This window comes from Lonchura striata, chromosome 23 (assembly GCF_046129695.1).
Source record: "Lonchura striata isolate bLonStr1 chromosome 23, bLonStr1.mat, whole genome shotgun sequence".
Taxonomy (NCBI): domain Eukaryota; kingdom Metazoa; phylum Chordata; class Aves; order Passeriformes; family Estrildidae; genus Lonchura; species Lonchura striata.
In genome coordinates this window covers 10535632-10745802 of record NC_134625.1, presented here as the reverse complement: position 1 = coordinate 10745802, position 210171 = coordinate 10535632, and the positions used below count along the sequence as shown (strand labels likewise).

The window sequence follows — 210171 nt, the reverse complement described above, 5'->3', positions numbered from 1 at the left end:
GAAATCTTCCCGTTGCTGCCCTGGGCTTTCAGCCAGACGGGCAATGGCGTATGGAGTTCCTGGGACACGAGACAGAAAGACAGACGGAAAGCCCCAGCAGAGCTGCTGTGTGGCTCCCGTGTGAATGCACAAGTAGGTTTTGCTGCAAAGAGGAGGTAAAGTCCTCAATAGGACTGCCACTGCCCAGTGGGGAGCACTGGAAAACTTTCCCTTGGGATCCTGGCATTGCTCAGCACAGCAAGTTCCTCTGGGCACCGTTGCAGTGTGCCCCTAACCCACACCCCCTCTGTCCAGGGGTGTCACCCAGCTCAGCTCTGAGGGACAGGACAAGCCACAGTCCCACAGTGCCCACAGCCAGCAGCAGTGCCAGGACAGATCTGCTCTCACTTATTTCTTTGTTTTGCGGGGCGGTGCAGAAGATGACAGCTCATAAACTGCCTGCCAGCGCCCTCCCTTCCCCGTGTCCTTTGAAGCGCTGCTAACCGCTGGCTTTGAACCCGCTCTGTTTATTGTGCGCCGCGAAGCTCACGCCTGCCACTGACATAAATTATAGAGCAGGAGTCGACAGAAAAGGAGGAAGATAATGCAAAATGCCCTCCCAAGTAACTTTGCTAATTAAACCAGCTCTGAAGCCTTCCCAAACACCCCCATGTTATGACAAGATGAACAGCACATTCCAGTGAAACTATTAAATTTATATTGTGTAGATAAAGTTCAAATGAGACCATTGTTGGTTGATAGCTGAAAATGAGCCAGCATATACCCAGGGGGGCAAGAAGCCCATTGGCATCTTGGCTTGTACCAGCAATATTGTGGCCATCGGGACCAGGACAGTGACTGTAACCGTGTGCTCAGCCCTAGTGAGGCCGTGCCTTGAATGCTGGGGACAGTTTTGGACCTCTCACAACAAGAAGGACACTGCAGTGCTGGGAAGACACTGTCCCAGAGAAGAGCAGTGGAGCTGGGAGCACAGTGGGGACATTGCAGTGCTGGGTTAAAGGTTAGACTCAATCTTAAAGGTTATTTACAACCCAAAAAACTCTCTTAGTCTATGATTTACTTCCCGTTACCCTTATGCCAAAGGCAGCAATCCCTTGGGACATCCTCAAGGAAGAAGGATCCCTCTGAGCCCAGGTCATTTCTCCTCCTGCCACGCTCTCTCCAGGACACCCACAGCACAGAGCAAACACAGCCCTGCTGGGTTTCCTCCTGGGTTAGAGCAGCAACACCAAGGCTGCCAGCACAGAATGTGAAATGGGATCTCACCATCCTAACAAGAATAATATTCCTTGCAGAGGTTCATGTGCTGCTGCAATTGAGTTATGAAACACCAGGAGGATCAGGTGGACTTTGCAGGAGCTGCTCTTCTCTTGGGGCACTTTTTCATTGTCTTTAGCCAAAATAACCTTTCAGAAAGCAGGAGCAGCATCCTCCTCCCCCTCAGCCCTCCAGCCACTGTCCTTTGCTGAACATTGATTTTTGCAATGCTCCTCATTTTTCCTGCTCTGGAAATGAATATGACTATGTATTTCTGCAGAGATGGTAGAAAAGAGACAGCAAAGGCAGAGATGTCTGCATGACCATGAGGTCAAACTGGTCCAGCTTTTGGGAGTCCTTAGAAGAGGCTTCAAGCTGCCCTGTGTCAGGCACTTTAAATTCAAGACATTGATAGCTGAGAAACCAAGCTTCTCAACGCTGAAGGAGAAAAGTCTGACCCTGTGCCAAGGAGCACTGGCTGAGGAGCCCCGTGGTGGGGTGACAGTGACTTGCCCCCGTTAACTCATCATTTGTGGGTGACTGTACTGCATTGATGGGTGGCCATCATTTGCCACTGTATGACTAATTAGCCAGCAGGCCCCTGGAGCCTTCTGGCCGCTATTTTAAATCACTATTCCCTCTAAGCAAACAGGAGATAGAAGCAACTTCCATTCCCTAAATAAGGCATGGCAAGAGCTTTCGCTCCACGGAGGGATCTAAGCCCGAGCTGGGGCTGCTGTAGGAGGCTCAGAGATTTTTGGACACGGGTGGGCACACTCACACCACACCGACCCCAACACGGCCCCACTCAGCCTGAGAAGCAACAGTGGAAAGAAGAGACTCTGAAGAAAAAAAGGCAACTTCTGCCTCCAGGTCTGCATCCCGCAGTCCCTGGGCACACGGTAAGTTCTGCTGGGGGAAGCATTTCCACCCAGCTGCTGCACTGACAGCTGCAGGAGGGCTGGAAAGGCTTTGGGTGGAGCTCTGCATGTTTACCACTATTTATCCTTTCTATTTTCCTGGTTCCAAAGGCTCTGGGTACTGAACAGTCCTCGTGCAAGGCGGAGCGCACACACGATAAAGCAGATTTCTCCCAAAAACATAAAAGTGAAAAAGAATAATAGAGATAACAGATACATTATCGCTGGATGAGGGCTCACCCTAAACAGTTATCTATAACTACACAGTGATTTAATTCCAGACCCAAATGATGAACTGACAAATTTCACAGCCCAGTTTCTATTCTGGAGCCGCCCCCTGCTCGCTGAAGCTCATTTTCTGGGGGAGGTTTTGGAGGAAAATGAGTTCTTCCCCCTCAGATCTCCCCGGGGAGCGCTCACACGATGCAGTTGCTCACTCTCAGCATCCCCAACACAGAAGCACAAACAGCGACATTTCCAATATCAAACGGGGAGCAGAGGGGACTTGCTAAGATCAAGCTCTGCTCTGATCTAACTTGCATCTTGCCAGTTTAAAATCTTAATTGAAATGCTACTTGAAAGCCTCCTGAGCACAAGGAGGGAAGATAAACCCAGGCAGCCGGCCTGAATGCCAAAGCACGGGGAAGGAAAGCCAAAGTGCTGCTTTTTTCTGAAAATACCATTTTGAGCTGCCTGTCGCTGACAGAGGTATGACATGTTCCTTCTCCAAAGAGGGACAGGAGAGAGGAAAATCATCTTCCAATCTCAGTGTAAGTAGCAAGTATCAGCTGGGCTGCAGCGCCTGGTTTGCCTGCTGCCTCCCTGGGAAGTTTGGGAAGAGGGAGGGGAAGGAGAGAAGGCAGAGACCACCACGCCTGGCAAAGCTGGGCCTGAAGGTCTCTGCCCACACCAGCTCCTGGAAGCCCAGCTTTCAGCCAGGCAGCTCCAGGTGGGACAGAGGGTGGGGGAAACCCCCCAAACTGGCCAGAAACCGGCTAGCTTGTAATTACACTTTGCAACTGCTTCTACATGTCACTATTTGTTTTAGTATTTCTATTTTATACTTTGCAACACTCTGATTTTGTTGTCCGGAGCTACAGAACCGCCTTGAAAAAGAACTATTGCTCAATAGTGGAGCAAGTGTGACCGGAGCACTGAGCACGGCAAGGACCACTCCAAGGCTACGGCAGCCCGGCTGCTGCTTTTTCAGTATTTGGTTATTTTGGGCGCAGCAGACAAACCGTTTGTTCATTTGGGAACAACAGAGCTTAAAAACAAACGAGGTGTTAAAAGCAGCGAGCTCAAAGCTGGGCTTTCATCTGCAGGCTGCGGTGCGGCTTTGATGGGGCTGGGAGAAGAGCTCTGTTCTCGGGGGGATAATAATTATGGTTTTGGCTTTGAGAAGTCCGGTGGGTTGGATCTTCACAGGCTCTCAGTGCTCCCCTCCCCGCCTCCTCGCATTTCGACTTCAAAGCAGAAGGGAAGAAGCCCCGAATAGCATCATTTTGTTGATCAAAACCCGGCACTAAACATCGGCCCGATGAAGAAACCAGAGAGGAGCTTTTCATTAGCGGCAGATGAAAACGACACCTCAGCCGCTCCGTCCCGGACAGGATGCTGCAGCGGTGGTTCGGGGATGGTTCGGGGATGGTTCAGGAATATTTCAGCGCTGTTTCAGGGATGGTTCAGGGATGGTTCAGGAATATTTCAGCTGTGTTTCAGGGATGGTTCAGGGATGTTTCAGCGGCCGAGGAGCCGCGCACTTACCCGGCCGCGTGGCGGGCAGAGTACCTTGCTCAGGGCACCAGCATTTAGAAGAAAATGGTTTTCTTTCATCTGTCCGAGAAAATCTCTTTCGAACACTTGTGAGCCTGATTGCTGCCAATTTCCGCCGCTGAATGCAGCCATTCGGAGGGAAGGCATTAGGACTAAGAGATACTCATAACATTTCAAATGAAGCAGTTTTTTCCTTTTTTTCCCCATCCCACCTCGGGCTGTGTCTCTTTCACCGTTTGGGTATTCATTCTTTGAGAACAAGAGATATTTCTCCGCTTGGGCCCTCTCCTATGCAGTCCCTGCCCAGACACGAAGGCACTTCTGCTTGGAGGGATGAGTCCCCTTTGCAGCTGGGTGCCATATAAATATACAAATATATATATATACATACAAATGTAAAATATATTTAGATATAAATAGATAAATATAGAATTACAGGGTGGTTTGGGTGAGAGGGACCTTAAAGCTCATCTCATTCCACCCCCTGCCATGGGAGGGACACCTTCCAATATCCCAGGTTGCTCCAAGCCCTGTCCAGCCTGTCCTTGGACTCTCCAGAGCTGGGGTAGCCACAGCTGCTCTGGGCAACCACCTGGTGCCCACACTGTGGGATGAGCCCAGGACATGGGGGTTTCTGGCTGTGCACATGTCCAGCTCCTGCCCAGCCTCTCCTCCAGCAGCTCACCCAAGTTTCCTTGGCAGGACTGCTCTCTTGGCAGTACAGATACCAGTGGGTTGCCCTGGCCCCGGTGCAGCATCAGCCTTGTTAAAGCTCATGAGATTCCCATGGGCCACTGCTTGGCTGTGCACTGAACTTTAGATACTGCAATGTATGGATTGAGAGAGAGCAGAGGACTTGGAGCATCTCCCCGTGGAGCTGTGCGGAGCCGCAGCCGCTCGGGGTGTGTACCAGCGCCAGGCTACAACCATTTTCCACTCATCATTCTGTGCCTGAATATTGCCACACATATGTTATGAAAAATTACCCGCTGCTCAGAGAGCTCCGAGATACAATAAGATTCACATCAACATTAATGAACCCCTGTCTCTCTTGCGAGAGAAAGCTAATGTAATAACAGCGTTATATTCGGCAAACAAATGCTTGAGACAATTTTTTTTAAGCGCCAGACAGTAAACAGGACTGAAAATATCCTCATGAATTACAAGAGTCTAAAATCCTCTACTGAGAAATTAATTTAATAGCAGTAAATACTAGAACAATTTCCCCCATGTGAAAAGCCACCGCCACATTCAGTTAAAAAGCTTCATTTAAGCAGCACGTGGGCACCCATGGGGGCAGGGAAATGTATTTCATCACCTAATGGTCCTTTGGAAAAGGCTTTGTCCCTCCTGCACTGGAACTTGGTGATGGATGCGTCTTCCCCCGTGAAAAGATCAGGGAAAGGAAGGAGAGAATGAGTTGGAGAGACTCAGAAGGAGAAAAACACCCCAACAACCTAACAATTCAGGAACAAACTCGGGTTCAGGGAAATTCTTAACGTTTAGCCTCCCTGACCAAAACCCAGACATTTCCAGGCAGCTCCCACATTCATCTGCTGCAGAAGAAAGGGAGCGTGGCACCAGGGTTGATAATTCCCATTGATTTTTGGATGAGGCTTCATACCCTGGAGGGGCCTCGTCTCTGGGAAGCAGCATCTGCCCGGATCGCCGATCAGCGCCGGCCTCCTCTGGCCATAACGAGATCTGGGAGCGGCCGAGGAGCCGGCGCCGGCCTTTGGGGAGCAAACGGGCTTTGAAAGGAATTATGGTAATCAGAGTAGCCTTCTCCCCCCATCTGTTCAGCTGTTATTCCGGGCAAAATTAATAGGTCCAAGGATAGATCCGATCATAATGACAATCTGGTCTGCGCAGCAGGAGGTTTTATAAAGGAGCCGAACTGCGGCTCATTGAAAACACTTAAAGTAATTAGTTACAGGGCTACTCGCTTTCTTTCCTTTTAATAGTAATAATGGTTATTAATGTTTACAAATTACAGCGCCTTGCTGCAAATGAAAGAATGGCTGGAGCTGTTGCCCGGGGAAAAGGAGCGCTCCCAAATTCAGCCTGCGTGCTCCCTTGGAGACGGAGCCTCTCTCCCCCAGCCCCTGGTGCCTCTGGAGACCTGCTCCCTCTGCCAGCTGTGGGCATGCCATGACCAAGCACCCACAGATACGAGCTGGTTCCAAGCCCAAACGGGGGTTTGGCACCGAGGGGTGACCGTGTGGCCACCCCTTGCCAGCGGGCAGCCTGGTCTCACGTGCCAAGCACCAGGAAAGGCAGGGAGAGAATTGCTCTGATGATAAATATGTAGGAGAAGCTCAAATCAACCTGAACTTTAGGAAAGAAGAAAGATAATTAAAATATAAATAGACATGTTTGTTTCAAAGATTGATGGCAAGCACTCGATTCAGCCTGAAGATTAATCAGGGAAGTATAATTATGCCTTTGCACAAAAACCCCTGTTAAGCCCCCTCCCTGCCCCAAACATCAGAGGGAGGAGGTGGGCAATGCTGCCAAACTACAATGAGGTTGAAGGACAGTCCCCCAGCACAGGAACACTGACACGCAAGGGCTGACACCTCTGCTCCACTCCATGGCTTTGACAGCAGCTTCTCTCATTTCCCCAGAAATGCTTCACCTGCACACTGGGAAACTCCAGTCTGGGATTTCCTTCCATCCCCGTCCTCTGTCACACCACCAAAGCTGTTTGTGGGGATGCAAGGTGTTATCCCAGCAAGAAGACCTTTTCTCTTTTCTTCCCCTTTCCTTGCAGTCCCTGCAGATTCTCCAAGGACGTTTCAAGTTGTAATTATGATGCTAAATGCGACTGGTATGACCGGCTCATCATGGGGGGGTGCTGCACAGTGAAGCTTCTCCGTAACCCCAGTACACCCCGGGGCTCTGGGGGCAGAGGGGAGGTGGGTGTAGCACCAGAGCCTCTCACTCCTCCCACAAGGGCGCACTGGGCCCAGCCAGGGCGGGAGATTGATTTGCGGGGAGCCGTGCTCGCGTGTCTCAAGCCATGTGTGACGAGCACAAAGATTTGTTTGACATCGCTTCCACGCAAGGTCAAGTTGTACTCTGCTGCTGCTGACTCAGGCAGGGGGGATGCTGCCGAGCTCCTGCGAGGGTGGGCTGCTGGCTCAGCACGCCCAGCCACCAAAGACACTCTTTCCCTCCGTGCCACCTCCAGCTGTGCAACATCAGCCCAGCTGATCTCGCCAGGTTGGCAGCAGTGCATGGAGCATTCCATGCATTCCTGCTCCCACCAGCACCCTCTCCTCCAGACTCTTCAGTGCTTCCCCTGGTATTTGGTCACCCAGCTGCGTTTGCTCAGAACTGGGGTCTGTCTGGAGTCCTTTGGAACAAGCCATCAGAGCACTGTGCCAAGTGGAAACACAAGAAGAGGAAATTCTATGCAAGAGGCAAATGTCTGAACAGCCTTCAAGTTGCTGTCTGTTCGTGGCTCTCGCTCTGAGGCTGTTTTGCTGCCCCAGGCTGTGCATCAGACTCGCCCCACGGGTCTCTCATTTACTGGCAGGTCCAAGGTCCCAAGGGAGCTCCCATCACAAGGCAAAGCACGTTCTCAGCTCCTTGCATGTGCCAGCTGGGAGATGGGTCTCTGCTCTTCACATTATTTACTTTTTATAGACAAAGCTGTGACCCTGGACTCCTTTTTAAAGCTTATCTATCATGTACTCCTCTCGCTCTCAGCATCACGCTGAGAGGAGGATGGTGTGTGTGGAGGGATGCAGGATTTATCCTGCGGCATCAGCCTGAGGATGGAGCTGGCACCCCCCGCCCTTCCCCGTGCAGGCAGCAGTGGGACCAAGGTCCCCACACCCCTCTCTGCACAATGCAGGGGATGAGCAAACAGAAAGCAAGGGATAGTGGGAATTTTTACATGGGAATCAAAAAGAACAAGCTGTCATTGACTGCCGAGAGAAGTCAGGGTGCCTTGAGTGCAGCACATCGAGTGCTTTATTTAGAGTATCTGGAGAGAGAACAGGTAAAATAACTGAGTTCAGGGATGAGGCCACGATTCCCCTGGCTTCGGAGAGCTGAGGCTCTCCATATGAGAGGTCAGAGTGATTTTCATGAATCAGAGTAGTGGTGACAGATGCTCTCCTCTCAGCTGGAAAAAGAGGACTGAAAAAGCTTTATCTCCCCTTTTTAAGTGACTCTCCACCTCCAGGCAAGCCCACGTCATTCCTGGGCCTTCAGCACTCACACCACACCCTGATGGGACCCCGTGGTCCTCGAGGGGTGGCTGTTGGAAAGAGGGGGCTGCAGTGCTCCCCTCCTCTCCTGGTGCCAGGGTCTGGATGTGATGGGGCATCATTATTCACATACACACACACACAATATATCTAAATATCTAAATATACAAATATATAAATATACACACACAGTGGCAATATGACAGGCAGCTCCTACACCAAACAGAGGGCGAGCAGCTCCCCCTCCACCCACACTGAGACACCAGCTCTAATCTGTCACTGTCTGCTCTTCTTTCATCTCTGACCAGACCTCGGAGCCGCTCTGTCTCTGCAAAGAACGGGACGGAAATGCTGCAGGGTCCCGAGGCAGATGCTTTGTTTGGTCTCTTCCTCTCCACACACAAGGATGTTAGAAAACAAAGTTGGACATAAAATCCCCTAAATTATTTGATGAAGAAAAAGGCCTGAGTGTGTGCCAGGCGGCTTTTTGGGGAGAGGAGAGAGAGGCAGCCCAAAAGCTACCACTGAGCATATTAAAGAATGGCATTATCAAGTGGAACAGACAAGACATGTATATAATGCATAAGTAGTGTTTGCTGCTTCTCCAAACAACTCATAGATCACCAGGACACCAGCTCCTAGGAAGAGCAGAAAGGAAAAGAGAGAGGAATGCGCGATAGCATCGGAAGGGACGAGTCTGCTGCTGAGGAAAGGAAATAGCCCCAACCAAAGCCCAGGATCTGGACAGGGATTGGCAGTGCCTGCAGGTCTGGGGAGACCTGGAAGGAACTGGCACTCAGAAACCCACGATCCCCATGTCAGGCTGAGCTGTCCTTTGCCTGCCAGCACGGGTGTCCCCAGTGCCACCGGGGGTGCCAGCCCTGAGTGATGAATGGGGCCTGACAGGGCAGCATCAATCTGCTGATGGAGTGACCTTCAGCCATGCAGGGATGTTTTCAACAGCTCATAAGCGTAAGGAAGGTTCATTTGTGATCTCATTTAGCATATTAAAAGGGTGTTATTGCTACAAACCAGAAGCCTAAATGAGCCCCTGGTTGCAGCTTTGGATGAGGCTTTAGACTAAAGGTGCAGGGCAGTGGTTAACAGTGGCACAAAACATTTATGCTTCACAAACAAGGGCAGACATGCTGTCCCTCATGGTGAGCGGTGGAAGGGCTGCAATGAAGCTGGGCAGAGCAGAGGCAGGAGGCATTTGGGAGCACACATGGCTGTGGTGGCTCTGGACTGGGTGCCCCCATTTCCATGATCCAGCTGTTTGGACAAGCTGCTGTTTACAAAAGGAAAGGCTCAGCGTGTGACCAGATCCTGAGGGGCCATCCTGCTCCTTGTGCCTTTGCCAGGGCCTTCGTACTCCTGGCAGATTTGTAAGACCCCCTTTGTCAATAAAAGGGTTATGCAGTTTCATCTCTTGCCTCCTGCTCTGAGCTGTGAACCTTTCCCTCGTGCTACTTCCATGACAGAAGGGGAGAAAGGAGATGGAAAGGTCCTGCTGGTGCAGCCTAGCAGGGAAATGAGATTGTTATTATCTGTGGGCCGAGATGCTGCTCGCAGGCCTCCGGGCTGTCTGAGTGCCCCTGACGGGAGGTGACTGGGGGTGCCTGTCCCAGCTCGTGCCACTTCAGAACGTGCTGGCACCTCTGGCTCCCCTCCCTGCTCCAACACAAGGGCACCACAGCAGCGAAGCCTTGGGAAGCTCCTGCTGTGGAGAAATCAGTCACTTTAATTACCCCTTGCACTGCATTTATCTCCATGAAAGGTCCCTGGCTCCTTCAGCGCTGACTGGCAGGGGGAGCAGGAAGGAGCAGCAATGATCTATCTGTTTGTTTATTTATTTCAGTGCCATCAGCACAGAACAGGGGCCTCCTGCACCCCAGGCTTTTCCTACGGCTCATGAGTTTCCAGACCCTGGGGGAAGGATGCCCCGGGAGCCCGGCAGAGGTGGGGTGGGGTGGGCACATCTGGAGCAGGGCGAGCACTGCCCTGCTCCGGGGAGAGCAGCGAGAGGGACAGGCTGGGGAGGCCAGCGGGGCTGTGTCCCCGTCCCCGGGCTCTGCTGTCTGTGTCAGCCCAGCAGCTGAGAAGCAATTCTGCTGTGACAGGGCTTTTTCTGTGATTGACCCCAATTACGGAGCCGGCCCGCGCGGACCCAGCACGTCACCGCTGTCAGCCCAGCAGCTGCTCGGCCCAAAGCCACACAGAAAGAAGGGCAGCAGCTGGGGTTAAGGGCAGCTGGCATGCTGCTGGATGCTGACTCTGGTGCAGCATCCCTGGGAGAGCCTGGCACATCCAGAGATCTGTGTGCACCCCGTGTCACCTCCCAGGGTCCCCCCATACTGCCCTGTCCGCTCACACCAGCCACGAGCTGCCCACGGTTGGTTTACAGCTTCTCCACCCTTTCCATGCAGTTTATTACTCGCACAGCAACATCACAGAAGCAGAAAACCAGCACATGAGTCTTGGGGAGCACTACAGACCCCACAGCCCAGCACGCCGGGTCCTGCTCCGATGCCCACCTGCCGTGCTCTGTGCACGGGGAGGGTGCTGGGAATTACATGGTGCTGGGGAAGAAGCCTGGCCGTGCTTCCCACGGCCTGACCACTGCCAGCAGTGCCCAGACCAGGCTGGGGCAGGAGTGTGCTGCCAGCTCCAGCACGGAGCACAGCCGGGGCACACCCGCCTGCTCCTCACCTGGTGTACGGAACAGGAGGAGGAAGGGCTTTTGGACTCATTTCAATTTTCCCTGGAGCATTTGGGGGCACAGGTTGCAGGAGATCAGCAAGCGGCTCCCTGGACAAGAGCTCAGGCACAGGTGTTTGCGTTTAGACTCGCTATTTTATGTGCAAGAAGTTTCAAGTTCAAACCACCATCTCCAATAGGCTCTGCCTGGGCAGGGATTATGAGTAACAAGAATCAGCTGTTCTGACTCAAAACATCTCACTGTGGAGCACCAAACCCAGCACCTTTGTCTGTTTTCCCCAACAGCAGAGGACAAAAACAAAGGGGTCTATAAATGTTTGAGTGTAAATACAGCTCTCCAGCTTGTGTTTCATGTCAATGACCTTGCAGAGAGACAAATAACTTGTTATAGAGCACAGAGACACAAATCCTGGAATAACACCCATGCGACCAACTTTCTCAATGCCTGCGCACCTACCCACACTTCTGGCTGGAGCAAGAGCTCCTTGACATGGGCAAAACCATCTCACTCTGCAGCTGACAACTTCCCTGCCTTGTTTTTGCTACAGCCACTCCTCAAGCTTCTGAGCAGTTCAAGGGCACATGATGTGCGCTCATGGACTAAAGTCCTGCACCAGATAACCAAACCACTGACCAAACAACCAAACCAACGACATTTCCACTGCATTAAGAGAGAAATAAACACCCAGAGACTCACCCAAGGTCCCAGCTGAAGGCCTTGGAGGAGCATCACATCGCATGCAGCTCTGGAGAGTCTCTCCAGGACACAAATAATTGCTCTTCCCCAGGAAGGCAGGCTCAGCCCTCACCTCGTTAACCCACGGGCCACACCTGGGCCAGCCTCTCTTTCCCCATGCTGGGGCTCACACAATTTCTGCCTCTTTGGGAATGCCCATACGGCTCCACCTGTGCTTGCTGGGACTCAGGAGCTGTGCTCTGCTCAAAGACCCACTTCTGTTATTATTTCATTCCACTGTTATTAATACCCGATTTGATTCCATTTGTTCCATTTTACAGCTTGTCTCCTGCAATTGCCTGGCTTTAGAAACAGTTTTATCTGAGCAGGTGAGGCAGATTATAAATAAATGTTGTACCACACTTTGTATTTTAAGCAAATTTGAGACTTTCCTGATTAGGTGCTTTCGCTGGAGAACCTCGTTCTGTCGGATAATTGCAACCTCGGTTCTTTATCCTCCCCTTTTGTTCTCTTCCCCCCTTGGCAAAGCTGCAATCTTGCATGAGAACATCAGCAGACAAAACCCTTGAAAATAACTCTCCAGAAGAAATCTCATTTACTTTTTAATCTGGTTCGGAAATTTGCCAGCAAAATTTCCCCTGACAAGCAGAGCCATTTATTCCTAGTTATCATACTGGCCAGATCCTCACTCCCAGTCCAGGCAAGGCCGTGGGGACAGTGGAGCGTGCAGAGAGATGGAAGCAGAAATATTTTGATATATTATTTATTTGATATAATCTTCCTCCCAATAAGCGAGCAGAGGACAAAGTGACAAGCTTATCCATTCCAGATGCCAATGCTGAAAGGCCACATGGACACAGAGTCTCATTCCACTCCCTTTGGTAGGTTCTCCTTTATTTATTTATCTACAGGCACATGTGTCCATACATTTGTATTTAACATTTTTAATGGGGGGAAAGACTGATTCGTCTTATTTCCTCCTGGGCAAAGAAAGTTTCACTGCATTAGTGACTTGAGGGTCCTTTTGCCACTGACAGCCACGGGACAGTGCTGCTCCCTGAAGCCATTCTGGTTTTGTTAATGATGTGGCTAATGAGTGTCTTCCAGAAGGGCCATGAATTTGTTCTGTGTGGCATCTTCAGGGGCAAAGCAGTGGGAGGGCCCACACGTTCCAGGGGGAATATGGAATGCCCTGGTTCCAGTGAAACCATTAGACTGAAGCTGGTGAGGTCTGGAGTGATGTAGGCTCTGCTGTCACTCTGTACCCCAAAATAATCCTCGTTCCCCTGTTTTTCCTTACAGCCTGGTGTAACCTAAGCCTGATCCCTCAGGGGCTCCTGCTTGGTGTCTGTGCTCTCCTGGCCCCCTCTGTGCTCTGCCACCGCTGCCCCTCGCAGCCACAGCTCCTCTCAGGCAGATTCCCCGGCCCAGCCCCGTGCAGGCGCTGAAGTTTCTGCATAAAAGTTTCCGTCTCTCACTTTTCCTTCTTGGAACGATGCCTCCTGTGGGAAGTGTAAATACAGAAAGATGACAACGTGTGCATTAGCGCTCGTTAGAATGTCATCATTATATCCTGCAAAGTGTCTGCTGGAGGGATCCCTGAAGGACACTTAGAGATGGAGCAGCTGCTCCGGATTTGTTCCAGCTCACATCTCAAAGAAAATGACATTGAGATGGATACGGCACCGCGCGGGCGTGGGAGCGGCGCAGGGCAGGAGAGGGGCGAGCGCGGGGCAGGGCGGGCAGCGCTGCCCAGCTCTGCCTTCCCAGGGCGAGGGCAGGGATGGAGAGCAGCCCCAGCACCTCCCAGATCCACAGCGGAGCCACGGCAGCAGGGGAAGCTTGGATTCTTTGGGGGGAGCCCAAAACACCATCCAGATGTCTAGAAGATAACGCACACCTGAACAAACTCTCAAGTGTATTTTATACCGAATTGTCATCTGCTGGAATCAAAACAACCTCACTTATTCTTTCTGTGGAGAGGGGAGGTTTGTGCCACAACAGCGTCGCTGGCACCAGACCCACCTGCCTTGGATGGCCTGATGCCAGGGGAGAGGGGGGCACGGGATGCCCGTGTCTGTGTGACAGCCTCCCCCCTCCTGGCTGCTGTCAGAGAGGCTCTCTTGGAGTGGAAATGTAAACAGTCCCAAGGGGGCTCGCAGCAGGAATGAGAAAGGTTAAGAACTGTGATTGACCACAAGAATACCCAGACTCTAACACTGCTGGGAGCACTCACACGCTTTCTCTGTATCTCTGCCCAGCAAATAAAGAAAAAAAGCATTGTCTTCAATTCCCCTGTCTCCCAGGAGCTCCCATCACATCAAGAAACAAAGCCACAGACAGAGTTTCTTCACTTGACAGCAGTAAGCAGCTCCTTCCCTGGGAGCAGCGTCAGGGTTGGGGGCACCCCTCCTGTGTGGGGGGCACAGAGGCCTCTCCATGCCAGACAGCACTCAGGGAGCTGCAGACACCAGGTTCCCTGCTTGCATTCAGGTGTGTAGGTCCCAGCCCAATAATTATCTTTTTAAATTTAATCTGCCAAAAAATCCGCCTTGAACATGTCCTTCTGCTTCCTCGTGTCATCAGCTGCTCAGGAGCTGGGCCTCAGCCAGCTGGGTGTGCTTTGGGACAGAGGCACATCTCCTGCTGTGGGGCAGGGGACAGTGGGGCTGGGACAGGTAAGACACCATGGAACAGGAGGTGGAAGGATTTGTTTCACCTTCTGCTGGAAGAGTTTCCCTGAAATGGGAAGGAATGGGCTGAGAGTGGAGTACCAGTGCCACAGGTGGCATTTGCAGAGGCAGAGGGAGGGACAGCAAGGGCTGCCAGGAGCTGGAACAGAGATGGTGCCAAGAGCTGCTGTGGTGATGAATTTACGGTGAAATTGTGTCGCTCTGGGAGGAGGAAACTAGCCAGAGACAGCTGAAAATTTTTTGGAAAACCAGAAAATTTTAGTTTTATCAGTTCAGAACCTTTGGAGAAGTGAAGGAGTGTGGAGTGACTCATGTGAGTGCTGGCACAGGTGCTCCAGGGCCAGGACCCTCAGGTGCCACCACGATGCACATACCTGTGACAGCTGTGGTGACCTGCTCTGACTGTGGCACACCAGAGTATTGTTGGCTCTCCTGGAAGGAGGGCTCAGCATCCACCCCTCCCTGAGACCTGCTGGAAGCTCCACAGAGCTCCATTTCTCTGGGTGACAGACTTCTCCCTTCAAACCCAGGCTGTGGGTAACCCTTTCCATCGCTAAATCAGCCACGTTCACCGGGCAAATATTTCACCCATACAGGAGCAGAGGCACTGTATATTACATATGTTATTATACATGGTAGAACCTATATGTGTGTGCTCTGAGCTGGGAGTCAGGTGCTTCCCAATCACTGTGAAAGAAGTTCCCCTTCCAACAGGCACTTCCAGCCATCAAAACACTGAGTTTCCCAGCTGACATCCACCATTTAACAAATTTCCAGTGAAAAATCTGTTTCAGAATGAAAGATTGCCACGCCGCAGCCCAGCAGGGCTGAAACGTTTCAATCCTGCTGCTGCATCCCTTCCTCCTCTCCCGTTTTCTGCCCGAAGGGGAGACGATGGAGGGATGCAGGTGGTGCCAGCCCAGCTCTGACCTGAGGCCTGCTGGAGCTCCGTGCTGTGCCCAGGCTGGGGTGTCCCCAGTGCTGCCAACAGAGCTGGGAGGGTGCAGAGGAAGGGCTGGGGCACGGGCGAGCGCCAGGGCAATGCAACTCCCAGTACAGCTCTGTGAAGATGCAAGAAAACTGCCCAGATGGCTGGTTTGTTGGAAACAAGCCCCATTTGGGGTTTTTGTAATGATTAGGAACTAGTTTAAGCTAAAAGAACCGGAATAAGAACAGATGAAAGGCACAATCTGCCGAGCTTTATGGCATCCCCGAGCTGGGTGCCGAGCACGCCCACGGTGACTTACAGCACAGCTGACAAACAGCAACTTGTTAAGCTGCGGTGGCTGGATGATACATCTGAGACTTAAAAGCACAAACAGAGATTCATACCAGCCTGCCTGAACCCAACACAATTCCCCATCTAGGCAAGGCCTCCTCTTCCATCCTCCCTGCCTGTATATAATGCTGACAGAGCAGCTCCCTCTCCACCAAAAATCTCTCCAGCATCAAACCCAGTGATTTTTATCCTGATTTTTTAAAGCATATGCCTGACTTGGCACCTGCAGCCTCCTCTCTATGCAGCAGAGTTGCCACCAAATAGCTGTAATTTCTTTTTAGTTCAATTATTTCTGCCCCATATTGTTTGCAACAGCTGAAGCCAATGGTGCTGTTCCCATGCAAGGCACTCTGTCTCTGCTCCATGAAATACGAACACTACAGTGGTCTGAAGTCACAGAATCATAACCCATTAATAGCTTTCTTCATTTTGGCTGTGGAAGATGGCAGAATAATTCTTTTTTAAAACAAATGTGTGGATTCCAATGAAGCTGGGGCTCTGGCAACTTTTGCATGAAATCTGTATTTACCTGTGCCAATACACTTGGCTTCATTGCTTTGTTTCTGGTTTGTTTGCAGAAAAATATTTTCTTCTGCATCAATCCAAAGGACTGCAATGGCCAGGTTGAGGACTAAGAACAATGAGACATATCTCTGACTCCAGGTCTAACTTCCCATTCCCAAAGTGTTTGAGAGGAGCTAGAATGGGGCAGTTCCTGGGGGAGTCCTGCTCCCCACATCCCTATTACACTATTTTTTGGGACATCTATTCTGTGGCTCAATAGATTCACACTTGCACCTTCTTTCCTTAGTAAAGAGGAGACCTTTTTTTCATGCTTTCTGGCAAATTTGCATATTCCTCCTCCTCTTCTTCCATGCTTAAACTCCCGAAATACAATAAATATTTCACTTTCAAATCTAGATTCATTAAAGGATGCCCAGGAGGGAGAAATAATAAGATATCACTTTACAGCCCAAATAAAGCACAGAAAGACACAGCCTATAATGTATATTTCAGGCTTTAGGTTGAAATAACTCAGACATTGCTCCTGGTTAAGAAACATGGATGGTGCTGTGTCAGCACCTTGGCTGAGAAAGCATCTTCTTGTAATACTTTATGCCTTTTGGGAACATCTCCCCATGATCCTCTGCTGCTGCAAGAGGGAAATGAGGCAGCCCACAGCCCAGAGCAGCACTCTGGGGGAGAGCTGGGATGTCCCCATCGTGCACCATGCCAAGGAAACCAGAGCCAGAATTAGAGCCTTTGGGGGCAAGCAGCAGAGACTGACCCCAAACAACCTTCCCCAGAATCCAACCCAGCCATCACTGCAGGTAAACAATCTCCACGCCACATTCCACATGGGGAGAACCAAGGAGCAGAGACAGATTGTTTTCTCTTCTTCTCTCTGTGCTTCTCCTGAGAGACAGAATTCTGTCTGTCTGTCCAGAGGCTGTGAATGTCACATCCCCACCCTCCATCCTCGCAGCGCTGCCATGCTCTCATCAGCCCCACAGCTCTGCCAAAGAGCAGAAAAGCAGCGTGGGCTGGGAAGGGCCCGGGAGATCCACAGGGCTGTGCGGCAAGGGGAGCACTGGTAGCGCGGCTTGCTTGCTGTCATTGTTACTCTCCCACGTATGCTCCTGGCTAATCCAGTAATCTCTTATTTATGTGCAGCCTAATTAAGGCTGTGAGTAGCTTGATCTTTGTTTACTTAAGTGCATAGCAGAAGACTGCCAAGGCGAAATGAAATCAGCTGCAGGCAGGCAGGGCCGTGTGCGCTCGGGATGGCCTGGAACGGCGCCGCCTCTCCGGCTGGGATCGCCGGGCTGCTCACCGCGAGCCCTGGTGCTAATTCAAGCTTGTCTAATAAAGAGTCAGATAAACCAGACCAAGCCCAACCCAGCCAAGGCTGAAAGCAGCTAGTGGGATGTAATTAGTGCTCGTCAGCCTCTGCTGCTGATGCTACCGGCAGGACCTCACAGCCCCAGCCTTGCTTGGCAGTGTGGCTGTGCCCGGAGCCCCCTGTGCAGGGAGTGCGGGAAGGCAAACGTGATTTTAAACCTCCTCCCAGTAAAATGAACCCATAACTGGGCCAGTACCCTGCTGGAATCACGGCACAGACACCCACACCTGCTCTTTGCCCAGCTTCTGCCGCAGGGGCTCGCTGGGTGCGCGCCCGTGTTCCAGGAGCGCTGGGTCCGGCGCCTCCTCGCTCTCCCCGTGGGGCTGGTGGTCCTGGCCAGGGTGTGAAACCTGAATTCCATGAATTACTGCAGGGACTGGATGGGACATCAATGAGCAGCTGTGCACCAACAGGAACGAGGGGGCTGCAAGTTGCCTCTCGTGATTTACGCCGACACCAGGGAGATCGATGGAGTGTCCACTCATGTCGGTTCCCATTCACTCAGCTACTCTGTCTTAAAGGGGAGCATGGATAAAGTCGCCTCTTCGGAGCATCACAGATGAAATATGCTCACAGCATTGCATACATTATGATTTTTACACTTACCACAGCGGGAGCTGCTTCTCCCATCAGCTCCCCGAGCAGATCCCACAAGCTGAGCCAGCTAACGAGACTATTACATTCGCAATGTGCACTGCCACCCTACATCTTCCAAACGCTCTCCAAATGGATCTGTTTGGACCCATTTTAAATATAAATATTGCTGGGTTCTGTGCTAAATGTGTACGCAATGCGTTTTATGAAACCTTTAACAAATTCTGCGCAGAAGAATATGTTTTCCCATATGGGCTGCTTAAAGAAAGGCAGATGTGAGGCAATCCAAATCCCTCATATGCTTCTCCTCCTTCTCCCTTTCCTTTTGGCAAACTAAGTCAGGCAAAGACAAATATTGTATCAAAGAGTTATGGAAATAAACATGAATGTAGCTCAAGGGCACAAGTAAGTTTCTGGAATATTTTCTCTGTGCAATTAATAGGTAACATTGCGGGGGGAGCTCCAGTACCCAAAATATGCCCGAGGAAGATAATTTTATTGTGCAGACGGTACTCTGGGATCCACAGAGTGAGCTGCGTTCAGCAACATTAGTCAGGATACTCGGAATAGGCTGCAGAGAAAGATGAGGAAACGTGTCACAAGTTGAGGGAGAGCAGGTAACACTGGGCTGCAGGGAGGTGCCTGAGCTGGGACGTGGGGACAGGGCCTGCTGCAGCTCAGAGGGCAAGAGGTGGGAGCCACATCGGGGAGCAGGAGTGAGGGGCTGCTCAGCCCTCTGGAGCAGTCTTCAGGAGCCTCTGGAGGTGGCACTGCCTGTCCTGGAACCTGCTCTGGGGAAGGATGCTCTGGGACAGCTGCCAGCCTTGCCATGGATTCTGCAGACGCAGGGACTCCGTGGCTGGTGAGGCGTGTGCTGTGCTGGAGCTGCTCATGCTGTGCCCAGGGCCATGTAAAAGCAGATGGCAGAAATGCACCCCCAGATAAATCCGTAGTGTTCTGCCCTCTGCCTGTGGTCATGCCCTGGCACCCTGTTCCCATGGATGGCACACGGGGTCCCGCAGCTGAACCTGCTGCTGGAAAATACAGGAGGCCAGCATCAAGCTGTGTCTCACTACAAACCCCATTTCTTACAACAAGAAGAAGAAATAAATATCTAGTTCTTCTGCCAGGTTCCCCAGTTCATTAAATAACCTGCAAACATTAAACCAGATGTTGTGTTTTATCACTTGACTCAGATCATTATGACTTTATTTCTGATGGGCCTGGAATAAATGAAATGCAGTTATAAAGGTTATTTAACTATTAAAACAACTATTAATTAAAGTTTGCCAAGTCCTGGGGGCCCTGAGGACAAGAGGCAGCTAGGTAAATGTCAGTTATTATTTAATAAGTCCTTGTTGTTGGAATACGTGGCACGTGAGCTGCATCCCCAGCAGGAGCTGGGAGCTTGCAGATCCCTGCTATAAATATTTTGCCCAGTGTTTCAAAGCAGAGAGAAGGTGGGAGGTGATTTAGTGCCAGGGTCGATACTGCCAGGACTGAGGGCTCAGCCAGCAGGGGAAAAGGAGCTGCGGGGTGGGTGCCCAGCAGAACTCAGCTCCCCGAGGGGCTTGGGTGGGTGGGAGGCACGGAGAGGCTGGCAGGGACCTCGCTCCCTGTCCCGGGATGGCCGGTGACACAGTGGCACAGATGGCTTGCACGTTGGTGACACGGGTGGCACAGATGACTTTCACGTTGGTGACACAGATGATTTGCACATTGGTAACACGGGTGGCACAGATGGCTTGCACACAGGTGGCACAGATGATTTGCACACTGGTGACACGGGTGGCACAGATGACTTGCACGTTGGTGACACGGGTGGCACAGATGACTTTGCAGGTCGGTGCCCGTGCTGTGGGCTGCCCACCCCTCACCTCTCGCTCCTGCCCTCTCCAGCCTTTCGTGCCTCGGGGCTCTCTTGTGTTTTCTGCCTGCAGAGCACGGGCCTGGCCTGGAGCCCTGGGAGGAAGAAAGGTGGCAATAAATTGTACAGCAGCAACAGCTCTGAGCCCATTCAGGATTTCCTGCAACTGCTCTAATGCCACTAATTAACAGAAATAATGCTGAATAAGCTTCCAACGCATCAGAGCTCGAGGAGTAAAGGACTCCACTGAGCTGGAACCTAGGGGAAATAAATATGGTGCTGCTTTTGCACGTTGTCCTGTAATTAGGGCTTGCTGCAGCTTTGTCCCTGCTCCCTCTGTGGAGAAGCACAGCCGGTGATCCATGGGTGACATGTACCCAGAGGAGCAGCCACCTCACAAGTCCCTGCTTTGTGCACGTGAACTAAACTAAAACAATAATTTGATTCTTTTAAGCGTGAGGGAGGGGAAGAAGGGAGAGAGACATGAATATGGAACAGAGAGCTTGAGCATTAAATTGGGATGAAATGCTGCCAATGTTCTTTTAAAGACAAACCAAGAAAATGAAGGGGCTACACTCAGCTGCCACTGTGACAACGATCACTCATCAAGTCAAAGTCTCACTCTAATCACTTCAGCTGTTAAGGGGGAAGAAGTAGAGCAGTGCTGGGCTTGGAGAATTGCCACTCCTTGCCATCCCCTGCCCCAGGATGCCATCAGCAGTGCTGAGCCCTTGGCTTGTGAGGAGCCTGCTTGGGGGACAGACCACCCCAGATTTTTCATGTGATCTCTGCTAAGTACTTTGGAATCCCAAATAACTTACTGCAGGGAGCTTCATCTTATTCAGGAAAGCATTGCTACAATTTTTATTTCTCCAGTATCTTCTCAGAGGTGTCTCAGAACTAAACACTAATGCTCAGGTGAGCATTAGAACCTCCTGTTTCCAGGGCTGGATTTTCCCTGCTGTACACTTTAGAGGGAACTGTATTTCCTGGCTTTTGGGATAAGGGTGCAGGGTTTCCTCTGTGTATCATCTTTCTGAGCTGACAGGGCTAATTAGGGCACAGACATTCTTGACAACACCTCAGGTAATTGCAGTCTCTGTTCATCATTTTGTGTTGGGCAAAGCAAACACCCCCTCCAAGCCAGGCACTCGCTCACCAGCTACTGGTAGATGTCCTTAAAATTTCTCCAGCTTCTTTAAACTTGCCTACTTGACACAGCTGTGTGTCATCGCAAATTCTGTTCCTTCACAGCTTATTGCTTCTCTAGATCATTAATGACTGCATGGCACAGTCCTGGAGCAGAGCAAATCCCAGAGGCTCACTCCCCTTCATCCTCTCCAGCCACAATTTATCTGCTATTCTCTTTGATGCCACGGCCAGTGAAGCAGTGATGAGAGCTGCGTCCCACAGAGCCCTTCCTCCAGGAACAATGTGTAGAGCCCTGGTCCCACACAGCCCTGCAGTGAGCAGCAGCTCTTGGAGCTTGGCAGAGAGGCAGCGTTTGGAACACAAGAAATGACATAAGCTGGAGCCCTGCTTGCCAGGGCAGCAGGAGCAGGACTCCCTGGGAAGCCACAGGCTGGAACCTGGTGGAGAAGGAGCCCTCTTGTCCCTTCAGCAAAGGGACTTTCAAGGTTTTCCTCATAAATCCTTTCTTAGAAATTCCCTATAAATGCAACTTTGCCAATTTAGTTAGCCCAAGGGAGATTCTTTTTGGTGAAAACAGAATTGGCAGGTGAACAGGAGAAAGAAATAAAAGTCCTTTCACACCTCTGTTTTTATCTTTGGCCAAAACAGCAGCCAGAACTTGGCACGGTGACTTATTTTGTTTAAACCTTATTTTCTGTCAGGAGTAAGCTCCTGAGCCCCTTGCTGTAGTTCAGATTGCTGACCTGCCGTGAGTGTGGTGGTGTGACAGTGCTGGAGGATTTGCTGGATGTCCCCTGTCCCAGCAGCTGCTGTGACAGGCCATGCCAGGACAGGGTCAGCACTGTGCGTGCTGCGGGTGCCCTCGCCACAGCTTCCACCCGAGCTGAAAGTCACCGCGGGGAGAGGTAATTCATGCAAATCCCCAGGGCTGGATCAATGCAGATATGGAGGCTTTAGAGGCTCCCCGGAAGGTAAAAGCCCTTACTGGTTGCTTGTTTCAGGAGTTCATGCCACCCAAAGGCTCTGGGAACATGTGAATAGCTCCCGAGGTGCTGCAGCGACGCGCGATGCTGCCGGCGCCGTGCGGAGCCGTCCCCGGCAGGAGCTCGGACCCGCGGGGCCCTGCGTGGGCCTGGGACGGGCTCACTGCCCTCATTCTGCTCTAGATAAACCATGGCAGCCGTGTTTGTTCAGGGCCTCCTGCTCTGCCTCTGCCTCTTGGAGCCTGGCTGTAGGCGCTGGGCAAGCAGGGCTGCTGAGATGGCTGGGGTAAGGTGACCTGTCAAGTACAAGATGGTTTTTGTTTCCCAAGAGTCCGTCTGCTTTTCCCCATCATTTCATCCAGTGGATAATTTTAGCTTTCCCTACATGTTCCTAAATTTGCTTATACTCCTTTCCAAGCCCATAACAGTTACAGCAACACAGCTGCTCCTGCCCCAGAAGGAATGGGGACACTTTGGGCTTGGCCATCCTGTGGGTCAGGGTCCCTCCTTGCTCTCCAGCAGGGATGCAAGGAGATCAAGGCAGAGCAGGGATGTGCACGACAGCTGCTGGGGCATGGGGCTGCCAGAGGCAGCAGCTCCCCGTGGCTCACCTCAAGGATCCCCTGTGGGATGGGGTGGGAGGCTGTGGTGCTCTCTGTGGGATCAGCGCTCCTGCTCCAGAGCAGGCTGTGCACCCCGAAACCCTGCCAGGTGCCCCGTGTCAGAGTCAAGAGCAGTCAGGGAAGGCAATCCAATCCAGCTGGTCAAGCTCTCCCCAGAGGGGCACAACGGCGTTACCAATGTTTTCACAGGATTTAAACTTCCAGTACAATAGCCAGAAATAAAGCGAGCTCCGTACGTGCGTTACTGCTACCTTTTTTGCATACAATTGAATAAATTACCCTTTGTTATGAAACATTAATCCTCTTTGCTAAATGGAATAATTCCCACCTCGGAGGCAGCGGAAGGTTGGAGTGCCCTCAGAGCAGACCTGGGGCATCCTCTCAAGCAGTGTAATGACAAATGGGGCAGGGCAGCTCCTGTGCCCGTGGGGAAAGCCAGGAGCTCACGGGAGGGTGAGAAGTTCCCTGGGGCGTGCCCAGCTAGGGCAAGCTACATGGATTTTGTTTTTATATAGATATATATTAAAAAATATATATAATATATTTATTACATATATATATATACACATATATATATATATATATATATATATATATATATACGCACACATATAAAGTGAATATATGAATATATATTCCAGTCTAGAGGGAAGGTTGCCCACACCTCCCTTTCTGGCATTGGCAGGTTTCCTCTGCCCTCACCCACACACAAACACCAGCGTCTGATGCTGGCACCAGGAGGGATCCATTAGGAGGAAACTCCACAAATCTCAGTGTGATGCTACAGCTCCTGACAAAATGAAGGCAAGTATCTGGTTCAGATCTGCACTTAAAACAATCCAGAGGGCCATTAGTATTCATCCCGTGTGATCCAGATGGAGTAATAGCAGCTGTATGAATAAAATTAAAATCGGAAAGCTGAGCCTGCCTCATGCTTAGGAAGAGGCTGAGATTAAGGCTGGCAAGGCAGCTCCAGCAGGAGCTGGGCTCTGTCCAGCTGGTGTGACCAGCCCTTCTCTGGGGGTGCCCCTGCCCACCACTGCAGCGTGGGCAGCGCCCCGAGCCTGCCGTGCCAGGCGGTCAGAGGGGCTCCAGGACGTGGGCAAGGAGCAGCTTCGGAGGAGACGCTTTCCTTGGGCTGCAGCTCCTGGCAGAGCTGGGGCAGTGCTGGGCCCCTGCCCGGAGCAGCAGCGTGCAGGGACCCTGGCTGTGCAGGGCACAGGGGAACCCCAGGGCACAGGAATCCTCTTCGAGCAGCAAGAGGGTGAAATCCATGCGGCTTTTAACCAGGCTGCAGGTTTCAGACTGTAGTTCATTAATTCAAAGAGACAGAATTGATGTCCCTCCCCTTCCCATCGATGCAGTCAAAGGGTCTCTCCACGTCTCCCAGTGCTGCCATCGTATTCCGATGGCCCCGGCTGCCCCTGCAGAACTGGATCATTGATTCCTCCAGGGACCCTTTGGAGATGCCCATAACAACCCCCCAGACCCCACTGGCCCCAGGAGGAAGCTGCTGTGTGAGAACCTCCACTTGCATTTCAGAGAGGGTGGCTGGCTGAGTCAAAACACCGATTTTTGCCAGGAGTCCCTAAGCACTATTATTCATGGTTGCTTATGAAACCCCTCATTAGCTGAAGAAGCTAATTGTTGTTGCTGAAAAAACGAGCAGTGAATCTCCAGGTCTGGCGTTCTGCCACCCCAGGAACCTGGGCTTGTTTACTGCGAGGCTCAGCGTTCTTTGCTGCTCCAGTCAGGAAAATATTCCCCAACAAACCCCACCTTTCCCCATACTACCGCCTGTCTTTCCCTTTCCCCTGCCCAAGCCTGATACGCAGAAACATTCAGGGGTACGAGGGGATGCCAACCTGTGCTTTGTGACTGATTTCAGATAAATTCTGGACAGCAGAGAAGTGACATCCAAAGTGCCCACAGTGGGGAAAGCATCCTGCCCGAGAGGAGCTCTGCAAGGGATGGAGCTCCTGCACCTCCCTCTGCCCACCTGCAGGAAGAGGCACCGGTCCGGGGTCAGGAGCAGCACCAGTTCACAAATCACCCCTCCCATCCAGCTGCTGGCAGCAGCGAGGCTTCAGCCGGGAGGAAATTGTTTTGCAGGTATTGTTTTGCTAACAATAGCGGTTTCTGCTTCTGAGAACGCTGTTTTGCTTAATACCTGCTTTCTGCAGAGTGGCAACGTGATGGAGTAATAGCCCTGGCACAGCTATGAGGGGTCTGGCTGGTGACAAGAGAACAGACAGCTGTATCCATCAGGAAAGAAAGAAAACAAGTGTAAAGGAAATAAGTGCTCCACGTAGGAATCCCCCGACAACATAAGGTTTTAATCTTCAGGATTAAATGGTGTTTTGATCCCTTACTGCACAATAAATGTATTTGCAGGGGGAAATGTGCCAATTTTCTTCTCTGCTAAGAGAAAAGAGAGCTGGACTTGAGCATTGCTCTGTTTACAGGAAATAAAATGGAGGTTTGTTTTGAAAAGTTGTCTGATAGAAGTGAAATGAGACCCAAATCCCGTGGTGTGGCACAGAGAATAACTGGCTGGAGCGCCTGTCCCAGTTACCTGTCCTGTACCTTTCTGGGGACACTGGAGATCACGCAGTGGCTGCACAAACACCAAAGGATTAACTGCTGATAAGAAAGTGGGAAACTGAGTCCCAGACAGTGGAGGGGCTGATCCTGCCGTGGGGCAAAGGGATCTCTGCAGCCCTCAGCCATTGCTGCCAGCCCTGTCATGTCAGCAGCCCTCGGCCTTTGAACTGCTCCCTAAAACCACCCATGACCCAAGATATGTGATTATTGTTAATATTTTCCTGGGACTGTTTCCACTGCACAGAGAAGGCCGTCACACGCCGGGCAGCAAGTGTTTATGAATGCTGATGAATTATTCAGCTTGTGTGGAACCAGGCATCATTATCCCCATGTGAGATAAAGGAGCGGGTGCACATCTACGTGGATGCAGATATAACACCGGCTTTAAAAAGAATTACAATTCTTCGTATTCTCCTCCCAGACAAAACCCCCAAGATGCAATGCTCTGTTTTTCCTTCCTTTGAAAGAAAAGCAGTGAACACCGAGTCCTGCCAAGCTCCTAATGAGAGGCTGCTGTGCCCCACATCCCAGCCCAGCAGCCACTAACCCTGCTGCACCCTGGCTGCCACTCGAAACACGCCTGGAGTACCCACTGCACAGGAGCGCAGGCCTGCAGGAGCTGTGGAGGAGCTGCCCAGGCTTCCCAGCTGCCTCTGGCTCTTTCTCTGGGCTCTGCATTGGCGTGTCACCTCTGTCCACGTTCAGGAGCAGCCCACGAGCAGCAGCTCCCGTGTGGGTGAGCAGCCCCCACAACCCCACCATGGGCTGGGGGCATCTGCTGTTCCACGAGCACCCCAGGGCTGACAGAGCTCCGAGCATCCTGCAGCCCCCTGCAAGCCTGCACAAACCAGCAAAACACCCTGATCTGGTGCCACTGGCAATGTGGGTCCAGCAGAGCACAGCCCCCCGGAGCCCCCCAGAGCCCCCCAGAGCCCCCAGAGCAGAGCTGCACGGCAGGGGCACCACAGCACCCAGAGCCACCCCACTGCAGCCCTGTCCAGCATCTCCGTGAGCCAGGCTGCGTGCCAGGGGAGCAAAGCTTCCCTGCAAAAGGAAAAAAAAAACAAAAACCCCCTCTGAAGCGTGTGATAAACATGAGTGTAAGGGAAAGCACTTGTTTTAAAAACCGGTAAGAAATCCTTCAGAGCTGTCCTTCTGCGCTCCCCGCGGGGGTGATGGAGGGGGCCAGAGCTCCTATTGATCTGACCCACAGCACCCCGAGCGCCGCTCGTTACCCAAACACAAAAACAATGTTCAGCAACACAACATCTTGTTAACTCGGGAAGTCAGGGGAGCCCTCCCGCTTCCCAGCAATCACTCCAGCATCGCCTGCCTGAACAGAGCCGAGCGGCACGGCTCTTAATGGGGTTATTAATAACTGTCACGTTCCACGAAGGTGAAATAATGTGCTTGCTTTCATCCATAGATTAGACCGAAGCCGTGGGGAATTGTCCGAGCCCCCTGCCCTGTGGGGTGCCCTGCTGCCGTGCAGAGGAGCAGCACTGCTGGCACCGTGGGCATGGGCATGGCCGAGGGCAGCTCCCCGGCACCAAACCCTGGGCAAAAACATCTCTGCGTTTGCTCTAAAACAAATGCGCTCGGAGCTTTCCTGTCGTTACACTTTTAGACCTAAATATAACTAAAAGCCAGAGAGAGGAGAGTGTGCTAAGAGACTGTTCAACTGCAGGCAAGAAAAATCCCAGTCCCCACGTATTAATTTAAAGTTTGAGGTTTTTATGGGGATGCTGCTGAGACAGACACAGCTATGAGTAAATATGTCAAAATAATCTATCAAGTGGAAAGCTGGTCCCTGAGCTGTTCAATGCAAGAGGTAAATTACACAAAGACTATCACTAGATTTCCAAAATGCCTTCCAAAAGAAGAGAAAGAAAGGGAAAGGACAAGATTTGGGTATCTTTCTTAAGGACTGTTCCCAGCCCTTTCCTGCTTTCAGAGACAGTCGTTACATTTTGAGGCTCTCCAGCTGTGCTGGAGCTCCTGACCAGACCAGGGGCTGCTCCCTTCCCCTCCCTGAATGCCCCCAGCATCTCAGCTGGGCTCTGGTGGGAAGGATGCTTCCAACCCCAGTGTCACACAGAGCTGGAAAGACTGGACAAAATCTGCCCACCCTGCCAGAGGGCTCCGAGTCGCTTCCTGGTAAAAGGGGCTAAATTAATCCATTTAATAGAGAAAAACCCTGCCTTCAGAATAAAACAAGATCCAAAATCTCTCTGAGCAGTGTTTCCCTTGAGGCTTACCAGCGCTGCGTTTTCCATCACAAAAATAATGTCCTGTAAAAGACTGATTAGTCAGCTGATAATTGAGTTCTTAAATGTCAAAAACAATATGGTATGAATATTCAGCAGATCATGCCATGAAACTTACCTGTTCCATCAACAATGACTAACAGTTTCTATCCCCATTGTTCTTTTCCAGATATTATGTTAATTCGACTTTTCTGAGGTGATGAACAAGGCTCCCTTAAAACACAGCTTTGCAGGTTAATGTGTAATGGGCTGCTTAAGAGAAAACAGTTTGGAAGTCGTGCCTGACTTCCATCCCTGTGCATTAGCTCCAGCTTGCAGTTCAGGGAGAGGGGCCAATTGAATCACAACAGCTCAAAGCAGAGAGAGTTAATATTTTGTCTTCTGAGAAGAAGGAAGACTGATATGTAGATTGGAAAAAAAAAGCCAAATTTTTGTGCTGCTTGAGGTTAAGCAGCCCAAGGGTCGAGGTCAGAACACATTTCAGATATCATTTAATTTAACGGGGGAAAACACAGGCTGTGTGTCACCCAGGGCTGTATCTCTGGTTTTTAAAGGGAGGTGGGATGATACTGGATAGAACTCCATTCCCCACCACCCTTGGGGCCCAGCCACCCAGCCTGGTTTCTACTCAGCCAACAGAACACCCAGCCAAGCCCTGAGCAGCCAATTTCTCCAGGACAATCCTGTGGGAATGGTAGCAAAGGGTTTGCTACGCCCTGGGCAGTCACGGATGGAGCCCAGCACCCAGAACAGGCTCGGCAGCACGCCTAGGGGCTGAAGGATTGCATCTCTGCATCTCCCTAAGCGTGTGTTTAATTAAGGCCCTGGCCTAAGTGGGAGCTCGGGAGCCTGGCTCTCAGTTACCCCAACCCAGATTTATGGGCTGCATGTGGAGTGGTGAGCAAAGACATTGAAAACCAATGACCACCTCGGAGAGGCAGAGCCAATGCTGCACTCCTTATACTGGAGAATACAAAAATGAAGCCATCAGGCTCACCAGACAAGGAGGTTATTTGTACTGCTTTTTTCAGTGATTAGTTTCTGTAATAATGCCTTTTGCCTGCACTGGGAGAAGCTCTCCATCGCGCTCTCGCACACCGCGCTGCTGATGGATGGTGCTCCCATGGGACCAACCAAACTCAATTTTAATGTTTCCTGATGCCACTGAGAAGGATGAAAAGGCAATTATCATCTTCTCCCAGGCTCAGATGTTGCCAAGCACAAAGGGATATGGGGATCCTTGGTTGAGGAACGTTCTGCTTGACTTCGCTGGAGGTTTTCAAACACGTTTTCAAAACATTCAGAATTGTCAGCCTTTTAGGGGGAAAAGCAAAATGGAACTTTTGGGGTTTTTCCCCTCAGTCTCGCTATCCCTTACGTCAGTCACTGGCTGAACCTCCCACGCTCAGGACCTTTAGGAGAGGAGAATGTCCCTCACCTGAAGCACCTGGTTTGGGTGCTCTCCATCCCCCGCAGATTTCAGGTGCACCTCGGCCTTGGTCTGCAAGGCATCTTCCAGGGCTTAAGAGGAGAGATGTGTCCACTGACTTCTCCATGGCACAGACTGATTGCAGGAGCCATTACTGCAAATGATATATCAAGGGCCTTTTTAGAAGCTTGCTCTGGTGGGACCCAGAACCAGGGAGGGCACAAGGGAGGAATATGCCTTTTAAATACCACTATTTTGTAAAAAATCCATCTGTAGAAATGGCATAAAAAGCACCCTGTTAAAACAGCATCGATATTCCACCTGATAGAAGCCAGAGATTTGGGGGAATTTCTTTCACTCTTTGAAGGTTTCCATCTCATACAAAACTCTGAGTATTGTTATGGACAATACCCTGTCACTCAGATAGTTCCAGCATGTCTGCTGGGGGGCTGGAAAAGAGGGATTTTCTTCTTCCCTGGCAGGGTGAGAGAAGGTGACCTCTCCCTCACGCGCCGAGTTAATCACCATCATGCCTCTCCTTTGCTGCCCGGGCCGGTATCCCTAATTACACTAACCTATTTTTCTTGAGTACAATGGGAGAGAGTTCCGAAGGATCAGAGCTCCTGTGGGGAGAAATTAACCTCCTTCCCTGCGCCGGGCTGTAACGGTTGTTTATTCCTCAGCAGAAGAGCCACTGGAACAGGAGCAGTGCATGGGGCAGGGATCCAGCCTGCCTGGAGCCCGAGCAGCATCCCAGCCCAGCATCCCAGTTCAGTATCCCAGTTCAGCATCCCAGTTCAGCATCCCAGTTCAGCATCCCAGTTCAGTATCCCAGCCCAGCATCCCAGTTCAGTATCCCAGTTCAGCATCCCAGCCCAGCATCCCAGTTCAGCATCCCAGTTCAGCATCCTGACCCAGCATCCCAGTTCAGCATCCCAGTTCAGCATCCCAGCCCAGCATCCCAGTTCAGCATCCCAGTTCAGTATCCCAGTTCAGCATCCCAGTTCAGTATCCCAGCCCAGCATCCCAGTTCAGCATCCCAGCCCAGCATCCTGACCCAGCATCCCAGTTCAGTATCCCAGCCCAGCATCCTGACCCAGCATCCCAGCCCAGCATCCCAGCCCAGCGATGCTCCTGCCCACCTGCATTTCACCTGATCCATCCCTCTGCCTGGCCGTGTCCCTGCCCAGATCCCCTGACCAGCTGGGGTCAGGTGCTTGTTTTTGCCTTCCTTGGGTCTGCAAGCTGCCCTGCTCCTACCGCAGGAAGCAGAAAACTAGTTTAACATCTCATTTATTTCATAGAGGAGAAAGTAATTCCCTGCTGAATGATTGTCCTGAACCAACAATTCAGAAAGCAGGAATTTACAGTGCCTGCCGGAGCCAGGAGTGCATTACTGTAGTGCTGCTCCATGATGAAGCTGAAATATGTTTTTTTCCTCCTGTTAGCCTGAAGAGAAAAGCCATTAAATATGATTAAGGTTAAGAGATTGCTAAAATTACAAACAGCCGCCATTCAATTATTTTGGTCTATAAAATGCAACACAGATTGGAGTTATTTCTCCGAAATGTGTTTTTAGAAAATAACATAACACAACTAATGTGGTTTGATGTAGCAAATCAGGTTTCAGATACTCCTCGTAATGCAAAACTAAAAGGTTCATAATTTAGCTCAAAGTTCGTAACTTGAAGTCGTCAGGTGGCTGCTCTGTTAAAAAAGTGGGGGGCCAAAAAAAAAATCAATCCTGCCCCCATGAATACGCCATGGAGTTGTCTAAAGCCAGAGAGTCAATCAGTTTTAGCACCCATTAAAGCAAAGACAGAAAAATGCAACAACTTGGCATAACAGTCACACATTTTTTATGGAGAATAAATCTCCCCAGCAGTTTCTGCAATTTCTAACGCGGCCTGAGGTGGGTGTGAGGGACGTGCAGGGACTGGGAGACACGGCTGGAGTGTGACAGGATCATGGGGCGGGCTGCTGGGGAGTCACTGAGGCTGTGGGCAGTGGGCAGCACCCGTTCCCCTCCATGCCTCTGGTTCAGGCAGTGCCAGGCTCACTGTGCCCCAGAGAAACTGCGCTAGAGTGTATTTTAGTCAGCAAGGTGCAAGGAGCTGAAATAATTGGAAAGTTGGAAAATAATGTGGATGGGGATACAGCAACGGCTGGAGACTGGTGTTACTACGGTTAATAAAATACAAGGAATTGCATTATTCTGCTGAAAGCAACACAAACCTCATGGGGTCTCTGGAACCTGGCTCCAGAGCTGTTTCCAGTAGCAAACTTGGAGGAGATCAGCATGGAGCTGTGTGTGTGGCTGTGGAGGGCAGGGCAGGAGGGCAGGGCTGGGCTGGAGGGGCTTCAGGTGTTGGGGGCTGCCCCATCCCGCAGCCAAAGGAGCCATCCCGCTGACCCAGCAGCATTCAGGCCTGGCAAATTCCTGTCTTATGAGGCTTTCTCACCCCCCAGATGCTGATTACTCACCTGCCAGCACCTGTGTGCCTGCAGCATTCACAAATTCCCGCTGTGGTTATCCCAATGGCCCAAGGCAATGCCCAGGAAAAACATTTACTTCTACTTGTCAGAGTTTATACACAAGATCCTTTTGTAGTGGGTTGAAAAGGGGTTAATGTGTGAGAAATAGATCATTTGATGAGTAACTGCATTATTAGAACCCAACGGATCGATAATTTCTTATAAATGTATAAATAATTCATTCTGCTAATGTGCTTATAATAACGTCTCACATACCCACTTGTGTCTCACCACAGCTACTCACTCCTTTGTCAGCCCCACATAAAGCAGCACACACAGGGCAGAGAACACACAGCAGACCCTCCTGATGTAGCCAGGATTCAGCTGAGCAGGTGGGTTCTCCAGCAGACACCTTGCTAGAAATCCTGGACCTCAACGTCTCACCCTTGTGAAGATGCTGGCAAAGAGCAGCTGATGGATTCCTCAGCTGGTCAGCAGCTTCTGACCAAACCTTCTCCACCTTCCTGGCAAGCACTAGGGTGGCCAGGACATTCTTTCCTCGCCTTTCCCACCTCTAGTCCCTCAAAAGAAGCCTTGTGGAAACGCAGATGGGGAATTTCCAGTATTCCAGCCCAGCCTTCCCCTTCCTGCCCAGCTCACCCGGGTGCACACGCTGCACCTCCCCTCCCTGTGGCTCACTCACGAGCAGCCCCTCGGCACATGGACCAGCAGAGAACCCTCTCTGACAGGTAATTAGCTGCAGAAAAAAAGCAACTGAAAAACAGAGCCTGAATTAATAACAAGGCGCACACACATATTTGTCTGGAGATGCACAATGAATTACTTTAATTTACCAAAAGTGCCTGGTTTATCTGCGGATGGGAGCAGATACATCTTCATTTCTGCTCGTCTTTGGGAATTGCAGCAGCAGCTGGGGAGCAAGGCAAGGCTCCAGCCATTCCCATTCCCTCGTGCAGACCCTGGCACTGCCTGGCTGTACCCACAGTGACACTGGAGGTGACAGTCACAAAGGACAGGGGCAGGTGGATCCTGATAATTATTGCTATTTTGGGGAAAGAAAGGAGGAGAAAGTGCCACTACTTCAAACTAACCTTATGAACTTCCAGGGGAACACTGTGTGATGAGAAAGGGCAAAAAGAGATTAAAATAAAAGCACCAACCAGTCCTGGCACAGGAGCACTGGAGGCAAAGCCATGGGCTGTTCCTGGGGCTCGTGGCTGCTCCTCACTCGGGGAGGCAGGAACAAGGTGGGAGCGAAGGTGAGCTTTGCATTTCCCTTCAAGGCTCATTGCTTTGGAGTTTCAGCCTTAAAGCTGAATTTCAATTACATGACCAGTAATAGTCACTTAATGAAAAGTACCATCCTCGCCCGGTGGGCTGCAGCGGGAAGGAAGGAGAGGAAAAGGAAGGATTAAACATCACTCCAGTGAGACAGGCTCCTCACCTGCCTGTGTGCCAGTGCCCCTCACTCCCAGGATGGTGATGTGGTGCAGGGAACGCTTGTGCCAGGCAGAGCTTCCTCAGTCTCAGTGGGCTGATACAACTTGAGGAGCTGGGCATTGAGTGTTGGCAAAGTGCACCACCAGCATTGCTCTGCTGGTGGCAGGGATGGGTGTCTGGGTGCCCCTCCACTGGCAGGAGAGATGGGAGTGGAGCAGCACGTGGCCCAGCAGGGACTGCAGAGGACTGCCAGACACCCATGCCAAGCAGGGCAGGCAGCAGCACAGCACTGCTCCCAGCTCTCCTCCTCCCACACACCCCAGGCCTCCCTGCCTTGCAGGGAAAAACATTACTTTAGGATTAGGCTTCCATCTGATTCCCATCACAGGCTCTGGTCAGCACCTATTTGCTTAACACCAGACCTTCCAGGCACCATCAAATCTAACAGGGCTTGACAGATTTGGGATTAAACACAAAAGCCAGACAAATCCGTACTTTCACAGGAGTCCCCAGTGGATGCACCAGGACAGGCAGGATTAGGGGAAGAAAAAAGGGAGAAGGAAAGAGGAGAGAGACACTCACATGGAGTCTGGCTCACATGGAGCCAGGATGCTGCTAGTTGGTGTTGCCCACTTTTCCCAGCTTGCTCCCTCTCTGGCTGGTGCAGCAAACACCTGGAAACCAAAGCCATGAGCAGGGCTGGAGCTGATGAGCCTTGCAGCAGAGCTCAGGCATTGCAGGGCACATGGCCTCGTTTATAAACCTCTCTTCTCCCTTAGCCAAACAGAAGTTCAAAAGCAGCAGGTCTGATTGAATTACATGTTTAATATTTAACAAGGGGTCAGGTTAGATAATCAAATAGTCTTTTTTTACCTGAAAATTAGTCCTGAGGTCGGTACAGAACCTGCATAACTTCTCCTCTGCAGCAAGGGGGGCTGTTTCTCCCTGTTGCAGTGATGATCACAGAAGGCTTGGGCAGGGAGTTCAGGAGAATCCCAGGAAAGTCCAAGGGGTTTTTAAAATACCATTGGAGAAGAAACATAAAATACACTTTATCACCAAATGAAACTTTCTTGGTGTCATGGAAACAAAATTTTGGAATTAACAGCTTTCAGCTTGTTGTCTCACCCTGCTCATGGGAACGAGAAAATGAAGGATGGAGTTTGGTTTAGAAATGGCTGTAAATGGTCACCCAGGCCTGAGCCTCTTTTAAATTTTAAATTAAGAGACATAAAGGAACAGATGATTCATTCTGACAGAAAGAGAGGAACTCCCCCTGGCCGCTTGGGCAGTGCATGGTACCTCCAGCCTGCCCTGGCTGCCCACCCTAAACCCCTGGGCTGGCAGATGAGAGCACTGCTGGTTTTTCTGGGAACGGGAGCCCTCCTGACACTCCCATGCCAGCAGGGACAGCTCTGCAGAGGCACAGCCCTGGCCCCCCGACATCATTTATCTGCAGATGTAGACAACCACGTCCATTCTGTGAGCAAATTGGAGCGATGGCCAATCACCAGTAGCAATTCCTGGTAATTAAATGAGAATTAATTGATTAACCAAGCAATGCACTTGCTTTATATATGGTGTTTTTATTAGCAAACCCTAGTTACTTAAGTAATTTCCAAGGCATATTTATTAGCGCTGCATAAATCTGAGTAAACAAGTCATTTTTAATTGTGGGAATAATTAAAAATGGCCACGTGTGTTTATCGAAGAGCACACCCTGCCAGAGCTGTGTTTGAGGAGGCTTTGTCCCTCCAGCCTGGCACAATGGGCTGTGCCACCTCCTGGTGTAGCCATCCCAGGCACCAGTAGCCCACTGCCCTGAGAGATCATCCCCTTCTCATAAGGAAATGCCCCTTGTCAGATTTATTTCCCACCAGGACACGCCCCAGTTGGTGCAAGGACTGGGGGGTATGGGGAACCTTCTCCTCCATTGCCCCGGTGTCCCCCACACTTCTCCTCACCTCCCCACCTCGCACAGAAACACTCCAAAGGCGTTTTTTTTGGGGGGGGTCTCATGATTAAAAAATTGGCTCCGCAATGCTTTATGCATGCATCTGTTATGCTAAAATAACCCTCCTTCCTAACCATGCCCACCTGCTGTCTTTTTCAATTTTAAGTATTTCTAAGTAGCAATCAAATCAGTATAATTTGTTCTTTATCTCAGAAAAACCATTGTGAAAGAAAAATGTGACCATTATGTTACATCAGGGAAAAATACCAGCCCTTTCTTTCCAGCCTCTCTCTGTTCTATCAGATCTCAGTCGTCATTATGCCCGTCAGATTTAATATTGCTCGAATGCTCCCAGCTTTCTTTAATCACTGCAACCTTTCTGCCATCCCCGAGCTCCCCCCTCCCCAAGGTTAAGGCTTTTTTCCTTTCTTTTTTAATTCAGATACATAAATACCCATATTAGGGATGCGTTAAGGGTTTCCAGGAGACGGCTGGCGGCTTTTGGAGCCGCTGCTGCAGAGCGCTGCCATCAGCTGCATTGTGCAGGAGCCAGGGGCCGGGCAAGGCGGGATGCTCCAGGCAGGGCCACCACCCACAGCAACAGCCCGAGCAAATATTGATGCTGTGATCAATGCTGAGATTAGGGCTGACTGTCGGAACACACCCAGGTCGCTGTACAAACATCCAGCGCTGCAGATCTCAATAAAGCCTGCGGATCAGAGGGCAATGGTAAATGATTATTTATAGACTCGCTGCAGAGGCAGGGCAGGGAGGGAGCCCATTTCAGTTTGGATCAATCCCTTCACGTGCCAAGGGCTGCCTGCTATGCACTGGGGCAGGCTTTGGGAAGATCTCTCTTTGATTTAAAGGATGGGGCAGCAGAACCTTTCATCCGTTTTCAATCACTTGATCCCTTGCAGGCTCAGTCCCCTTTCAGTTCACCAATTATTCAAACATCTTCCCAGATCCCCCACGCGCTCTCTGGCCACCCTGGCCCCCAAACACCTCTCTGGAGCCCAAGGCTGGCAGCACCGTGGTGGAACTGAGCCCTGATCATCCTTTTTGTCCTTCAGATGAGACTTGAGAGGAGCCTCTCCATGCCCTGCAGCAGCTGGGGAGCTGCAAACACAGCAGTGGCCTCTGCTAACACCTCAGCCTGTGCTGTCTCCACGGGCTCTTCCTGAGACACGGCCACAGGGACCGTGTTTGCTGCCAGCACTGATGTGATGCTCACTGCGTTCTGGCACGGGGGGACGCTGAGGAACTGGGCCTTGGAGAAACGTGTCCTTCAGCCTGCAGAGCTCAGATCAGCTTTGGCAAGAATAGATGCTAAAAATACATCCTGTCCTTTCCTTCCCTTTTGACTTCCCAAAAGCCAGGCTAAAAATAAGAGCTATTTGCAGGAAAATCCCCCACCACTGAGACTCCTTCTCCCCGTCTCTCTTCCAGGACACAACACTTGCTGTTAAGTGACCTGTGAGCACATCTTCAAGAGATGAGAAAAATGGCACACAGGGTTCAGAGCATTAAACAGGCAGCCAGGGCTGGGGTCAAGCATTTCTGGTGATGGGTGAGCTCCCCCTGCCAGCTCCTCAGTCCACTGAGAGATCAGCACTGACCTGCTGACCGCATGGTCCGGACCGAGGGGCTGCAGGGCCACCCCTCCTGGCCAGCACCCCCCAGCCTCCACCTCCCTGCTGCTTTCCCACCCCAGCACACCCTGCACACGTGCTCTCCAGCCAGCTCAGCTACACTTCACAGAGTCTAGTTTCCATAAATAAAAATTAAGCAAACACTTAACAAGCGTCATGCATATTAATACCCTCCAGGTGAAGGTTAGCATGAGCTGTGATTGTGGCAAAGCCGCATTTGATTAGATTGACTCGAAAACAGGGGAGATAAACAACCCACAAAACCCTAAAAATTACTATCATTTATTCTTTTGACCTCTGCGAGTTTCTCAGTTTTGTACAGCTTCAGCCTCTTTCCCTGCTCAGGGCACTTCAAAGGAGCAGGTGGTGGCACATGAAAAGTGACCCCGCTCCCTCTGGAATGGCTCCCCACATGTGGACACAGTCTGTGCAGCGACTCAGAGTGTTTGGCTCAGCCAGGCTGTGGAAAGGCTCCTTGTGGAAAGGAGAGCCCTGTTACAGGTCCCTCTGCTGAGCCTGGAGTGGGACCCTGGGGCTGTTGGAAAAGCAGGAGTGTCAGGGATGGCAGAGCTGCCTCCTCTCACAAACTGCAGCGCATTCGTTCTGGGCTGTGCTGCTGCTGGGAAGCCAGAGGGATGAGGCTGGCTTGGGAAGCAGCATTTCCCCCTGCCAGCGCCCAGATACAAACTCCCCAACAGATCTTTGCCTTTGCAATGACCCTCCTGCAGCCCAGGCAGCTCCTCCTGGGCCCAGGCTCACATCTGGGGGAGTGCAGATGTTGTGTGAGACCACTCACAGCTCCCCGTTCCTGAGCTGCTCCCAGCACAGCAGTCCCTGCTTCCCCCACCCTCTGACCAAAGCCAGAAAGGATATTCCAGCGCAGACTGAGCCCCAGCAGCTGCTTAACAAACCCCACCAAAGAAAGCGTGGCAGGATCCGGAGGGTGGCTGGAAGTTCTCGGGGGTCCCCGAGAGCACAGGGCGCTGTGGCAGAGGGACCGTCGTTTTTCATTCCTGTCCCGCCCGTGGTGACAGTGTTAATCACAGCAGTCTCCGGGAGAAGGATGCTAATGAAGATGTGATGTGGGCAGGCCGTCCGCAGCCATTTCTCAATTCATTAGCATCCTGTCACTCCGAGGGCCGACCGCAGAGACCTGTGTTCCCACCTTTCACCAAAACATGACAGGATAATAAAGCAACGCTATTTTTACTGGGGAAAAGCCAAGTACACTCCTTAAGCTCAGTGTTTGTTGTGGTGAGTCCTTAAAACTGGGAGCAAAACTCCATCACCCAACTGAACAACGAAGCGCCTTGTACCCCTGGCAGGCACCCACAGGCAGGTCCAGCAGCCCCACTCCTCACTTCAAGGTGCTGCTGTAGCCACGGCAAGGAGCAGGAATTGCAGGGGGTGAGCCTGAAAACCTGTGTGGGTGTCCCAGGGCAGGACAGGCCCTGGCTCTCCTGCAGAACCGATGCCCTCACCCCTGCACAAACTCTCTACTGGGTGCCGAGGACATGGAGAAGGGAACAGGCAGCAATGCACAACAGGAGAAACTCAAATATCTACATCTGAGATCCAGATTGTGCTCCACCAACCAGACAATTGTCAGTGTCCCCTAATATTTGTGCTCCACATCACAGCAGGTGAATGGTACCTCTCAGGCAGGGCTGATTCATTCCAGCAGCTCCACATAAAGAACAAGCCCATTTCTCTACTGAAATCACACCGTATCCTCAGGAAAGCTGCAGTGTGCTCTGAGCAGCTTTAGGTCAGGAAACCCAGTCCCTCGTGCCCTCTGAGGGGTGCCTGAGGTAACGTGGTAGTAGATAAGGCAGGTTTCCATCCTGGCTGTGAGCATCCTGCTCTGCTCTGGGCAGGCTTCCATGCTGCTTCCCCACTGTGACACCCAAACTCAATGCCTCTGCTCTGGCCCTGTGTCATTTGTTACCAGCAAATGTTCAGATGAGCTGTGAAGCTCATGCAAACACTAAATCTGGGGAGAGAGTTTTTGCTGGTATCTGTTCTCTTGAGAGTGGCTTCATCATCCTGTTGGGAATAACAGCAGCACAGTGCAAGGACAGCAAACAGCTGGCACAAAGCCTTGGGAAATAGACCTTGTACCCACCCCAAAACCACTGGCCTGGGTGGTTTGGGTGAGAGCCATAGCCCAAGGCAGAGGATGCATTTGCAGACACTGGGGAGGAGTCAGGCAGTTCCAGTCTGGGGCTCGTTCTCAGCCTGGGCAGACAGGGAGGGGAACGAGCCACATCTCCCTCAGTGCAGCAGAGACAAGGCACTCACCTCCTCTGGCAGGATCTCCTGGGGGCTCCGGGTGCTGCTGCAGCTGGGGTGTGATGGGTCCTGTGGAGGGCAGCCCGAGCCTGCTGGAGTCCTAACGTGGGCGGGTGAGGAGCTCTGTGATGCAGGCTGGAGCACTCCAGCTAGGAAAATTAAATTACACTTTGGAAGGTGGGACGATGTGCCTGTGCTTGAATGGCAGCATCTGCTTTTAGTGGGAACGCTCACGAGCAGCAAGTTTGGCAGAAGCTGGTGTGACAAAGCAGCCAGGAGGTGCCTGGCCATGTCAGCTCCCTGAATCCAAGAGAAATCCCATTGCCTCCCTTCCCACAACAGCAGCCAGTGCTTGAGGCAGAGCGAGGTGCACGCGTGTTGGCAGCACCCGGACCTCGCAGTTCTCTGACTGAATTTCCCTGCTCTGCCCTGGGTCCTGGCTGCCCCGGCAGCCTGGGCTGCAGCACAGCACAGGCAGCCCCGCTGCCCCAGGGCTGCCCGCTGCCCACAGCTCCTGAGGGCAGAGGGCAAGAGACCAGGCTGGTGATCACCTGGGGAGGGGAGACAGAGTGAGGTGCGGAGAAGGGGAACAGGAGCACATCCAGAGCCAGACCTGTTGAAGACACGGCCCTGCCGAAGCCCACATGCGGGTCCCATCCTTGTGTGGAGCCACCCAGCAAGGGTGAGTCTGCTGGAAGTCACCTTCTGAAGCAGCTGACAAGGAAAATGCGTTTGCTGCCCTCCCAGATGAAAGAAAATGTTCAGTGCACACTCTGACAATACAGACCTCTCCTGATCTGATGCTCACTCCTCTTGAAAACACTCAAAAAAAGGAATAATCTCGCTCCCCATCCTCCTCTCGCAGGCCTGCACAAAGGCACCAGCTCTTCTCCATATGTCTTTTTTTTTTTTTTTAAATAAAGACCATGCACTTCCATTTAATTAAAAGTATCTACATAGGAATGAGATTAATTAATTCTCCTTCTACCCAAGAGCCCTCTCATTGTGTTCACTTAAATGAGGTTTTAAATGTTGTCTCTGTGCCGTATCTGGGCCAGTTGTCTCCAGACAACACTTGGAATGTTCTTCCAGCTCGTGCTAGGCCACCCTGCACCTCTTACAAGGAAATGAAGAGCACAGGGCCAACCACCCCCTGCTTTGGAGGATGCTCAGAGTAGAGCTCAGGACACAGGGCCCTCTCCAGGGGTCTGCCCATCCTCCCTGCCTGCACAGCCCAGCCACAGGCAGCCCCCACACAACTCTGGCAACGCCAGGAGAGAGCTGCCAGGGCTGGAGCACAGTCAGGGGAGGCAGCAGCTGGGACAGGACCTTGTGCCCCACACCACTGGTGCTAAAGGTGAGACAGAAGCGCCAAGGAAGCCCCTGCACCCCTCCAGCACCACCAGCCCCAGCTCCAGCTCCTTTGATGCACACAAATAAATCAGCAGCCTGGGGGATGCTGCTTCCCAGCCTGACACTTTCCGTGGGCACCTGCCCCTTTCCCTGCACAGGTCAAGCACAACGACACTGCAGGATGACAGCTGACAGCAGAGCTCAGCTTTAACCACCCCAAGTCAAAGGAAAGGGAACAAAGAAAATGAACAAGCTCCTCAGCTTCGGAGAGGTGACCTCAATGCTGCAAGAATGGCCTTGCCTGTTCTGCCTGAGGAGTGGCACAAATACTCTCTGCACCCAAATTCCACCCTGCTGCTACTTGGAGCTGCCTGTGGGCATGGCAGGGAGCCCTGCTCTCCCCTTCCCACATGGCTCCCCCAGGTAAACCCCTGCAAAGCACCACGTTTGCACCCCACTTCCCAGAGGCAATTTGTGTTTCACACAACTTCCTATGATAAATCTTTATCTGAGTGCCCATGGCAAGCCTGTGGTGACTTTGTTCACTCAGATCAGCTCCACACAGATTAGCTCCTTGTGGTACTCAGCCGGTTCATATGGATTTCTCTTAAATGTTTTGACAGATTTTTCTGACTTTGGGGGAAAAACCCCAAAAACCTGAGAGGAATGGAAGGGAAGAAGAGAGTCTTTGCCTGCCCACAATGCAGATAGTACTGGAGATGTGAAATATTCATTGTCTTTCAACCAGGCAGGGTCAACAAGCTGGCAAACACTTCTCTACCCCAGGTAGCAGATCATCTCTTTTCCCTGGCCCCACCCTGGCAGCAGCTCCTGGGTCTTGTTTCTCTCCTGCACCATCGGAGGGATGCTGCTCCTTGCTCTGCACCCCGAGGAGGACTGGAGGCTGCAGGTGGATCTTTAAAGCTGATTTGGGATGCCCAGGCAGCATTTACCTCCTCCCAATTCATATCCCTGCAGCAAATACAGTAAATTCAGTGGATCGCCTGAACCTCTGGTGTTGTCTCTCCCCTGTAACTCTAATCTTTTATTCATCTCAAATAAGAGCAGACTTTCTGGGCAGTAAAGTGACAATGAGACTGGCAGGTATGTCACCTTTTGGTCACACACGGGGACTGTGGATGCTCTTGGTGCCACCTGCAGCCCCCACCTGTGCAGGACCTGGTGCTGGACGTGGGCTGGCCTCAGCCAGGATGCAGGAGCTCCCTGGGACAGCCAGGGCCAGCAGAGAGGAGCACACAGCCTGCCTGAGACAGGGCTGCAGCTGCCTGGGGGTGGAAATTTCCACCATGCCTTGCAGCTCCCGTTTGCTCCCTGCTGGGTCTCCCTGCCTGCCATTAGCCTTCAGAGCTCTGATTTGTCCTCCTGTCATTTGGACAAATGTTGACGGGCAGAAACAAGCAGGGCTTTCTTCCCCCCCCCCCCCCCCTTTTCTCTCTTTTCCACCTTCCACACTCTCCACTGCCAGTGAGAACATCAAGGGAAAAGGATGAACAACTGACCCATAAAATAAATACAGGGCTTACAGTTTCTGATAGAGATTAAATATTGTAGGAGTCATGACTAGATAAAAGCCAGTGGAAGGAAAAGCCTCAGACCTCAATAGAGCATTAAATAAAAAGAAAGCAGCACATATACACACACCTAGACACAAGAAGATGTGCTGCAAGATTTATGGGAAGTTTGATAATCTGAACTGGTTTTGCTCCAGGCAGGCTCACCTCAGGAGTGCAGCTCACACACACACAGCCCTGCGGAGAGGAGCAGAGGCAGAACGTGGCTCTGCCTACCCTGCCCATGGGCTGGCAGCCTCTGTCCCCAGTCCCAGAGAGCCCCAGCAGCTCCCCAGTGCTGGACACGGTGACAGTCCACATGGACCAGGCAGGCAGGGCAGACTGTGGGAGCACATTCGTGCTGCTAGGTGATGGCAGCTCCCCCAGAGCTCGAGGGCATTGATGGGGACATTTGGTAGGATCTGCCTGTGACCCTGCCAGTCTCTACAGGAGAAGCTGATGCTCCAAGGATTTCCACTGAGCACACAAAGGCTCCAAGAACCTCAGCAAACCCTGCTCCCTGCTCCTCATTTCCCTTTGCCCCACTGAAAACTGACTGCTAAACTCTCCCATGACCCAGCTCCCAAACCTGGAGCTTGCCAGGCCACCTCAGGCTTAATTTCCCCTCCCTCAGCCTGCAGACCTGTGAAGTTTGGGGTTTTCTCTAAAGCAGACTGCTAACTGTGGCATGAGCACTGCCCCTGTGCCCTCCCCAGGGCCAGGAGCACCCTGGTGCTCCAGCCCAGCAATCAGGCAAACACCAGCAGTAAAAGCAGCAGCACAGTGAGAACTGGAGCAAATTAGACATTTAAAAACTGAGGAGAGTGAGTGGCAAAGATTAAATGCGTTATAGATTTGCTGGAGGAGAGGCGAGCGAAGCAAAGGTGGATCATTGACACCCCTCAGGCAACTGGGTGAAGATTTGTTTATGTACTGGTGTGTAATCAAGTAGGAATGAATGCGAGACACGGGGCCTTAATTTTTCATTTGCAATCAAGGCCACGTACACACCTTTTCTTAGTCACAGAAAAACACTGCCACCCTCCCTGTCCCTGCTCGGCAGCATTAGCCAGAGAAGGGACAATTACCAGGGATAATCGGGCTGATTGCGGCCAGGAGCAGTGGGGGAAGGAACCCCGGGCTGCGGGGAAGGGCTGCCTGGCTGGTGGATGTGGAGAGGAGCCTGGCTCCCTGCAGGTCCCAGTCACCACTGGAGGATGCTCTGGGCTCTCTCCCCTGGCTCGGAGCAGGCTGTGTGGAAGAAACATGAATGCCCGGAGCAGAGCATGGGCAAGGGGCATGTGTGAGGAAGGACAGTGTGTGAGGAAGACAATGTGTGAGGAAGGACGATGTCTGAGCAAGCTGTGCCCCAGTGCAGGACACGGGGCAGCACCTCCTGTCCTGGGAACAGACACAGGGACCAGGCAGAGAGAACAGAAAGCTGACCTTGGGCATGGAAAACAGAGAAGGAACAGAGAAGGGAACAAAGGTGCAGGGTGCAGAAAAGAACACGGAGACACAGGCTCCACATTACCTTCTCCATCTCATTGAGATTCCCAGGCAGGCCCCTTTCTGAGGAGCTGCTGCCAACCTGTCGCAGCTGTGGTGCCATCCCCGAGGGAGGCTGGGAGCCGAGAACAGAGGCGAGAGGAGGGCGTCTGATCAAATATTCCCTTTCCTCCTGGCAGCTCCACATCTCCCGCTCGCTCCGTGCCTGCTCCGGGTGTGCCCGCGGCGCTCGCCCCGCTTGCTGCAGCGGGAGGGAGCCTCAGGAACCCCGGGAGGAATGGTGCTGCCGTGGGGCCCGGGGCACTGGAGCCGAGGGCTCAGCACCCCCCCTGCACAGGTGCCACTGCAGCGAGGGATTCCCGCTTTTGAGTGAGGGATTCCCACTTTTGGGCAGTTTGTTGAGGAAGAGGAGGGGATCCCACTCCCCACAAAGGATGCTAAGCCAGCACCTGAGGACTTGGGTCAGCACTGGTACTGTTGGGACACAAAGCAGGAAAATAGGATTTGCAGGATTTCTCTGGGGCAGGGCACAGAGCAGCTTAGAGCAGCTCTGCCAGCCACCACAGGGAGTAAGTCCAGAGGCAGACATGGCTCTGGCTCACAGCTGTGCCCTAAGACAGAAATGAGACGTCCCAGGGCTGCTGAATCCCTTTGCTCTTCCAAAGGGCTCAGTTCCCCCACCTTCTGGGGTGCAGGGTGTCCCCAAACCACCTCGGGCTGCCCAGTGCCCGAACCCTGCCCACCTTGGGCTGCAGAGCCGAGGGCTGTGTTGTTGAACCACGTCTTCCTACCCTTTCCTATCCACATTCTGCATCCCTGTTCCCTCTGTAGGCATTATTCCTATGCTGCCCACATCACTCCAGGTCTGTGACTTCCAGGGCTGCTGCAGTCCTGCAGAACAGGATAAGGAGCTGTGTGGGAGAACACGGCTGGGGCAGACAGGCAGAGCACACGGGTTAGAGCTGATACTGATGCAGCTCGGCCGGGCTGACAGGGAAAACACATGGAGAGAGGCTCTGCAGAGCGGGGCATCATTCCAGCACCCCGGGGCAGCGGGAGAGGGGACAGGACGAGCCTGGAGGGGTGAGCGAGGATCCGACCTGACACGGGACAGGGAGACATCCTGCGGGGCACTGATGATGTCCCCAGTCACAGCAGCACGCAGGGCTGTTTCCAGGAGAGCCTGTGCTGGCCAGGATTGCTGAGCTCTCATCCTTCTCCTTGCTGCACAGCTGGACCTGAACAGAGTTTGCTTATTTAACTCAAGCTCTTTACTGCACTGAAGTTTGCTTATTCAACTAAAGTTTATGTTTTCACATAGTGTTTGTTAGTTTAGCTAAAGCTTATTTTTCTTCCTAAAACCTGTTTGTTTACACAAAGCCTGTTTATTTAACTGAAACTGAAGGAGTTCCTCAGTTTGCAGCCCAGCTGCAGAATGTGCAGAACTCTGCAAATCCCCTTCCCTGCCTTTCCCCACAGGACCCTGCCAAGCCCCTGCCCTGCTCACCGTGTGCACAGTTTCCAGCAGAGACCTCGAAGTGCTGCAGCCTCCACAGCTGACTCTGGAAGCAGGACAAGCCCAGTTTAAACCCTTAGTGGTCAGTAGATTGAAATTCTTTTCCTGGTTACACAAATTCAGATGTAAATTTTTAAGCCAGGTGTCGGGGTCTAGATGGAATTCAGGTTTTCCCTTCACTGAAATGACACAACCAGATAAAGCTGCTGGGACACAGCGCTGGGGTGTCACACGTGTCCCTGCCCGATCGATGCCACCTGGAGCAGGTGTTATCCCAGGTGGCACAGCACAGGCTGCTGCCTAGAAAATGGGATTGGATCTTCAGAAAAAGCTATTAGCCCCTTGTCAGGACCCTCTGATGAGAACTGACTGGCCAGCACGGATCGATGCTGCCAGCTCATGCCTCGTCCCTGCTCCCGTGTATTTCAATCACCCAGCCCAGGATCCAGGTACACCTTACCTGATGTGAATTTAAGTGTCATTTATTGCTAATTACTTTATGTGGCATAAGGTTTTGGCAACTTCAGCCTGGCAGAACAGACTGTAATTACACAAGGCAGACTCAGATACCCATTTAAAATAATTCCTCCCTGTATTTGGTTAAAAAGGGAAGAAAATTAAGAACTGTATTACTGACCTAATAGAATAATTTTGCAATTAGGACCAAATGACTTCTGCAACATGTGGAAATGTGAAATTCAGGGCAAAGACTACATTCTTATTTGAAGAAATGATGATTTTCTTAATTTTCATAAAATCCTGGGAGTGTCCTCAGCTCAGCAGCTGTGGGGTCATATATGGGGAGCGTGTTCCTGCAGCAGACACAAGGTATAGGGGTCACTAAATCTTGTTACTCAATTGTTACTCTCTCCAGCTTTCCCCTCCAAGTTCTTTGCATCTCAGTATCTGAGAAGTTAATGCAAAGGATTTCATCATCCTGCATGCCACAGGTACAGTTTCCTGCCACCTACTTGTAATGCCTGTGTACGGCCAGAAAAGCAAAGGACCAGAGTGTTTAGGTTCAATGGGAAGAAAAGCACCACTAAACAACCTTAAAACCCTGAAAGACGTGGACCCCTGAGAGGATAAATTACAGACACCACAAGTGTGAGACACAATTAGTGCTGGCTTGAGGAGAAAACCATCGTGAGCTGGCATCAGCCACAAACCTCTTCTGCACTGAAATAATTGCAATAGCCATGGAAACCATCAAAGCTGCTCTTCTCATTTCAGGTAAGAAAAGAGCGAGCTGCATTTTTGTCTCTGCCCTATGGTTTTTCCTTCAGTGTCATGGTTTCGCTCAGAAAAATGTTATTTGTGACATAACCACGAGATGCCCTGAGCACTCAGGAGCTGGACAGTGGCCTTGGTCTGGCTCATAGCCCTGGGTCCACGCAGCCCCTCCAGGGCCAAGAACGCTGCTTCTGCACGGTGTTCTCTGGGTGATCTCCTCCAGAAGCAATTGTCTTTCTCCTCATCCTTTGTGCAAAACATAAAAGATTAATGATTCTAATTTCAGTGCTGCAGCTGCCTGGCAGCCTGGTTTGGGGGGCTGTGGTGGAGGGGGGCAGGAGGAGGAGCGCGCTGCCGCTGCCGATGCTCCCGAGGCTGAGCGGAGCCGAACGGATCCTTCCAGGATCCTTCCAGGATCCTTCCAGCAGCTGCTGCAGCCGCGTCTGGAGGCAAACAGACAGCGGTGCCACACCTTGGAAATGTCAAATGTTCTACAGACAGATGCCTGGAAATCTGGCAGCACCAGGACTGAACGGGAGACAAGAATGGGGGAAGGAGGTCACGTATTTCAACACTTACCTTCCAAGGGAGGATTTAAATATTTTTCTGCTATTAACAACTTGTGTACTGACTTACCCCAGCTTGGGAAGGTTGGAATATGAGTGTCAGATCAATTTTCTCCAAGGCATTACTCCTCAAAGAAAATAATTTAGCAATTATAAACAAGAAACTTATGAAATCTGCTCTGTATTATATGCAGGTTTAATACATCAGGTTTAACTCCTTTTGCCCTGGTGCTGAGTGTGACCTGCTCGGTCCCAGCTCCTCCTGCCCATGTTGCTAGTGGAGCTCCAATAGTGGACTCCGTAACAGCTGGGATAAAGAGTGCAAAACAAGATCTAGTTTTGTAACATTAACTTTTTTTTATTAAGAAGACAGATATTTTATAGTACTTCTTTTCCTTTGTAAAAATGGGATACATGAACCAATACAAAATGTGAATGGGAACAGATGGATATGTATTTTCTTACACTGTAACATCTTCCATGGACACCTTAAAACAGAACTGGCCTAAGGGGAAAAAATAAAAAGGCCGGGTAAATAAAGAACAAGGTTGTTTATCATCAGTTCTGCGTTCTTCATTTGTGATCCTCCTTTAAACAAGGTTGTTCTTTCTTCACGCTTCGAAGTCCTAATGATCTAAAGCTGTACAAAGTAATACTCAACAATACATTTCAACAGTGCACTGTATACTGAAGAAAAAATACATAAACCGATATACAACTAAAATTAATAATTTCCTGTTTTTTCTCCTGTTTTTATGTGTGGTTTTTCTTTTTTTTTTTTCCAATGGGTGGGGCCGAAATTTTGCAATCTACCTGAGACGGAAAACACCAATCAAACACATGAACCTGAGACATGTCAACATTGTAAGTCAAAGTTACATTGGTAACACTGCACTACGGTACACTTCCAAACAAATATGGGCTGCTCAAGGCCAGGATGCCCGTCCCGTGCCGCCGCCGGGCCACGGAGCCCCCGGCTCCTACCTGGCTGCTTCTCACCGCGATGGGTTTGGCAATGGTGCTGAGGGCTCAGAAAAGAGCTGCGCTCGACAAAAGCTGCTCGGAAAAAAGGCTGTTCTGCAAGGTTCTGCTCGTGAAGAGGGGAAAGACGGAATACTGCTGGGGAACGGGCCCGCTGTGCGCCCCGTTCCCAAAGAAACCCCACATTGTAATGGTTCTGCCAAAACACAGCAATTAAAAAACAAACGCACGAGAATGGCCCCCCACCCTGAAACCCATAAAAAAATCCCCAAACCTGACACTAAGATTAATGCTTTCCTTAAATAAATCAGATACATTTGCCACATAAAGACAATAAAAAAGTATCGCTTGAAATCCATGATTACTCACCAAAAAAAAGTCAGCATATATAAGTTTATACCGTCTTCCCGCTGCAGTTTGCTACCTGTCGCTTACAATTCCAATTGAGCCAGAGTCTCCTGTGCACCTATGGCTTTAGTGGTCATTAGCACGCTCGTTTCAACACGAATTCCCGCGTTTTACCCAGCAGGTAGAAAAAAAAGGCAGTTTTGTTCCTCCAGCTGCTCTCCAGGTCTGGGCTCACCCATCAGAGGGGCTTTACCTGCTGCCCCCGTGCAGAGGATGAGGAGAAGCCCCCGCATCCGGGAGGGCTCTGCCTGCCCGGCGAGGACCCTGCTCCTGCATCCCCACGGCTGAGCAGCGCCTCTGCCGAGCTCCAGCCCATCTCCCAGCCGCCACCATCGAAAGCACCTGAAACAGCCACAAAAGGGGGCTTGGGGGGTGTTATCCGAGCCCTGACGGCAACAGGGGAACGGGACATGGGCACACTGAACTGCAAACTACGCATCTAAAATGTGCTGGTTCTCCTCCGATGAGCTCGAGTTCTGAACGGAAACCGGTGAAGAGAAAAAAGGGGAAACACCTTCAGAGAAACGCACCTACTCCACGGGGTCCCAGCTGGCAACTCCAGAAACAGGAAAGGGGAAACGAAGAGCCACAGAAACCCGAAGGGAACTAACGCACAGAAGCCCCTCTTCTTCCCAGCCTCCCCCCGACCCGAACGAACAGAAATTAAACAAGGCACAGAATCTTCTGCAAATGACTTCACTAAACTAAATCCAAGCTGGACTTGGCCAAAAAAAGAAAACCCAAACGAACTGAGGTGTCGAACAGCAGAGTGTACTTTACGAGGAATATTTTTACACAGCAAATCCCAGACCTTCCCGGCCTCACCGCTCTCCACCCATTTGCTTTTTTTTCCTTAAAAAAAAAAGACACAAGCTGGTTGCAACTTCCAAGATCACTTTGTCTTTGTAGCGTTTAAATAGGGCCAGTAGTAACCGTCCACAGTTGGACACCTCATGGGAACCAAGGCTGCTCTAGATGAAGTACTCTTTCTTTTCCTCGGAGTTGTTTTGTCCCCCCTCTGCGTTGATGATGGCTGTGTCTGCGTCGGCCGCATCATCTGCTCCTTTGGCTTCGTGAGTGAAGTATGTACCTGCAAGGCAAGTGGAGGCTGCGTGACTCCTGGGGCGTCTTGGTGTGGTGCTGAGGGAGCGACCAACAAAGGAAACAAAAGTGCCGCTGGAGAGAAACTGGGGGTGTGTCCCGTCAGACATGACAACACCGCGACCAAGGGGACACACGAGCCTGGCCTTTCATCCTCCAGCTTTGGTCTCCGTCTTACCTTTATGTCTGGCAAAATATCGCCCTAAAATGATGAGCAGGCAAAGCATCGCAAAGACGACGACGGCCACGACGCCACCAACCACGGCATGGTCCACGCTCCGTATGGCCCCTTCCTCACCTGCGCGGGAATCTGTTGAGATCAGAAGAGGAATAAGAATTGGGGACTTACTATGAAGCTCTTGGCAGGCTCTGGCTGCAGCTGCTCTCAGGATGGGAAGAGCTGCCCTCAGGCTCTCCAGAGGAGCAGGGGTGAAGCACGGAGCTAACTAGACAGATGAGTTCAGGCAGAGGAGCTTTGTCCGGAGCCGAACTGATCTGGCGGCTCGACTCGCGAGGTGTTTTCCGCTAAAAGCAGCAGCACTATGACTACGCACGTGGGAGACAGCTGGGAGAGGGAAGGAAGGGCACATGGAGTTGTCGGTTGGAATCTATTTTGGGAAATTTCCCTATAGTGCTTCCCAAATCTGTCTTCCTGGTGGATGGGGCACGGAGAAGAGCAGCACAATACAGGAATATTAATTGTTAGCTCTGAGAAATATCATTAACGAGTGCCCTGTTGAAAACATTTCAACTTCCCAAAACACTCCTTGCCCAAACCCAACCCACCCAGCATGGAAAAAGTGTTTATAAACATCCTCTGCCCCGACTGAACTGGGTTCCACCACGAACCCCCATCTTTACTGTTCAGTGCAACCCATTGACAGCACTGCTGACCCAAAAGCTAACACCCAGTGCGAGGCCGACAGTAAGCAGTGACTGTACAGTGCCTCCGACTGCTTTACTGCGTTTGTTTAACTCCTCACCACACAATTAGTTTCCTTTCAGAAGCGCCTCTCCCTCGGGACGCCGTCACCTGGGAGAGGGATGACTGATGTGGTGGAGGAACAGCTCTGGAATGAACCCCGGATGAGCTATGGCCATGTAAAATGAATGTATAGCAGTGTAAACAATTTTAATTTAAGAACGCAACTACATCAACCCTCGCTGCAATCCTAATGGCAACTGAGATTTATAACGCAGTAAAAAACAATTATTCTCCCGCTGATTAATACATTAACATTTTGGAATAGAAGCTAAAGCATTGTCTCTTTTTTTTAGCGAGTCAAGCGCGACACCTCTATTAAAATGATTTACTGGCCATACCTTACAATTTAAGCACAGCAGCAACAGAAACGGTAAAAATCTTTTAACTTTACATGATTTGTGAAGTCATATGTGAAGGATTTACCATTTAAATCTTTCACTACAAGAAGCACATGGCCCATAAATCTGCCCTGCCTGCGCCTGCCTGGACACCTCAGAGAAATGCGTTTTGCCAGGACGACTGAGAGAGCAAATGCAAGTCAATTTTTAAGAAAGATTTATCTCCGTCTCCCTCCAAAGAACAGAGCAAATCTCTGAAGCCTCCACCTCTAATAATATTTGAAGTTTATCGATCAAGCGTACAGATCCGTGACAGCTAAAGGTAATGGGGCTCTTTTGAGCTGAGACCTGATACAAAGCTTTTGAGCAGCAGCTGGGATTTACGCTTTCTATCGATATTTCCAATTCTGCTCCAAGATTAAGGACTGAGGGACCCAAGTAAATAACTGGGGACCAAGAGCACCATAAAGCGCCTTTTAATTAAAACAATTTAAGAAAAAAAGGCCCTTTTGAGGAACCTCTGAGAGCAGGAGCCCCAGTGCGGGCAGGGAGATGCTGGGATGAGCTGAAGTGTGGTGAGGGACACTGTGGAGACCTTTCCAGCAGCTTGGCTGACAAGGTAAAAACGGCAGCCAAAAAAGATTATTCCCCTGCAAACCAAAAGCACAGCAAAGGCTGATCTTCTGTCTCATCTCCAGTGGGAACAAATCATGCTGTGATCGCTTCCCAGCATCTGCTCTGTGGCGAGCGGCTGAACATCCCTGCATACCGAGGGAGAGGTGCCCATGGACACTCATGGGGTGCTGAGCTGATTCCGTGCCCAGGCACAGGATCTGCTGCTTGCCCAGGGTGGCAGCTGGGGTAAACCAGGCACAGTGGGCATCCAGGGAGCTGCCACTCCGACACAGCCTTCCCACTGCCACTCCAGCTTGGACGATCTGTCCTCCATGAACCTGCTCTCTGCAAAGCAACTAAACTGGCTCATCTGCTGAAGCAGCTGCTTTAAGCACGCTTCACTCCATATTTTTCTTTTTTTTTTTAGAAACTTTGCGCCCAGTTCCGCTCGGTTGCATTCGGAGCAGCCAGCAGCAGCCCAGCCTGGGTGGATGAGTGCCTTGTTGACATCTGGAACAGCTGAGGGGCACAAACATGCTGAGTTATGGCTCTGTAATGTGCTTCCAGCAGGATTTTACATCAAGAGGTATTTTTTCTTCATCATCATAAATTAAGGTTCTGGAAAGACGAAGCCGTGTGTTTGTGCTGGTGGTGGCAGCCTCCGCACCGTCCCACCGCTGCGGAGACAGGGCTGAGCCAGAGCCTCGTGCCCGATACATCCCGCTTGTCTTCCCTCTGCCTGGCGCCCTGCCGAGCGCAGGGAGTGAGGGTTCCCCTCAGAAGGAACTCTGGCCTACAGCCTTGCCAGGTTTGCTCAGCAGTTTGTTAAGTGTGAGTTCGTCTGATGAGATGTGCAGGGCCATTTTTCTCAATTGTTCCTCTTAAGGATGACCCCTGCAAGGTGCCAGCCCCAAGTTCATGCTGTTGTACACGTGGCTAAATACATCTCCAATCTCACACATGGCCTGAAACATTCCTCCTGCAGCATCTTCTCTCCTTGCCTCCAGCACCTCATCAAACCCCTATGCTCCAGCAGCACGACCCAGCACCAAGAGCTCTGCCTGAGGCATGGCAAAGCCCAAATTCACCGCCAGCGGTTTCGACACTGCTCCCAGCAAACTTGTCTGCGTGCCACCAGCACAGAACAGCCCCTCCACATCCTGTCCCTCGCTATTTCTTGGGTAATTAACAAAGTGTCAGGTCTATGGAACAAGGAATAATTCCCCAAAGCAAAGGAGAAACTTGACCTTAACAACCGGAATCTGCTTTAAATGCTGTCTCCAATTCACCAAAGCTATTCCTGCCTCCTATCTCTGATTAAACCAGAAATCACAACTTTATTGCTGAAGAGGGAACAGTTGAGATGGCAGGAACTGACAAAATGCCACATTATTTGCTAATCCTAATATGTTATTCTTCCTCAAGATTTGCTTTTCTCAGCACCAATTCAATTACAGACGCTACAAATCCTTCTGACATTTAATTCCCTCTTGTCAGGGCGCAGTAAATGTATACATGCAGAGCTTTCCCATTAGGATGTTAATATATATTGGAGCAAGCTGGATCCTGGCCTCTCCAGCGAATCATCAGGAATTTTCCTATTAGGTTTTGTTTTGGATTTAGTTGTGAATTTTTGTGGGTGGGGCAGAAGGAAGGAGGGAAAGGCAGGGAAGGAACAGACATCACAACACGTTGTCACCAACATGCCCCCTCAGGGCTATTCTGCAGCTACGGTGCACCTTGGCTGAACCATTTTTGGGCCGATGCTTTGCTTGGCACCAAAGCACCTTAAAGGAAAACTGCAGTGGTAATGGTACAATTCACTTGCCAGAGCTGAACTCATGCAGGAAAAAAAAAAAATCAATTTGTCTTTCCAAGTGCTGTGCTGCTCCCCCAAGGGACTGGCACAGCTGTGCCCCACAACAGGGCACTCCAGGCTTTCATGGGATGCAGTACTGGGCCTGTCTGCCCGCAGTGCAGATCACTGTACAGCAGCAGGAGTGCTCCAGAGCCTCTTCTAGGGTGGCCAGGAAGAGACTTGGGTAGCTTGAAATTAATTTTTGCTGATTATTTTTACCAACTGCTCATGTAATCAACAAAACAGTGATTACACTGCTGGAATGGCAGCCTTGAAGTTTTCCTTTAAACAAAATGTGTGGCTCAGCAAACAGCACATAGACAGAAGAGAAAGGGGTTTGGGACTGGTTCCTACTCATCACAGAACTAAGGAACTAATTCCAGAGGTTAGGAGCAGTACGGAGCAGATGCTGAGCTGGGGATTGTCCATCTAAGTATTGATAATCATCATCTGCAATTCACACCTGCAGGTTCTCAGCTATGGGGCCTTTGGGGACTCTCTTAAAAAGTGAACGTACTAATGATCTCCGGGTTTCTAACATTTCTGCCAATGTAAGTGCTAAAACCAACTTTCCATGGGCTCTCAAGAAAAATGTTGGTGATGGTAAGAGCAGCACTCTGATAGTATGGGTCAGTGCTTACACTGAGGTTTAGCAGACTTTTCTGCTCCCAACTTCTCAATGAAAAGGTTCCACTCAATTCCAATTTAATGAGGCTTTAAACATAGATGTATCTATGAATATTCCACTCTTTTTGTCAGCAGCAGCATCTCAAGAGTAAAAGCAAGACTGGGTTGGACCGGGCTGCCTGTATTTTAAATCTCCTTTCTACCCACACTAACAGCTTCAGACCTAGTAGGGTTTACCTTCAGTGCTCCCCATGCTCTCAGCAGCGGGTCCCGCGAGGCTCAAGCGGCGGCTTTGGGCTCACCTTGGTGACAGGAGCCCTCTGCACACATGAGCATCCTCGAGCACCCGGAGGCAGCGCCTGCGTCCGGGGACCTCCTGCAGCCGGGCCGAGCCGGCGCCGCTCTGCAGCGCTGCTGCACTGCTGCTGCTGCTGCCAGCAGCTCCTTCCCTGCGCCCCAGCGCCCGCCCCGGCCCCTTACGGCTCTCTCTTGGCTCAGGAGCAGCAAAGGTAGCACTGGGAGATGCAGCCTGTCCTGCTGGGAAAGCCCAGGTTTTGTGGAACGCCCGCTGTGCGGTGCTCCTGACGCCTGTCCTTCCTCCTCACCTCCCTCCAGCTTCACATTAGAGCAACTGCAACATTTTGGGGTGTTTCTGGACAGCCCTGACCTTCCTCTACGTGCATTTCTGCTATAAAAGCAGAGAACAGAGGGAGATTTTAATGAAAATGTAGTTAAGACATTATTTTTGGCACACGGGGATTTATTGCTGCACTTGCACAAAAATTTACCTTCTATTTCTGGGTGAAAATTAATGTCAAGCTCCTGACACTGGACAGCGTGAGCTGAACTTGTGGGCAGGAACGAGCTTATACACACTGAAGCTCCTAAGCTTCTCAGATGTGCAGATAACATCTGCACCGCGGCAGGGGAAAAGAAAACTACGCCAATGGCTTTGAAGAATTCCTAAACAAGTGATCTCTTCTATATCTGGTTACAGTTTAGTTCATTAAATGATTATCATATCATTATGTCTGAAGATCCCACAGGTCATGATTTGGATGCTTAATGGCCTTAAATCACTTGAGCACTCCTGAAAACCTGGTGAGCCAATTATTCCTTTTCCCTGGAGGTAGGAAACCTCAGGATTGCACTGACACCTCCCAAATGAATCTGGGGTCAATCCTTTTGTGGAATAGTTTTTGAAATGACAGAGCAGCACTGGAGGTTGGACTTGGCAGGGGGTGCTGGTGGAAGAACAGGCTGCCGTTACTCTGAGCACTATAAAGCACTTAGCCATGACATGGGAGGACAGAAATCACTGCCTGCCCATGACAGGATGAGCAATAATGTTATTCATTCCCACAGCGTGGCATGGAGCAGGCTACCCCTCCTCGAATTTATTGAGGGGCCGTTAAAGAGCAGTGTTAACCTGCCTGTCGTATCGTAATTGAATTTGGTCTAAATTAAACCAGAGAAATTTGAGGAGTTCATCCTTCTTCAATCAATAAGCTCCCCTTCAGTGACCCATTTCAAGATCCCTTTGTAAAAAATAATGTGGTTTGTTTGAATAAATGTGCTCACCCTGGCAGAGCTCAGACTGCACGGCTGCTCCCACAGACTCCTCTGGGGAAGGGAGCCATCGGCCCACCAGCACCCCTCTGCAAAGGCGGCGATCGTTTTTGGCCAGGGAACCGTTCCCTGTTTCACAGGAGGTGCCAGTGCTCCGCAGCAGAGCCAGGAGAGCTCGGGGAGTGTCGGGGCAGGTCCCTGGAGCGCCGTGCCCGGAGCCCACGGCAGTGTCTGTGTGTGTGTGTGTGTGCACCTGCACGCTCAGGTGTGCGCGACACACACGCGCTCAGGTCTGCCCTCGCCACGCCCGGTGCTGCAGGAACCTGCCTGCCAGCCTGTGCCAGGCTGGAACGAGGAACTGAGGTGCCAGGCCAGCCCTCTCCATACCCCAAGGGCTCAGGACGTGAGGAACAGGAGGACTGCGAGAGGCACGGACACACAGAGCGAGGACGGCTCTGGACTCAGGCTACCTGGGCGGGAGGCAAGGGATGCATTACTTAATTGCACAGTCGGCAGAGCCTCGGCTGAAGCTGTGGGCAGGACAGATGTACCTGGAAGGAACAGCACACTGAGCAAACACGGCAGCAGCCCCCGCCCCGCCACGCCGCGGTCCCTCGTGGGGGTGGGCCCGTGCCCGGCATCCCTCGGGGTGGTGCCGAGGGCTCCCAGTGCCCGCTCCTGCTGGAGTGGAGGGCAGTGCTCCTGATGGAGAGCCCAGCTCCAGCACTCACCTGGCCCACCCATCTGAGAGCCCCATGTGCTTTCCTGGGCCAAAAACGTGACCTGGGTTCCGTCTCCCGGCATTCCGAACAGCAGCTATGGGCAGAGGCCACTGTGTCTGTGGCAGAGAAGGGCCTGGGGCTCTCTGCAGTGCCTCCCCCATACCTGACCGGGAATGATCACCCTTTGGGCAGGCAGGAGGATCCTAAAGAGCAACAAGCAACATTTTGGAACTCTTAGGGAAAAAAATCAGTAGCCAAACCAGAAGCTCCAAAACGGCTGCTTGGCAGCACATGACAGGTGCTTGCTGTGGGCAGTGGCTCTGCCTGAGCTGCGTTCTGTAAAGCTGGGGGAAATTTTGGCTTCCACTCCAGACTCAGAAAAAGGACTACACTGAGCTGTGTGCTCCAAGCTGTGTGCTACACTGAGCTCCTGTGCTCTGGGCAGCACAGGCTGGGGAGCAATCACCCATTCTCGGCAACTCCTTTCAGGAATCTTTTCAGGTTCTTCTCTTCATTCACCAAAAAATGTATTTTTCCTTAAAAAATAGAATTTTAAAAAGCAAAAGAACTTACTAGAGCAAAACAATTTTTCCCATCCACTCAGGGATGTTCACCAGAGCCCTGGTGTATCTTACCTATGGGATCTGTCCCGGGCCTGCAATAGCAATTGTTAGCATTGCTCAATGTTAGAAAACATCCAGAATGAATCCATCATTTCTGACCTCTTGGCCACAGCACACCTGTAGTGGCTTATGGGATGAGATGGTCCCGATTTCGTTGCGTGAGGGAACCATTTGATGGAACAAGATGAGGACTCAGGGGTTTTTTGGGGTATTGTTTTGCTCCATGGTGAACCCCTGAGACGAACAGCACTGGGCTCCAACCCCCTGAGCTGGGCTCTTCCCAGGGGGACAAATGGCTGCTCCTGCCCTATGGCCAGGACTGCACCCTGTGTTGGAGCAGCTGTGCACAGCCACAGAGCCTGGCAGGTACCAGGAGTCTGCAAGGGGGGGCAAAAAAATATAGGTGCATTTCTATAAGAAAATGTGAAGAACAAAGATTTAGGTTTGTACCACTGGTACAGCTCTGCTCTGAATGCACCCAACTGCATCCACTGAAGATGCTGTTATGCTTTAATCTCAATCAGCGCTAATTGGCAAGGACCAGCCATGAGGATGTATTTCTGTCCCTTCCAGTCCAGTGTGGATAAAAAGAGGCTTGAACCATTTACTTGGTTTGGCCTCACTGATGAAACAACCACCTCCTTTTTACTGCCAATCTGATGTTGGTGTGATGAGGAATCCCTGAGCAGCCACGGGTTAGTGCCAGCCACCTGTTTAAAGGGGGGTTTCACATGGCAGAGTCAATTGTTTTACAAACAAAGGTTCAACTCAACCAGTCTCCAATTCGGTGTTCAAAAAACCCCAGCTAGGAGGGAACCACAATGGTTGGCTCGGTGCCCTGCACCTCCTGCCCCAAGGATGCCACACAGAAATGGGTGCCAAAACCAAAAGAAAAAAAAAAAACAAAACCCACCAGGGAGGAGAATCCCAACAGAAAGGAGTGCACTTCCAAGCTGCAAGAGCATGGGGGGAATGGCTGTGCCATAGCGACTGCACAATGCAACATGACCAAGATGCAGAAATCAGAGTGGAACCAGTGTCTAGCGAAGGAGAGCAGCAGGTTACCTACGGACTAGCCCTTACCTGAGAGATCCCCATAGTCCAGCTCCTCGGCCGAATTGGGCAACTGAGTAAAGCCTTACAAGTAAAAACAGACTCGTTTTTCTCTGCGTTTCTCAAGCGACAAAAAACAACACACTTAAGAACTGAGCATGAATTTCTTGAGGGGGAAGAAGAGAATGCGTCAGTCACTTGCCACCGTCTGCCGGTGCGGGCAGAGCCATCGTGTGACACCAGTGCAATCGTGGCCTTTGGTACAGACAGAAATGCTCCTCGCTCCACACTGTTGGCACACGAAACACGGTACTGAGACCACCCATAACAGCATGCAGAGCCCCCAGACTCTGCCTTTTGGCCATCATGGGGACAATTTCCCAATTTAGTCCAGGCTGATTTCAGTCCTGCACACGGAGAGCAATGGAAAACTTGCCTCCAGTTTTGCACCCAATCCAATTAGCTTTGGTCATGGTGACAAGTCAGGACATTTACCAATGACGGAATATGAATATTGTGCAGTGCATGTCATGGCCTGTTTGCAGACTGTGGGCTGTGTCCTCTGCCAAACTTGGATAAACCGGCTTTTGTTCATTTGCCCAGATGTGATGGATTTATGGGAAAAGCAAGTGTCCTCAAAGCTGTAAAGCAATCAGGGAGGCATGTGGTCATGGCCCCCACAGGCAGGCAGCGCTGTCTGTGAGGGCATTAGTGCTGCTTGGTTTGGGAGTCTGAGAAGTGCTGGGTCTGCAGGCAGAGCATCCCCGGGTGGACATCTCAGCACCAGTGACAGGGCAAACCAGTGCCAGGAGGCCACCCAGACTTACTGAAATGTGGGGTGGGGCAATGTTACCCCGTGGGCTGTGACTTCCAGGACTCACTCTTGCTGCTGGCCACTAAAAGCAAATGCATAAGCAAAGAAAAAAAATTCCCATGAAAGAGATCCCACATGCCTGGGCACTGGGGAACCTGGGATCATCAGCTCACAGACTGCTACCAGAGCTGATCATTAAAAGCCAAGCTGTGAGTGCAGTATGGTCAATGTGCAGACTTAACCCCACTGCAGAGCAGCAATAGGTATATTTTTATATATACACTGCTCTTTAAAAATGAAACTCATTTTCAGTGGCTGGTTTTTAAATACATCAAACCAGGAAGCTATGTTGGTATTACCTCCTGAAGTGGGAAGCCATTTAGATTAATAGCAGGAAATATGCTTGTGTGCCACTCCTGGGTTTCAGGGAATCCTTTTCAGGAGCCTTTTTCCTATAAATGATCTATAAATACAACAGTTGACTCACAGAACCATCGGCCATGCAAAGATGCACTTGGCAGAGGAGCCCTTCAACTTTTCTCTCTCCAAAATTGCTTCTGTAGAGAGTTCCCTTTCAAGGAACTACATTTTCTCACTGATGAAAAAGGGCAATGTTGCATTTTTTATGAAGCAAAAAAAAAATTAATCCTTTTCAGAATAAAATTTGCAACAATTCCACTTCTCCCTGCACCTGGGACACTCACAAATGCCACCGGCCAGTGTTAAAACCTGTTGTGAGGCATTTAAATAGGTGGTAAATTATTTCTTGATTTTTCTCATTAAACTTTCATACTGGCTACTAAAGCCCCTTCTTTTCACTTCTGAGGGGATGAACTCGAAGTCTGCCACTTCTCCTGTCAGAGAAATGAAAGGGAACTTTTCACTCTGCTCCATTTCCCTGGAAATGATAAATCCTTGGCAGGCAGAGCCGGCACGTTAGTGCGTCCTGCAGCTCCACAAGGTGCTCACACGAGCACCAGGCATCCCGGGCATTTCCAGGTTTCTGTGGGTTCCCACGCTACATCCAGTTTTTAAGGAAAAGCCAATTTCTCTCCCGTCTTGGGCTCTAAATAAGCAATTAGGGATTCCGTTTCATGCCGCGCGGACCCGCAGCGCGCGCAGGCAGCGCTGTGATGTTTTATTCAACCGCCCCAAGGATGGGAGCTGTAAAATAAATTGAGGAACGGATTCACTATTAGCTGCACTTTAAAGTAGGGCATTTCCAAGAGGGAAGGAGGCAGCTGGACTGGCAGAGCTGCTTGGTGATGGCAGTGCAGAAAGCACTTTTCTGTGGCAGCAGGCAGGATGTATGACTGGCCGGGCTCTGGTGCAGCCGGGCTTTGGCTTCAGCCAAGCAAACTCATTTTCAGGGACTGACAACTGTCAGTAAAAGGAACAAGCGCATAAAACAATAGTGTTACCTATTCTTGTACCAAACCTGCTAAGGCCACAATTAAAAACCCACACAGGCCTTCAGGGAAGGATTTCCAGCCTGTAAAATAATTTACCTGCTGCATTATGGGCCAAGTGTTTTCTTATCACTCTTCATTTGTGACTGGGGTGTTTTCCTTATTTTAACCTTCACTCCAGGCTTCCTGCTTTGCCAGCTTCAGAGGAGGCTTTTCCAAATGGCTAAAAACCCTACTTTTTCCATGAGAATGAGCAGAAATTCTGCCTGTGCTGAGGCAGCATTGCCTGGTTCTTGCCTTGCCAGGGGAGTGGGGAGCAGCCCTGAGCCCCCCATTGCTGAGCAGATGGATGGAGAGGGCCTCAAGCACAATGCCCTGTGCAGGCAGCACCCACACCCTGGGGAATCACTCTAAGCATTTAAAGCCCTCTGCTTACAACAGGGTAAGGGCAGAAAAAAAAATTTGAAAAAAAATGGACATGAAGTCAGTGTGCCCAGGGTCATGGCTGCTTAGAGATATCCTGCTTGTGTAGGGGGCAAACATGAGCTGGGTGTCTCACCTGAGGGGCTCCACAAAGGCCAGCACCTTGTGAGGGGTGAGCTCTCTGGCCACTGAGGGGCAACGGGGGCCAGAACATTAAAAACTGAATATGGTGGGGAGAGGGGCAGGGAGGAAAATGGGAAGGGCATGGCAGAAAAAGCGCTTTCTCCCCAGACTGAGTGGTGCAGATACTCCAGGCTGTTACGCTCCCGGTTCCACCGAGTTCTGCCCGTATTCCAGCTCAAACAGTGGGACCTGTGATTTCAGCCCCACGGGCACCCTGACCCCATGGGGGCACACCGAGAGGGAGGAGGCTGAAGCTGGGAAACCCCAGCTTCACCAGTGGGGTGCAGCGGAAGCACAAGCCTTCCTGCCGGCCATGACCATGCTGTTATTGGAGCTCTGGCAATGAACAGTGCAGAGAAAGGAGAAAGTGCATCAGAAAATTCACAGTTAAGCTCTCATTTTTCAACAAAAGAGTTAACAACGTTCGTGCGTTAGGTCACTCATGCATCGCTGCCGTCAACTCCATTCCGTGAGGAAACGGGAATGGCAGGGCCTTGGCTGCTGCTGGGACATGCACACACACACAGGACTCCTTCCCCCCAGTCCTCTAGGATACACTCCAAAACTTTAAATGGCTCAAAACCCTCTTTCCCCGATTGAAGCATTGTGCTGGTTCCACACAGGCCTTACATTCCATTTTCTTTGCTAGCAAGCTCTTTTTTTGGGTTGTTTTTTGGTTTGGTTTTTTTTTTTTTTTTTCAGTTGTTTTGGTTTTTTATTTTTCTTCCCCCAATTCATTTTATATCGTTTTTGGAGAAAATCCATTTGGCTGTATTCATGCCCATGCATTTCTAGTCATTCACAGACATGCTCACTCCCATCGGACATCGGAAAGAACAAATGGCCAACATACAGAAACACCTGGTATACTCCATACACACTCCAGCAACACAAGCTTGGAAAGAAACGCAGAGTCTTCACGGGAAAAGCACCCCACAAGGGCAAGCATGGGGTAATCAGAACAAACGGGCTGGTTTTAAGGCAGGAAAGTTTGTGGCAGCTTGTTTGACTGGGATAGGTTGTCATTTCAGCTGGCCACCTCCCTGGCAGCAATCCCCCCCCTGGAGGGGGGAAGTCCTCGAGTTATAAACAGGCTTTTTATGGCTTCCTCAGAACAAAGAAGGAAAGACATCAGGAATTGCTTTAAAAAATGGGGCACGGGTTTGCCATGAGCATCTGCCCAGCTTGTCCTCATTGCAGAGTCCAATGCATGTCTACACTGAGCCTTTCCTGATGCAGAAACACCTAGAAAGGATGTTGGGAGTTGTGCCACCATCAGGGCTACCTGATCTTCTCCAAATTTAAGAATCAACATCTAGCCACAAACATGTAGCTACAAAATTCAGCAATGCTGGCTCTTGACATTTAACACACACAGGGAGATCGACACACAGACAAAACACAAGTGTGCCCAAAAATTTCTGATCTTTACACCAAGTAGGAAAATGCATCCAGGTAGGTAAATAATTTGGGATCAGAAGTGCAAGCCCCTCCACTTAATATGGCACACTGCTAATGAATGATTGATTCACTCAGTCCTGCCTCTGACCTCACCCAAGCAATGCCTCAAGGGGAGCAGGCAGGAGAATGGGGTGCTCTGTGCTAGGGATTTCTGTCAGTAAAAAAACAATTTATCAGAGTTAAAAGAAACTAGAACAGCAAAGTCCAACATGGATTAGCTGTAATTAAAAATTGTCAGAGATTTTGGTTCTTCAGCTGAAAAGTAAGCATGTGCCAAAAAAATGGGATGCTCAACTTCCAGCCCGCAGCGTGTACGTAGGCTCGCCGGGGAACGGAGGAAGCTCAGGAAGCTGTCAAGCTGTTAGCTAGACTGCCTCGAGCAGACGAGAAGGGTTACTTTGCTAGACTGCTATGCTGAGAGGAAAGTGTTGCTATTTGTTTTCCCAATCTCCTTCTGCAGTGTAATAACGCAAATTTCCCTGCCGACCTTGGAGGCGAGCGCTCCTCTGCGGAGCATCCCAGAATCCCCAGTGCTGCCCTGTGCCAGCAGACCTGCTGGATGCCCTGTCTTAAAAACTAACTCAAAATGCAAGAGAAATGCTCAAAAATCTAAAAGGAAAAAAAAAATCTAAAAAAAGAAAAAAAATTAATTTCTTTTTCATGTGTGAAGTGACTCTCTCAGTTAATGGGTGGAGAACCAATTGGCATCGCTTGGACCTGGATGCCACTTCCACGGGGCTTGTGCTTGCCTGGCACCAGGATGATCAGCTGGGGAGCTCACAGCAGAAATGACAAGAGCAGACAGACTTTCCAGCCTTAGAACCTGTGTCGTATTTATGAGATGAGTCCACCTGAAACACAGTTTTCCCTTGAAGACTCCAGTTCCCTTTTTGGCTTCCCCTTCCCAGGCTTGTCTTGCCACTCAGCAATGCTGAGAAATAAGATAAACAGGAATGTGATACCAACCGTGAACTGCTGGTTCTGTCGTCGCCGTTGTGTCTACACACGGGAACAGAGGATTGGAGGAAGGGAAGAAACAGGAGGAACAGCATGCAAAAAAAGGGAAAATGGAAAAAATGGAACAGATAATATATGAGCAAGCTTTCAAAGAACATTGCGTGACAAGCAATAATAAAATGAAAGGCAAAAAGCATTTGAAGTGAGTTGCACTGTTTAGAAGACATGCCTCCAGTTCAAAAGCTATGAGCCTGAGGAAAACAGTAAATTTTTCTCTTTTTCCAGGTCCTTGCCAGAACAATTACTGGTGGTTGCAAAATCAGGGGAACAGGAGACAGGAGAGAACACTGACACCAACAGTTTGGTTGGTGAGGACAAAACAGAAGCTCCAGAGCAGAATGAAGAGCTGAGCCTTGGCACGTCGCTGTTACACACTCAAACACTGCCTCATCAGAGCACCCCTGGCCAGGGAACAGTCTGCTCCTGCCTCTCCTCCAGCTTCCCAGCCACCACCTGCACGATGAACCATTATTTTCAGCATAAAAGATGTTCTAGAACTGGCAACTGTGGACAAACATTACCAGTCCCTCTGCTGGTTGAACAGTTATGGGTAATTAAAATATCCTGGATGTCTTTTCGCTGTTAGTCTGAAGCTGACTGTACTCCACATGGACTACATCCCACTGGAAATTTCTTGGGGGGCACTGCCTTGCCAATGGAGAGATGCTCTGTCTCTTCCAGGAGTTTGCAACAGGCAGTTGCAAAGTTGAAGGCTTTTACTGACAGTTATTTCCTGCACACCAACAGGTCTAAACCAAATGTGACCACATTACCCGATTTACTGCCTTATTCAGTAGCTGGAGGTTGTTTGCTTTCCACCTGGAGGTAGGTATTGTGTGGCAGGGCTCAGTGGCCGGGGCGGGCAGGCTCCCCAGAACGTGTCACAGAAATGTCCCAGCCCGGCTGGAGGCAGGCAGTGTTTGAGTGAGAACAGCGCGGGGTGAGCAGCGCTGCACCGCGTGGCCCTGCGCGCAGCCCGGAGCTTGGGTTTTGCAGCAAGGACAGACAATTCACAGCGGCCTTTCCCCTCGGTGACATGCTGGCAGGCAACCTGGGACGGGTCCCCTGCGTGGGCAGAGGCAGCAGTGGAAACAAGGACCTGTTTCTTGGCAATTTAGATGAGGACAGCCCAGGGCTGAACTCCTGAGGCAGCAGCAAAGACAAGAATTGTACATGGAATACACAATACTTACAGATACAAAGGTCTACATGCTTTAATTATAGAAGCAAAACAAATAAACCCTGCACAGTTTAACAAACTGTACCAAGATTTGCATAATAGATTATCAAGCCATCATTAGCCTGTTTCCACTGCCAATGTAGGCTGTTCTCATCTTGGCAACCAAATCTCAGGCACCCTCAAGGAGGCCAGCTCCTGTTCTCCTGCAGGAGCTCTGGGGGCTGCAGGGAAAACCTTCCAAAGCCAGGAGGAGACCAAGAGTAGGGCTTTGCTTTGGTTTCGGTTAGCAATCCCCATTTGTTTTAACCAAGCAAATGGTGGAAGGGGAAATGGTGCGGGAGGTGGGGGGAAAGCCATTGTTTAGAAGGGGTTGTAAAACTGAGTATTAATTCCTGAGATAGCATCTTGGCATCTATAAATAGTCTCAATTTACTGTCTTCCTGAAATAAAAAAAGTTATGTCAGCTTTTACAATAAATAGAGAATCTGCTGGAAGCAAACTTGTATTGATGTGCTGGAAGAGATTATTAGTCAAGGAACAGTGCAAACTGGACAGTGCATCTCGCTTCCCCGTCTGGGGACAGAGATCGACAGGTTACACAAAATAAAGTTCTCAAGCGGTTGTAAGTGCGAACAAATATCCACGTCAAACAACATGTTGGCTGCAGCTGGAATGACAAAGTTATGATTAGCAAATGGTTTGGATGGTTGCAATAGGAAACACAGACCGGTTAAAGTTTAGAGTGAGCTTTCGGGGAGTCCTGTCCAGCCCCAGTCTTCTTTGGGAAGGAGGACTGCACACACCAGTGCTCCGTAGGGAATGACCCTGTGCTCAAGACACGAACGTGCTGACACCGGGGTGTTTCTACATCATCACGTGGCAGAGGAGAGAAAACTGTCACTGTCACTGGTGCTTTGGTACCAAATCAGTGCATTCCTGCAGATCCAGGTGTGTGACCCAGCCCCACCACTGCTGCTCCTCACCTGGGAAGGGACATCCTGGCCCTGCAATGCTGCTGCTCACACAACCTGTGTGTACAGCCACACTTCTGTGTCAGAGCAGGCAAAGAGCACCCCAGGGATCAGCCTTCTGCCCCAAGTCCTACAACAAAAACCATCTCTTTTCCTCAAATGCTGACCAACAGGAAGTCTATGATACACTCCTGACTTAACTAATGTTGACCAAAACCAGGGAAAGGCTCTGCCATCACAAAAAAGCACCGTTCTGGTCCCAGGCCATCAACATCAACACAATCACCCAAGGCTGACATTTAAAATGGAAAGCTGGTGATGAAGAAGGGGCTGGTCTACCAGGTGCAGCAAAGGCAAGAGGATGTTGAAATCACATAACCAAACAGACTCAACTCAACATGGTATTTTCTATCTTAGTATCAAGACTTCTCTTCCCAATGCCATTTAGGAAGAGAACTAAACACACTCTTCAGGAAAAGCAGAACAATGTCAAGGCATTCCAAAAGAGTAAGCATTGGCTTCTACAAAGCTCCAAATTTCACTTTATTGGGACTTCTGTGTAGCACTGGCCATAAAAAATAAATATCTGCCAGCTAGGACATCTCAGATGACACCCAAGCTCTGGGCACTCACCACCCCATTGGGCAGCTACACAAGGGCACACACACGTATGCACACACGTATTTATAAAATTGCTGCATGGAGGCAGCTGGGCAACATTTCTCAGAGTTATGAGCTCCACCACTGAGCCTCCTCATTTTCTCAAATGGATTCTCTCCAACTTCAAACTGTTTGCAGAGTGTGACAGACCAGGCCCTTTAAACTTGGCCGTAATTAGTCCACAGCCTCAAACAGAAGAAGCACGATGGAGGAATATTAAAACCCCAGCAGCAAAATTACACTCCCCTGGTTGAATGCTGCAGCCGCAGTGCTGCAGCCTCGCAGAGGTACTCGGTGCTGGGGCCGAGGAGCACACACAGAATTACAGCAGCACATCCACAAAATAACAGCAAAACACGCTGCTGCCTTTTAAATTTAAAGAGGCTTTAGCAAGTATAGATATCCATTCAATATATTGCTTTTTAAATTGCTTTCTGAACTGAAACCAAAAGCCAATCTGATCCCTGATGCATGGAGCTCTTATTCTTCCCGATTTTCCAGACTACTTCTCGTGTACTGACCGGGGCGAGTGTGAATTCCTGCACGTTGCTGCCTTCGCAGCAGCCTGGGGGAACAGCACGCAGCACTACAAACGGATCCCTGCTTTGGTTCAGGTCTTGGGGCTCATGAAAAGGCCTACAAACCCCGTCCCAGCGCTCCCCTGCATGAAACTTCTGCAGAACACCAGCACAGATGTCACATCCCACAGCAGTGCGTGAGCTGAGGGGTGATGGGGCTCAAACCCATCCATCCTCTCCCTCACCACACGCTCCTCCAAGGACGGATGGAGATGTCCCTTGCATTCCTGAACCTCTGATCTGCCCTAAACAGTGCACCAGGCTGGTGTTGAGTGCCCCTGGAGTGGTCCAGAGTGCTGCAATGGGCCCTGGGGACAGCTTGATTAGCAGACCAGATGTTTCACAAAAATCATCACAATTTGTATGGATGTTGTGTGTGACCAGAACAAAAATAGGCTGAAATTAGCACAGTGGCTCCAGCCATGCTTTTGCATGTTTCTCCATACAGATTTGGGAGGATTTGGGTTTGATTTCAAGCCCAAGCTTGCACACAACCCATGCTTCTGCTGAGCAAGATGATGGTTTGTGCACTGCTTATGCTGTGTCACCAAAAGTAAGGCCACGTATGACAGGTCCTGCCTGCTACTGGCTGGACATGGGACTGAAAGACTGGAATTTTATTTCATTTTATTTCCTGTCCCAGGCCTGTCAGGTCTGCCTTTAGCCCCTTTAATGCAGACACATCCCGGATAAAAATGTCAGAAAGGTGCAGAATCATCTTTAAATTAACTTGACATTTTACCAGGGACAGGCAGAACCTTTAACAGAAAGCAGAAGTTAAATAATAAATAATTTGGGGGAACAAATCCCTGGGCTGCATCCCTGCACAGCGTCATCAAGCACCTGAAGGTGTCCCAGCTCGACAGTGGACTGGGAATGCCGAGAGCAAACCGGAGCCCGGCTGCGCCTGCGCCGTGCCAGCCTGGGCATCTCCACAGCCCAGAAAAGCCAGAGACTGTAGGAGAGCCCAGACAGCCTGAAGCTGACCCCTCGGAGCTGACTGGGGAGCAAACGTGTTTTTACAATGAAACCCCACGAGCAGGTCAGCACTGCAGCAGTCCCAGGCAGGAGCGGCCGCAGCTGAGCCGACGTCGCCATCCTGCCAGGACGCAGCGCTTTGGTCGTCCCCACGCTGCCTCTTCACCCCTCACCAACCCCTGCAAGGAAACCTGAGGAGAGGAGGGCTGGGACTGCATTCTTCTGCCCACCAGCCACTGGGATTACTGCTGGAATAAACCCTCTGCAACTGCAGCTTTCACACCACTGGCTGGAATTAGGAAAGGACAAACTTCTAATGAGAATAAAATATTTTTTCTTGTTTTAGGGAAGTTTTTAGACATGTGAAATGCTCTGAAAACCTGCAACTTATTTTTTCTCACAGAGTTCACATTTCCATGTGCTGTTATTTTTCAAGCACCTGGGATGACACAAAGGTGCGCTCCTCAGGAGACAGTGCCTGCCGTTGTGGGTGACAGGAGAGTTCCACCACCATGTGCCCTTGCTCAGGAGCTGGTACTCCCAACTCAGCATCAATTCTCAGCTCCTGCTTTGGAGCTCAGTGGCTCCTGCACACCTCCAAGCCAAAAACAGCTTGCTCCTGCTTGTACAAATCCTGAGCCTCAAGGAAGGAACTCGGAGCTGTTTCCACAGGATAGGCTCAGTGCTTTCCACACACATTCACTGAAGGGCCTGAAGCACCTCTGGGAATTCTCAAGTGAAAACCACTGTCCCCTGAAATACACAGTCACACAACACCCCCACACCTGCTGCTCCAAGGGATCAGTGGGATTTAAAATATGCTCTAAATGGGCATTCCAGGGGGGACACTGGGAGCCCCCAGCCTGCTGCTGCAAAGGATGGAGAGCAATGCCTTTGCAGAGCCAGCAGCATCTGCTGCAGTGCTGGCAACACTGGCAACCTGCGTGTGTCCCTCCCAGGTCTTCACCAAAACTGCTGCCAAGACACCTGTGCAATTCCACCTGTGGAGAAAGCGTGGGAAATGCAAATGTGCAGCTATGAACGACGGTGGGTCCTGGGAGGCGGGTGTGCCAGGGCCTGGGACAGGCAGGTGAACCTGAGATGAGGGCTGGGCTGTGATTAAGGACCTTTATTTCCCAGGAAACAACAGCTGCCCAAGCCCAGCATTTCTAGGAGCGACTCCAGGGTAATTCAAATGATGCTGTTTGCTCTGCTGTATCGTATTGTACATCTTAATGAAGAAAGCCACAAGGACAATTTAACTGATAAAAAAGGGCTTGGCAGTGATAACGGCTGAAACACCAAAGGATGGCCAGAATATCAATGCTGCTGGAGGATACGTGGAAAAGATCAAGCTGTCACGCAGGAAATCTTTTCAAGCACCTACACTGAAGTGACAGAGGGAAAGCTCTAAAGGTCGTGGTATCTGGAAACTTCACTGCTCAGCTTGTCCTTCGCTGGAGAAAGCATCAGGTCAGCTTTCCAAGAGCTCCCCCAGAAACTCCCTGGACCAATAAATCAAAAGGACAACTCCAAGGGCAGAATTTTCTAGGGTCACCTGCTAGAAACTGCTTCAGTGCAGCCTCTCTGCCCATGTTTTATTCAATTAAAGAAAGACAATTGTTTTTCAGAACTACTCCATGGTTCCAGGGGACATGAACTGCATCAGGGTTATACTAAAAGTAGGGGGAAAAAAGCAAAACAAAGCAGATTTCAAACCCACCTCATCTTAAGGATTGGATTCCATGGGCTGGCTCCAGATGCCTGGATTGCCAGCAGCTCAGAGAATATCCTGTTGTCTCCCACCTCTCCTCTGTCAGACAGGAAGAACGCTGGAGCATTTGGGTGAGGATAGGAATTAAGGTATCAGGTGTCTCTCAAGGCTTTGAAAAGTGTTCCAACACTACTCTGCTATGTAATTCTAGAGATTATGTTAATTTGACCTAATTTTTTCCAGCCACAAAGTCTCTTAACTACTGAAGGGCAGAAGCTGGTGTGGCTCCACCCTCCTGAGCACTGACTGGAGAGGACACACACGCACATCTCTGCATGACAGAGGGAGGAGAAGCCTCGGCTGCTCTGGGTGGGAAAAGCACACTGAACTCATAGGCAGAGGATGGTAAGACACATGTCAAGAAGACCCAGTGCCAGGGAACAAAATAATAATTTCTCTTATCAGCATTAGTGAATCTTCTTCTGACAAATCGCGAGCAGGAAATGCTAGAATCAGGGAGCAGTATCACATCATTACTTTTCCAGTCTCCTCAGCAGGTCAAAGCCAACACAGAAAAGCATCAAGAAGGTAATGGAGACCCACTGGGTTCTGCCACCAGATTCTGAGATCCTCCAGCACTGCAAACCAAGGTGAGAGAACAACACTGGACAGCCGCGTGCTCCTTCCCCCAAGGGACCTCTGCCAGGCTGATGACATGGCCATCTCCAACTGCAAGAACCACCTCTCTCCCCTTGTTTTTAATATAAAAAAGCTGAAAAGCTACATGAAGGAAAGCCCAGAGGCTACTGAGCATCCACAGACAAGCTTCAGCACTGGCAGCAGGACAGCAAACAACCAAACTGCTGTTCATTGGGAAGAACCGAGCGCTGCTGTGGAACCTCACCCAGCACGTGAGGACAAGCGAGGACAGCACAGGCTTCGGAAGGCAGTGCTGGGGCAATCCCTAAAGCAACAGGCTGATAACAACCCAGCTCCCAGAAAAAGGACAGTCATTAAGGTTTGCAGGCACCAAGACTAACTGAAGGGGTCATCCAAGCATCAAGACACATTGTTCCTTTCAGCCTTCCAAAATTCACTGAAAGCACGAGCAATTACCGTCAGAGAAAGAAACTGCGAGCACGTCCAGGTACAGCCTGTGGGACACACGGCCGAGCTTCTCTGCCAACAGCTCTCAGGGAGGCTTTGAGAAAGCTTCAAACCTCCTCTGAAACAGAAGTGGGTTAAGTGTAGGAGTGAAAAGCACGGAGAGGGTCCCGTGAGCACCTGCAGGGAGGAAGCAGAGCGCGGCGAGCCGGTTTAAGGCACGTCGAGAGAGGCTTGGCCGGTGCGTCCGGGCCAGCGGGGCCGCCTCAGGTGCAAACACCTCGGAAGGAAAAGAAGCCACGAAACGCCCTGGGCAGGGTGGTGAGAGTCAGCTGAGCAGCGCCGTAAAAGCAAATAAAACGTGAAGGCATTTACACGAGGGGTGGTTTACAGCAACATTAAAGTTTGTGCCATTAGCTATTCAATGGTCCATCCTCACCTGCTGTTTGTCACCTCCGCCTCAAAAAAAAAAAAAACAAACCCAAAACCAAAACCCACAAAGAGCAGCAAGCAAAAGCAAAAGCAGCGGTTGGAACAGGAAAGGTCAGAGAAATGACAATGCAAATGGTTACAAATAAATCAGAAGGGTTTTCCTGATGAGTAAGGTCTGTGAGGAGGTATGAGGATGTGTCAGAGGAGGTGTCATGATCTTGCTGGTTGTTTTTATTCATCTTTTTCTTGCAAGACATGGAAAATCTCAAGCTGAAAGGCAGCTCCTCAAGAAGGGGCCTATGGATGGCATTCACACAACAAAAACGACTGGTGGAATTCCCTTTCCTGGGAGAGTGACGGAGGAGCTTATCATAGAGAAATAACAACATCTCAGCACGAGAAAAAGCATTCTGAGTCACACCAGGCAAATTGAACTGCCCAAGACCAAACTTTCTATAACTTGCTCAGAAACTGATACTGACGGGATGGAGGCTGCAATGACTGCCCCTGCTAAGGGAGCTCTAAGGCTTTTGGCATCCTGCATTTGAAGTACCCAATGCTGGCCACCAGTAACCAAATTAATCACTTTTCCTGCCATGACAATTCCCACATTTCAGGAACACCCACACCCACAGCAAGGATTGTCTGACACGCCGAGCTGCCGGACCAGGGCTCGTGCTGTGGGTGGGTGTATTTGAGGGAAAAAAAGTACTGCAAGTGATTGGTTTGTTGTTTTTCCCCAGGCTTCATGCTCTGCTTATATACATAAAAGACAATAAACATTCAGGACATTTCCAATGGTTATGAAGGTACCATACCTGTGATGGTGGTAGGGATGGTGGTGGTAGTGGTGGTGGTTGTTGTGGGAGGAGGGATAGTTGTGGGGGGATCTGGATAAAATATAAAAAGGAAAATAATAAAAAAGCAAATTAAGAAAAAAAACAAGCAGAACACAACAGCGGTCAACTGTGATCAGAGGAAAACAAGAATGCTAAGAAGCAGTGCGGGGGCTGGGGGCCCTTCCTTGGCTAAACCCCAGGGGAGCCCAGCAGGGACAGCGGGGCCAGATCCTCCACCCACGCTTACCCAGGCTGGAGAACCTGGCCCCAGCTTCTCCCCACTTCTGCCTTCTAAAATGCTAAAAAAAAATAAATAAAACCCAGCATAAATTAGTCAATGAGAGAGAGAAATGGAATGGGAGAGGCGTAAGGAAAATAAACTGCACGCTTTCCACGACAAAAAGACCAGTTTGCACATACAAGGAGAGACACAGTGGTGCTTTGGTGGTTGTCTACAGATACATTTGCAAACCCAGGTGGGAGGGCTGTGTGAGGGGCCCTGCTGTGCTTCACAGCCTGAACATTAACAGCACACCGACAGATCTCACTGTCTTCCAGGGCCGTGAACCTCACTGCTCTTCCTCTACAAACACACGGCAGCAGGATGTTAAAATCTACTTCAAAGATGGGAAGGGATACAGAGAAACGAACAACACCATTGCTGAATATCAATTTCCAGGTATGAGGAATTCCAGCAAGATCTTTTAATTAAAAAAAGAGTCAATATTTTCCTGACAATTTCAGTTGCACACTCTTGTTTTTGTTACTAGGGCATCGTTAATGAGATGTTTCTCTCTGTGACCATTTCTCAGATGGACTGGACCTGTTGAGATTCAAACCCTGCTGCTCGTCACGGGATTGATGTTACACGCAGGAACACATCCTTATCAAAACTATCGGGCAGGAGAAGGTAGATATGAGAAGATGTAAAAGAAAAAAATATGTATCAATGCCCAGATGATCAAACTGAATGCACTAAGTAGTCAGAAAGACTTTGAACTACGGATTCATTCGGCAATAATAGAGCATGAAACCTTTCATGGGCTTTTGATTTTAGGTTTCCGCCGTAGCATGTCAGCTGTTCCTCACTAACACATCTGCTACTCTTTTATCTCTGAGCAAGCTCCCTTGGATCCCCTAATTAAGATATCTGAACTTTAATTATATACTGCACCATTATTATATTCCATCCAACTTCCCAAGAGTTAAGGAACATCACCTCATCATTTGCTGTGCTACGAGCAGTCACTGTCTTTCCTCTATATCCCAAGGATTTCTGCCCCTATGCTTCTCTCTCACTCCTGACCCACACATCTCCTGGGAGCAGTGGGGACCCTCCCAGCTGAGGCACAGCACTGCTGGGTCACACTGACCAGCCTGGGACTGGCTGTGCCGTGGGCTCTTCCTCCATACCAGCAAAAAAAAAAACAAACCCAAAGAAACCTGTAGTGCTAATGGAGCTGGAAGTTTCTAGCAATGTATCTGCCCACGCCCATGGGGATAAAAAGCATGAAATAAATTTTAGAACTGAGCATGTGTCCAGAGTGTGTCCATGTGATTGTACATCCCCATCCCACGTGGGCAGCTGGGGAGGTGCTGGGCACAGCTCAGCTGCTGAAGCCACCTTGAGCCCTTGACCTGCAGAGCTGTCCCTTGGAATGGGACTGCCCGAACGCTGCCCCTCCCAGGGCTGTGCAGCCCCTGCTCCGTGTCTGCAGCCCCCAGCTCCCACCCTAACGTGGCCTGGGGGCTCTGCACCGTGAGCAGCCCCAGCTGGCCTGTGGGGACACCGAGGCTCCCACCGTGCCCACAGAGACGTGGCTGCACCAACACAGACCCTGTGATGCTGGGGGCTGGCTGCTGCTGCTGCTGAAAGAAGCCAGGGCCAGAGCTGTAAAAGCTGCACCACAGAGCAGGGTGAGCCCCCCATGCTGAACCCCCCCTCCAGCTGGGCTCTCTATCAGGAGAATTCAGCTGATGGCCACAGCCCAACCACCCCCTCCCCACTCTGGACTCCTCCCTTTTAAATCAAGGCTTAAAAGGATTCCTTGTGCTACCCCTACCCAGAGTGGCAGAGCCTAGCAGGATGGTCCCAGACGTGCAGGAACTGGAGGTGATGGGGTGTGTAAAAACCCTTCTCTGCACATGAGCAGCCCTCCTCTACATGGGCAACACATCTGCCAGATGCCTAAGCTGGAACCCACAGGTCTCCATCCCCTGGGAACCTGCCTCTCCTGCTTCCAAGTAATGCTGTCTTGGGTCTCCCCCTGCGGATTTAATCCCAAGAGGAAGCAACCCCAAGGAAGTCCTGTGCTGTCTATTCCTGCTCACATCCAAAATGCAGAGTAATTATGTGAGATTTCCCACGAGCTCTAAACCTCAGGTCAGTAATGCTGGGGGGGGGTTCCCCAGCCCTGCCTTGGCCCAGGATGGGTACACAGAACTACCCCTGCCCCACAGCTGCTTTATGGCAGCAGCTTTCGTGGTTTCCATCAGTGGGGAACTGCCTGTGTGCTCTTCCAAGTGCTCTACTCTCTGCAACACTGGTTGTTTCTTTCAACACTGATGTAAACAAGTGGGTTTTTTATATTGTGAGCATGCAAATCACCAATCATAATTGCCTATCTGACTTCATTTTGTAAACTGGGGTCTTGTGGAGTGAGAGGCACTAAAAAAACTACCTGTATGGGACATGAGTTTTGTATAAGGTCAAAGCTGTCACTACCTTGAGTCTTTAGTCGAGTTTCTAAGACTGGGCTTAAAATCAGTCCTGCAGAGCTGGCATTTGGAGAGATATGGGAGGTTCTCCACTCTTTGACTGAATCAGAGCAGCTACCAGAGCGCTCAGACTGCAGAGCTTCAGGCAGCTGCTGCATGGAACAAACCTCAGACCAAGTTTCTGTCCCATCTGAGTGGAACCATAGCATCGTTCAGGTCAGAAAAGACCAAGACCCACCAGGAACTCAGCCCAGCCACACACAAACGCCCTTAACAGAGAAAGTTTAAATATGCAGCCCAAGGAACAGCTCATCATTAAACTGGGGGATTGCTCTGCAAGTGCCTCCTGAATCTCCATTCCATGCAACACCTCATGTCAGGAGCATGAGGTTCACAGCAATGCCAAAGTAATGCAGAGGAAAGGAAGAATTAAAGCAGGTACTTAACAGCGCTTTAAAAGATGCTGAGGCATGTTTTAGTGTCTGCCCAGCTGTGCAGACAGGCTGAAGGCACCTCATTCCTCCAGTTTATTTACTGGTTTGTAATTATCTGGGGATGCTGGCTGATTAACTCTCTAGTGAAAGGCTCGGAACCCCTGGGACCATTGTTCCGGCCACTGGAGGAGGCGTTACCAGAAGGACAAGGAATCACTGAGAAGCCCAAGGAGAACTGCTCAGTTCTCCCCACGCCCCTGCTCTGGCTTCTCCTTCGGCTTCAGCTGGAGCAGGGGTGGGAGCCCCCGAGCCGGGACGGGCTCTGTGCCCGCTGCAACGCCGAGAGCCCAGCAGCACCCGTGCCCTCCCAGCCCCTGCCCAGCCCGCACGGCGTCGGGGCCTCAGGAGCTGCCTGCAAATCGGGCACCGAGCAAACGGTAAGTTCTGTCACAGCTTTCCGAGCAGGGCATGTTGCAATTACGTGTAAACGAGTCTAGAAGAACGGTGGTTTTCTCACGTACCGTATACAAACAGCATGTAATCCGCATGTGATTTCCCCACCGCGTTGGAAGCCTCACAGCGGTATGTACCATTATCTGTTTTGTTTAGGTTACTAATGAGAAGGTTTGAACCAGACACTACAACGTGTTGAGGCATCTCATCATCTACTCTTAACCACCTCATGTCCGTAGGCCTACAGAGGAGGGAGAAAAAGAAACAGTCACATTACTATTTTCCTATGGTCAAGATGGCATCTTCAAAAGTTCATCCACAGACAGAAAGCCCAAACCAAGAAAAACTGTAAAGAAACAACACATACTTTTTTGCACTATTCAAGCCCAGATGCTGTCGGGCTTCCTCAATTTAAATTTATTTAAACCCAACAGGAAACTGTATCCAGAGCTTAAATTTTCTGAAAACACTAATGCAAGCAGGAAGAAAGTTCATTAGTGGTTAATCATTCGCTTACTCAGCAGACCTGAAAGCTCTGAGGCTACAGACTCAGTGTTCATCCACGGGGTGGTCTGAGGGCAGGGCTGGACAGCAGAACAAGCAAGGTTTTGTCAAGTTTGAACCCTTCCACAAGCTGCCAGGGACCTGGTGACCTCAGCAGGGGCTGTGCTGTGCACTGAGGGAGTTACAGCCCTCCTCGTGTCCCCCAGCCCACCTGGCAGCCCCTTCCTGCACCCCTCACTGAGGGAACCCACGTGGGCAGGGGGTCTGCATCACTCAGGGAATGGAATGGTTGTTAGAGCTGGTAAAGACTGGAAGGGCTGTGTGGGGGGGAGGGTCTTTTGACTTTGTGAGGTTGTTTAGCATCTATTATTATTACGTCTTTAAGCAGCAGCAAGGGGACAGATCAGCTCTTTCTCAGCAAGAAAATTCCAGCATTCTACAGGCCACTCAACTCCACTTCAAGGGGAGTTTCCTGCAGCACAGCACTTCTCAGCCTCCCTGGCTCCAAGGGTGGCAAGTGGGACTTCATGTTGCCAGAGGTATTCCATGGCTCAGGCTTTTCCCTGGGTCCAAACAGGACGTGACAGCCATGATGCAGAAGTTCCTGATGCTTCAACATCCCAGACCAAGCAAACTCAGCTGGACAGTGGCTGACTGGTTTTGGACACGGGCTCGGTGTTCTGTCCCTCACTGCCATGGCACTGGCACACGAGCCACAGTGTGGGCAGCAGAAGCTCCTGAGACAGCCCAAATGCAGTTTAACTTTGATATGGGTGGGGTGTGCGTGCTCCTGGCTACAGCTTTTAAAGGGCTCTTTGTGCTGTGGAGTCCCCAGGTGGTACACAACACAGCAGCTGCTGCTCAGAAGTGTGTCCCTGGCTGCCTCACAAATGACCATTTCAGCATCTTCCCACTTCTGTCATAGTTTCAGGGGGTTGTGTCTTATCTAACAAGATATCTGTATTAATACCAAAGAGAAATTTCTCCTCTCTAGTCTTTTTTCCCCTCTGAGCTTCCTTCCCCCAATATTTATGTTGCCAAATTTTCCAGAGAAATTACTTTGCTTAACTGGAGAAACCTTCCCCTTCATCTAAAACCTCTGTACAAGATTTCATGAAACTTTTTTGTCTTAAAAAGATGGAGCCAAACCCAGCTCATTACTTTACTGTGTATTTTCTGAGCTTTGGGACACCCAGGTGAAGTGACCTAGAGAAGCCAATTCCCAGCACATCACCAGCACCACGAAACATGCAGCAGCAAGCTGCCAGGGAGATGTGTCTGTCCTATTTAACAGGGGAATGTCTTACTCATAGCCTGCAAGGAAAAAATGCAGAGAAGCCTGTTCATGAGATTCCCAGTTGATAGCAAAAGGGAGGCACTGCAGGCACCCAGGGGAGCAGGAATGCAAAGGGGCTTGGCAGGCTCTGAGCAGGGAATAGCTACTAAACGGAATTCAGCAGGGACGTGCCAGCCTCTGATGCACAGGGAAGGGATTGGCCTCGTGCCCAACAGAACAAACTGGGAAGTGGGAATCCAGCAACTACTATGGGAATCAAGAAAATCCTGTGGATGGGGATGTAGGCTGCCAGGGAGGATGAGGGCAGCCTGAGCCTCCTCGGCGCTGGGTGCCTGTCCTGCCCACAGTGCCGAGCTGGACGGGGTCCAGCTCCCCACGCCCCAGCTCTGGGCACACTGCCAAGGAGGCACTGACAGATCTCAGAAATGTTTGCAGAAATCTTATGGACATGATGAAAATAAAGAAGGATAGTAAATACTTGACAGCCATAAATCCAAGTGGAAGAGAAAGTATTTTGAAAAAAAAATAAAGCCGACAAAACTTAAATTAGAACAGCAATGAAAGTGTGAGAAAATCTACCCTCCCTTGCCAGGATTTTTCTGATGCATAAATTTCTTCAACTGCCTAAGAAAGCCTCGAGGGCTTGGCAAGAAGAGGAGAGAGAATAAAAGTGGTATTCTATAAAAACCACACGGGTCACCAAGGGGGAGGAAAACCATCAGAGAGTCAGTACGAGCAGAAGGATGGACTGCCTTACCTGGGGATCCATCCCACCTCCCCAGGGGCTCAGTGCTGGGGTGCCGGGCTGGTGTCCACACACCAGCACCTCCAGGGGCCACAGCTGCAGCCCCCGACCTTGCTTTTGCCATTAACCAAACCCAAGATTAATGCAGATTAATGCCACCCAAGCCATTCCCTGGGGGAAGAGGTGTCCAGTTGGGAGCCTTGCCCTTCTGCACCCAAAGGCTGCTGCATGGTGGCCAGGAAGAGCTCTCTGAGGAGCTCTTCCAGTGGAAATTCCTTGGCCATTAGGTGCGCAGGAATAAAAGCAAGTCCAGCAGACGTTTGGGTGCAGGAAGCATCTCTCTCCTTCACTCTGGGACATCATCTTCACAGCAGAGAATGGCAACAGGAACCGTGGCCACGCAACGTCCCGTCACCGCCGGCCAACCCTGGGCCATCCCTGAGAAGGGTCCAACTTACTGTGGCTTTCCAAAGGCCGTGCACGTCAGCTCCAGCGGCTCCCCTTCTCTCGTCAGGCCTTGCAAGGGGTAATTCTGAGAAACCCGCACTTGAGGCTTATCTGCAGGACACAAAACATGGCTCCGTGAGCCCCGGGTGCGCCGCGCCGCTCCCCTCGCCCGCTCGGTGCCGGCGGCACCGCGAGTCCCGCCCGGCTCCGTGCTGCCCGGGATGGCTCCTGCTGCTCAGCTCATCCCTGAGCTCGCTCCAGCTGAAAGGAACTCCTTCACGCTGGGGGGAAGCTGGAGAGACACGAGGGGCCCGGGAGGGAAGGGCTCTGTGGGGCATCAGCGACTCCCCGAGTCCACGGGTGCCAACACGCTGGGCTGGACAAGAGATGCTCGTTAGAGACACAAACAGAGGCACAGCCACCGCTGCCTCTGTAAACAACAGGAGGCTGTATTTCGTCCAGACAAAGCTCCTCTAAATCCTACAATAAACAGAGAATTAAAGCATGGATAGTTAGGGAGCCAACTCAACAACACTTTAGTAAGACCCTGCAGGAAAAAAAAGAGCCAAACCACAAACCTAGAGTCCACAATTAAAAAATTCATTACCTCCCATGACTGAAACAGAGATTAAAAACGCAATCTGAGCTGTAGCTAAAACATTATCAGTGCAGGAAATCAATTCAAGGCTACAAGTGCCATTAAGCCATAGATATTTTTCAGGAATTTACTCAACTGTAAGGAACAAAGGAAAGAAAAAAAATCAGTATGCATAAAGGTTGAAACCATTTAAATGTTTCTATTTCCTTTGAGAGTAACTGCTACCCAAAATATTGGCTGGCTGCATTTTATTAACTGTGTTTAACTCATTAACATGCCTCCTATGGAATAATAGAGATTAGGAAAAAAACCGGCGTGTCAGGATTTAACCAATTTAAACTCTCATAATTTTCAGTAATGGAATAAGCTACACAAGTAAATCCTCTCCCGAGATGACTCTACCACAACATTTCATCAACTAATCCCTGTTAGAGATGCTTCCTCCAGCTCTGGAACTGGGGTGTCCTTGTGGGCTGGGGGTGGTGGCAGCCCTTGGAGATGTCACGGGCTGAGGGGACAGTCCCAGTCCCACAGGGGCAGCTTCTGTGTGCCTGGAAATGCCCTCCAGCCCTGGAGTGGCACAGCTCTGCACAAGGAGCACGGGAGGACAAGCTCACCCCAGTGTTACACAGCACATAAATCCCCCGCCACATCCTCGGTGCTGTGCTCACCACTGCCATCCACAATCCCACCCCACAGCCATCTGCTCCCACTGCTGATGGGCTCTGCAGCAGCACCACCAGCCCGGGCCAGGAACGTGGATGGTGTTATATCCGTGCCGTGGAAGGAGCAGGAACCCCCCCAGCCCAGTCTACAGGGACCAAAACATCTCCTTTTGCAGTGCCTCTCCCCCTGCATCCCCTTTCCATTAGCTGAGTTTAGTATTTCTAATGAGCTGTTTACTAATGACAATTACTTATGGAAATCAGGAGGAATACACCCAGGCTCACTGTAGTGAGCACAAATGCCAGCTCCATGAGCTCCCCCAGGCTGGGTGAGCCCTTCCACCCCACGAGCTGCGTTAAGCCGACAGTGGCAGTGAAGTGGACCCGTCCCATTTGGATCCAGGCACTGCCCAGGTGTCACCTGCAACAGGAATCTGGGTTTATCAGCATCTTTGAAGCCAAGAACTTCCCAAGGGAGTTACCACAGTGAAGGACTCGTCAGCACGCTGGGAGTTACAGGGGGCACTCAGGAAAATGTACCCGAGGTTGAAGGATGCAGAGGGATGGCTGGACACTCCAGAGAACTGGCTGGCAATAGGCTCACGGAAAAAAACTCCACTCGGGAATCTGGAGGGGCAGTGGTGTCTTTTTCCCTTTGTTTAAAGACGTGCCTTTAGACGAGCTGAAGTTCTGCTTCCAGTGCTCACACCCTGCCTCACACCAAGTCAGTGTATTTCCTGGAGATTATGGACTCTGAGTGCAGCTTTGTGAAATGCCGAGCGCTGTGGGACCCCGAGCCTGGCTCCTGTGACATTTAGCAGCACACGGACAGAGCACTGATGGCTCCAGGGCCTGCTCCAGCCTTGTGCCACCGCCCTGTTACACAGGACACGTTCCAGCAGTGATGTCTGCAGCTCTGTAGCATGGGGTGATGACCACCTTGGATGGTAACACAGGACACCAGGCAAGAAGTGGCAGTTTTCACCTCCAAGTGCATTCCAGTACCCCAAAATCCTCAACTTGGAACTTCATAACATCACACCACTGGATTGTTACATAAAAATAAACACTTGCATCTGTGCACCCGAGGCCCTGCGTGCTCCATGGCAGCCAATTAGACCAAACAACCCACAGTTATTTCCTACTACGCCTCTTTCTAGCAGCTTAAAAAAAACAGCCTCGTAATTTAATAAGGCACCTTTATTAAGCTAAATTCATTCAAAAGCTCAGAGTGATATACAAGGTTAAATACCAGTCATCTAAAGGTTACACTGTAGCAGCAGCCAATTTGAAAAACTTATTACAAAGCCATTCTGCATTTGATGAGATTTCTCTCACAACAGGTATGGTGCGTGCCCGTGTGCTGGGGGCTGCAGCCCCCAGAGGGACCATGCACCCCAAAACCCTCACCTCACTCAGGATGCCACAGGCTACTGAGACCTGCACCCACTGACTTCCACAGCTCTCAAGCGCCGTGCTTGGGAACTTACCAAACCACTCCAGTTATTCTGTATTTGTCCCAGTTCTTCCTTTTTTAGCTGCTCGCCCCATTTTTGTGCCATCAGCAAAGATTATTAACAGTGACTTTTTAAGAACTTCAAATGCTTCAACTGAACGGCATCAGGCCAAGCACCCAGGCCCCTGCGTTCCCTCTAAAAATACCAGCACTGCTGATTACTCCCTAATGACTATCCTTTGAGATCTGCCAGTTAGTGATTTCTTAATCCATTTAAACATGCACTTCATCGATAATGCTCAGATGTCATTAATCAGCCGAGATAAAGCATTACACCGAGTTCGGGGCCTTACAGAAGCCTGAGCCTATTATTTCCACCCTTTCCTTCCCCAGGCCAGCCCACGCTCCGGAGGTGGCGAGCTGCCCGCACCGGCGGATTTGGGATTTGGGATTTGGCAGGCGCGGCTCCGTGCTCGGGGGCTCAGCCGCGGGACCCTCGCTGCCCGCCCAGCCCACCCTGCCCAGAGCACACGCTCCCGTGGGGCTGAGACAGCCAGAGGCTCCCTCCGAGTGCTGGGAAACCAGCAGGGCTGCTTTTGGGTGGCACGGGAGCCGGCACTGAGCACCCTGCCAGAGCTTCAGCCGAGCAGCCCTGGCCTCTGCCAGGCGAGGAGGTGCCAGCTCCACGTTTAAAACGCATTTTCCGATCCCTGCGTGAATTGCTGACGTACCTCTTGGCAAACCCGATGCCAGATGGCATCTCTGGGAGCAGGGTCCTGCCCACGGTAGGTAAATCCAGCCTCAGCATTTCCGGGATAATGCTTAACATCTCCCTTCAGGTGGGCAGTGCTTTGTCCAGCTCCTCAGCCCTGCTCTCTTCTGTGCCCAAGACAGCTGCTCAAAAAACTGACTTGTGGGAGTCTCTGATCTCACTCGGGGAACAGCAGGAAAAATGTGCTTTTCAATATTAAAAGGAGTCAGCAAAGTTAACACTGATCCTCAGGTGTAAACAACAGTCAACTTTATTCCGAAATCCAGTGGGGCTGCTCATCAGGAATGCGCTCTGCGTCAAAGCCAGCCCAGCCTGGCAATCCCCTGCCTGCTCCTCACCTCTGACAAGGACGAGAGGCTGCACTGCTGATTTTCAGCCAAAATACAGAAATCTATTCAATAAATAGATCCCGTGTCTAAAATAAGGAATGAGCAGGACTGGCAGATCACAGCTTGTCTGGAAAGAGCCTGTCAACCCCGAATACAACTCTGCAAAATTCACCCTTAACGAAAGCAATTTAATCATTTTGCTTGTTGCAGGAAAAGGAATGCCAGAGCCCGACAGACATTTTGGGGATAAACACTTCTCTTTTAATATTTAAGCACACTCTGCTGCTTAATGCCTGCAAATGGCAGAGCCCCGACCGCCCCACACGCTCAGTGCTCCCAACAACATTCCTCCGAGAAAACCTTATTAATGAGCTCACAAACGAGCACCCAACTGGGAAATGTCACAAACAAGAGTGGCTAATGCCCCAGAAAATCAAATAACTGAACACTTGGCTGATTGTGGTGCTTTTCATATTCACTAAAAGAAAAAAAACAGCTTTAAATCAAAGTTTCTGAAGAGGTCAACACCTCTCAGAACAAAACAACTCATTTATTCGCTTTTAGCAATCTCCAGATGATAAATTACATTGATGTTAATAACTTCACTGCAAACTATGCAATTAATATTAGTACTGGACGGAAATGTAAGGATTGCTGGAGATGCAACTGCAAACATATGCGGCCGATTTTAAACATAATTGGGCACAGAAAGTTCTCCTATTGCAACAGCAGAGGCTGCAACAAGACTCCACTGGGGCAGGCTTTAAATGCAGGTATTACAAAATGAATGCATGCAGGTATGAATGAATACATGCAGGTATTACAAAAATGAATGCCCAGGTAATTAAAATTTCAGAAAAGGACAAAAAGGCAGCCCAGAGAAAAGGCCAAAATCCAGGTCTGACGCTCACTTCCAGCGTCACGTAATCGGAGCAGCAAACGCACCGCAAGGGCTCAACTCGCACGTCTCCCAGAATATCTGGTTCCATTCAGCTCCTTAACGACATTTTAATGCATTTTGTTGCTTCATTTCCTTTCTAAAATTACACCCAACGCGCTGGTCTCCCATCGCTCGCTGACGGAGCCCAGACAGAGCCTGCACAGCCCGGGGACGTTTCCACTCCGTGCCACGGGCTGAGATGTTCCCCAGGCATGGAAGCCTCCTGGCCGCTGCCGTGCTCTGGTCCAGCCCTGCTTTGCTTTGAGGGGTGCTAGGGGAGGGTTTCACCCGTGGTACACTGCTTGCTCAGAGATTTCTTTTCAGTAACACACCCCCTGTGAAGGCATTCACCTCAAACTTCACCACGGGCCACGCTGTGCCAGGGCAGGCATGCAACAAATGGCTTACTCCATGCATAGGGCAAGTTAACACCCAGCATTTTTTTCTGCTTTTTTCTTGGAAAACAAACCCCACAACTTTTGAGATGCATCTCAGAAAAAATATCTCCCTACTCTGAAATTTAGTCAGACAAAAAAAACCTCATTATCTGAGCAGGCTCCATCCATCATCCTCCTGTCCTTCCCCAGCACATTTCATGCTCCAGTTGGATACATTAAGTGCAGAGAAATACGACATCTGCTGAGAAAAACATTTTCTTGTGCCCTGCTGATGTTCTGAAGGGGCGGATCCGCTGCGCTGGTGAGGGGAGCGGGCAGCATTTGGGGGGAGAGGATGTCAGAGCAGAGAGTGGAACATGCAGCCCAGGAACTGACCTGCTGCAGGGAAAACACTGCATCCACACGGGATAAGCAAGGAATTCCGAGTGTCACTGCAGCACAGACCTGGTAGCTGGGTGCCTGCGAGGACAGTGGCAGGCACGGACAGGAGCTGGAGAACCTCTTCTGCAGATTCCACATCCCAAATCAACGGAGAAGGTGTCAGTGCAGGAGCCCCAGCTCCCCGCAGGGCAGCTCCGTGGGAGCACTGATGGAGACGCCTGTGTGCAAGGACAAGAGGCTCTTCCTCCTGCCCACGCTCTCCCACTGGCCAACAAATCATCACTGTCACACAGCAGAAGCTCAAGGCTAAGAGCCTGCTCTGAAACTGCCTTTTCTTTAAGCTACAGCCCTGCAGCAGGTACGAAATGCAGGTGTCTGGCTGTGCTCCAGCCCATCGAGTCCTGGAGCCACAAGGTCACGATGCAGGACAAGTTCTTGGGCTGGGGCTCCTCTCTGGCCATCTGCTGCTGCCCACCCAAGGAACGGGCTGGGCTAACAGGGTCAAGTCCCCACATTGGAATATAATTACTTTTGGAATATAATTTACTTTTAACAAGCTCAGAGTTTAATTCAGAACATAAAACCAAATCAGTCTCAACTCCCTTCTCCTGCTCATGCCTGTTCCCTCCCGAGGAGGCTTCGTGCCTCATTCCCACAAACAGCTCTGGAACAGCCCAAGGGGATGCAAAAATCAGCAGTAAGGGCAGAAACCTGTGCACAGGATGCAGCAGGGCCTCCAGTGCAGGAGCTGAGCAAAGAGCTGTGCTTTAGGGGTGCTTTGCCTTCATTGCACGGGCAATTCCTAAGGCTGCAAACTGAAGTGGCCAAGAAGGGATTTATTTGAGGAAGAAGAGAAAAAAAGTTTGCTTTTTTCCCCCCGAAACAGTGGCACTCTGCTATTCCACCAAATCACCAGGATTCCAGGGAGATTTCTGAAAGGAAGCCTCAAGGTTGTCCAACGCCCTTCCAGCCCAGCGAGTTCCAATCCCCTCACACAACAGGGTAGATGGCATTTTTTGCTCTTCCCCGTTAAGTATTTGATCACGCCTCACAAAGGTGCTAATGTATTATTAAAGCTAATGGAGCTCTGCAAGAAATGTTAATGGACATTAAGTTTGCATAAATGAATTACACATTAGCACAGTTGCAAGAAATCTCGTATCTGTCAATTTAGGCAGTATCTGATCATTCCTGTTTTCCTCATTACAGGAACATTACTTCCCGCTAGTTTCAGAGATACGAGAATTGTAACCAAGATGTTCATAATGAAACTACATAATGAAGCAGATGAAATAAATTAATACAAAACTTCCTCTCCTCCTTTCAGTGTGATGTAGTTGAAGGGACCCTACAAAAACAAGGGCTTTGAATTGTCTCAGGGCCCAGCTCTCCAAGCACATGGCCTCGCTGTAGGGACCACCTCACTTTGCTTTTGGGAGATGTTTCAGAGCACAGGGATGCATGTACACAGCTCCAAAATTTCCACCAGGTGCATTTGGGACCACAGCTATTTCCAGGTACCTGCTTGCTGCTGTCATGTACAGTGGAGCAGCTCCTAAGGGAAGCGAGATGAATTATTAACAATGAACATGTCAGGAGCAGAACAGGAAATAGGCTGGCTTCAATCAGTGCTGCTACTACAGATTCCACAGAACTCCATGCTCTGATGTTCAAATCCAGCCGATGCTGTGTGTTCACAGTGCACAACAATGGGTTCCTCTTGCACAATACCCAGTTTTTCCAGTAAACTTGCCACAGTGGCCAGTTGCTTTGAAAGGGGAGAAGCACTTCTCAGAGATAAGTAGGTTGCTAGAAGAAAAATACTCAGAGATTTAATCTGTTCTGACAATTAAAAAGCCCAGCCACAAACCTTTGATACAAATTCTATGTACAGAGAGTTATTTCATCAGAGAACAAAGTATTTATGGTATGACAGAGGGCTGGGAATGTTGTGGCTTCACCCATGAAGTGTTACCTTACAGTATGTTTATGATTTCTATGTAACAGGATATAATCCTCATGGATGTCGGAATTTTAACAAGTAGGGAATGGCTCCTGAACTCCCCAGCACATCATTTTATATATTAAGAGAATGAAAGGCTCTGCTACTCACACATGACTTCCAGGTAGCGCTGTGTCTGCAGGTCTTTGACCGCAGGGTGGTCCACCAGGCAGATGACAGGGACGCCGTCGTCCTCCCGCCCCACCTTCAGCAGGAGCTGGCTGGTCACGGTGTACATGTCGGACCACCGCTCCACCTCCGACTTGCCTGGGGCAGGGTACACGAGAGGGCAGTGAGGACAGGGTGGGGCACCCTGCAGCCAGCCCGCCTCCCTCCTGCCCCCTTCCCTTTGGACACCCATCCCGTGCTCCTCTCCGCCAGCCACGCGATGCTACAGCAATGGTCAACATCATCCCCAAACCCCCAAACTCCTAAATCCATGAGCTACAAATCCCCTCCCACCCCTGAACCAACACCTAGCTACAAAAGAGATTTAACAGATTAAAGAGTTAAAAGCAGCATGGGGAGGTGTGTTGGGCAGCGCTCTGTTTGAGGAAGGGGAGCCCAGCTCGGGACTGGCTGCCTGAGGGGGCCGTGATGGAAACGAGCAGGAAGACAAGACAAAACGAGACGAGACAAGACAGGAGAAAAAGGATTTTTCCAGGAACTCAGCAAGCACCCGCTGACAGTGCAGTTCCGCTCTGATCTGTGCCTCTTTATTTAAGAATTCACAGGCAAAATTGCTAAGAGAACTTCTGTAGCACAGCTCTTCCAGACACCAAATATTGCTGTATAATGTATGAGAGTGAAACAGGTGACACATGCAGACACTCCTTGATATTTGGAGGAAAAGCTTTCCCACGGGCAGAGCCACACTTCCTGTGATTCACAAACTCACATCCAAATGTCTCAGTCTCTACTCTGTTAAAAAAAAATATCTGAAGACTGAGCAGGGTGAGGTGGTATTACGGGAATCTCAGTGTTCTTCCCAGAGAACTCAAAGCTGGATTCAACTGCTAGCACAAGAAACGAAGCTGCACATGCCAGGCAGAAGGGGACAAACACTTTGTCCTGCTGCCCACTGGTACAGGGAAGGGAACCAGAATGGGATTGTTAACTCCCTGCACACCACGGTGCTGGGACTCAGCGGGGCACCACCTCGCCAGGCAGCAGGTTTGCATCCCACCTGTGCCAGCATCCTCCCAGCATGCGGCCTGCTCAAATGCTCTGAAGTGCTGGGCTTAAAGAGAGGATTTTATCCTGTCCTAGCAGGGGGCTGGGCATGAAGTAATGAGTCTGGACTTCTGCAGAGAGTCCGTCAGTGTCTCAGACAGGGTAAAGCACAAAGGTGTTGTCAACCAAGCTCACATCTACATGCAGACTTAAACTAACAGCGTGTCACATGCAATCAGAGTCAGTGACTTGAATGTGCAAGTACTGGGAGCCACCAGACTTCAGGGAGTCAGAGAAACCCATCTTAGATGAATATTCAACTGAGCACAGGGAAAACACTACAAACAAGGGAGCTAGATGTGAAGGTGAATTGCAAATCCTTACAGCCCAAAGCGCAGACGATCCCTCTCGTACCTAAGACAGGGCAGAAAGCTGCACAAGCCATGCAGAAATGAATTCAGTGCACAGCTCTGGGCTCCTCAAGGTCACCTGCAGTTACAGCAGGACTCCAGAACCCGGCACTCGAGGCTGGCAGGTAGGCAGAGGACCAAATGGAGTTCAGCCCCCTGCGTTAGGGAATAATCTGTCTGCCCACACAGTCCTTTGTTCCTCAGCTGGTGCTCAAAGAAGCTCGCTCTACTTTTTTAACTTTTTTTTCCCTTAAACTGGCAGCAGAGAACAAACACCCAGCGTTACATAAATCACTTCAGCTCCCTGAACAAAGCAAGAGGCTGAGAGGACACATCTACCCGTTAGCTCCTTGTTGCCTTTGAACCATCTGATGGTGGTGGCTGGTCTGCTGGCCATGGCGGTGCAGTTCAGCTCGATCTCCTCTCCCTCCACGGCGGTTTCTTTCTCGATATCAATTACCAAATTGCGCGGTGGGACTGGAATGGGAAACACAACACAAACCAGATGAAAAAAACCATCTTTTGATCACTAACACAGGACAAAACCTTGAGGAAAACCTGTAAAATCTACTGAAGGAAACAAGCACCCAGCATTTATTTGATCTTTCAATCAATCAAACCCTTTGATAGGTGGTTTTGCAGTAATTGGAGTGAGCACTTTCACTCTCCACCTAATAATCACCGCAGTCTCACAAATTATTACTTATCAGGCTTGTAACTTTCTGTTCCCTCTCCCGAGCAGGCACGGTTCCAGGGAGAGCCGCAGCCTCCTGAGATACTCGGGCGTGTGCTGCTATTTAAAAATCCAGCTTGACTCCGTGCACATTTCCTGACTTCTCTGACAAGGAGAGGAAACACAAAAGCTGACACTTGGCACTGCATTACTTACCAAGCCTCTAACCTCCACGGCAATTTTTCTCTCCTGCTGTTCAGCTCCAAGGCTCAGCCGTGAGCATGGAAGCAGGCCAGCAAACATCAACCTCGTTTAAGATGCTCGAAAAGCCACTGAGCACCAGCCTGGAGTGGAACACCATCCCTTGGGAACAGCCCTGCCTCCATCACACCCCACAAACCGCCCCCAAACCATCCCAAAGAGAGAAGGGAGCTGGCTCGACACCCAGCCATAAGTGCCACATCCTCTGGGGTGGAGATCTGCTGCTCTGCCCAGCACACATCGTCCCTAGATCAGGATTTCCCAGAACACAAAGCTGGAAGATTGTACCCAATGAAAAATTATCCAGTAATACTGAGAAACAGGCTGTAATTTCAGGGGTAACAACCACTTCAGCACAGCCCAGAAATGGGACAAATTAACTCAAAAATTAGGACATAGGAACAAGGGAATCTCTTTCCCATTAAAGCACCAGGAGCAAGGCAAAACCCAGGAAAAAGTGAACAGCGAGGGCTCTTATGGCAGAGTCACGGCTTCAGAAAATCCCAGAACTTCCAAAGGAAACTCAACTTTGCTCTGATCGATGTGATTAAGCAACTGCATAGTTCAGATGTGACTCACAGGTCTTAAAGCTAATGAAGAACAAATATGTATAAATACCATCCAGATGATCAAATGGACTAATTAGTCACTTGTGGCTTCTCTCTAAAAAGAACAGAATGAGCTACATATTTGAGACTTTCACATGTTCCAATTAGGCATGAATAAATCTACATATTGTGTCACAGAAGACATGAAAGTGCTGAAGCAAACGTGCAGCTCCCCCCGAATGCCAGCTGCAAAGGGGGACACCTCAGCACCTCCCTCTGCTCTCCCGAGCTGGCAGCATCAGAGGCAGGCCAGCAAAATCAGTCTTTGATAGAATGTCAGTCTTTGATAGAACGTCAGTTCTATCAAAGGCTGGGTGGGGGCCACGAGATTTTTGGTGGGGAACAAGTTCCTGGGAGCACCACTCCTCCACCCTGGCTCATCACTTCCCCTAATTAGGGAGCCAAAGCCAGAAAAGACAGGCAAGACAACCATCCCTGGCGTTGCAGTGCCCAGTCTCTCCATGCAGGTATTAACATCTCTCCTTCATCTGCTAATAAACCTTCCTCATCCTTGCCTGCTTCCTGAGCTGAGGTTTGACCCAAGAACACGACAAAGGTGACAGGAGACCACCTCCTTTATGGATGTGGGGGAAAGGCAGCAGCACACACACTGGCCATGCCACAAAGGCTTCTCAAAAACAACTGAAGTACAAGGCAAGAAAACTGACTTTTCCCTCAGTTCTAAAGCATGATTCATACTTTAAAAAACCCAACAAAAACCTGCATTATGTCTCCCACTTGAAAGACATGCAGCGCTGGCTTACAGGTGAATGAAATGAGTATTCTCCTTTCAAACACCTTCTCAGCATTGCCAGCAGTGAAATCAAATCCAACAAACAGTTTTTTTGCCTGTGCATGATTAGAGGCAGGAGCTGGAAGAGCTTCCCGTGCCTGTAAGCACTGCAAAGTGCAGGGAAACTTTGAAGGTGTTGATAACTGTAATAGCAAGAGTAAAACTGCTTATAAACATCGCTTAACAACACATAAAAACCTAAGACCCAAATCTCATTAAGCAAAAGAAGGAGGATTTAAACTAATCAGCAAGCGAGATCTTACATTAAGTCACCCTTCCCTGATTCAGGTTCTCCCACTGATGGAGCCTCAAAAGCTGCAGGAACTGCTTGAGCAGAGGAGTTGTCACTGCCAGCATGCTGCTCCCATGGCCACACGTGCCTGGCCATCAGCACTCGGGGCTCAAAGCCCTGCCTCAAATCCCTCTCCAGGGGCTGGCCATCAGCACTCGGGGCTCAAACCCCTGCCTCAAATCCCTCTCCAGGGGCTGGCCATCAGCACTCGGGGCTCAAAGCCCTGCCTCAAATCCCTCTCCAGGGGCTGGCCATCAGCACTCGGGGCTCAAAGCCCTGCCTCAGATCCCTCTCCAGGGGCTGGCCATCAGCACTCGGGGCTCAAAGCCCTGCCTCAAATCCCTCTCCAGGGGCTGGCCATCAGCACTCGGGGCTCAAAGCCCTGCCTCAAATCCCTCTCCAGGGGCTGGCCATCAGCACTCGGGGTTCAAACCCCTGCCTCAGATCCCTCTCCAGGGGCTGGAGCTGTCCCAGCCCTGCACAGTCCCTCCGCCCTGCGGGCTCCTTACCGAGCACCGTGATCGTGGTGTAGATCTCCTGGGGCGGGTCGGTGTAGAGCTGGCAGAAGTACCTCCCTTCATCAGAGATGGACACGTTGGTCAGGGACACTCGGAGCTCGCTGTTGGAGAAGTTCACCAGCTGGAACCTGCTGTCCTTCAGCGCTGTGGGGCAAGCACAGCCTGGGTGACTGCACAGAGAGAGGCAACGTCCCCTTCCCACCACAGCACAAACCCAAAGAACCCCACAGACAGCAGCACAGCAAGCTGAGCACCCCTGGGCTCCTGATTCGCTTCCATCCTGCTTCCTGCCTTGAAGCTGGACCCATAAAATCTTTTTGGTTCTCAGGTCACTTCAAATAATCAACATGAGCCAATCTCAGGGCACAGCGTCAAATCTTTGGATGTGGTTTTATTACTAGGTGTCTTAGGGATGTGTAGGTAAAATTCTTATGGTGTCTACACAGCCCCAGCACCAACTGTAGGCACTCAGGGACAGCCTAATTGAGGAAGGAACTGGGAGAAGTAGAATTTAAAGCTTGTTTCCTGTCCTGTTGCTTCTTGGGCAGAGAGTACAGGCGTGTCCCCACAGTGACACTAACACAGACCATTTAAAGTGTCTCACTGCAGCTACCATGGCACTGTCACCACAGGACACACTTATCCACTGGACATCCAAGTGATGAGAGATTTCAGTTGGGTATAAAGCAGCACAGATTGTCCTGAAATTTTCAGTCTTTTGTCTGAAGAGATTACTCCTGAGAACACTGCACTGTCTCGGTGTCGCCCTGTTCAATTTGTTTGTGTCAGCTAAATATTTGGCATTCAATTGCAATTCACCCTGAATTACAACAATCAATTCCCATTGCAAAGTAAGATGCTCTGACTTTTAGAGGGGACTGTGAAGATTTCCATTAAGGGGAAGATTATGATTGTCTATCTCACCTCCCTCCACAGAACCAGTGAACTGTAAGTGCCCAGCATTGCACAAAACAGCAGAGATCTCAGCAAATGCCGTGTCCTGAGCACAGGTGAGGCACAGGAGGAGTCATGACCAAATGAGGAACCACAAACTTACGCCTGAAATCTCTGAAATAGATGGTCTGCCTGTTGGGGTTCAGGAGCTGGATCACGGAGTCATCGCTGTTCTTGACGCGGCAGCTGATGGTGGCCACGTCCCCCTCCACCACGGTCACGTCCTCCGTCACCAAGTTCTGACCATCACCTGCAGGACAGGGCAAAGGTGGGGCTCAAGGTCAGAAATGACACCAGTGGGTTTCACTTGGAATTTAAAAGCTCCATGCCAGCAATGGAGAAACAGAGCCAGTGAGCCACTGACTCTGGGTCCCCAGCCAGCTGGTAAAGGAGCAATGAGAAAGGAGCTCTGTGATGGGAATAGAGGAAGGACTGCTGCCCCACACAGAAACACCGAAAAGTGCCTTCCTCTCCCAACAGACAAATCTTGTTAAACTACCTTGAAGAACTCTCTGTGCAAGCACTTATCCTCTGACTGGAGCAGACAGACTTCAGGGAATGAGTTGTTACTCACTCTGTGTAATCAGCAGGTGCTATTAATGTCCAGAGGCAGGGGAAAAAAAGGATCCCATGCAATTATGCAGTGGGAGCCTTGTAATCATTTACAGGTCACCACCCCGAAGACTCTCCTCCTAATGAATCCAATGCACGCTGAGACATTCGCCTCGAACGCCAGAGGACACGGGATGGCAGTGGGAGCTGTGCCTTGCATTTCAATTCTTCCATAACTACTGGGAATCAAAGTGGGAGAAGCGCTGAGACTTTGATTTGCAATGCTCCAAATGAAGCCAGGATACCTGGGCACTTGGGCACAGGCTGGGTGGTCAGAGAATCTTCTGCTGCTCCACACTTGCCTTAGCCAGAGAAACCCAAAAATGCAGGATTAGGATAAAGTTTGCACACAGGAAATCTGGGGATCATATTTAAACCCCAGTTTTCCTCTCACCCTGCATTTCCTTCATTTATCTTTCTTTCCAGCTTGCCTTTATAATTTGACATCCCTTGAAACAAATGTTTGACAAAAAGGTACATTGTTTGGAAATAGAAAGATTGATAAACCATCAGACTTCTCTCCACACCTTATGGGCAGGAAGCTGAAGTCTGGGCACATTTTTCTGCCCTCTCAGTATAAATTTTAGATAGATTCTCTAGACTGATGAACTTTGAGGAACTACAATAAGATTTACTATCAAACAGTAACACCCATATTGGAGCACAGACCCCCAGCCCCACTCAAGAGGGGCACAGAGCCTGTCCCAGACATCTGCTGGCTCCTGCTCCACATCCTGTGGATCAGGATGAAGCTGGTCCTGCTCAAAGCCCTCTGACCAGAAGATGAGCATTCAGCCACCCCACCACGCTATCAGCACCCTTACTGTGGTGTTCTGGAACCTTGGGCACACACATTAATGGCTGGACTCAATCTTAGAGGGCTTTTTCAGCCTCAGTGGTTCTGTTCTCAAATCCCAAACCAGGTGCAGACCCCAAAGGCTGTCGCAGCAGAGCCCTGCCCTGCCTGTGCTGCTCTGGAGGTGCTGGAGCAGCCCTGCACAGCCACAGCCAGGCCCCGGCATCAATGAAATCAAACATCTCAAAAGTGGTTCAAGCAGAAATATTAAACATTACTAACTGCTTCTGGGGAATAATTTTATCAAACCCATTCAAAACAAGGTTCTTGCACAAGGATCAGCTTGATATGTTCTCATAAACGCAATATTCCCTACAAATCATTAACAAAGCTATTAAGATTCGATTTCCATCTAAGCAATTATTGCCAGCATATTTTTTTACATTTACTTTAAAAGACTCAATCCTATTTTCAATTCATTAAACTGTTCCTCGCGTTTACTGAATTTTACATCAGCTTAGAAGACTATTTGAATTAATAAGAATTACAGTAGAAGTAATTTAGAAATAAATTATTTGAAGTTCAAGCCACTGAAGCTTTTCACACCGGGATGCTGCTGCATTAAACCCGCCGATGGATGGCTGCAGAGCCCAGCACCTCGGTCTGGGCTGGCAGAGATCCCTCTGAACGAGCTTTTACCAGGTTAAAGACGGGCAGGAGCAGACGAGGACACGCTGAGCCCTCCACGGCTCGCAGCAGCCACAGCCCCTGGGCTTTGCCTCGGTGCTCTCCATCAAAGGGAGCCTGACTGGCCACGTCTGCTCTGCTGACCTGAGCCTGCTGCACCCCTCCACATTCCCCTCTGCTCCCAGGAAAGCTGCTTCCATGAGCAGCAGCAATTACAAACTCCAAATTAAATAAAAATGCAACACAAAGCAAGAACTCTTCAGACCCATCCTCGTTGTCAACACCTCGACAAGTTTCTCAGTAAATATTTACTGTCAGTGTATACGTATTTTGAGGAGCATTAAAGTACACAGCATGACAATATTTTGGAACAGAAAAGGACAGGCTGGGGAGGGGAGATGAAATTTATGGACTCAACAGGGAATCTCAGGAGCTAAGAGAAGCAAAGGAAAATCACTGTTGAGAACTGATGTTAAATCCCTGGCAACGCTTTGGAGGGCACAGCACAAGCAGATCCAATGGAAAGCCCCCAGCAGAATGATATGGGACAGATTTTCATCTGTCACATCTGAAGGGACTGTGACAGCACAGTGCCCATGTATCAGACCAAAGCTTCCTGCTGGGACCCCAACACAAGGGACAAATCCTCATCCAGACAGTCCAAGACTGGACTCGGAGCCTTGAAATTCTTGACTTGTTCTAGAAGGGACTGCTCCAGAGGGAGTGGAACAGGAACAGAAAGGAAGCCACTTTCTGGGGGAGTCTCTGGAGTGAGCTCCTGTCTAACACATGCACAGGTGTTAACAAGCAAGGGAAACACCCAAGTGTGCCAGGAGGAGGGAAAATCCAGTGTGTGCTTCCTTCATTACCCAAAGCAATTCTCCAGCCTCGTTTACTGACTCTTCCTTTGAAGGTGAAAAATGACACCTTGTTTTGTACTTACTGGAAGGGGGTGAGGAGGGGGACACAGTGCTTGAGGGACGCTTTGGCTGCAACCTGTACAATTAATTTTTGCACTTGTCTTCCTGCCTTAGACCACTGCAGTCTCTCCTCTCAGGGCTGCAGACAGACACAGATGAGTAAATTGTGTTTCAAACAAGTTCCCCTCAGCAGGACACAGCCTAGGGACCTTGGCTCATATTCAGCGGTCACATTTAAAATCAATTCTTTCTCCGCTTGTAGGACACTGGGCTAGAGGGAAGCGTCAGGGAGAGAAGAGGAAAGATTAAAAATACGTGCTGGGGAGCATGGCTTTTAAATTTCAATGGAATTTCTAACCACAGGTGCCCCAGCGTGAGCTGCAGCACTGCTGGCTCAGTCTGCAGGATCCCGACACAAATGCTTTCCAAGGAAGAAGGGTTTTCATTACACCTGAGCTGTGTCAGCCCGCAAACCTAAACAGAATTCCTCTTAATAGATTGAGTCAGAAGAAACAACTCACACAGATACACAAACTGTCCACGTGCTCAAGGAAAAAAGCGACACAAAGCTCCATCCCCAGAATTAACACAATTTGAATGTCAACATTCATCTATCAGTTTCAAGTAGCTAAAAGGAACGTGGTGGTTAGAGCAGAGAGACAAGTGGCTTTATAAACACAGAGCATCCACCTCCCCAGAAGCTTTGTCTCCTTAGTGTTCCTTCTCCTCCCCGAGCTGAGCAGCTCCTCTGCTCTCTTATCCACCACTGAGAGCTTCATCTCTCCCCTTTAACACAAACAGCACAGTCTGCTTTTCATCAGGGAACCAGAACCAGAGACTCTTGGGCATGGATCAGATACAGGAAAAAGGGGGGACCCAAATTTAACTAGCCTGCAGATCTGCTGCTAGGAGGGAGAGGAGAACTGCCAGGCAGTGCTGGGAGAAGCCACTGGAGCTCTGTGCATCCAGGCTCCAAGTCTTGAGAGACCCTTTTAAAGAGCTGCAGTTGTCACACTTGAACTTTGGAAAAGAACAGACAATCCACGCTGATTGTGCTGGCAGGGAAAGGCAATTGCTGCCGATGGAGTTAAGCTCATGGCATCTTTGCAAGGCCACCAGCTGCCCACGAAGCTCAGGGACACACATGTGGCCTCAGGTCAGCAGGGCAGGGCTGCAGTGGGGGGATCATCTGGTCAGAATGCAGCGCTCCTACAGCCCCCAAAGCCAGCCTGCATTCCCCGTGGTGTTCACAGCACACCTGGACACAGCTGTTCTCCCCACCCACCAAAGGTCACTGTGGGAGGCTGGGCTGAGGAAGGGCAGGAGGAGAGGCAGCTGCTGCTCCTTCCACTCCTGCACAGTCCCCAAGGGAAACCCCCCGAGACCACCGAGCCTGGAGCCAGACACGGCACCTCTGAGCAATTCTGCCAGTGTGGCCCTCACCCCGGAGGAAAATGTTGTTTTCCACCAAGATTCACAACTAACCTTTTGCAACTGCAACTTTCTCTTCTAATAAGATGTAATTACCAGTTTTGTGACCCTGAGTCAAGCCTCTCTGCGGTTTTGTGCATTCAAGTAGCTCTTATTCCCTCTTCAGCATGTTCTCCATGGCCAAAAACAGACTCAGCAACTCCAATTCCCAGGCAAAGAGCTCTTCAAAAAAAGTGATGGTGGCAAACAAATAGAATTCTAGAAAGATCTCCCTTTTGAGTTAGTTCTGTGCAGGTCTGTCAGCTGCAATTCAGCCCATGAAAATCCCTTGCTGAGCACAAGAGGAACAGGGACATTCCAGCAAGGTGCAGCTGAGCTGAACTGGGCAAAGCTTGCTCAGTGATGATGGGAATGGGGTATGGCAGCTCCACGTCTCCCTCTGAGGCAGAGATAACAGCAAATTGATGCTGTAACACTCACCTGGTATTTGGATTTTTACTTGCAGATCCAATGCATGTTTTCCTTTCTTTATGCCACAGCCAGGTTTAAGAGAATTACTCTAAGGAAGGGCACTGCTAACAGACAACTCTGCTGTGCCAGGTTTGGGGTCCCCTGGTGATGCTCAAAGCCCCAGTTTCCATTTAGGAGGGAAAAAAGGTGGAGCGGGAGCAATTAGCATTCACAGAAACCGTTCCCAAAATGTTGATTTCCTTGAGTTTCCCTGGCACAGTCTGCAGGGACAGAGCCGCTCCTGCCACCAGGATCTCACCCCTGTCACAGGCTGTGTCAGCCCCAGCAGTCCCAGGGACCTCCTTCCCCTCCTTCTCAGCACAGATTTTCTCGAGCGAGCACTTTCGGCGCCTTTCGCAGCGCCCGCTCCTCTCCCCGCTCGCAGTCACACTTCCCTGAATTACTCTCCACACTCAGAGAGAACGTGCAAGATGGTGCTAAAAATTACTTATTGTGAGGAGCAAGTTTACGCTATGAAACAGCCACTTCAGAGAAATATACGACAAATTCAAGCGAGTTGTGCACAGATATTAAATTTGTGGAGAAAAAAAATGCCATTGCCACCTTTATGGCTTTTCTGGCTTAAAGAGTAAGAATAAAAGATGACAATAGCTCCGAAATTACACTGGAGGCTGCACTGACTTTAAACATACTGAATATCTATGTGATGCAATGGCATCAGCAAAGTCTTTCCACTGGCTGAAACCAATATGGTACAGGAACAAAAATCCTGCGTTATGCCTAAATGGAAGTGTTTCTTTGGATCTTAAGAACAAAATTCTTTTTTTCTGCCACGAAAACCCCCGTGGCTGTGGCCAAGGCGCGTTTCAGACCGGAGCAGCTCCTTCACCCTGCCCTCCCCTCACACTCCTGCCGCCGCCAATGGCCCCGTCTGCGCAGATTTATGATCTGTCACCTGGGCTGGGATTAGATGTCACCCTTGTCTTTCTATTACCCAGATATTGATAGATCAAACTGCCTGGCCATACGTCGCCTGTCCCTTCAAAGGTTAGCACCGGGGATCAATATCCATCTGCTCTGGCACCGACCAGAGGGGACAAACGCAGCCGGGAGCGCGGCGAGGGAGAATCCGCAACGGCAGCTCGGCTGCTGCTCCGCACACCTCGGGCTTTATTCCACATTTCCAGTATGCTCCTGAGAAACAGAAGCAGCTGCTCTCTTGCTGTTTCCAGCAGCTGATGGTCCATTGCCTAGGCAGTAAAAGGTCACTTACTAAAGACTGTCCTTCTCCCATAAGGTCAGAGGTTTACCCAAGCGTGCCCCGAGGACACCGGCGTGAGCGGCTCCTCGGCTGCGCCAGGGACACAGGAGGATCTGAGAGGGGGAGGCTGCTGAGGACTCTGAGGGGGCTCTTGGAGGACACTGAGGGACAAAAGCGAGGAAGAGCAACAGGGGAAGAAGGGGCAAAGCTGTGAGTGACCCCTCAGCAGAAAGAGTCAGGTGCCTTCCCTCTCAGCCATCGCTGGCAGCCAACACACACCAAGGACACCACCTGAAATGCACCACTGCCATGCCCCAGCACTGCCTGGCAGCTGCATCACCAAGGGAGAAGGTTTGACAACACGAGACAGTCCCAGCAGGCTGTTGCCTCCATTCAGGGTGTTTAAATAACACTCAGTTAGCATCAACACACGTTTATTATTAATGGAGTCCTAATACAGAATTCTTATCTGCATTTATCTTCCAGCTACATTGCTACCAAGGACACCAACAGCCCAGATCCAAGGAAGGAGACTTTGATTAAACCTGAGTTTCAAACACAGGTGGAATTTCCTTCCCCTGCCTTGACTTACTCCACGGGGAGCTAAACCTTGATGAGGAGCATAAGAGGAGGAAGCACAGATCAAATATTCAGTTTTCACAATCAAAGAGCATGTTCTGTGCATTTCCCTGACCAGAACAACACCTGCTGCCTCACACTCCTTTCTGTCTCTGCCACGGGGGTAAAGCTGCAGCAGACCCTGCCAAAACCTGAGCGCAGGAGGAGAGAATTTACATGTTTGCAGGTTTGTCACCGTCATTGTCACCTCTGCTTTTGCCCTGTGGTGGCCAGCAGCTGCCACCTGCCTCGCACCGGGCAGGGCACTGCTCACACCTGAGCTGGCACGTGGGGCTGCGGAGGGAGCTCCCCATCTGCTCTCTGCCCACCTTCCCCAAGCACAGATCCCTGATCTGAGCACAGATCCCTGATCCGAGCACAAATCCCTGCTCCCAGCAGAGATCCCTGATCCGAGCACAGATCCCAGCTCCCAGCACAGATCCCAGCTCCCAGCACAGATCCCTGCTCCCAGCGCTGATCCCAGCACAGATCCCTGCTCCCAGCAGAGATCCCAGCTCCCAGCACAGATCCCTGATCCGAGCACAGATCCCTGCTCCCAGCAGAGATCCCTGCTCCCAGCACAGATCCCAGCTCCCAGCAGAGATCCCTGCTCCCAGCACAGATCCCAGCTCCCAGCACAGATCCCTGCTCCCAGCACAGATCCCTGCTCCCAGCGCTGATCCCAGCACAGATCCCTGCTCCCAGCAGAGATCCCAGCTCCCAGCAGAGATCCCAGCTCCCAGCACAGATCCCTGATCCGAGCACAGATCCCAGCTCCCAGCACAGATCCCAGCTCCCAGCACAGATCCCAGCTCCCAGCACAGATCCCTGATCCGAGCACAGATCCCAGCTCCCAGCACAGATCCCAGCTCCCAGCACAGATCCCAGCTCCCAGCACAGATCCCTGATCCGAGCACAGATCCCAGCTCCCAGCACAGATCCCAGCTCCCAGCACAGATCCCTGCTCCCAGCAGAGATCCCTGCTCCCAGCACAGATCCCTGATCCGAGAACAGATCCCAGCTCCCAGCACAGATCCCAGCTCCCAGCACAGATCCCTGATCCGAGCACAGATCCCTGCTCCCAGCACAGATCCCAGCTCCCAGCACAGATCCCTGCTCTGGGGCTGGACAGGGACACAGGGGAACGTCCAGCCCTCGGCACTGTCCGGCAGCAGGGTGCCCTTCCAGGGACCCCACCATTCCAGCCCCTCAGCTCAGACCCTCTCTGTCCCCCAAGCCTCTGGGATGATGCCAATGCTAGTAAGGTCTGCCCTGGCACAAACTCAATTTCTGGAGTCGCTGGCACCTGCCCCAGGCACTCCCCAGAACAGCGATTCCCATTACTCAGAGCGACAGGGCTCCCAGGAACAAGGAATCCTGTTTCAACTCAGATGATGGGTTTCATTTTACTCTAATGAGCAGATATGTCTTATATCCATACCTGTAACCCATTTCTTGCAGATTTTTTTCACATCCTTTCTATTTTTTACTGTCAGTAGCATCTGTCACAACGTGCAACTTAATAATCTCTTTTAAACCCAAGAAATCTGTATTTCCATAAAGCACCCACAAAGAATTCTGATCAACATCAGCCTGGACTCTTCCCTGTAAAAAGGACCTCCTTTCAACTGCCTGCATATTTGAGTCTGAAATCTTTACCTCACCACCAAAATAAACAAGAAATAAATGGCAAAATTAATAACAAATGCACAAACCTGTAGGAAATGTCCTCAAAGCAAAGGACCAACAAGGAATACAAGGGAATACTGTGGGGTTTTTGGGTATCCTGGCCCGTTCCCACCCTTTGGCTCAGCATGCAGCCAGCCTTAAATCCCAGCACTGTCCTTGCCCTGCCACACATGGGAGCGACTCTGCCAGCCTTTGACAAAACACCTGCCCAGCTGTTTTCCCAAAACTGGGGTGCACAAGCAGAAGAGGAAACATTTACCAGCTGGAATGACCAGGAGCTTGCACACAGCAGTGACCCATATTTGCTACCAGCCCACCAAACACTGCACGCTCCAGGATGAGCCCTCCTCCACAGACCAGGCTGAGTTTCTTTTGCCCTTTGAAGTCAATTCCCAGTTTGCCATCAGGGGAGGAAAGCTGATTTTGCTTTCCACGAGTTGCCAGCCTTTGGAGTGGCTTTGCCCACAGGTGTTATCTGTCCAGCCCTCATCTCCCTGGGCGGGAGTGCAGATGGGAATGCCACAGTCAGGATTTTGGAGCCCTCTGTGCCCTTCTCCCTGCACACCAGCGCCTGTAGGGACTCCACGCCACGAGGAAAGGCACTGTCTTTAGGGATCTTTCCCTTCACTTTCTTCTTAGTCAAGTATGTCCCCCCTTTCCATTTTTATAGAGATGGCAGACAAGATCTTTCCTCAAAGAACAATAGACCCCCGCCAGCAACAGACACTCCCCCACAAAACAGGTGAAAGAATCTCAGCACATTACCATCAAAGTGAGGACTGCTTCCAATTTCTGCTTCCCAGGAAGGATAAAAAGGTATAAGAGAAGCCTTTAGTCTAGATCCCAGATCAGACATTATGATGAATGCTCACCTAAAGGGCAACATATTTGTAAGTTTTAAGTCTCTTGCAACATCAACTGTCCTGATTCATCCCCACGATAAAGGCAGCTCTGAGAGCTATTTTACCATATTTATTATTTTACAGAGGAGGAAGAAAAAATGTGGAATCAGCCCTCAATCTGCCACCCGTTGGATTTATAAATGTTAGTATAGGACCAGTGCTAATATCTTTAAACATTAATCTCCTCACTGCAGATCCTGCACGTCCCCCTTCAGCCTCCGCCCCGTGGCTCATCCAGGCTTGGGGAAATAAAATGCATTTTGGTATTTTTTCCCCTTCATCTACGGGATTTGTTTTGACTAAACCCATGAAAAGAAGAGAAAGGGCAGATGCTCCTGAACACATTCCTGCCTGCTGTCAGTGCCTTGCCAGCTGAGTGGAAGGCACAAAGCTCTGCTCCAGTGTTTATTTTTAAAGATGCAGCTTGCCTGATCCACGCTCATTCCTCAAGCCTTGTTTTCAATAGAGGCTCTGTTTTCTTTGCTGGCTGCCAGGACAAAGGCAGAGCTGGGAGGAAGGGAAGAGAAACCGTGTTGTGCACATGAAAATAAACCCTTGGCTTTATAAACCGCATTAGCCCAATGCTTCTCACTGCCTCTGCAGGTGCAGCAACAGGACTGTAAAGCATATGACCCAAAAAATACAGTCATGATGGGAGAGAAAACAAGTCTGGATATGGTCCTCATCCCACCTTCCTCAAATCTGCACCCAAACCCCCTCAGATGCCCACCCCATCCCACAGCAGGCACACCGAGCCCAGCACTCCTCCCTCAGCAAGCTCTTTGTAAATTTTATCACTTATTTCTTAAAGTTGCAATTGCCTTTAAAATTAGATTGTATTTAGTTCTTAATTAAATCGTCATCGTTCTACAAAACCCCACAGGCTCTGAGGTTTAGATTGTCATTTTAAACAAAAGTAAAATGGTAAATGCCTTTTCCATCCAACACCATTAGGTATAATTAAGCAATGGGTAAAGCATACATCGTGCTATAAATGTCATTTAGTTTTACAGTGAAACTCATCAACATTTATCAAAACACTGCCTCGAGAAAGAACGAGACAGCTCCAGAGAGTGACTTCCATTCGCTGCTGCCTTTGAAGCGTCTGCTCCGAGGAAGAGCTGCAGCAAGAAGAGCCTTCCCATTACATATTTTTATCTTTTGGGCTGAAATGTTCATTTTCTGCCACGTTCCCATATGTGGCAGGTTGGGTGGTGTGTAGCCATCGTGCACCAGTGTTTGGGAAGGGTGTCCTGGAGAGCCCAAAGGCAGAGGTGGGACGAGTAAGCTCAGGTAGAACAGAGCCCAAGGTAACACCGAAACCCGTGGCCACGGGAATTTATGGTGGGGACAGGATGGAGCCACCTCTCCTCCCGGGGACAGTGTCTCTGTCACAGCCCCGCGGGGCACTGGCTGCCCAGCAGGCTCACAGCTGTGCCCCCAGCCTGGAGCACAGCGTTCTGCAGGTTGGAAGGCTGAGATAAATGGCATCTCGCTCCTGCTTTCAGGTGAGGCTTCCCTGAGCCGCCACCAAAGGGACGTGAACTGTAAAGAAAGACAAACACCAGCAACGCACAGCGCCAGGCAGCGCCGTGCTGCTTCTATTTTAGAATCTCTACATTTCTTGTGTTCTCCCGAGGAGCATTGAAACAGTCAAACTGAGCCCATTTAGAAGCAATTTTCAATTTACTGCTCCTCCTTGATACCCACACGGCACACATCAGCAGGCAGCGGCTCCATCCACAGGGATCCGGGCACCCGGTTCCCTGCGCCGAGCCCGACGCCGCAGCTCCAGGCACCAGTCAGAAAAACAGATTTGAAACTGATGTTTCATCATTACCCGTCATTAAAAAATTATGCTGTTGTACAAGCTCAGAAGTAGCAAGGAGTGAACGCTGAATGGCTCTGCGAGTGTTATCAATCCTCCCTCGCCGGTGTGGTGCAGAGGGCTGTTTTTGGGTGGTGAGGTTCTCTCCTCCTCCTTTCTCTTCCTCCTCCTCTCCCCACTGCCTGAGCCCCGGCACACAGCGGCATCTCCTGCGCGGTGTTGGCAAGGCAACGGAGCGGGGGCTGTGGGGAGTGGGGGGCTTTGGGGACCCCAGGGTGAGTGGGGGGCTTTGGGGAGCAGGGGTCTTTGGGGACCCAGGGCTCTGGGGAGCCTGGGGTGAGCGGGGGGCTTTTGGGGACCCGGGGTCTTTGGGGACCCGGGGCTCTGGGGAGGGCTGCACAGCCTGCAGTGCCCCCAGCACCGCTCCTGGAGCCCCCCAGGCACTCCTGGCAGGGCTGGGCGATGCTGCTGGCACCCGCAGGGCACCGGGACCATTCGGAGCCCTGCAGCCCCCTGAGAACCACACACCCCGGGCTACCACTGCCCACCCCGGGCTACCAATGCATGCCCCAGGCTACCACTCCCCACCCCGGGCTACCACTGCCCACCCCGGGCTACCACTGCCCACCCCGGGCTACCAATGCACACCCCGGGCTACCACTGCCCACCCCGGGCTACCAATCCACACCCCGGGCTAACAATGCCCTCCCTGGGCTACCAATGCACACCCCGGGCTACCACTGCCCACCCCAGGCTACCACTGCACACCCCGGGCTACCAATGCCCACCCCGGGCTACCAATCCAAACCCCGGGCTAACAATGCCCTCCCTGGGCTACCACTGCCCACCTTGGGCTACCGCAGGGTCTGGCTGCAATCCCCACCCCAAGCCTGGCTTGCGAGTTATCCCCCCCTGCCCCTGCAGGGAACCATTTCCATGGGACATGTGCTGGGGACAGCAGTGGCCACAAGGCAGAGTGACACCAGACCTGAGAGAGCCACGCAGTGCTTGCCATCTTATGGAAAACCCCCCAAAATCCGCGAAAATACACAAGAAACTCATTCTTCCCCAATTTCTGTTTTCCCTCCTTGTTCTCAAGCAAGTATTTTCCATCTCTCGTTCTCTCTCTCACCCGTGGGAAGCCTGCACTGGGATGTCCTTAAGAGCAGGAGGACACACTTTGTGCCGCTCCTCTAACACGTTTCCAAGCTCAGATACAAATGAATTTTGGTCAGCACACACCTGTGCTCCCTCCAGAAGCCCTCCCCCTACTCACAGGCACTGTCAGAACTACCAGCAGGAAAAAAACTCCTTATCTCCAGCCCACCACAGCACCCTGGAGAAGGGAATATGGATTTACAGGTGGAGTAAGCAGTATAGCCAGGGATTTTGGAAATGGAGACTACATCCAGCATCAATCCTCCAGGTCACCTTGTTTGAAAACTGCAAATACAGACAGGCCACCCCACCAAAAATCCGTCTTCTTAACTGCTTGAAACAAAATTTAAAATGCATGTATGCAGTGTTCCTCTCTGCTCGCTATTCTGAGCTTCTCCTTTGGCCTTATGATAAAAGAATGCAGGAAATTATAGCCAACCTTCCCCCAGCCCGGAAAAGGGAATTAATTACTGCAAGCACAAAGTCAGCGCTCTTCCAATAAACCAATGCAATCCATCCAGGCACTGAAAAGCAAGGAAAACATCCTGGGGGCTCGATACCTTGCTAGCCATTCACAGCATGCACCGCCGTGATATTGCAGAACAGCTGTGCCTGGGACTATCACAAAGCCAACATTATCTCTGCCATTATTAGAATTAAATAAAGCCTCTCCTGCTCGATGTGCCCGGGATTACAAAGCACCTCAAACCCCTGCAGGCCCTCGCCACGCCTGCCCCTTGGCAGCTCTGCCTCTTTTAGCCAGGGTTAGGTGGACTGCAGTGACCAGTGACAAAGTTCTCGATGTGCCAAGCTGCCACCGTCCCTCAGTGCCACCCTCGGTGCTGCACAGCTCCTCTGGAACATCCTGAGCAGCCCAGTGTGGGGCTGGGGGGTCACTGCTCACCTCCCAGCACCACTGCTCTTCCTGTCCCCCTGGGCACAAACCTGGGCAATACGGGGAGCCCCCAGAAAAATCCGGTACACCGCTTTTTGCTGCAATTTCGGGCAAAGCTCTCGTGCCCACGGGGAGCAGCTGGGCAGCGCAGGGCTGGTGACTCCCCAGGTGCTCGGGCACCCAGCACGAAGCTGGCACGGAGCAGGGCTGCAGGTGGAACCCGGCAGAGCAGCCCATCACACCCCAACAACCTTCCTTCTCTCCATTGTACACACAGGGAGTGCATTTCAAATAAAAACACACTCCAACCATCAAAGCCAGGCAGGCTCCAACCCTCCTGCTGCCATGTCACAGGAGACATGAGACCTTTTACAGATGTTGCCAACAGCAGCTGAAAATCTACCAGACATTTGCTTAGCATTTCTTGAAAGAACAGTTTCAATTAGACACATTCTTCATAGTTCTCTTCTCAAACCCCAACAGTTTGAAGAGATCTGCTTGTTTTTTGGCAAGTTTTCATGAACTGTAAGCCTGGCCCCCTCGCACTCAGCACATCAAGGGTAGGATATTTAAAACAAGGCTCATTTTCAATGGAAATGCTCCACAATAAATAACTCAGCAGTGCTGTTGTGAAAATTTCAGATTTCAGCAGTTGACTTTTAATCAGGAGCTGCATTTGCACCTGAGAACAAGAGAAATCCTCCCTTTAATTAGTTGCATTTAAAACCACTTTATAAAACCTGCTCTAACTCAGAGCACAGTCTGTCCAGAACACCCCAGCAACCGCGACCTTCCAGTAAATGCTGCTCTCACCAAACTGGATGACACACCACATTTTGGAGCTACAAATGAAGGACAATTCCTCATGGGTATTTTTCTAGCAAGGCACTGAAATGACAGTCTGGTTCAGGCTGGCTTTTAAAAGTGGTTTATAAATGCTAAAAGGGTTTTTGCTGAGGGGCCACTTGAGCAGATCCTGTAGTGAAGGTGCTTTTGGGCTGGGGATTATTTTTTTTGCCGAACCTGCCAGGGCTGTGTGTTACTGAGAGGTTTGCAGGCAGGCAGCCACTCTGGAGCAGGGGTGTCATCAGTCACTGGAGTCAGCACTCGCTGGGTTCTGCCTCCAAAGTGACACCAACACCTCGCCCAGGCCTGAGCCCCAGCATCCTCCGTGCAAGCAGCACTCCTCCCTCAGCTCACCTCCTCAGGCTGTGCCTTGGAACCATCACCCCGGGATAACCATCCTGTGAATGGAATGTATTAAGCTCAGCTGATGAGATAAAACACTCAAGTTTTGTGGAAAAATGCTTTGACACAGACACCATATGCTCAACACCCACAATGAGGCAGGTGACTTCAACCTGCAAAATTTCCTTTTCCTACTGCCTGTACTTAATTTGGGAGCAGCTCATCCTGCTCTCATACCCTGAACACAGGGATCTAAGCAGTGTGTGTAGGAATGGATCGTGGAGCACAACAGGTTCTTCTCCAGCTGGGGCCGAATCCTCGCTGTGGACACCCCACGGCAGCCACGCAGGGTGATGAACGGCTGTGAAGTCTGGGCTGCTCATGAGAACAAAACAAGCCATCTTGAATCTGAAGGTTTTATGGGTATGCTGTTTCATGTAATTTTCCAAAAAACCGAATTACATTCTGCTCATTAGCAAACACCGCTGCACAAAGCGGAGGGCTCTGCAAGAGGATTACACGCGGGGACAGCGGATAACGACTCCAGTCAAATTCTATTTTAATGTGCCCAAAGAAACAATAGCGCAATCAAACGGGGGGAGGGAGTCAGAAAAGAAGGAAATTCATCTGCCGTACTCTTCCTTTCCACCCGAAATGCAATACAAGGAATTAAACTTGTCACTCTCCACTGCAAACCGCACGACGGAGTGGAACCACGTGCGGCTGCCTCTGGCATCAGCGAGCCCAGGAATCTGTCCTTGTACTGCCAGCCAGAACGGTTGGGAGTGCTGGCCTGCAGGATGGGAAGCACTGGCTCCATGAACCTTGCACCAGCTGTTTTCCCTAGGAAAATTGCAGGTTTGCAATCATCTACCCTGAACTGGCAGAGCCTTGTGGAGACACGAGGACACACAGCACTATTACAGGCACTGTACTGGTGCCATGCCTCAGACTGAGTCACAATCCACACTGTACCTGCTGTCTTACTCAGAAGCCCAGGGACAAGTGTTTCACTCAGGATCAGAGGCTTTTTGTTTGTCTTTTAAACAAACTCCAGCAAAATGTTCTCTAATAGTTACCCACACAGACACGAACAGCCCGACTGAGCAGCTTCGGCAATAACTCACCGCAGAAGCCAAAGTGCTTCTTATTCAAACTTCACTTCTTATTTGCAACCCACCAAGCTCTAGAGGAAGCATTCAAAATAAGGAAGCTTTGGAACCCTCCAATACAAATCCCAGATTTGTAAATAAATGGGAGCTCAGCCACGAGGATGGCCATCTGCCTACATGACACGGTGCCCGTCACCAGCACGAGCCCACACCCACCATCCCACTGCTGCTCCCAAAACCAGCTGGGCAGACACCTTCGTGAACAACAAGCTCAGAGCAGCTCCTCCATCCCCTGCCACCCCACGGCTACCGAGGATGGTGCTGGTGCCAAAGAAGCAAAACCTTCTGAAGCAGCAGGCGAGTGTTTTGCTATGCTGAGACTCGCTCAGCTGAGAGCCCCACTTGCAGCACTTTTCTGGTCAAAAAAGGCTCAATTGCACCTCATCCCCATTGCCAGAAATCATTAATGGTGAAACCCAAAGACCTGCAGCTTCTCAGCCCTCTTCCCTTGCTGCCACCGCTCCTGGCCGGAGCCTGGTCACACTGCCAGAGCCGGAGGGAACAGGGAATGTTCCCAATGGTGATCCCAATTAACAAGCCCACAGCTATTCACGTTCAAAGGCTTCGCAGCTTCCATTGAACGTTTCCCTTTTGTCTTCCCGTCCCTTCCCAAAGCGAGGGCTCATTACTGCTGCAGCCCCGGCTGTAATTGCTTGGGAATGCGGCTCTCGGCACAATACCCCAGAGAAGCTGCTTTATGAGGCTCCTCATGCTACTGAAGAATGCCATGAAAACCCCAATCCCAGATGTCTGGCTCTGAACCAGGGAACTTGGCCGGCCTGCCGAGATTTCCATCGTGCTGCTGCAGCAGCATGGTGCTTATGTAAGGGCGGCACTGACAAAGGGACACTGTGGAACAGAGACTGCCCTGGGCTCCCCGGGCACAAGCTCCGGGTCTTGGCAGCACCTTTCACCTTCCGTGCCCTGCACAGGACCTAGAAAGGAATTCAGCACCTGCACCTAAGTTTTGCCCAAGTGAAACCTCGAAGGCACCTTCTGCCCATGGGGAATGAGCAGTCAGAGCATCTTCAAAGAGCAGGGTCAAGAAAGACCCTGCTGCCTGCCAGGGTAGTGGCCAGATGTGCCAAACTCAGGGCAATTTGGGCAGTGTGGATGCTCAGAGTCATGGGACAGCCTGTCAGCTGTTCCTCACAGGGGACCAACACATTACAGCAAGGAAAAACACCTTATGGGTGAGCTCTTCAGCAGCACAGAGGTAAAGTGACAACAATCTTCTTGGAACAGGGAAACAGGTCAGGAACAGCCTCACAAGTGTGGCAAGAGAATTACTTGTGCACGAACACCCCCCAGTAATGGGCAACCAAATGACACAGTGGAATTATCCACGTTAACAGCTCTCACGTGGCTTAGAGCACTTAGAGCAGGGTTTGGACCAAAGCCACATGTTCCAGTTTCTGCCTGAACTGGAAGGGATGACCAAGGGCAATGGGAGGCAGTGCCACCAGAAAAGCACTGATTTCTCTGCAGCAAATTGTCAGCCGGTAAGAATCCTGCTCCTGCCAGGGCAGCCGTAGATGGACTGTGTCATCCACCCAGCAGAAGACAGGAGAGTGCTGCCACAGAAACTGCACTACCCAGGGTGTCTGCAGCCACAGCACGTCAGTGCCAGAGCACTCTAGGAACACAAAATAAACACAGTGATGCCTCTCAGAGAGACTGCCAAGCTCAGAAAGCCAGACCTCCATGCAGCACCAGGAGCTTCCTCAGCATCCCCCAGTATGCTTTGGCACACCTGGACACACAGAACTGCTGTCCATCATTAAGGAAATGATTTTTCTGATTTCAGCCCATCTTCTGCTGCCATTATTTTTGTCACTAAACACAACCCACGTAAGATGTGCTGATGCATCACAGGTACTGTGTGCTACCTGCAATGCACACGGGGCTCTCCCAACCATCACTTCCAAGCCCCAAAATGCACTTCCTCAGCAGCAGAGGAGGGAAAGCAGCTCCCCTGGCTCAGGGGGCAAAGCCAACTTTCCCAAACCACCCTCACTGTCTCACCAGTCAGAAGCACTGCAACCCTGCCAAGGACAGGGGAAAAGGAGAAAGTAGAATTGACTGGGAAAAGGACGTAGGGAAAATCCTTAGCCAGAGGCTCCAGACCACAGGAAATGAAGGTCTTTACTCATTGTAGACAATGCTGTATTTTCCTTGTTTGTCAGCTCGAGTCCTGCCACCACATCCCTCCTTCCCCTGGGGGTTACAGAGGGAAGGTTTTCTGCGAGTGACACCCATGGCGTTTGACAGATTGTCCTTCTGCAAGGGGGAAATGGAGGATCGGGTTGTTAAAAGCATCAGCCCGCTTATCAATCTACGAGCAGCATCTTTAAAGGTCACAAGTAGGGAAAAAAATAAAAAAATCAGCTACTCATTCTAATTCCTCGCAAACAGGAGCTCGTTTTTCACAAATCCACCCTGCCGTGCTCGGTAACGTGACCTTTCACTTACAAAGAGAACAGCCAATTTCTGACTCTCATGCGTTACCCTCCCTTCTTTTCCATAAATTAAACACAGCCTTTGTACCTCCTAACAGGCTTTTCCAGCAGTCCCCTAAAGCTGCTACAGCTGTTCTGGTTTTGGTCCTGCTGAGGGCTTGGAGCCCACTCAATGGGCAAATAGGGAAAAACAAAACTTTACTGAAAAATGGGTTCTGCCACCACAGGAGAGCTGGATGCTACTCCAGCCCCCAACTTTGCCAACACTATCAGTGTGATACTGGCCTCTTCAATGGGAATTTTTAATGGTATCTGCTATACATGAAGACAATACAAACCAAAGAAATTTGATGATAAGAACATGACCTGTCCTCTCCAAATCTTTCCATTTCTCTGCTGCAAAAAACACCAGATCAAAACTGGAGTCAAGTTGGAAGACGTGGAAGTGGAGCCAAGTACAGCCTGGAGGACCTGTGGAGCCCCTCAGGGGAGATCACAGTGTGCCTTTTTTCAATCCTTTTTGTCCATTTTTAACCACTCCAGACTGCCAAACCCAAACCAGTAGCACCCCAAAAAGCCACTTTATAGTTGGGGGTGCTGACCTGGGCTCCCACCCAAGGAGGGAAAGGAACAGAGTCACAGAGTCATCACCTCCTACAACACAGTACACAACCACAAAGAGGTTTAACAGGATTTGCCCGAAACGCCACATATTTAACACAATCATTACACTTTGGCAGCAACAGATGTTGGCAATGGAAGGAGAGGCTGATCTTCAACTCCTGTACTTACCCATAAGAACCTTCATTGTTTGTGCACTCTTTACCCACTTGCCTGCACAGCTTCAGCTCTTACAGGAGCAGAACCCATGACATTTACCATGGCTGCTCTGCAATTATCTCTGATTTCAATTATCTCAGCATTCCGATGCTGAAAGTATCTGAAATGTCAGCATAGATTCCACCCACACCCATCGCTGCCCAACTTCATTTTGGCCAGAAGTGTTCCCACATCTCCAGCCAGCCTGACAGAACAGATTGAGAGGGGGCTCACGCTGTCCTAGAATCCATCCTTCAGCCTGGAGATGACCAAGGCCCCCAAGGCCTGAGAGAGCCACCATCACCTCCTGGAACACTTTATCTGTCAGTGCACGCCAGGCTGGACAGGGGGAGAGCACCTGGAGTGAAGCTGCAGCTCTTCACCTTGCACCCTGCAGAGAGAAGGGAAGACCATCCTGGTCCAGCCAGGTTGTGTTAACGAGCAGATTCCATAAAAATACCCCAAATTCCTCCCATCACCAAAAACGGGAAGGTAGTAGCAGCCCTCCCTCGGCTCTGCTGGCGGAGGAGGGCGGTGAGGGGGTTCTGCTGAGCCATCAGGACCAACACCATTGGAGTGCTGATGAACAACGTGGTTACAGCCCAAGGCAGCGTAAGGAGCTGTGGGAGGGGAACAGCTACGTTTGCATGGAGTTGTGGGAGCCATGAGGGGGATCTGGCAGATGACTGCGATTCTCTCCACCCCCGGTCCTCTGGAGGCGAGTCACAGATGAGTCAGGGGCTGGGGCAGAGGTGAGCGCGGAACGACCACGCGAGGCTGAGGCTGACCAGCACCTTCAGCATCTTCCCCAAGTCATCGAGCAACCTCGTCTCCAGAGATAATGCTCTTCCATATGTCCATGAATTATTGATCCCAGTCACTCTATCAATTGCAGGAGGCAGAGGAGATCACAGGCAATGCACCTTGTGTGAAAGCAATGCTGGAAAACTCAACAAAAGAAAAAGCCTCATTTTACAGATTTCAGTTTAGTTGTGTGTTGCCAGCAACTACCTTCATCCATATCGTTATCGCTGGTATTTTATATCGGCTCTGTGCTTTTAATCCTAACTTTGTGTGGAAAATATTTCTGAGAGCAGCCTTTGTTTGCCACCCACCACTGCAAGGCTGCTGCCAGCTCCCGTAGCGGCACCGCCGACAGCATGTGCCAGATGAAGAGAATGGCACGTACCTGTCAGTCTTTGTCAGAGCAGCTATTTCTGGCTTAGGTTTACATGCACAGCCTCCTGCAAGCTGCTTGAAATCTCCATTTTATAGAGGGATCTGATGCTACCTGAATGCTGGCAGGTATCGGCACGCTGACGGCGAGCGGCCAGCACCATGGGGTCTGGACTCAGGTTGGAAAGGGCTGACTACAATGCTCAGCTCACAGCTCATTTCTTCATAGATTTAATTAACTCAAAAGCCTTTTGCCTCCACACTTGCAAAAAAAAAGCATTTTACATCTTAAAGTGGGGATAACAAGGGCAGTAGGGCTAAATCTCCAATCGATGCACAGACACAGCAAAGCTTACGAAGAACCGATGAGAAACCAAATAAAAATGCTCTTTTGTGTTCATCAGCCTTGTTACGCTGCAACGTTTCATCCTCTGTTGTGCTTCAGAGCTCCAGCACAGTGGTCTGTCCTGGAGAAGCCTTTTGGAGCAGATCTTTTGATGTACCTTCCTGAAACGTGGCCTTGGATGACTAAATACTGCATGGAGAACACAACCACACCCCAGTGCCCACCCAGGAAAGGTCCAAGGATGCACGCCTTCTCCAGACACTGCTCAGCTGCTGCTGAGGCTCAGCCTACTCTGGCTACCAAAAAATAAAAATGGGAAGACACTGAAGAATTGGGAAGATTTGGGAACCAGCCTTTTTGATGAAGATGAGTCCAGCACTGCAAGATGCTCACCACCACCCTCCCAGAATGATTCTCTTCTGAAGACAGAAACAGACTCCTGTCTGCAATGGGAAATACTTTAAAACATGCAGAGGGAAAACCTGGTTTTGTGTTTACGCATGTGCAAAGTGTGCAGAAGGATTCAAACCTGGCTGAGATGCCTGTGTTACCAAGCCAGGAAAAACTTCTCTTAGCTTCCCACTTTACAGAGCCATCACAACTTCTGTCCACCCAAGCAGGTTCTGCAGCTCACAGGTGGCCCCGCAGGGCTCGATGTCAGCTCCTGTTTGGAGGAGGACTCCTGCACATGGATGCCTCATGCTTTTCAAAGCCCAGTCCCAGCTGTGGCACCTCCCTAAGCAGGACCTGGGGACACAGAGCGCAGCAGCCCTGGGAGAGCTCAGCTGAGCACCAGGAACACTGCCTCGGAGGCACCAACAGCCACCACCACATCCCACAGAGCAAACACAGCATCACGAACAAAAGAGATGCTTCAAACTCCATCCCCTCATGTGCACATGGAGAGAGGGCATGCAGTTCATAGGCAAGACAGGCACTGTCAGTAGAACTTGGGGTTGCTGCAATTTCCACTTAGGCAAGTGCTTTCACAAAGTTCCCATCACAGGAAAAGTAACAGATTCTGGTTTTCCCAGTACAGTGACAACGCTCTGTTCCATTTGCACAAGAGCTACTTCTCTTCAGTAATGGCTACAAACTCTGATCCTTACCACAATCTGCCAGCTCACCTGCACCAGCATCAGGATGAAAGCAGCAAAGGTGAAAGAGTTTCCCAACTGAAATTGTGAGAGCAGCCTCAAAAATAGTATCACACTAAATCCTGCAGCCAGTGAAAAAGCCTCAAAAGGCATTTGCTGCACGTGGATTCTTTGAATCCAGTGACTTCCCTTTTCATCCCCTTGAGTACACTGAGCAGCGAGAGAAAAGTCTTCCAAATGCAGTAAAATAAAGTTCAGAGAGAGGTGCTGAATGATCTCGTGCTTGAGTCACACATTCTGATACTGGAGCTGGAACATCCTTTAAGTAATTGTAAGAATTTTTTCTCCCTCCTTCCCTCAAAGTCCAGAGGCCACTGCTGATCTCTTGGAATACACACACAGCTGCTCACCACATATGTGTTTTTTAAATTATGTGATGCCAGGAATGGCAGAAACCATTTTAAGTGTGCAGAGAACCCATCAGTCCAGAAGGTGCTGTTGAAAGGCAGGAACTCCCTGGTTTCCATCTGGTGCAGAGCTTTAAGAGAGGCTGCTAAAGCACTAATCCCCCTTTCTGCAGCAGTTGGGTGTCTGGGGCAGTGGGAGGCTGGCAGCTGCGGGCTCTGCCACTGCCACACCCCAGATGCCCAGCTCTGGAGCCGTTCATGCCAGGAACGTCAGCAGCTCGCGTCGCGCACTTCACGCTTCGCTCTATCCCAGCTGGGACCGCTCTTGCAGCCCTCAAGACCACAGCATGTTTATGGGCTGGAAAAGGATTCAGCTGCTGGTCAGAAACCGGAGGAGAGCATCAACCAAGAGCAGAAGATGAAGCCAAGCTGCTGCAGCTGAGGTGGGAGCGGGTGCTGAGAGAACCAGAAACGCACGGGGGAACGCCGAGGCTGCTGTGGCTCCCCGTTCCCTCCTGCAGGCAGGGAAGAGCCCACCAGGCAGCAGGACAGGGCACACGCTCAACAGATCATCAGCTTTGAGCATTCCCTCCCCTGTGGAAGCCAAACATGGGATTGCAGGGTAAGGAAACAGGGATCAGGGCATCCCTGGGGTGGGGGAACCATCCTCAGCACGGCAGCCCCCGCTGGGAACTTTCCCCTTTTATCAGGGATACGCCGGATAAAAGCTCCGCTTCTCTACGAGAGTGACCGAATCTACAGGGATATTCCGTGCAAATTGTCTGGTTAGAATAATAAATAGTGGCTTCGCCTTATAATGTCGGCCGCGCACAACACGTTCATTTGTGATCCGAGGCTGCGATTTAAGGGAGGAAGAAAGGATCCTCGCCTGCCTGGAGATAAACTTAAGTAAATAATGTTTGCCATCAACTCCAAATGAAGAATGACAGTTAAATTTTATAATCATCTTCACAGCTCCAGGACTTACTTTATATTTTCTCAGGCTCATGACCCAGGGGTTGTCATAGCAACTAGGAAATCCTACCTTATCAGCCTCTTACATTTACATTCCTTACGGCTGCTTCCCTTTATGAATTAAATCCATCACGGTCTTCTATTCTCCAAATAAGAAGTTCTTAGGATTATCTCGCAGAAACAAGGATCAAATGCTTTGATTGAAACACTATGCAAAAGCTAATTCACTGGTGGTTTTCTTTAAGGGAAGATTGACTGTGCTACAAATAAATGGCTCCCATCCAAGCGTGCAGTTGGCAGCCGCTCGCAAAAAAAAGTTTAGAGAGCAAACACGGTTTCTTCAGCGTGTTCATGTTGCTGGAGAACGTTTCTACATCTGGACACCAAGAAGGGCACCTGCTGAGCTGGGTGCTCTCTCGTTTACAGAATGTAACAAAGATTCAGTGCTCCAGAGGAAGAAACCTAAACATACCAAATACAGGTGGTCATCCAGCACGGAACAGATCCCAGGCATTGCTGAGAGCCCGGACACTCCACACACACACCAAGAACCACAAAGGCTTACAGACACTGAGCCCATCAACACGGGTGTCTGTTCAAAGACAACATGTCACCAACAAAGCGCATAAAGTCCCATTATATGTAGTTATATATCTATTTGGGTGGGGGAGTGTGACCATTTCACTGCTTAAATTAGATTTTTCCACATCCAGTGGGCCCAGGTTCACAGCCCAACTCAGTATTCAGAGACACCAGCAGCAACATCACTTGTCTCTGTCCTAAACAACACAGAATAAAATAAACTTTAATTCCCAGAATGTTTTCTGCAGGAGTCTCTTGATTAACAGAACTCCTATAAACTGTAATGAATTTCAGAAAGGCAACTCTGCAGTTACAGACCTGCAGGCATCAAGAGTTTAATTTACTTAATGTACTTTTTATTCATTACTGGTCCTCCACGAGAAGCTGATCACCAACTTGCAGAGTGCATTGCTTAATTATCCATGCTGCACTTCTTCAGATGAGAACTATCGGCGCTGCCTGTCAATACGGCGGGCGGGGATCGATTGATGCAGGCAGGGCCGCGCTGCCGGAATGCCAAAGACCGGCAGCGGCCCCGTGGAGTCTGCACGGAGCAAAACAATCAGCAACTCATCTCACAGACTGAAAACCCTTTCTGCTCCCAGCGATGGTATCTGCTGCGTTCACAGACGGCGAGCAGAGCCCAGCACTCTTCTGCATGCGCCGTGCGTCGCGCTCAGCGCAAACACTCCTCGACACCTTGTCCGGGCAGCCTGCAGTACCCATGTTTGTGCTTTATCTCTGTCCTCCACACAGGCAGGACAATGGGAACGTGTGCTCCAGTCTCTGACAGCTCCCTCAGTGCCCCGGGGAACAGGTCCTGAAGTCAGAACTGGTCCCTCAAGAGGTCTGCTCACCTGCGGAGGCCCGGCGAGGCTGAGATTCAGAACAGCACACGGTGTCAGCACAACGTATCACCTCAACACCAGCAACTCAATAAACACAAACTAGGTTCTTTGGCATCAGCAAACACAGATGAAATCTGCGTTTCCACGGAGAAAAGGCCCTAGGAAGCTCCAGAGCTGACCTAGTGTGCCATTCTGCAGACATCTCCCCATCCAGACTGAAATGCTCCCACCAACACCTGCACCAAGTGCAGGGTCTCATGCCTCACCTCTCCCTTCCCAGCAGCAGCGATGCTGATTCAGGGAGAGTGGGAGAGCCTGAAGGGTGCTGAGGAGCTGTGCCCTTGGAGCCACATTCCAAGGACGATGCCCAAGGAGCTGCCTTTGGTCTGAGCCGTGGCAGCGTGAGCCTGGGACGGGAGAGACTCTGCTCAGCCGAGGACAGGGCTGGATCTGCCGGCGGCAGCCTCCACCGGCCTGCCTTCCCGGAATATTCACAATCAGCGGATCAATAATTCATTATATAATGTGATAAAAGGTAATCCACTGTTTGAAGTCAAAGCTTAAACAAACTCCACTCAGTTACAGCATGCAAGGTCTCACTGAGCTCAAGATACCCTGCAAAAGGCAGGAGGAGGCAGTGGGAAGGGACAGATACACCCCTGCTCCAAAACCTCCCTACCTCTGCTGAACAGAAACTATTCACAGCTCCAGGTTAAGCCAGAAGCCTTTTGCAAAAGGATGTTAATTCAATACGAAGTAACATAAGTCAATATTCTTGTTTCCCCTTTCATCCTTTCAGCCAATATAAACTAATACAAATGATAATGACATGGCACCCATGACCCCTTCAATATGCTGCTCATGTTGGCAGTTGGATGTTGATTCTCCCCTTAAGCAGACAACTCAATTTGAGTGAAAATTAACTCTGGGTGAAGGAATACCTAAACTGTGTCAGTGCAGAGCTGCTGACACGCCCCAAACAGCAGCACCACATGTAATGCCCCTTTTTTAGGCTGTACACTGGATTTTCAACGCCAACCAGATGCTTTGCTTGAGCAGCCAAGGCTGGAACTCAAGCACATAAAGCAGGGACACAAAGCTGATTCTGAGGGGATTGGATCAGCCTTGCTGTCATTTCTGGACCATTTGCCAAAGGCGTCAGAACTGGGAATATGAAAGGTGCTGAAGCAATCAGACCCTGAAGTCCCAGATTGTCAGAGGCAAATGCAGCCTGCTCTCCCCCTTCCTCCTCATCTGCCTCAATTCATCAGTAAAACTTTAAGAAGGTAAATATCTATACCAAAAAGGGTCTCTTACATTCTCAACCACCTCATGGGCACAATAAGTGTCAACTGAGAGAGGCACGTGATAGGGAAAATCAAGCCTCCCACCTTTGCCAGCATCCTCTGAGCATCACAAATGCTTTAGCAAAGCTGGTGGCCACAATAGGGGCTTGTTCTTTGCATAAAAGGCCACAGCAGCGCACAAGAAACCCCGCTGATAGTTAAAAGGCACAGATCCAAGGTCAGCCAGGCTGGGAGCCAAGGCTCTGGCAATAAACCGCCAGATCTGCTCTGAAGTGGGGAAAGTAAAAGACCTTGTAATTGTAGAGCTCTAGAAGTCTTCCATATTAATTTAACGTTCACCTTGAAAGGTGATCTCACTGCAGACCACAGAGGATGGGGGAGACCACTGGCAGCAAGGAGGAATGCTTCTCCCCAGTGTTTAATCATGTGATAAGCAGGATTATAAGACAAAGGCCACCAAACTGAGGCCCCAAAGCCAGCCATCATGAAGACAGCAGGCCCAAAGCTCCTGCAAGCCTGCTCATACCTTCACACCCAGCCCCATTCGTTGCCAACATGAACATCAATCCTGCACCTGAGGATCTGTACGTTCTACAAAAATAGTTACTGTGGGAGAGGCTTTGTTCGTAAACTGAGCAAGAAAGTTCATTACACGATAAAAATTCCAACCGTGCTACCGGGATGTAAATTGCCTTCGTACCCAGAGCTGACATCTTAAACAGTTTAATTTAGGTACCGCTCTCAGCAGCTTTGGGTGTCTGCAACAGAAACAGATGCCTTGAATCATTTCAAAGTATGCTCCTGTCAGAAATGTCCTTTCTGACACCAAAATCAATTTCCTTCTCCTTTACTAACTACTTTTCCAAAAATAGAAGGGGAAAAGTTGCCTCATTTTATCTATTGTGAGCGGCACAAGACGTGCTTGAGGCTCCAAGGAGGAAGATGGCAGCGCGCGGCACGTGCGGCTGCGGTAATTAGCGCTATTTTGATAGAGCAACTGGCAACGAGAATGAACCTGATCCATCTTCATTACGGAGATCTATAAAACCTTTGACAAGGCTGGTGTAAAGGCACACAGGCGCTTCCTCGCGTCCCCGCCGGCCTTCCCGCACAGGCGGCGGCTCCGGGAGCAGCGGCGGCAGGGACGCAGCCCGCGCGCTCCCCCTCTTCCCGCAGCTCGGGCTGAGCAAACGGAACGCACGGGGCCGGAATGATTTTCCGCTGATGGTCAGATGAACACCTCGGCAGTCCCCAAGACCTCGCCGTGCATATTTGAGCAGCTGTTGTAAATCACGGCTCTTCAGCAGGCTGCAAATCCAATTAAAACAAGAGGCACTGCTACCCAGCGATGTGCTGGGCACAAAAACATCCTTCCACCTCTAACAAGCTGCACCAGAGGAAGCCTTTCCTTGCTCTGCAGCAGGCTGGCTGCTGCCCTGGCAGCCCCGTCCTGCCCTGTGGCTGTGGAGCAAAGGGGACAAGTGCCACCGCTCCTCCTCCACAGCTGCAGCCCAACAGAGCATCCCCTGCCTGTGGTGATGCTGGTACAGTGACACCAGCAGCCTCCCTGCTCTGCAGAGCATCTGAAACCTGCCCCATGCCCACCTTCCCACAAGTTCCCTCACCTCTGCTCCCACCAGGTGTAAGTCAATGGCCCTGACATTCCTGGGAAAGCCCTTCGGCAGCTGGAATTGAAATTCACCAGGAATTTGGCTTGCTCAGTGCCAGCCTGGCACCCAGACATCAGCAGGGTCACCTGGTACCTTGGGAAAGCCACCCTCCTCTTACAGGCAATGAGAGGCTGAATCCCACCCCATCTCCCACGCTGGAGAATCTGCTCAGGAGCCCCACAGAGAGCCAGGAGCCACAAACACCAAGGGTTTGGGTCACACAGGAAACAAGGGAGGCTCCTGCAAATGACTTCCCTGAGAAAGTCAGCACTGCCATCACTACACAGGTTACTGGTGGAGCTGGCAGTGGTAGGGAAATGGTTGGAGTCAATTATTCTACAGGCCTTTTTCAATCTAATCAGTTCCATACCATTCTGTGACACTGGCTTCAGGAAACCCTCACAGATCCTCAGCCCACGGACAAAGTGTTCATTGCCAGCTGCCTCCTCCAGCAATTTAAGATGCTCCATTAGTTTGACTCCTGCCCAAACACACCAAACTATTTCCCAGACTGCTTCCCTGAAACACGCTGTGCCAGGTCTACAGCCAGCGTTCCTCCTGCACTCAGAGACGCAAACAGGGCAACACTTGCTAACAGTAATTTTTTTTAAGCTACACAAAGGCAAAATCGGTGAGGATTTGTGTTCTGGAAGGAAGAGCAATGTTGAAAAACAAGCTCAAAACAAGCAAAGCGACCAAAACGCAGCCCGACGTTCATAGTCCTGCCAAATGGCTCGCGAGGTCCGGAACTGCACGATGGATCAGCGGGGCCAGGGCATCTGCATATCCCATTAAGGCGGCCGGGAGAAGGGCCCTTCGGCAGCCACAGAGCTCGCCGTCATATTTTAAGTTTATTTTTCCTTGTCTGGCCAGCTCCCGCAGGGCAGGGGGGTAATGACGGCACTTCATCACCAGCAGCGGTGGAACCTGCATCCATCCCGCGCGCGACAGCTGCGTCCCCGCGTCCCCAGCCGCCCGCGCGCCCCACAGCCATCGCTCACCAGCGCTCCCATTAACAAACTGCCCTTAATTACAGCGGTAATTGCGAAATTATTTCATAGCAGCAATTACTCTTCTCAGCCCAATCCAGGCTATTTAGGCAGGGCATTGTCTGCGAACGTGGCACCGAGCCAGCTCATCTACAGCCCAGGGCTCTCATTGTGCCGGGCAGAGCCGAAATGCGGCACCCCAGGATGCAGCTCCGGGCAGGGGGAGCGCAGCCCTGCCCGTGGGGGTCCAGCCTCACTGTGGGACCCTGTGGGTGTCGGGGACAGTGTGTCCCACCACGGGTGACCGCCCTGTGACGAGGGGGAACAAGGAACCGGCTCACCCAACCAGACAAAAGAAAGGTCAAGAAGGGACGAGGCCCTCTGAAACCACAACTTGGAGCTTTCCTGCATAACTGCTGGTTTTCAAAGTTCATCATCTAAAGAATGATCCCAGATCATCTTGTAACAGCACAAGATCAAGACAAATGGGAGGTTTTCTCCAAAAAGGACTACAGCTTTGTTAAAAACTTCTCATAGATCATCCTTGTAACAACTTTACAGCCAGGAAGTGAATCTATTTCATTTTGATCATTTCAAATACTCCATTAATGAGAAAAATTGAGGCATATTAGTCAGTGATCTGAAATACTGAGGAAGCACAAGTTCAGGGTGAGGCTGTGAGCAATTCCCATGTCTGACTAGTCAGAAGTAAGAAATGGGGATGACGACGATGCACCAGTGGAAGAAACTGCCAGAGGGCAGGGTTAGATGGGATATTGGGAAGAAATTCTTCCCTGTGAGGGTGGTGAGGCCCTGGCACAAGCTGCCCCATCCCTGGAAGCATCCAAGGCCAGGCAGGACAGGGCTTGGAGCAACCTGGGATAGTGGGTGGCATGCCTGCCTGTGGCAGATGTTGGAATGAGATGATGTCTCAAGCCCCCTCCACCCCAACCCATTCTGTGATTCACTGCCTGAACCCTGTTGCAAAAGCCTCAGACTGGCCAGATTTGCTCAATTAATTCCACACTCTTCCTTGCTTCTGCTGCTTTCTAACATCTGAAGTAACTATGGCAGCTGCCAGCGTGCAGAGGAACACCCAGCATACACAAATTCATGCAAAGTTTTCATGTAATAGAGAGGGGAAAAAAAAATCAAACAGCAAATCAACCTGCCATGACCTCAGCTCCTCTCAGCTTCCCGAGTCCTACACACCAGCCGTGCTACAATGCATCTTTAATGCCTGACCTGGTTATGTATATGCAAATATTGGAACAGCACCATCTCCAATGCTCTGGGTGTCCCTGATCTGCAGACACAGGAGCTGGCTGCTGCTTTGGGTTTCCAGCCCATTGCGTTTCTCAGTCCCTCCTTGCTGTGCTGCCGCCAACGCCATCTCATCAGGCTGGTGATTCCTACAGCGAGATGTTTCTGCAGATTGAATGCTGGGGCTTGGGGGTTTTTGAATCCGTGTAATTTTGGAAATTCTAGGGTAATTTTGGAAATTCTAGGGTAATTTGTTTGTCAATTTTATTAGAAGAACACAGCACAGACCTGCCTCTGCTCAGGGCAGTTGGTACAACAAGAACATTTCCCTGCAGAATCTCATACTTGGAAACTGCTGATGGATGCAGAGGGGGTGCAGGTGACTCTGCTCTCACAGCCAGGCAGCCGAGGCACATGAGGTGGCAGCTTGGCCTATGCCACCCAAGCACCTTGGCCAAACAGGATGGAAAATATCAGCAGCCAGAGGGTGAAACCCTGAGGGGCAGGTGCCCAGCAGGCAGGGTGGACACACGGCCACCGACACGTGTTCTTGAAGAGCTCAGATATTCCAAATCACAATACATTTATCATCACGGTGCTACTGCACTTCTCAGTCAAAGCAGAGACATTCAATAATCACCCAGAAAAGCACCATCTGTTATGCCTTATAGCTTAATTAAACTAAAATACAGAACTCCTTAATTCTCCCAGCTCATAAAGATAAAGGTCATCCCACAGCTTTACTGTCAGGTATCCTGCACAGAAAATGCAGAGGTTGGAATTTCTATCACCCAGACATCACTCAAATGTGGCACCATCCCCCCAGCACACACAAACACAATTCCAGCGGCGTGACAATGGATTGATGTGTGCTGTTGGACTGACAACCAGGGTGGACAGACACAGCTCACTCCTTCAGCACGGGGTGGCTGCCTGGCTGGACCTGGCCAGGGTGGGCACCCCCTCCCTGCCATCCAGACCCCTCTTCATCCTTCATCCTGGCCCCCACACCTGGAGAACACTGCTCCAAGGAGCTGGAACACCAGCACCAAGCCCTGTGCCTATCCACAAGATGCTGTTAAAGGCTTTACCCCAGGCTGCCCTGCTGTCCCAAGGAAGTGTCCACAACAGCAACACTGATATCTGAAAGTGCCCAGCACCCCAGTGTGTCCCATCCTACAAGTCCTCCATACCAGGACATCCCAGACAGTCTCTTGTACTGGAAACCATGCAAAAATTCAAAGGAGAACCAAACACTGAGCACCCACATGGGAGTGATGGCTCCAGGGCAGCAGCGGGATGGGAGGAAGTGACAGAGCTGCTCATCATTTTGGGAGTGAAACAGGAACTGAAAGGTTCCCTCTGAAGAGGCCCTGGAGAAGCCACCCAAGCTCTGTTTTTTTTTTCTCTTCTGCATTCACACGCTGGGAGAAGGTAAACAAAACTGAATATGGAACAGGACTGAATGGGTACAGCCTCAGCCCCCCTGCAGGCACTGCCAGTGCTCCTCCACCAGCAGGTCCATGGGAATGGGAAATTCCAGCCCTTTCTGTCCCCTGAGGCCCCTGCCCAGCCTGCCTGGGGTGCCAGCATGGATATCAGTCCTGCTTCTGTTTTCCTGTGCCATTCAGGGCCAATGACTCCACACTCAAAGCTCCACTGTCCCCAGAGCTGTGATTCCCCAAACCTTCCTGCACCATTACTGCTCTCCTCGGAGAGATCTGCTTTGTCTTTCAGCACAAACCCCAGCAGAAGCCTCGCTAACGCAACCAAAATTCAATTATTGGCTTGTCAGCGTTTCCTTGTCGAGGCCTGGGCAGAGGAACAGGAATTAAAACCTGTGTGAGAGGCACGGAGCCGTGGGGCTGCCAGAGCACCTCCAGGAGCAGGGCTGGTGCTGCACAGAAGGATGAGCTGCTCCCCTGAAAGACCAGGGCTAACGGAGTCCTGTGTGACTGTGGGGGCTCTTCTTGCTTTCTGCTTCCTGTAGGTGGAAGCAAACTCCTTGCTGAAAAGAAGACAGACAGGCAAACAGCCAGAGGCACCTGCAGCACTGCCAGCGAGGAGCCCGCACATCTCCTGCAGCGTGATGGCTCCTGCAGAAGAGACCTCTCACCGTGCCACCCACCCCAAAACCAGCTCCTAACTCGGGGATTTGTGCAGCCCACCCTCAGTGACACAGCTCCAAACTGTGCCCGAGGGGAGGCTGCCCCACAGCACTCTGCAGAACACCCTGACTGCTGTTTGTGCCAGCCCACGGATCACCACGGCACCCGGGCAGGGTGCGTGTGCCATCGCCCATCTTTGGCCTCCCGGAGGTTCCCAAGCTGCCCAGTCGTGTAGGGGTGTCATGCCCTACCCAGGGCACTGGCACAGCCAGGTTTTCAGCAGCAGAGACACCCCATCCAGCAGCCCCAGCTCCAGCTGCACAGACCCTCAGCACCCAGCACAACCCAGCAGGCCCAGCCACAGGGTATTGCCAAACCCCTGGGATGGAAGCTCCTTCCCCTCAGAGCCATTCAGCTGCCCATGAGCACCACCACAGCCTCTAACGAGCTGCCTAACCTTGCCCCTCTTCTCCACCCAGGCTTTAAAATTTAAAGCTCCAGCCAGCTCAACATGAATAGATGAGCAAGAACATCACACTGCTCTCAGTGTAGGTGCAGTGCTTTATATCTTCATTAATATTTCAGTCTCTCCCATCTCCTCCTCCTCCTGCAACTGGCCTCATTTTATTTATATCTGCAGGATACCACTCTTACTCCTTCCAAGTTCTTGTTTGCTTGGAGCAAGGCTCCCTGCCGAGGGACTGTGCCTTCCCGGCACTGCCTCCGTGCTCTGGCACGGGGAGAACTCCAGCCCGAGGCCAGGGGACCAACGTGGTGCCTCTGCCACCATATGGATCCTTCCACTGCTGCCAAGTGAGTGACATTTGGGGTGGCAGAACCCGGGTGTGGGTCAGCCCCAGGTATCCAAGGTCACGCCCCACACACCGAGGCCCATCAGATGGATGGCACAACAGAAGTCTCTCAGCCCTGTGGTCAGTTGATACTTTTCTAACTTGATTATGAAGAAATTAAATTATACAAATATTTCATTAACTATCTTTTAAAGCCTATTAATATTAATATCAATTCCGCCTCTTATGTGCCTGGCATTTAAAAACCCATTTTAAAATCTCAAACTAATTTAAGATTTACATCTAGAATACAAATCAGTGAGCAGGACTCCCCACTCTCTATTTTGCCTGGCACCCATATCTGCCCAGTTACTCTTAGATGTCACTCGGTGACACTCACAGAAGATGAATATTCAAAGCGTGCTCTCGCCTGCAAATGTTTTACAGCTTTCCGGCCGCTGAATTTGTTTAAAGCCGCAATTATACCGAGCAGCCAGCCCCTGGAAGACCAAAGGATTCTGTTTGTCTGCACGCCGCCACAGCACTCGCACACTGATCCGGTTTCAAATTCATAATCAGAATTCTGTGCTGAGGAAATAAGTGCTGCTCGGGCGCGGGTGAGCTCGCCTCGCTGTCAGATGGAAGCGTGGAGGGAGGCAGGCGGAGATGCCAGCAGCACCTGGCTCCCGTGATAGCCTCGCCTTTTCTCCTTCCCCACTGAACTGCCTCACATTTACAGCTCCCTTTAGCTACTCCAAGAGCCACTTTTTCTGCAACCACCTTGCACGACACACAGCTTCTTTTTAACCACCCAGAAGCCCAGGGAAAATGAAAAAATTATCATTTCTGAGCAGCCATCCAACAAATGAAAGGCGAACAGAAAATCAGCATTGTTTAAACACTGGTACATCAATTGGGAGAGGCTTCTTATGCTGTCCAAGCTCTCCAGTGCCTGAGCCCCTGCCCAGGTTCTCTCCAAGGTCAATATTCTCTAGCTGGCAAAAAAGAAGAAGCTATTAGAGGTCCAGGCACCTTCCCCGACACTTCTGTCTCACAGTTGCACCAGTGAGGAGCATTCCCAGGGGAGCACAGGCACTGAACAGTGTAGAAACCCTGCAGGGCTATCCCAGTTCATGTCTTTTGGTGGCAGCCCATCCATGGCAGTGCCTGTGCAGCTCCCGTGGTGACAAATGATGATGGAAGACCCCTACATGCCATGTTTTCTGAAGGCCACCCCTGTGCAGACCAGGAGGGGTCTGCAGGGAGGTCACTCATCCTCAGGGAGAGCACTTGGCTACTGCACAGGGAGAGAACCCACCCCAGGTATGACCAAGAGATGCTGAGCATCGATCTGCAGGGCTCAGCCTGGTCCAGAGCCCGTGCTGCAGTCCCACTCACTGGGAAAACATGGGGAGCCCCAGAGGTGCCCCATCTCCCCTGGTCTGGGGGCACTGGCACCACAGGGTGACCCAGCTGCTTCTCAGAGCACAGCCCTGCATTTCAGACTCGTCTGCTTGGGAAGCCACGGCAGCCCCAGGGCTCAGACTCCCTCCCTTTTACCTCCGATGACTCACGAGCTTGTATCAAAATATTTTCTTTATAGCTGGCAAAATCTGAAGCCAAATTTCCTTCCCTCTTACAAATGCAAGTGTAAGCGCTGCAGATGCAGTCAGGGAGCTGCTCCTCTCCCATCCAGCTCCAAACCTAAAGGATCACAGACAGATTTTGAAGGGCAACACCCAATTAACATCACGCTAAATAAAACCTCTTCTCATGCAGAAAAAACGGCACATCAGCAAACCCATGGACCTCACACCACTACTGCCTGGCTCACAACCAAGGCAGAACACAAGCAGGAGCACTGTGGGAGCAGCTGGATCCGTACCCTGAGCTCTGTGCTGACCACATCTACTGGCACTTTGGCAAAGGAGGAGAGGAGCCAGGCAGGAGAGCACGGAGCCAGCCCAGGACTGAGGGAAGGAGCTTATTCCCATCAGCACTGCTGGCAATCCTTAAGACATCGCTCTGCAGCTTCGTGCCAAGTCACTCTGGTTCCTGGATGTCCCTGCTGCAGCTCCTGTCCATACCAGTTAGCCAAGAGACAGCAAAGGAAGGCCTTTCTCTGCAAGATCTGTACCTTAAAGCAAACATCATTATCCTTTTGAGCCAGAAACTCGCAGCCAAAAGAGATACTGCTGGAGAGAAGACTTCGATAGCACTTTGGGATTTGCCTGATGCCACAAGGGCTCCCCAGGGCCTGGCCATGTCCCAGTGTGTGTGCCCTGCTCCAGAACCACCCCGAGCTTTACCAACACCCTCACCTACAGCCCAAAACACAGGGGATGCCCCATCCCGGGTGACAGGCAGCATCCCTGCTGGAGCATCCCTGTCAGACCAGCCACTGCCCAAGCACCCATCCTCCCTTCAGCATCCCCCTGTGAGACACACACACACACACACCTGCTGCAGCTGCTGGACCCCACAGCTCCATTCTCATGGCAGGAAAGCAAAACAAACCAAACTGTCTTGATCTCATGGATTATTTCTCCTCCCATCTAAATTACACAGCAACAAGAAGCTGCCAACCAAGTTCACCGAATTTCACTTTATGGCACCAACAAGATCAGAAAACAATTCTCTGCCTTCTTGTCACATTAAGTGTTTCAATATCTAACTTAGTGTTTCCAGTCTGAAAATTTATGAATTCGGGGAGCAGCCTGTGCAGTATCTTCCCTTTCTATCCATCTACTAAGGAAAGAAATTACACTGGCCATTTGTCATGATCGTCATTCCAAAGATAAGTAACAACTGAAATAACTTTAACTTACCTTAAGACCTGCAGCTACCATAAAAAACAGCTGCATGTGCAGGTTCTGCCATGCTGTAATAAGAGATTACTTTAATTTGATTACTCAGAACAAAGGTAGTAGAGGACCTAAAAACCAGGGACAATTTATCATACTGCAGAGCCACTGTTATGTTTGGCTCATGAACCTTATCAGTGTGTAGCTACAAAACACATCAACTGTGTAAGAGAATATACAGAACTTGTAATTTTCATCTAAACAGCACTGAGGAAATGTGATTTGGGTGAGTTTCATTCCCAGCTGGAAACAGCACACACATCCCTTCGGTTTCAAAAGTAAAGGGCACAGGTAGTTGTTTTTCATAAGTAAAAAGCAGAAGGGAATATGCAAAGTGCTCTTATTTAAGAAGAAAGTTGCTGGGAGCATTTTTGCTCACCCAGAGAACCTGCTGGCATCTGGCAGATCCCAGGCCACAGAGGAAGGGGCACATTTTCCCCGTGGGCAGCTCAGCTTGGCTGTGCCACACTCTGCACCTCATGAAACTCGTGGCGTTTGCTCAGACGCGTTTGGGTCCAGGGCACACACGGGCAAGCTCAAGGAGGAGGTAACGGGACAGCCAGTCCTGCTCTTCAGCTGCACCTTCAAGTCTAATAACAAATGCTCACTTGCCATCCAGCAGCATTCCAACACTCAGGAGGGTTTAATTTCACAAGCGATGGGGTTAGCTAATCCTGGGATGTCACCAATCTCTCCTCGTTAGATGTTCACACCAACTGATGCAGGATGAAGGGCTGGAGAACAGGACCAGCCAGGCAGCAGAGATGGGAGGAGCTGAGGGAGATGCCTGGGCTTCCAGCCAGAGCCCCCAGAGCTGGGGAGCAGCTCACTGGAGTCCCTTTGGAAAGGATCAGGCAGCTGGGAGCAGCCTGTCACAAAAACAAGGTGACCAGGGCCACCCCCCCATCTCCAGACACTCAGTTCCCCTTCTCAGCAGGACAAGCAGGGTTTGAATGTCCCACCTCACACATCCCAGCCATTTATCTGCACAGGCACAGTGGAAGCAGCTGGGATTTGTTCATTTGGAGCAGAGCCCACACCTATCAAGGGTCAATTAATCTGCTTGTCCAAATGCAGAGACAGGAGTTCAAATTAAATCTTGAGGCTCAACTGCCTTAAAAAATTCCTTCCCCCGAGGGCTCGGCTTCGAAAAGCCATCACAACACAGCAAAATAATTAATCTCTGCTCAAACAGGGACTAAATGAGACTATGGGACTAAATGAGTTGAGGAATGTCTGAGGAGGGTTCTCGGAGGAGCAGCGAGGACCAGCACGCACACAGTCTGTCAACACTGATGCTCACCAGCACCAGCTACGAAATTTCTCCAGATCAGTGGCTCCATCTTGCACCAAGAGACAGAAAATCTGCCTCTCTGAAGGCAGAGCTGCCAAGACAGCAGGAGAGCAGGGTGTACGCAGGGTGTACCCTGACAAGGGGAAACAGTCTCCAGGTCCAGCCCTGCAAAGGACTGAAGACATGGCACGCCAAGGGCTCATTTCATAAAAAACCCAGGCTTCTCTTCAGCACCACTTTGCAAAACTTCACATCTGAAGCATGAACCAAGGGCAAAACTAATCAAAAGGATACGGATGCTATGCATGGAATGGGTAGGGTGGGGGAGAAGGAGGGATGGGGGCTCTGCTCCCTGCTAAATTTAGTCTGATTTTCATCTGCCTTGAAAGTGTCAGCACTAGGCAAGGAATAAAACAAGGTTAAAGAATGTGAAGTTGAAAGCAGACGTCTTCGTGTTTATCTACAAAAGCAGCACAACTTTTAAGAGCATCATCCCAAGCGAGCGCGACGCAACGCTCAGCTGCCAATTTGCATAGCAAACCAGCTTGGAGAGAGGCTCTGCCAGCCTGTCCACAGCCCACAGCCTCCCAAACAGCCCCAGAACCCTCCTCCTCCTCAGTGAAATCCTCCTGACAGCACAGTTTAACCACAGCAATTCCCCATCTCAGCAGGGCTTGGTTTGTGACCTCCTGGTACAGTGCAAAGGCACTAAAATAAACACCAAGAAAACAAACTGCTCCTCAAATTGTCTTGGGACTTTTAGGAAATTCAAGGGACTTTTAAGTCCCTGTCACTGACTCAACTGCAGTGCTTCCAGCACATCAGCACTGCAGAGCCAAGGAAACTCCAACAAAACTTGAAGAGTCACTCCACAGCTTCTCCCAACTTTCGACAAGACTAGACTACATATGGCTACTATTTTCTTCACAGCATGTCTCATACCACCGCTTGAGAGAAACCCAAAAATCCCACAGAAAATCTGTGGTCAGGCTCTAAGTCGTGGTTATCCACTGAGGATCATCTCAGAAAGAAATCTCGGGGGATTTGGCAAAGCAGGCGGAGAACCACCAGGAATCAAAACAGGCTTGTGACTCATCTGTGGCATATAACTGGCAAGAGGCACCATGCACAAGTGGAACAGTCCTGGAGCCTTAATGAGCTTGGCTCAAGATAGGAATACCAGCGCTTCTTTCCTGGGAAAAGTGACACCAGCTACAATAAAGGTGCCCAAAATAAAAAGGCTTACAGCGTTATTGATAAGTTCTACAAGTTTGTTAATAAAGGCTGCAAATTACCAGGCTGAAACCTGTCATTTACTAATCAAATTTAAGACTCATTTTCCTCCTACAGACACAAGATGAATTATTAATTCCTTCATATCACTGGCTGAGGAGCAGCCTCCAACACTGCAGAAGATGAGATCTTGGAAGCTTCCCACCAGCAGCATCGGGGGCAGTCACTGCAGCTGACGCTCGGGTGAGCCTGGGGTCTGACGTGGTGGCACTCGGAGGCCCATGACATCCATTTTCTTTGGATATAAATTTCACTTGGATTTATAGCCAAAATCCAAGGCAAACAGGAGGTGCCAAGAAGGAATTCCTCCACCTGTGTACTTTGACACTGCCAAGGATCTGGGAGTCATCAGGCTTTGGAGGCTCTTTTATTCCAGCCTCTAACGAGCATCCCGACATTGCAACACCAGGATTAACTACCTCAGGCAGATCGCCCTGAGCACTTCTGAGGAAAAGGGAAGGCAACTACTACCCAAGGATTTCCTACCAAACTGCACCCAGAAGCACAGCTTCAACCACGACTCTGCTGCAGCAAAGCCATTGGATCCTGACGTTCAGGGAAGCCCAAACGACGGCCTCAGCCCGGTGTTTGTTCTCAGCGTATTAGATAGAAAGTTCCATGCTAATGTGACATTTTACTATCGTGAAGAAAGCCCAATACTAAAATTAGAACATAAATCAGGCACAAATATTCTTCCAGACATGCAATCAACCCGGCTTTCCAGTCATCCTGCTTTATCCAGCGGGGGTCACAGCGAGTTCTGTTACGTCTCCGTTACCCGCGCGCATCTCCCTCTGAGCCCCGGCGGAGGCAGCTCCAGCACGCTGCAAACCAACCAGTTGGCTGCTGATAAACCAGTGATTAGAGCGCTCAGAAAGATCCCTTTAAAATCGAGATTGGAAGATAAATCCTGCAGAGTCTGGGATATTTATCCCGACGCGTTCCAACTGCAAGGCACGCCGGGGAAGCAACGACTTGAAACGCAGCATCGGCTCGGTGAAAGCAGCAGTGTTGGCCCCAGAAAGTCGTGGCGAGCCCAGGGGCGGTTTGGTGAGCAGGAGGCAGCCTTGAGGACAGGCTGCACACAGAGAAATTTATCTTTGAATTAATCCAGCCAACCTGCACCAAGCCCTGTGAAGTATTATCCACACAGCCATGCCTGGGTCCGATGACGGTGTCGACACCAGGGGGAAAAGCCCATAAATCCAGTGAAATTCCCTGGCTATCAGGGAAAACCACCAAACCACATACAAACACACACTTTGAATCATTATGCAATGAAATATAAGCAGGCCACCACAGGCCTTGCAAATTAAACAGCATGTTCACAGCGCGTCACAACTCGGCGCATTAATAATTAGCATGTTCTTTGTTTCAAATTCAATGAATTTATATCATCCTTCGACACTGTTTAGCCAAAGCAAATAAAAAACAAGAAAATCACATTACTTTTCCCATCCATACAGAATGATCTGGATATTCACATTCAAATTTGCCATCGTGGATTAGCTGAAGGCAATTACTCGACTTGCAGAATTCTTTTACAATAATTTAAAAAGAGAACTCCAGTCTGTTCTAATAAGAAAAATGAAATCCCATTAGCTGCGTCTCCCATGTATATTAACATTTCTTTTGTTTAGAAAGGTTAATATCCCCCAAATAAAGGAGCACAGACTGCCTGTTAAAATAATTACATCATGACATTTCCAAAGGGTTGGCAGATAGACATGGTTTCCAGCAAAGACACAAACAAAATATGAGGGCTTTTATAAAATTATCCAGACTTAAAATATGGGAGGAATCGGTCTCTGGATGCTCCAAAAGCTTTTGCATGGCTGAACTTACCTAAAGGAAACACTTTCCAATCCCTGCTCCCATGATACACAATCAGGGTCTCATCTAGTTAGGTGGTTTGGGGAGGTTGGACCTTCAGCAGAACACTGAAAAGCCCCAGATCTCCTGGTTTTCTATAAAACAGCTCAAGACAAGAGCAGAGAGAACCAGGCTGAGCTTCCACTCTCTGGAGAAGGGAGTTTTGGATCCCATCAACACAGCAGAATGTCTGAGCAGCACGAGCCAAACACTCATAGTCAGAAACCCAGCAATCTTTAAAACATTGTGATCCCAGGAATGCTCAGATCTGAGGGGTCAGAACCTGTCAGTGCTGCTGAAGGCAGTGCCAGCCCCTCCTGGCTGATGCACAGCAGCACCATGAGAAACCCCCCTGTGAGAAACCCCCCGCACATCCCTTCCTCTGGAACTGGGAACAGTTCCTGGTCATCCTCCCACTACATGTTTAACAAATTCCAGATGAAGAGAGCAAACAAACTCTCCACCTGCTCAGTTCTCACCTGTGATTAGCCACTGGCACCAATCAAGGAACCCTCCCCGTCCTCCTCCTCCCCACTCCTTTCAAGGGACACAATCCATTTGCTTTGGGCCACCTCTGAAATCACATTTGGCTGGAACACCATTTGTGGCTTCTTGCAGAAATCAGCTCTCTTCATTGCATGAAATATTTGCATATTTTAAAGCGCTTGAAAAGCAACAAATGTTACAGTTTCCAAATGATTTTGGAACAAGCACATGTAATTAGCCCTGTCTAACAAATCTGCTCCTGACTGCAGTAGTAAACAACTGAATTTAAGCCAAAACCTGTTTCAGAGACATCAAATGTCAAGGTCTGACTCTTGTTCCAACGCCCCAGCCTGGCAGGTAATACCTCCTTGGGGCTTCTTTGCTTTGACTAAGCCACGTTAGAGGATGAGATGCCCTCACTGCAGCGGGTTCTTTGTGCAGAAAAATGCACCACTGGGTTCTGCAGTCTCCCATGACAATTCCAGCGTGGCTTGCGTGGTACAAACGTGATTCCTGGGCTACAAAAACCACCCCAAAGCTTCCCAAAGTGCCACCCCTTGCGCCAGGGCCACCCTCCTTGGGCTGTGGCACCAATGCAGCAGCAAGCCGTGAGTGCAGTGCTGGGAGTTAACTTATCCTGGCAAATTCTGGAAGTCACTTAAACAAATCTGCTCACGATGACAGCAGTCAGCAACGGATCTGAAGGCAGACCTGTCTGTGGGCCCTGCAGCCAGACCCATCTCCAGGTGAGAAAGGCTCCTCAAGGCAGTGCCAACCCCAAGCCTTGGGACAGAAGGTGACATGTGGGGCAAGAACGGGGACACCATCATTGGCACCATCCCCCTTCTGCTCCAAAACGAGGAGAGAAAATTGTTTTTTGGCAGAACCCTCCTCAGCATGATTTCTGTGAGAGCATTGGACCACAATACTGCACTGTAAAGAGGTTTAATAGTGATGATGAAAATCCATCTTTTCTTATTGCCTCTTCCACGGGCTGAGAATAAAGACTGCCTTCATCCCGAAAAGGTCATGTTTGCATTTCTGGTAAACACAACACATTGTTTTTTCCTCTCCACCCAATATGCTCAAGTGAGTCACATCTGGCTGACTTGTCAAAAGATAGTGAAAGTTTGAGGAAATGGTGTTCCACAGATGTTACTGCCTAAAAATAGCCTTGCCACAACTGATAACAATTTTCCAGCTCAGTGGCCAAATATTCTGCTCCAAGGCATGTATTGCCAATTGAGATTATTGCAGATGCCAAGTTCAGCAACTTGTTTCTTGTCCTGTAAAAACTTTTCTCTCCTACTATCTCCTCTCAGCACAATCACATGAAACCATTCCAGGATTTCAACACTCCTACTGTTCTATCACAGAGCTGAGACCTATCTATCACAAATATAAATTCAACGCTGCTTAATCTTCATCTTCCAAAGGAATAATTTTCAGGTGCCTGTAATAAACAGTTGCTCTCTCACAAATTCATACAAAGAAAAGTGCAGATTTGGCATCTCGGGGTATCATCTTTCCAAGCTGTGTCTTTAGCAGGGACACAGAGAAATAATCACATTAGAGTGTCAGCCAATAAATACTGGAGGAGCAAAGCACAGACAAAGCAATTTCTGCAGACTCTGCCCGGACTGCTTCTACAGTTATTGATAATGGAAGAACTGAATGCAAACAACATCAGGCTGGCACAAATATGAAAAATATTTTCCGGAAAAAATTCTACAAAATGAATACTGATATCCCATTGCATCTAAGTGAAAACTCTGCAGAGGATAAAGAAACTTCAAAAGCCGGTGCATTTACTGTTGAAAATTCTTTACATTCCATGACTAAATCACCAGCCACGGAGGTATTTCCATCTCCGATTCTGCTGATGCTCACAAACCCAGCTGTGCTCGGTGGTTCACGCTGTCAGCAGAGCCCCTGACTGAACACCGTGTCATTCACGAGATAAAGTGTCCAAGAGCAATTCACCAGGCCTTAAACAGCAAAGAGAGATGACCTCAATCCCCTCAGGAAGAATCTCTCCCTAAAATGCCTTCAAAAAGTGAGAAAAAAGGATTCTGCAGGAATCCATCATCTCTTCCTTAAGTAGCCAGCCTTAACGTCTCGCCCGCTGCACTCCTGGCCTTCAATTATTCAGCATTTAAATGGATCCCTATCCTCTCTAACAAGTGGCAGGCAGCTGCTGGCAGCACTGGCACACTGGTGCCCACTCGAGTGTCCCACTCAGCCAGCAGCACTGGGCTCGGGGCTGGCTGCTGACACAGCCCCCCAAAAGCCAACTGCCCTCCATCTGATTTTCTTCTTGGGAGAGGAAACACCCCCTGGATGGTGCCACGGCCACCAAGATGACTGAAACCCATCCAGGAGGGACTCTGTACTCAACATGATCCTTTCTATTTGGTTTTCTGATTACTGCTTAAATTCAGAAGCCAAATAAACAGATGGAAAGAAGGTATTTGCTAAGTCTTTCACCAGCTTCAATTTAACTGATAGAACCAAGAAGATATTTTTCCTCAGCACTGCTGAAAGAAAACATAAAAGAATTTTAAAATCCCACAGCAGTTCCTTCCCGCCAGGGGAGATGGATATTTGATATTCTACGTCTCCCTACGGCAGAACTGTAGGGAGAGAAGAAGGCAGAATTCTCAGGGGTGCTGTGCGTGCTGTGGGGCAGAGGGAAACACCCTGCAGCCCCATCCCTGGGTTCAGCCCATCCAGGCATCCCAACAGCAGGGTACAGATGGGAGATGAGGGATGGGACAGGGGTGGGACCTGCAGGAAGGACATGGCTGCAACCCTGCCAGGACACTGCTCCCCAGCCCTCAACCCTGCCAGGACCCTGCTCCCCAGCCCTGCCAGGACCCTGCTCCCCAGCCCATGGCCCCAGACCGACACTCAGCACCACTGCTAAGACATGGCACAAACTGGGAGGGTTTGGGGGAGTTAAAGAGGATTTAAGAGGCAGCAGCACCCCCAGCCCTGGTGGCCCGGGCAGCCCCCGGTGACTCCTCAGCCAGCTCCTGCAGCAGCTCCCGCTGCGAGGGCTCCTCGGGCACTGCAGGAGCACGGGACAACACGAGCGCAGCACGCCAGAAATAAACACCTCGCAGAGAAAGTTTTGTAACATCTCCTATGCCTGTCACATCCCGACGTTCTCTGCAGAGACAGATGGTCCAGGCTTCTATTAGCAATGAATAATGAGATGTGAAGTGGAAGGTGTGAGATGCTGCTTAACCTTGCTTCCCCCCAGCACCCTCAGCCCTGAACCGTACAGCATTTGATATTTCTGTATTGCAAACCACCAAGAAACACCACAATAATCGCAAGTTTGCCGTGCACCGGTTGTTTTGCTGCCTTCAAAAACAAACCTGTTCCTATTTTAGCCTTCTTCCAGACTGGCAAAGCTGAACCATCTGCCACGAAGTCACGCCGGAGCCAGCCACAAATCAAAGCAGGCACCAGCGAGCATCCCAGCACCCTGCCAGGCCACAGCAGCCACCTCCCACAGCTCAGACAGGTTATCCTGGACAAACACGGGGAGCTGGACTTCCCCAGGGCCGGGGAGCAGCCGGGGCAGGCAGACCTGGCACCCTCTGTCCTGCTGGCACGGGCAGGAGCTGGCACAGGCAGGAGCTGCGTGCAGCTGGAGCACAGCCCGGGCTCCAGAGATGGAGCTGAGGGGAAAGAGAACACCCCCAAACATCTGGGGACAGCTGTGGAGGGAGAACACATCCCTGTGCACAGGCACCGCGGGCCTGGCCAGCTGCAGCAGGGGAGATGCAGCAGGGGAGATGCAGCTGGAACGCTCAGGCCAGGGAAGGTGAACACCAAAGCACTCTTGAAGAAGCCCTGGCTGTTTGAGAGGCCACCGTGGCTGTGCCAGGAGCAGAGCAGGACACTGAGACCCAGCCCTGAGCTCAGTGCCCCATGCACCCAGGGTTCCCCTCTCAAGCCCATCCCCATCAGGAGGAGCAGCACTGGCACATCTGTTATCTGTCACTCCTCTTCTGGAGCAACAGAGCTTTTAGAAAGACAGATCTAAAACTATTTAAAAACATTTTGCTCAAATTAATGGGCTATTTCACACAAAAGTGTGTTCCCTAGAGCCACGTGCATTTGCAAACGTGCTTGCTTAACCGGTTTTAGCAATTTGTAGACAAAAGTTTGGCAACATGATCCACCCATCTGGGGAATACACATTATGTCTCACTTAGATAAACAGACATAATAGCGATTCTCTTTTCAGCACCTGTGCTACCACTTGAACTGAGTAATACCCACAAAGGGTCACTACCTGCACTGGGAGGAATGTCAGAGCAGCCACGAGGGACCTGGTGCTTCATCCTGGAAGCACAGAGAGGCTTCAGCAGCACTGCTGGGATCACCAGACACGGCTGTAAATAACCTAAGGTGCCTTCAAAATCCACTTACAATGATGCTGCCCACAGCATCCCCACTGCCCTTTCTCTCTCCGTGACAGTAATCCGCAGGGGCTGCTGTGCTGTCTCCTGTCTTTAGCAAGAAGTGCTGGTGTACAGGAGCAAGAGGAATTTCTATGGGAAACCAAAGGATTGCCTCGATTCCATCAGGACACACGCTGCTAAGAAGTCACACAGTGAGTGCCCTTCATCCAGGAAACTTTTCCTCTTGGAAACAACAGTGAAATCAAAGGGGACATGGAACGAAGAGCCTGCCTTGGGTTACAGATACACCATTAACATCAGCATGTCTCGTTTCCTTCCCAAATGAGATGAGAGATGAGTCTGATGCCAATGAATGACCAACAGGAACTCGACCCTGAAGTCAGGACACAGATTAGGGACTGTTCCTGCTTGAGCAACCCACACCCCAAATTCTGACAAAGCTGGGACATTGAACAAGCAGATCTTGCATTTCCCTTCTCTATGCACACGCACCAACACAACACGTGTGTGTGTGTGTGTGTGTTTGTATGTGCACACACAGTGATGGGAGAGAGGGCCCCAGCAACTACAGCAAATCCTTTCTTCAGGGCACATAAAACCCTCTCGCAGGAGCAAGTGTTTTAAATCCAATTTGCCACAACAAACAAAGGCATGAAATGCTGTGTAACCCTCACAGAGGCATTTACATTCCTCATTGTTAATTTGGGAAGGGAAACCACGTTTCTCCCAGGCAGATGAAGCCGAGCTGCTCTGCCAGGACAGCTCAATGCTGCAGTCACTGTTAATGGGTCTGGAAGCCTCGCGGGATCAGAAGCAAAAATTAATCCAGTTCAACAAAGTCCGAGGGCACAGAGTGCTGCTATAAACTCCTGGAAGTTCATCTGAAGGTAATCAATAACTGAACAAGGCACTTCCTACTGTTCCATATTAGAACAGCAAAAAATGCCAAACAAAATGGTTTTTTTCCTGCAGTGTCTTCGCTGGCACGATGATGCAAAAATTCTATTTCTGAGCAGCCTGGCATTCAGCACGGAGATGTTCAGACTTGACTGACCCTTTTTAAAGCAATCTCCTCTCTAAGGCACCTCCCTGGGCCTCACCCCCTTCCCACGAAGCTGCTCATGATTCAGGCAGATAATTCCTTCTTTAATCAGGACCTCAGTGGAAATGAAATTATCTCCTCAGGGCATCCAATGGACCATGGTGCCCCAAAGAAGTTGCACCTGAGAGTTAAGGCTGTCAGATTTACTGATACTTGATGAGAAGGATCTGAATGCTCCCAGGCAGCTCCTGATGGATGCAGGGACAAAGCCCCACGAGAGGCGAGGGCTGGGAGCAGGCAGAGCTTTCACAGCTGGGACAGAGGTGGAGCCTGGTCAGGACCAGCAGTGGCCACACTCCACCGAGCCCAGGGCTCTGGGGCTCCTGCCACCCTGCTCTTCCAAGATCTTTCAGAAGACTGGTTTTAAATCTGATAAACCGAATTCTAAGCCATGATTTTAAGCCTGAACTCATTACAGTGCCTCGAGTAGAGGAGCCAAGTGAAAAGCCCCAGGGAGTACAAGCTGTGACTGCACCCCAGGTACAGGGATGCTCCATTGGAGGATTCCAGGCTGGGAGGGGAGGCAAAGATCCCCCCAGTCCTGCCATCACCACCTGCCTTGGGCAGCAGGGGCTGTCACACAGTCCCACTGGCCCAAGAGACCCCAGGCCACAGGACCCGAGGCTCCTCCTGACACCAAGCTGCTGTTTTGACAATAGCTTTTTTTTACGAGACATTTGTCATTAACAAACTTTAGACAAGGTTAATGAAAGTTCTGTCACTTTAATGTCTCGCCTGCTTTAAATTACAGATGTCATCTGCCATGACTAAAGAAAGGGCACTGAGCAATAATACCATAAACTATCATCTCCAGGGACACACAGGTAATTGCATAGCTCATTAAAAAACTGTTTTAATTATTAATTGACCGTGTCAGAGTTGTCCTTTGAAGTCAGTTTTAATTTTTTTCCTTGCAAGCATGATGATTCCAAGCTGACCTACACAACTTTCTCTACCACCTCCAGGAACTGGAGGGAAAGCTTGGGACCTGGCTCACAGCACGGCGACTGTGGCTCGACAGCACAAGTGTGGCACACACTCAAACATTCCCAAATCACAGGGGTAATGGTGTGAAATGAAAAGACTTGAGCAATGAAGTGAAAAAAACCTCCTAAATGTTGGCTGGCCACCAAGCCTGAAAGAAGAAAAAAAATCTGAATGGTTGACAGGCCACAGACACAACAAAAAACACAGGAAGATTTTGGTAGCTCCTATGGCTACAAAATCATCCAAGTCACCTCCTCTGAATGGCTCCAACTCTGCAGCACGCTGTGGGACAGACAGCTGAATTAAAAGCTTCACTCAAGAGAGGTTATCCTGATGTTGGCACCTTGGAAAACCCCCGTGAGCCCAGGGATCCAGGGAAGGTGTCTGGAAACACAAACACACAGAGGCAGCTCTGCTGGACACTCAAAGGGTGTCAGTGATAAGGAAATTAAACACAAACCACCACCTCCATGAAAGAAACACCTGCACAAGCCCTGCCTAAAATACAGAAAGACACAGAGACAAGTTATCCTGCAGAGGCTGTGCATCCAGGCAAATTCCAGGAGGGGCAAAATCCCAGGCGAACGTGTGCGTGGGTTGGGGTTTTTCAGCTGCTGTGTTGTTTTTTGTTAAACAGCCAAGTGAAAAAGCCCCAGAGAAAGCAGAATGAGCTCACAGGTTTCAGCAACCTACTGGGGCCTCTTGTCCTACAGCCCATGAGCTGATATGAGCTGTTTGTACTGCAGGGAGGACTCGAGCACTAAACCATGTACTGCTGGCCCCTGGGATGAATCACAGCCACACTGGCTACTCACCCATTCCCTGCATCTCAACTCAATCCTGAGCTCACCCAGCATTCAATCCTGGCCAGCCACCTGCATCTTCACACCAGCCCCAGCAAGGGCAAATCCGCCGAACAAAGAACAGCAAGGAGCACTTGGAAGGAAAAATCACCTCCTTTAAATGAGAAGAACCCCAGCGGAGGACACAAACACATTAACTCTTCCCTGCACTGTTCCAGCCCAGCAGGTTTTGGGGGCTTGTTTTTCACAGAAACACTGACAGCAAAATGCCACGTGAGCCACTGGTCACAGCAATGGCCAACGCTTTCCCTTCTCTGAACCAGGGACTGCAGAAGCAGGTACAGATCAAAGTACAGGCATCACACGGCTCCTTAATTGCCAAGCACCAGACTGGGAGGAAAAGAACAAAGTTTCAGCTCAAGACAAGAAAACACCTTGCCCGCAAGCTCCAGGTAATTGCACACACCTCAAGGAACGCTGAGGAAAAGGGGTTCACGATGGCAGTCCCACTCCTGCTCCTCTGAACCTCACACTGAGGCAGAACAGGCAGCTAACTGCTCCTATTTGTCTGGGGCACCAATTAATTGCACAAGGAAGCCCTGTAACACAGCCACCTCGATGCCTTGGCCTTTTCAACATGTCCTTTACACATCAAGAACACAACCCATTTCTCTCTGGGCACAACCAGCACTCACCCTTCCCGTGCTGACACCCCTGAGCCAGCCAAAGGCTGGGCCAGGCTTCTCCCTGCCCCAGCTCCTGTACCCAAGGCAGGGAATGCCAGCATCACCTCTGGGCCAGCACAGAAACGTTTCCCAGAGTAACACAGGCTGGAAGGAGCCTCAGTTGGGATGTGCATGGACCACCACACACACACCAGCAGCTGCACAGAGCCACCCCTGGAGCAGCTCCAGGCAGCTCTGCACAGCACGGATGGGATGTGCACGGGAGGCTTTAATAAAACGATGTTTTTATCGTGGGACTCCATAAATCCACAGCCACTGCCCCACCAGCTCCCTTCCTGCCCAGCTCTGGCTCCAGCTATTTGCAGGGTAATTGAATCCTTCTCCCAGACTCTTTACATTCCGCTCTGGTTTGGGGACAATGCTGCTGAAATACGTTTACCATCCATCTTTCTTAACGTGTTTAATCTAAATAGAAGACTCAAATCCAAGATTGTGCAGTTGATGGATAGCTCACCTTCTTCCACCAGCACGCCTTAAATGCCTCCTGCTATATTGCTCTCAGAACCTCACAGAAAACCTGCATTTGCTGGGATTTCAGCCTCTCCTGCCCAGTGAGTGATCATATATTCTTATTACAGTAGAGTACCATTAAAAATTGATAAGGTTCAAGGAGCTGCCACATGTAAGACAGAGATATGTGAACACACTTAACAGACCCACAGTGCCACACGAGACTTTCAGCAGCTCCGGGCTGCAGAACTGAACCCAGTGCTCCCTTGGGAGCCCCTCAGAACTGGCAGAGGTGTTCATTAGAGCGAGGCACCTTCAGCAGCTCCCCAGCACTGGGGTGTGCTGGGCTGGCTGAAAAGGGGACAACAACAAACCACAGGCTAAAAGCATCTCCTTGTTTACTCCTCAAACTGGGCAAACACAAATGTCCCTCCCACACGCCTCACATCTAAATACCACGTGCCCCATGAAGTCCCAGGCAATTCCTAATAAACTTCAGGCATGAAACGAGCAGAGGTAATAACTCTGCTATTCCTACTGATGCCCTGCTGTAACTGGGAGGGCAGTGAGGCCCTGGCACAGGCTGCCCCATCCCTGCAAGTGCCCAAGGGCAGCCCAGACAGGGTTTGGAGCAGACTGGGACAGGGGAAGATGTCACTGCCCATGGCAGGGGTGTGGAATGAGATGAGCTTTCCAAGTCCTGTCCAGCCTGAATCATTGTGGCATTCTGTGTTTTACATATTTAGATGCACAGTTGGGGTATTTAAAGGAATTACATTGGAACCAACAGAGTCCATTACTGATGGCACACGGTGTGAGAAATGCACTCCCCTATGTACCCAATAAAATTCTGTATCAAAAGACTAACTTGGGTGTTCTGGATAAAATGCCTGTTTTCCTGCCTCCAAGGGGCTTGGAGTACTGCATTATGGCAGCAGTCACAATGAGGGGAATGCAATCCTGCAGCTCCCATTGTGCAGTGCTCTAAGGAGCCGTGTGCTCCCAGATTTTAGAAAAGCACATTTTTCTTTGCTGCACAGAAAACCGCCCGCTCTTCCAACCACAGCAGCATCATCCCCTGGAGCAAACAGCTGGCAGCACTCCACCTCCCATGGATTTTCTCCATAATCTCTGCTTAATCCCAGCCCCACCCTGTGCCCAGGATCCAGCTAGTACAGCCCTGGGGACCAGGAGGGTCAGCCGGGGTCACCTCTGCCCTGTCCCTGCACCCCGGCCAGCTGGAAGAGGCTGGACACACCCAAGTGCAAGTCTGGTTTCTGGCAAAACCTCCATGTCTCAGGGCAGTGCTTCTCCCTCCCCGAGCCAGAGCTGGGCCCTGCTCAGAGCCCCAGGGACCCTTCCCAGCCCTCCTCACCTGCTGCTCCCACCTGCAGTCCCGCAGTGCCAGCCCAGGGCCCCGCCCGAGCAGGCAGCTGTGCCAGGGAAGCATCTCCCTTGTCATCCCTAGCACTGCTGGCAGCAACTGGCTGCTGGACGGTGCCCAGCACAGCCAGGACACCTGCCAGCATTCAGGGACTGACACCAAGTGACCTCTGCCGGTGCCCGAGACTCGCTGGATTGTTCCTGGAGAGCTGCTCATGTTTAATAAGTGGAACGGGTGTTTTGTAAGACAGACATCCCAGCCACAGGCTGTGCTGTGCCTCATCCCTTCCACACAAGGACCACCAGGAGAACAGGGATTACACAAAGCCCCAGAGTGATGGGATTCCTAAATCCTGGCAGAATAAGGCAGAAGCAGATCCTTCCCAGGGGAAGGAGAGGTAAAGCAGGAAAGGTGCAATAATGAACTGAAACCATTTGTATTTCTGGGAACAAAGCTGACCCACCACTCTCATTTCTAAAAGCTCATCCTCACTTCCACAGCACAGGCAAGAAAAATCTATGAGGTCAATGTCTCACATCAATTCTGCCACTCCTCCTCGGTCAATGAAATAGTTAATTACAGTTTTCCTCCTGGTTTAATGCAGGGAGGAGAGTCGACCACTTCATTTAATAATTCAGCTGAAATGCATTCACGCGAGAACACGTTAATTTCTCATTCAATTTTCAAATTGAATCAATGAAAATGCTGCCAACAATACAGAAGCAGAAATGCAACCCCCCCACACTGACAGCAGAGCAAAGTTCCTCGTCCTTTATGAATGACTTTTGTCTCCAGGCCTGCAAAAGAAATCGATGTACATCCCTGCCTGGAAACCCTGAACCCCCCTGCACCAGGCAGAAGTAATTGAGCACAATTAGACAGAAAATTCGGAGAATTCATCAAAAAGAACAAAAACAAGGCCGTTTCCCACTGGATTCCTTAGCTCCTTCCCAGGAGCACGCTGCCTGCACCACAGCCCTGCAGCAGCCACGCTCCCATCAGTGTGGGATGGCAAAGGTCAGTGGTGTGGCAGGAGCTGTGGCTCCAGCTGAGCACCAGGAGCCCAGCTGAGAGATGGAGGAGGAAGAACTGACACCAGGGAAGGCTCCCAGCTTCAGCTGGTTGGTAATCTCTCACTGCACTAACCTTTTCCCTGTACCCTTCCCATGGGCAGCTCCACACAACACAGACTCCTTCTCTGTACCCTTTCCTTACTCTTTTCCAGGACTGGCCAACTCCTCCCTGTCCCTCCCACAACTGCCCAACCCCGCTTGTTCCCCATGCAGCATCTTGGCTTACCTGTCCCTTCCTCCTCACAACAGGAGCAGCAGGCACCTCTGCCCAGCCTGTTCCACTCCACACCACCACAGCTCCGGTGCCTGGGCTGCAGCAGCTGTTTGTCACAACACCCGCACACACTGCACACCTGGCCCGGCTGCTAAGGACACTTTCTCTTCAGAGGTGGTAGCTGTCAACGTGACTAACTTGGGACTGCATCCTTCACAGGTAGTTACTGCATCTTGTTAAAGCACTGTCACGTGCTGGGGCACAAGCAGGAAGAGAGTTAAGGTAAAGCCAAGAATTGTTGCTTCTCAGGTCACACTTCCCTGGTTTTACCCCTCCATCTTCAACTGAAAAAGCTCAAGACTAAAACTGGGCAGAGCACTAAAAGGAACAACCCTCAAAGTTTTCTGTAAGTGCTGCCCTGTGTCCTCAGGATCTCCCAGAGGTGGAAATCCGAGTTACCTTATGGCTTCACATCCTCACCTTCCCCAACAGCACAGCTGGCTCAAACAGGTCCAGGGCAGGATGGAACTGAGTAAAGAACTAAAGACAAAGGGCACTTATGATGCCAGCGCTCCTCTTCCCATAAATCTTCTTCCTTTTACATTAAAGGAACCCATTGACAGCAAATGCATTTTTCAATATTTCAGCCAAATATAGAGCGGCAGTGAACTCGGTCATAAATTCCCCAGGAGGCAGAGGGCTGGCGGGGAGGGGAGGGAGCTGTGTTACACAACAGCTCCGGGATGCCCTACTTTCACAGGGTGCTGGAGCTGCTGCTGCCCTGCCTGTGCCAGCCCTGCCAGCACCCACAGCCCTGCCAGCAGCACCCAGAGCGGGCAGGGAGCGTCAGGGCTCTCCTGGCACAGAGCTGTCCCCAGGGCACTGCAGCCAGAAACAAACCCGGGCAGCGTGGGCTGCGCATGAACCCAGCAGGAGCAAAGAGCTGAGCAGAGCTGCTGCTGCTCCTTTCTGAACTCACACACTTCTCAAGGCAGGGAAAAGATGCTCCGAGAACAATGCTGTTCCTTACAGCCTCTTTTTAAGTCCATCTCCAGAGGGAAAACTCGTGTTTGTTAAACCCCAGCACATGTGAGAAGCCACGACAAAGCAAATAAAGCTGTGGAGGTTTAAGTTGCAGGCAGGACTTTACGGTTTATGGGTCACAGAGATCTGTACTTACTCATCTCCCCTCCTATTACCAACTGCAAGAGGAAAATGATCCTTAAGCTCTTAAGAAGCCAGAGGACAGGGAAATTGCTTAAGAGAGAAAGGAAGTGCTGAAGCACACGCTCTACAAATCAGTCCAGCCCTCGCTTTATTCCCTGCAGGAAACCTAAGGGATAAACAGCGAGGAGATGCTGTTCCTCTGCCTCTGTCCAAGCACACCACGAGAAATCCCCTCCAGAGGGTTTTCCAAGGCAGGCGAGCCCACCCTGTCCTTGCTGGGCTGCCTCCAAATCAGGCTCTTGTCCCCAGTGTCCCACCTGCCCTTGAGCCCTGGTGAGGAGGGAGGCCAGGAGCCAGGGCAGCCTTTCCCCAGCGTGTGCCAGAGCTGTGCAGGGCACACACACCCCAACAGCCCTCAGCATTCTGCCATGGCCACTGGCTCTCAGTGGAGCTCAAGCTGCACAAAGATCTTATTAGTGCTCTACAGGATTGTATTAAAAATACATGAAATATGCAGAGAGTGGCACTTCTGGATGCGGCTGCACTGCCTGGAGCACCTGCACAGGGAGATAACATTGGAGCAGCACCAGCTCTCTGTACCAGCCTCTCTGTTTTTATCATCTTGGTTTGATGTTCAGGAGGCGGCCGAGCTCGGGGCAGTGTCACAGCAGCACCTGCCCTGAGCTCCACTGCTGGACCTGGCAGCAACGAGTCCTGGGGCAGCTCCCACCTTCCAGAACAGCCTGTAACACCTCACAGGAACAGCAAGGAGCAGCAGCCCTTCCAGGGGAAATCCTCTGCTTTGGGAAGTGTACTGCATCAGTCTGGGGTCAGCACAAATGAGCAAAAAGCACCATAAATTGCAGCACCCACTGATCGATACCTCAGGTGTGCAGAATCTTCTGTTCCATCTCTCTGCCACGCTACCCATCCAGTATCTCTGTGACAGATAATCAAATCTCTTGTCTACCTTTCCTTTATTAATCCTTGCTTAATCCTCTTTCACATCTTAGCTGCAGCTTTCATTAGGTAAAGTCTGATTTCTGAAAGGCATCAAGAAGCATCACCTTGACACCTGTCACTCCAGACCCCCGCAAACACACCTTCCCCAGAGCAGCAGCGCTGCAGCAAACGCTGGGCTCTGCTGCTCCCCATCCGACACAGGGCTGGAGTCTCAAAAACACAAATACCTGGCACTTACAGGGAGGTCGGGCAGCCCTGCTGCTCGAACCACCGGCTGAAGGGAGGGCTCTGCTCCCCTCTGCCATGTCACCTGCCAGTGCTGGGAGCCACGGGACAAGGCTGGAGCTGGAAGTGGCTCTGGAGCAGAGCTGCTGTGCACCGGGATCGGGTGGCACGGTGCCTGCAGCGCTGATGGGAAATGCGCCCCAGCCCCGCTCCTGCTCTGCCTTCTATTTGCTTGCATCTCCCAAGGCCTGGGGCTGTTTTTCCCTTGCTGCTGATCATTCCTAATGTCATCTCCCAGCCCACATTCTCCGCCTTTGCCATCCCGTGGTGAGGTCACGATACGTTTGTGACAGAGTTTCCATGGCAACAGACTGATGACACAAACATAAGCTGAGGATTTCTCTGCAGAGCGGGAGGAGCAGGAGATGGGCTGCTCCTCAAACAGCTCTCTCCGGTGAGAGCTGGGGGAATAGAGCACATTACTGGCAAAGTAAATTGCTTTTTGTGAAAGTGTTCTCTTTTTTGAAGTTTGCCCCCATGCGAAAGTCTCTAAGTCAGAACCTGCCTATTATTTTAATGTGCTGCTCGGTGTTTAATAATCTTCTGCCTCAGACACCAGTCTGTTGCCATGGGAATGACAGCCGCACAAATACGGGATTAGGGCTATCAGGCAGGAGAAGAGAAATTATGAATAAGCAGTTATGTTCAGTAATTAGCAACTCCATGAAAAAACCCCAAAATCATGAATTTTGATGGATGCGTTTATCTCCGTGTTTGAACACAAGCACGCGGCTGCTGCTGCTCCAGAACGGGATTCCCACAGCACTCACGGCTTTGGGCTGAGCGGGTCCCACCTGGGAATGCAATTTATCCTGCTCCTGTTCCTCCGTGTCCCTTCTCCCCCTGCACACACCTCTCCATGGATTCTGCTCAACGCCATCCCCATTCCTCTGGGATGCTGAGGCTGGGAGGTGCAGCCTGGGTTCCCGAGCTCAGGAGGGCATTACTGGAGCAAGGAACATCTCCTGCACATCCAGACCGTGAGCTGCGGCTCACTGCAGCAAATTAAAGCTTTTAAATCCTTCTTTTTTAAAAAATGGGAAAAACTTTCTGCTTTAATTGGAATTAGTTACAGCACTGCCGAATAACCGACCTTGAATGGCACCCGCAGCAAAATCCTGTGTTATTTAACCAGATTCACAGGCAAAAAGACACTGGGAGCATCTGTGCCCACTATGAGATGCTTCTGTTTTCCTGCAGCGTGCCCACGCCTCGGGAAAAGGAGGATCCTCCCCTCTGCACCCGGCTGGCTGGGGTGGTGGCACGTCTGGTAAATGCAGCACGCTCAAGCTGGGGCTGGAGCCAGGGAAGGGTGTCCCACAGGACACTCCCCAAGCTCAAACGCCTTCCCTCGGCCAGAGGAGCAGGGCCATGAAAGGGACAAACAAAGTCACTGCCACGGACCCTGCACAGCCTCGGGATGCTGCTCCCTCCTGCTGCCCGCACCAGGCAGGGGCTGGCAGCCAAAGGGAGCTGGCTCCTCTCCTCTGCCTTTGCTGGGGAGCTCCAGGTTTGTGTCCGTGCCACAAAAACTGCTCTTGGAGCTGGGAAAGCATCTCCCGCTCACCAGCCCGCACCTCCTATTCACCTGAGATACCTCCCTTTTTGCATATCTGTTGCTATTAAAATTCCTCTTCCAGCATGTAATTCCCTCTACTAGCTTTCCCTGCTTATTAGAGAAGACAAAAAGTATTCTGAGCATCTGATCAGAGAGATCTCATTTTCTCCAGGCACTCCTCTGAATTTAATTCTAGATTAAGCATTATTTAAAAAAACAACAAACCACCCCTGCTGCCTCCTACCTCCTCACGCTCCCTTTCAACACGAGGCTGGAGAACACTCCCAAGCCCAGGAATCCAGCTGCATTTAGAAATCACTCCTTGAAGAGTTACACTCCTAAATAATACTACAGAGAATCAGAAACGGGAATCACCAGACAGGAAGGGGTGTTTGGGTTTTCCCTACTGTGTTGTGAGACAAAAACTTCTGAGTCCTCCTTTCCTCATCCAAACATGAGAATCCCAGAAAATCTCCAAAAGCTGTTGAAATGTTTGTTTATAACCCATCATTTCTAGACTTACTAATGAAGCATCTGCTGGCTGACAACTGCCTGAGCCGCTGTTGGAGCCCGAACCTGTCCCATGCAAACACCAGCCTTCAAATCCCACCTCTGAGCGTGTTCACTTACCTAAAAAAAGCCAGGAAAACAAAATTAGCACAAATGCAGCAACTTGGATATAAAACCCTGGAGAAATACAAGTTTCAGTCCAGGGAGGTGTTGGCAGCTGCTCCTCCAGTTCCACAAATTCAGAAAAAAACACACAACCAGATAAAGCCTTGGCCAAGGAGAGCCCCTGAAGAGGAGGAGAGGTTAATAAATGCTGAAACAACCTTTGAGGCCTTTTTATTTATACCTACATACATATGAGCACAGGGATTTGACGAATAATACTTCTCAAATCACTCCTACGATGTTAACACTCCGGAGTATTAACTTGCCCGTGCCTGAAGGAAATGGGTCAATTTTAATTCTTCAAACAATTCTTGGCGGCACAATAACTCATTCTTCAGGCTGCAGATAGTGAGTTGTGCTCTGGCGTGCTGGGTCCCAGCACAGCACGGGGAAGGGGGGCTGCACCCCCCAAAAAGGGGCCACCAGAGGAGCCTCGCTGCCTTATCAGAAAAAAACAACAGAAAAATCCACTCAAAACCAAAAATAAAGGAGTTAGAGTTGTGGGAACTCTTGATTGCAAAAATAAAAAAATAAAATAGCAAAGACGTTTGAACAGCTGCCTTTGCCAACACTTTTTTTCCCTGCTCACGGTCACCTCCAGCACAGCCCCGTGCTGCTGACACTGAAACCTCCTCCCAGCACGGGGACCCCAAACCAGGCACAGAGCCTGCGAGGGGCTCCCAGGGCAGCATTGGGCATCCCCAGCATGGGAACGGCTCTCTGCACTACAGACACATTCACTGCTTGCCAAAAGGACCATTTTGGCTGGTACCTGTAGGTCAGTATTTCTCCCTTTGAGGTTTTTTTTTTCCCAATTTCCTCTGCAGCACTGACTGCAAACACAGCAAAGTGTCACAGAGAGGGAAACCACCCGCTGCTCCAGTGTGAGCCCTGTGCACACAGAGATTAACAGGAATTACAGCAGACACAAGCAGCTGCCTGGGAAAAAAGTTCCCTTAAATATCACACTTCAAAGGCTCCACGTGTTTAGTGGGCAAAAGGAGGCGTGCAAGTGAGACAAGTGAGAATATCCAACTCTTTATACTGGGCAGCAGCAGGATGCTGCAAGTTCATTCCCGTGGTCTCATGCTCCCTTCCTTTGGATATTTTGGATACTGGGCTCGTTTCAGCAGCCCCGTGGGCAGGACCCCAGCCCAGACCCCAAACCCTGTGCAGGGCTGCCACCGCCCATCCCTCACACCACAACTGCACACAGTAATTGCATATTTAATTGCTGCGCATTAATATCAGCTCAGCCTACAATTACAGCTTATTCATGTAAACCTAATCAAGGAAAACCAGCATATTTGCATAAAAGTTGTAATGAAAAGTATAATGATTTCACTAACAAGACGTGGATAAGAACGTGTATCTGTGACAAACACTTTGTGTCAAGGAGAATAGAAAACGATTTTCTTTCCTGAAGATTATTTCGGGCCCATTTAACACAATCTGTAGCACTCCGGTGATGTGCAGTATCTTACACACATCAAATCATATCTCGATAATGTTCCTGACTTCAAATAAAATTTCATTACTATATTTAGTTCTAGCATGGTTGGAAATGGTTGCATTGTTAAACTTAATAAAAATTGGAATTTGTGGAGTATTGGGCAATCCTCAGTGCCAGTTTTCCTCCTTGTGGTTTGAGCGTGGCAGCAGCTCTATCCCAGCCCCCCCGTGCCGCCGTTTACATCCCAGCTTCATTTTCACCCATAAAACAAGCAATTAAGAATAAGTACAACTGCTTTGGAGTTCCCGAGGCCAGAAATAAAAATAAATTGGCTTTTATAAATTCACTTTTTGCAATGGTAAAACAAAAAACAGACCTAATTATCAGTAATTTGTTACCTCTAATTTCAGCAGCCAGGCTGACGGGCGCGTGCATCTGGATCCTTCCAAGCCCTGAGTGGGGTACGGGCACAGGAAGAGATCTCCTGGGAAATCAAACTGCAGCAGAGGGGCCCAGGTTTCAGGGCACTGATCATCCTCTGCTCAGAGATGTGGCAACACTCGCTCCATCCCCAGATTCACCTCGCTCTAACAGCTCGGTGTGAAGTTTAAAGCTCTGGACTTAACACCCTAATTTCAATTTTCTATGGAAACTTTACAGAGATCAGTTAGACCTGCTCAGCATTAGGAAAGCATCTTCAATTTCCCACTTCTTAAATGTTATCTCCTCTCCAATTACAACTGCTTGCATCTCATCTCATCTCCTCTGGTCATTATCAAGGTGGCTCCTTAGAAAACCACATTATCAAGGTAAGCAGAGAATTTCCAGAGCACAGATAAAGAGACGAGGGAACGAGCCTGCTTTTTTGTACGTAATTTTGAAACCTACAGTGTAGAGGTAGCAGCTGTACGTAACATCTGGAAGCCTGCACTGCCTCAGAGTGCTTCTAGAACAAGGAGGAACCGTGCCAGTCTCTCCAGTACAATCTCTGCAAGTTCAACGGGCTTTATTTGTCTCCTTGACAACACACAGCGTGACTCAGTCATCGGCTCCCTGGTAATTAAGAATTTCATTTTGAGCAAGAGGTCAAGACAAGAGGCACCAGGGCCGTCTCCAGGCGGGCGAGCCCGTAGCCCCGTGAGCCAAGGAAACCCAGGCAGTCCCTGGGAGCACACCTCGCTGCAGCTCCACCTTACCTCCTGCTCCACCTGCACCTGTGTGAGCACCGAGCCTCGGCCAGCCTGAGCACCAACAATCAGCACCAGCAGCTCCGCGGGACGGCGGGGAGCAGCAGCAGAGGCAGCAACCGGGCTCCCAAAATCTGCATCTCCGGCCAACCCTCTGCCCCCGTGACTGTACACAAAACTGGCCGTGGGCACTGTCACAAACCAGCATGGCACAGTATGGTGCCAGCAGCGAGAAGAGCCCGACGCCAGCGACGATGCTGCCGGAACACGGAGGCAGCCTCAGGAGCGCTGGCTGTGGCGAGGCCAGCACTGCCTGCCCCTTCTGCACGTCAGCGTGCAGCTCCCACATCTGGGCTCGGCCAGATCCCTGCCCTCACGCGAGGCACAACTGGCTGTGCTGACCCAGAGCTGCCCCACGTCCCGCTCCAGCAGCCGCACCTCGCCCTGCTGCGGATGAAGCACTTTGCACCATCTGTGCTCCCCTCCTGTGCTTGTGTTTTGCCCGTTACCTATTATGAAACCGTGCGTATAATCTCACCATCAGTTCATCAAGGGAGAATTTAAACATGACACACCAGTAATTGAACTGCAGGAGGACCTGGCTAATTCACGGCGGTGATTAAGAGCCACTGCAGACTAGCGAATTTTACAAGCGAGTGAACATGCAATAAAAATCTCGCTCATTTGTTTTGACAAGTGTCACTTCATATTAAAGGTACACTCCACCATGAACTCCAGTCTGGGAGCACAACTCTATTCCCAACATGGCCCCTCATTAAGTCCTAGACTCAGCAAAATGTTCTGCCATGTGCTCAGCTGTGACTGGGAGAGCTGGGAAAGCTGCAGGGACGGGGGATGAGATCCCCGTCACCAAGGGAGCCTGCCAAGTACCATGTGCAAACAAGACACCTTTTCTGCTTTCCATTTCATTTTCCTGCTTGACCAGAGTCAAGACTAGCAAAAAATCCTTTGGTGCATGTTACCATTTCCCAGAGAATGAAACCCAGACTGAAACACAACTTTCACGGATTTATAAAACACGCTGGGAGCGTTCTGTTGCGTTTCTTAGCTCCAGGTTCCTTACACTGAAGTGGTCAATGCTGCTGAAGGACACAGGCAGGCACACTGATGTTCCTGTCCCTGCCCCAAGACAGCACCAGTCAGACTGAGAGGAGCAAAGTCACCAAAGTCACCTTCAGCTCCCAGGAAACAACCTCTGCAACGCGCAGGAGGTTTGCAAGGACGTGCCAAGGGACACAGAGGCTGCAGCTCTGTGCCGTCGTGGTGAGTGACCTGTCAGTGTTTCATTACTTTATGTGCCTGTCCAAAAGCCCTCGGTGCTCCCCCAGCTCTGGCAGCTCCCGTTGCTGGATCCTGGGGACGTTTTTCCGTGTGTGCCGTGTGGGAAGCGCTGACGGAAGCGCTCGAGCGCCGTGACTCAGCCGCGCTCCGGGACAGCGCCGAGCGCTGGGATGCTCCTACTCAGCCCAAACCCCGGAGCTGGTCACGATGCTGGCAGATGGGGCTCAGGCAGAACTCTGGAGATGACATGGAAACACCTCCAACCAGGCCCACACCCCTGCATTTTTCCTTTTTTTTTTTTTTATCCTAGGAAACTTTCCAGTTTCAAGAAACCAGGCTGCCCCAAATTGTACCTGTCAGTGCACACCCCCGAGGGTACTTCCACACAGGGCTGTTCACAGGCTCGCTGGGAAGAGCCACAAAGCAGAAGTTGAGCCCTCACATAGAAAATCTGTTCTCAAACAGCGAGAGGAGCTTCAAAAAGCCAACTCAGTTTCCACTGAAGAGAAACTCATTCTATGCTCCTGCCTGAACAAATTGTACAGCTTTCCATCAGGCACTTTCATACCCGTGTACTCAACAACTTCAGAGATCATTTAAAAAGAAATATGTTACAGGAGCCCTGCCAACCACAAAAAGGTCTTGTGACTCAAAAAGATCAAATCTGAGAGGAAAAAAATACTTAAACATTTTTACACAAACCATTTGAAGTCAAAAGTTCAAAAATTAGTATTTTTACATGCCTGCTCACAGGCAGATGCCCTGAGGTTATTTTCTCAGCCTCTATCTCCAGCTATCTGCTTGTAACACTCCGCCTTCCGCGCTGTCTGCATCCAGGCAATTAACTTCAAAATTCTGCTACAGGCACGGGGTGCTTTGAAAATAAACAGGAAGATATTTCAGAAGCAGCCATGACTGAGCTAGGTGGGAAGAAGATGAGTTCCCAAACAGGCTCGGGGGTGAACATCCCCACTGCACAGCCCAGGACAGCTGGAGGAGGCTGGCACTGCCCCAGACCAGCCCGCCTGGGGCTCTGCATTCCTGGGACACGCCGCACCCAGCTGGTTCTGCAGAACACCGTGGTCATGTCAGACCCAGGGAAAGATGCCTGGCCTTGTAGGAGGTTTATGGAAACCCTCGGGATGAGCGAGGAAACCTCTGTGCCACCACCAGCGTGGAGACAGGGACACGCTGTGAGCTGGGAGAGCGGAGCTGCCCCTGGACAGGCCACGCTGACAGAGCCAGCCCAAAGCACACAGCCAGGAGATCACCCCAAGGAGCTCCAGGTGGAAGGAGTCCAAGGAGCCAGGAGATCACCCCAAGGGACTCCAGGTGGAAGGAGTCCAAGGAGCCAGGAGATCACCCCAAGGGACTCCAGGTGGAAGGAGTCCAAGGAGCCAGGAGATCACCCCAAGGAGCTCCAGGTGAAGTCAGGAAGCTCCTGCAGGAGTTCCTCCCAAAGGCAGCAGCCTGCAGCAGGAATGATGGACACACACACGCTCTCCGTGCTGGCACCAGCTGTTCAGGCCACACAAAAGGCACCAATCGGCTCCCACAGGAAACTCCTGCAGGACCACTCGTCCCCGTAAAGCTCACGGTGCAAGGTTTAATGCTGCTGTAGTTTTTATGATCCAGGTTCACCAACGGCTGTACGGCCCAGTCTGAAATGGGATTAAAGCTAATGGTCACAAAGCAGCGCTGCTGGTGGGGTTTGAGTCTGTATTCCGAGGTGCTGGCTTTGCAAAGCCCAGCTGCCAGGAATTCCCTGCACCACAGCTTTGCTCTGCTGCCTTCCACCCACCTGAGCCTGTCCTAACTCACCCAGCAGCCAACAAACCCCTCCACACCTATCTTCTGATGCATTAAGCTCTGGGACACCACGAGTCCCTTCGGCTTTCTCCTTCCAAGGACATCAGAGCCCTGGAGAATCCCTCTCCACAAGGAAAGGCCTGAGGAGCACAATGCCATGGAGCGCACAGCCCAGCAGGAAAGGTGAGTGGTAAAAGGCTGCCACAAGGAGGGATGAGGCTGAAAATCCTGCATGTTCCTCACAAGATGAGGCTGCCCAACAAGAAGTTTAAATTCCTTGGTTACACCTCAGAGCTAAAGCTTTCTATCCCAAATCCCAGACTGTCCTATTTTGCATCTTATGTTTATACGGCACATGGCAACACTAAGTCTTGCAAAATATCCCAAATTGCTTTCGAAGGGGTGAAATGAAAACAGAGGCAGCCACCAGCAGGATTAAGCCTGAGATCTGCCAGAAAAAAAAATAATAATTAAAAAAAAAGGGATTAACCTTCTTTGCTGGTAATTTAAGAATATCAGTAATTGAAAAAAACAAAATCTCATTTTCAGCCTTTAAAGCAGGAAGAATAAAAACGTGCTGCTTTTACGGTATTCTTGTTGCGCGATCCAGCAAACGCGGCCTTTTAGGCAGAGTCTGCGGCAGGGATCAACAGCTGACTCTTAATGAACCTTTCAGAGACCTGCAGCTCCCTTTGGCAGGAGCTGGCGGGCAGCGTGGCAGGCGTCCATCCGTCTGACTGTCTGTCTGTCTGTCTGTCTGTCCGGCAGCGGGGCCAGCGCTGCCCCTTCCACAGCAGCCACAGCCCGGCCGGGGAAGTTCTGTCTCACTCCAGGCTCCCCACGAACTGCACATCTCCAGGTTGCCTCAGAAACTCTCAGGGTGCCACACAGCCATCAGGCAGCATCACGGTCATCTTTTCCATCTTGTTTGCTTTGCATCAGAGCACTCCAGAGTCCCTGTGGCATTGGTGCTGCGCAGAACGATTCCCTCCACGCAGTTATTCCTGTGCAGTGTCCAAGCCGCAGTGATTAATCACTCCTGCTTCCTCCGCTGACATATCGAGGTGGGGAAATGACATCCTAAATGAGCAGAGCTGATTACCTGGGAAAGCAATTCTTCAAGATAGCACAGCTAACTAATAGCTCCATCTGCTACAAAAACACATTCCTGAGCCCCAGAGTGGTGGCAGGGTACAGCCAACAATTTTGTTGCAGCTGCCAGATTTGAAATTGTTTGTCACAAGTTGCCACAAAAACGTGGGCAGCTCTTCGTCCTTCCTCTCCCTGTCTCCTCGAAGAGCAGGGAATCTCAATCACAGGGTCTATGGGGGCTGGTGACAGGGACGCTGAAGGTGAGATCTGGATGAAAACACAGCCTGATATTGTATATTAAGTGCTTTGCCAGAACCATCCTTTTTTGCCTCTCTGGTTCCACGCGGGCTCAGAGAATGCCCATCCCCATGGGTGCACAAGAGGGGCTCCAGCCACACGTGAAGGGTGGGACTTTACCGAGGTTCACCAGCCCCTAGCATTTACAGGTTAACCCACATCTAACAGGAAAACATCCCAAAGCCCGGGTGATGCCCACGGCAGCCCAGGCACTGCCAGCAAACAGCAGATCTGTGTCCCACCGAAACCCTTTGAAATGCAAATTCGCCCCAGGAATGCTCCTCGCGTCAATTTTATTTATATTTTCTAATTTTGTGGATACTTCACTTTGCAACATCATTGCAAACAAGGCAACTCTCAGTGTCACTTTCAGGGTCAATCTCATATAAACAGTTGGCTGCTCAGGACTTCCTCAAACCTTTTTGCAGATTTTTCCCTGCGATCCTAATACTGAGGTTCCTCCTCTTCCTGCTCTCAGCCCCTCTGAAACCCCAGCTTTAGGTACATTCAAATGACTTCTGAAGCTGAAGCTTTAAGAAAGAGAGGATTGGGAAACTCCATTGCCTGTAATCTACACCCATCCATCTCCCCTACTCAAAGCTCCTGAGAAAAGCTTTGCCACAAATGAAGCGACACTTGAAGATTTGCTGATGCAGGCAGGCACAGACCAAACCTCCCCAGGAGAGGCAGCTGCTCCTGCTGGGACAGGTGGTTGGGTTTTGAAGGCTTCTGATATTTTAACTCCAAACCACCTTGCTCTCCTTGGCTCCTCAGCACACCCTGACATCCCTGCCATGCTCCCATCATGTGTCAGCAAAAGCCAGGAGCTCTAAATTAGGGCCATTTGAGTGATTTGCTGGCTGTGGTTTATTTATCACATTTGTGAAATAAGTAAATTACCATGGTATCCAGTGGAATGATAGAAGTTCAATCACTTAAGAAATTAGCCCATCAACAGAGAACCACATGACCCTGATCTTGGATTCGCAACCTGATTTAATAACCTGGTTGTGCTGGTTGCTCACATTCAAATCAGAACTGAAGGGTTATACACTTCTGTAATTAATACAAGAAAACAGGAAGGCAAAACCATTATCCTAAAAATTACTTAGCTTTTACCTAAACATAGCTGTTGTGTTTCCCTCTGCCTTGGAAGGAGGGAGAAAAATGCCTCAGGAGCAGAGATTTCATAATTTCATTCAAAAGTCACCACTCATGTGTTGTGCTGTTGACAGCTAATTAAGTTCTCCCAAGGTAAAATAAATGTAATGTTTTAAAGCTGCTTCCTTGCTTTAAAAAATCTTGACTGATATTTCACTCACTTATTATTAATCAAGGAAATACAATGAAATAGGGAATTTGAATTCTCTTCAGCCAGAATCCTAGCACCTTCTCCACCCTGTAAGTAGGTCACTAATCAGGTCTGGGTTTAATTTTGCTCAGTTCTGTTTCTTGGCACTGACAACGATCACCCTGGACACAAGTCCTGACTCGGCAGCTTCGGTGATTAGACAATAAACTCCATCTTGCTTTGTGAGGGCAAAAGATGTGGGAGGCCAAGCAAATGAGAGGAGAACGCTGCAATACTGCACCCACAGCACACTTAGTGGGGCTGAGTGGTTCCTCAGTGGCTTTGGAGAAATCCTCTGGAACAGCACAAATCCAAGGCTAAGGCAAACCCTTCCTGCAAAGGCACTGCACACACGGGGCTGCACGCACGGTGGTGGGACAGACCCCAGGGGCTGCCTCCAGCTCCCTGCAAGCCATGGCAAAGCCACTCCTGCTCCACAAATTCCCTGTATAGAGTCCTCTGACCATCTCCTGCTTCATAAATTCCCTGCACACACTCCTCCATCCTCTGACCATCTCCTGCTCCACAAATTCCCTGTATAGAGTCCTCTGACCATCTCCTGCTCCACAAATTCCCTGCACAGACTCCTCCATCCTCTGACCATCTCCTGCTCCACAAATTCCCTGCACACACTCCTCCATCCTCTAACCATCTCCTGCTCCACAAATTCCCTGCACACCCTCCTCCATCCTCTGACCAACACCATCCCACGGGACAGTGCCCAGAGCAGCCCGGCTGTCGCTGGCCTGAGCACACTGAACTCAACTCATGATTCAAGCACATAAACTATTCCAGCCAAAAGCAATGGACACCTGAAAGCAGCTTCAAAGCACCATTTATCAGCTGTATCTGCTGGGTTGTTTTTAAAACCAGCGAGGAGAAAATCTATGGAGCCACATCCCGCTGTGAGAGCGCCGGGGCGTTATCCCGACGCCCGTACTGCAGCAAAGAGCCTTTTCCTCATCCCTGAGAGCCCGCGGAGATGATATTTCAGCAGTAATGGCTCATCCCTCCCCACAGCCCTGACACACACGGACGCAGCGCCAGGAGCCCTGCCAGGGCTCTGCTCAGGTGGGCAGCACCTCCCAGCCCAGCCCGCATCGATCCGGCGCTGCAGCCGGCTCCAGGCACCCGCACCATCCATCACTCCAAGGGCAGCCCAGGGAGTTATGGCATCATTTCTGCTCTGCCTCACCCGGAGCAGCACGGCACAAACCACAAGAGCCCGAGGTAACCCAGGCCCAGGGGAGACAGAGCAGCTCTGCTGCTCTGCAGGGGCACAAACCACGAGTTTGTGGCACATGTGCCATGTGGCACCTCGAGGCCACGCGGGTTTGGGGGACAGGAGCCACCAACGCAGCCCCTGCACCCCCTCTTCCCAAGAGACCCCATCCTTCCAGCTGGCTGGGCCCAAGGGTAAATCCAGGAAGGAAAAGATGCAGGCCAGCTTTGCCAGGGCGCCGCGCTGCAAAACCTCCTGCAAACAAAAATAGACCTGTTTACTTTGCCAAACCAAAGGAACTTCGTGTCCTCTTTGTGGCGAGTTATTCCAGGATGGTTTTCACACGAGGCTGCCAAGGAGAATGCGAGGCTGTGGGCTGCGTGCCGGGGGGGTTTGGGTGCTGGTGGAAGCAATTGGGCTGGAGGTTGTTTTTGAAGTTCTCTGATTTGCTCAGATTTCCCCTGAAGTGACCTACAAAAGCAAAGGGGAAGGGAAGAACTTGTGCTTATTTTTCTTTAGTTTACTGCTGTCAAAGACACCTTAAAAGCTGTCGGGAGATATTTTTCCTCTTGTTTTCTTTCTCCGTGTTGTAAATTCAGGTCAGGCCTCCATTTGAAGATTATCAAAAGGCAAACTGGAGAAACTGTCTTCTCTGAAAAAGCAACAGGGGCTGCGTTTGATGTCCTGGGGGCTGCTCCAGGAGGGTCCATTGTCCCAGCTCAGCTGAAACAACAGGATCCAGAGATCTGAGCCAGCTGCTCACTGGGGACAGAGCACAGGTAGGGCACTGCCAGCACCTCTTCCAGACTGGAACTGCTGAGGGGTCAGACACACACGGGCTCAGCAGCTTCCCCTTTGCCTGAATGCACTGGGAATGCCGCAGGACAGCCAGGCAGCTTTGGCATTCCCTGCATTCCAAGAACAAGTCCCAGAGGATAACAACAGCCTCCCACTGAAACCAAGGTGCACCAGGCCAATTCAAACAGGGAGTGAGGACAAAACCCACTCACACCCACGAAAAAGGCACAAAATTCGAAGGCAGATTGCTTTGGTGCAAGTGCTGTGCCTCTCCCAGTGCTGGCTGCTGGGAATCTCACAGCTCCAGAGCCAGGAAGCTCAGCTGTGGCAGCTCCATGATGTGCAGAGGACACTCCAGGCTGCCTTTCATGTTTTCTCCTGTGTGCTGGGGACAGAGGAAGAGGGAATTCTTTACCCTGAAAATACTCAATTATTTTAATAGGATTACGTTGGAGATTGACAATATTTAGAACAGTTCCCTGGAATTTATTAGCCTGCCAGCACTCCAGATAAGTAATTTGAATGCAAAGATCTCTTAAACTTAAGTAACTAACTGGCAAAGAGCCAGTTCCCACCCTCCATGGTTTTAGGCACACACTAAGTTTTGGAAATGAGCTCCTCAACTCAGCAGTAAAACACCTCTGTCAGTCTCACACCCCAAACCTTTCCCAGAGATCTCTTCTAATGATGTTTTTGCCTGATTACAAACACAAGGGTAGAGGAGCTAAACCCTAGAGACTAATCCTCCTCTTTAAACTTCTCACATCAAGAGCAAACCAAGTCATAAATTCATGGAACATGGAGTCCAAAACGACACGGATGAATGTAGATCTTCTGCACAACAACACTGTGCAGCACAAAATGGAAGGACATTCAGACCAGAGCTGGCATTTTGGAGGGTCATCATAATTTCTGCGATGCTCCAAAAGGATTCTTGGCTGTAAGGAGGTGGCATGCCCTGAAGGGCTGATGGAAATGTCCCCTGCTGCATTCCCGGGGACAGGATTGAGCCACACACCTGGGCAGGGCAGGGTGGTCAGAGCGCCCAGCCCAGCCCAGCCTCGCTGCCTTCCCCGCTGCAGCGAGCCACACACAGCACGGCTTATTTACCTGGGGGAGGGAGCTGAAAAAAGAGCCATAACTGCTATTTACATACAGCTCGGCATGCCCAAAGCCCTGCGCAAACAGCAATCCTTAACAGCCCTCAGAGGAAGGTCAGAGTTATCCTCTCCCTGCATCAAGGAACTCTGTACTGGCAGTGGCCACGGCTGCCCCGGCCCTGCCCCGTCCTGCCCAACCCTGCCCCAGTCCTGCCCCAATCCTGCCCCAGTCCTGCCCCAGTCCTGCCCTAACCCTGCCCCAGTCCTGCCCAGTCCTGCCCCAGTCCTGCCCCATCCCTGCCCCAGTCCTGCCCCAACCCTGCCCAGTCCTGCCCCAACCCTGCCCCAGTCCTGCCCCATCCCTGCCCCAGTCCTGCCCCATCCCTGCCCCAGCCCTGCCCCAGTCCTGCCCCAGTCCTGCCCAGTCCTGCCCAGCCCTGCCCAGTCCTGCCCCAGTCCTGCCCAGTCCTGCCCCAGTCCTGCCCCAGTCCTGCCCCAGTCCTGCCCTAATCCTGCCCCAGTCCTGCCCCAGCCCTGCCCCAGTCCTGCCCCAGTCCTGCCCCAGTCCTGCCCCAGTCCTGCCCCAGTCCTGCCCCAATCCTGCCCCAGCCCTGCCCCAGTCCTGCCCCAGTCCTGCCCCAGTCCTTAACAGCCCTGCCCAGTCCTGCCCTAATCCTGCCCCAGTCCTGCCCCAGCCCTGCCCCAGTCCTGCCCCAGTCCTGCCCCAGTCCTTAACAGCCCTGCCCAGTCCTGCCCTAATCCTGCCCCAGTCCTGCCCCAGTCCTGCCCAACCCTGCCCCAGTCCTGCCCAGCCCTGCCCCAGTCCTGCCCCAGCCCTGCCCCAGTCCTGCCCCAGTCCTGCCCCAGTCCTGCCCAACCCTGCCCCAGTCCTGCCCAGTCCTGCCCCAGTCCTGCCCAACCCTGCCCCAGTCCTGCCCAGCCCTGCCCCAGTCCTGCCCCAGCCCTGCCCCAGCCCTGCCCCAGTCCTGCCCCAGTCCTGCCCCAGCCCTGCCCCAGCCCTGCCCCAGTCCTGCCCCAGTCCTGCCCAGTCCTGCCCCAGCCCTGCCCAGCCCAGCTATGCTGCCACGCTGCCCCATGCCCCTCAGACCCCCGTGTCAGGGACGCCCCCATACCCAAGGAAAGCACGCTCTCAGCAATGCTGAAATCCCTGCCACAACACCCCGGTGCTTTTTGGGGCTCCGGCAGGAAGGAGGCAGGGGAGGGGAGTCCGTGCAGTGGAAGAGACACGCACATGGACCTGAGCAACTCCCTGGCTTCCCTTCGGAGCCTTCCCTTCCAGCAGCCCCCAGCACTTTTATCCTTGCCAGAGGGTTTGCCACCAGCTCCGGCCACCAGCACCCAGAGCAACCACCCTGACAGAGCAGCTGGGAGAGAGATGAGGGCTCCAGTGGCATTTGTCACTTCTGTCACAGCCACTCACCTTCCACTCTTGCAGACAGGACAGGTCTGCTCTGAGGGCACACACTCAGCAGGGACTGCAGAGCTGCCAGAAAAGCAGCTGAGAGCTCAGAGCGATGCCCAGCCCCGCTCACTCCTGCACAGCTCCCCCACGATGGGTCCCCAGAGCCCCCTGGACATCACATCCCTCTCTCCAAAGTGCAGCTACAAGGGCCAGCACAGGGAGCCAGACATGGAACTGCTGCTGCTGCCAACTCCAGGGGCAAAGGACAGGTTACAAAAGCCAGTGGACACCAAAAAGTCATCTGAGGAAACAAAAGGGCACCTGGGGTAAAAGTCTCCCAGCAGAGTTCAGCTCCTGGGGCCCGTCCGGGTGCACGATCCCACGCTGCTGCACTGGGATCTGCAGAGCCTCGGGCAGCCACAGCCCACCCGCCCCGACAGGGCACTGCTGCTGCCCCACACCAGAACAAACACACCTCGGGGCTCCACACCCCCCAGTTCCCACTCAGGAGGCTGTGTCCAAAGATGCCAGCAGGTCCCGCTGTTCTTCCTTCCTTCCTTCCCTGAGCTCCCTCCAGCAGGGAGCTGGCTGAGCATTGAGCATGCCGCAGCAGCACGGCTGCCAGCTGCTCCTGAGGCCTTTGCTGAGCGTTTTCCCTGGAAATTCAACTTCCTGGCAGCCCAGGGTGCGAGATACAACTCAGATAGGGGAAAGCAGGCGCCCCTTCCAAGGGCTGCCACACTTCTGAAAAGGCAATTTAATGCTCGCTTTGTGTTCAAGCTGGGGGAACCAAAGAGAGGAGAAGGAACATGTACAGGCATTATCCCGCTGGCCAGCCACCAAAAAGGTAATTAAAAACCTCCCCCCGAACAGGTGGGTCAACAAAACCCAGCATTAATTCCTTGGATTGCCAAGCAAATGTGTCTGAGCACAGGAGCTGTCCCAGCAAGTCGCTGGGATGTGAAAGCACATTTCTGTGCTCTGACAGCTGGGAGCCTCCAGCGGGACAGAAAGGGCTGGAGGGGGCAGGGGAGGCACTGCCAGCTGTGCTGGGGATGCTGGGCTGCACAGCTGGCATCCACAGCAGAGCCCAGGCCACTGCACACCGGGTTATTGGGGCAGCAGAGCATCCTCAGAACCTCCCTGGGTCCTGTTTGGGCAGCAGAGCATCCTCAGAACCTCCCTGGGTCCTGTCTGGGCAGCAGAGCATCCTCAGAACCTCCCTGGGTCCTGTTTGGGCAGCAGAGCATCCTCAGAACCTCCCTGGGTCCTGTCTGGGCAGCAGAGCATCCTCAGAACCCCCCTGAGCCTGGCGGTGTCGACCCAGAGCAGGAGGGGCAGCCCTGGGACAGTGCAGGAGCCCCAGCCTGGTGCCAGGAGGGCTCTTCTCCAGAGACCACGGGCTGTGGCCACAGAAAACAAAGGCCTGAGCTGGGTTTCAAGCAGAACTGCTCCCCCAGGGCAGACCCCCACCCCGAGCCAGACTGCCCCAGCACTGGGATTTACAGCGCAGGCACTGCCAGCACAGCACCGGGCTCGGAAGGAAAGGGTCCATTAAAAGATTGCTTTTAGTATGAAATTTCACCGGAGATGCATTTTCTCTTGTCAAGGGCAACAAATTGCCCACGTAATTTCAGACCTCTGTAGTAAACATCCTAAAAATACAGACTTTTGCAGCAAATCACATTATCCTGAACGGGTTTGCTGAATTCTGTTCCTCTCCGGGCTCAGGCTGGAGCTGGGAAGCTGCTCCAGAGCTGGTGAGCTCTGGCCTGGCCCCAGCAATCTGCACACACCTGCTGAAATCCCACTGAGTGATTTTACAGCACACACCTCTCCAGCAAGGAAGGTTCAAACATAATCGTTACAGAACTCAGACACACAAAAGTGCCAGGATGGATAAGCACATGCAAAAGCTGCCAGGAATGTCACCGGATCCCCTGCAAATGGAGGACTTTCAAAACTAAATTAGAAATTATCTAATAGTTCTGATCCTATCTCAGAAATAAAGATAATCTCTTTCAGCCACCCTTCGGTGACCACGTTTGGATCCTCTGCTGCCCAGTGCTAAAAATGAGCAGACGTTACAGCACACGTTTATAGCTGACATGAACCATACAAATGCTTGGATAAACTTCTGCCATTTTTTGAGAGGTCACGTTTGACAAATTTGTCACACAATCTCCTCTGAAAACAAAACACATCCTAATCTCTCCTGTTTCCTCTAGAGGAAGCTGTGCATCTTTGTTACATCAAAAGCAGCAAGGAAAGACACACATCCCAGCAGCTCAGCAGCACCTCTCAGGTTCAGGTGTTTTAATGTGAATATTCACCTGTCCATCTGCTAAAGAACCAGGGAAACTCTGGAAGCTGTTCCCCCTGCTTAGGAAGGTCATAAAGAAGCACATTTAAAGCACAGGGACAGATTCCCAGCAAAGCCACTCCCTCACCAAACCCTTCCATGGTCTCCTGAACCAAGCACAGCCTCTTGCCAGCTCTCCCAAGGTAACCCAGCTCCCCTCAAACGACCTCTGCAAATGTCAAATCATCCAAATCATCCTCAATCATTCCCGAGCCTGATTCCCACTGGAAACGAAGCCAACAGCTCGGGAATCCTGTGTGGTCACACAGGAATTCTGACCCAGACAGAGGGGAAAGGACCCCCAGGACCCCTCCCCCAGTTTGACATTACAGCAAGCCAAGGCTGTGGATTCACTCAGCACTCGCTCCTGCCCTGAGAGAAGCTTCAAGCAGTCCCAGCACAAGCCTCATGAAAAATACCTGCATAGAAATGCACATACATTAAGGCTACAGACCACTGGGTACCTGCCAAAAATGATGGAATACAGCAGAGTTTACTTATTTCTTCTTAATGGCTGCAACATTCCACCTGAAAAATGGGTCCTGGAGCTACATAATTGGGGATAAAAATTAAGCAACAGTCGCCATTTGTCACCAGGGAGGCTGATCACACACACGGCTCACGGATCAGGCAGAGCACACCTGATCCCTGGTCCCTGGGGGCTGGGAGCCAAGGGTGCTGCAGAGCAAGTCAAGGTAACATCAAAGTAGTACAGACAGTAAAAATGTGTTTATTGAACAGCGATCAAGCTGCTCTGCCTTCCCCTCCTAACATCACTCGAACACCTTTCAGTCACAGGCTCCTGCCTGACCATGAGTCTTCTCAGAAGGCACCACGCTGGGGTCTCAAATTTAATGTCATTTCATGGTTTTACTGTGACACAGAGTCAGAAATGGCTTGGGTTCAAAGGGACCTTAAAGACCATCCTGTTCCAAACTCCCTGCCCTTCCACCAGACCAGACTGCTCAAGGCCTGTCCAGTTCTGGGTCGTGAACACTTTCAGGGATGTCCTTCCTCTTAGCCCTCTTTTCTTGTGGTCAATGGGGCAAACTTTTCAAACCAGAACAAGTTCCTCCAGCCACCACTGTTACACCACAACATCAGAAACAACCTCAAATCCTCACTGCAGGGAGCACTGCCAAGCAGAGGGCAAAAGTGCCCTGGTTAGTGGCTGTCCCCCTACCCCCCACGCATGTAGGAAGCTTCTCCTGAACCTTCCTTCCCTCCCTGACCTCACGGCAATGCCAGAAAGTGAAAAGAATCTTTTCTTTTTCCTGCCAAATCAATTCCCAGAGATTGTCACAGGGCTCTTCCCGTTATCCAGAGCAGTGATGGGAGCCTGTCATTCCCACTGCTTCAGCCCAGCTCTAACCAAGACCTGCCACAAAGGAAGACAGTTTAACACCCTTTAATATGTAAACAAGTTTTCAGGAAACTGGAGCAAACAGAGAGGAAGAAAACCGGGGTTTATTTACAGGTTTCCTGACGCTGTGAAGGCACATTTTCATTTCATTCCCCTACAAACAGCTCTCCGCTGGGAAGTTCCGCCTTCATCTCCTCATTCACTTCTGTCTGTCCTCTCAAAGGAGCCAAGGAGGTTTCTCAATCCTCACGCTTTTCCCCAATCACAAAGCAGCCCAAAATAAACACGAGAAGGCTCTGAACCAGTAAATATTCTTAAGTACTTGACACCCAGTTCCCTCGGAGAACTGCACAGATTGCACATTCACAGAATGCCGGGATTCTTCGCACATTTTCCAGGCCATGTTTCCCAGAATTTACAGTTTCTTCCAAAATATTGTGCAACATATTACACCACCAGAATACACAACTGCTTGGCTGGACACACAAGATTGGTTCATTTTCTCTTTTTAATCTCTTTCAGGTGATGTTTCCATTATGACTTTTTCGGCCAAACCAACAATACAATAAAACCATTCCCTAAATCCCCTGAAGAGTTCGAACCATCATCCATTTTGCACCGAGCACCAACTCTAGGAAATTTGTTCTAGGAGAGTAGTGGAAGCAAGTCCAATAACTTGAAAGTCAATTTAATTCTTTCAAATTCAACTATCGGAGATCTCCAGCCTCACTGGGGAGAGAGAAGATCATATATATGTATATATACACATATATCTGCACACACACAGAGCTAGATCTCCCTGCCCTGCTTGCTCCTGTTCCCACCTGCAAGGTTCAGGACCCCAGGTAAGGTGGCAAGCAGTTCCAGCCACGCAGCACCAGCGCAGTTATGACCACAGAGCTATTTTGGTTTTATGCACAGACTTTACTACCACCTTATAAAAGAAGGATTTCCAGAAGGCAAATGGACCGACGTCTCAAAATAGAGTGTTTACATTAACGCTTGGCAAGCAGAGCCTGCAAACAGAGATGAATAGAGATAAGCTATAAAAAACACCGTGGACGTTTACTTGCTGGAATAGGAGCTTGTAATCCAATTTCAGGTCCTTCTGCCAAGTGTTACACACAGCATCTTTGTGTGTGACGATTCCAGCCCCGTCCCCCACATCAGCCAGCGAGGAGAAGCGGCAATTCCGGTGGAACGCTCCATTAAAGAGCTGCTTGGATGGGCACCGACGAGCTGGGCACATCCAAACTCGCTGGCCTTCCATTTGTGAGAGCATTAAAAGATCAGCAAAGGACAATAAATGCTGCCTGAGAGGCACGAGGGATGGCGGAACGAGGGCGGAAAAACAAACCTTTCCGCACCTTTCCGTGTTAATGGAGAACAAACAGGCTTTGCCTGCGTTTGGAGGCTCACGAGGGCCCTGCAGATGGAATTACTGCTTGGTAATTAAACGTGGCTGTTTGTTCCACACACAAGACACAAAGTCACACAAATCAAGCCAACCTGAGCCAGCTCGTCCTGGCTGGAGCAGAGCAGGTTCATCCCCACACGCCACTGCCATGGGGGAATTCAGCCCCAGGCACTGACTCCACCCTCCACAATTCCGTATTTCTGAGATCTAACAGCCCTGATTGCACTGGGTTTTGGTGGTTTTAATGCACGAAGTTTTGTTTTTAGAGTTCCTAGTACCACCTGACATCCGGGAAGAATTCTTCTTCCGCTGGATTCTCGTTTGACACCACACAGCAAAGATCCCTAATTCAGTTAATCGCTCATCACATAAACAAAGAAACCTCTTGAGAGCCAGAGAGCAACACGCACATGTATTTGCAATGCATAAGAGGATATTTTTTTTTAATGGTAACAATGCAATCTATTCAGTGTGAAGAGTCTGGGAGGCCAATTAAATACTTTGGGTTCCATAATTATAATTGCAGTAATGAATAAGAAGGAGCATTACAGCTTGCACAATGCAGTTCCTCCTCAAGTCAATGATTCAGTTCTTGTCTGCTTTCAACTAACCTTTTGTGTCTCCTCGTATCAGATCTTGCAGATTACTTTGAGTAGAATAAAAATATCCCCAAATATCCCAGGTAATGTAATACATTTGGCATCCCTTGATTATGCCTACACACAGCCTACAGAAGGGATTATGCACTAAATGGATAACACTCATTTTGATTAATTTTAGACATTAGTGAAAATTCAGCAAGGCACCAGCTACCATCTGAATGCCCCTGGCAAGCCTGTGGTGACAGGGGAAAGCTGAAACTTGATTGCCTGGAATTTTTGAAGTTTCCCCCCAGCTTTGGAAGAGCTTTTCCTGATCATCCTTTGCCTGGAAAGCAGCTTTGGTAAAGGACTCTGCTCCCTCATTTTCTTCCCGCAGCAGCTTTTATCCTCCATGTGTCTGCAGAGATCAGCCTCGGGAAATTGAGGACTCACTCCCAGGAAAGTTAACCCCAAACTGCTCCATTTCTACTCAGACAAGTAAGAAATACTTTTTGGTTGGTTGGGTTGGATGATTTGGGTATTCTGCCAAACATTCTCAGGACTCTCCCAGTCTTGCTGCCCACTGTACTTGGCTGCATTTTGAGAATCAATCACAGAAATTACAGGAATCAATTAAGAAATTAATTACAGAAATCCCTTCACTTCTGAGCATTCCCACATACACGACATAGGGGATTTTCCCATAGAATTATCACCTTTGGTAGAACCTTCCCCATCATCTCTCACACAAAACAAGGCCTAAAGGATGAAGGGTTAACATGGGCTGCAGCTGTGCAGGCACCAACTGCCCCCCACCTTTATGGGGAATGAAAACAAGAGATTTGAGCAAATCCAGCTTTATGAATTCAAAACTTCAGACACTGCCTGTGAGAGAGCAAAGCAACATCCTTCATAGATGCACAGAGAAAAGGAAAAGTTAATTTTATTGATGGAAGACCCAAAAAGAGGCAGATCCTAATCTGTGGGAGTGAAAAATCTCCTGCTCTGTACAATAAATGGGACCTGGAGCGCCAGGCACTGCAGGGATTTATTACCTGAGGAGACAACAAAAGCCACCTTCCCTCTGGGGTTAAAGCAAGGTGCTTCTGGACTGTCACTGCTCATCAGGAGCCACCCCGAGGATCCGATCAGCACGGAACACCCTGCACACGGCAGCGTATTCTGCGTGCATCTCCACGGGAATCAGGCCTTGGGAAACCCCCCGGAGCCAGTGCCTGCCTCCAGAACCGGGCACCCTGCCCGCTGAGCCGCCCCACCGGCCTCCTTGGTGCTTCCAGAGAACGCCCGAGTCCAAAGCCAGCCCTCGCCTGCTGAGGGTGGCACGGAGGCCACAAGGAGCTCCTGAGATCACTAATTGCTGCCTGTGTGCCTGCTGCCGGGCAGCTCAGGGCGGCTGTCAGGGTGCGGAGCCTCGCGCGGGGGGAACGGCCGGGTCCGAGCGCGGCCGCCAGCCGACGTCTCCTCCTGACTGAATTAGAGATCTTCTAATGAGGCTCGCCTCAAAACCATTTCACATCCATTTGCTCATGTCAGCATCAATGTATCCAGCATTATCTACCAATTAGTAAACCGGAAAACATTCTTTAGATAATCTAAAATCTCGCTAAAATATTCAACGTGTCATTCATTTACTACAAACTGCCCTATAAAAACAAATTACTGGAACCAGCTGTCACAAAACAACAAGAGTCTCAGGACAAAGTGGTTTTTAAACCAAGGGCTTTCCAGGACACGTGATGCACTGTTATTCTGTGTTCACCTCCAGCAGAATTGGTCACTCCAACACCGTCCCTGTCCCCAGCAAGCAGTGAAGCCACTACAGGCATTGATACCACCAGGTGGATGCAGATCACTCTGTCCTGCAGCTCAGAAGGACATCCCACGGGTCAGGGGTGAGGGCTGGGAAGGAGCTCACCCTTTGGGAAGGATCCAGTGTTTGGGGCTTTCTCTTTCTGGCTCCTTGGACCAGTCCAGTGCCAAGGATGCTCCACCACGAAGGAGGCAGGACCCACGCCAGGCACCTCCTCAGGTGTGCAGCCAGGGATGAGCTCCCCCGCCATTCCAAGCTTCTTCAGGACTGACAGGCTCAGTGGGAAGGTGTTTTCCACTAGATCAGGCTGGCAGGGACCTCCAGCTCTCCCTGTGCACGCCAAGCTGGGTGAGCAGTGCCAGGGCTGCAGCTCAGGTAGGGCATGGTGCCAGCCCCACACCAGCACCAGCCAGGGCCACTATAGGATTCCCAACCCAGCAAACACCCTGGCAGCAGCTTCCAGGCAGGATCACCCACCAGCAGGGCAGGGCATGGCCTCAGCAGGGCGAGGATCCCTCCAGCACAGCATCACACTCCTCACTGCCAGAGCCAGCCCCAAATCATCCCCCCTCTGCAGCTCCACGCACTAGGAAGAGGACTCTGCAAACACAGGGCAAAACCATTTTGTCTGGGGTTATTTGGGAAAACCAAGGGGTTTTGCTTCTTTTGAGTACAAAAAAACTCAAAAGAAGCAAAACCCCTTGGTTTTCCCTAAGTTTTGCAGGCACAGGAAGGGTGGTTTGGAGGATGCCTGTTTTTATTTTTAATCTCTTGAGCGTGGCAGAGCAGTAAATCTTGCATTATGCTCTGAAGACTGTCAGGTTTGGGCTTCATTTTGGTCTCAGATTAGTCTCCTGAAGCAATGAATCTTCCATCACGGAGGCCATTACCAACCCAGTTTTCCTTCATTTTGGACTGCCTTATCCCTGATTGTGTTATCAAGCTCACCTCCCAGCGCCTCAGCCACGAGGGGCTCAGCAGATCCCGCACCAGGGGAGTTTAGGCTGGATATTGGCAGAATTCCTTCCCTTAAAGGGTTGTCCAGCCCTGGCACAGGCTGCCTAGAGGGGGTCACCACCCCTGAGGGATTTAAAAGCCGTGTGGATGTGGCACCTGGGGACATGATTTAGTGGTGGCCTCAGCAGTGCTGGGTTAATGCTTGGACTCGATGATCTTACAGGGCTTTTCTAACCTAAACGATTCTCCGATTCTAAATTACCATATGCAAATTGTGATCATTAAAAGGCATTTATAAAAATCAAGTAAAACAGCCCATGAATATTGAAAAACGTTTAAGTGTTAAGTTAAACGACAATTTTCAAAACACACGAAGGAAATCTGACCGTAACCAACCAGTCCCATGAAATACCATATCTATCATCAACTTTTTAATTACCAATTGATCAACATGTAGACAGTGTAATAGCTTACAGCTTTTAATTACTGAACTATCAAAATTCCAACCAAAAAAGGAACCTCCAGAGATGAAACTGTAATGCTTGATTATTCACTGCTACATAATGAATGATTTGTTTTTAAACAAGATGTCAAGTTCCTCATGTAATCCATCTGGATGTGTGACTCCGCAAAGCTCACACTGCCCATACTAAGTACTTGGGGCTCCTCTTCTCCCTTCCCTCCCGATCCCACAAGTGAAGGGTTTTGGGGGATTTTCCCCCTTCAGGCAAATCAGTCCTGGAGCAAGGGGCTGCCAGGCGAAGCGGCTGCCAGGGCTGGCTGCGGATGCAGACACGCCGCTCCGGCTCCCTCCAAAGGGACAGCTTTTGCCTGGGAGGGAGCAGAGCTCCTTCCAACTCGCCTGCGCTCCCGAGGAAGCAGCTCCAGAGCAAGAAACGCACGCAGGGAGGGTGGGCAGGGACGTGCTGCCTCCGCTCCACGCTGGGACAGGCGCCGGGGCAGAGGACTGGGGACGCAGCTCCGCCGTTCTCTCCCCGCAGCCCGAGCCAGCGCTGCGAGGATTTGAGTGCTGGCATTACACAGAGAAGCACGTCGGGCTGGGGAGAGGCTTTTATCTCTGCCCTAAATTCAGCGCTGAGCCGAACATCACATCCACAAATCCCCTCCGCACACAACACAGCTGGCCTCTCCTGCCACGTTTTATCCTAATAACCGTTCCAGCCTCAGAACTCCCGACCACCCCCACAAATCTCCGTTTCTGCGGGCAAACGCAAGAGAGCCACAGGTTTTCAGGACCATGATCAAGATCGCAGAGCCCTCCACAATCCTCACCCCCCGGAGAGGATTCTGCCAAATCCAGGCTTTTTGCGTTCAGAGAGACATTTCCCAGAAACACTCGTTTGCAAATTCAGGCTTCTGAGCAGGGATGTAAAACGTTCTGGAAATAAGACTGTTAAACAAGGGCAGCTCGAGCACAGCCTATTAGTCACTTAAAAATAAAACCACCAGCAAATAACACATTTGTTCCGTCAGCCCAGTGGCAGCGATGAGCATCTCTCAGCCACAGCCCTGGTGTACAACCCTACAGATGTTCCCTATGCATATCAGCCCCAAATAGTTGTTCCACAGAACAGCATCTGCTCCCTCAAAAACAGGGAACAAGAGCCTTTTATTTTCCCTTCATCACAGCCTCGGAGCCCCAGTTGTTGCCAGCCAAGCCCGACAGTACTTCCCCCATCAATTCACCCACTCCAGCCACATCTGGGCTTTGATTTCCACACGGAAACCACAAGCTCCTTCCTCTCACCTCCCTTGGGAAGCTGCTCGCACGCCGAGCTTGTACAGATTTCCACATAAGAAATTCAGTAATCAGTCCAGGAGCTGTAAGCACTTATGACAACAATATCTATCAACACTTAACCATATTTACAACTAAATCATGTAAATACCAGGCAGCTCTCCTCTGCATGCTGATCATCTGGACAAATGAAGGCTGAAAAAAGCCACTCCAAAAGGAGAGCAGACAAACAGAACCACGCTGGGTGGGAAGAGGCACCGATGGCACTCCAGGATCAGTGACGGCACCGAGGACACGACAGCAGAGCCCCTGCTGCAGCCACGAGCCCCCAGCCACCCACAACACCGCCTCGTGCTTGGCTTTGTGCATTTTCTGTGTAAACGTGTGCATCTCGTGTCCATTCCGTAAACACTTCATCTGTGGGATCTGTACATTTCTCAGAAAAACAGGGACAAGCTGCTTCAACAGCTACCCAGAGCTCTTCCCTCTCCATCTGCCTTTGAAATCCTTATAAATCCTAGGAACCAATTTAAAATTAAAAGATCCCAATTTCAGAGAGGCTTTTCTGTCCCCCTCCCTTACCCCCCCCAAGAAAGACCATTTTATTATACCCATTAAACTGACAAAAATGACTTTTCAGCTGGCTCACTGAAATGCCGCTTCTACAGCAGTTTAGGCAAACACTTTCCCAGACCTTTATAAAGGAAAAGTGATTCCGTATGTAATTGGATTTTTTGGCACAACAAAAATACCAAGTTATTAAAACTCTCACATGGCTTTGGATTGTGTCTTTAATGGACGCCAGCATCCTCAACTGCTACAAAGACATTTTACATAAAGAGATGACGAGCTGCATTTCCAAAGGTTTCCCAGAGGATTCAGGGACAGTTTTCAGCAAGATTCGCTCTTTGGGCAGTGAAATCCAGGAGGAGGAGGAGGATCCCACCACTTTCCTCCAAGATCCTCCTTGTCCATGCACACACACCAACATCCAAATTCATTCCAGCACAAAATCCCCTCCTCCTTCAGGACACCCACTGGATTGTCACTCCACTGGGCTCTCCCTGGGAAGAAGCAAATGACCAGGCTGAAAATAGCTCATTAATCCTCATTTGTGTCCTGCAGGATCATTTCAGCCACTCCCTACCTTTGGACAGGGGTTTTATACCCCCACAGACCCCATCCTCCATGGAGAACTATTTTCATTTCCTTATCCTGCCATGTCCAAAGAAGTCAGATTTCGAGGGGTGCAGTGCAAGAGGGGAAGGAGAGGAAGAAGCAGTGGCTTGTGAATACAACAGGTTGTCCAGAAGATATTTATTCTCGTAGGAACTTCAAATGAGTCACTCTGTAGGAAACACTGAAATGCCATTTAATGGGACTGTTGCTAAACTTCCCCCTTCCAAAAGAAGAATGAGATCAATAGACCCACCCAACCTCAACACAAAACAGAGTATCCCAAACCTGAGAGCTGGACTGACCTTCCTGAGCTGCATTCTGCACACATCATGTTGTGTTAACATCAAAATTTTGGATCCAGTTCGCTAATGAGAGCCTGGAGGAGCGAGCCATCCTTTAACTCTGCATCCAAAATTCTCCCAGAGTGATTTAAGAGCCACAGCACTGGGTTTGCTATAAAGCCTCTGTTTACAAGGCTCCACGGATTCCTACAGAGCAGCAAGTGATTTGCCTCCCAGTATTTCCTTTATTCCTGGTCTCGGAGCGTCTCCCCCTTTCCCTGGGGTGTCTGAAGGGAACACTGTTAATCTCCCGTCTATCCCACTTTAATCTTCACCCTTCCCAGCGAGAGGCACGACTCCGCTCCTCGTGCTGAGGAAGCAATACCTGGCAGTTATGGATTCAGGGAGTTGATTAAACCTGCACCTTCTGTTAAAGATTCTAGGGAACGATTAAGGCTGTAAGACCTTTAAATCGAAGGAAAAGCTGTTTGTGTGGACAGAGCTCAGCAACCTCAGCGTGGGATTCACTTTCGGTGGTTCTGCCTACTCAGGGATGAGTAACGTCTCCTCTGGAGCCACCCACGGACCAGGAGCTGAGGAAAGCTGGTCTCTAACTGTGACAGGGCAAGAAAAGCCACTGTGTGTCGTGACCCTGCAGACACAGACTCGGGATGATGCGAGCCTCCATTCCAAGCAGCCCGTAAAACCACAGTAAAAGAAGTGCAGAAGAGAAAAGTGCCAAAGGAGAAATCACACTCACGTTTTGTGCACCAAGAGAAACCTTCCCTGCATCCACCCTCCAGCAGTGACTAGGGACAAGGAGCAGGAGCAGGTTACACAGGTTCTGCTTCATCCCAGCACGAGTCACCACAAGCACCTACACGAGGCAGGGGTGTCACAGTGCCTGGCTGCTCTGCTCCAGACCCGGATCTGCTCTGCCTGTCACCCTGCAGGACAGGAATCCTCCTGGATTTCCCCAGACCCGGGCACGTGGAGCGTGGAGAAGCGTGCTGCTTCTCCGGGCTGCACAGAGCAGCAACGAACGGGGGTGGCAAAGGAACGAATCTGCCTGCAGACCCAGAGCTGCTGTCAAGCCAACACCAAGACAACTCTTCCCAAGGCTGCAGGGGTTTGGCTCTGCTCATTCCTGCTGAGCCCACCCTGCAAAAGCTGCCTGGCTCCGAGGAGTCCTAACAAACCAAGCGTCCCCAGCAGCTGCGCTTGACAAAGCTGACGGCCGATGATGACAAGTGCTCAGGGCTTTGATGCTGTCAGGCAGCTTCCCCAGCGCCAGGAGCCCAGGCAGGCTGTCACCAGGAACCGATAACGGGAGACGCGCTGGGGATCGCGGCACCGACACGTCACCGTGGCACTGACATGTCACCGCAGCACCGACATGTCACCGTGGCACCGACACATCACCCTGGCACCAACACGTCACTGTGGCACTGACATGTCACCCCGGCACTGACACGTCACCCCAACACCAACACAAAGAGGTTCCACCATGTTTCCAGTCAAAATAACTTAGAATGAGAATGCCAAACAAACCCAGCTACAGCAAGAGCACTCTACATGTGGATTTTCCAGGTTCTCATTACCATTAAACCATTTAGGATTAGTGGAACAGCCTCACAATCAAACTCCATGGAGCAATAGAGGGTTTCTGTGACCACAGGCACTGCAGCACTGCAGGTGACCCTCCATGTGCTCTGCAGCAGTGCCAGCACTAAAAACTGGGGTGGATGGATGGGTGATGGATGGATAGATGGACGGATGGATGGATGTGTGGGTGATGAATGGATGCATGTCCACTTGCACCCAGCCAGCAGAGGCACTGCATGAAGAGAAGCCTTTGCAGCTGAGCCAGCAGCTCTCCCCCCTGGTTTGAGCCAGCTGGACCATTTCAACACCTCTCCGTAGGCAAAGGCAGCTGCTGCCCAGTTACCCCGTGCCACAGCAGGGCAGCGGGGCAGAAACGGCTCTGCAGAAAGCCACCGGGCTCTTCCAAGGTCAGGGATGCACTGGCATCACAGAGCACATCCCAGAGCAGCAGCACTGTGATAAATGCATGAAGTGAGAGCGCTCTCTCTGCAGAATTAGGGACAGATGTGCCTCTGCTCGGCTACAAAACCAGGGCCGTGGGGGCACAGGGAGCCTTTATTTCTGTGTGTTAGCCCAGAGGCTACGCAGAAAGTTCCCTTTCCAGCCCAACTCTCACAGAGCCCGACTGCTGCAACCCCAGCTCCAAAGCTGAGCACGACTCATGTTGAAAGTGCTCTGCCAGGGAAGCTGCCAGGCAGCCTCATTTAAAAACAGGGAAGCAGCAACAAGCAGTTCCTCATGCTTGATCCGATTACTCTGATCTCTCTTTTGACGCTGCAGACTCAGACTCGTATTTCTATTGCTGCACGGGGGGAGAAGGGGAGGGAGGGAATGTCACTTTGCTGCTTCATATTTCTTTCTTCCTGTCACACTTTGGAGAGGGGATATACACTGCAAGAGCTGGACAGGAGCGGGGCTCTGGGGTGCACCCACCTCACAGATGAGGGGGTCCCAGGACCCCCCACCCACGGTACCAGCACTCCCAGACCAGCCTTGCTGGAGCTTGCCAAGCCCCAGAATGGTCTCATGCTGCCCATGAAAAATTCATTTCTATAAAAGCATTACTGCTCTAACAAAAAGGTCTGTTTCTGCACCAGATGTTGAGGTCCTTCAGGTCCAAGAGACATCACATTTGGGATCAGCACCCAAGGGCATCTCTCTGAAGGGAAGGCCCCACTGCAGAGCTCCAGGGCCACGGACTCGAGAGCCCTGCTGACAACGTGGGGAATGCAATGACATTTCCAGTCTGGAAGCAGACCTTGGAGATCACAAATCAGATACAGGCACTCACTAACTGCTCAAAGAGGACACCACGAGATCAGAACAGTTCATTCCAGATGTAACCTGAACCCCAGGGTTTATACACCCCACTCCTCCAGTCTGAGCACAACCTTAAGAGGCAACATGACCCTGTAGGCAGCCTTGGCTCTGATGGCTCATTGGCATCTCCCTGATCTGCAGGGAGATCTCCATCCCCCACGGCTGCCACTGCTCAGCCAAGGGCTCCAGAAAATGGGACATTTCCTAGGGAAGGCTCAAGCCAGGAGTGTAACTGCTGAGGGCAAACTTCACAGCTGGGATTGGCAGGAGGAGAGTTTCCAACACAGCTTTTTCCCACTGCCAAATGCACACCTGGGCTTTACAACATACTGGCAGTCGTTTACTGTAAAGAGACTATTCTGCTCCAATGCTGGCACCTGACTGGAGCTGCCACCAGGAGGGGAAGGGGGACCTGGGCTGGGTCATTTGGACCCACAAACAGGGTCAGGACAAAGCAAACCCACCACAGACCTGCCAGCAGGCAGCACCTCTGTGTGAGACTGTAGCAAACCAACAACACCGAGGAGCTGCCAGCACTTCCAGGGACAAAAAAAAAACACCTCAAAAAGCAAAACTAAAGACATTTTCCAGTTAAGCTACAGCCCACAAAAGTTTTTTATCTCTGAGCAAAGAGATGTGCCTAAGTATCTCTTTGATCCCTCAGACTGGAACCTAATGGGGTATCAAATATTCCACTGAGTCACCTTGAGAATTTGGTAAGGGCAGAGTCTTTGTAATGCTCAAGTTTTTTAAACCACAGAAGAACACAGTAAATTAAAACCACACCACAGAGTAAAAATAGCCAGCCCAACCCTACAAAGGGACATTCTTGGTCTAAAATAGCCAGGAGTGGAGGACAGCAAATGTCCCTGGTACAGCCCAGCCAAGTGTTTTAAATGCAAGCAGCCACCAGCCACATACTGTGGGTGAGCATGTGGTGAGGGCTCAGCAACAGTCTGAGAAAGCCCGAGAACCCAATTCCTTGGAGATCCGTATTCCTTGCTAGAATTTGGAACGGGTGAAAAGGACTGACACAAAACTCAAGTTTTCAGAGCCTCATCCATCAGTGTACCGTGGTTTGCAGGCTCCCCAACACCCAACTCAACACCCTGCAAAGATCTGAGAGCCTGATGCGCAACACAGCAGGAAAATCTAGAGCTTCAACAGGTAATGAGGACACCGGGAAGAAGAAAAACCGTTTCCACAGCAGAAAAGGCTGAGAGCAGGCAGTGGTGGCCACTGGGGCCATCAGAGGAGCCGCCTGCAGCCACAGTATGGCAGCCTGGCTCACCCTGCCCTGGCAAATTAAAAGCTGCAATAACTAAATGCAGCTCGTGGCTGAACCACAAGCGCGGCTGATCTCGGTGGGGCAGGGCCGACAGCGCACTGCGCTTCTTACCGAGCTGAGAGCGAAGGAAGCCTCGTGGCAGCTCCCTTCCAGCTCCCTGCCACACATCCAAAGCCAACCTTCTCCCCAGCACGCTGCCCCGAAGCGCCTGAGCCCACGCTGGGCGACCTTCAAAGCATTTGTGCCGGAGCTCCCCAGGAACCGCAGCACAGCTGCTCCCTGCAGCGTGCAATTACATCCCGGGAAAGAGGCTGATTTATGGAACTTAAACAAGTACATACCACTGCTAATTACAACATTCCACCTAGGGTCTCTCCTTCATGGCAGGTTTCCACAGTGTCCCTTTATTTAGCGCCGGTGGGTTTGCACCTCACAATGTCCCCCGGAGGAACAAGCACAACTTATTTTTTTTAACAGGTAGCATCCAGTTTCTCCATAGACACTGGCTGTGTGTCCAGCTTTGCTTGTGGTCTCAAACCACTGTGTCAAGTATTCACTTCCTGGCTCAGCTCCAGGGAAGGCTGCAGCCTCACGCTCCTCTCCTGGAGCCTGCTCAGATCTGGAGCCGCAGACAGGAACCGAAATGTCTGGATACAGGAGGGAGCCCTGCTTTCCTGACAGAAGTACCACCAAAACCCAGAGGAGGAACAGGTTGTCAAAACCCCTTTACAAAGTCTGACAATAATCCCTAGAGAAACAGCCATTCCAGAGAAACATCCAGAAAACTCTGCCTACATTCAGGGTTTGCTTTTGATGAGCAAAATGTGCTCTGAGGAGTGCTTGGATGGTCCATTCAAGCAGAGGGTGCATCCGGGCTGGAACACAGGCTTTACTCCGGAAGCCTCAGGCAGACGCAGGGTTAAGGAGCTGACCCATTTTCCAGCCAGCAATAGGGCAGAGCTCACCGGTGGCACAGACACGGTGGCACAGACACGGCCCCACCGGTCCTGGCAGGGCCGGGGGAAGGCTCGCCAAGCGCCCGCTGACGGAGCCAGCGCCGTTTGATTACAAAGCCTTCTTTATTTACACACCAGCAAAGACAGCGCAAGGCAAACAAAGGCGACGGCAGCACAGCACCAGCAGGACGGCCGTGGGTACGGCCGGGGGTCCCCGGGGAGCGCGGCTCCTCTCGGCCTCCTGTCACCGCAGCCACCTGTGCTCCGAGCAGCCACCCGTGCCCCGGGGACACCGGCAGCGCCCGTCCCGGCGGGTCCATCCCGGGGATGTCCATCCAGCAGCGTCCGCCCCGGGGATGTCCATCCTGCAGAAGGTGCCGACAGCCGCCCCTCCTCAGAGCAGAGCACGCACGGAGCTGAGCGATCCTCGCCTTCCCATCCTCAGGAGCCTCCTTGGCAGCGGTTTCAAAGCAGATTGTCGTGCTTATAAACCTGGGCTCAACTGCCTACATGCAAGACAAATGAGCCCAAGCTGCAACCCAGATGGATCACTTTATTCCCCAGCCCCTTCCCCGCCGGTGTTTGCGTCGCATGCAGAGCGCAGCGCGTGCTGCTGAAGGCCGGGGACGAGCAGACTCGCCTCGCTTGCATACAAAGGCTCCCTGGAAACTCACTCTGTGTTTACAAAGGAGCCCGGCTCAGCGCAGCCGCGCTGGGAGCGCTCGCTGCCTTCACGGGGGGCTTCTCCCGGGCCGCTCTGGCGTCGGCAGACGCGCAGGCTGCGGCCACGACCGGCCCTGGGCAGCCCCTCGCAGCTCCGTGCCACGGCCAGGTCGCGGCTCCACGCCAACGCCATCTCCAAACACCTCCTGAGGCTTCTGCTGGGAAGTTGCTGTCCCTGAAGTGCCGAGTGCCAGGCAGCCAGACTCCGAGTTCCAGCCCAGCGCTGCCCAAGCGCCTCAGAGCGAGCCGAGAGCGCTCCTCAGCCCTCGCCCTGCTGCACAGGGGCATCAGGAGCTCCAGGAACCGCAGAGCATCGAGAGCTGCTGGAGAGGAACCACAGAAACACACGGATCCACCCGATCGCACAGGCTCATCCCAAAGCAAGCCTCGCTGCTGCCTTTTGCTGTTCCAGTCGCCTGGGTGAAAGGAGGCAGCAGAACCCTCAGCCGCACTGGCATCACGGGGTGCCACCACGGCGGTGACACAGCGCTGGCACCGCTGTGCCTCGGGTGGCAACCGTGCAGGAGACACAACGACAGCACTCTGCGCTCAGCGCTGACGCTGCCGCCTCACGCTAATTCTCTTCGTAGAACACTGAAGCTGACACTGTTAGCTTGGAAAAGGGGGAGAATGGGGGGAAAAAAAGGTCCTCAACTGTAAGAAATTTTACCTAAATGCAGACAGTCTGGGATTTTATCCTGCAATTCACAACACAGCACCGCAACCACACAGTATCTGTCTTACCACAACCTCAGCTCACGCCGCGCGGTGCTTCTCACCCCGGTGCACGGGTCAGGCACAGCCACTGCGAGCAGCATCCAGCCCTGCTTTTGTTTCCCTTCAGCAGCTCTGCGACCCCAACCCACAGTTACACCCGCTGCCTGGGCAGCGCTGAAAAGGCTGAGCCTGCCGGGGATCACTCTGGCCTCCAGTTAAAAACTGCTCTTAGAGAATTTGAGGTGAGCAAGACAGCAAAACAAAGGATGAACGCGGCCGTCCTAGAGCCGGGCTGGCATTCCCAAATCTGGGCGTCTCTCAGTGGCAGAGTCCCCAGGTCACACCGGCGGGGGACTCAGCAGGCAGCGAAAAGCACCGAGCACACAAACAGCACCTTGTGACGAGACATCCGAGAAGCGACAACACAGCGACCGCAGGAACCCGGGGCGCGGGGGAGCCGGAGCGCTTCCCCGGCTCAGCTGCAGCTCCAAGAGCCGCCGCGGTGGCTCCTCTGCTTCGCTCCGGCTCCCCGGAACGGGCTCGGGGCTGCGGAGCGCCGGCATCGCGGCAGAGTCGCCCCTGGGGCAGCCCAGCGCAGCCGGGAGGCGCAGCCCTTGTCGGCGACAAGGAGAGCGGCAGCCCCGGCCCCGTTCGCAGGGAGAACAAGCTGAAAACGACCCCGGCGCTCTCCCCCCACCACCACCCCACCGAAAAGGCCGCCCGGGAAGAGCGGGGAAGGCATGGACATGTATACAGGCTGTGAATAAAGCTCTTTGTTCGCCGGGCTGGCGGCCCCTTCGTCCCCCCTTTCCTACGAGCGGGATTCAACAGATCGTTCAATGGCCTCTTGTTCTTCCCAAACATCCCGGACACAGCACCCGCTCCTACGGCCGCGTGGCCCCGTGCCGCCCCACGGACACGCTGGAAACGTGAACGGCCTTAACGGGGATGCTCGAACCGAAGCCACCGGACACGAGCGCAGGGCGCTGCTGCGGCTGCCGGGCTCGGCGGGGCGCGATGCCGGGCGGGGTGGGGGGCTCGCCCAGCGCACCGGGGACACCGCAGCCCGGGGGTGCCGCGGACAGGACCCAACCGGCCCCGCTCGGGCAGCCTCGTTAGCCACATTTCATTAGCGCCCGCTCCAGCGGCAGCGCCCGAGCCGGGCGATCGCCCCGAGCGCGCCCGGCTGGGCGGGGGGCGCGGCTGCGGCAGGGGGCACCGGCGGAGAGAGGAGAGGAAGGACAGAGAGGGGCGGGAAGCGAGGACGAGGGAGAGAGAGGAAGAGGGAGAGGGAGAGCGAAGCGTCGCGCAAGTTCCACTCAGATTCCAACAGGTTCCCCGCTCCCGCAGGGGTGCAGCATCCCCGCGCCGCCGCAAATACCGGGGGGGCGGAGAGGGGGGAGATAGAGGGGGCGCGCAAAGCAATTAGTTTTTAATTGCGGGGCCGCTGATGACCCCCCGGGCAGCGGGAGAAGCCGCTTCCATGGAAACCGGCAGCGGCTGCCCGCGCCGCGCCGCCACGCGCGGGTGAGCCCGCCCGCCGCTCCCGCCGCCGGGGGCGCTTCCCCGGGACCACCGAGCGCTCCGGGCACGGCGCGGGCCGGAGGAGAGCGGGCGGGCTCGCCCCGGACCCGCCGCAACCCGGAGCACCCGAGCGCCGCCGCGAGCCGCGAGCGCGAGCGCGAGCCCCCGTCCCCGCGCCGCCCGCCCCGGTACCGCCCGTCCGCGCGGTGCCCCCGTGCGCGGCGGCCGCGTCCTTCCTACCTCGGGGGATGATGGCGGCGGCGGAGAGGAGCAGCAGCAGCAGCGGGAGGAGCCCCGGGGCGCCGCCGCCGCTGCCCGCGGGGCCGCTGGGCTGGGCGCGACCCGCCATCGCCGGCACCTGCCTCGCTCTGCCGCCGCCGCGCGCCGCCCGCGGGAGATGGCGCGTCACGGGGCGGGGACTCGCGGCACGCCCCGCGCTCCGCCCGCGCGGCCGGGGCGCTGCGGGGCCGGCCCCGGGCGGCCGGGCAGCGCCATGGCGGGGCCGTGCCCGCGGGCCGCCGCCCGCCCCGCACCGGCCCCGCACCGGCCCCGGGCCCCCACCGACCCCGGGCTCCGCACCGGCCCCGGGCTCCCACCGACCCTAGACTCCGCACCGACCCCGGGCCCCGCACCGGCCCCGGGCTCCGCACCGGCCCCGGGCTCCCACCGACCCTAGACTCCGCACCGACCCCGGGCTCCGCACCGGCCCCGGGCTCCGCACCGGCCCCGGGCCCCGCACCGGCCCCGGGCTCCGCACCGACCCCGGGCCCCGCACCGACCCCGGGCCCCGCCCCGGCCCCGGGCCCCGCCCCGGCCCCGGGCTCCGCACCGGCCCCGGGCCCCGCACCGACCCCGGGCCCCGCCCCGGCCCCGGGCCCCGCACCGGCCCCGGGCTCCGCACCGGCCCCGGGCCCCCCACCGACCCCGGGCTCCGCACCGGCCCTAGACTCCGCACCGGCCCTGGGCCCCCACCGACCCGGGCTCCGCACCGGCCCCGGGCTCCGCACCGACCCTAGACTCCGCACCGACCCCGGGCTCCGCACCGGCCCCGGGCTCCGCACCGGCCCCGGGCTCCGCACCGACCCCGGGCCCCCCACCGGCCCCGGGCTCCGCACCGGCCCCGGCCCCGCACCGGCCCCGGGCCCCGCACCGTTCCCGGGCTCCGCACCGACCCCGGGCCCCGCACTGTCCCCCGGCTCCGCACCGACCCGCAGCTTTCACCCCGTTCCCAGCCTTGCTCCTTTCCAGGGTGTGTGTCCCCCTCCCACCCCACAAAGCATCCCCCGCCCGGGGTGCCACCCTTCCTCCCGCGGTGCACGCCCGCCAGCGCTCTCCGTGCCGGGGGTGTCCCCCTGGGCATCCCCGCGCTCAGCAGCGCGCAGTTCCCCCAGTGTCCGTGCCCCTCTCTGCCCGCGCATCCTCGCGGCGGGACCGCGTCCCCCCGCGGGACCGCGTCCCCCCGCGGGACCGCGTCCCGGCCGCCGCCGCTCCGCCGAGCGGGCCCCGCGCCGCTGGAGGCGGTGTTGAGCCTCGGCGGCTCCGGGGGAGCGGAGGGGCCGGAGCCCACGAGCCCCCCGGCGGCGGCGAGCGGGGCTCGGTAACCGCAGCCCGGCAACCGGCCCACCTTGTCTGCGGGTTTCTCACCCACGCAACGGATTTGAACGGCGCGAATGAGCGAGTGAAGCCCCGGAACTGAGCGCTGCCGTTCCGCTGAGCGCTGGGCTGTACCGTAACACACGGGAAACGGAGCGGCACCGGGGTCACCGGGGGACTCATCCCGCCCGGGAAGGGTCCGAGCGTTCCCCCCACCCACGGCACCAGGAATGGAACCATAGAATCGGAGACAGCGGGTCCATGCAAGCGTTAATGGAGCAAACGCAGAGGATGTCGAATATTCCCAACCTTATTAATTAGGCTATTCCAAGTTAACCTGAGGCAGGTGAATTGTCAGTTCAGTTTCATCATCCCAGATTCTGCCAAGCTTGAGGTTAAAACCGCCCAGGGCAAGCACTGAGTCACACTGTGGGGCTGGAGAGAGCTTTCACCCTTTGGAATGTGAAACCAAGCTAGTTTCACACCCAAGAGAACCCAAAATGCTGCTGCCGGGGACTTGGTTTGGGGCATCACTCCTCCCTCTATCCCCACCTCCCCATGCCACTCTCTGTCTCCCATGATGACAAGCCTTTCTGCCCCATGGCATGCCAAACATCTGTTTCCTGCTCAACAGCTAGAGTTCTGGGCCACCATAACCATGACAATTCCTAACTCAGGCAGCTTCACCCCACTTAGTGAGAAAGCACTTGTCTTGTGCTGGGACCCCAAATTCCCCCCTCTCCAGGCTCCCAGATCCGGGTGTCCTGTGTGCCTGTCCCTAAATACCCAGTGCAGCCCCCCTGCACGGTATCACACATCGCGACCCGCTGTGCTCAGACATCAATTGAGAGCCAACCCGTATTAACTAAACAGCTTTATAATAATTCAAGTATTCCGAGGGTGAGGACAATAAGTAGTAGGAAATACAATTTGCATAATAAATATCAATATCACAACAGCTAAAGCAAAGCATGACAAATTATCTGCTGGTAAATGGCCGGGAGATTATAGAATGCAAAATGCAAATCCTGAATTCTAGGAAATGACTTCCCTGACCTCCCGCGTCTCGTTCGGCAGACGGACGGGGACTCGGGGCGGGCTCAAACTGGCGATGCTCCTGCTGGAGACGTCTTAGTACCTTCCATTATGCATCAACTTTCATTTCAAGAGGAAAGCGATTTCCTCTGTCCTGGAAGCTCAGCCTCAGATTATTTGTCACAGGGTGTTTAGCAGTGATGCTGCTGCAGCGGAGGCCCGTTGGCAGTGATTGAAAGCTGCATTAAATCAAATCACTGGCAGCCAGGGACAGCACGGAGCCAGGAGCGGCACTGGGAGCGCGGGCACAGGGCTGGGGCACAAAGAACCACAGAGACCACGAGCACAGGGGGTGTAATCCAGGCTGCTGGGGATGAGCTCACCCCCTGAGTCCTGCTGGCCGAGTGGGCTCTCACTCTGAGACTCACTCGTGCCAGGGATGCTGCAAAGCCCTGTGCCAGCTCTGGAGCAAGGCTGTGGCCCAAGGAAACCCCAAGGGCCAGCAATGCTTGTGGATGCCTCTCCAGAACTTTGCATCAGGGTGAGGAGAGGAGCCAGGGACAGAGGAGAGCTCCCAGGACGCTGCTCTGAGCTGTCAGCAGTGAGGGCTGCAAGTGCTGCTTCCCCTGAAATCGAGCTGTCCCCAGGCCACCAGCTGCAGCTGCGGCCATGCCCAATCCAAAGACCAGCTTTCCTTGCCTTGACATGGTCAAGAGTGGCAGGAATTCCTCCTGGGAGCCTCACCCGTGCCACCTGGGGACCCTCCCCATGTGTCATTCTGGCTCCCCCCGCTGTGGTTTAGCACATCTCAAAGACCAGATGGTGTTTTTGCATTTTAAACCAAATAAGCCATTGTTTGTTAATTCAGCCTTTAAATCAGAGCAGAAATGAACTTAAAAATGAGAATTCCAATCTGTGGTATAATTCCAGAGACAGAGCCAAGCCCCACAGTTTAAGACACAGAGAGAAAGGCAGGAGAAGGATCAAGGCGATTTGTGCTCTATCCCCCTGTGCACAGCACAGGACGGTGGCTTGGACGTGCTTGGAGTGGCATTTGGAAGTGGGATGAAGCCTTAGATCCATGGATGAGCAGCAGCTGCTGTCAACACACTGGGCCAGGGATTGGAGCAATCCTGGTGCAAACTGGTGCCAGCGCTGCCACTGCCACCGTTGGGAATGGTCTCGGGACACAGCATCACCCAAGGGGTGGCTAATTACAAATAACTGACACTAATTACATCCACTGCAGAAGAATTTATGGTAGGAGCCGTTTTCGGATGGGATTACAAAACCAGTGATCAATTCGTTCCCTTTCCTTGGTTTCACGGATGGACAAGGGGACCCAAAGTGCTGCTCCCTACATCCCTACGTGTAAGAAGGGAAAAAGAACCCGAAGCCACCCACGTTTTCCTCCCTGGGAAAGGCGATCCCACAGAACTCGTGCAGGTACAGCAGGAGTTGCCATTCCTGCGTGGCTCTTTGAGCCTCACTTTAAAGGTGCTGCAGAGCCCACGACCAAACTCTTCCCCCACTCCTGGCAGTGTTTGTTCTCTCACCATCTTCTGTCAAGAGAAATAAAACAGTTGTCGATCTTGGGCAAAGCGCCGGCTCTGAAATTTTCAAAGAGCTGCATGGAACTTTAGCCACACAATTCACATGAAAGCGGCGCAGGGCTAAATCCTGTGTAACTCTTTGAAAATGGAGGAGTTTCGTCAAAAGGAGTCTTCAGAAGAAATAATCAAGTTACAGCATTTCGGATTTAATGCCTTGACTAAAATCCATCTCAGCCGGGTGTGCCGTGTCCCCTCCTCCACCAGGACCCCCAGGGGGACCACAGAGCTTCTCCTCACACCTGTGCCCAGCCTGGGGGTCTGAAAATGCCTCTTTTGAGTTCAGGTAAAAGTGCAAAGCCTAATTTCCAGGCTTTCATGTGCTGTGACAAAGCTGTCGTTGGCCACACTCTCCCTCTATAAATTCAGGGTTTAGTTACAGCACAAATCGCTCCCAATATATTTTATTTATCTGCCTTCCACTGCAATGAGCAAGGAATTTGTTCAAAGTTTCCAGAGGTAAAATGGAAGCTGAAGCTCAGAGCTGTGCCAAGGACAGAGGGAACGTGGGATTCTCCAGCTCCATCAGGACTGGAGCTCTGGTCAGCACTGTCACCCCTGCACCACCACACATGTGCTGGGCACCTGCTGCAGTCACCGGATTTTCACACAAAATCTGCAAATTCACACAGAATCCAGCCCAATACCCACTGGATATTCCCATTAGCCCCTTTCCTGCAGGTGTGGGGGGGTGATTTTAAATTTTCATTTTTGTTTCTAGAGCTAAAAGATTCCATTTAATTATTTTTGAGCCACGAGTGTGACAATAAAACGCAAAAGTCTTTTGATTTTGGAGCAATCCTATTGAAGATCTGAGGGGCTGTCATCAGTGCAGCATCAGTCTTCATTATCTGATTCTTTTTTCAATTGGCTGAGCTTTACAGAGCACAGGGCTCTTTCAACAGGATGATAAAGGGGTATTTGAAATAAACAGAGAGAGTCCCCAGCCAGCGAGTACCTCGGATTGCTGCGGACTGTGACTTAATGCTAACTCCTGTGAACTCCAGCTTTTTATCTTTTAATAAAAAAGCCATACAGATGGGATTCTTTGCTCAACTAAAACCTTTGTTAAAAAAACCCAAACCCTAAGGAACAACAGATACTAAAAGTATAAAAGTTCTCCCTGAGCAAAGTCTCATGCATGGATTTATTCAAGACCCCCCCAAAAAAAGGAACATTTCCACGGCACTGCTGGCTGATGTGTTGCTGTCCCAGCCCTGAAGAGGAGGGGCTGGCTCCAGCTCTGCTCTCCCCAAGCTGGGGTGAGAGACCCTGCTCCGACTCACCCCATATGGGGCAGGGGTGTTTCCAACCCGGGACACCTGAATTTACCCAAAAGTCTCATTTTTGCCCCAGATCCAGCCTCGTGTTTTGGCACAAGGAGCTGCTTTGACTGTGGCATTTAGTGCTTGATAAGGTGTAGGCTCCAAACACTCACTTTCCTCTCATCTCCAACAAGCACAGCCAGAAAGGCTAAAACTCCCCAGTCTGCTGAAACAAGATGAAATATTTTCAGATGGTTTTAAAAAAACCAGATTATTCCTCAGTGTAAGGGTAAAGCAGGGCCAGGCTCCCCTGCCAGCCCAACCTTTTCACTACTGGAGAATGAGGAGTAAGCTATAATTCAGATTTTTAAATTTTTTTTTTAAACACGTATCTAATTGAGGAAGGAAAGGGACAAATCATTTTATGCTCTTGCATCATCCTTCCTGCAGATGAGTATCTAATGCACCCGCGCCATAAAATGCAGGAACTGTGCCCTCTGCATGTTGTCGTGACAAATTTCAAATCAAGAGGGTGCTTGAATGGGATTTATTACAATTGGAAGACAAGAAATGGTAATCTTTATGAGCCAATGACACAGAGCCTTATAATAGGAGAATGAAGTATCATTTTAAATGTAAAGCAAATTAGATTACTGGGGTCAAACCCTTCTACAGAGACATCATGTCTTCAGAGTGCCTCGCACATTTGACATCCTCTTTTCAGGTTTCACATTAGCATTTAAGTGTTTTTTAAGTGTGTTTAATATTCTTATAGGAGAAAAGTGCCTGGAAAAGTCAAGACACTGAGATCACAGGCAGGGGAGGAAGGAAGACATCAAAATAAGTGCCAGGGAAGCCCCAGCCCTGTGTGAGGAGGGCTCCAGCGCCAGTGACACTGGTTGGCACAATCCCCTCATGAGCTCAGCCTGTGTCCTACAGCGGAGCTGGGGAGAGCCCACTCAGCATCCCAGCACAGCTTCAGTGTCAGCATCTGCTGGGAGCAGCCAGGGACACTCTGGCACTGCCAGCCCAGCCCCACGCTCCAGACAGGCACCACAGCACATCATTTGGGGTTTCTTGTTTGTTTGTTTTCTATAAGCTGCTGGGAGAAAAAAAAAAATCCCCCCTTTTGATCCCATCAAAGGCCTTATCTTCCCGACCACATGATGTCTCATGGGTGTTGTCTGCCTCGCCTAAATTCCCAAAAACCCAGCTCCATCCCAGTGGTGCTCTTTGACCCTGGGGTTTGGAAACATCCAAAAGGTGCAGAAGCAGCAATCTCTGGTTCCCCAAATCACACAACAGGGTTTGAGTTCTCTAAAACATTCTGCTCCTCATCTGCACGAAGTGAGGCTCACAAAGTGACCTCTAAGGACACCAACAAATGCAGTAAAACCATCCACTACAAGCACACCACCACCAGTAAAGGACTGCTTTTCCTTCTGGTACATCACTCCTGCAAGAGGCAGCAGGTCCTGAGCCAAAAAATGAGGCTGAGATGATTGCACCAAGGTGAATAAACACCTGAGCACACAATGCAAAACTGGGGCTGTTCCTCTGATTTTAGAGATTTCACATCTTAATCATCTGTCAACACGGCACGTACGGAGCACGGTGCAGAGGAAAGGTCTCCCAGAAGGGATCCAAACACTGCACATGAAAGGAAGAGCCTTACTTAGCCTAGAGGGAATTTCAAATGAGGTTCAGCTTTACTGCAGCTCTCCCTGTCAGGAGCAGTTAGGTTTTCACTGACTCCTTTTGTACCAGCCGGGCTCCCTTTGAAGAATTCGCAAACATCTTCACCTTCAGCTCCCATCTGTGCTCCAGCTCATTCCTGGCGTGTGCTCCAAAGGCGCAGCCAGGGCTGGGACCCAGCTGCAGCAGGTGCTGGGCAGCAAACAGGAGTTTAGCACTCCTGCCCCAGGAAAGCTGCTCATCCCAGCAGACAGGTAAGGGGCCAAGACAAACCCTGCCGGGGTGCCAGAGGAAGAAGTGGCCAGCCTGGCACGCTGCTGGCCAGAGCTGAGAGCCCAGGAGCATTCCTGCTGCTGCTCCAGGACACACACCAGGGCCACCAACCCCTCAAACTAGAACAAGGAGACTCTGTTGAGACTCAGTGCTTATCTGACCTCTCCTTTCCACCTGCCCTCCTCCTCACCGGGGAGAATCCTTCTTCTTCATCTCCAGAGACAGGCTGTGGGCATCAGCACAGGCTGGGGAGGGACACAGTGGCTGCCACAGACACACAACAAGCAGGGAAATCTCAGTGTGCGCCTTCCCTGAGGTGAAGTGCAAAGATCTCACAGGCGTGCTCACAAAAGGACCCCAAAGTTATCTTCTTAAGCAAAAGGCTTTGCCTGACTGGGGATTTGGGAGGGCAGACAGGGGCAGGCTGATCTCCAAATGGACTTTGGGAGATTAAAGGAGAGCTGTGCTTTCCAATGGGATTGCTGGGCTTGCCGGCCACCAGCCAGGATGCCGTGAGCAGCAGCATTTGCAGGTTGCCATTGCAAAGCTCCTGCCATTCCCTGAGTTGGACAGAGGAGACCCAGGAGTCCCTGAGCACAGGCACCCTCTGCTCAGCATCCTCCGTGTCCTTCCTGCCCTGCTCAGCCCCCAGCAGCACACCAGGCTCTGAACATGGAGCCATTATCCATAAACACACGCACACACAGACACACACACACACACACAGACACACACACACACACACACACGGGGTTTTAAACATGCATCTTAGCCTGGTAATTGCAGGGCTTTTGTAAGCTTGTCTCAACTTGCCGACAGCTACAGAGGAAAACATAATTCGTTAACTCTATGCGAGTATTAAAGAACAAAGCTGGAACTCCCATACAATTATATTTTATCTCAGAGCAAGGTGAAATCATTAGATATTAGTGAAGTGCAGTGGCACAAAAATGATCTGTTAGCGGGGGTTCATTACATTGTATTTCCAGAGCCAGGAAGATCAATGTGTTCATGCATCATGAATTAGTCTCATGCCTTCGTCTTCGCTGCTCTCCGGAAACCCAACATGATCTATCGCCAGCCATACATCATTGTTTCAGCATCGCCCAGCAATGACAAAGCTCCAGTTTCCACTTGTCACACTGACCAGCTGCATTTTTCTGCACAAGAGACAAAAAATGTCGAGGAGGAGGAAGAGGGTTATTTCTGGGCCAGGCTTCGCAGTAAATTTCAACCCTTCAAACCTCTCCTGTTTCTGTAGATCCATCACTTTTATAATCTGCGCCTAAACTTGCTTTCCTTGCTTATATCCAAAGCCTGGAAGAGCTGAGGGCAATTGAAGGAATGAATCCATTAAGGGATTCTGCTGAGCTCCTTCCTGCTGGTGCAAAGCTCTGCCTCCTCGGGTGCATCCTCTGGGCTTTTGTCTGGAGCGGAGGAGTTCCCATCCCTCAATCCATTTGTCCTCTCCCCCTCTGAGTCAACAGGAAAATATCACTTTCCCAAACAGCTGTCAGTGTGAGCTCTCTGGAAGAGCCTCCTCTGCTCTTTCATTGTTCTTCCCTCAGACACCCAGACCAGGAGATGCTGCCTCCACCTTTGCTCACCACCAGCCAGGGCAAAATCCTCTTTTTCCCTGCTGTCTAATCCAGTCAGAAAGTTTGAGTGTTCCCCCAGAAACCTCCACGGCTGCACACTGCAGTTAATGACGGGGAGACAGGCAAAGCATGGCAGTTGCCTGGCTTCTCCCACTGGCAGCTGGAGCAGCTGGACAGCCCATGACCCTGCTGTCCCCTCACCACCCCAGAGCACCTCCGAGATGTCCCTGTCCCTGTTTCACAGGGCACTGAGCCGGGGACCAGCCCCACAGAGACTGAGACAACACCCGGGTCTCCACCGCTGCCCCTTCCCTGCCCGTGGGCATCAGGCAGAGCAGAGGGGCTGTGCCCTGCTCAGCTGGAGCGTGGGTGGGTGGGCAGGGGCTGCCTTGGCACTGCCAGCCCCACCACCCAGCCAGCCAGCACTGCTCCTGGGCACGCAGGGGCCAGGCTGCAGCGTTTGTTTTTTTAAACCCATTGATCAGCACTGTTTGAAACATGACAGTGTGCCAATACTTCCCTTGTTACGTGACAGATGAGCGCAAGGACCCAGGGCTAATGCTGCTCTCACTCCTTATTATTCACTAATGCTCACAAAGCAGCTGACAGTGGGCTGAGCTCTTTAGGGCAAATCGTTCCTTTCCTGGCCTCGGATGCTTTCAAGGCAATGATTCAACCATGGCTGGTCCCTCAGACTCTGTTTGGGTTTGTCTGCACACCCGCCCTGCCCGCCAGGAGGGAGCTGCCAATCCTTCTGTGCCCTCTCCAGGGAATCCCAGAATCCCTGAGGTTGGGAAAGTTCTCCAGGACCATCGAGTCCAGCCTGTGCCCCATCCCCACCTTGACCCAGCCCGGAGCTCTGAGTGCCACATCCAGGCATTCCTTGGACACCTCCAGGGATGGGCACTCCAACCCTCCCTGGGCAGCCCCTGCCAAGGCCTGGCCACCCTTTCCATGGGAAATTCCTCCTGCTGTGCACCCTGAGCCTGCCCTGGCCCAGCCTGAGGCCATTCCCTCTCCTCCTGTCCTGTTCCCTGGGATAATATCCCAAATCCCTTCTGGCTGTCCCCTCCTGGCAGGAGCTGTGCAGAGCCAGAAGATCCCCCTGAACCCCCTTTTCTCCAGGCTGAGCCCCTTCCCAGCTCCCTCAGGAGAACTGCTCTCCCAGTGCTCCCCATCTCCGTGCTCCTGCCCTGGCCAGCCCTCGGCGGGGGCTCCTGGCCGGGGCAGCCGCTCCAGCCCTCGCCCGGCCGCACTATTGACGGCGGCGAGCAGGGAGCCTTTCAGTGCCTCTTTGTTGGTTTTAAACAATGCCTGTTGCCAGAGCTATTTTCGCTTCCTCTCCCCCGCTTGCCCCCTCCATACAGCACTGGGGCTCTTTTTTTTATTTTATTTTTTTTTAAATCAATGGGCTCAGATAGCGCCATACTCAAAGTGACCTTTCGAATCCCAGCCGGAGCCAGGTCAGCTTAAATTGTGCTCTCCGCCCCCGCAGAACATGAAAGCCTTTTCATTCCTGGCTGAGGGGCCGGGGAAGAGCACGGCTGTTTTGAGGACATCCACTGTGAGCCCAGGCCTGGCACGAACAATAATCGGTGGCTTCCTCCCCTCAGCAGTGCCGCGACCGGCACCATTATCTGCCGCATCCTGATTTTTTGGCCACCCTATTTCTGCGCTTGGAGCGGCAGCTGAGATGTGCAGCTGAAACCCTGACACCTGAAAGCACGTGGAAATCCAGACAAACCCGAATGCTGTCTCCACAGGGGGGTTGGCAAGCTTCCCACCGAACATGCCTGGCAGGGAAGCGCAGCTCTGAAAGGCTCCGAGCCTCTGCAGGGCCGCAGGCAGGCAGGTATTTTGTCTGCTGGGGAAACCAGAAACCTCCTTTCGTGCCCTCCGCTCCATAATTCTCACACACACCACTGAATTCTGGCATCTGCCTCAGCTGCAGCACACAGAGCTGTGCACCACGAGCTGCACGAGCCCAATGGATTCCCTGTGCCCCCTGTTTCCAGGTGAGATATTTTCCTCCAGCAAAGAGAAGAACAGAGCGAGACATGCCATGCTCAGCGCAGGCAGGGCCAGCTCCTCTCCCAGGGAAGCAGGAACAAATTGCTTCTATTTCTTGAAACCTCTTCCCAGGTGTACTTTGCCCTTTGCAGATGGAAAGGGGAGTCAGCTGGGCTCTAACAGCGCTCTGAATTCCCTCTGTTACGGCACCACAGAGAGCCCATAGCAAACCCATTCAGCTGCAAAGCCCTTCCCAAATGGAAATGGCCAAACACGCTTCACCCAGGACGCTCCTTGGGGAGGGATCTCTCAGGGCTCTGCTTACCCAGCCTTGTGCTGCCTCTGGCACCTCGGACACACCCAGGCTGTGACTGCCCCAGCACCACCTCGGCCCCTCCTGGCAGTGCCAGGCCAGCTCCTTGGGGCTCCACCATCAATCCCAGCGCCAGGAACGCAGGGAGCACAGTGGAAAATGAGCAGTGCTGCACTGATGCAGTTTGGGAAAAGCTGTTTGTTCTCTACAGTAAGCATCCTGCTCTCCCAGCAGAAATCCATCTTCTACTGCCTGAAGTGATTTTTTTCCCCATTTTATTTCAAGAAGATGCTCAGCATCTTTTAGCATTTTACTTGAAAGTAAGGACATCAATGGTCTTTCATACCCAGAGCTTAAATGAGTGGCTTGCTAATTATTTACTTGACCACTTAGGCCTCTAATATCTGCAAACAGGTTTCAATTTTCTCATTATTGGGAATTAGTCAAAAAGACACTGTGTCACTACAAAAAATCAATGGCTTTGATCATATTTCCTTTGCCACTATTGGATGTTTACAATTTAAGCTGTATTAAATTACAATTGGCTTCAGAGGTCCAGATCTTATCTGGGCTGATTTGCTTGGCGAGTGGAGGGGTCGCACAGTTGAACTCAAGACTTGTTGGACTTGCTCCCAGCCAGCTCCTGATAAAGAAAACAAATGTTTTAAAGATAGGGAAGGGGTGGGGAAAAAGCTTATCCTCGGCAGGACTGGTGAGTTGTGGGCACGTCCCCAGGGCTTGCCATGGCTCCAGTGAAGAGGAGCTCTGGAGGTGAGGGGGCTGCTCCTGCAGGTGTCTGTCTCTGGGAGCAGGGGGACAGAGCTGGCACCCCCGGAGCTGGGGGTGTTCATTGGGAGCGTGGTGCCTGGGTCCCTGCACATCCCACTCCTCAGACCCTGACCCCACAAGGATGTTCCAGGTGGAGCAGAGGCCCCAGCAGCCACCCCCACCTTGCCCAGGTGCCCACGGGGTCTGGGGGACCTTCAGTGTGGGAGCCAAAGCAGAAGGTGACCAACGGCTCTGAAGTGGCACCACACAGAGATGCAAAGCCTGCTCTGGACATTTTATCTGATTCCAAAGCCTCAGGGAACACAGGCCACAGCACAGGATGCTACAGGGCTCCATAAATATTTAAAAGAACAAAAACCAGGCTCAGTTTGACAGGGACCTGGCTTGCTGTGACTCGGCCCTCATCCTCTCCTTTGCCTGGGCTGGGATCCTGGCCACCCTGCATGTTTTAAATTAATATCCATGACTCTCCTGCCTCCCTGGCAGCACCTTGGCTTCTCAGTGAGTCACAGCAGGGACAAAGCTCTGCCTGTGTATCTCACTCACCTCTCCAGCCTTTCTATGTGGCTTTGTCTCCACGATGCTTTTGTGGAGAGACATACACAGGCTTCTCTTTCCTCTAGAGCCTCTTCACAGGCTGATTTGGACTGAAGGGTGGAGGAAACAAGCTCGTTTTTCGTGCATTGTGTTAAAAATACCTTCACCTCTGCAAGAAGCAGCTGCTGCTCCTCACCGGCATCTTTCTCTTTCAGACCCTGGTGCCCGTGGTTAAAGGGACAAAAGCACAAGGATAAATTGAAGGGACAGTGCTACAAGAGAGCTAAATATAAGTGCCCCAAGAGCAGTGTTTCCCAATTTGAGAGTTGTTTGCTGCTGGATTTCTACTCCCCTGACAAAAGGTCCCTTTCACAAGCCTCCAAGAAAGCGCCAGCGAGCCCTGGGAGCACATGGCCAGGGGGGACGAGGACTGGCACACAATGGCTCTTCTCCCAAGTGCCAAAATGCAGACACATTTCACTGCCCACGCCTGGGAACGCGGCTGCACAGCCCTAATGAGGCTCAGTGTGGGCTGGGTGGCCCCGAAAGTGCCCGAGCTGGTGAGGAGACGTGATCAGCAAAGCCGAAACTTGAGGGATTTTAAGCGCTTTTGACTGGGCATTTTATTCCCGTGTAGGATGCATCCGAGAGATCTATTATGGCTGTCAGGAGAGGCTGGGGCTGCAGAGGAAGAGCTAAGTGATGCCCAGTGACACTTGCTGTAATCAGATTTTCACATTGTTTGAGGAGATACAGTTCCTGAGCTCCCCAGCTGTCCAGCCTCATAACCAAAGGCCTCTCCCGGCGCGGGCGGGACGCAGCTGGCTCTGAGCTCCCGAGGAGGCCACGGAGCCCAGCACCAGCCTGAGCGCACCAGGAGCTCCCCAGGGCGAGGGGAAAAGGTGGAAAACCAGCTCACCAGAGCTGCTCCCCTTCCCTGGGCACCACCGGGCACCGAGCTCCCCATGGAAGTGGGGGATGCTCTCCTCAGCACAGCACCAGCTCGCAGCCCAGGCAGGCGTGAGCCCGGCTGCAGCCCTGGCACAGCACGTCCCAGGGGCTCAGCCGCTCTCCGAGGCCACGTTTTGGGAAAAAGCTCAAATCCCCAGGTCACACACAGGTCACTGGGGTTTTTCCTATGTGTCTCCTGGACAAAGAGCTCACTGGAAGACAGGAGTTACAAAAGACAGGTTTGTGACCCGCCTCAGAGCTGGAACCCTGGCTGCAGGGAGAAGCCACCGCTGAGCTGGTGCCCGGGGAGCCTGTGGGCACCGGCCAGCCCGGGGTGCCAGGGGATGGCCAGTGGTGGCCGAGCCCCGGACACAAGGCACTGCACAAACACGGGAGTGAGTGCAGCCCACAGGAGGATGGGGGCACACAAAAGGGTGCACGAGTCGCTGGCAATACATCCCTGCTGGTAGTGCAATAAAGTACATAAAGCCCTTATTTTTCTTAATTATTCCTGATATTTCACCTGTCATGTTGTCAGCTTCCTCTGAGAGCAACGATAAATAGTGCTTCTCATCTCACACCCTCAGGGAAAGCTTGCTATTTATTCCTGTGATGGGCAAGACATCATGACTAATTAGGAAAAATGGGAGCCCGCTTGCACCCCAGCAGGAGAGGTGTCCTCAGCGACTGCTCTGGGGAGACGGGAGGGTTTGGGCTGTGGGCCTTCAGCAGCTGCCCCCGAGGCATTTGGCTGCTGCAGTCTGGGAGAGGGGAAGGGTGGAGAAGGGCTTCCTCCATCCCCCAAGGATTGAAATCACAGAATTAATGGATTTTCCATCAGGTAAGTGGTCCTAAGTGGGCAGATGCATTGCCAGACAGACTGCCCAAGAGTTAAAATATTGAATTATGAAACTGGGGAGTCCCTTCATCCCCACTCAGCCTCTCACAGACCCTCACAGGGAGTTCAGCCTCTGCACTCCCATCACAAATCCCAGCCAGCAGTGCAGTTCCAGGGGCAGGAGGATTTACTCCTTCTCTCCTGCTGCCACCCACACTCCCATCATAACAAGGTAATGGAGATCATGCTGCAGAAGGCAACTCGTGGCAACTGCAAATACTTCAGATTAAAAGTAAGGAAAATCAATGCAGGAGTTGCTGTGACCAAAGACAAGAACAACATCTCAGATGTGCACTAAGCACCAGAAACAAGCAGCCTCATCCCTTCCCTTCTCCCTTCTTCCACCAGACATGGAGTCACCCTAATGAATGTCCTAAAAGCACACCCAGGGGTGAGAGCCTCCTGCAGCTGCAGAGAGCAGGCTGGAGCCCACCAGCACCAGTGGAGCTCCCTGGGAGGGGGAAGGGGCCCCCACAGCCCCAGCAGTCGCAGCATCTGCACAGCAGCTGGGAGGGAGCTGGAGGAGTCTGTTCCTGGTGACATGCGGCGAGGGCCGGGCAGAGCTGGAGTCTTTATGTTGGGAAAACTAATGAGCACAAAACTCCTCTTGTCACTGTCACGTCAGCCGGCGCCGGCGGATTGTCGCAGCCTGTTCCGCACTGTCATGTCGGGTGAGAGTTATTTGTTTGCAAATTCTACCTCTGGGCACCAGCCCCCTCTAAATAAGCTGTCAGAGGCAGCGGCGGGTGGGAGAGGTGCGTGGGGGAACCTCCTCACAAATCGATGTAAAATAAGAGATTGCACTTGGCAAATCTCTTAACTGGGAGCTCGGAGCAGGCACAGGCAGCGGCGGGGAGCAGCGAACCTGGAGCAGGATGGACTGGGAGTGCCCAGCCACAGGGGTGGCACAGGGCACAGCGAGCCCTGCGTCAGTGCCGCCTTCCCCGGGATTCATCTTGGTGGTGTGCCAAGGCTGCCAGCCCTGCTGCGCTCCCACCCATCCCGCTCCGGGCTCCCGACCGCGCTCTGAGGATCCAGAGCTCCGTGGGTTTGAGCAGCTTCCCCCAGAGCCACAGGGCCGGAGGGAGGGCAGGTGGATGGCACAGAGCTGGCGATGGGCAGAGGAGAAGCTGCGGTTCATCATCAGCCCTGGCTCCCCAAAAGCTCGGGTGCCGAAGAGCCGCCCCTTTGTGCCAGGCTCCGCAGGGACCCGGGCGCCCATCCAGGCTGGGAATGTGGCTCCTTCAGCCACGCCGAGCTGAAAGCCAGCTCGCACCCTCTCCCTCTCTTCTCACGTTCATTTTGGGCTCAGCGCTGCCTCCATATGCCACCAACGTTCCCCATTCATAAAACCCCGCGCCGCGCTCACGTCTCCGTAGAGACGCTGTTCATGGAGAGAGCCAGGCACCAAAGCTGCTGCCAAGCACATTCCAGAAACCAGGAAGACTCCAAGAGCTGTGAGAAAATCTGGAATGACGTCTTCTGAGTGCAGGTGGGTGGAAGGCGGGAGATGCCCTGTGGGGCTCTGGCACCTCAAACTGGGCCAGCATTGGCTCCATTCAGGATCAGCTCACTGCCTTCCCTCCTCAGGGGTCAGGAGGGAATTTGTCACCTTTGGCACAAAGTACCCGCCCTGTACTCTGAGCATCCCACAAGAAAAGCTCATGGAGCCTCTAGAAGGTGAGGGGAAAGTTTCTTCCTTAGGAAGGGGAGCAAAAAGGAAAAAAACACAGAAAATATTGGAGCACCCAGACATTTCTTCACTCCGCAGGGACTGGTGGAATTCCTGTTTGCAGATACAGTTCCTTACAGCAGGCTGGTAAATTAAATTAAAGCTATTTACTCTGTATTTACAGGCTTACAAATAAATCTCACAAAACATTTTAGCAAGAGAGGCAGGGGGAGGAAAAGCATTTTCTAGGCCGGATATAAACAAACAAGGCCATGAACCTGCTCAAAATTCCTTATTAGTTCAGGGAGAGGGGAGCTGGGGCTTGGAATAATGCAGAGCTAAGGAGAGCAGCATTCCTCACTTGCAGGTCACAGGAAAGAAAACCCGAAGTGATGCTGTGTGAGGGAAGAGCTCTCCTGATCCCACATCTCCTGCCTTCGCTGGCTGGGGCACCACAGCACAACATCACCACACGTGGCACCACCAGGGCAAACAGACCCATCCCAGAGCCAGTCCCAGGGGCTTCATGGGCATTTTCCACCTTCAAGGAACCATTGGCAGTCACCATCCATTTTAGATTATTCTGAGTTGCATTTAAGGCTTCTCCTGGGTCATCCCCAAAAGCTGCAAGGCAAAGGCTGAGGCTGATACTCATTTACACCCTTTCCACCTCTGCAGAAGCCAAAGGAGCGATGCTGTTAGCAGCTCGAGCACTGTGGGATCCCCACACTCCCAATAAGATTTTCCTTTCCAGACAGAGTCTGGCACTGATGGTTACCAGGCAGGAAGGAGCGAGCTTGGCTTTGGCACTCGCTGTATGACCAATCTCTGCTGTCAAGGGGCACAAAGACCCAACCAGAAACCCGACCCAGAGCCAGGAAGCTGATCCACATACTCGGGGCATGAGGTAATAGCTTAAAGCCACACATCTAAACATCCAGCTTGTAAATGATTAGCCCCATGTAAGGAAGCTCTCTTTGCTGGTGAGGCATTAACCAGGACCGTGTGGCCTTCCTGACTCCAAGCAGCTCTTCTCTCCTGCATTCTTGGGTTTCCCAGGAAATTCGAGATGAAAAGCCCCATTTCAAAGCCATTTCCCAGACTTCCTCTGAAGTGCAAGCAGGTGACCCCACGGTCACAGCAGGCACCGTCTGCACCCCTCGGGTCACAGCATGTCCCCTCTTCCAGAGAGTGATTTCAGCACTGGAGCTGGATGAAGCCATATCAGGGCCAGCCCTTTTTGAGGCCATACACCAACCTTGCCAGTGTTGACCCTGGCCCCCAGCTCTGAACTCTCCTTTCTGCTGTGATTCAAACCAGGGCAGCCAATTCCTCCTCTCCTCCCACACCCAAACCTCCCTAATTCCATGTCCAGCACCTGCCCGGAGTTCCCCTACAGGACACAGGAGCAGCGTCCATCCCATCTCCAGCTTTTCCAGCAAGAAACCACACCACACCCCTGCTGCGAGCTGTGCCCCAAAATCCTCAGCCCCATCTCCCCCCTTGGCTTTTTCGTTTGAGTACAAACTCGGAGCTAAATCTATCCTTTCCCAGCGCTGTGCGCCGGGCCGCGCACCATGCCCTGCTTTCCTTTGAACCTCACCTGCTCGGAAATAAAGAGCTTGGACTAATCTATAAAAATATTTTGGATGCTGCGTTCAGCAGCTCTGGGTTTCTGCTTTCTTCTTGTCCTCGCCGATTGACACAGGTGTCTAAGAATAGTTTACATTTGATGGGGCATCATTAGCCATGATCTGGCGGGCGCTGCCGCTGCTCACCGCAGGCCCGGGAGCCGGCGCCGCTTTCAAGCTGCGGCGCTTTGCGGGGAGCGCGGGCTCCGTGCGGTGCCGAGCTGGGCTGGCGGGGTGTTTGCTGATCGCTGCTGCTGCAGCTCCTCCGTCTGGGGTGCTGATGAGCGCCCCGGCAGCTGTGCTGCAGCTCTGGCTCCAGGCAGCTGTGCTGCAGCGGGATCTGCACCGCTGCCGCTGCCCGGCTCTGAGCTGCGGGCAGCGCTGCCAGGATGGAGATGGATGGGCTGCAAGCAGGGGGGAAGGAGGGGAGCACAGCCGTGCCCCTCGCCCCGAGTGAGCCTTCCTTCCCCAGAGGAGGATGGGCAGCAGAGGCAGCTGGCTGATGGCTCCCAAGCTATAGCCCTGAGCCCATGGCACGGCAGAATCAGTGCCCATGGCACGGCAGACTCAGTGCCCATGGCACGGCAGAATCAGTGCCCATGGCACGGCAGAATCAGTGCCTATGGACTTCCCGATGAGCTCAGCACGTTCAGCAGCACTGAAGAGCTTGTTAAGCAATCCCTCAGCTTTCTGCTGACTTCTCCAGCTCTTCTAGATGGAGGCAGAGCTGGCAGCCACCCTGAAATCCCAGCGTCACTCCTGGCTCCCTAGTCCCTGGGCAGGGCACCGATGCCTGCCACAGCTCCCTGCAGGAGACAGACACCCGGACAAGCCCAGAGCCCTCCTGTCTCCCACAGCCTGGGAGGGCAGCAAGGGACCAAGGGGACACCACACATGGGTCAGGGCTGATTCTCATCTTGTCGTGTGGGAGGAAGGGCAATGACCTCAAACCCTTCAACCCTGCGGTGAGAGGCAGCGGCTTGGGCCCCAGCACCGGCACTTCCAGCAGGGACAGCTCAAGCAAGAACACACAAAGGGAAGAAGTTGATGTTGCTGCAGCAGACCAAGCAACACGCTCAACAGCTCCCTGGATTCTCCTCCTCCCTGGAGCAGTGTGCGTGGAATGCTGTGTGCGAGGAGCAAGGGCCCGCACCAAGCAGGCTGCTGGAGAGGTTGTAATCCAAGCTTAAGGACAAACAGCTGGCGATTAAACAACAGATGGGAAGGAGGGAGAAGGGGACAGATTTCTTCCCCTTCCCTGGTTTTGTTTTTTTTTTAATTTTTAATCCATTCCCCTCTCAGACAGAATGCAGAGGAGAGGAAACCCCCCAAATGCACTCTCCAAAGCAGAGGAAGGGTTTAATTTGCACAGATGTTCGGGAGCAGAGAATTTCCCGCAAAGTGTTACAGCTTTTGGGGAAAGCACACACTTAAAATAAACCCGTTCCTACCTCTTCCCAGACCAGAGATCCCCAAAGCTGTAAATTCTTCTAGGGAGAAGACCAAGCAAGAATCTGAGCTGGCAAATAGTTTTGCCCCAAAAAGCCCAGCTATTTCAGCCCTGATGCCTCATCCTGCCAGGGATTTTCAACTTCTAAGAGAGCACAGAAACCCTTCCTCAGCATCCCAGAAAAAAAGATCAGACTCTGAAAGAAGCAGAGTGCCATAAAATGAGAGCTGGATACAGCACTGCTCCTCTCCCCGCAGCCCTTTGGGATGTCTCCCTGCACAAGAACAGTGGGGAATAAAGCCAGAGATGGTTTTAGCTTGGGTTTTCTCCCTTTTCTGCAGAAAGAGCCCTCCTGTGCAAATGAGCACCATGATAAAGTATGCAAGACAGGCTTCCCTTTGGAAATGGGAGATTACAGCCGAGGGATCACAGGAACACATGCAGAAAGCAAGGCTGCCGCTTCTTCCCCAATTATTGTGCACTCTCGGCTCTATTTTGTTGACCTCGCACATTTCAATCAGGCTCCAGCACATTCTGCCTTCACCTGCTCTGAATCAAAACCTGGAGGGCTCAGATCTCCCTGCAAAGGAGCCCTTTGATAAGCTTGTTACGGATGCCAGGCAGCTCTGGTTCGGAGGGAGCTTTTGTAGAACACCATTGCAAATTTATGTCGTCACCCGAGAAAGTTGCGGGATTTACTTGGCAGCGTGTGGGAAGGCGAGGGAGCAGAGACACTCCTGATTTGCTTCAGCAACAAAGGGCTGGAGAGGAGGAGAGCACTCCCCAGCAGCCACGGCCAAGGGGAGAGCTGCTGAATCTGGATCTAACAAAAAAAAAACCCTAAAATTGAAACATGGAGAAATTGGGGCACTCTGTGGAGGGTTAAAGCCAGAAACATATGGCATTGCCACCACATTTGGGCTGTCAGGCAGCCAAGGAGCACTGCGGCTGCTTTAAAGAAACACTCGCTCCCAGCCAGGGTGCTGAGCACTGGGGCTCCAGGAGCACCGAGGGGGCACCTCTGGGAGTATCTGACACCCCTCGGGCTCCCAGCTCGCCTGCAGGATTGTCCTCCTGCACCCAGAAGGCACTTCAGTGAGCTCTGCCTCTCCAGAAGCAATCTGTGCTCCCCACTGATGGCTCCACACTCAGACACTTGAAAGGGAAGGGCTGAAGCTGTCGGGGTGCAGCCTAATTGTAGCTGTGGGCTGCAGAGGGTCGAGACGAGCTCCATCCCGAGGGTTGGACTGTTCTGCTCGAGCGCTCGGGGGCTCTCCCACCTCTGCTGTGTCCCAGGCAAAGCCAGCTCGTTTTTCACACACAAAATTGCTCTTGTCCATCTGCAGCTCCATGGGCACCGGCCACTTTCTCCTGCTGCTTTTCATCTCTGTGCTAAAGCTTCCCTGATATTTCAAGCTGTTCCCCATGCCTTTCCTCAAGGTCTCTCTGAACACGTCCCTCGCCCGGTGGCGGCGGATTTAAGTGATATGATGGAAACCTACCACACACCATTCCCCACTTCATCCTCTCAAGGAAGACAGCGTGGCACGGAGCTGGCTTTAAGAAACTGTTCCATCCTGTTTCCCTGTCAAAGGCAGAAAATCCCACGAGGTGTTTTATACTCCTGGAACATCCCCCTGCACACACCCCTGGCTGCACAGTGCAGGGCCCAGTACCCTCCCTCTCACCCAGGAGGGGCTGCAGTCCGAGCGTGTCCCCTTCCCTGCCCTCCACATCTCTCACTTTCCCTCTGCATGCCAGAGTTTATTTTTGTCATGAAAGCCCAAGCTGGATTTTGTGTTTTTCCACGGTTGTGGCTGTTGGCTCACAGACTCTCCACAGCAGTGAGGGAATCCAGCCCCTCTGGCCCTGAGCAGAATAACCCAGCACATGCAAGCTCCACGGGGTAATTGGAAACATTTGCTGCTGCTGCTCTGTGGAGGCACAGGGGCACCAGGAATGTTTTTCTTCTCCCCCAGCTTTGTCTCATGGAGCTCCAGCACCTGAGGCTGAAAGAATTTAGCAGAGTTCATGACCTCTACAGCCTCCAAACCCAGCGGTTCAGGCATTTTTGTGTTCTGAGTTGTCTCTTACCTGAAGGGACTCTAGTCTTTCAACCCCATGTTCCAAGAACTGCTGGATCCATTACTGAGATGAAACCAAGCTCCCTGCTCTGAGCAGGGAGTTACCCCTGGACTTGTTTGGAGCACATAATGATGATAAACCTGAGTGCTGGATTCACACCTGGATGTTCTGGGCACAGCTAAAACCCAATACCCTGCAGGTAATCTTGGCATCCTTGCCCTTGCCCCTTATTCCACCCACCCAGCCTGGTGACCAGAGCAGCCACCACCACCCTGCTCCTTTCTCTGCTCCAAATCTTGGGACAACTCCTAGTTTCCCATGGCCATGGATGAGATGACAGGGTAGAAGCAGCATCAGAGAGCACAGCTAGCAGGCAGCACGGGGTTGTTTTGTGCAGCAGGAGCACGTTCCATTTCCAGCAGGATGCTCCCTGCAGCACGGAGCCCACGGCCCAACACCAACACTGAGCTCAGCAGGGTGGTCTCCAAACACAGCATTTCCTCTGCAGCCACACCAGTGCCTCAGGGGAGCGGGGAGGGAGCCTCAGAGCATCCATTCATCCATGCATCCGTGCATGCATGCATCCATCCATCCATCCGTCTGTCCGTCCATCCATCCCTCCCTCCCTCCATCCATCCCCCAGTGCTGGCGGTGAGAGCACCAGCAGAACCAAAGGTTCTTTCTGCGCCTCAGCCCCCGAGAGCAGATGGAGCCAAGGCAGGACTGTGTTATTTCTACTGTACTGCAGCAGAGCTGAACCAAAAACTGCAATAAACCTCTCACAGAACGTCCCTCAGCACAGAGCCCGGAGAAGCAGCTCAGCACAAGGGAGCTTAGGGCAGGCACGCTCTGGAGGGCGAGCCAAGCTCTGCCAAGCCAGGGCCCTGGGCTCCAGATCACATACACTTCCACCAGACTCCCTATGATTTCCTGCTCTGTGCTGCTGCGAGGTGTAGGGCCGCATGGAGGAGGATAATTCAGCTATCGCTTCGCTTGGCCCTGATGAATGGGCAATATCAGGCTGCAGACACAATTAAAATCCTCAAACATGTGCAAAGCCAGAGACAATTAGTTTGTATTGCAAAATAACTTTGCCTCAGCCACAAATGAACATGCCAAAGTGCCAGAATAAGTCTTGAACTTGCAGATGCCCCTGCATGAAATTCAAACCCGGCTTTCCCTGTTCTCTCCGCCCAGAAAAGCCTGCTCTGAGCATGAGAGAAGGCACTGCCAAAGCCAGGGATGCTTCAGTAAACGAGATGCAGGAGCCAGTGGATCGTTCCAAGTCCTCCCCCGAGAAAGCAAGCTGCTTGCAAACAGATTTGCAAGTAGTGAAGGGGATAAAAAAATAAAAATCTGCCAAGTTACTCATTCAGGAGACATTCAAAGCAGCCAAAGGACAAATCTCTCTACACTGTGCAACATGGTGCAAAAATCCCCGAGTATTTCATCAGAGGCGAATGCGTCAGAGCCATCAGGAGGGCAGTGCCTGAGCTCTCTGCCCAGGATGGTGCAAGGGGTACAGGACAAAGTGGGGCTGGAAATGTGAGAAAGGCCCCTCTCCTCGATGCCCTTGATGCCAATTAACCACCACCAGCTTTACCCTCACAAACCTGCTCTAACCTCAGTGAACAACCTCGGTTTTGTGGCAGTGCCTCCAAAGTCCTTGTTCAACCTCGGGAACACCTGAGCAAAGCAATCACTCCAGATGCAATCTGGATCACCCTCCCTGCCCAAGGATGGGAGTTTATTAGGCTGCGGCCCACATCAGAGTTATTGTGCTGTGTTAAATTTATTGGTACTATCTCACCTCATTAAATGCTTAAATAGACCTGACAAGACAGAAAAATGGGACTTTAAAAAAAAAAAAAAAAAGGAAAAAAGGGAAGGAAGCTGGTGTTCACATGGTTGGAGTCACCTCTAATGCAACAGCCCCCGGAGCGGACAGGGAGAACAACGAGGGAAGGGATGCTCCTTCCCAGGAAACCCGAGAAAGCTCTGGCATCACTCCAAACTCCATTGCCCTCTCCAGCCAGAGCAGAAGGTTGGATGAGGAAGGAGGGAACGGAGGAGACAGGATCCATCCCATCTGTGCTGTTAAGCTTGTCTCAGCCTGAGCAGGACAGGGCTCTGCTCTGCCCTCCTCACGCCAACTTGGTTCTGGTTTATGGGGACAGCTCAGCATAAGGGCTGTGGGAGCCCATTGCCCCATGCCAGGGCTCTGTTGTGCTGCTATTGCTTCATTAATTAACCACCAACTGACTGTTAATTGTAGGAGGTATTAATTACAGAGGACAATCGGCTCCCAAGCAGTTAGAGGCAGTGACAGGTTCAGCTCGGCAGCTGGGATTTACACCCTGCACACCTGAGTCGCTGTTCAGGGAAGCAGCACCCCAAATCCCCGTGACCACACGGAGGTGGCAGCCCCTCGCTCTGGCCGGGCCCGTGTCTGCGTGTGCTGCTCTGGCTGGCAGAGCAAATCGTGGGCAAAGGGGCCAGGGAACAAGGAGCTGGTATTTCCCCATTCCAGGGTCATCACAGCTACACAGGGAGCAATGCCCGCTGACCGAAGCAATGAAACTCTGCTCCCCAGCTGGGAGCTGATCCAAAACAAGGAGCCAGGACAGGAATTCCTGTGCCCTGAGACTGCAAATGGCTGCAGGCATCACCAGCCCCAGAGCGCAGAGCAGGACAGGCAGATGAAGTGCCCTGTCCTCACCGCAGGCAGTTTGTGGCCGGAGGGAGCCATGAATCCCAAGCTGTGCATCCCCAGCCGCTGCTCAGCCCGCTGGAGTCTCTTCAGGAAAAGATGCGCCTGAAATCTTAGGAGCAAGTTGTCACACAAGAATTTTATCTGCCCTGGGAGAGCCATCGCTCACTCCAGCAGCCTCCGCAGTGCCCGTCCCTGTGCCAGGCACTGGGAAATGCCATCCTGGGCTCCGGCAAGGCTCCTTCACCAGACAGCTGTGCTCCCCAAAGACCAAACATCTCCGAATTCCCGGGAGGAGCCATGCAAATCCCAGCTAAGTGCTCTCGGGTGGCCTTTGGCACTCCTCAGGTCACTCAGCCTTTCCAGCACACTTCAAAGTGACTCAGGCCAGCACACTCTGCTCCCAAAAGGAGCTGCAGTTGGGAAGGGGCTGCTTTTCCCACAGAACTGCCTCACTCTCACAATGGCAGGGAGATTATCTGAAGAGACCTTCGCTCTCATTTAACAAATTAAATGACTGGATTTTTCATGAGTTCAGCATCTGAAGTACTACGCTGTTTTTGAAAATCCTGGCTGTAAATGTCATCACGCTGGGCCCTTTAGAAAAACCTGACTGCAGGAGTGGCTGGGAACCTTTGAAACCCAAATCTGCGCCGCTGAAGCGCTGACCCTAAATCGATCCTATTCAGGAGCAGACACCCATCTTTGGATGTGAAATTTACTCTCTACCTTCATTTTTATTTAAAGTGGAAGCATTATAAAAGGAGGCAAATAATGAAAGAGCTGAACATCCCTTTTCCCCTCATTTCTGATCCAACAGCACCGAACAAATTTCACACAACCAGGTCCTGTATCCCACATCCTCCTTCTCCTTCTTGGAGCACCCATGGGTGGGCTCTCACCTTTCCCAGGACAGCTCCAAGGGCACGGAGCCAAGGCTGTCACATCCTTTATTGACACCATCACAGTCCCTGCGTAAAGTCGGAGCACGGGCACAGAGGATGCCCTTTCCTCTGGTGATGCAGAGTGCTCCCATCTCCCCTTACAGCAGCCTGAAAAACCTCTCACACAGCTTGTTCCTGCCCATTCCACATCACACAGAGCCCAGGGATCACACAGGAATGTCAGCACGCCAGGGCTCAGGGCCTGCTCAGGAACTGCTGCTCTGGGCAGCTGAGAGGCCAGGAGGAAAATGCAAAATAAATACAGAAATAAATCCGTGGCCAGAAGCCGGAGAGACCGGCCTGCCTCACATTTCAGGCTGCATTTACAGCCTTGCTCTGAGCACCTTGGGCGGGAGCAGCATGTGGTGTGCACACACACAGACACACAGACACACAGACACACAGACACACAGACACACAGACACACAGACACACACACACACACACACACACACACACACACACACACACGTACGTGCTGCCAGCGGGGCCCAGCCCGGTTCCCTCTGGTCTGGCTGCAGTGCTGCCCTGCCCCTGGCAGCAGGCGCAGGCTGCAGCCCCGGCTGGCTCTGCCCGCTTCTGCCTCGCCCAGGCGAGCTGCCCACCTCTGCTGCCACCTCTGCTGCCATCTCTGCTGTCACCTCTGCTGTCACCTCTTCTGCCTTCTCTGCTGCCACCTCTGCTGCCACCTCTGCTGCCACCTCTGCTGTCCCCTCTGCTGTCCCCTCTGCTGCCACCTCTGCTGCCATCTCTACTGCCCACCTCTGCTGCCATCTCTGCCGTCCCCTCTGCTGTCCCCTCCGCTGTCCCCTCTGCTGTCCCCTCTGCTGCCACCTCTGCTGTCCCCTCTGCTGTCCCCTCTGCTGCCATCTCTACTGCCCACCTCTGCTGCCACCTCTGCAGCCACCTCTGCTGTCCCCTCTGCTGTCCCCTCTGCTGCCATCTCTGCTGTCCCCTCTGCTGTCCCCTCTGCTGTCCCCTCTGCTGTCCCCTCTGCTGTCCCCTCGGCCGCGGCAGGCCCTGAGGGGCTCTGAGGGGATGCCGGCGATGGGGGCTGCAGGGACGCGGAGCCCTCACGTCCCCTCCTGCCTGGGCCCTCAGCTGCTGCCGCGCCCCAGGGCCGCTCCTGCCCTGCCTGAGGAGCTGCCAGGGCACCAGAATTCAGCATCGCTCCGGCTGTGGCAGCCCCGGGAGCGCCCTGAGCGCGGGCAGGAGGATGATGAGGGTTCCCTCAGCAAGGCTCCCACACGGCCCAGGCCTTCCCCGGCCCCCGCAGCTCCTCCGGGCCCACAGCGCTCCAGAGCTGCACAACCCCCCTGCAAACCCACAAATTTAATATGCACAGAGTGAGTCCTTTACACAGAGCCCTAAAAAGCAGCCTCATGCTGCAGGAAAAGGGGGAGTTCGGCGTATCGAACAATAATAGCAAGATATTATCGATGTAGAGCTGTGATTGTGCCATATAAAAAATAAAATACACACTGGTTAATCAAAGAACTACAGACACTTTTAAGTAATCCCAACTCTGGCTTTGCATAACTCCATATACTGCCAGCAGCACTCCTGTCGACCACAAGAGACCATCATATACATCAAAAATTCTCCTTTAAATTTATTTTCTGTAAAGATTGGTCTTTTGAACTGCAGTGGTGGAAGCTTAAGGGTACAAAAATCTGCCTTTTTTGTCTCTCCGTCGCGTGGAGGATGCTGATCTGTGGGGAAAGTGCTGCCACAAGCCTCTGTGCCTTGTCAAGATACCCGTCCTTTTCATGGATCACTTCTTTTATCAGCCTCTTGATTAAGACATTAAAAGAAGGAAGGTGAAGGAAGGTTGTGCAGCAGGAAAAAGGCAGCAAGAAGCTTCCTCCCACTTGAAGGCTGCATAAAAACTGCCTGCTGTCCTTCCAGGAGCTGAGCTTAGTGGGGAGCTGAAGCAGCATCCCCGTCTGGAGCCGCTGCCGCTGCCCTGGCTGGGGCACGGAGCCCCCAGGGCCAGGCAGAGGCACTCGGGGGCACAGCCCGAGGGCAGTGCCAGGGGCTCTGGGCAGTTCCTGGGAGCTCTGGGCAGTGCCAGGGGCTCTGGGCAGTGCCAGGGGCTCTGGGGCAGTGTCTGGGGGCTCTGGGCAGTGCCTGGGGCTTGGGGCAGTGCCTGGAGCTTGGGGCAGTGCCACTCCAGGCGCAGTGGGACCCTGGGGATGGTGGTTCCCTCAGGAAGGAGCTGGCAGCAGGCTCCTTCCCAGCCCTGCCTGTAGCTCCTGGCAGCACTAATGGCTCAGGTAGCAATGCTGCTGGTCCTGCTGAGTTAGAATGGGAGCAGGGGTTACGATTTTATTGGCTAAAAGTGTCAAAAGTATGGCCTGAAGGCACAAGCATGGCTGGCTGGAGGCCCTGGGGGTTGGAGGGTTTGAGTTCAGATGTGGGATCTCTCTCGGAGGTAAAAGTGGGACATCACTGCCTCGACTTCCCTGAAACCCGGCTTTATATGCAGTGCTCTTATATTGTCAAAGAAGTTCATAAAAGTTAAATTAAATACTTGCACTTCCCCTGCGAGGCATCAAAGGCCTCCTCATTGTACCAGTGGGGACACCAGAGGGGGAGGCAGAGCCAAGCCCAGCACCCGGGGGTGTGTTGGAGAACATGCACCAGCACGTGCCCGCTATAAACACCGTGTGTAGCTGAGGCTTTCATGTGCTGCACAAAGCCTGGAGCACACAAATCCCTGCTCAGTCCCGGGCGTGGTACCAAAGGCTTGCTAAAAAAAAATCTATTTCAACTTTTTTTTGTGCAGAACATGTTTAGTCTGGACAAAGAGATGAAGCGATTTTCTTTCACAATGGCTGGGAGGCAAAGGAAGGATTGCAGGAACATCAGGCCTCCCACCGGCTGTCAGCTGCCCGAGCACCCACCAGGAAAAGCAGCCAGCCTGGCCAGCAGCAGCGGGATACCCGGGGCAGCCCTGCCTGGAAAACCAGCACCAAGCCAAGCCAGGGCAGCGCCTGGCAGCACCCCCAGCACAACCAACCCGTCCAGCCCCAAGCCACAGAGGGAAATCCTGTGCTGAGGGGCTGAGGCTGCCCAGAGCAGCTGTGCTGCCCCATCCCTGGAAATGTTCAAGGCCAGGCTGGACAGGGCTTGGAGCAGCCTGGGACAGTGGAAGGTGTCCCTGTCCATATCAGGGGGAGGAACCAAAGGATCTCAGAAGTCCCTTCCAAGCCAAGGCCTTCTATGACAGCACCAGCTGCACTCCCCAGCTCCCGTGGGCAGAGCTGGGAGAACATTGGGGCTGGGCTCATTTATGGAAATCTTGGCTGCAGCTCCCGGTAGAGGCTCCAGACTCCCCAGTGTAACCAGTGCATCAACGGGGGGAGGCGCAGCCCTCCAGACGTATTTACTGCCTTTAATAATTCATCCTGGCAGACACAGCCCCGATCCAGCGCGGCCCCTCGGAAAGCAAAAGCCTTCCCGGCTGCACGGATCCGGCTAATGTCTTCATAAAAGCTTCTCAGCCAGACCTCCTCTCCACATCAGCAGCACCAAAGGAAAACTAATAGCTCCAGCTGGCACTCGTTGAAAAGTCACTTAATATTTCACAATGCAGGGAGCTTTGTTTAATGGGACACGTTGTTTTTCCCTAAGCAGTTGGAAAACCCCTTGACATCATATTAATAATGTCAAGTTTTATTGGCACTCTGATTTGAAATGATATTAAACTTTTCAGACTGTCTCGACTGAAGTAGGAAGCTGTTACGATGCAGACAGTTTGGATAACTGGAAAAATAATAGGTCTTGTCAGCCACAGCTTCCAGACTGCACGGGGATGATGTGAACACCAAGGAATGGGCATCTATTCTCTGTCCTGTGTAGGAGATGTGATTTCTGACTGTGGACGCTGGCTGGGCGCGGGAGATGCCGTGGCCAAGGGAGCAGGAGTCAGTGCTGCAGCAGCTGGAGGGCAGCACAGCTGGGAACCCAGCACCTCCTTCCCAAGCTCTGCCCCTGCAGCAGAAGTGCCTGAGGGGTTGGTTGTGCCAGGAGGAGCTGAGCGAGGCTGGCAGTGCTCAGGCCGTGAGGCACATTCCTTCCACACACACCTGCAGCTTGCTCAGGCACCTCCTTCCCCAAGGCACAGCTCTGCTGGGCTGCCTGTGCTGGTGAGGAGCTGCACAGGGAAAAAATAAGTCACCTAAATGCACGATAAACTAGAAACTCTTGTATTATTTTCATAGACATGTTTCCAGCTTGCCTGCTGTCAAATGACTCTTCATTACCAGTTTATTCTGGGCCACTGCCTTAAAGAAATGCAGTTTTGACAACCAAAGGCTGCTCGCTGCACCTGAAGGATGGGATTTTAAATTGCACCTTTTCTCTTGCATGACATGAAGTGGTGATATTGTAACTGGGTTTCTCGGGAGGCTGGAGCAGCCCCTCCCCAGGTCCAGTCTGCAGCCTCTGGAGCTGATGGGATTTACTTGGCTCCATTAAGAAGGTGCAGAATGTGCTGTGGCTGCTGCATGTCAAACAGCTGCTCTGAGCAGGGGCTGAGCCTGTGCCCGGTGAGCTCACTCAGGACATAAATCGTCCTTGCACTGCCTAAGAGGCCACTCTGCTCCTCTGACCCTTCACACAGCCTCACCAGAGCCCAGACTGCCTTTCAAGCCAGCTCCCCACAAAGAGCAAGCAGACACATAGCCCTGCCCCAGAGGGAACCTCCCTTTGTGCAAGTGCTTATTGATGAGTTCATTTTCGTAAGGCCATAATGAGCAATATTGCAATTGCAGGTACACTACAGATGCTGCTTGGTGGATGTCAATCCACGCAGAACTGCCCCAGGGAGCCCTCAGCACCCAGTTCCTGCCCTCCCCTGCCCTCCCTGGCCTCCCCCAGCCCCGGGCAGCAGCACTGGTGCCCCCAGATGCCCTGGACATGGCAGGCCCTTGGCTGCCTCTCTGCTGGCAGTGGGTGGCTCGAAAAGGCGGCCTCTCATTTTGATTATTTCCCACAACTGTGCCGTAAATCTCATTTCAATCATGGTTTTCCACTTTACCAGGTGAATAGCCCTATTCTTGC

The 210171-nt window shown here is 51.6% G+C and overlaps 1 protein-coding gene across 7 annotated transcripts; it reads right to left on the bottom strand.

Moving 5' to 3' along the window:
- Positions 1-46901: 46901 nt before the first annotated feature.
- On the bottom strand, positions 46902-180423 carry CADM1 (cell adhesion molecule 1). Of its 7 annotated transcripts, XM_021530030.2 has the most exons (13): positions 180286-180423; positions 91132-91278; positions 90066-90218; positions 87269-87406; positions 85458-85613; positions 77817-77916; positions 74881-75053; positions 71187-71258; positions 62701-62733; positions 57475-57528; positions 55517-55597; positions 49233-49364; positions 46902-49043 (listed from the first exon to the last, which is right to left on the bottom strand). In XM_021530030.2, the coding sequence occupies exons 1-13, from the start codon at positions 180392-180394 to the stop codon at positions 48925-48927; spliced, it is 1467 nt and encodes a 488-aa protein (XP_021385705.2). In that variant the 5' UTR covers positions 180395-180423; the 3' UTR covers positions 46902-48924. The 7 variants fall into 7 exon arrangements, with proteins under 7 accessions (XP_021385705.2, XP_077644169.1, XP_077644170.1 ...); XM_077788043.1 differs by lacking the exons at positions 55517-55597; positions 180286-180423 and adding an exon at positions 178916-179152; XM_077788044.1 differs by lacking the exons at positions 55517-55597; positions 57475-57528; positions 180286-180423 and adding an exon at positions 178916-179150.
- Positions 180424-210171: the final 29748 nt, after the last annotated feature.

Coding starts and splice junctions, on each gene's coding strand:
- CADM1 (XM_021530030.2), bottom strand. CDS start 180,394: ATGGCGGGTCGCGCCCAGCCCAGCGGCCCCGCGGGCAGCGGCGGCGGC. Junction 90,219..91,131: donor CTATTTCAGAGATTTCAGGC/GTAAGTTTGTGG, acceptor CTTGCCCCACAG/CGCTGAAGGACAGCAGGTTC. Junction 71,259..74,880: donor TTACATGCTGTTTGTATACG/GTACGTGAGAAA, acceptor TATTTTATCCAG/ATCCCCCCACAACTATCCCT.